This window comes from Notolepis coatsorum (assembly GCF_963971535.1).
Source record: "Notolepis coatsorum genome assembly, chromosome: 1".
NCBI lineage: Eukaryota > Metazoa > Chordata > Actinopteri > Aulopiformes > Paralepididae > Notolepis > Notolepis coatsorum.
In genome coordinates this window covers 158,967,274-159,255,631 of record NC_140165.1, presented here as the reverse complement: position 1 = coordinate 159,255,631, position 288,358 = coordinate 158,967,274, and the positions used below count along the sequence as shown (strand labels likewise).

General features: G+C 44.2%; 2 protein-coding genes across 5 annotated transcripts; one reads left to right on the top strand and one right to left on the bottom strand.

Annotated features, from left to right (window-relative positions):
* The first annotated feature begins 69,915 nt into the window (after positions 1 to 69,915).
* On the top strand, positions 69,916 to 271,424 carry LOC311240243 (uncharacterized protein). Of its 4 annotated transcripts, none has more exons than XM_084328795.1 (5): positions 69,916 to 70,125; positions 103,816 to 103,902; positions 105,898 to 106,056; positions 107,118 to 107,294; positions 271,353 to 271,424. In XM_084328795.1, the coding sequence occupies exons 1-5, from the start codon at positions 70,030 to 70,032 to the stop codon at positions 271,356 to 271,358; spliced, it is 525 nt and encodes a 174-aa protein (XP_084184921.1). In that variant the 5' UTR covers positions 69,916 to 70,029; the 3' UTR covers positions 271,359 to 271,424. The 4 variants fall into 4 exon arrangements, with proteins under 4 accessions (XP_084184921.1, XP_084184920.1, XP_084184919.1 ...); XM_084328794.1 differs by lacking the exon at positions 271,353 to 271,424 and adding an exon at positions 136,675 to 138,941 and having other exon boundaries at positions 105,901 to 106,056; XM_084328793.1 differs by lacking the exon at positions 271,353 to 271,424 and adding an exon at positions 136,675 to 138,941 and having other exon boundaries at positions 107,121 to 107,294.
* LOC311240271 (endothelial lipase-like) lies at positions 267,808 to 279,555 on the bottom strand. The gene is made up of 10 exons (XM_084328828.1): positions 279,091 to 279,555; positions 278,118 to 278,308; positions 277,317 to 277,496; positions 275,999 to 276,110; positions 274,935 to 275,153; positions 274,359 to 274,580; positions 273,941 to 274,061; positions 271,334 to 271,558; positions 268,749 to 268,853; positions 267,808 to 268,599 (listed from the first exon to the last, which is right to left on the bottom strand). Exons 1-10 carry the CDS (start codon positions 279,179 to 279,181, stop codon positions 268,587 to 268,589), a joined length of 1,479 nt encoding a protein of 492 aa, XP_084184954.1. The 5' UTR covers positions 279,182 to 279,555; the 3' UTR covers positions 267,808 to 268,586.
* Between the last annotated feature and the right edge of the window lie 8,803 nt (positions 279,556 to 288,358).

Sequence of the window (288,358 nt, the reverse complement as noted above, 5' to 3'; positions counted from 1 at the left end):
TATATATATATATATATATATATATATATATATATAATGTGCGAATTGGCTATAATAAGGTAATGTATAAGCATATATTCTATATTCTATAATAATATTTCAAATTGCATTGGTCCGGATGGGAGAATTCAGTACTGTATATACAGAACCTTCAGTTTTATCATCTTCCCTTTATTAATTTCCTTAGATCTTTTGTACACATGATCTCAAGAGGGTACTGAATGAGTTCAGTGGTAGTTTTTTAAGTTTGGTCATTATTATCATGGTGTTATTCACTGTCAAAGATGAAAAGAAAAATCATAATTCATATTTTCCTTTGTTTCATCACAATTTAAGCAAGCCTAGTAATAGACACAATATTTCTGACACTGAGAATACATTCACTGAGGTCCATAGATATACCTAGATACCAAGAATATGCAAATAGCCCTTGTAGAAGTGGAGCAATATTCCATTTACCTAGGTATACATTTTATGCAGATTTTCACCTGGGGTGGAACAGGTTAAAGCGGCCATTTTGTTTCCTTAAGTGCCCCATTAAAAGCTGCTTCCTGCTTAAAGACAGCACTTGTGTACTGAGTGTGATCTCAGAGCCCTGTCACTGCTTAAAAGCAGAACCTCAGCCTCTCCTGGAATCACTCTGTACTACATTCTGTTGTGGAAGGACAGCTCATTCACTGAGAGACTTACACTGCATCAGGGTAAGACATTCTAAGTAATTTAGTAATATCTTTAAACTGAGACTTGATTGCTGACCTGACCAGCTGACTTGATTAAGGGGCGTGTTTAAAGCGGCCATTTTGTTTCCTTAAGTGACCCATTAAGGGCCAGGTGTTAGACAGCACTAATTAGTGATAGGGATTTAAAGGCCTGCTGGCTTAGCGTCAGCGAAGCGGCGAGAAACGAAGATGGACAAAGAGGAGTCTTCCTGGAGTTATCCGTGAGGAATCCACCTAGTGCTAAGTACACCCTAGTCCTATCTTACACTCCACTCTGAAAAACCTCCCTTTCCCTCCCACTCTGCTATTTCTCTACTTCCTCCCTGCCACTCTTGACACCACAATGTGTCTCATATCCACAATCTGCTCCTCCAGAACAGATTCAACCCACCCACGGCAGTTTGCTAGCAACCCGGCTAATCTATCCTACCCTCCTACAGCCACTAATACACCTGTCACAGTACAGGGAGGCTTATGGAATTGTCAATCAGCAGTCAAGAAAGCTGACTTCATTACTGCCTACGCCCATAGTCAAAATCTGCAGCTCCTGGCTCTAACTGAGACATGGATAACCCCCAATAACTCATCAACACCTGCAGCATTATCTACAAACTATAACTTCACTCACACACCTCGACCTTCCAGACGGGGTGGAGGCACTGGCCTCATGACATCTCCTTCATGGACTACAAACTTAACACCCCTCCCAGCACTGTCACTCTCCTCTTTTGAATATCATGCAGTATCTGTCTCTAATCCTTTCAATCTCACCATTGTTACACTCTACTGCCCTCCAGGTCCGCTCGATCACTTCACAGATGAGCTGGACATGCTTCTAAGCTCCTTACCGGAAGATGGTACCCCTCTCCTTCTATTGGGCGACTTCAACCTGCCTGACTCATCTCAGTCAGTCATAGTAGTCTCCCTCCTACAATCATTTGACCTGACTCCCACTGCCATGCCTCCCACCCACAAAGCAGGCAACTCCTTGGATCTCATATTTTCCCGTAACTCCAGCATCATTAACACCACGGTAACTCCCCTACATGTATCTGACCATTCCTTCATATCCTTCTCACTAACTCTCATGCTTAACCGAAAGGTCTTCACCCCAACTCAAACCGTCTCACTCAGACGCAACCTGCCCTCCCTATCCCCCTCCACCCTCTCCTCTGACATACTATCCGCTCTACCTTTGAGTGACACCTTCTCTGCTCTCTCCACAGAGATGGCAACCTCCACCCTTCTCTCAGCCCTTGCAACCTCTTTCGACAAGCTCTGTCCCCTCGTTGAGAAACCTGCCCGCCGTTCCCCACCCAGTCCATGGCTGACAGATCCAGTGAGAGAACAAAGACAGGTCCTGAGAGCAGCTGAAAGGAAGTATAGAAAGTCACGCCTCACTGCTGACATCGACACATATCACAACCTCTTGTTAACATTCTCCAAAACCATTACTAATGCCAAAGCTTCTTTCTTTCACCATAGGATCGAGGCCTCTGCCAAGAATCTTCGCAAACTGCATGCTACCATGTCCTCCCTCCTCACTCCCCCCCCCACCCCCCCTCCCTCATCTTTCTCTGCCGAAGACTTTGCGATCTTCTTTGAGGAAAATGTGGAGAACATCCGCAGCTCCTTCTCCCAACCCCCACCCATTCCAAATGCTGAATCGAGAACCTCATCCTTCACTCTGTCATCTTTCTCTCCCATTACAGAAGCCGAGACCCTGACACTGGTAACGTCGAACCGTCCGACTACATGCCAGCTGGACCGGCTACCTTCCCCACTCCTCCAGACCATAGCACCAGACATCCTCCCATTCCTAACTGCAACCATCAACTCCTCACTCAACTCGGGGGTGGTCCCCACCTCCCTAAAACAAGCCAGAGTCACGCCCCTCATAAAAAAACCATCCCTGAACCCTACCGTCATAGGCAACTACCGTCCTGTCTCTCTTCTCTCCTTCCTTTCTAAAACACTTGAACGTGCTGTATCCAACCAACTTACTGCTTATCTCTTACAGAATGACCTCCTAGACCCTAATCAGTCAGGCTGCCTTCAGGACTGGTCACTCCACAGAGACAGCCCTCATTGCGGTCACAGAGGCACTTCACTTAGCAAAAGCGAAAGGCCTCTCCTCTGTCCTGATTCTCCTAGATCTATCTGCAGCCTTCGACACAGTCAACCACCAAATCCTCCTCGCGGCCCTCGCAGGAATGGGAGTGGCTGGCTCTGCGCTGACATGGTTGTCATCATACCTCAATGACCGCTCCTACCAAGTGTCATGGAGAGGGACCCTGTCGGCCACCCGCCCCCTGCGGACGGGTGTCCCCCAGGGCTCGGTTTTAGGACCCCTTCTCTTCTCCCTCTACACTAAATCACTGGGCAACATTATCACGTCTCATGGCTTCTCCTACCACTGTTATGCCGACAATACTCAACTCTTCCTCTCCTTCCCTCCCTCAGATATCCACGTCTCTGAGCGGATCTCGGCCTGTCTGTCCGACATCTCCACCTGGATGACGACCAACCACCTCAAACTGAACCTAAGCAAAACAGAATTGCTCCACCTGCCGGCCAAATCCTCCCCCCTGACCGACCTTTCCATCACAGTCGAGAATGCAGCTGTGACTGCGTCCCCGACCGCCAAGAACCTTGGTGTCGTCCTCGACGACCAGTTGAACTTCACTGCTCACATCGCAGCGACAACCAGAACCTGCCGATTCCTCCTGAGCAACGTCAGAAGGATCCGCCCCTTCCTGACAAAAGAAGCCACCCAACTCCTCGTCCAATCAACAGTCATCTCCCGCCTCGACTACTGCAACGCACTGCTCGCTGGCCTCCCGGCCACTGACACTAAGCCTCTTCAACTCATTCAGAACGCAGCGGCCCGCCTGATCTCAAACCTACCGAAGTCGGCCCATGTCACCCCACTTCTTAGGGACCTGCACTGGCTCCCCATTGCTGCACGAATCCGCTTCAAGGCCCTCGACCTAGCATACCGTGCGGCAAAGGGAACTGCTCCCGCCTACCTCCGGTCAATGGTCTCTAACTACACACCCTCAAGACCCCTACGCTCTGCATCTTCTGGCCGCCTCAGACCTACTCCTATCCAAGCTCCGGGAGGGTCATCAAAGAGAAGTCGCCTATTCTCAGTCCTTGCCCCACAATGGTGGAATGAACTACCCACCCCAGTTAGGACAGCCGAAACACGTCCAATCTTTCGCCGTCGACTAAAGACGCACTTCTTCAACCATTATCTGAATAAAAAAAAATTAAAAAAAATCTAACCCTAACTAACCATACTGTCATGCACTTGTCCTAATAAACTAACCTACACTGTAGCACTCAACACTTTGATGAACATTGTTACTCAGCTGATAGAGTTGTGCCCTTCCTGATGGCTTGTCGTACAGAACTTGTAAGTCGCTTTGGATAAAAGCGTCAGCTAAATGACTAAATGTAAATGTTATGACACACCTTATTTTCTCCAACTTAAAGGATAACTCCACTTTTTTTTTAAATTAGCTTATTTAACATCTTCCCTGGAGTTAGACAAGAAGATGCATACCTTTTTTGTCTCTGTGCATGCATTTTAGCTTTGGGAATAGACGCTCCGTTAGCATAGCTTAGCTTCATCACTGGAAGTGGGGGAGGACAGTAGCCTTACAGTGCCTTACAGTGTATTGCAAGGTCTGACATTGACCAAACTTGATATGCATGACCTTGGTGGGCTCTAGGTCAACTCCTGAAAAGGGGGTCAATGTCAGACTTTGCAATCAAAAGTTAGGGGGCTAATAACCCTTGCCATAATTTCAGTGCGCCCCTAACTTTTGATTGCAAGGTCTGACATTGACCCCCTTTTCAGGAGTTGACCTAGAGTCAACTCCCCCACTTCCAGTGATGAAGCTAAGCTATGCTAACGGAGCGTCTATTCCCAAAGCTAAAATGCACGCACAGAGACAAAAAAGGTATGCATCTTCTTGTCTAACTCCAGGGAAGATGTTAAATAAGCTAATTTAAAAAAAAAGTGGAGTTATCCTTTAAGTTGGAGAAAATAAGGTGTGTCATAACATTTACATTTAGTCATTTAGCTGACGCTTTTATCCAAAGCGACTTACAAGTTCTGTACGACAAGCCATCAGGAAGGGCACAACTCTATCAGCTGAGTAACAATGTTCATCAAAGTGTTGAGTGCTACAGTGTAGGTTAGTTTATTAGGACAAGTGCATGACAGTATGGTTAGTTAGGGTTAGATTTTTTTTAATTTTTTTTTATTCAGATAATGGTTGAAGAAGTGCGTCTTTAGTCGACGGCGAAAGATTGGACGTGTTTCGGCTGTCCTAACTGGGGTGGGTAGCAGTGGCGTCGTTAGCCCTGGGCTTCCGGGGCTTTAGCCCCGGATGTTTTTCTCCTAGCCCCGGATCTAAAAAAAAAAAAAAAAAAAAAAAAATGTTTACTTTTTTTTTTTTTTTTTTTTTTTTTTTTTTTTATGTCAGCATCCCCATTGTCTTTGCTGAATGTTTGTTAGTGTTTGGTATTTTTTGTTGGTTTTTAGTACTTTTAAACATTTTTAGTAAGTAGTTTTCATTTGATCCTATAATTTTTCATTCACCGATTTGTGGACTTTTTTTTTAGTGTCCTGAAAGGCGCCTTATAAATCAAATGCATTATTATTATTATTATTATTATTATTATTATTATTATTATTATTATTATTATTATTATTATTATTATTATTATTATTATTATTATTATTATTATTATTATTATTATCATCATCATCATCCAGGAGGGAAAAGACACTTTGGATAGTAGGGACTGCATCTCTGCCTGTCCTGACCAGGAAACACTTTGCAACTGTGATCTCCTCTGGCAATAGTTGGATATTGTAATGTGTGGCGAGGGGTTGCAGCAATTCCACTGAGGGAAACTGGTCTGAGGCTGGATAACATGCCTGTATGCCTCTCATAAGTTGTTATCCAACTCATGAGAACCTGCTCTCAAGCTCTGGATAGAACAGTCTCTGTCTCAGCTGATCTCCTGAGCTGAGGTCTGAGCTTGTGCCACAAGATGCCATTACATATGGCCTTTGTCCTGTCATACATGTCCACTGCCATCTCTGAGGTGCGATAACCTTTGAGTGTGTCCTGCACTGTGCTTTTAAATAGTACAGATAGGTATTGAAGATGTGCACTTTAACGCAGCAGCACCTGGAGCCTCCATACCCATGTCCAGTGTCCACTGACAAAGACATGCTCATGATACTGTGATAAACTATAATAAGCTTTAATCGAACCCTGGTTCATTTCCTCGGATAGTCCGGTTGGTTTGGGGTGGTGTGAAAGCTCATTCACTCTTGCAAGTGAACCCTGCATTTGAGATGTGAATGCAAAGCGGACCAAAGGCAGGAAAATACCCAAAAATCTAATATCTTTTTTATGAGACTTTTTTTTCCGATTGCTTAAGCATGATTTTTAAAACGGGGCCCGGTGTTTCAAAACACACAATTAGCACAACCACACACACAATTATCAGAACACCTCAGATCCTTTGCTAAATTAAACACTTGTCAAAACCATACACTAATTTAAAAAAACTACATTTTGTTACTATATGAAACACACGTTTTATATGACTTAATTCTGTTTGAACCAGTTACTCACACTGCTGTGCTTAACCTAAAACACATTTAGCTATTCTACTTCTCAGTGATTAGAGTACTGTAAGTGAAGTACGCAGAGAATGTGCAAATATACAATAAATTCACCAAACACTACACAAGACCAATGCTGTAGACTGATGAAAATATTATTTATTTATCTACATATACCCAAATCAATTATGCAGACTGCTGGAAAAAAAACATTTTCTCTCCATATACCCAAATCAATGATGCAGACTGATGAAAATATAAATGTTCTCGCCATATAACCAAATCAGTCAACATTTCAACATGGAGAATCACAACAAAACATGTCCCAGTTTTCATGCTACTATGTGCATAACACTGTAAGCTCAGCAAATATCAGACAAACATAAAATACTGTATCCAGTAGGCCTACAGGTTAAAATTACAGTAAAACAAAAACAATTTTGAAAAAATTTAAATAGAGTACAGAAAATACTAGACATTATCTCTTTGCCTAGCTGGATCTGGCAAGACACTTTTTTGCTCTGTGTATTGTTTTGCAAAAAGTGTGAGGCTGACATTGTGCTTATAGAGGTGCAAATCTGGGCCTATGTTTTGCTCCTTGAGTGTAATGTTTTGATAATTGTGTAATACTTTTGATTTGAGTGTTTATGCAATTGAAGAAAACTGTAAAGACTAGAGATTAACTGTTTATTTCTTTTGTACATAGGCTGTGCATATGTTTGTTTGTTTGTTTATTTGCTTATGTGTATGATTCTTAACTGTTTTTATTTTGTTATTGGTGTATATGTGTGTATGTATGTACAGTATATGTATATATATATATATCTGTATATATGTATATTTGTACTCCTGTTGGGGCCTCTTGGACCAGATCAATGTTTTATCTGGCTAAATAAAGGTTAAATAAATAAATAAGAAACTGATGATTTGGTCCTGTTAACTTAGAATCTTCTATGGGGACTGCCCAGATCCCTCTCATGGACATGGACCTCACTTTGAGAACCTCTAATGATTCTAGTTCTTCAGTATTCATCTCTAATGACTCTAAAATTGCGTATTACTGTGTTTAAAAAAAAAAAAAAAAAAAAAAAACCCTCCACCCCCCTGGGCTGAAGCCCCCAATGTTTTCTAACCCTAAAAACGCCCCTGGTGGGTAGTTCATTCCACCATTGTGGGGCAAGGACTGAGAATAGGCGACTTCTCTTTGATGACCCTCCCGGAGCTTGGATAGGAGTAGGTCTGAGGCGGCCAGAAGATGCAGAGCGTAGGGGTCTTGAGGGTGTGTAGTTAGAGACCATTGACCGGAGGTAGGCGGGAGCAGTTCCCTTTGCCGCACGGTATGCTAGGTCGTGATGAAGCTAAGCTATGCTAACGGAGCGTCTATTCCCAAAGCTAAAATGCACGCACAGAGACAAAAAAGGTATGCATCTTCTTGTCTAACTCCAGGGAAGATGTTAAATAAGCTAATTTAAAAAAAAAGTGGAGTTATCCTTTAAGGAAGTGCAAAATATCCGTGAGCCACATAGAGTGAGATGGAGGAGTGGGTAACTTCCAATGCAGTAAAATGAGACGTCTAGCCAGGAGAGTAAATGCCACCAAGTCAGCTTTATATCATGGCAGAGACAGGGTAGTAGGAGGGACACCAAAGCAAGCAGTTATGGCAGTCGGACTGATTGGGATCTCAATACTATTTGAGATAGTTTCAAATATTTCAGACCAAAAATTATGTAGGGGAGGGCAAGACCAAAACATGTGACTACAGTATGTGTAGCAGGGGCACAATGGCATCTATCACAGGTGGGATCAATGTTGCCATAGATCTTGGCTAGCCTGACTTTAGTCAAATGTGAACGGTGAACAATTTTACATTAGATCAGCCCGTGCCTGGCACAAATTGAAGAAGAGTGGACCCGGCGTAGAATATCCTCCCACAGGTCTTCTGTAATATCCTCACCCAGGTCCTCCTCCCATCTCCTCCTGATATTTTCTAATGAGGTAGGGCGCAGTGAGGAAATCAAACCGTACAGGACAGATATTTATAGAAGGATGGAAGCCTGACACCATGCATTGACTATCGGGGTCTGAATGACATCACGGTAAAAAAAACAAATATCCCCTACCACTCATTGACTCTGCCTTTGTTCCTCTCTCCGGTGCTACGGTGTTCACTAAATTGGATCTCCGTAACGCGTACCATTTGGTACGTATATGGGAGGGCGATGAGTGGAAGACAGCCTTTAATACTCTCCTTTGTCACTTCGAGTACCAGGTCATGCCGTTTCGTCTCACCAACGCTCCTGCCATCTTTCAAAACCTGTGTTGTTATCCTAGTTTAGATCATCTATGTGGTCCGGGTCTATTGTTATGACGAACAGGAAGTAAGGTTAGAGCCGGCCAATAGGAATGAGCCTGGGGCTACAGTAGAAGCCCTTAGAAGTCAGGCATTTACTGCTACTCTGCCACTACTCCACCACTCTGATTTTGTAACTCCTATTGTTCTGGACCAGGCCAGATTTCACACCTCCACTGCTCACCCACCGGCTGGGGAGATTTTCATCTTACATTTTTATTCGTCCCAAATGTCCCAGCCCCATCCGATTTCTTAGATTTTTTCACTGTTTATTTATCATGCATTGCAACACTAATATATGGTCAGTACGCCAAGTCAGACTGCCTATATAACAATTATCTTGGGGGTCTGAGGGCAGTAGCCCCCAACCCCCTCCCTGGGGAAGCACTTAAGTTAAGTACCAGCCCCTGAAAATTAACACCTGAGTGAGTTCTAAAGTGACATTGGAGTGGTAGAGGAGTAGCAGTGGGGACGTGATTCTCGAGGGCTTCTACTGTATGTGTATGGGGAAGTTCAAGGTAACGGGAAGTTAACGTACGTTAAGGCATGCTAAATAAATGACCAGATCAGTTCACAGTTGTAGTCTCACGTTCTTTCAAGAATATTCAACATGGTGTCAGAAGTGCTGTGAAACAGATCAAACAGAAAAGGTCTACCTCGGAGGTGGAATAAAGAGGTTTCATGAGTGACGGTGAGGAGAAAGAGCCAGGTAGAGACGGAGTTAGTGACGGTGAGGAGAAAGAGACGGAGGTAGCATCATGGCTAACGTACCTGCGGCTACTTTCAACATCCAACCGCCTGAGCCCTTTGATTTTTCCAAGCCGCTCGAGTGGACTAAATGGATCAGGAGATTCGAGAGGTTCCGTCAGGCAAGCAATTTAACTGCAAGCTCTGAAGAAAATCAGGTAAACACGCTGATTTACTGTATGGGAGATGAAGCTGATGATGTTTTGAGAGGCTTGAATCTCAATGCTACAGACCAGCTCGAATACGGTAAAGTGCGGGATGGCTTTCAGTCTTTCTTTGTTGTGAAAAAGAACATTGTTTATGAACGTGCATGTTTTAACATGCGCAAGCAAGAAGCAAACGAGACTGTGGATGCATTTGTTACTTCCCTGTATGGATTAGCAGAGCACTGCAATTATGGGACGTTGCATGATGAGCTAATCAGGGACAGGATCGTAGTGGGACTGGATAACACACATCTCTCAGAACGCATGCAGATGGAGAAAAATCTAGACCTGGAAAAAGCCATTAACCTGTTCCACTCGACAGGGTCGGTACCGACCCCTTTTGACCTTTGAAAAAAAATTGTGATTTTAAAATCAACCGTTTTCAAGTATTATTATCACTACTATGTCACAAATACATGTAGAATGTAAAACGTTAGGTTGGCAATAGTTTAGCAATAGGTTAAAAGTGAGTTTATATCATTTTAAGTTTTTTATGTGAAATCGTTTTTTTGACCCGGAACCGGATATGAAAATGTTGACCCATCGGAATTGGAATCTTTTTGCGGCCATTTTGAAGAGGACCTCGCTAGCTATCTGCGTTGGAATTTCTCCAATCTACACTTCCTGTGGTCCGCTATGGTGGTTCAAAGTTCAGCGTTCTGAATGAATCATATCAATAATTGTTATGATTCGCGATAATAAGCTACAAAAGGTAACGTTTTTGACAAATATTGAAACGCAGTCAGTTTCTCCACACTATTGTTAACATGTAAGAAGAATTAGATCTGAAATTAGTTTCAATATGGTTACACTGTGGGGGAAATAAAATATTACAGTCGATTACAGTAAATATCAGTATCTGTTATTATGCAAGCCTGGTGATACTATATCCAAATTGAACTCGGCCATTTGAAAGATACTATATGTATATATATATAAATGTACGAATTGGCTATAATAAGGTAATGTATAAGCATATATTCTATATTCTATAATAATATTTCAAATTGCATTGGTCCGGATGGGAGAATTCAGTACTGTATATACAGAACCTTCAATTTGATCATCTTCCCTTTATTAATTTCCTTAGATCTTTTGTACACATGATCTCAAGAGGGTACTGAATGAGCTCAGTGGAAGTTTTTGGTCATTAAAATCATGGTTTTATTCACTGTCAAAGATGAAAAGAAAAATCATAATTCATATTTTCCTTTGTTTCATCACAATTTAAGCAAGCCTAGTAATAGACACAATATTTCTGACACTGAGAATACATTCATTGAGGTCCATAGATGTTCCTAGATACCAAGAATATGCAAATAGCCCTTGTAGAAGTGGAGCAATATTCCATTTACCTAGGTATACATTTTATGCAGATTTTCACCTGGGGTGGAACAGGTTAACATGGCTAGACGATCAGAAGAGATAAAAAAAACAGCAACACACACTGAGGAGCGATACCAGTTGTGTAAAACTCATGGATAGTGTTAGCTCTGTGGACAGAGTGTTTAAAGGCAGGCAGCAGTATGACAAGCCTATAGTTTCACCAAAAACAAAAGTTATGGAGCACAGCCACACAGCAGCCAGAGTAAAATCAAAACAGCTCACGTGCTGGCCAAAATTCACGAGGGACACCAAGGCATGGTGAAGTGTAAAGCGCACGCTCATCAGTCCGTGTGGTGGCCGGGACTTGGGCAGCAGATAAATAACATGGTACTCAACTGCAGGACATGCATACAAGAGCGCCATAACCACAAAGAGCCACTCATGGTGTCTGAACGCCCTGAAAGACCATGGCAGAAGTTGGGGGCAGATCTGTTTGTCTTGGGAAGCAAGACATACCTGCTCATTGTCGACTACTTCTCCAGGTATGTTGAGATTGCACTATTATCTCACACCAGGTCCACCGACGTCACCGTTCACCTCAGCTCAATCTTCGCCCGTCATGGCATCCCAGAGGTCCTGATGTCAGATAACGGGCCACAGTTTTCTGGACAGGCCTTTGTGTCCTTTGCAGCTACATATGGATTCAGGCATGTCACCAGCAGCCCGAGGTTTCCTCAAAGTAACGGGCGAAGCGGAACGTGCAGTCTAGACGGTGAAAAATCTTCTAAAAAAGGCTGGAGATCCTTATCTGGCTCTACTCGCCTACAGAGCCACACCTCTCCAGATTGGTTACAGCCCGGCTCAACTTCTCATGGGCCGACGTCTCCGCACCACGGTGCCGACCATTCCCTCCCAGCTGGTTCCTGCGCTGCCGGACTGCAGTGCGTTCGCTCGGAAGGAGGAGAAGAGAGGCGTGGTGGACGCTGAAAATTACAACAGACGTCACCGTGTCAAAGCTCTCAGTGACTTGTCACCAGGAGAACAAGTATGGGTCACTGATTGATTGATTGAAAACTTTATTAACAGATTGCAGAATGGGTACAGTACAGTACAGCTCAATACATACAATTGTTAAGGGGATGCAGACCAGAGAAAGACTTTCGTCCTGTTTACATCAGGGTCCCCCATTTTCAATTCATCATAACATATATGACATACACGACATACAGATAGACAGTATTGCTACATCTATACATTTATGACATACCAGATTTGCAAATACAGTACTGTTTGTGATACAAAAATTGTCTAGAAAAGAGAGTATATACATTTGATGTAGAAACTGTACATTGGAGGAGGTTGGGTAGGTGGGGTGGGGGGGGGGGGTTGGGTAAGTGGGTGGGGGGGGGACTGTACATCGGAGGTGGTTAGGTGGGTGGGGTGGGGGACACTGTACAACTGTACAAGCAAAACTCTACATTGGAATATTGACAAAACCATACTTGGTCATTTACTGTACATTGGAGGGGGTTGGGTTAGGACATTTACAGGGGCCAGTTTCGAATTTCAGTCTCCCGTAGGTGTTCTTTGAGAGTGGTTTTAAAAGTGGGTAGTGATTCACATTCCTTTACAGCTTTGGGTAGGGCATTCCACATTGATGTGGCATAATTGCGAAACGTGTTTAGTCCCTTGTTTGAGCCGAATCTGGGTTTAACATGATTTGTGGAGCTCCATCTGATGTTGTGATCGTGGTCTTCACTGACCTTTGGGAAGTATTTTGACATGTACATGGGTACCTTGGTCGTGTAGTGTATCTTGTAGACCAGGCCCATTGCAAGTTGCTGTACTCTGTCGTCTACTCTAAGCCATCCTAGGTTGTCAAAGTGGGCAGGGGTGAGGTGGGTTCTAGGAGTAAGGTCAAGCAGTAGTCTGACTAGTTTGTTTTGAGATGTTTGTAATTTTGTTTTTAGCGCCTTTGAGGTGCTTTGGTACCATGAGGTGCAAGCATAGTTGTAACTGAGGGGTACAATTCCCTGACTGTATTGATAAGTATGGTATCATTAAACCACTACCGCTTTATGTACTTTAACTACTGGCCACACAGTACATGATATAGATATGATGAACACTTTCCCACCATGAAACCAAGTCCACACAAATGTATAAATCGAATATTTAATATATAGCAAAGGGTATATACAACGTTCACTTAATGACATTTATGATTTGAATGCACTTGTAAGGCAAATGAGTATTCGTAGGCAAATCAACATTGAATGTCCAATCTCTGGTTACGCAGGAAGCAAGTATACAACCTGGTTCTTTAGGGAACTATAGCGATGGTACTTAATAATTATAGCTGGATACACTAAAGGGGGTCCCGCTGGTTGTAAGTCAGTAGGGGGGGGGGGGTTAGGAGAGCCGCTGGCGATATCCCATCTGGCCAACGATTTCTTGGGAGAATTCAGAGTGCTGAACACGGTGCCCACAGAACCTTGGTCCACAGATGAATACAGTTGGGCCCTCTTGTAGACGGTAGCTGCCGGTCCACAACGAAGAGACGTGAGGCGACCTCACTCGGGGTAGAGCGCCGTCTCACCTGGACTCCTCTCGGGGGGTAGTTCCAACACTCACCAGTGTTGGCTGTTATCCATGGCATAAATCAAAGCACCCAAAGCAAGTAGATAATCCAAGCCGTGTAGGGCTCGCCGTAGTCCGGGTAAGGTAATCCAATGTGCAGGTCCACTCGTCCTAGCCCAGAACTCCTCGGATGAAAGCACCACACGTGGTCTGCCCAGCCTGGTTAAGACTCTAGATAACGCGAGGAAACGATGGGGGTACTGCTCACTTTATAACTCTAACCGAACGATGCACCATACATAATAGACTATTATTAACTTAATAGAAATACGTCCCACTCGACGGTATAGTGCCAAACTATGACAATTCAACTATTAATCCACACGATGTCTCAATGCCATTCTGAGGCCAAGTTGACCATACTGCACCACACGTGTATCGTGGGTGAGGCTTAACGTCTTGCCACTAGGTTGGAGGGTAAAGAACTAAGGGCTAAGGGACTAAAAGGGAAGTTCTACTTTACTTGCGCCATATATATATGCGCTGTGAACAAATAGTACCATTCGTATTTCGGCAGACGTATTCCTACGCGGAACCGGGGCTAGTAACGACATGTTCGTCGGCACGATTGAACTTGAACCAAGGGGCTTGGCTGCTGGCGCCAAGTTCTTGTCCAATGAGAGAATGAAACTATTATGGGCTGTTAGTAGACTAAAGGGATATTCAGTGTATGTGTATGTACAAGGAATATACAAGGGATATCAAACGATATACAAATACTATTAAATATATATCCATAAATAAATATATATATTCGGTTTAATCTGATCCTTCACAACAGCCGCCCCCTAATTAGTCCCACCTAATTAGCTAAGCAGAGACAGATTAACCGCACTGTCTACCACTCAAGGTCCGCTGTAAGGGTCAGTCAACTCACAAAGTCGTGGGGTCATGGTCGTCATCGATAGTGTCTGGGAGTCTGGGCAGTTCTATTAGCCTCGCCACGGGTCGTGTGTAAGTTCGCCCTTGGACGAGCACCTCAGCTGCTCGGACCTTGCCATCGGCACCGGTGATCACTTTGCTTACGCGGCCAGCCGGCCACATAGCTCTGGGTAGTGACTGGTCGATAATCATGACGACTGTTCCTTCTGTCAAATTGTCTCTCTCTTTTACCCACTTCTGGCGGGTCTGTAGAGACGGTAGGTAGTGGAGTAGAAAGCTGTTCCAAAACTTGTCAGCTAGTACTTGACTGTACCTCCACATTCTTCGGCCGTTCGCTTCTTCAGGCCTGTACATTGTCTGGGGTAGCGCGGGGTCCAGCCGCCCCATCAAGAGTGTGTTGGGGGTGACTGGGTCGACATCTGCTATATCACTGGAGACGTAGCCGAGGGGCTTGGAGTTCAATACTCCCTCGATCTCCGTGAGGACTGTCATTAGGACTTCTTCCGCTACAGTCTGGGCCCCAAGCGCAGCGTACAGGGCTGTCTTTATAGAACGTACTTCTCGTTCCCAGGTTCCACCGAAGTGGGGTGCATTCGGGGGATTAAACTGGAAGTCAATCTGGGATGGAGCGAGGTGGGTCTTAAGTTCTGGGCCCATAGCTTGGAAGCTCTCTCTCAGCTCTCTTTCTCCGCCTTTGAAGTTTGTCCCGTGATCAGACAACAATGTAGACGGTTTTCCTTTCCGTGATGTGAATCTTCGGAAGGCCATAAGGAATGAGTCTGTGCTCATGGTTGGAAGGAGTTCGATATGTATCGCTCTGGTGGTCATGCATTTGAATACAATACCCCACCGCTTCTCGGTTCCTCTTCCTTTCTTTATATACAACGGGCCAAAACAGTCCATGCCTGTGGAGTGGAATGGCTTGTCGCCGAGTCGGAGGCGACAGGGAGGTAGGTCAGCCATCCGGGGTATGCTGGGCTGCGCGCGCCACTTTCGGCAGTCTAGACAGGTTCGCTGGAAGCGTCGCACTGCTTCTCTCCCTTGAAGTATCCAATAGCGACGTCTGATCTCCGCGAAGACTCTCTCTGCTCCTGCGTGGTGTACATCCTCGTCGTATTTCTTTATGATCAGCTCTGTGACCTTGTGTCGGCTGTTCAAGACTATCGGGTACTTAACGTCATCCGGTAGATCGGGGGCTCTCCGCAGACGACCACCCACTCTGATGAGATTATGGGCGTCACTCTCGGGTGCCAGGTGGAGCAATCTGCTGTCTGATGGGACGGGCTTTCCTCCCTGTAGACAGTCTAGCTCGTCGGGGAACGAGTCTCTCTGGGCTCGTTGTAGTAGAAGAAGTTCTGCTTCTTCGTAGTCAGCTGCTGAAATGTCGGCAGTGGGCTGAATCTCTGGGTGGTGCCACAGGAATGTCTTTAGCTGCGCACTCTTTAGGGTAATGCAATCATCTATGTTGGGGTCTGTGGAGGCGACTGTGCTCAGTCCACAGAACATAGGTTTCTTGTTCTCAGCCTCCTCTTTACTCGCTTCCCGTGGGGTGGGCGTAGGCCACTCTTCTTCCGGGAGCTTGAGGAACTCTGGTCCGTCACTGTAGATGTTGCGACGGGTGAGGTCATCTAGGGACATTCCCCGGGTGATGACGTCAGCTGGGTTGTGTTTGGTGTCCACATACCGCCAGCTCGCTGTTTCTGTTAACTCTTGAATCTCGGTGACTCTGACTCCCACGAAGACTTTGTATCTGCACGAATCAGACTTGATCCATGTGAGTACTGTCGTGGAATCTGACCACAAGATTGTTCTGTGCACCGGAATGGTGAGTTCACGCTGGATTAACGTGGCTAGATGCGCTCCTGCTAGGGCTGCGCAGAGCTCTAGACGCGGGATAGATTGTTGCTTTCGTGGGGCTATTCTTGAGCGAGCCAGGATGAAGGCGGTGTGTATCTCTCCTCCCTTCTCTTGGGCACGCAAGTAGGCCACTGATCCATAGGCTACTTCGGAGGCGTCGCTGAAGACGTGTAGATCCATCTTGCATGTCTCTGGCCTCACTGTGGGTGGGAAGTAGCTGCGGCGTATATTGACGCCTGGGAGTGAGCGGAGTTCCGTCTCCCACTCTCTCCATGTGGAGGCAAGGGGTGCGGGTATTGGGTCGTCCCAGCCCTGGTCCTTGTCCCATAGTGCTCGTACAATCATCCTTGCCCTGGTGGTGCAAGGTAGAATACATCCCAACGGGCCATACTGTCCGGCGAGTGCTCTGTACACACTCCGTCTGGTGGTCGGCATCGCCGTCGACCCTCCCCGCTCCGTGGTCAGGGGTCTGTGTCCATAGTGGAGCGAGTCCGCCCCGAAGCGCCAGACTAGTCCCAGTGTCATCTCCTGGGCCTCTCCTGGGATGGTCGCCATCCAGGTCTCGCTACTGGCTGCCTTGTCCGCGGGGGAGAGGCTGCGCAACACCTGCGGGTCGCTGCTGGCCCACTGCCCGAGATCAAAGCCGCCTTTGATCAGGGAGGCGCGTAGCTTGAGTAGGAGAGCCTCGGCTTCTTCTTGGGTCGAAACGCTTTGTAAACAGTTGTCCACGTAGAAACTGTTCTTCACACTGTGTCGGACCTCTTCATCTGCTGCTGGGTCCTCTGCGACCTCTGGGTTGAGGTTGCGCAATACTGGGGGGTCGCTGCTGGCCCGCTGCCGGAGATCAAAGCCGTCTTTGATCAGGGAGGCGCGGAGCAGCGCACGACGTCGCCAGTCAATTTTCTTCTCGACATGCTGCAGGAGTGTGGTGTCTCCTTCTGTCGCTCTGGAGTGGAGGCAGCCAGTGGCTGCTGTTCGGTTAAGAGATTTAGCGAGGGGGCCTTGTAGTGTCCATCCTAGGCGGGTCTCGACTGCTGCAGGACAGCCTCTGGGTCCTGTATGGACCCGGTCTATCGGGACTATGAGGTCTGCATGGTCGGAGCCTATCAGCAGGGTCGGGGTGGCGCCGTCTATGAGCGGGATAGGTAGTTGACGCAGGTGCACATATTTATCCATCAGCTTGGCGATGGGGTAGGTGTACTGTGATAGTCCTATTTCTTGGCTGGTGAAAGCATTTGTAATCCTATACCGTCGCTCTGGCTGCCCGCTTGCTGCGATAGTGAAGGAGACATTCTCGCCTTTTATCGTCTTTAAATCTCTTCTTATTGTCCGAATCGTCATTTGGTTCTCGCTCCCCCGCAGTCCCAGCTGGGCCGCGGCGGACGCGAGCAGGAGGGTCTTCTCTGACCCGTCATCAAGGACGGCGTAAGTGTCCATGACTTTATCTTGGTAGCTCAATGTTACACGGACTACCTTTAAGAGCACTTGGGCGCCGCTGCTGCTGGCGGGGTCAATGTACATGACACTTGCCTTTGTGCTGCTCGATGGTGCAGGTGCAGGCTTTCTTCTGTTACTGTCGTGTAGGACATCTAGGTGGGCTCCGTCACACCGACTGCACCTCTTCTTTAGGCGGCACTCGGCTGCCATGTGACTGCGCGCACATCGGTAACAGCGCCTGTTGGACTTTATCCATTGACTCACTTCTTCTGCATTCATCTTTGTGAACAGGTCACATTGTGACAGCCAGTGTTCCTTCTCGCAGTACGGGCACACCATCTTCCACTTCTCTTTCCTTGAGGGGGTACTGTGGTTCTTACTGCTCGGTACTGATTCTGATTGGTGCATGACAGTCACCGATCTTCTTCCATCGTTTATTCTCCTGGGTCCCTCTCTGGAGCTTGGTGTGCTCCGCACGAACGTATCCAGTCGTAAGCTGCTGACTTCTCTCGCCAGGAAGTCGGCTAGATCGAGGAGGGATGGTTCGGGACCGTTAGGATCACGGTGGTCTCTCTGCCGCCTAAAGCGCTCTTGTCTGGCGGGTGGCAGCTTCTCTAAAATCCTCTCGACGTTAGAGTTGGCGTATAGCTCGTGCATACCCTTTTCTCGTTGCGCTCCCAGCATCCCTACCAGGGACTGCACTTTTATAGACAGGTCGTCTAATGAGCGATTGTCTGTTGCTGGGGGTAGGCAATCAATATGCCTTATCTCTTGGATTACGTAATCCCATATACGTCCATATCTCTGGTCCAGCGCTGCTAGAGCCGCGGTGTATGGGGTCGTAGAGGTGGCATAGGCTAGCGCTATATTGTGCGCTCAGGGTACTTTCAGGTGCTTCAGTAATATTGCATACTTGTGGCGTTCATCAGCGACATCCACCATCATTGTCTCTAAGCACATCCGGAGCTCCGTGTACTGTGCTCGATTCTCATAGGTGAAGTCTGGAAACGTCGGTGTACCAATGTATGACGCCGTGGATGGCTGATACATCGGCGAGCGTTGGGGGAGAGGCCTCCTAGGCGAGTCTCCTCTTGCGCCTCTCTGTGGGCTGGTACCGGCAGGGTACCATGGCCCGCTGGTCCAGGTGCTATTCCTCTGGGCTGGTCGTGCGTCATGCTCACCCGTGAATAGAGTCGGGGGTCTGTAGCGCAGCGCCGCGGGGGTATAGCCTGGGCTGTACTGGACCTCCTGGTCCGGTGGAGTACTGTGCTGTCGTCGGGCTTGGTTCTCCTCCTCTCCCTCTTCTTCTTCTATCAGGTCCTCTAGATCCTGTAGTCGTTTATTTAGCTTCTCCGCAGTGTATGCCGCTCCTTCCTTGTAGCTGGGTCTCGCTTGGACCGGTCGGGGAAGGGGGTCTGCGGGGGGTATAGGCTTGGTCTGTTGGTCAAGTTCAGGGTCGCTTGCTCAGTTAGGGGATGCTGCCCTTGACTGTTGTCTCGACGAGTTCCTTGAACCCCTGGCGGAGGGAGAGGGTGTTGCCTTGGTGATCAGCTGCTCCATTAGCTGCGCTTGTAACTTGTCGCGCTCGGCTTGTAGTCTGTCGCGCTCGCCCTGTAGTCTGTCGCGCTCGGTTTCGCGCTGGATGAGAGCGAGGTCGCGCTCTGTTTCGCGCTGGATGAGAGCGAGGTCGCGCTCTGTTTCTCTTTGGGCACCGGCAGCGGCACGCTGGGTGTCTGCTCGGTCTCTTGCCATATTCTCTTCCGTCTGAAGGCGTCTCATCTCCAGGCGTATGCGCTCTTCTTCGCTCCGTTGCTGTGTCTGGAGTCGATCGCGTTCACCCTGAAGTCGATCGCGTTCACCCTGGAGTCGATCGCGTTCGGTAGAGGCTGTCAGGCTGACGAGGAACGCCTGTGATAGCATCCTCTCCGCTTCGCTGGGGGAAGACGGTTGTAGAGGTGAGCCGCTCCTGGCTGTACTCGTTGGGGAGTCCTGGAGCTCTATCTCCTCGGCGCTCTCCTCATCTTGTTCCGTGCAGAGTTCTCTCTCTGTAGGGTTGTCTTCCTCCCGGGGCTGGTCGGGGACTACTTCTTCGGTATTGGCGGGGGGTAAAGGCATGTCAGCTCCCTCCTGGTCCCCACCGTGAGCTTGGTCAGTTACATTAGAACCCACTAGGGCCTCTGTGGTCGGGGTAACCTAGCCGTTAAGGTCAGACATAATTTTACTTTCTACTTTTACCGCGTTTACCGTTTGTAGAAGGCTAGGTAGTTGACTGACAGCGTAATCCTCTAAGTACTGAGGTGTCTGTCGTCTGCGCCGCGGGCGTTCTACGTTAGGAGGACCGTTTCGTGGAGTGTTCATCATAGGCCATTTCAATATTAATAACACTATATTAATATTACACTAGTTACCCTCCGGCTCGAAGGACCAATTGTAACTGAGGGGTACAATTCCCTGACTGTATTGATAAGTATGGTATCATTAAACCACTACCGCTTTATGTACTTTAACTACTGGCCACACAGTACATGATATAGATATGATGAACACTTTCCCACCATGAAACCAAGTCCACACAAATGTATAAATCGAATATTTAATATATAGCAAAGGGTATATACAACATTCACTTAATGACATTTATGATTTGAATGCACTTGTAAGGCAAATGAGTATTCGTAGGCAAATCAACATTGAATGTCCAATCTCTGGTTACGCAGGAAGCAAGTATACAACCTGGTTCTTTAGGGAACTATAGCGATGGTACTTAATAATTATAGCTGGATACACTAAAGGGGGTCTCGCTGGTTGTAAGTCAGTAGGGGGGGGGGGTTAGGAGAGCCGCTGGCGATATCCCATCTGGCCAACGATTTCTTGGGAGAATTCAGAGTGCTGAACACGGTGCCCACAGAACCTTGGTCCACAGATGAATACAGTTGGGCCCTCTTGTAGACGGTAGCTGCCGGTCCACAACGAAGAGACGTGAGGCGACCTCACTCGGGGTAGAGCGCCGTCTCACCTGGACTCCTCTCGGGGGGTAGTTCCAACACTCACCAGTGTTGGCTGTTATCCATGGCATAAATCAAAGCACCCAAAGCAAGTAGATAATCCAAGCCGTGTAGGGCTCGCCGTAGTCCGGGTAAGGTAATCCAATGTGCAGGTCCACTCGTCCTAGCCCAGAACTCCTCGGATGAAAGCACCACACGTGGTCTGCCCAGCCTGGTTAAGACTCTAGATAACGCGAGGAAACGATGGGGGTACTGCTCACTTTATAACTCTAACCGAACGATGCACCATACATAATAGACTATTATTAACTTAATAGAAATACGTCCCACTCGACGGTATAGTGCCAAACTATGACAATTCAACTATTAATCCACACGATGTCTCAATGCCATTCTGAGGCCAAGTTGACCATACTGCACCACACGTGTATCGTGGGTGAGGCTTAACGTCTTGCCACTAGGTTGGAGGGTAAAGAACTAAGGGCTAAGGGACTAAAAGGGAAGTTCTACTTTACTTGCGCCATATATATATGCGCTGTGAACAAATAGTACCATTCGTATTTCGGCAGACGTATTCCTACGCGGAACCGGGGCTAGTAACGACATGTTCGTCGGCACGATTGAACTTGAACCAAGGGGCTTGGCTGCTGGCGCCAAGTTCTTGTCCAATGAGAGAATGAAACTATTATGGGCTGTTAGTAGACTAAAGGGATATTCAGTGTATATGTACAAGGAATATACAAGGGATATCAAACGATATACAAATACTATTAAATATATATCCATAAATAAATATATATATTCGGTTTAATCTGATCCTTCACAACAATAGTCGTAGTACCCTTGATTGAGTGCTCCTGCCAGAGTCTTCAGGGTATTCTTATTTACCAGAGAGGAGATCCGGTACAAGAATCGAGTTCGTTGGTTGACTTTTTTTATTACCTTGGATGCCATTTTGTCACAGGAAACGACATGTCATTTGCATAAATTAGGAGCAGTAGCGGTCCTAGTATGCTTCCTTGTGGAACACCACAGCTCACTGTGAGGGGGGGGGGGATAGGGTACCGTTTACCTCCACCATCTGTTCCCTCCCCTCAAGGTAGGATTGCATCCAGCTCACTGATAGACAAGCTACCAATTGCTCTTAGCTTGTCAATCAGAATGGAGTGATTGACAGTGTCGAAGGCCTTTTGTAGGTCCAGCATGACCATGCCGCAGTATTTGTCCGCGTCCACCTCTTGTTTGATGTGGTCGTTCAAATAGAGAAGGCATGTGTCAGTGGAGTGGGATGTTCTGAAGCCAGATTGGAATTCGTAGATTAGATTTTTTTTGGCTAGGTACTGTTCAACCTGTTCGTAGACCATTTTTTCCATGACTTTCGAGATGGAGGTAAGAATATAAACAGGGCGGTAGTTGCCTGGGTCTAATTTGCTGCCCTTTTTGTGCAGAGGGGTCACTCTCGCAATTTTGAAGTCCTTGGGGACGTGTCCCTGTTTTATGGAGAGGTTTATTATGTGTGTGATGACTGGGGTGATGGCGGCTGCTGAGTCTGAGGAATTTGGAGGGGATGTTGTCATGGCCAGTGGCCTTGTTAGGTTGGAGGGCGCTCAGTTTTTTGAGTACCTCATCTGTTGTTACCATTTCCAGTTTGAAGTCGTCTTTGCGGACCCCTAGGTTTTTGTAGTAAGCTACTATGTGTTCTACCCCATAATGCCCTGAGTGGGAGGGTAGTTTGTTTACCAGTGTTGTGGCTATGTTTGTGAAGAAAATGTTTAAGTAATTGGCACCATCCAGCTTGTCTGTGTGCCAGCGTGTTGTCCGTCTTTATGTTTATGTTTGAGAATCTGGTTTTAAGTTTTTTACTGCAGCCTAGTTGATTATTGAGTAATTTCCAAAGTTCACGTGGTTTGTTTTTGTTTTCCTCAGTTTTGTAATTGATGAAATTCTTTTTTGCAGTTTTGATCATGGAGTTTACGTCGTTTCTTAGTCTGTTTCTTTCCAGTTTGAGTTCAGTCACGTGGGCTTGGAGTTCACTGCTTGTGCGTTTTGTAAGCTTTGACTGACTTTTACGAAACTCAGAGCATTTTTTGTCTCTGGTTTTCATAGCGGCCAATATTTCGGAGTGCATCCACGGCTCAGCGCAATTTTTTACCCTGGGGGTTCTTAGGGGGGCCATGTCGTTTAGTATTGTTGAGAATTTGGTTTTGAAACCAAGCCATGTTTCTTCAACCAGTGTACCATTGAGCTCATCTGACCAGTCCAGACTCTCCAGTTCAAGGTTAAAGGCCTCGCTAGAGTAGGTTTTGAGGTCTCTAGATGTGACTGTTTTGTGACAGCTGACGCTGAAGAGTCTGGGACAGTGCTCTAGAAGCACTCCACTCCAAGGTCATACTTGGTGGATCTACCTCAGGGGGTGGTGAGACGCAACCGCCTGCACCTGATACCTCTTCAGACATCTGAACAGAACAGAGGTTCCCCACTACAGCACCAAACGCCAGAGCCAACTCCTGAGCAGGCTCCCATGTCACCGGGTGTGGTACCCCAAGCCTCACCTAAAGGGACTCTCTCTCTCTCAAAACCCGGTCTGGGAGAACTGTAGTGAAACCTAATAGGCTTGACCTGTGAACTGGGGGAAAAGGGGATCTGACATTGTTAAAAAAATTTAAAAGGCACATGTGTATAATAACAAGAAAAATGTAATGTTATGTAAATGCTATGGATATAGTTTAAGGCACTATAAATAATACAGTTTGTGTTACAGGGTTTAAACAGGGACAGACCTTTCTACACAAGAGGCAGAATAATCCTCTCAGGTCTGATGAGACAAAGGCAGTCTACCCTTTGTTCTCGAGAAAGGGGAGGTGTGGTGTTATCCTAGTTTAGATAATCTAGTTCAAGTTTCAAGTTTCTTTATTAGTTGTCATACAGAAGTACAGAATACTTTTATACAAAATGCTTCTTTCTGTTACGCTCCAGAGACTGTGCTAGACAAGAATAGATAGGTATAAAATAAAATAAGTATAGCAAGTAAAAAATAGAAGTCAAGTACGTAGACACAAGTGTTCAGTATGTACATATGTACAATGTTCAATGCAGAGTAGAAGTAACTGAGTTACCATACAATATACTATACAATATACTAATATACAATATACTATATAGTGCAAAGCAGAAATGGGATGAGGTACAATTTAGGTACAATTTACAGTAAGGTGTAATGAGGTATGGGTTGAAGTGCAAATTCTTTCCCAATAAATATAAAGTGTGTTTAGGTGTTCTAAAGTGTGTAAAGTGGGTGCTGCAGTGAGTTGTTTGTTTAAAGTGAGTGTGTGCATGTGGATGTGTGTGCTGTGAGTGCATTTGATGGTTGTTACATAGTGTTATTGTTCGTTGAGCATCCTGATGGCCTGGGGATAGAAGCTTCTCCTGAGTCTTTCTGTGCTTGCCATGAGACTCCGGTATCGCTTGCCTGACCGCAGCAGTTCAAAGAGGCAGTTGTTTGGGTGGCTGGAGTCTTTGATAATTCTCTTAGCCTTACCCATGCACCGCTTGTTGTAAATGTGTGGTCTATCTATGTGGTCCGGGTCTATTGTTATGATGAACAGGAAGTAAGGTTAGAGCCGGCCAATAGGAATGAGCCTGGGGCTATGTGTAGGGGGGAGTTCAAGGTAACGGGAAGTTAACGTACGTTAAGGCATGCTAAATAAATGACCAGATCAGTTCACAGTTGTAGTCTCACGTTCTTTCAAGAATACTCGACAGTGAATGACGTACTAAGAGACATGTTGGATCATCTACCTCACCGATATCCTCATCTATTCTATTCCCAGGACCTGGGCCCTCATTCATCAACGTTGCGTACGCACAGATATGTGCTTAACCCGTGCGTACGACCATTTCTAAGCAAAGTGTGGGATTTATCAATTTGAACGTGAACTTGACTTTGTGCGTATGTCTACGCACAGCCCAGAGCATGCGTAGGTGACGCCCTGTGGTAGAATATGGGGACTGCAGACGGACGGCATAGCTCTCATCAGTTGCATGCATTAGTTTCAACGCGGAAATAAGCTTCCGTGCATTACTGGCGCGTGTTCTGTATGAAGCGTAATTCATTATAGTTCATTGTGAAATAGCGACAGTAGTGTAATTATAACGGGCTCATGCGCGAACAATAGGTTGGCTTGCTTGTTTGGCACGGGGGCAGACGCAGAACACCAACCTCCAAACGCAATTAAATATTGTTTCAAATAAAAAGCGTCATACTATTATTTTGTGTCATGTTTCCAAATAAGATTGGCCACAACGAAATGCTTTCTACTTCAATTTGTTGGTTAGAATAGATTACCTCGCTCCGTTGAAACTTCACTGAGACACTAACAGTAAAAGACAGTATTTTTCTTTGCACCGAGTGAATCCACTGTCACTTGCTCCTCAATGGGAAACCAACCTAGATTTACCATGAAGGACTGGTTCTGGCCGAACCGTTCGTTATACAAGAATCACAGAGACGTTTCAAAGGTACTCACAGTTGCACGAGGGTTTCGGACACAAATACGGGATGGTTTGAAAGCTCGGCGTTGCTAATAAACATTTTAAATATTTTTTATAAACTGGTCAACACTGCATTATTTCCGGCGTTGGGTGCATGATGCGCATGCGCTGTGATCACAACCAGGCAGCCAACGCCGAAAATAATGCCGTTTTGAGCAGTTTATACAAAATATTTAAATGTTTATTAGCAACGCCGAGCTTTCAAACCATCCCGTATCTCTGTTCGAAACCCTCGTGCAACTCTGAGTACCTTTGAAATGTCTCTGTGATACTTGTATAATGAACGGTTCGGTTAGAACCAGTCCTTCAGGGTAAATCTAGGTTGGTTTCCTATTGAGGAGCAAGTGACTGTGGATTCACTCTGTGCATCACAGTCACGAAAGGGGCAAGGGATTCAAGTTCGTGTTTTTATTGATCACATAGGCAGGCTATACATGGCGTATAGGCTACATCATACATGGCAGTGAGATTCATTGTTCTTGTATATGCTCTCGTATTATTGTTTATATAGGCTACCCAATACTGACATCTAGAAATCATATGCAGCAGGTAGAAAAAAGACGGGAAATCCGTCGCGATTTGGAATAAATTGAGGAGAACTTTAATCCCTGGGTATTAATCGAACAAAACGGGTAAAGGCAGTCATATTCCAGCACCGTCTTTATTAGTGTTTGCGCTGCCCAGGCAGCAATGGTTAATAGATATCATATCCGACATCACCGTACGTGTACATGTCTGTCAACCTGTCTTGTATTTCTCCATAACACCCTTCCCTCGGGTCAGTCCACTTTTCCACATTTCATGGGGGTGTTCCATTACCGTATATGGTTAATCGGGGCGGTTCTGGTATGCAAATACGTGAAAGTGTGCACGAGCCTCAGCGTAGGAGCAAGGTGATATTTATCATGACAGGTGTGCGTAGGACCTGTGTACACACGTGTGATAAATCCAGTTTTTTTTGTGCGTGCACACATTCTAAATTCTGTGCTTACGTATGGAAATAGAACATTTTCTAAGAAAACTTGATAAATGAGGGCCCTGGTCTCCCACCAGGCTCACATGCGGCAGGTGCTGCAGCACTTATTAAAGAACGGGCTCTTCGTGAAGGGGGAGAAATGTGAGTTTCACGTTCCATCCGTGTCCTTCCTTCATCATCGCCCAGGGACAGTTGAGGATGGATCCGGTGAAGGTTTTGGCGGTCGCAGAGTGGCCAACCCCGACAAACCGTAAACAACTACAGCATTTTCTGGGCTTTGTTCTCGATTCAGTATTTGGAATGGGTGGGGTTTGGGAGAATGAGCTGTGGATGTTCTCCACTTTTTCCTCAAAGATGATCGAAAAGTCTTCGGCGGAGAGAGATGAGGGGGGGGGGGAGTGAGGAAGGAGGACATGGTAGCATGCAGTTTGCGAAGGTTCTTTTATCGCCGCTTCATCCGCGACTACAGCCGCGTCGTGGCTCCTCTCTCAGCCCTTACCTCCGTGACCAAGCCCTTCATTTGGACCCTGTCATGGAGCTATCCCATGCCCTATAATGGTGGCCTGACAGTCTTAATTGGTTTAGTCCTGGTCCCCACATGTGGTCATACTACCAAACATTTATCTTAGGCCTTTGGCATTGGTTGTATATTGTATGTAGGTATATTAGTAAAACCCATGCACAGAAGACAAAAACATTCTGTTAAATGATAACATGTTATGTTTATTTAAATTATCAAATATCCTGCTTGTCTGTGCTCACACTTGGTTCCTGGTAGAATCTCGGGCTGCCCAACCAGAACTGGGAGAGGCCAAAGCCTTTTCTGGAGGGGAGATTTGGAAGGTACCAAGTGTGGTAGAGTACAGGGGTGGGAGGTTCTTCATAATAAAAGGGAATAGACTTGGGCGGCTGGGTGGCGCAGCGGACATTGCGCTCGTCACCAACGCAAGAGACACCGGTATCGAATCCGGCTGTCAGCGTTGCCTCCGGCTTGGCCCGGCCGTCATACTAACTCAATTGGCAGAATTAGCGGGAGGGAAGTCGATGGGTGGTAATCTGGACGTTGTAAACAGCAACTCCTACAGGTCGGTCAGGGCGCCTGCACAGCAGAGACAGGAAAATGGCGGGGGCAGTGTGAGCCTCCTACACGTCACTCCTCGCCAATGAGAGTCCGCGCTGGCAGGTGAAAAGATGTGACTGGCTGCCTCCACATGTATCGGAGGGGACATGTGATGGGCTTCTATACTCTCTACGACCGGCCAGTGGGGGGCACATGCGAGCAACGTTCAAGACAGGGGAGGGGAGAATTGGCACGGCTAAATTTGGATGGGGAGAAAAAGTGGATAAAAATAATTTTAAGAAGGGAATAGACTTATACAGTGACCTAAACACTGTTTAGTGTTTCATACTGGTAGGTCAGTATGGAGTGCTGTATCCATGTTGTACAGAATTATTTAAACTGTAAAATAATGTCTGTATTGTTTAATTGATTGTTTGTAATTTTGGTTTGTCTCTGTAGGAGGAGCTTCCAGGATAAAGCCTGGGTAGAAGCTCCTCTCAGGGGGGAAGTGGAAGGAGAAGGAGAGACACAGTTGTGCTAAAGCCTCGTTGTTGGACGATATTTTGTTTGTAGGAGAAGTTTAATCGTTTAGTATTCTTGTTCTTATTTAATTATGTTAAATACGTTTTTGCCTGTTTTTTCCACTGGGGAACGAAAGAAACATTTACATTTTGTCATTTAGCTGACGCTTTTATCCAAAGCGACTTACAAGTTTTGTACAACAAGTCAGCAGGAAGGGTACAACTCTATCAGCTAAGTAACAATGTTCATCAAAATGTTGAGTGCTACAGTGTAGGTTAGTTTATTAGGACAACTTGACAAGTGCATTACAGTAAGGTTAGTTAGGGTTAGAGTTATTAAATTTTTTTCTTTCTTTCTTATTATTATTATAATTTTTATTTCAGAGAATGATTGAAGAAGTGTGTCTTTAGTCGACAGCGAAAGATTGGACGGGTTTAGGCTGTTCTAACTGTGGTGGGAAGTTCGTTCCACCATTGTGAGGCAAGGACCGAAAATAGGCAACTTCTCTTTGATGACCCTCCCGGAGCTCGGATAGGAGTAGGTCTGAGGCGGCCAGAAGATGCAGAGCGTAGGGGTCTTGAGAGTGTGTAGTTAGAGACCATTGACCGGAGGTAGGCGGGAGCCGTTCCCTTCGCCGCACGATATGCCAGGTAGAGGCCCTTGAAGCGGATTCGTGCAGCAATGGAGAGCCAGTGCAGGTCCCTGAGAAGTGGGGTGACATGGGCTGACTTCGGTAGGTTTGAGATCAGGCCGGCGGCTGCGTTCTGAATGACTTGAAGAGGCTTGGTGGCAGTGGTCGGAAGGCCAGCAAGCAGTGCGTTGCAGTAGTTGAGGCGAGAGATGACTGTTGATTGGACGAGGCGTTGGGTGGCTTCTTTTGTTAGGAAGGGGCGGATCCTTTTGACGTTGCTCAGGAGGAATCTGCAGGTTCTGGTTGTCGCTGCGATGTGAGCGGAGAAGTTCAACTGGTCGTCAAGGACAACACCAAGGTTCTTTGTGGTCGGGACACGGTCACAGTTGAATTCTCGACTGTGATGGAAAGGTCGGTCAGGGGGGAGGATTTGGCCGGCAGGTGAAGCAATTCTGTTTTGCTTAGGTTCAGTTTGAGGTGGTTGGTCATCATCCAGGCGGAGATGTCAGACAGACAGGCCAATATCCACTCAGAGACGTGGATATCTGAGGGAGAGAAGGAGAGGAAGAGTTGAGTATCATCGGCATAGCAATGATACGAGAAGGCATGAGACATGATAATGTTACCCAGAGATTTAATGTAGAGGGAGAAGAGAAGGGGTCCAAGGACCGAGCCCTGGGGGACACCCGTCCGCAGGGGGCGGGTGGCAGACAGGGTCCCTCTCCATGACACTTGGTAGGAGCGGTCATTGAGGTATGATGTCAGCCATGTCAGCGCAGAGCCAGCCACTCCCATTCCTGCGAGGGACGCGAGGAGGATCTAATGGTTGACTGTGTCGAAGGCTGCAGATAGGTCTAGGAGAATCAGGACAGAGAGGCCTTTTGCTTTTGCGAAGTGCCTCTGTGACCGCAATGAGGGCTGTTTCTGTGGAGTGACCAGTCCTGAATCCTGACTGATTAGTGTCTAGGAGGTCATTCTGTAAGAGATAATCAGTGAGTTGGTTGGATACAGCACGTTCAAGTGTTTTAGAAAGGAAGGAGAGAAGAGAGACAGGACGATAGTTGCCTATGACAGTGGGGTTCAGGGGTGTAAAAAGTACCCAGAAATTATACTTAAGTGAAAGTATGGGTACCGTCTCAAAATCTGACTCAAGTAAAAGTCAAAGTATCTGGCTAAAAACACACTTGAGTAAAAGTAAAAAAGTCCTACTTTTAAATTGTACTTAAGTACTAAAAAGTAAAAGTAAAAAAAAAAAAAATTAAAGGGATAGACCAGGGGTCTCAAACTCATTCCATCGTGGGCCAAGTTTTCATTTTAACTATACATTGCACCAGGTGAGTTAGTTGAAGAAGTGAGCCAATTAGTGAAATCATCAGCTGGTGTTTAGGCAAGGCTGGAATGAAACCAAACATACACTCTGCCCACAATGGAATGTGTTCTGCGATAGACAATGCTGAAATGAAAGAACAGAGGACACTTTTGTTGCATTACAATTATTTAATGCACTTCTCCATTGAAGGTAAACTAACATGGACGGCATTCACATCACAGCATGAATAATATCACAATATTAAAAACAGAATGGTGTATCCTGAATAATATCACAATATTAACCACAGCATACTGGATTATCCTGAATAATATCACAATATTAAAGGCAGAATACTGGAGTACCCTGAATAATATCACAATATTAAAGACAGAATACTGGAGTACCCTGAATAATATCACAATATTAAAGATGGAATACTGGAGTACCCTGAATAATATCACAATATTAACCACAGCATAATGCGGATCTGACTGTCTATTCTTCTGATAGCAGGTGTTTAATCAAAGATCCCCGCTTTCTAGTGTTGCACAAGGACCAATCAGCATGGGTATGGGCGGGTTCATTTTCCATTGATGGGGATTTGATTGGCTGTTTACCTGCGGTCGCAGGATTAATAACGTTAACGTTAGTTCGGCCCGATAAACAATTAAAATATACTAATTAAAATGGTTGGACCTGTGAGATTTGTACTTTGTACTTTGTAGGTCTGCATTTTAAATGTAAGGAGTAAAAAGTATGTATTTTTTCTCTGAAATGTAATGGAGTAAAAGTACAAAGTATACAAACCTAATAATACTCGAGTAAAGTACAAATCCCCCAAAACAGTACTTAAGTATTGTAACGAAGTACAATTACTCAAGTACTTTACACCTGGGTTCATGTTTTTTTTTTTTATGAGCGGTGTGACTCTGGCTTGTTTTAGGGAGGTGGGGACCACCCCTGAGTTGAGGGAGGAGTTGATGGTTGCAGTTAGGAATGGGAGGATGTCTGGTGCTATGGTCTGGAGGAGTGGGGAGGGTAACTGATCCAGCTGGCATGTAGTCGGACGGTTCGATGTTACCAGTTTCAGCGTCTCGGCATCTGTAATGGGAGAGAAAGTATTTGGAATGGGTGGGGGTTTGGAGAATGAGCTGCGGATGTTCTCCACTTTTTCCTCAAAGAAGATTGCAAAGTCTTCGGCGGAGAGAGATGAGGGGGGAGGGGTGGGGGGGGAGTGAGGAAGGAGGACATGGTAGCATGCAGTTTGCAAAGGTTCTGGCAGAGGCCTCGATCCTATGGTGAAAAAAAGAAGCTTTGGCAGTAGTAATGGTTTTGGAGAATGTTAACAAGAGGTTGTGATGGCGGTCAGGTGGCGTAGCGGAGATTGTGCTCGTCACCAATGCAAGAGGCTGCGGTCTCGACTCCCGGAGAGTCAGCATTGCCTTGGCTCGGGCTGATCGCTATACTAACTCGTTTGGCTGAGTTAGGGGGAGGGGAGCCGTGGGTGGATCCTGGGCGTTGTGGACAGCGACCCCTACAGTTCGGTCGGGGCGCCTGCTCAGCAAGGGTAGGATCTGGAGAGAGGTAGTGCGACCTTCCACACGTTACACTCTCCCGGTGAGAATCTGCACGGCCAGGCTGGCTGCCGGCTGGCTGCACATGCGCCGGAGGAAAGCATGTGACAGTCTCCGGTCTCTCGGACTGTCATGTACGAAGGTCAAACGACCGCACCAAAGAGAATCAGGAGTAGGCTGTACATGAACAGAAACAGCCTCTCTCAGTAAATGTTTTCAAAATAGTCCCGGGCAGGTAGGTAATAACAAACACAAGACGTTTTCAAATGGTAAATTAAGGTTTTATTCAAATGTGGGGGTTTCAACCCACTGCCTTTTCCCAAAGGGAAAAGGGGATGTCGTCGGTGGGGATTTCAACCCACAACAATTAACAAACAGGGAGATATAAGGGGAGAACAAACAAGGGAAGTATAATAGTAACCAAGTCTGGACAAACACAAAGAACCACCACTCTAACCATGCCGCTCCAGTTTAGGATGAACACCAATCCACCTCCTATCACATGGAGTGTGGGATGAACCACCGCTCTAACCGTACAGCTCATGGTTTAGGATGCCATGAAGCCAACAAGATCCACATACATATACTTAACCATACAAGCTCACCTTCTTAAACATAGAAACACCACTCTACCCATGTGCAGGATGAATCCAAGGTGGCCAACAGTATATACATCTCCCACAAACATGTAAACATCCGATTAGTACCACCCACCAGGAAAAACCAAAACAACAACAACCTCTACTATGACAGGCCGCACTGCCGATAACGTCCTGTCAACAGGAGACAACAAACTGGAACTTCCTGGAAAAACAAATAAACACAAAAAAATCATCTCATCACGCTCAACAGGACAGCACACAGGGAAAATCTTCTCTCCTGTTGCGTCACAAAAATAACATGGTCAGGATAAAAAATGATGCCACTCAAATTAGAACCTTGGTACCGGCTGGAACAATGACTTTCCTCAGAGGTATCGCCTCCGGGAAACGGGTGGAACCACATATAATTGTGAACATGTAATGATTTTCCGCCCTTGTTTTAGGCACATGACAGACACATGTTCAAAAGGTTCCCCCATGTCCGGAATGGAGCGCAGGGGAGCCGGATGCACCCCCTGATTTGGCGTCCCCACTAGTAAAAGTTTTAGCAATACCTAAATTAGCAGACCACACATGGTCAACGTGCCACCATGTACATGTAATGTCCACATACCATCGGCAACACCATTTGACGCTTTGTATTCCAGTCTTCTCCAGACTGCAAGCCTGTCACACCTGGCCTAGCTACCCAGGTGCGCATCAACACTCCCTTTTCTATCAAAAAGGTGTGTTTCCTACTATCAGCAGTACTGGCTACTGCCGCGAAACAGCTTGTGAGTGAAGAATCATTCCGCTGGGCATCAATCAACGCCTGACGTGCCAGTGGCAAGGGCACGTCAGGGAACTTTGACTCCACCCGCGTCCTCTGAACACCACTCACTCTCTCCCCCATCGCGCCACTAGATGGCCACCTGTCCCCAGCCAGAGCCTCGCCACAGATAGAGTCACTCAACGTCAAAGCCTGAGTTTGCTTCCTTTCCCGTGCCTTGGTGACAACACAAGCAGAAAAAACATTGGGGTGATTATTTAATCAATACATCAGAACACAAGTCAGTTAATGGAGCGTTTTCAACCTCCAACACAGGGATCACACTCTCCCCAGCCAGTCTGGACCAAACACAAAGAACCACCACTCTAACCATGCCGCTCCAGTTTAGGATGAACACCAATCCACCTCCTATCACATGGAGTGTGGGATGAACCACCGCTCTAACCGTACAGCTCACGGCTTAGGATGAAATCCAGGAAGGCCAACAGGCGACCGGAAAACAACCTGTGATAAGATCTGACTGTACATGCACCTTATGTAACGGCATGCGCATACACCTCATTTCTATACCTCTTACCATCGCACTAGACTGACAGTAAGAGTTTTCATTTAGCGGCAAGACATCAGCCAGGATGCACTCTGTACTCTGTACTCTGTACTCTGCACCCTGCAGAATATAGTTATGAAAGAAAATATACTCCCGTAGCAACACCATACTACACGAATCAGACTTCAATAAGCCCCACAAAATAGCCACTCACCTATGGTACTCAATAATGTCCCTGTGCAACACTCAACAGCCACATTATGCAGTATGACACCCTGACCAATTCGATTCAATATCCACATCTAACATTTCATGAAAACAATAAATGTCGGTTCTAACCACCTAATTAGGATCACACTGGGTAACTCTAGCCTATCCCAGATAAACTACTCCACTAGCTGGATGAAAGGCTACACATATCTTCAATCGCTTACCGATTTCATTGCACGCTCCACCGGAATCACGACTCGTGCCCCCCACCCCCTAACCAAAGCAGGTGATCCACCCTTTACCTATGTGGAAAAAAATAGAATGGTTAAGAGCATAACTTACAACAATGGTTTACAACAGTCAAGTGTGCAGCACAGAAAAAATGGATATATAATAATAGAACTCACCAAATGAAACAACGCACCCTACCTGACACGCTCCAATCGACAAGTCCACATGTCACATAACACAAGGAACTATACAATTGTGCAAACTAACGAGCCCCCATGTCATGTACGAAGGTCAAACGACCGCACCAAAGAGAATCAGGAGTAGGCTGTACATGAACAGAAACAGCCTCTCTCTGTAAATGTTTTCAAAATAGTCCCGGGCAGGTAGCTAATAACAAACACAAGACGTTTTCAAATGGTAAATTAAGGTTTTATTCAAATGTGGGGGTTTCAACCCACTGCCTTTTCCCAAAGGGAAAAGGGGATGTCGTCGGTGGGGATTTCAACCCACAACAATTAACAAACAGGGAGATATAAGGGGAGAACAAACAAGGGAAGTATAATAGTAACCAAGTCTGGACAAACACAAAGAACCACCACTCTAACCATGCCGCTCCAGTTTAGGATGAACACCAATCCACCTCCTATCACATGGAGTGTGGGATGAACCACCGCTCTAACCGTACAGCTCATGGTTTAGGATGCCATGAAGCCAACAAGATCCACATACATATACTTAACCATACAAGCTCACCTTCTTAAACATAGAAACACCACTCTACCCATGTGCAGGATGAATCCAAGGTGGCCAACAGTATATACATCTCGCACAAACATGTAAACACAATGGCAACCTCACTCTACTCAAAGACTGAGCAATTGACTGAGAATGAGGCGCCGAGACGTGTGTGTGCTGTCAGGTATTTGGCTACCCATCCCTCTCGAGATTGATTGCCATCAGCTGTCATTCATCAGGCAATCAGCACTCTTCAGTAGGGATGGGCAGCACCTGACAGGGAGAGAAGAGACAGCATTAGCTCTCATGTTTACGCACACACACATCATATACAAAACAACACATTAAAATATACTAACCTGATGTTCAGAAGGTGTCATAAATACAGTAATAATGGTAATGACCAACCCACGTACCCAAGGTACGTCACACGGACCAACAGTAGGGGAAAGTGCGCAACAACCAGGAAGGGGGTTGGGAATTGGCATAACGACTAACAGTGGGATGGGAGAAAAATCGGAAAAAGAAGGAGGGGGAAAAAGATAACAAAAAAAGAAAGAAAAAAACAAGAGGTTGTGATATGTGGCAATGTCAGCAGTGAGGCGTGACTTTCTATACTTCCTCTTAGCCGCTCTCAGGACCTGTCTTTGTTCTCTCACTGCATCCGTCAGCCATGGACTGGGTGGTGAACGGCGGGCAGGTTTCTCAACGAGGGGACAGAGCTTGTCGAAGGAGGTTGCGAGGGCTGAGAGGAGGGTGGAGGTTGATATTTCTGGGGGGAGAGCAGAGAAGGTGTTACTCAAAGGTAGAGCAGATAGCATGTCAGAGGAGAGGGTGGAGGGGGATAGGGAGGGCAGGTCTGACTGAGAAAATAAAATAAAATAAAAACCAACCACTGGGTGATGACAACCTGTCTCAGAATATATTTTTCCACCACTTGGCCACATCCTCACAGACCCCCACGGCAGACACCACCTTCAGTGAATTGAAGAAACGCTTCGTGTCCACCCCTATCTTGGTCCAGCCGGACCCAGACCTCCAGTTTGTGGTGCAGGTGGACGCCTCCGCCTCTGGGGTTGGAGCCATCCTCTCTCAGCGCACCCTTTCGGGTGGCAAACTCCACTCCTGCGCTTTTCTTTCCCGGCGACTGTCACCTGCGGAGAGATCAGGAGGAGGAGGTTGGAGTTCCCTCTGCCCAAGCCTTCATACGCCGTTGCCAGAGCACTTGGAGGAAGGCTAGGGAATCCCTACTCCGGACCTCAGCCAGGTATCAGAGGCAGTACGACCGACACCGGACACCTGCTCCCCACTACCGTACCGGCCAAAGGGTTTGGTTGTCTACCCGGGACCTTCCATTAAAGGTGGAGAGTCGTAAGCTGGCTCCTAAATGTATTGGCCCCTTCAAGATCAACCGTATTATCAACCGCTCTGCCGTCCATCTATGGTTACCCCGGTCCCTCCGTATCCACCCTACCTTCCATGTTTCCCGGATTGTCTCCTCCAGTCCACTTCAACCCCCCACTCCCGCTCCTCCTCGGATGATTGATGATCATCCAGCCTACATGGTTTATCATCTACTGGACGTGCGTCGCCGTGGACGGGGTCTTCAGTACTTGGTGGATTGGGAGGGTTACGGACCGGAGGAGAGAAGCTGAATTCCCTGGACCCTTCCCTGATCACTGATTTTCAGCAGGCGCATCCTGACCTCCCAGGACGTACGCCAGGTGGCAATCATTGAGGGTGTCAAGACTTTTGGTTTATTTAATATAAGGATCAGATATGTAAAGGGGTCTAAATAAGTTAACAGGTGTTTGTGATTGACTTGAGCATGCGCAGTCGGCGCAGCTGCCTTTCAAATGGTGGCTGGCTGTCACTTCTCACTATAGCACTGACAGGATCACATCGCCCATTGGTAAGTGGACTTTATTAAGGGATTGCAATGTTGTTAGCTTGGCTATGTCACATATGTACAATGTAATGTATCACGTTGGCTGCTGGCTGCTAATGCAGCCTGCGGATAATATTTGCATAGTGCACGGTGTTAGTGATGCTGGCTTTCCCGGTTTGTCACGGTGAGATTCATGTGGGGAACTTTGGTGTGTGTGTGCTTTGATGAATGATAACTGCTATCTTGTCCGTTGTGTGTGTGGGTTGCGCTGTGTGAGGAGCTCAGTGGCTCACGTTATGGAGGAGGAAGTAAACATTGCCATGCATTCTGGGAAATGGAGTCATTCTAGTTCTCCCTCCTTTCACCCACAATTAAAGCGGCACGGTGGTGTAGTGGTTAACACTGTCGCCTCACAGCAAGAAGGTCCAGGGTTCGATTCCCACTTGGGGACCAGGTTTCCATGATGCCAGGTACTCAGGTGGGGGGGTATCTCCCAGGCCTTTCTGTGTGGAGTTTGCATGTTCTCCCCGTGCTCGCAAGGGTTTCCCCCCCGATAAGATAAACCCAATGGAAAAACATGCACAACAGATCGCTAACGCTGTGGCGTCCTTGACGAAGACGGACAGGAGCACTTGGATTGGTCCCCGGGGCGCGGCTCACGTTGACGCCCTATCTGCTCCCGGCTGCCCATGGGGGGAAGGACAACGGGATGGGAAAAGTGCAGAGAGACATTTCATCGGCGACTCAGTGCATGTGTGTGTGTGTTCCTGTGGGTCGCCCATCTCGCGTGTGTGTGTTAAACTGCATGACAAATAAAGACTTCTAGTCTAATTATTATAAAGGGGACATGACATGCTGGTTTGATAAAGTGTATAGTGTAATGTATATTTATAAATAATATAATTATATATATAATATAATATATAAAATGAATAGTGTATGTATATTTGATAGTGGTATTGATATATTAATATGTATATTGATATTAATATTAATTAATTGATTGATTGATTGATTGATTGATTGATTGATTGATTGGTATTGATATTAATATATATTGTATATTAATATTATGATTAATGTGTATGCACTGCATTTGTTCTGTTTCACAGGTTTTTGACCTATGGTAAGCCTATGGTCAACTGTGGGAATTATAAAGGTTGTATTGTGGAGAAAACATCTCAACTAGTTTGTTTAAAGGGGAACTATCTTATAAATTGCCTTTTTGAGTGTTTAGCATTGTTTCCTAGCTATGTGAACTTATATTAATATGATCTATGTCTAAAAATTCTCATATTGGCGCATTCTTTCAATTCTCCTCTCACAATATTCACCCTCACTGAACTGAGTCGTTTGAAAATGTGCCTATATGTGATGTCATAGTCACTGCTGCATGTTAATGTTCAGGTGAACACGACGGTGCACAGTGGTTTAGGAGCCCAGGCTCAAAACAGCTCGAGATCTTGAGGTAGGGCTGGGCGATATGACCAAAAACGTTATCGCGATACAATTATAAAATTATTTTCATATAATTCGATATCGATAATTATCGTCGATATAATGTCCGTCAAGTTTAATTAACTTCTTATGCTGCTGCGAATGTCTCAAGTCGAGTTGATGTCGTCATCAGTCTGCGCACGTTAGCCGACAAGCGGAGTATCTCATGACAATAAATATGACACTAAAATACTCTCTTCCGCCACAATATATTGAAACGACGTCCACTGTATATCCCACACTACCATAAACGTGGCCTCAGAATTCAAAACACACACATACTCGGCACGTAAATATATAAAACAGTGCCGTGCAAGCTAGTTATCCTAGCCAGCCTGTTGGTTCTAAGCGGTGGATTCCATGACAATGTGCTAAATATGACACTAAAATACTCTCTTCCGCCACAATATATTGAAACGACGTCCACTGTATATCCCACACTACCATAAACGTGGCCTCAGAATTCAAAACACACACATACTCGGCACGTAAATATATAAAACAACGCTGTGCAAGCTAATTAGCCTAGCAAGCCTTGTTGTTGAGTGAGTCCTACCTCCTTCCGGGTCTCGGCCATCTCCTTCACTGATTGGTTGTTAGCTGTTGTGCGTAAGCACGTCATCACGTAACGCTGGTTGTTGTGAGTGAGTGTGCTGAGCCGAGGCTGAACGGAGCCAAGCTTGGAAAATCGATATATCGAAACTTTGCGACCACGTTTCATGTTTATTTCGAGGAAATAATTTATCGCGATAGTTATCGTTATCGTTTTATCGCCCAGCCCTATCTTGAGGTAGAAAAATGCTGTTTTTGAGGACTTGATTCGAAATACAAAACAATGAATAAAAAAAATATATATATTACAGAGGTGTTCCATAGACTCACAGGAATTGTGTAAAAGTGCCCAAATAGTGAAAGAAATAGTAAAATAGTTCCCCTTTAAGATCTTGAGGTAGAAAAATGCTGTTTTTGAGGACTTTATTAGAAATACAAAACAATGAAAAAAAATAAAAATACAGAGGTGTTCCATAGACTCACAGGAATTGTGTAAAAGTGCCCAAATAGTGAAAGAAATAGTAAAATAGTTCCCCTTTAAATAAACAAACTCTAATGACTAACCATTGAGTCATCCATTGTGTGGTGCCTGTCATCCCTTTCGGAGGGATTCAAATAGAACATTCTTGAAAGATCCGAACAGTCAAAAACCAATTGACGCAGTCAAAAACCAATTGACGCAGTCAACCAAGTGACGCAATCAAAAAACCATGGTTCAGTTATAAACCAGGAAAGGTTTTAAGTCATAAAACAATGTGACAACCAAACCACTGGTCCAACCAAGAAACCATTGGTTCATCATAAACCAAGGCCCGGGGGAGCTCCCGTAGCTCACCGCATATCTCTGCGCTATTTCTGCGTCGGGGAAAACGTGCTCGTCACGGATCTGGGGGACACGAGTTCGATTCCCGGACCCGCCGTCATTTCTCAGAATGTTCCCTGCTCTACATCCCATTTCAACCTGTTTCTGTCGGTCATGCTTGACCAGAAAAGCGATAAACGCTAAAAAAAAAAAAAATTTAAAAGAAAATTAAAATAAACCAAGGCCCGGCTTTCAAGAAGTAGGCCGGATGACCTTGAAGCAAGGACCAAAATAATTAATTAAAGAGGCTGCTTAACCCATCTGACTGTTAGCTAACAGCCCATCCATACTGCCCCCTGTACATCTGCTAAACCTGCTAGCCGAAGACAAAGAGCTAAAGCCAATAAGAGGGAACAGTCGGAAAACGAGACTATTAAGCCCAGTTGGGAAAAAAGCTCATAAGTCAACAACGGTCGAAGAAGGAAAAGTTAGCAAGATGGCAGCGACAGAGGAGGAGCTGGAGAAGCTGAAGCAGAGGCGTTCAGCAGCCCAGACCGCTTTTGCCAAAAGAGCCTACCATCTCACCTCCAGGGCTCACGCACTAAATGAAAGTGAACTGAGAGGTGCATGGTTGAACTTCAAAATGGAGCATGCCAGAGTCGCAGATGCTGGTTCTGATTATGGCACGGCCCTGAGAGAAGCGGACAATGAAGAGACCACAAAGAAGGCGGTGCAAGTCGACGAGAAAATGGCGGAGTGCGACCGTACGTTTGATGGAATTAACGACATCGTCGTAAAGAGCTTCTGGACCAGGTTTGCTGAAGGGGACATTGCTACCCTCTCTAAAGGGGCTGAAGCAGCATTGGACCAGGCCGAGGCAACTGACCATAAGAAGATGACTAGGAGGGAGCGCGAACGGAAGATTGAACTGGTGAATAAAATGCTGAATCGGAGGATTGGCGAGCTCTACAAAGCTGTGAGTGAGTGGACAGACCTGATTCCAGTGACTAATTTAATGGAGTCAAGGGACCGTAGCAAGGAGCTAAAGCAACGACATGAGACACTGTGGGAGGAATGGTCGCGGCGAGACTGGGACCAGCCCGACAACGACGACGGCCTGTGAGAACAGGTAAAGCCTGAAGGCAAAGAGCACAGCGATAAACAAGCAGCAACGATCGGTGCTCACCCAGACCCTGACCAGTTCTCCCCTGTAGTCACTCAAACCCCTGTAGGCGGCGTCCAGCCTAGCCTGCCCAGCATGGCCCCCAGTCTCAACTATGGTGCACTTCTGAATGCCATGAGCACACCATATGACATCTTCCACGAACCGCAAGGTGGTTCCGGCACATACCCCGGTGCTTACAACTCCAGGCCCCTGACCACTCTAAACTTCTCCCTCAAACCGTGGGTGGGAGGTCTGGAACTGTGGACAGCTCCAGTAACCCAAAGACAACTGTGTCTGCACCCAAGACTCTGGTGTTACCCAACCAGATGCAGGATGAAGAAAGCAAAGCACTGGGAGTTGGCTACGAACCAGAGACTGACAAGCTTCGCATAATGACGTCCATCAATTTCTCGAGAAAGCGAGGCAAGATGAGGACTGGACTCGATCTGCGCCAAGAGGAAGTGAGAAGTAACACTCCAAACCCCTTGACCCGTCGAGTACTGCTAAGCCAGGTCGCTGGATTCTACGACCCCATGGGTCTTGCCACACCCGTCAAATGGAAAGAAGTGATGATTGTGAGAGACTCCTACCAAGAAGCGGGCAGAGGAAATCCCTACAAATCTGACATCGTCACAAGGGGAGCAACTCCGGAGGAGCATTATGAGTCAGAGTGGCAACGAGGCTCAAAGTTCTTGGGATGGCCTGAAGCTGAGTGGCCTGTCAAGATGGCCAGCAAAATTGTGACCAACGTCGCTGATGACATCCAAAGACTGCAGAGAAAGACATCCTCAGCTGTAGTCACCAGGGCTCAATCACAAAAGCTCTCAGGCCCCAGCAACACTGACGTTGGTGCAGACTCGAGAGACTCTGCGCTGCAACCTCCGCTGAATGACCAAGGTCCAACTTCAGCAGCAGACAGGCCGAAGAGGAAACCACCCTGGGGTGTTGTTCTCGTGAGCCTTGTCGAGCCCAAATGGTTCGACAAGCCTGTCGCCCAGGTTCGACGAGCTGCGGAATCCTGGCTGAAGGCAAAAGACCAAGCAAACAGGCCAAAGAGGAAACCACCCTGGGGTGTTGCTCTCGTAAGCCTTGTCGAGCCCAAACGGTTCAGTAGCTTGACAAAGCTAGGTGGAACTGTCGCCTGGGTCCGACGAGCTGCGGAATCCTGGCTGAGCGCTAAATACCAAGCCTCAGATTCAGCAAAGTGGGAGGCAAGGGGACCAGAGCTCTCTGCAAGAGAGAGAATGGTGGCCTTCCAAGACTTGGCCCTTGCAGCCCAAGACGGCATAAACTTTCAGGACACAACCCTGAACCGCCTTGTTGTGACCAGAGATGACAACACAGGACTCTTGCTTTGCGGCGGTAGAGTCCAATCGTGGAGTGAAGACGGAACAGCTGTACCGTTAATCCCTTACAAATCATGGCTGGGGACCTTGCTGGCTAGAGAAGCTCATGAGGCCAATCGTGAAGGCATTGCAGCCACACTGCTGCGCACAAGAAGAAAGGCTTGGGTAGTACAAGGTCGGAGAACTGTCAAAAGGGTGGTCAACGAGTGCATCCCTTGCAAGAAGCAGAGAGCCAAGCTATGCCGGCAAGTGATGGGAAACCTCCCTCCGGAGCGTACCAGCAGGGCAAACCCATTTGAGCATACCACACTGGACCTTTTCGGCCCCTTTGAGGTGAGGGACGCCGTCAAGAAAATAACCAGGAAGAAGGTATGGGGAGTCGTGTATTGCTGCATGGCTTCCAGGGCCGTTCACGCTGACCTTGTTGGCGACCAGTCTTCGGAGAGCTTTCTTCAGGCCTACTCCCGATTCACTGCTCTAAGGGGGCATCCCAGGAGGTTATGGTCGGACAGAGGCTCAAACTTTGTGGGCGCCAAGCCTGCCTTGAGAGAGTTGCACAGGCACCTAGCATGTGTGCAAAAGGCATCGGTCGAGAACGCAGCCGCCAAGAATGGCACTGAGTGGCAGTGGGACTTTCATCCTGCGGATTCGCCCCACAGGAACGGAGCAGCAGAGGCAGCTGTTAAGCTCATAAAAAGAGCTCTCAACAGCCTCGACGGAACCACCGGTTGCTACACCTGGGGGGAGTTCCAGACCCTCCTCTACTCGGCAGCCAACTTAACCAACGAACGACCCATCGACGCCAAGGCACAGGAACAAGAGGACACAGTCGAGTACCTAACTCCTAACTCCCTTATCCTGGGGCGCACCGGACAAGGAGGAGACATGCATGGAATTGATGTGGAAACTCATCCGTGGCGCAGGCTGAGGGATGTCCAGGCTGGGGTGGACAAATTCTGGTCGAAATGGAGCGAACTGGCAGGTCCAAACTTGTTCATCCGCCATAAGTGGCACCGAGCAGAGAGGAGTGTCAAGGTTGGAGATGTGATCTGGATCGCAGACCAGAATGCCTTAAGAGGACAGTTCCGGCTCGGCCGGATCGTCTTCACGTATCCAGACAAGAAGGGGGTGGTCCGTGACGCGGACGTCACAACCTGCATAGGGTTTCCTGCCCCCCATGTATCCAGGCCCCGGGCAAAGGACTTTACCCTGCCCACAACCATCGTCCTTCGCAGGGATGTGCGGAGGCTGGTGGTCCTGATTCCGGTTGAAGACCAGCAGAAGAAGTCCTCACCATCGGGTACCCAAAAGACTTTGTGACTCTCTTTTGTTTAGTTAGCGGGTAACCCTGTGAGGCAACTGAGTGGTTCAAGGGCAAACCTACACTCAGTAGGAGGAAAGGTGGTGGGGCCCACCTCCTTAGTTAGTTTGTGTTCATGATACGGGTTGTGTTCACAATCTCCCACTTACCTTTGAAGGACACTTTAGTTAAAAGCACTTTAATGTAGATACTTACAACAGTTTGATTTAAGGCTGAGATGCCCATTAACTCTCGAGTGACTTATTTATAGTGGCCTGTATTTTAGTGGCCTCCTTGGATTGTATCAGTCGGCCAAGTGGGAGGTGTCAAGACTTTTGGTTTATTTAATATAAGGATCAGATATGTAAAGGGGTCTAAATAAGTTAACAGGTGTTTGTGATTGACTTGAGCATGCGCAGTCGGCGCAGCTGCCTTTCAAATGGTGGCTGGCTGTCACTTCTCACTATAGCACTGACAGGATCACATCGCCCATTGGTAAGTGGACTTTATTAAGGGATTGCAATGTTGTTAGCTTGGCTATGTCACATATGTACAATGTAATGTATCACGTTGGCTGCTGGCTGCTAATGCAGCCTGCGGATAATATTTGCATAGTGCACGGTGTTAGTGATGCTGGCTGACTGAATGAACGTTGTGTCTGAATGTTGCCGCTAGCTTGTCGCTAGGCTAACGCGCCTCGCCGAAGGTGCAAAGCTGAGCTAGTGTCTTGGTGGCTTTCCCGGTTTGTCACGGTGAGATTCATGTGGGGAACTTTGGTGTGTGTGTGCTTTGATGAATGAGAACTGCTATCTTGTCCGTTGTGTGTGTGGGTTGCGCTGTGTGAGGAGCTCAGTGGCTCACGTTATGGAGGAGGAAGTAAACATTGCCATGCATTCTGGGAAATGGAGTCATTCTAGTTCTCCCTCCTTTCACCCACAATTAAAGGGGACATGACATGCTGGTTTGATAAAGTGTATAGTGCAATGTATATTTATAAATAATATAATTATATATATAATATAATATATAAAATGAATAGTGTATGTATATTTGATAGTGGTATTGATATATTAATATGTATATTGATATTAATATTAATTAATTGATTGATTGATTGATTGATTGATTGATTGATTGATTGATTGGTATTGATATTAATATATATTGTATATTAATATTATGATTAATGTGTATGCACTGCATTTGTTCTGTTTCACAGGTTTTTGACCTATGGTAAGCCTATGGTCAACTGTGGGAATTATAAAGGTTGTATTGTGGAGAAAACATCTCAACTAGTTTGTTTAAATAAACAAACTCTAATGACTAACCATTGAGTCATCCATTGTGTGGTGCCTGTCATCCCTTTCGGAGGGATTCAAATAGAACATTCTTGAAAGATCCGAACAGAGGGGGAGGTACTGTCATGCCCCTCCAGGCCTCCAGGGTTCCCATCCACCTTAACTCTCATTATTCCCACTCATATATCCCTACCCAGCTACTCTCCCTCACTTCCTCTCTCTGATTACAAGATGGGGTGCAAGTGTGTGAGGACCAGAGGAGCAGCTGATTGGCATCTACAGGCTGATTACCATTCCTATTTAGACCTGGCCCAGATGTCATGAGGCTGCCAGATCGTAGTTCCTTATTTCAAGTCAGTCCGTATTCTCGTGCCTTGTTCTCTTTGTCAGTCTGTGTTCTACTTTGCTTTATCTAACATTTCTTGTCCTCCAGTTCGTTCCTGACTCCACACCCTGTTCCCCCATCTTGGATCCCTGTGCATGACCTTCGCCTGCCTGACCATTCTCTCCATGTATATCCCTATACAGTCTGAGAACCCGCTCCCAGCTACGACCCTCCGCTTGTCTGACTACCCTACGGATCAATACTTCCTGGACTGTATGAGAAAGAACCCGCTCCTGGCTACGACCCCCCCGCTCGTCTGACTACCATGTACCCGCTCACTCCCTGCAACCGGAAGCACAGAACTGAATGTGGAAGTAAGAAGACCCAGTGCTTTTCAGAAGACTGAGTTATATATGCCTAACAACTTTAAGTAAGGTACTAAAACTAAAACACACACCATATTCACCTACGAACACAAAATTGGTTAAAGAAGGGTCAAAATTAGACTGGTATGATCCTTCAACAATAGCAGCTGTGTAAACATCCCGCCCACTTAGGAGACTAGTGCTGTTCCACTGTCATCCCATTGGCACTGCTTTGAATGCGTTCACTCTCCTTAGAGTATCTTTGCTTCTGGGTAGAAAATGTGGGTTTTCTGAATTTGCCTCCAATGGCACATTAGCTGTGGGAACGATTTGGTGAAGTGATGAAGTGGATTCCCAAGCTTATTACGGTTCTGCTCTGTATCAGAACCGGGTGCTTAGTACTCTGCGTTGTTTCAATAACTCTAAAGCTCTGGGAATTACTTATATCTTCTCAGCGGTGCAGGCAGAAGGAATTAGGAGGAAAAGGTAGTTAACAACAGCTGTTTAATCAAAGTTAAGAGTTGTATACAAATTACAATAAAGAAATGCTATAATTGTGATCAAAGACCCTATGCCGTCTTGATACAACCAGACTAATATTTATAGTAGATGAAGAATGATAGTTGATGATGGCTTTGTTCCCTTGCTAGGGATCAAAGTATAGTTCTGTTTTTCCCTCCAAAAGCGATGTCCTTTGTTCTTCTGCCGACCTGCCTGCCAACAGCTGTGGATGGGTGGTTCGAGGTGTTGTCCTGTCAGTTGGGTGTTCAGAGTGTCCTCTCCCCCTCACCACATCCCATTTTATCTCAAGGCCCAGAGTCTCTGGGTGATGACATCATCAGCTGTGGTTTGTCCAATCATAACCTCTCTATGTTTGAATGCAAACGGAGGCGGTCCTTACACAGTCAAATATACTTTCATTTGTTTCATTCAATCTAACAATCTACTTTCATACATTGCATTATTGATTTCATAACATATATATTTGAATTGTAATTGATCACCTAAACACAGAGATTTTATCCTTGAACACATTTCTTATCACAGTGACTTATTTTCACTTTAAGTGAAAACTAACTACCTCAGAATTCTTACCCCAATGTAAATAAGCCTATTCTATTTATATTTTAACTTACATCATCTGATTTTACACAGTTTAATATGGCTTCAGAATTCAAGATTACAAGTACAATATACCAGGAAATAGCTACAGCTTGTTTGGAGCTTAAATTAAGGATCTAAACATACATTTAGTTACAGCAATAGTGAAACTTAAACTTTCCTCCTCAGACTTCTGTCTCTAAGTGTGTGTCACAGGAGACTCCAGCGAGATAACATGTTTATGTGACCTATTGGTCCTTTGTTCCGATCGACAGAGCCCATTGTCTTAAGCTCTTCCTTGGCCTGGCAGATGGCCCTCGGGTTCCTGTCGTAAATAGAATTATTTGACCACTCACTCTATATGTAAATCGACCTCTGTGTGGCCACAATGTCAATCAGTCTCTGTAAACACACACACAATCTATGAACTATAGTTTGAGGGCCAAGTGTTCCACTTCGACTGTACACATTAGTTTAATTTGAACTCCTATTAGAATGATCTATGTTAAAATCTACCACATTTCCACACTCGGATAGTTTATCTATCCTTAATTATGTTTAAACATAGATCCTAATTTCTACACACTACTTTCTGGATAAGAATTTAAGACATTTTTAAATCATACTGGGATAAAATACATATGGTTTGCCACACTCAGATCCTAAAATTCAACCTAACATTCGTTTTCTATATCTCTTTCTTATGTATACTTATAAATTCAATATAACACCTTTATTAGCAGTTTCTGTTTTTGTGTCCCGTGTACAGTCTTTAACAACCTGTTTTCGTACCAAGATCAATTTCCATTGATTTCAACTGATTTGTCAAATTCTGACTTGGAGAGTGAGGAGGGGGGTCAATGTTTTCTAGATTGACCCGGCCTCCTCTTTATTGCTCAGAGCTGGTGCAGTTCACAACTGCTGAATGGTGCCAAAGCAAATTGCCCTTCTATCCCACCCCGTCTTCTGTCGAGAACATCTTGACTCGTGTTGACCTCTATTAGGGGGTAGAGCCCCCTGCTGTATTTTCTATTGCTGTCACACCAGTGGGGAGGTCGTCGCTGGCTGCTCAACCCCCGTTGACTCTTGGATTAGTGGAAGAGGTTCGCTTCTCTCCCCCTCCGCCTGGTCGTCGATAGGGGCGATAGCAGCTCCACCCTTTCGCTTGTTGACCCCCTGGTCAATGGTTGAGGCCTTGCAGCCCGTCTGTTGACAGCCGGAGTTGTTGCTGAGGCCTAGCCGCCTGTCTCCTCGTTGGTTGCCTGTCGTTTCCCTCTGAAGCCTCAAGACCCGGTCACTGCGTTGGCCGGAACTCTCCCGGCCTGAGAGGTCGACTTCTCAAGACCCGGTCACTGCGTTGGCCGGAACTCTCCCGGCCTGAGAGGTCGACTTCTCCTGGTTCTTCTCTAGGTGCCCTGCAGCGTTGGGATTCCCCATGGACTCTGGGTAGACACTAGCCAGTGTCTGGTTCCCCAGTCTCCCATTTGTATCCTGCAGTGAATATAGATTTCGCTTCGGGACAGTGCAGGTCACTTCTACCACAACAATTGATTGAGAATCCATACTTTTCCTCCCTCAGACTCTCTTTACTGGTCTGAGCTTTGACAACTTTCTTTTCCAAATCATTTATCTATATATTTCATGGCTTCTAGATCATTAATTTTCAAAATTCTGAAAAATTCACATGGCTCTCATTATATTATGCTGTCAAAACAGTATACTCCCCCACCCTTCGATGTGGAATATACATTCAAACATTGTTACCTTCGTCCTTTGGACAGCTGCACCCCGGCCCGGACGGTCAGCACTGACACATCCACTCTCCCAGTAATCCTGTGTGTATGGCAACAAATCACAGTCCGCCTTAAACACACATCTTCCACACTCTCCGCCAGCCTTCATCAAGCCCACGGAGTCCCCCACAAGTCAATCATCAATTGCACATGTTCACACCCTACACAAAGACTAATTTGGCCAATAGCGACCAAACCTATTGAGCTTCATTAATGTACAGAGAATCTGTGAGGTTTCTGTCCTTGCCTTCTCACTCGTTCTGTTCCTTTAACCACCCTCGCTTTGTTTTCATTCATTTTTTCTGTCAAGTATTTCAATTCCCTCGTTCACACGTTTCTCCCCGCTGACGTCATCTGAGACGTCGCTGATTGGTTCCCTCACTTCCCCACGCTTTTCAATCACATTCCCCAGCTGTCACTGCCTTTCAATCAATCGATCCCTCATTATTTATACCCCGTTTTCCCCACCCTAAGTTGTTGGTTCGTCTTGATTTGTCGCTGGATGTTTTTCCCCGTTGCTTCTGTTTCACTGTGCTATTCTCCAGGAATTCCTAGAAGCCTTCGCTTGGATACCTGCTCCGTGGCGCGCGCTCGCCTCCACTGTTTGTTCCTGTTCCTTTACGCAGCTCGTCTGGGTGAGTTTTTCTAGATTGACTGTCTTGACCTATTTCCTATTTTCGTGTGTAACCTTTACACTGAAGTCTACCACCTTTTTGTCAGACAGTCACTCACCCAGCCATTATCGTTTTTGCCCTTTCCTTTATGGAATAATATTTCGGGATCTTCCACCTCCCACTGTGTATTTACACGAAGATATTATTTCACATTTGGACTGTGTTGGATTTTTGCTCACTGTGTATTTACACGAAGATATTGTTTTCACATTTGGACTGTGTTTGGATTTTTGCTCACTGTGTGTTTACACGAAGATAGTATTTCACATTTGGACGGTGTTTGGATTTTTGCTCACTGTGTGCTTACATGAAGATAATCACTTGGGCTGTTTTTGGAATATTGCACATCACTGTGTTGTTTAACACGAAGAATATAACACCCTGTCCTCCAGCTCGTTTCAAGTCTGCTCTGTCACTGACCCGTTCCCTCTCTCCCTCTCTCGGTCTTGCACAACATCTGAGAGGTCCGCCGTGAGAGTCTGCAGAGCGGTACAGAGGTCTGCTCCTGCTTCCCAAGACTACCCTTCCGGGAGAAGCTGCAGAGCAGCAGAACTTTGCCCCTTGTTCATTGTACCTGTTCTTGTTGACCTGCTTTCCCTGTTTCACTTATTCTAGTCACCAAATAAACAAGCCCTTGTATTTGGCAACTCTGAATCCAACTCTCTTGTGTCGTTGCGTTTGGGGTCGGTGTCAAACCATAACAGAATCATGCTTCCCAACACTTTCACCAATCACGACACCCCCCCAGCCCCTAAAACCGGGTGTTCAATGGGCGGAGAACAAAAATCCATGAACCAGCTCATGTCCATCCACTTTGTTCCCAGTCCATTTTACAGACATATACTACCCAGTCCTGATGTGTCGAGATCACTCCCAGCTCGCCAGGTACCCTAAGAAAAAAATATATAGAAAGAAAGGAAACAGAAAACAAAACATACAAAGAAAACCCATGCCAAACCAATAAATGAAAAAATAAACCAAACTTGTGAGCTTTTTCTTTTTTCTTTTCAACTAATTTTTAACCTATCATCTAGAGGCTTATGCACCCCTGTATTAACTAAGAAACAAAAAAGGGGAAATCAAATGAATAAACAAAATGAACGCTCCCGGCCTAAGTCAGGAATTGCTCGTAACACACTAGAAAAGAGAAGTAAAAATAAAAGTAACCACCTATTTCTATTACCCATAACTGTTAATAATCTATCAATACTATAAACCACTATGGGTCTTTTTAATCTCCTAATCATGCACTCCACCCTTTGACCAATCTGAATATTGACCAAGCATGGATAATTCACTGACCACTAGCTTCCGCAGTGTCAATATTAACTGTTTAACATAATTAGATTTTCTTGTTAGTCTGATTAGTTCATGCATTTGTCAGTCACTCATACATCCGTTTTTAGTAACTTCCATTCATAATCTAATCACCTAACCCCTCTATTTATTTTTTATTCTATTTTTATTCTAACCTGGAGCATATATTTTTTATTCAACCTATTCCATCTGTACCCTAATCAGTTGTATATATTTTTATTCTGCCGGTGGCCTCTGCAGACATGACCTTTGAAAATGACCTTTCACTCCACAGATCCAACAACACTGGCTGTCTCCCCCGGGTTGTGGGACCCGGTGGGTCAGCCGCCTGTGACCGGATGACCCTGGGGTCATCGGGCCCAGAACATGTCCTGGCGGTATGCCATCATCGCCATGGTTCCCTGGAGCCTGTTCGGAGGAGAAAGCCACGTACCTATTTGGTTCAGTCACAGTTCCTTGAGAGGGGCCCGCTACCAGTTTCTGTACAAACGCGCCCTGTTGTCTATAGGGCGCCGCCTCTTCCCCCATCTCAGTGCTGGCGGCTTGACTTCCCATTGCTGGGCCCCGCCTCTCATCTTGGCTTTGGTGCTGCGGGGGTCCTGGACAGGGGGAGCCTGCGGGCTGTGGACACTGTACTTGATACCAACCTTGGTTTTGCCCACGCCCACCTCCTCCGTTCCCCCATCGAGGGCCTCCTGTTGTGGATAGATGGTCCCACTCTGCACATTCCCGAGAAAGGTGTCCGAGAGTCCCGCACGACCAACACTCCATCCGCCGCACCGCGTATCCATTCGGATTCCTGCCTCTGCCTCCACCTCTTCCTCGTGGTTGCCACTGTCTCCCTCTTGGGGTTTGTGGTTTTTCCGGCGCCTGACCCCCTTGTGGCCCCAACTGGGCCCGTCTCTGGCCATCTGGTTCTCCATTGGAACCTGTCTCCCCTCCGGGCTGTGTGGACTGGATTAGGCCTTGGAGGTATTCCACTACCTGTCTAGCCTCGGCTAGCTGTTGTTCTATAGGGAGGCACGTCTTCCCCTCTTCCTCCACCCTGGCCCTTGCTGACTGACTCCTAGTCATCGGGCCACATCCCTCAGTTTGGTACTGATGGTGGGGGTGGAGAAAACCTGGGCACGAGACACAGGTGGGCTGTAGAAACTGTTCATGTAGTATCCCATACCTGTTGTCGGTCTCCGTACGGCCAGCGTCAACTCCCTGGGACTGCTGCAACAACATCGCTCTCCTCTGTTGCTTTCTTTGTCTCTTGGTTAACTGGCAGTCACCTGCAACGGACACTTCAGCGTGGATTGACTCGGGTAATACAGTTGTCTCTGGGTCGCTTGCTGCAACAACTCCCTGTGGCGGGGTTAAAGACATTATTTCCAGTCCCTCCGTCACACTGGACACTAGAGGGGAGTCGATCACATTCCAGTCAATTAGGTTAACGTCACTGTTCAATTCGGTCAATGTAATGTCTGCAGAGGTTATCGGCATTACCCCACTACCGACATTATTTCTTTTTATCACCTTTCGTAATCTCTTTTTCTGTTTCTTAATTTGGGTACGCATTCTATACCGGCCTCCTTTAACTACAAGGTTCTGTAATGGCCTGAATATCTTTGGCCATTTTTTCGTCACTTTTATTGTGACATCTCCAGTCGTTGAAATAGACAGATTGTCTACCCTTTCTATGGTTAGTGCATCTAACCCTCCAGTTGCTCCTATCTGTGTATTTTCCATTTTCACCTTTCTTCAAACACTCGTAATGTCACCGTTTGGAAAGCAAGTTTCTCTGTATTCAAACTATTTTTACCAAACTTGAGTTAACTTCACTCACACTTCTATATTGGTGCAAACAGGAATTGATAACTCGCTGTGTGATACTATACCCCCCGACTTTCAACAGTCTCTTTGATTTCCCTGTTGGGGTTCGAAATTGTCAGCGCTGGCCGCTCGTCCCGGAGCAGCTGTGAAGAGAGAAGAAAAAATACACTTAATTATCAGTGACATTTCCCGTTCACAATCCATCATTTATCTATAAGCATGGAATGTCGGGCATCTCCTATACTAAAATCACTTGAGAGCATTTGTGCAATTTTCGTTTTTGATTTATCAATGACACAGCCTTAATCTTTTTTCAGTTGTCTCCATTGGAAAACCAGAACTCTCAATCCCGTTGTCATGATCCTCCTTAACACAACTCCGGGGAACTTATTTTGCATCAGCCTTCTCCTTCTGTTGGTCAATCAGAAATGTGTTATTTACAGCCTATCATTTCTAAACATCTGTATTGGACATGGTAATTTAGGTGAATAGTCTCACTTTTACTCTAATTGTTCTTTGCAAATGACTATGTGTATGTGTAACTATATTTATTTCTGTCCGTGAAAGCCTAGTATGTATTCCGCTCATATTACATTATACATATCAGTAACATACATATTTCGCCACACAATTTCTCACACAGTTACTATATTTCCCCCGTAACACCTAACCATTTAGGTGTTAAAACGCGCTCCTCACGAGAACAGAAATCAATTTTCAGTGCCTTATGTCACTGAAGTCCCCGTGCATTTAGAACAGTGTCACACAACCCGTTCATAAACACAGGCGCCGACACCATCCCCACATTGAAATCCCTGCCGACCAATGACATCTCACTGGTCAACCCGACCTGTGGCCCACGGCGTCACCCCCAGTTTGCAACCTGGAACGCGAAACCCCGGGCCTCCTACTCAAGGATATTCAAAGTTCATTCCACTCACAACCACTGCCACACACACACAGCACTTCTGACACCACTCAACCACCGTAACCACAGTCACCCAAATACACACAATATAACCCAATGCGCGTAGTGTGGCAGCGAGCCTTTGACGAGTGCACGCATAGCGCATCCCCGTTAATGCGCGGTGGCAGACAGCGAGCCCACCCCCGCCACGACGTCCAGCAGTCCCCGTACCCCCGTTAAAATGAAAAATGTGCGCAGTGTGGCAGCGAGCATCGACGAGTCGCACACATAGCGCATCCCCGTCAAAGCGTGGAGGCAGACAGTGAGCTACGACGAACTGTCTACCCACACCCCCACCGCAGGCGCAGCCGAGCAGAGTAAATATGCTCCGACTTACGGCCCACCAACATGAACGCCACACAAAAAATACTGACACGGAGCCCCCGCCTTACCAGCCGGAGCTCGTCCAAATGCAAGGAAAGAAGTACGAGCGCCTTGTTGACCAAAGCGTAGCGCCACTGGTTCAACACGACCGGCCGCCACCCAGGGACCACATCATATGGTCCATATGCAGCTTCGTCAACCTGAACCCGCGTTGCCCCGGGTCAGCAGCGCTACATTCCTCCGTTAAGTCCAGAGACCGGAAGGTGGCCGGAGACCTGGAGAGAGCCAGAGAGTACGGCCCCATCGCCGGTCGAGTACAACACCATTGCCCTAACGCCAGCCAATACCACTACCAGCACTAGAAATTCCCTAAAAATAACAATAAAACTGAATATGGAACAACAATATACCCTAAACAAGTCCCAAACTCAACCAACTGCCTTTGAACCCTACAGTAAACAGCAACAAACAACAAACCTAGCACTACACCGCGTTTGAAACCCACAAAGAAAACAACATATTTATACACAGGCCCAAACTAGGAGAGAAAGAGAGAGCATTTCGGGGGGGCCGAGGGGGGAAGAAAATATGGAAGAGAGGCGGCGCGGGAACGAGAGCCCTCGTTCATACCACACCACATCACAACATAGTCTGTGCCTATACCCATGAGGGGAGTGAGGGGGAGGGAGTGAGCGAGAGGGAGAGAGCGAGAGGGGGGGGGGGTGAGAGAAGGAAAGAGAGAGAGAGAGGGGGGGAGGGGTGAGAGAAGGAAAGAAAGAGAGGGGGGGTGAAAGAGAAAGAGAGAGGGAGGGGGTGAGAGAGAGAGAGAGGGGGGGGGGGTGAGAGAAGGAAAGAGAGAGAGGGAGAGGGGGGGGGTGAGAGAATGAAAGAGAGGGAGGGAGAGGGGGGGGGGTGAGAGAAGGAAAGAGAGAGAGAGAGAGAGGGGGGGGGGTGAGAGAAGGAAAGAGAGAGAGGGAGAGGGGGGGGGTGAGAGAGAAGGAAAGAGAGAGAGGGAGCGAGGGGGGGTGAGAGAAGGAAAGAGAGAGAGGGAGCGAGGGGGTGAGAGAAGGAAAGAGAGAGAGAGAGGGGGGGAGGGGTGAGAGAAGGAAAGAAAGAGAGGGGGGGGTGAAAGAGAAAGAGAGAGGGAGGGGGTGAGAGAGAGAGAGAGGGGGGGGGTGAGAGAAGGAAAGAGAGAGAGGGAGAGGGGGGGGTGAGAGAAGGAAAGAGAGAGAGAGAGGGGGGAGAGGGGTGAGAAAAGGAAAGAAAGAGAGGGGGGGGGGGGCGAAAGAGAAAGAGAGAGGGAGGGGGTGAGAGAGAGAGAGTGAGGGGGAGGGGGGGCCAAGGCCCCACGATCCACCACCAGATTAAAGCACAACTATCCAATCTCACTTTACCAGCACACTAACCCCCTAATGAAAACGTTCTGTGAGCAGAACCCAAAAATACTCATCCTGTCCTCTTCCGCCCCCTACCGTATTCCTAAATAAACTCCACCTTCCCCTTAACAATGGACGCTTGGTGCCCCTCCCAAGATGGACGCCGGCGCCCCTACAAAGATGGACGCCCCCCCGCGAGACATCCCGAGAGCCCCGTCATGCCATGACGTCAGCACAGTTAGCTTAGCTTCGTTAGCCACGTCGCAGGCCGCCAGACCGCGCACCCTTATGACGTCGGGGGGGCCGAGGGGGGAAGAAAATATGGAAGAGAGGCGGCGCGGGAACGAGAGCCCTCGTTCATACCACACCACATCACAACATAGTCTGTGCCTATACCCATGAGGGGAGTGAGGGGGAGGGAGTGAGCGAGAGGGAGAGAGCGAGAGGGGGGGGGGTGAGAGAAGGAAAGAGAGAGAGAGAGGGGGGGAGGGGTGAGAGAAGGAAAGAAAGAGAGGGGGGGTGAAAGAGAAAGAGAGAGGGAGGGGGTGAGAGAGAGAGAGAGGGGGGGGGGTGAGAGAAGGAAAGAGAGAGAGGGAGAGGGGGGGGGTGAGAGAATGAAAGAGAGGGAGGGAGAGGGGGGGGGGTGAGAGAAGGAAAGAGAGAGAGAGAGAGAGGGGGGGGGTGAGAGAAGGAAAGAGAGAGAGGGAGAGGGGGGGGGTGAGAGAGAAGGAAAGAGAGAGAGGGAGCGAGGGGGGGTGAGAGAAGGAAAGAGAGAGAGGGAGCGAGGGGGGTGAGAGAAGGAAAGAGAGAGAGAGAGGGGGGGAGGGGTGAGAGAAGGAAAGAAAGAGAGGGGGGGGGTGAAAGAGAAAGAGAGAGGGAGGGGGTGAGAGAGAGAGAGAGGGGGGGGGGTGAGAGAAGGAAAGAGAGAGAGGGAGAGGGGGGGGGTGAGAGAAGGAAAGAGAGAGAGAGAGGGGGGAGAGGGGTGAGAAAAGGAAAGAAAGAGAGGGGGGGGGGGGGCGACAGAGAAAGAGAGAGGGAGGGGGTGAGAGAGAGAGAGTGAGGGGGAGGGGGGGCCAAGGCCCCACGATCCACCACCAGATTAAAGCACAACTATCCAATCTCACTTTACCAGCACACTAACCCCCTAATGAAAACGTTCTGTGAGCAGAACCCAAAAATACTCATCCTGTCCTCTTCCGCCCCCTACCGTATTCCTAAATAAACTCCACCTTCCCCTTAACAATGGACGCTTGGTGCCCCTCCCAAGATGGACGCCGGCGCCCCTACAAAGATGGACGCCCCCTCGCGAGACATCCCGAGAGCCCCGTCATGCCATGACGTCAGCACAGTTAGCTTAGCTTCGTTAGCCACGTCGCAGGCCGCCAGACCGCGCACCCTTATGACGTCACAACCGGCGACCGCTTTAGCCGTTAGCGTGGCTAGGTAGCATTAGCTTAGCTTCTCCCATGACCCCATAAAAACGTTCCCCAACGACCCATCGACCCGTTTCGCCGCGCGGGCCGTCTCCTCGCAATGTTAATATAACACCACATTCCCCACAACAGAATCCTAATCCCCTCAAAACGCCAGTGTAGTGATCTAAACAGAAATATAAAAACATAACAGCCTTTAGGCCGCCGCAAAACACTAGTTTGACCCCTCTGTCGTCACCACCGGCGAGCTCAGAACGACTTCCGGGTCCCCGCAACATACTATCCCGTTCACCTAAAACATTATACAACTATTTTATAGAAGTCCAATGTGAAAATTTTTAAGTGCCTAACACATCCCCGTAATCCCAAGACACTATCGATCGACCTTATACATTTGAACCTACGCCTATTTGTCCGCCGCATCCTCCGGCCGCCTCAGAGGCTAATACAGTAGCTAACTGCCGCTGCGTTCCACGGGCCCCGAAAAACCGGCGTTATCATTACATTTCCCCACGGCTAACCGGTGACTTAAATTACATAATAATACAACAATACTCTCACACGTACCACCAATCATTCCTAACCATAGCCATTCGCCAACCATTCATTCATACACGCTTCCTAACTACAAATAAAAATACAAAATCAGCATTCACGCACATTATCGTCTCTCGAACGTCGCACAGCAGCGCGACTAGTAAACACGAGACCAAACGTAATCGCACACACTTTCATACTGTATGTTTAAGCTTACCATAGCTTTTGTTGAATTCCCACTAAGTACTTATCAGTCATCTCGACCGAATTGTTTTATTAAGTACTTATTTATTGTTACAGCGTAACGCAGTTAACTAACACGCCTGTTATGCTCGAAGTCAAATAAGACCTCCGGGTCTGCTCGGCACGGCCCTAAAATCGAACACGCACCTTCATTTAATTCGGCCGAATGGTCCCTGCAGACACGTCCTGGTTCTCGTCCTGGGCCGCCGCTGTTCACGGGTCGCAACACCAAATGAAGTAGAATCCCAAGCTATTACGGTTCTGCTCTGTATCAGAACCGGGTGCTTAGTACTCTGCGTTGTTTCAATAACTCTAACGCTCTGGGAATTACTTATATCTTCTCAGCGGTGCAGGCAGAAGGAATTAGGAGGAAAAGGTAGTTAACAACAGCTGTTTAATCAAAGTTAAGAGTTGTATACAAATTACAATAAAGAAATGCTATAATTGTGATCAAAGACCCTATGCCGTCTTGATACAACCAGACTAAAGAGAATGATAGTTGATAAGTTGTTGATGGTCTTTGTTGTCTGGCTGACAACAAAGCAGTCCGTTTTCCCTCCAAAAAGTTCCTTTGTCCTTTGTTCTTCTGCCGACCTGCCTGCCTTGAGTGTGGATGGGTGGTTCGAGGTGTTGTCCTGTCAGTTGGGTGTTCAGAGTGTCCTCTCCCCCTCACCACATCCCATTTTATCTCAAGGCCCAGAGTCTCTGGGTGATGACATCATCAGCTGTGGTTTGTCCAATCATAACCTCTCTATGTTTGAATGCAAACGGAGGCGGTCCTTACACAGTCAAATATACTTTCATTTGTTTCATTCAATCTAACAATCTACTTTCATACATTGCATTATTGATTTCATAACATATATATTTGAATTGTAATTGATCACCTAAACACAGAGATTTTATCCTTGAACACATTTCTTATCACAGTGACTTATTTTCACTTTAAGTGAAAACTAACTACCTCAGAATTCTTACCCCAATGTAAATAAGCCTATTCTATTTATATTTTAACTTACATCATCTGATTTTACACAGTTTAATATGGCTTCAGAATTCAAGATTACAAGTACAATATACCAGGAAATAGCTACAGCTTGTTTGGAGCTTAAATTAAGGATCTAAACATACATTTAGTTACAGCAATAGTGAAACTTAAACTTTCCTCCTCAGACTTCTGTCTCTAAGTGTGTGTCACAGGAGACTCCAGCGAGATAACATGTTTATGTGACCTATTGGTCCTTTGTTCCGATCGACAGAGCCCATTGTCTTAAGCTCTTCCTTGGCCTGGCAGATGGCCCTCGGGTTCCTGTCGTAAATAGAATTATTTGACCACTCACTCTATATGTAAATCGACCTCTGTGTGGCCACAATGTCAATCAGTCTCTGTAAACACACACACAATCTATGAACTATAGTTTGAGGGCCAAGTGTTCCACTTCGACTGTACACATTAGTTTAATTTGAACTCCTATTAGAATGATCTATGTTAAAATCTACCACAGTGACCATAGAGATAAAACATTAGAGAGATATATGGCATAATAACTTGTCATTCTGGGATGCAACTAATATATAATATAATAATATGGCAGTTCTAGACCTGCAAGAATTTAAGCTAATAGTGAAAGTAGCATGTGTGGTACTTTTAACTCCTATTCTCACATTAAACATTGTATTATATTTGTAGCCACCTATGGTGTCTATAATAGTTGGAAATATCTTAATGTAAGATGACATGTGCACCACTTGCTTTGTCTTGTTTGTGGTTTTGATTGATTGATTGAAAATTGTATTAACAGATTGTAGAATGGGTACAATACAGTACGGCTCACAATTGTTAACACTTTCAGTGCCACCAGGGGGCGCACGACTTAGTGCTTGAATGCCACCATCGGCGTCAATGTTAACGTTAATATCGCCTAATCTATGTTTTAAATTATGGCTATGTGTCTAATCTGCCCGTCGCTTAACAAAGAATAATTTTCCAGTCAGTGTTGTCAAGGCAGATTGGTTTTTTATCGCTTCATTTCCGTTTGAGAGCATTTTGAAAAGCGCCCGTTTTCAGGTGAAAAACAGCCCATTCTGTGATAATCGCCTTTTACTGGAATATTCCAGAACGTTGATATTTGTCGGCCTATTTATGAATAGTTTTCAAATAAACGCTAGATGATCAATAGTATACGTGCACGCACGCACGTTCGAGGCACGCGCGGATAATAGCTGTTTTCATTTCCTCATGGATTTTACAGTGAAACCGATAGAGCACATATCACAAAAAAGCTTATATCTCCTCGAAAACGAGTCTGATTATCCTAACACTGATAACATAGATTCCTTACCTGACATCAGATGGTATCCAAATGGTATATTCCAATTCCTGATCACCGTTCGAAAAAATCGATAAGTGTATAGATCTAACGTGTATACAGTAGAACTCATGATCAGCGGGGCTCAGAGGATCCAGAATGAACTCTGGTAACCCCGGCTGCATCAGTGGACTGGAAAATGTGGACTGGAATATTTTTTTTCCCCCATCCATTTTCATTGAGTCTATTCCAAAATGGTGATTTACCATCTGGGAGATGATAGGTGGCGCTTTTTTCACATCTGATCGCCGGCGGCCCTTGGGTAGGCTAGGGTAGGCTCGCGTGATGCAATATGATTTCAGATTGCTAAAAAAAAAATAATCAGAGAAATCTCGTGAGTGGCTTTCAACGTAACTATCGTAAACACGAGATTAGCCGTGAGTGGCTCTCAAAGTGTTAAGGGGATGCAGACCAGAGAAAGACTTTCGTCTTGTTTACATCAGGGTCCCCCATTTTCAATTCATAACATTTATTACATACGTGACATATACAGTACTGTTACATCCAGACATTTATGACATACAAGATATACAAATATACAGTGCTGTTTATTTACAGACAGATTTTCTAACAGAGAATATATACATTTGAGGGGGGGAAACTACAGTGGGGGGGGGGTTTGGACATTTACCGGGCCAGTTTCGAATTGCAGCCTCCCGTAGGTGCTCTTTTAGAGCGGTTTTGAAGGTGGGGAGGGATTCACATTATTTTACGGCTGTGGGTAGAGCATTCCACATTGTTGTGGCATAATTGCGAAACGTGTTTAATCCCTTGTTTGAGCCGAATCTGGGTTGAACATGATTTGTGGAACTCCCTCTGGTGTTGTGGTCATGGTATTCACTGACCTTTGGGAAGTATTTCGACATGTACATGGGTACCTTAGTGGTGTAGTGTATCTTGTAGACCAGGCCCATTGCAAGTTGCTGTACTCTGTTGTCTACTCTAAGCCATCCTAGGTTGTCAAAATGGGTAGGGGTGAGGTGGGTTTTAGGAGTAAGGTCAAGCTGTAGTCTGACCAGTTTGTTTTGTGATGTTTGTAATCTTGTTTTTTGTGCCTTTGAGGTGCTTTGGTACCATGAGGTGCAAGCATATGTAGAAGGGTGGATTATCCCTACTTTATGAGAGTGGATATGAACTGTCACCAGGTAGTGGGAACACAGCAGATCTGGGTCCGGCTGAGCCCCCGACTGTAGTGTAAGAGTATTAGAATTGAGATTTAGCAGCGGAGCAGATGGGTAGAGCCATATGAAATCCGTTTTATTATTTTCCAAATTCCATTTAATTTTTTCCCAAATTCCGTTTTTTCCGTTTTAATATTTCAGAATTCTGTATTTTGCTTTTTATGCTCATTTTACCATCAGAAATAGTGTCTAATAAGTGGGAATGAATAAATGTCTACAATTGAATATGACATAACAGTCCATTTAATGTTTTTAAGTGCTGCAACTCAGAAATACAGTTACATTTTACACAATACTTTTCAAATAATATTGTGACAAAATAAAAATACACATTTCAAGTGTAAACAATAGATACAGCTAGCTACTACTGACATTATCACAATGTCAGTAGCCTAGCTATATCTATTTTATTGTGATGAAATATAGTAATGCATAATTTAGGCACCTTTAGTTTAGTTTATTTCGTTTATAAAGGACAGTGTATAATGACAATCGTTTGCATTAAACAAATGGATTGCACCAGATTTAGCAAGAAGCTATCATTTCCATCTATAGTCCTATGTATTGTAAACGTTTCATAGCTATTTAAGTTTATTTCGATTATAAAGGGCAGTGTATAATGACTCGTTTGCATTAAACAAATGGATGGGTGCACTAGATTTAGCAAGAAGCGATCATGTCCTAACGTTATAGCTATTTAATCACAATAGTGTCGCAAGTGTTTTTGTGGCTCCAGTCCACGGAACGTTGACAGAATTAGCAAAACACCTTATCGCCGGAGGCATAAAAGTCATTAGGATACTGCTCTGCTCTGAATTGAGGGCTTATTGGGGAATTTATTAGCTTCTTGACGATGTAAACACCGAAGCAGCGAGACGCTTGGGAGACTGCCTGTGTTGTGTGTAACCCGCTCTAGCGTCCGCCTCCCCGGTCGCGTGTGCACCAAGCGTTCCACCCAAAAACGGAATTTCAGTCCAGATTAGGCCAAATTCTGCAATATTCCACGTTTTGCAGTTGATTCCATTTTTATTGGTCAATTCCGCGATTCCGTCCGCGATTCCGTGAACGCGGATTTCATATGGCTCTACAGATGGGGCCTAGGGTTTACTAACCTAGGGGTTCTACGCTGGTCCTTCTTGCCCTCCAGGGCGACCGTAGTATTTCCTCCAACACCCACACTTCCCTTAAAGCCCAACCTCTAGGTTAAACCCTACTGATCAATTATGGGTAGTTTACATCATTGGTATATAATTTCATTATTTATTTTTTTCCATTTGACACCGGAAATGCCACTCTGAAAGAGTTAAAAAGGTCCACGCACGAATAACATGCACGCGCGAATCAAAAAAGCTTATCAAACGCCGACGTCACAACAGGTGTGGCTTGCATATTAATGAGCCGAATCTAATGTTGCTTTTCCACTAAAATAAAGTACTCAGTTTGTCTCCGTGTGGGGAGGCAGGGCTGCTGATGATCAGCATGAGAGCTCCAGAAATGACACGTGAAAAACTGCAGACCACTGATTGGTCAGAAGAGAGACACGGTGACGTCACTGTTTGGGGAGTCTGAACGAAAACAGAACGCCGCCATCTTTGATGTCTCGCGTAGGATGTCTTTTGTATGTTTGCAGCAAGAAACAAGTGCAATAAAAAAGGATACAGTCACTGTGTATTCTGCCTCATTTATTGATGAAACAAAACAGACATCAACACAATTTGCCACCGAGCGGAGAGTTTAGTCTGACAAAAAGATCGCTGATTAGTTACGCTTGTTGTTGGGGGTTAGGGACGTAACGTTAGTTAGCCTAATGCTAACGTTAGCAGATAGACACGAGAGGCTATCTGTGTAGAATAGACACAATGAGGTAACGTTAGCGTTAGCATAATAGACACAACGAGAGTCTGGTTAATGTTGTTATTGATTGATTGAATGAAAACTGTGTTTTACTCTGGCTTGCCAAGCTCATCATAGCCCCTTTCGTGACTGATGCACCGAGTGAAGCTTGTGGACTCTACAACAGCGGCGGCCGCAGGGCGCCGGAGCCCGCAGCGCTAGTTAGCTCATAGCTATCGTGTAACACTAGCCTTTGCGGGCTCGGGCGCCCTGCGGCTGCCGCCGCCGTCGCGTCCATGGGCCCCCCGGCAGGGCACCCGTGGGGACGGGTCGGGGTGTACAGAGAGGAGAGAACCATTTTGGGTCGGCCGTTCATGCCGGCCAGCAAGCCGGATGTCGGGATATGTTGTTAGCACAATAGCTACCAAGCTAAGCTATGTTATCTACTAACGTTATAAACACTATGTGTACAACGACACAATGATTTACATTATTACAAATATGGTAACGTGGTTGTGGCTTTTACAAATAGTGGTTAGCTTTAGAGATGGATGGATGGCTATAATCACGGAGCAATAGTGAGGTGAAACAGATACATTTCCATTCGGCTAGTAGTAGCAAGCATATATCTATGGTAGCAAGGCTCTCTGCCTGCCACTAGCTGTGTGACTCTCAGCGCCCCCTGGTGAGCCCCCTGGTGACCAATACCTGTTGTGATGACATTACACATGCACGTTATAAACCATTGATTAAAATATGCATGTGCATGTTGATTGTGTTGGGCAGACAAAATGTTTTGATAAAAACGCTAAAACTGGGTCAATTTCAATACTTATTTTTTCCCTTCTTCATGAAAGCCACTGTTGGCCTAGTCCACATTGTTTATTGAACAAAAATACAACGTGGAGGTTGACCTTTAAGGTTCCCCTATAGGACCCCCTGCCTTTCTTTATCATAAATCGATCAATAGAGACCGTATTAGATCCCCAATTATCATATCATGGGGTATCATTGGAAAGCCACTCTCATTGGCTACAACCCTCTGCAAAGGTTTTCGAGATCGCCAAATGATTGATGGAACTAGAGCCCCGGGAGTCGAGGGTGGTAATGTGTACTTTTGCATACTTTGGGGTACGCCTCACATATCGGCATGTAACTCGAGAACCGCTGAACGGATCTTGTCACCTGAAAGGGCAATCGACAGGCAACAAATAGGGCTTTAATTCCATATATATATTGTATTAAAAGAAATGCACACCCGAGCCACTAGAGGTCGGCAAAGAATCGTCCACATGTGGGCCCTTGGATGTTAAGAGGTTAATGTTTTTAAATATTTTTTTGTAGCAAAGAGTAAAGACCATAACCCTATCAAAAACAGTAGTCAAAGTGTATATTTTCATTTTACCGATGTTTTATACGATTTATCGGAAATACGCATTTATCGGAAAATGCTAATTATCGTAAAAAACGCAAGGAAATGACTAAATCCAGATTCACCCCTGCCATTGGAAAGAGGAGCATTTTCCCTATCCATAGATGTATGATTTGGCCATAATAAGGTCAAGGTCAAGTTCAAGGTCAAATATGAATTTATAATTAAAATCGATTATCATTAATTACTGTATCTACAAATCCTTCTGTTTAATCATCTTCCCTTTATTCATTTGCTTCGATTTTTTTACACATGATCTCAATAAGGTGGTGAATGAGCTCAGTGAGCATTTTCTCCTACCCGTATACATTTTTGATCAAAGATGCAAAAATCATAAATCATAATTTATATTCTCCTTTTCTTCATTACAATTTACTCAGCTTAGTAACAGACACAATATTTCTGACACTGGAAATACATACCCCCAGGTCCCTAGATGTTCCTAGATACCAAGAACATGCAAATTGACCTTGCAGAAGTGGAGCAATCTTCCATTTACTTAGGTATGTACCTTTAGGCGAAAACAGTCTACAGATTAACAGGTTAATACGTCTCACACCCTCTCACACCCGGTGGCAGTGATGGTAGATAATACAATTTCTCCCCAAAGCAGTACCTTTCCTTGTTGACTGGTGCAGAGACCTGTACAGAGCACCTGCCCCAATTGCACATAGACCATATAAGAAGGGGTTAAACGATAATGCACATTAATGGGAAGAAGAGGTTTAAACAATAATGCCCAGTAATTCACTCACACACAGTGGTCCCATTTATACGCCTCTCCTTTGAGTGTTAATTGGGTATTTACATGAACAAGCCCCCGTCAGGGTTAATACGCTTTCCATGTACATCAATATACCAATTGTGCCATATGCACAACACAATAACACAACACAACAAATACACTTGCGTGGGCCCACACTGAAACCAAATACCTGTCTAAGCCGGCATTACATAAAACAACAAACGTTGGGGCGCCCCTAGTCACTGGTGCACGTGCCAGCTCAAAGTATTTATTCTCTTCGCCCTTAGAGGGCATGCTCTCGAAAAGGAGAATGTTCGCCAATAATGTTCCAGAGCGCTGGGAGCGCTAACAGTACCTGGTGTGAGTGTACCAACCGAGTGCTGTTCCGTCCCCACAACGAATGTTTGGGGCGTGGGTTGGCCGTCAAACGGCCCTGCGTGATACACAGGAGAGCTGGCTGGGCTGGTGGGAAACAGGTGCAGGCTACAGGCGAGTAGAGCCCTGTGCCGTCGGGCAGCGGCGTCTGCTTCGAGGGCTGGAAATGGCGTGGCGACGCGTGGAGCTAACCAGGTTACTAGTCTTATACTTGAAGCTAAGCTGTGGTCAGTGCGACCCCCTAGCCTCTCACCTATACATTCCTAAACGCAGCGCGTGGAATATCCACAGTACAGTCCGGCAGTAGAACGTCTTCTTCTTGGTTCAAACGTACCCTAAGCACTACACTGGGAAGCTAAACTGTCGCATACGACGTTACTATCCCACCCCGTGGCAGGACTCGTATTTTGCGTGTTATTATTATTATCAGGAGCTCTCGGTCCACACATCTGCTTCCTTCCCTGGAAAACGATGAAGAGAAAGTCCCGTGTATCCAGCCCCTCCTTCCTACCAACCTCTTCTTCACCTGTCGTGACCAGCCCAACGTCGCACCAGCTCCCCCTGGCGACAGTCCAGTGCCATGTCCCCCTACTGTCTCAATATTAAATCAAAAACGGGTCATTCAGTTACACAACGTTATCATGAAAACAGTTAGAGCACAATGAATACAGTTAGACACATTGAATTACGGTTGGACATATTCACATGTCTACACATAAGTCGTAGTATCCTTTAATACTTTTTTTATTAAAACAGCACTGGCGGGTATGTCATACGACCGCCAGACACTTATGGACCTAAACTCCGGACTCAAAGAGGAGTTGGGAGACACTTTATGCCCAGAATGGCTAACAGAAATCAAGCGGGAGAACGGCAACAAAGGAAACGGCAGAAAGAGGCATAGAGGAAGATGAGGAGGTATCAGACTTAGATTAAAAAGATCTGCTTACCGTCCAGCAATTCCATCCATCTTTTTGGCGAATGCACGTTCGTTGGAGGGAAGGATGGACGACTTGAGAGCGAGGGTCCGATTCCAACGGGAGATGAGAGACGTTAATATCATGTGTTTCACGGAGACATGGCTCAAGCCAGTGACGCCGGACAACAGCGTCTCTCCATCGGACAACTTCACCGTCCTGAGAGCAGATCGCACGGCAGCCTCTGGGAAGAGCATCGGAGGTGGGGTCTGCATCCTCACGAACAATCTCTGGGTTAATCCCAAGGAAGTACATGTCCTCTCAAGTTCATGCTCCCCAGATATGGAACATCTCTAAATCCTGTGCCGTCCGTATCACCTACCCCGTGAGTTTACCGCGGTCATTATATCCGTCGTATATATCCACCCACAGGCAAATACTGGCAAAGCGCTGGTGGAATTACACGACCACCTCAACAAACAACAGATCAAGCATCCGGAAGCTGCGATGATAGTGGCCGGTGACTTCAACCAGGCAAATCTGAAAAAGGTGATGCCGTCCTATTTTCAGCACATCGCCTGCTCCACAAGAGGGGGAAACACACTCGACCACTGTTACACCCCGTTCAAAGCTGGCTACAAGGCTGTAGCGGCTCCGCCACTGATGGGTGCTGCAATCGCGAGCGATCACGACTCCATTTTTTTAATTCCTGCATACAAACAAAGATCGCGTGACGTCGTCGTGTCACGTGAGACAAAAAAGTGGTCTGACGAATCAGAGGCCACGCTCCATGATGCGTTCGAGGTCACAGACTGGGACATGTTTAAAGGAAGCGCCAGTGACGTCAGCGAGTACGCTGATACCGTTGTGAGTTACATAACAACAGTTGCAGACGGTATTGTCCCCACAAAGAAGGCGCGGGTTTTCCCAAACCAGAAACCTTGGGTGGACAGCACTATAAAAGCAGCCCTGAACTCACGCACCACGGCTTATAACCTGGGCAGAGAGTCAGGAAATATGGAAGAATACAAGGCTTCAGTCTACACTCTGTGCAAGGCTGTTAAACTTGCTAAGAGGACATATGCTGAGAAACTGGAGACACAAATGGCACAAAACGACACAAGAGGCTTGTGGAGGGGACTGAAGACAATAACTGACTACAAAGTCAGCGCCCCCTCAATGGGGAGCGACGACGCCTCTCTCGCGGACAAACTCAACTCCTTCTACGCTCGGTTCGGTGTAGACAGTGTCGCCGCTAGCCCTCTGGCTAGGGACGTCACTGGCGCACCGGCTGTTGTGGAGGGGGGGGGGGAACCACGGGGGGGCGGGGGCGCTCTCTCGTTGTCGGAATACAGTGTGAGAAGAGCATTTATGCAGGTGAACACCAGGAAGGCTGCTGGCCCAGATGGTATAACAGGACGCATACTTAAGTCCTGTGCAAACCAGCTTGCCCCGGTGTTCACCGCCATATTTAACCAATCCCTGGCGGAGTCAGTAGTCCCTGCCTGCTTCAAGATGTCTACCATCATCCCTGTACCGAAGAAACCCTCCCCAACATGTCCAAATGACTACAGACCGGTGGCACTCACCTCTGTGGTCATGAAATGTTTCGAGAGGCTGGTCAAGGACCACATTTGTGCCTCCCTCCCCAGTGATATGGACCCTATGCAATTTGCATACAGGACAAACAGGTCCACTGACGACGCGGTCTCCCAGGTACTGCACAGCACTCTCTCCCACCTTGACCGTCAGAAGGGGGGCTATGTGAGACTGTTGTTCATTGACTACAGCTCAGCGTTCAACACCATAGTCCCCACCAGACTGGTGGACAAGCTGATCGAGCTAGGTCTGAGCTCCGCCCTGAGCGCCTGGGTACTGGACTTTCTGAGTGAAAGACCCCAGGCGGTCAGGGTGGGGGGTCAGACCTCCAACACCATCACCCTGAGCATCGGGTCCCCCCAGGGCTGTGTTCTAAGCCCCCTGCTGTACTCACTCTACACACACGACTGTGTGGCCAAGTTCAGCTCCAACTCCATAGTGAAGTTCGCAGATGACACGGTGGTGGTGGGACTGATCTCGGACAACGACGAGAAGGCCTACCGGGAGGAGGTTGAGGTACTGGAACGTTGGTGCCAGGACAACAGCCTGCTCCTGAACATTGGTAAAACCAAGGAGCTGATCGTGGATTATAGGAGAGGACAGCAGGAGACACACACACCACTGATGATTAACGGGGCTACCGTGGACAGGGTGAGCAGCTTCAAGTACCTGGGGGTCCACATCTCAGAGGATCTGACATGGTCAACACACATAGACACAGTAGTAAAGAAAGCGAAGCAGCGCCTCTACCACCTGAGACAGTTAAGGAAGTTCAGAGTATCGGGGAAGATACTCCAGTCCTTCTACTCAGGAGCTGTAGAGAGCATCTTGACCGGAAACATCACTGCCTGGTATGGGAACAGCACGGCACAGGACAAGAAGGCCCTACAGAGAGTGGTGCGCTCAGCCGAGCATACCACGGGTATTGCGCTACCTCCCCTGCAGGCTCTATACAACAAGAGGTGCAAATCCAGAGCCTGCAGGATAATGAAAGACCCCCACCACCCCAATAACAGCCTGTTCCAGCTGCCTGCGAACCCCAGCTACTAGGACGGAGAGGCTTAGGCTAAGCTTCTTCCCCCAGGCCATCAGAGCCTTGAACAATGAACATTGAGAGACACAGAAAACTGAACTATCCACACACAAGCACACACAAGCACACACAAGACACGCACGCTGAGCACGCTCACACACTAGCAGCCACTTTAACACTCATGCCGCACACACGCACACTTATGGCCAGAGGAAAGGCCACTTTAAATTAGTAAAACAACAGGAACAGTGTATTGCACTACTAAAGCTACCTAGCATGTCCTATATGCTCTGTAAATACTATGTACAGATACCGAGATGGCACACCATGTTACCTGTTTATTGCACTGTTGTTTTTTATTGGATTCTATTATATGTTGTACCACTGTATTTTTAATGGATTCTATTATATGTTGTACCATTGTATTGCACATCGTCGCGGGCAAGACCAGCCGCATTTCATTGTATACCTGTATGCCGTGACAATTAAAACTCTTGACTTGACTTGACTTGACTTGAGTACTCCTGTTAGCTGTAGGGAATCAATTCCCCCGAAGATCCAATTCCAAAGAAAAGAGCAAATTCCTGCACACACTTAAGTTATAACATCCCACTCTGTGGAAATCTCTATACCTAGGATGACCAGAGATACAGACACCATTGATGCGTTCAAGGCCCAACTGAAAATGCATCTTTTTGGGTTGGCCTTTGAAATTTAGACCTATGTAAAGCACCTTGAGATCCAAAAGGCAATATGTATATAAATCCATTGATTGATTGATCACCTCTGCATTGATTTACATTAAATACATTACAGCTCATAGTCCACAGCTGTGTTGGAGGCGTGATCACATACAGTCCATTAATTCAAGATTCTCTCAACTGGTAAAACACATCTATAGTCATAGACATTCAAAATCCCCCTGATATGACACCACTTTTCTTCAGGTTAGTGGTAGCCTATATATATATACATAAGACATAGCGCAAATCCATAAATGTACATAAATGCCCCATATAATACCTATAACTTTAGATTAACTAAAAAATATATCTATGAACCCAAATGAAACGATATAGGTTGTTAGTTGTTACAGTCCAGTAGTAGATGACGGTTAATGCAACAAATGTATGCCAAACGCCATTAAAACGAATACAGAAGAAGAAATTAATATTGACGGCCATGCCAGATGCGTGATTTATTTCCGTAGCTTATGTGTGCGATGACGCTCTCTGATTGGCTAGCCGCCAGCGAAGACCCTCTCTGATTGGTTTAGCGCCGAAGGGTCTCTTCCGCCTTGTACATATATATTCTCTGCTTCAAAGTGGTTATGCTTTGGCCCTCTTTCGAAGTGGGTTATGCTTAGAGTTAGGGTTAAGGTTAGGGTTAGACCGTTAGGGTTAGGCGGAAGAGACCCTTCGGCGCTAAACCAATCAGAGAGGGTCTTCGCTGTACGCGGCTAGCCAATCAGAGAGCGTCTTCGCACACATTGGTAACGGAAAAAATCACGCATATCCATAGTCCCTTTGGCCACCTTCACTGGACACGATAAAAGAAGGAAGGGTCATCGCGTCAGTTAATGCAACAAATTGCCGAATATTCTGACATCCGAGGTAATAAACTGTGTATATGGCATAAACGAGGCGATCCCATTCAACTCAATGTCGGAAGAAGTGAACGTTTCCACACTTGGCACCAATGTGCGTTCAGGCGCTACACAGTGACGCAATGACCCTTCCCTCTTTTATAGTTTCCATGGTCATATCGCCATTCTTCCTCAAGTTCAGAACCATCGCGCAGCGCGAGACACCTGGGCGTGGGAGTTTGGAGCCGTCGCGCGTGCTGTGATCGGCGTTGTTGTTGCTTATTTTGACGTCGTGAAATGTTTGAAATGGGGGACACAGGACACAAGGGACACGCGAATCGGTGTGTGAGGTATTTTTGGCCTAGTACGCTGTCTACCGGTGCCGTTGGTTTGGTAAGTACTCCTGGAATCAGGGTTTTTGAAAACAATGCTTATGCAGCGCATAGATATACATGTCTTATTGTTATTGTGTCGTTATGGCCTCTCTGGCTTTTGTAGGGTAATGTACTAATCGAGACGACCGTGTCGCTATTGACAATTTGGATGGATGTTTACCATAACTACATAACCGATAATCAGATCCGACGACTGGTGGCGTCTCAAGGCTTTCTTTTCTATGTTCTATGTTCTATGGAGCTGGTCAAAGTTATGTTTATTGTCATTTTTCCATTGACATGGAAGCACGATATACAGCACTCGGGTCTCGGTTATAGCCATTTGATAAACTAGAATAACTACTAAAATAAATAAATACTGATCCTCATGACTATCTGTATGTCATGTATGTCATATATGTCTATATGAATTGAAAATGGGGGACCCTGATGGAAACAAGACAAACGTCTTTCTCAGGTCTGCATCCCCTTAACAATTGTATGTATTGAGCCGTACTGTATTGTACCCATTCTGCAATCTGTTAAATAAAGTTTTCATTCATCATTCATTCATGACAGACGTACAAACTGAGTCAATAAATCAAGAGTTTGCTTAAAGCTGCTGCATGAAAAGTGTCCTTGTTGGACTTTTTAACACATTAACTGCCACGCTTATATCCATCAGGGGTAGGCAACCCTAGGCACGCGTGCCTGCGGGGGCATTTTCATAGGCACAGGGGGCAGCATAAAAAAAATATTATAATTTTTTATTTTTTGCTTTGAAATATTATAGTGAAATATTTTGCCCTGTTGTCGCATTTATCTTGTTGAAATCCTCCCACAGGTTCTTTTTACTACCACATATTTAATTGAGACCCTTTGATTTATTGATTGATTGAAAACTTTATTAACAGATTGCAGAATGGGTACAGTACAGTACAGCTCAATACATACAATTGTTAAGGGGATGCAGACCAGAAAAAGACTTTCGTCTTGTTTACATCAGGGTCCCCCATTTTCCAATTCATCGTAACATATATGACATACAGATAGACAGTACTGCTACATCTATACATTTATGAGATAACAGATTTGCAAATACAGTACTGTTTGTGATACGAAAAGAGTCCAGAAAAGAAGTATATACATTTGACGTAGAAACTGTACATTGGAGGAGGTTGGGTAGGTGGGGGAGGGGGGGGGGGTACTGTACATTTGAGGTGGGTGGGGGGGGGGGGAGGGGGGAGGTTGTGTAGGAGGGGTGGGTGGGGGACACTGTACAACTGTACAAGCAAAACTGTACATTGGAATATTGACAAGACCATACTTGGTAATTTTTACTGTACATTGGAGGGGGTTGTTAGGACATTTACAGGGGCCAGTTTCGAATTGCAGTCTCCCGTAGGTGTTTTTTGAGTGTTTTTGAAAGTGGGTAGTGATTCACATTCCTTTACAGCTTTGGGTAGGGCGTTCCACATTGATGTGGCATAATTGCGAAGCGTGTTTAGTCCCTTGTTTGAGCCGAATCTGGGTTTAACATGATTTGTGGAGCTCCCTCTGGTGTTGTGATCGTGGTATTCACTGACCTTTGGGAAGTATTTTGACATTGTACATGGGTACCTTGGTTGTGTAGTGTATCTTGTAGACCAGGCCCATTGCAAGTTGCTGTACTCTGTCGTCTACTCTAAGCCATCCTAGGTTGTCAAAGTGGGCAGGGGTGAGGTGGGTTCTAGGAGTAAGGTCAAGCAGTAGTCTGACCAGTTTGTTTTGAGATGTTTGTAATTTTGTTTTTGCGCCTTTGAGGCAGACCAGGCTGCAGAAACAAATTAGTGGGGGGGCATAACATTTTCTCGGGGGGGCACAATAGAGCTGCCGCGGTATTGATATTTTCCTTACCGCACGAATTTGCGAAATATTTCCTACCGAATATATTGCCGCAAGCCGCAAGCCAACTTTATTATTATGATAAAAAACAGCTGTGACGCGGTATTCAGCCTAACTCTGCGGTTATTACCGCACAGTGCGCACAAAAAAAAAAAAAGGTTTGAATGCATTTTCTTTTTTTTTAGTAGTCTACTCTTATAGCCTGCCTCTAGTCTAATGGCGCTTTTCCACTGCATAGTACTAGAGATGTTCCGATACCATTTTTTCCTTTCCGATCCGATTCCGATACCTAAGCTTTGGGTATCGGCCGATACCGATACTTATCCGATACCAGTGCATACATTAAAAAAATAAAAAAATATTATATAAATTATAAAACGTTTTTTTTTTAATACAGCTACTGTTTTATATATACTGTTTTTTAGTAATAACTATAAAGTAATGGTATTTATTCAACAACAGGTGATTGTATAGATTAGTATTAGTATCAGTAATTGAAAACTATCTCAATGAGTTCACCCACGGAAAGGTTGTTGGCACATTAGTTCCACACGGACATTATTCGTTGCTGCACTTGCTTCCACAAGAAGGCTCCGTTTAGTACCAGAGGCTCTGTTGTTGTGATTTTTGCACAATAAATATTCAACATTCTCTTTTGAGACTCCGCCTCAGACTCTTATCATTTGGCACTAAAAGCTAAACATTGTCGCCGATATGGCTGTCCGCAACATGTCATTAATTGTGTACGCGACGTGCAATTGTGCAATGACAACGTTACCGTGAGCTATGTTAGCTAGCATGAGCTACCGCTATATGGAAAGACTGTAACGTTACTGCCGGTGACATTGTGATTTAACTTGGAATACTCCTTTGCCAATTTGCTGTACTTTGCTTGCAGATCTGCAGCCATTATTGCTGGATTATGTGAATAGCCCCAACTTTAGCCAAGGTAACGTCAAAGCTAGCTTTCGGTTAGCTGTTCAATGCTAATAACACCAGCCACCAAGCGAACTCATCAGAGCTCCCCGTCAACAGCGCTGTCGGGACAATGGCATTTTAAGAAAGTATCTGCTCTGCTGTTAATGGCAATTGACACTTTAATTCACGGTCGATTAAGCACACGTTTGTTTTATAATGCTCACCCAGCGAAGTATGAGTATATAAAGTATCTACAGAGCCCAACGTCCGCAGTGTTGTTGATAAATTACGTCATGGTATCGGAGCGCAACATTAGAGGGTACTCGCCGATACCGATACCAGCATTTTAGGCAGTATCGGCGGCATTTCCGATACTGGTATCGGTATCGGAACAACTCTACATGGTACCTACTCGACTCGACCCGCTTTAGGCACCTGGTACTTCGTTCCTTTTCCACTGCAGCCAGGTACTACTCCGTTTGTCTCCGTGTGGGGATGCAGGCGGGGCCGCTCGCTTGTGTACACTGAAAGCTCCGTGGGCATAGATGTCCGAGGGCTTGCAGCAAGCCAGAGTTTAACACAGTTTCAATCAATCAATCAATCAATAACAACATTAACCAGACTCTCGTTGCGTCTATTCTGCCAAAGCTAACGTTACCTCTCATTGTGTATTCTACCAAGCAAACCCGGGTTTAACGTTACCTAGAGCTGCCGCGGTATTGATATTTTCCTTACCGCACGAATTTGCGCAATATTTCCTACCGCCGCGGTAATTACCGCACAGTGCGCACAAAAAAAAAAGTTTGAATGCATTTTTTTTTTTTTTAGTAGTCTACTCTTATAGCCTGCCTCTAGTCTAATGGCGCTTTTCCACTGCATATTACCTACTCGACTCGACCCGCTTTAGGCACCTGGTACTTCGTTCCTTTTCCACTGCAGCCAGGTACTACTCCGTTTGGGGAATGGGGATGCAGGCGGGGCCGCCGCCGCTCGCTTGTGTACACTGAAAGCTCCGTGGGCATAGATGTCCGAGGGCTTGCAGCAAGCCAGAGTTTAACACAGTTTCAATCAATCAATCAATAACAACATTAACCAGACTCTCGTTGCGTCTATTCTGCCAAAGCTAACGTTACCTCTCATTGTGTATTCTACCAAGCAAACCCGGGTTTAACGTTGTTACCTCTCGTGTATATCGGCTGACTGTAGTATTAGGCTAATCACAACAACAAACTTAACACATCAGCGATCTTGTTGTGACACTAAACTCTCCGCTCGGTGGTAAATTGGGTTGATGTCGGTTTTGTTTCATCAATAAATAAGGCAGAATACACAGTGAATCCATTCTTTTTTGTTTATTGCACTTGGTTCTGTCGCAAACAAATCCTGAATGAAATGCATCCTTAGCGAGGCAGTAAAGATGGCGGCGCGGCGTTCTGTTTTCGTTCAGAGGCTACAAAGTGTGACGCGTCGAGTAGGGGGTATCTGCAGAGCCGCAGAGCCAGGCTGGACCAATAGGGTCGCTTGGAACCGAGTAGGGTATATCTGCAGAGCCGCAAGCCGCAAGCCAACTTTATTATTATGATAAAAAACAGCGGTGACGCGATATTCAGCCTAACTCTGCGGTGAGCGTGATGCAACAGCGATACCGCGGTAATGCGGTTATCGCGGCAGCTCTAACGTTACCTCTTGTGTATATCGGCTGACGGTAGTATTAGGCTAATAGTAATAACAACAACAAACTTAACACATCAGCGATCTTGTTGTGACACTAAACTCTCCGCTTGGTGGTAAATTGGGTTGATGTCGGTTTTGTTTCATCAATAAATAAGGCAGAATACACAGTGAATCCATTCTTTTTTGTTTATTGCACTTGGTTCTGTCGCAAAGACGCAAACAAATCCTGAATGAAATGCATCCTTAGCGAGGCAGTAAAGATGGCGGCGCCGGCGTTCTGTTTTTGTTCAGACTTCAGAGGCTACAAAGTGTGACGCGTCTCTCTTCTGACCAGTCAGTGGTCTGCAATGTTTCACATGACTTTTCTGGTACCACTTCTACCCAATAGGGTTGCTTGGAACCGAGTAGTGTATATCTGCAGAGCCGCAAGCCGCAAGCCAACTTTATTATTATGATAAAAAACAGCGGTGACGCGGTATTCAGCCTAACTCTGCGGTGAGCGTGATGCAACAGCGATAACGCGGTAATGCGGTTATCGCGGCAGCTCTAGGGCACAATGGTTTTTCAACACAGGTTCCCTTTTATACGTTTCAGCTGGGACAACGGCGCTGTGGCTTGCTTGGCGCTGCCCACGGTGCTGAACTAAACAGCAGAGAGGCAATTGAAAAATCTAATTTCTCTCTATCTTAAGAACATTCACTTATACAAAAACAGACTGAACGGATATATATAACAGACCTGCTGGGGCAGCGGACTGAGAGCAGGGGACACAAACAGGCTGGATAAGATGGTCAGGAAGGCCAGTAGCGTGGTTGGGGTGGAGCTGGCTGCTGGACTCTAGCAAGGGTGGCTGAGAGGCGGAACCTTGCTAAGCTCCAGGCCATCAGGGAAAACCCCTCCCACCCACTATACACAGACATGGCTGACAGGAGGAGCATGTTATAGGCTCACACTACCTAAATGCAGCACTGAACGGCACAGGAAGTCCTTCATTCCGACAGCCATCAGACTATACAATGCATCACTGTGCCTCACTGCATCACTGAGCACAGAGTGACAGTTACCATCTTCCTGGACTCTTATTTTTTAAACAGCACTGTGCAATATTACACCTACTGTAGACTTCAGTATATGTTTACTGTATTTATTTACTGTATCTTTTATTCTATTTTTATTCTATTTCATTTTATTATATTCTTAGGCCATTTGTTTTGTTATTCTTATTCGTGACTTGTTCTGTCAAAAAAATTTATGTTGAGTGATTTGCAGTGTCAAATTTCCCTCAGGATAATACATTTCTATTCTATATCTTTGAAAAGTCTCCATTTATTCAACACTTCTGAATTCACTGACAAACTGAACTGAACTGACAAAAATAAGGTGCATAAAAAAGCAAACAAAATTCCTCCACAGGCTACTCACCATAGCGGCAAGCAGCGTTTGGGGACAGAGTGAAATCTTCTTAAACACTGCCCCTCCACTCATTCCTGAACTTTTTTGTTAAGTCCTTCTCAAATGCCAACTGAATTAAATTGGCCTTGCGTCGATGAAGCATACCTACTAAGGCGATGTTCTGTAAAAGACGTTCTTGAGGGTAGAAAACGAATTCTCACAGAATGCCGTGCTAGCTTCAGTAGTGTTGTTGTTGACATCAGTGCCCACTAGGGCTGTCCCCGACTAAGGATCTGGACAAGCCGGTCTGCTAGGTTCTTGAGTGCACCCCCTACCCCATCAGGGGCACCCTTGCCATGAGATGCCTCTGAGAAGTTCCAGGTGACATATTCAAACCCTCTCATGAAAGGCACTGTCGAGGCCAGATAGAATGCCGTCTTGTTGCGGTACTGGGAGGTGGGTCCATCTGAAATAAAATGGATGTGCTTCACTTCTGGATGTTCCTCCCGGATGGACTTGAGCACTGGATTAAGATGAGCCCACGTTGCAACAGCATCATGTTTTAGGGACGCTGACAGAGACGCAAAAGACTCCACACGTCCCCCACTCAGGTATTTGACCCCAGTATGAAGCGTCACTTGCTGGTTCCCGCCACCAAAGTGGGTGTCTTTCACTTCCCTGGTGTACTTACAGCTGTAGTTCTCACTGTAATCAATGTGGACGGCCACCTCTTTCTCAGTAAGGTTCTCCTTGAGTGACTTCAGCCTCTGGAACTGGTGCTGGATGTTATACACATGAATGGCCAGTTTATTTACATGGTCCTTAGTAGGGGTGGACGGTATAAACGGTATACGGTATAAACGGTATGAATTTGCTCTACGGTATGGATTTTGCCTATACCGTGTAACCGGTAGTGCAGCTCTAAAATAGCAATGACGTCATGTAACCACAGCGCGACTATTTCACTCGCATTTGCCCCTAAAAATAGATAGAATTAGTCATAGATAATAGATATGTGCGAACTGGAAAAAGTTATTTAGGAGGCTTCGCGCAGTGCCAGCCCCTCCCGCACGCATGTAAACACGGGTCTACTAGTAGTCTAGTGGGACGGGACGTCTCCCTGAGCTAACGTTAGCTTAGCTACCGTTACAAAATGACCCAGTCAACTATTCACTTTTAGTTTAATACATGATGAGGCATTGTCTAACCGAACGGTATCTAGTCGGCCAGCTACCGATAGCTCCTGACATCAACAAACGCTCCATCAAGTCTAGTAGAGAGTAGACGTGTATGATAGCTCCGTTAGCCGTTAGCTCACGTTAACGCAAATTAGTTCACCGTTCAAAACGAAATGTCCCATTGAACTAAATAATTCACTGAGGCGTTGTATTAACGTTATATATCCGGCTAGCAGTAGCTACAGATAGCTCCTGATATCAATGTCTTATAACACTGATTCGATGCGTATTCGAGCTGAGGGCTTGCTGAGCACAGTTAAGTAACGTTATGCCAATAGGGTCCAGGTGCAGCGCCGGAGAATCCTGGCCGTAGCTCTGCTCGAGGCTACTCGAGTATAGGTCCAGATGCAGCTCTGGAGAATCCTGGCCGTAGCTGGAGGCTACTAGAGTACACACAGACAGTGGAGCTTGTTGCGTGGTGGCGATGTCTCGCAGATAATACAAGTACAAGTCTAATTATATAATATATATATTTTATATAAAAAAAAAAAAAAATTATCAAAAACGATGATACCGTGATATATACCGTTACCGTCTATGCTTCAGATTATACCGTGATATAAATTTTAGACCATACCGTCCACCCCTAGTCCTTAGTGAGGTCAACAAGTTTGTCGATAGATGTGTGTCTTCTCCAGTGCTGTGTTTTTGACATTCGTCTCCTCCAGTGCACCATCTTTTCCCTTTTTTGTGATTTTACCTGTCCGGGTAACCCACTGGTCCCAGGAAATTATGTTTCCCTTGGTTGATGGATCAATAGTTGTAGGGAAGGTTTTGCCTTGGCATTGAATGCACCTTCTGTACATGCATTCCACATCACTTGAGCTGCAGACACAGGACTCAACTATTTCAGTTGTGGATGGTGTGGCAACAATCCCAAGCTGGTGAAGCTTCTTGATTTTGAATAGGAAATTCTCGTGGATTTTGCAGGCACAGGTTTCTCTTTGGGAAACGTTGGGTCTCACGATCCAAAAGGGCTTCAGTCTGCAGAACTGAGCCCTTGAGAGTTTGTAGCGAGGGTGCTGACTGAGAAATTTAACATGTAGTCTCTCCATAGTGTCAGTCAGTGCCCTCTTCCTGAACACTTGTCCTTTCTTGCGGACTTCCCCTGTTTTGCCATTGATGACGGTTGAGTTGTCATCCTGGTGCAAGAAACGACTCACAACATGTCCCATCAATCGTCTCTGGCTGTTGTTGGGCAGGGTCTTGGGCTCTCTCCGGTGGGTGGCTCTCTTCTCAATGGTGCCTATCAAAGGTGCTGGTCCTTTTTTGTTTTTTTCTTGTAGCCTTCTAAGCTGCTTCGTTAGGTTAGAGTATTTTCGGGACTGGATTTCCAGTTGATCTTTTGTCGCCCTCAGTTTTGACCTCAGTGAGGTTATGGTTGCCTCCCTTTTTCTTCCTGCTTTGGGGGTGGAGGTCTGCTCTGGTGTTGGGCAGTTCAAAGGTGGCTCGGGAGGCCTTGGTACTACCTGGACATCCTGCATTCTCCTTTTTCTTCTTGCTTTGGGGGTGGACGTCTGCTCTGGTGTTGGGCAGTTTGATGGCAGTTCTGGGGGGCTTGGTGGTACCGGTAGGCCTACATCTTGCTCCAGTACCTGTGCGGCATCTGGCTCATTGATGGAGGGAGGGGTCAAATCCAAGATGGCATTCAGTGTTTTCTTTTTAGCATAATGCCTGTTCGAATTTTCTCTCCATTGTTTTTTTTTCCTTTCATATTGTTTGGAGGTAAGATCTTCCATTTTCTTGATCTTACCATTTTCCTTTCGTTTTTGATATCTAGAAATGAAAAGGAAGCATGCCATAAAATTAGGAAAAACATCTAGAAATGAAAAGGAAGCATGCCATAAAATTAGGAAAATATAGGGCTGACCCCTATTAATCGATTAGTCGACTAATCGGTCGAAAGGGGCCGTAGTCGACTGGCCAACCTCTTAGTCGAATATAAAAGATTATTAATATATATATATTTTTTTTAATATTTTTTTTCAAAAGAAAAGATGCATAGAAGCGTGGCTAACGCTAATGGCACGCATACCAGAGGCTAACTGCCTACGAAAACAGGCACAGAGGCACTGAAAGAGGATTTCACCCATCTAATGAACACACTATACTAGACAAATATCAAGATGTATCCATCAGTGGACCAATTGCATGCTTTTGCAGAGGACAAGACGCCTTCAGTCGACTCCTTCAGACATTAAGCACCCCCACAGCCCAAATGGAATGATTAAATTTTTTTAAGTCGACCAATAGTCGACTAACGGCAAATTTTGGCCAATCCTAGTCGACCATCCAAATCCTTAGTCGGGGACAGCCCAGGATAGACCCTACACTATGCACTGGATGGCTTATGTATGGTGTGTGTAACTGAGGGGTACAATTCCCTGACTGTATTGATAAGTATGGTATCATTAAACCACTACCGCTTTATGTACTTTAATTACTGGCCATACAGTACATGATATATAAATATGATGAACACTTCCCACAATGAATCGGTTCCACACAAAGTGGTAATTAAGTATTTATTGCAGCAAAAGGTACATAATATACTTCTCTATTTTACTTTGGATGCGCTTATAAGGCAAAGGAATGTGCGTAGGCAAATCAATAATGAATGTCCATTCTCTGGTTACGCAGGAGGTAATTATACAACCTGAATCTTAGGGAATTATATCTATGGTACACTAGTAATATATATAGCGGGAGATACTGGAAGGGTCCCCCCGGTTGTAAGCCAGCAGGGGTAGAGGATCTGTCGGTAGTAGAGAGTCTGGTCAACGATGACTAAGGAGACTCCAAGTACAGGAGACGGTGCAATAGTCTCTTGATCCACAGACGAATACAGCTGTTCTCCGTAGACTGTAGCTCCACAGTGAAGAAAGCTAGCCGGCCTCAGGCTCTCTGAGGCGCAGACTCGACGTGGCTCCTCACAGGGTAAATCCCACACGTGTAGGCGTCGGCGATTCTCCGCTCCATAAATCACAGGACCAAAACAAATATAATCCAGCCGCAAAGGGCTATGTAGTCATCGGGTAGATTAATCCAGTGTACATGTCCACACGGTTCTCGTCTAGGTCTCCTCGGGTGAAAGCGCCATGAAAGCAGCCCAGCCTGGATAAGCACTCTAGCTGATACGAGGAAGCGTTGGTGATGCTGGTCACTGTAGAACTTTAGCCGCACGATACACTATACACAAATAGACTATTACTGACTTAATAGAAATATGTCGCACTTGACGGTATAGCGCCAAACTCTGACAATTCAGTTATTAATTCGCACGCGGTCTCAATGCTCTATTTGGGGCCAAACAGGCCATACTTCACCGCACGTTGTATCGTGGGTGAGGCTTCAACTTATTGGGTAACTCTACTTCTGTATTCACCTGCGCCATATTTATATGCACGGCGAACAATCTAGTGCCAACCTCATTTCTGTCTCGTATCCCTGGGCAAGGCCGGGCATGTACAGACATGTCTTGACGGTGGCCTTGAACCTGACTCTGGAGGCATGGCCCTGGCGCCTGTGGACCGCTGTCCAATAGGAGAATGAAATATTATGGTCTGTACTAGGCTAAAGGGATATTCCGTGTATATGTACAAAGAATACACAAGGGATATCAAACGATATACAAATATTATGCAATATATATCGATCAATAAATATATATATTCGGTTTAATCTGATCCTTTGTAACAGCCGCCTCCTAATTAGTCCCACCTAATTAGCTAAGCAGAGACAGATTAACCGCTCTGTCCACTACTCAATGTCTGTTGTGAGGGGTCGGGCAGTTCACAAAGTCAGGGGTCATGGTCGTCATTAAGCGAGTCGGGGAGCCTTGGCGACTCTATCAGCCTCGCCACGGGTCGGTTGTAGGTCCGCCCTTGGACGAGCAATTCTGCCGCTCTGACCTTTCCGTCGGCACCAGTGGTCACTTTGCTTACGCGGCCGGCCGGCCACGCAGCTCGGGGTAGTGACTGGTCTATGGTCATGACGACTGGACGGGATGAAGGGGGGCTTAGGAGGAAGCGGGCCTGAGACTGCTTTGATCTGTGCTTGGCTGTGCCTCCTCCTCCTCCGTCCGTTTCTCTTGTTTGCTCTGTACCCCGTCTGAAAAGGGGCCGGTGCCGGCCGCACCGTCAAGGAGTCGCTTGGGGTGCTAGGTTCCAGGTCAGCTACGTCTGAAGCGCAGCTGAGGGGGGTGGAGTTCCGAACTCCCTCTTGTGCCCACGGTTCTCTCACAGGCCTCTCGCTTAATATCAATAGCCTCTGCTGTACGAGGGAGTGGCCGGTGTCGCTCGCCTTTGTGTGTAGGCAGCGTGTAGACGTGGGTTGACTGTCAAGTCCGTAGAGGGGGCCCTGGAGCGTCCATCCCAGTCGGGTCTGAACCGCGACTGGGCATCCTTTGGGTCCGATGTGGGCCGCCTCAATTGGGAGAATGAGGTCCGCGTGGTCGGAGCCGATGAGCAGGGTCGGTGTGGCGCCGTCGATGAGCGGTATAGGTAGTTGACGTAGGTGCACATACTTGGCCATCAGCTGTGGGATGGGGTAGGTGTACTGCGACAGGCCTATGTCGTGGCTGGTGAAGACGTTGGTTATACTATACTGCTTCTCGGGCTGGTCCACCGCTGCTATCTTGAAGGAGACCTTTTCACCTTTTATGGTCTTCTGGTCCCTTCTGATGGTGCGTATGGTCATGTGCTGCTGCGGAAGCGAGGAGGAGAGTCTTTTCAGACCCATCGTCCAGGACGGCGTAAGTGTCCAGGACCTTGTCCTCGTAGCTCAGGAGCACTCTGACCACTTTGAGGAGCACTCGGGGGGGGTCCCGCTATGCTGGTCAATGTGGAGCACTCCTGTTGGTCGGTTGCCTTGGACCTTCTGGTGGGCTCCGCACCGTGCTGCGTGGTAAGCGGCGCCCGCCTGGGCCGCCCCTGCGCGGTAAGCGGCGCCCGCCTGGGCCGCCTCACGCCACTGGTCAACTTGGACGGGGTTCAGTGTCTTATATTCGGCACACTGTGCCAGCCAGTGTCCGCCGTCGCAGTAGGTACAGTAGGGAGCGGTCTGGTGGCTCTTCGGTACTGGTGCCACCGCCTCGGCATGGTACATTACCGTGACGGGCCCACTCTGTTGTCCTGGCTGACGCCTGTTGATGTCATGCAGGACCTCCAAGTGGGTGCCACCGCACCTGCTGCACTTCTTCTTCAAGCGGCACTCAGCTGCTAGGTGGCTGCGCGCGCAGCGGAAGCAGCGGCGGTGGTCCTTGATCCACTGACTCACCTCGTCCGTGGTCAGCTTCCCGAAAGTGTCGCATTGGTACAGCCGATGTTCTCCCTCACAGTACTGGCACTCAATCTTCCACTGGTCCTCTTTCGTCGAGGGGGTGTTGTGGTTCCTGTGCTGTGGTACTGATTCGGCTTGGTGCATAACGGTCACCAACAGACGGTTATCTGTTGATCCCCGAGGTCCGAGTCTTGGGCTTGATCCACTCCATACGAACGTGTCGAGTCGTAGGCTACTGACCTCCCTTGCGAGGAACTCAGATAGGTCTAGGAGGGATGCCTCTGGGCCGTTGGGGTCGCGGTGGTCTCTCTGCCGCCTGAAGCACTCTTGTCGGGCGGGAGGGAGCTTCTCTAGTATCCTCTCTACATTAGAGTTAGCGTACAGTTCATAGATCCCTTTTTCCTTTTGGGACCCCAGCATCCCTACCAGGGACTGTACCTTGATGGAGAGGTCATCTAATGCTCTGTTGTCTCTGGCTGGGGGGAGACGGTCAATGTCTCTTATCTCCTGTATCACATAGTCCCATATGCGTCCATAACGTTGGTCGAGGGCTACTAGAGCCGCGGTGTATGGGGTAGTAGAGCTGGAATATGCCAGCGCTATATTGTGCGCTCTGGGTAGAGCCATATGAAATCCGCGTTCACGGAATCGCGGACGGAATCGCGGAATTAACCAATAAAAATGGAATCAACTGCAAAACGTGGAATATTGCAGAATTTGGCCTAATCTGGACTGAAATTTCGTTTTTGGGTGGAACGTTTGGTGTACACGCGACCGGGGAGGCGGGGACGCTACAGCGTGTTACACACAACACAGCCGCGGTGCTCAAGCGTCTGGCTGCTTGTGTTAACATCGTCAAGAAGCTAAACTATTCCACAATAAGCCCTCAATTCAGAGCAGAACAGTATCCTAATGACTTTTATGCCTCCGGTGATAAGGTGTTTTGCTAATTCTGTCAACGTTCCGTGGACTGGACCATAACCAGCTATAACGTTAGGACGTTTAGCTTCTAGCTAAATCTAGTGCACCCATCCATTTGTTTAATGCAAACGACTGCCCTTTATAAACTAAATACACTTAAATAGCTATGTAACGTTATAGGACTATCTATGGAAATGATAGCTTCTAGAAGTTCTAGCTAAATCTGGTGCACCCATCAATTTGTTTAATGCAAACGATTGTCATTATACACTGCCCTTTATAATCTAAATAAACTTAAATAGCTATGAAACGTTATATTACATAGGACTATAGATGGAAATGATAGCTTCTTGCTAAATCTAGTGCACCCATCCATTTGTTTAATGCAAACTATTGTCATTATACACTGCCCTTTATAATCTAAATAAACTTAAATAGCTATGAAACGTTACAGTACATAGGACTATAGATGGAAATGATAGCTTCTTGCTAAATCTGGTGCACTCATCCATTTGTTTAATGCAAACGTTTGCCATTATACACTGTCCTTTATAAACGAAATAAACTAAACTAAAGGTGCCTAAATTATGCATTACTATATTTCATCACAATATAATAGATATAGCTAGGTTACTGACATTGTCATTGTGATAATGTCAGTAGTAGCTAGCTGTATCTATTGTTTACACTTGAAATATGTATTTTTATTTTGTCACAATATTAATTGAAAAATATTGTGTAAAATTGAACTGTATTTCTGAGTTGAAGCACTTAAAAACATTAAATGGACTGTTATATCTTATTCAATTGTGGACATTTATTCATTCCCACTTATTAGACACTATTTCTGATGGTAAAATGAGCATAAAAGGCAAAATACAGAATTCTGAAATATTAAAACGGAAAAAATGGAATTTGGGAAAAAATAAAATGGAATTTGGAAAATAATAAAACGGATTTCATATGGCTCTAGCTCTGGGCACCTTCAGGTGCTTGAGTAGGATAGCATACTTGTACGGTTCATCTGGTACGTCGGACAGCATAGTCTCTAAGCACATTCGTAGCTCTGTGTACTGTGCTCTGTTCTTGTGTGTGAAGTCCGGGAACGTCGGTGTGCCAAGGTACGATGCCATGGATGACTGGCACATCGGTGAGCGTTGGGGGAGAGGCCTCCTAGGCGAGTCTCCTCTTACGTGTCGTCTTGGGCTGGTACTTGGTGGGTACCAAGGGCCGGGTACCCAGGTGCTGTTCCTCGGGGCTGGCGGTGCGTCAAACTCACCCGTGAGTGGAGTCGGGGGTTTGTAGCGCAGGGCCTCGGGGCTGACTTCTGGGCTGTACTGGGCCTCCTGGTCCAGAGTACGTTGCTGCTGGTCGGGGCTGTACTGGGCCTCCTGGTCCAGAGTACGTTGCTGCTGGTCGGCTTGACATTCCTCCTCTTCCTCCTCCTCTTCCTCTGCTAGGACCTGGAGTCTTCTGTTCAGTCTCTCGGCGTGGTCCGGTTCTTCCCGGTTGCTGGGTCTCGTATGGACCGGCCGGGGAGGGGGTTCGGAGACGTGGACAGGAGCCTCCTGTTGGCGGGGTCCCGGGTCGCTTGGTCGGGTAGGGGAATGCGTCCTTGACCCTTGTCGTGACGATCTCCGGGAGCTCCGTGCGGAGAGAGGGGGTGTCGCCATGGCAACCAGTTTGTCCATCAGCTCCGCCTGCAGCCGGTCGCGCTCTGCCTCGCGCTGGGCATGGGCTGCGTCGCGCGCTGCTTCGCGCTGGGCATTGGCGGCGTCGCGCTGCGCATTGGCGCTGGCCTGGGCAGCGTCGCGCTGGGCATTGGCGCTGGCATGGGCGGCGTGGAGCTGTGCATTTGCGACGTCGCGCTGTGCATTGGCGGCGGCGTGCTGTGCATCGGCGCGGCTTCTTTCAATGTTCTCTTCCGTCTGAAGGCGTCTGGTCTCCAGTCTTATGCGGTCGTCTTCACTCCTTTGTTGCGCCTGGAAGCGCTCTCGCTCGGCTGCAAAATGTTCGCGCTCGCGCGTCTGTTGCGCTTGAAGTCGATCGCGTTCGGTGGAGGCTGCCAGGGTGGCGATGAGTGCCTGCGCCAGCATCTTGTCCGCCTTGCTGGGGGAAGACGCCGTTCGAGGCGATCGGCTCCCGGCAGTACTTGTTGGAGATCCGTTCTCCTGTCGCGTACCGAGGAGATCCATCTCCTGGGTGCGCGTCTCTTCTTGTGGTGGGTCGGGTTCCATCCCGGGAGGGCTTTCTTTATCCTGGAGCTCTCCGGGGACTACCTCGTCGACGTTGTCTGGGGGTAAAGTCATGTCATGTCCCTCCTGGTCCCCCCCGTGAGCTTGGTCAGTTACGTTAGAACCCACTGGGGTCTCTACTGGCGGGGTAGCCTGGTCGGTAGGGTTGGACATAATTTTACTATCCGCTTTAGTTATTTTATCCGCATTTAACTTCCCTTTAAAGCTAGGTATTGGACTGACAGTGTATGCCTCTAGATAGGGAGGTGGCTGTCGTCTGCGCTGCGGGCGTTCTAGCTCGGGAGAACCGTTTGTGGAGTGTTCATCATCGGCCATGTTAATATTAATATTATATTAATATTACGCTAATTCTTCTCCGGCTCGAAGGACCAATTGTAACTGAGGGGTACAATTCCCTGACTGTATTGATAAGTATGGTATCATTAAACCACTACCGCTTTATGTACTTTAATTACTGGCCATACAGTACATGATATATAAATATGATGAACACTTCCCACAATGAATCGGTTCCACACAAAGTGGTAATTAAGTATTTATTGCAGCAAAAGGTACATAATATACTTCTCTATTTTACTTTGGATGCGCTTATAAGGCAAAGGAATGTGCGTAGGCAAATCAATAATGAATGTCCATTCTCTGGTTACGCAGGAGGTAATTATACAACCTGAATCTTAGGGAATTATATCTATGGTACACTAGTAATATATATAGCGGGAGATACTGGAAGGGTCCCCCCGGTTGTAAGCCAGCAGGGGTAGAGGATCTGTCGGTAGTAGAGAGTCTGGTCAACGATGACTAAGGAGACTCCAAGTACAGGAGACGGTGCAATAGTCTCTTGATCCACAGACGAATACAGCTGTTCTCCGTAGACTGTAGCTCCACAGTGAAGAAAGCTAGCCGGCCTCAGGCTCTCTGAGGCGCAGACTCGACGTGGCTCCTCACAGGGTAAATCCCACACGTGTAGGCGTCGGCGATTCTCCGCTCCATAAATCACAGGACCAAAACAAATATAATCCAGCCGCAAAGGGCTATGTAGTCATCGGGTAGATTAATCCAGTGTACATGTCCACACGGTTCTCGTCTAGGTCTCCTCGGGTGAAAGCGCCATGAAAGCAGCCCAGCCTGGATAAGCACTCTAGCTGATACGAGGAAGCGTTGGTGATGCTGGTCACTGTAGAACTTACGATTGGTTCTATGTGTTGGGAATGTCTTATAAATTGTGCTAAAGGCTCTAATGATAGATCGAATAGTCCGGGACTAAGAGGGCAACCCTGTCTGGCTGAGCGTGATACCGGAAAGATTTCGGAGATGAATGTGCCTGTAGTAATCATGGCAGATGGGTCCTTGTATAGTACTTTAATCATATCAATGAATCCTTTTCCTAACCCCATCCTTTCTAATACTGCCCATAGAAACGACCATTCCAGCCTGTCAAATGCTTTCATAGCATCCAGGGATAGCATCGCCTTAGGTGTGGTGTCCTCATTGTCTGCATCTAGTACGTGCAGTATTCGCCTTATGTTATCATTGATCAGGCGACCTCTTATGAAGCCAGTTTGGTCCGGATGAACTAAAGACGTCATATGCTTTTGCAATCTGATGGCTAATATCTTAGAGTACAGTTTGACATCGGTTCCGAGAAGGCTTAAAGGTCGGTAACTACCGCACTCAGTGGGGTCTTTGTCTTTTTTGAGAAGGACTGAAATGAGTGCGATATTGTGGTGTTTATGGAAGCTCCCCTCCTTGACTGAGTATAAGATCATATTTAGTAATAAGGGTCCAAATATGTCCCAGCAAGAAAGGTACATTTCTGATGGGATACCGTCATTTCCCGGAGCCTTACCGTTTTTCATTCCGGATATGGCCTTCTTGAGTTCTTCTAATGTGATCGGTGCTTCTAACTGTTTAGCGTCGTCCTCCGAAAGTTTAGGGAGAGTAATTTGATTAAGATATGTGTCTAATTTGATTTGATCAAAGGTCGTTTCTGAATTATACAAGTCGGAGTAGAATTCTTTGAATGTATCGTTTATTATTTTGGGGTCTGTTACAAGTACTTGTTGTTTTCTAATGGCAGTTATATCTGCAAATTTTGCATTAATTCTTAATCGCATGGCTAATAGGTGACTAGGTTTAGAACCTTGGAAATACTGCTGTTGTCTTGTGCTGCGTATTTGCATTTCCGATTTTTGTCTGTATATTGCTTTGATCTCTGTCTTTAGAATGTTAACTTGGTTTTCTAGTCTAGTAGAGTTGTTGTATTTTAAAGAATTAAATAGCGTTGAGTAAAGCGTTTCCATTTCCGACAGTTTTGTGCATTGATTTTTGCGCAATATGGAGGAAAATCTATCCGTGAAATCCTTGATCATACCCTTTACCGACATCCATAATATTCTGGGGTCTTGCTCCGCGTTTGCATTATCCCGAAGGAATACTGTGAGAGCTTCTTTAAATTGTGTAATGAATTCATTGTTGTTAAGCAGCATAGTATTAAAACGCCATCTTGGGGCCCGGGAAGATAGTGTACCAAATGTTGCTTTCAGGATTAAGTAACAGTGATCTGATAGCGCATTGGGTATCATTTCCACTTCATATTTATCAAATATTCTCGGGGATGCAAAGACGTAATCAATTCTGGATAATGTGTTGTGTCTCGCCGAACGACAGGAGTACTTACGGTTCATGGGGTTAAGAGAACGCCATAAATCAATTACCCCTGTAGACTTTGACCAATCTTTTAATGCTTTAGATGAATTTTTTTGTTCGCTGGAAAAGGCAAGGTAAGATTTGTCCAACCTTGGATTCCAAATGGCATTAAAATCCGCACCTATTATATATGAGTACTCGGGATGGTTTAACATTTCTCCGGTTAGTGAAGTGAAGAAACCTACTTCGTACAAATTTGGGGCATATACCGCTGTCAACGCAATTTTCCTGTTATTATGTACAATCCTAGCTATAGTTATACGCCCCTCAGCATCCGACCATACCCCTTTCAATTCGATATTTAATTTACGTCTGACGACTATGGCTACACCTCTAGTTCTCGTACCAAAAGAAGAGTGACTAATATTATGGTATATGTTATCCGCTAACGTATTTATGTCTGCCTCTAAAATGTGCGTTTCGCTTAAAAGAGCCACGTCCACATGTTCTTTTTTCATCAGTGTGAGCACGCTTTTGCGTTTGTGTTGTTTGTTTATCCCACCGGTGTTCCATACCATTATATTCAAACTAGCCATAATCTATGCATGTTATTGTGTAGTTTTTGGTAATGCTTCTGGAGTGTGAAGCTTAGGCCTGCCGCGATAAGCAATAAATCGATTAATTGCTGCGATAATTAAAATGAATGCAATGATTTTGACGGGCGCGATTAATTGCTATTTGCGCGTTTGTTTTAATGAGGCGGAACCAGTGCCCCTTCTTCAGTCACTGTCCGTGTTGGGAGGCGGGCCGCTGACGTTACTAGAGTACAGCACGGGAGTTCCGTGGGGCAACGCCACATAGACATTTCTCAATAGTGTTGCTCCTTTTAACCAAGTAGCATTATTTGTAGTGTAACGTTAGCTATTTTTAGACCCAAGTAGTTACTCGCTACTGCCCGGAGAAACTGGACTGCTAAATAAAGATGAACGATAGAGCTTTGATTCTCATTCCATGCTAACAACATTAGCTAAATATCTAACAAACGAAATACAACGTATAGCATAGCTACAAGTACAACACAGAATAACGTTAATACAATTACATGCATCATTGTTTACAATGAACGGGTGGGGCTAGTCAAAGGACTGGACACGGGGACAAGTTAAACATGAATTAATTTATTATAACACTCCGGTAGTTTCGAGTCGTGCTGCAGTGCTTACGCACCACAGCTATTCTATTACTGCTTTGACGCTTCCTCCTCATCGTTGATTGCCTGTAGTAGCTGCATCTAACGTTAGTAGCTAACGTTAAAACTAACCGAAAGGTAGTTGTTCACCAACAATTTGTTTTATCATTAGCTCAAAAACAGAACCGGACGAGGCATGTTGTCGGCTCATAGTTTCTGCTTAGGATAATAACAACAATACTTCCGGTCCGGTCGGTGGGCTTCATAATAAAAGTCAAACACCGGAAAAGACGGAGCGGTGGGCTTCAAAATAAAAGTTTGGGGAAATAAATTTATCAAAAAAAATTCTCTAACCCGTCGCAATAATATCGCTTATCGCGATATTTTCGGGGGCAATTAATCGCCCAGCAAAATGTGTTATCGTGGCAGGCCTAGTGAAGCTACAATAGATGTACATCCAATTAATGAGGTCCCGTTGAGAGCCGAGCTTAAAAACATATATATATACAAATAAAAATCCCCTATTTTCCCCTCGCCCAGAGAGTCGTACAGGCCTGTGTTCCAAAAACACATCCTCCGTGAATGACTCTCCCCCTTAGTCCACCGGATTGCCCAAACTGAGCATTGTAATCCTAATATTCCTATGCTAATTGCCATAGGATCTAACATTTTCATTCTAATGCAATAGAATGTCGCTTTTGGTCTTGCACCTTCCCTTACTGTAAAGAAATATTGTGATAAATGACAAAAAATAAAAAAAGAGAATAAACTTTCATCGACATATTCTTTTGAACCCTCTACTAACATGTAGGAAAGTCAGGAAAAAGGAAAAGATTGTAGAGAAATATTGACACCTTAATGTGAAGAACAATGGAAAAGAACAATGTAAGATAAAAGACAAAGATAAAAAATAGAATAATGAGAGAAAAAAGAAAAAAGAAAAAAGAAAAGAAAGATATAGATAAGGAATGAGAGATAGAATAATAATCAACGTGGAGAAGCCACTAGAACCGAATTAACTGATTAGATAAAATAGAAAATAAAATAGAAAAGCAGAGCCTTTTAGAGCTTCAATGAGCCTGTCACTTCAACAGTGGAGTGATTACTTAAATTGTTAGAATAACCTTGTAGTGCTCATACGTTTAGATGTGGTTGATTTTTAAAGTATTATTAAGGACTGATTGAACTTCATTCAATTGATTATCTGCTATGTATATACACATCGGATGTTTAATGCTAGAGTTGCAGGCCTTCGTTGTCATGGTACATTATATTCTAGAAGGATGTGGAATATACTAGTGCCAATAGACTGTTGTTATGTTCCAGAATGATCTAAGAGACCCAGGGCATTCGAGCGATAAACCCAGAATATTCCAGATTGATCTTTTTGCAATGATATATATTTGTCTCCCCGGAGACCAGAGTCTGAAATTATAGTGTATTACGGAACGTATTGTACACAGATCGCATTGGTATAGACGGCCTGCATATCGTCTGTTACCTTGATGAACACAATAAAGTCGTCCTGCCTTGGGGTATCCACTCCATGTCGATTCAAATGATCCTCAGCTTCTTTAGGTGTGCGTAATCCAAACCTGCGGCCGTCACTGCCCACGATCGATAACAGCGCCGGGTATGCTAGCCTTGGCTTGTGACCAGCTATGAACAATTTTTGCATCACCTCCTTGTATGGTAGACGTCGAGCGATGGCGTCTTTGCTTAGATCTTCGTAGATATATATTGAATTATCACCATATTTCAGATTCCCCCGTTGGGTGCAAGCAACTTTGATGATGTCATCTCTTAGTGATGTCTTCCGCAGAGTAACAATGATGACTCTTGGCCCTTTGTTTCTTTGCTCCCGAGGACCGATTCTGTAAACTTGGTCCACTTTCGGCACTTTGTTTGGAGGGTTGATACCTAAAATCGTTGATAGCACTGTTGGAAAGTTGGCGTCTTCGCAGTTTACTGATTCTTCAAGCCCTACAATGCGGATGTTATTTCGCCTGTGGTAGCGTTGGGATTCGAGTTGCCTCTCCATCGATTCATTTTTAACCTCTTGTATTTCCCTCCGGCATGCTTCTTTCACAATTTCTATCTCAATTGCCATCTCTGTCAAGCCCTTGTCGATGTTGTTTTCGATCACTTTGACTGACAGTGTAATATCTGTCACCGAATTCTCCACTGACGTGATTCGCTCGGATTGTGCAGCGACCGCTTTCATGACTTCCTCCAATTTAGCATCGATGCGATCGAATTTATCTTCGACGTTTGCTTTGAGCGCCTCGATGTTTGTAATCTGTTCTTTCATCAGGATAGACAGTGTGTTGAAATCGGATGGTGTGGTTGTACTGCTTGTTTCAATTGGTGATATAGGTGCAGTGACGGTGACGGTGGATTTTTTTGCTATTAGTATCATCTTATCCAGATCGGCTGCTCTATCTTTCACGGAGCTTGTTCCTGTCACTTCTGTTATGTTGGCATCTATTGACTCTCTGTCGGGGACCGTAGTCGATGGTCCCGGTGTATTTTCCTCTTCATTCTCCACGTCGGAGCTTGTCGCCAACGGCAGTTTACCCGCGTCGGCTGGAACGCGTCTTCTTGAGCGAGTATCTTTTACCGTATCTTGTTTCTTTCCCTGATTTCCTTTATTCTTACTCATGTTGTCTTTTGATATAGCTAGTAGAAGGTCTTATCAATACATACGATGTGGTCTAATCTCTTTTGATATTGTCCAAATAATGTTTTTAAACGAAATTAACGTTGGTGGGAGCGGAGCAGTTGCCAAATGCGTGTGCTACATATTACGCTAAACCGGAAATGAACTGTTGATGATACACATTTTATTATTACTATGTAATTACAACGTTATGAACACTTAATGTTGAAGTGTTACCAATTATTACTATTTAATGACAAAGTTATGTGATGTGTTACCAAATTCTCATTGCCGAAAGAGAAGTTCTCATTACTGAAACACCCAGTAAAGTGTTGCGGTATATGAGAAGTGTGTTGCGGAGGATGAGAGGAGTTAGCATTTTTTTGCTAACAATGGAGAAGCCATGATGACATTGGCAAAAAAAATTCATGGTACATGTTAGGAACGTATTAACCTTTGTGTTGATCAAATATTGATGATCAAAACTTTTTTCAAACAAGTAATACTTCATGTTTCAGTAATGAGAAGCAATTTTGTCGTGTACAAGGGCTGAAGAGGTAAGTTAGAACTTTTAAGTGTTAACCATTGAGGTGACTTCACTTACCTAGTAGCCATCTTCTAGCTGGTCTTCTTTGTGATGCATCATGGGACAATACAACTTTATTTAAAAAAATACTGTAGTCTTAACAGGAAGGTGAAAACTGTTGCGGAGAATTTTTTTTTCCACAAAAAAATCATTAATTTGTCAATTTAATTGTATAATTCATCATAATTTCCTTGATGACACAAATAAATAAACAATATTAATACAGTTTTAGAGAAACATTTTGAGTTTATTAAATATAAAATTAAGTCAATGTGCCATAGAAATCAATGTGGACGCATCGCGGTAATGAGAATTTAAGCACAAAATGTACTAAATTATTAAAATAATTAATTGTTATGAGTAAACAACTCATTGTACAAGAAGGAGCACATTTTTATCTTTAATATTATGTTTTGTTTACTTGAATAAATGCTAACCTTTATTTAGAAAAGATCACGGCCATGGTAAATCATTGATTTCATGAGAATGAGCGCTCTATTTTTAGTATCCCGCTGCAGGGCTGGCCCGGCTGGGCAGATATGACTCGTTGCCACGGTTTCTTTCAAAATAAGAGTATCATACGAACCCAATGCTGCTAACTGCCGGAGCCATCGATATTATGACTGGAACTGCGCTTGGAGCGGAAATGAGACCCGCACAGATTTTCAAAATAAGAGTATCGTTATGAACTACACGTCTACACGCCACACGGCGGGCAGACACCCCAGTGGCAAGCGCCAAAGGTAAAAACTGAGCGCCCCTGGCGGGCTGCAGGCTTTAATTTCGCCCCCTGACCCTAGGTATGTAATTTCATCTTTCCTTGTGACAATATTGTCACCCACTGTAACTGAGAAGCCGTCGGTCTTGCTGAGTTTGTTATTTGATCCGAAGAGAATGGCCTCTGTTACCCAGGTGTAATCAGGGAACAAAATAAGTACCAGCCAACCGCCAATGGCTGGTAAAAAATCTGCCTGGCTGGTAGTTTTTAAAATCTACCAGCCAAATGGCTGGTAAGTCAAAAAGTTAAGTTTGTTCCCTGAGAGCAGAGCTACACAGCAGTGCGCCTATTTTGCGAGCCGAAATAAGTCTGTGGTTTTTTCTTCTTCTCACAACGGGTCAAATGCATCTAACATGCATTGCATCGTCGCCATTCCTTTATGCCCACATCGCCCGAAATGAACGTTATGTTAGCGTAAGCTAACAAGCTAATCCTGATCAGCGGCAGAGCCATAGAGAACAGCAGACAGTGTGGACTGGGGAAAGGGAAATGGGGGGGGGGGGGGGGGCACTCTCCCTTTCTCTGTGTGTGCGTGCATTTGGAAAGACGATGAAGTCACTAGTCAGGACTCAGGAGAGGAGTATATTGTAGTAAACTGAGGATTACTGAGGATGCACAGATAATGTTGATATTCAAATATAAAAAGGTTTCGAGAGAAGTGGAAGTTTGAAGACAGACTAGACTACAATATGATGCGGGGGTGGTGAGTTGAAACAGTGTGTGTCCCCGACCCCACTTCTATGTTTCAATAAATTATTTGCATTTAAAACTATTAACGCTGACTCATTCCTTCAGTCCACTCAAAATTATGCTAATATTCCTTATGTTGTTTATGATATTAATTAGAGATGTTCCGATACCATTTTTTCCTTTCCGATCCGATTCCGATACCTAAGCTTTGGGTATCGGCCGATACCGATACTTATCCGATACCAGTGCATACATTAAAAAAAATTAAAAATATTATATAAATTATAAAACGTTTTTTTAATACAGCTACTGTTTTATATATACTGTTTTTTAGTAATAACTATAAAGTAATGGTATTTATTCAACAACAGGTGATTGTATAGATTAGTATTAGTATCAGTAATTGAAAACTATCTCAATGAGTTCACCCACGGAAAGGTTGTTGGCACATTAGTTCCACACGGACATTATTCGTTGCTGCACTTGCTTCCACAAGAAGGCTCCGTTTAGTACCAGAGGCTCTGTTGTTGTGATTTTTGCACAATAAATATTCAACATTCTCTTTTGAGACTCCGCCTCAGACTCTTATCATTTGGCACTAAAAGCTAAACATTGTCGCCGAAATATGGCTGTCCGCAACATGTCATTAATTGTGTACGCGACGTGCAATTGTGCAATGACAACGTTACCGTGAGCTATGTTAGCTAGCATGAGCTACCGCTATATGGAAAGACTGTAACGTTACTGCCGGTGACATTGTGATTTAACTTGGAATACTCCTTTGCCAATTTGCTGTACTTTGCTTGCAGATCTGCAGCCATTATTGCTGGATTATGTGAATAGCCCCAACTTTAGCCAAGGTAACGTCAAAGCTAGCTTTCGGTTAGCTGTTCAATGCTAATAACACCAGCCACCAAGCGAACTCATCAGAGCTCCCCGTCAACAGCGCTGTCGGGACAATGGCATTTTAAGAAAGTATCTGCTCTGCTGTTAATGGCAATTGACACTTTAATTCACGGTCGATTAAGCACACGTTTGTTTTATAATGCTCACCCAGCGAAGTATGAGTATATAAAGTATCTACAGAGCCCAACGTCCGCAGTGTTGTTGATAAATTACGTCATGGTATCGGAGCGCAACATTAGAGGGTACTCGCCGATACCGATACCAGCATTTTAGGCAGTATCGGCGGCATTTCCGATACTGGTATCGGTATCGGAACAACTCTAATATTAATTGAAAATAGCATATGAGAGTATTATATAGTAATAATAACACATGGCGATATACTAAAAAGCTATTTTTAATTTTTGGCTGGTAAGAAATCTGCCTGGCTGGTAGTTTTTAAAATCTACCAGCCAAATGGCTGGTAAGTCAAAAAGTTAATTTTGTTCCCTGGGTGTAATGATAGTTTGTTATCAGCGAGCCAGGTGCAGATTCTGCCAAGTTCTGAGCTGAGGGTTTTTTCAACCCGTCACAAGCTGACGACATGTCATTTGCATAAATTAGGAACAGTAGCGGTCCTAGTATGCTTCCTTGTGGAACACCACAGCTCACTGTGAGGGGGGAGGATAGAGTACCGTTTACCTCCACCATCTGTTCTCTCCCCTCAAGGTAGGATTGCATCCAGCTCACTGATAAACTATCAAAACCAATTGTCAATCAGAATGGAGTGATTGACCGTGTCGAAGGCCTTTTGTAGGTCCAGCATGACCATGCCGCAGTATTTGCCCGCGTCCACCTCTTGTTTGATGTGGTCGTTCAAATAGAGAAGGCATGTGTCAGTGGAGCGGGATGTTCTGAAGCCAGATTGGAATTCGTAGATTCGATCTTTTTCCGCTAGGTACTTTTCGACTTGTTCGTAGACTATTTTTTCCATGACTTTCGAGATGGAGGTAAGAATAGAAACAGGGCGGTAGTTGCCTGGGTCTAATTTGCTGCCCTTTTTGTGCAGAGGGGCCACTCTCGCAATTTTGAAGTCCTTGGGGATGGAGAGGTTTATTATGTGTGTGATGACTGGGGTGATGGCGGCTGCTGAGTCTCTGAGGAATTTGGAGGGGATGTTGTCATGGCCAGTGGCCTTGTTAGGTTGGAGGGCGCTCAGTTTTTTGAGTACCTCATCTGTTGTTACCATTTCCAGTTTGAAGTTGTCTTTGCGGACCCCTAGGTTTTTGTAGTATGCTACTATGTGTTCTAGCCCATAATGCCCTGAGTGGGAGGGTAATTTGTTACAGTGTTGTGGCTATGTTTGTGAAGAAAATGTTTAAGTAATTGGCTACATCCAGCTTGTCTGTGATGAGCGTGTTGTCCGTCTTTATGTTTATCTATGAGAATCTGGTTTTACGTTTTTTACTGCAGCCTAGTTGATTATTGAGTCATTTTCAAAGTTCAGTTTTGTCAATGATGAATTTTTTTGTTGCGGTTTTGATCATGGTGTTTACATCATTTCTTAGTCTGTTTATTAAAATGTTTTGTTCAACCATGTGGGCTTGGAGTTCACTGTTTGAGCTTTTGGAAAGCTTTGTCTGACTTTTATGAAGTTCAGAGCATTTTTTGTCTCTGGTTTTCATAGCGGTCAGTATTTCAGAGCGCATCCATGGCTCAGTGCGATTTTTAACCCTAGTGGTTCTTAGGCTGCGGTTAGACTTTTGTTTCGTTTTCAGATGAGTTTCGCTTTTCCAGGTCGCAACGTAGCAGTAGGCGAGTCACACTTTCGTTTTGTCACCTGAGCACAGTGATGTAGTACACTGCCAAAGTAGTAGGTGGCAGTAGGTGGCGAACATGAAGGCAATTTTCAACCAATCAGAACTTGAATGTGCCAATACACTTCCTGCAAAGAAAATGTCAACAATCCGCCATCTTTAAATGCCTATTTACCCAATGCAGCACTTATTTTTCAGCAAAAGTGTAATAAAGTGCAATAAACAAAACGGATACATTCACTTTGTGTTCTGCCTCTCATTTGTTGATGAAACAAAACTAACATCAACACAAGTGACCACCAAGAGCGGATAGTTTAGTCTAAAAAAGGATCGGCGATGTTGTTAGCTACATTGTTAGCTACATGCTAACGTGAATGGAATATGCCAGTATAACAGTATAGCATTGTGGCTAGAAGCCAGCCAGAACCAAACTGATGATATCTGGAGCTATCAGTAGCTAGATAACATTAGAGACAACGCCGTGTGTATTAAACAAAGGTGAATAGATGACTGGGCCATTTTGTTTAATGCTTGTTAAGATTGAAAGAGGAGCTTGAGCTAACAGGGTCTGATAGCTAACGCTAGCTCACGTTAGCCAGCTGCTCATGCAATCGGTAATGCTAACAGAATGAATGGATGTAAACTTTATTTAACATATTGCATAATGGGTACAATACAATACGGCTCAATACAAACAATTGTTAAGGGAATGCAGACTGTTGTAGCTTGGACTGGGGTCCTTATAACAATAACTTGACAACACATGGTAGCTGCAGCTATTTGGGACAGCTCTGTTGTCACCGGAAGGGCACGCAGATGGTATCTACTGCGCATGGGCGTTGAGCAACAACGGCTCCGCGCAGATTACACGACACGTTGTCGGCGAGTTTTTGGCGTTATTCCAAAACGGAAACACAATTTAGCGTTTTCAGTAGGGCCAAAACGTATTCAAACGTATTCGGAAAAACGACCACAAAAACACTAGTCTAACCATGGCCTTAGGGGGGCCATGTTGTTAAGTATTGTTGTGAATTTGGTTTTGAATCCAAGCCATGTTTCTTCAACCTGTGTACCACTTAGCTCATCTGACCAGTCCATGCTCTCCAGTTCTTGGTTAAATGCCAAGATCAGAATGGCTAAACTATGTCCTTCCCCCATTGTTGTTGTGATCCTCACAATTAGAAACATTAACACATCCTGCGCCAAAAACGTCGTACAACGTGATTCAAGTTCATGCTAATTCTGCCATTCCACGGCGTACGACGTTATTGAGATCATATTAAATTTTTCCGCCATGGTATTCAGAATGCCCTCACGGAGCCTGGTCTGATACAGTGGGAGCCTGCACAACTCTGCAACGCTTCAATACTGCCGCCTGGTGGATGATCGGCGAGTTGCAACCGGAAATGGATCTCTGGAGATCTCCGTGCATCTGGCAAATGCGTCCGCCACTCACATATTTAAAAAGTGATAGCCCTGCAAAGAAGGTGAACATCTCCATAGGCTTAGACTGGTGGCAGTGATCATACATTGATGCAGGGGTCAGCAACCTTTTTGACATGGAGTGCCTGTTTGAAATATAGTTGTAACGGCAGGGCTCTACACTAACCTTTTTCCCAAGGAGCACATGTGCTCCTAAATGAAAAAATGTAGGAGCACACAAAGAAATTTAGGAGCACCAAAAAATATTTAGGAGCACAGTGAAAATATTTCAAGTAACAGAGTTTATTATTTTTTTCAAAAATAAATGTATATTTGTACAGAGCGTGCATGTGTGTAAATTAGCTCTTGCTACAACCCTGCATGTTTACATTTTGTATTTTGTACTTGATGTTCATTAACATGTGCTGTCCCTATCAAATAAACTATCAAATCAAACTACTGCTACAAAAGGTTCAGTCACTTAACTTTAGCCCCTTTTATGCATACAATGCCTATGTTTTGGCTGTGTTGCTCTTCTAGAAAAATAATCCTTTCAGAGTTGCCTATTGAAATACTGTACACCTCCAGTACAGAAACATTGTTTATGAGTTTGCGTGTCAGGTAGACCATTGATTGACAGTCGAGTCTGCCAATTACATCACACCGCTTGCACTCCGGCCGTCCGGCGCTGCAGCTGGACCCTATTGCCCATCTCTGCTGTTGATAACGCTAGCCAAGTTATTATACACACAGATACACAGTGGGCCAGTGACTTTGGTGTAGGGGTGTAACAATGCATCGATCCTAAGGGGGAAATTCAACTGCATCGATTTGAAAATGTTAGAATAGATTATCGCAATTTTAATGTGTACACGTTATGTTATTGTCATGTCCGTTACAGCCAACACACCGACATACGCTACTGCATCAACGTTATGATTAACAAAGCAAGGCATTCGTTTTGTTGCATTAACGTTATATTACTATTGCTATCGATAAATCTAGGTGTTCTAAAATCTATTGCTATTGGTAAGAGAGAGACTATAATAAGTTAGTGTCTCGGAAAACGAGAGCCCTGATCGCAATGGCGGAGTTTCAGGAAGTAAACAAGCGAAATGAAAGCTTCCGATTGGTCATTTGCTTTATTTCCCATGAAACCAGTCACTTCACTCTACTGTGATTGGACCGTTGGCTTGAGTGCAATGTGGGACTTGTAGTTTTTTAACGATTCTCAGCGGAGAAATAAAAAGTACGACTGAAGCTGTAATCTGCATTCGCACACCGTGCGCGTAATTGACTTTTGAGGTTCGCACACACATATTTTTAGGGGCATATGCGAGCAATATGGTCGCACTGTAGAGCCCTGAACTAGTGTGCCTGAACAATATTCCATGCATCGTAATTTTCTTTTCTCATAATCAGGTCTTTTTAATGATAATTTTTACATTATTACATCATTATTGTTATTGTTATTATTAACAATATTATTATGATGGTTGTATCAACCCTAAATCTGAGTTGGGGGGGGGGGGGGTGCAATGCAGACAAACAGCTGCATACAGTGCGACCATTTCACTCACATTTGCCCATTCATTTTTGGACACATCACACACCATCGGTGTGTGTACTGTACGTGTGCTGTCATAGCTCCACCTACAGGCCTAATGGAGAACACCAGGAGAACACCAGGATGTGAATGGAGGGTGAATGTGAGGTATATCGTGTAAATAAGTTTTGATTGATCGCAAGACTACACTGTAAAAAAATAAATAATAATAAGTTACCAGAACTTAAAAATATTGAGTTCAGTTACTGTGCATTAAGGTTTTCAGTTTTCAATCCATAATAAGTTAACAGAAAAATAAGTACACAACCACATTATTTCAACCTAATAAAACTATGTTTATTGTCATTGTTTTAAGAACACAAGTTGACTTGGTAATACTCACATTTTGAGTAAAAAAAATTGCTTTTAACATGTGCAATGTTCAATGAAATAGAAAAATAAATAATAAAATGTGTTGATTAATCCCACTGGTCACAATGGTGACCGTAATAATGTTTTTGTTATAAGGCTCTGCAAATGTTACTGAATGATGTAGCAATGTATTTCCAGCTAAATTGAAATAATAAACAAATAAATAAATAAAAAGTCAACCAACGAACTCGATTCTTGTACCGGATCTCCTCACTGGTAAACAAGAATACCCTGCTTCTGCTCATATCAACACAGAGAGGCAGTCTGCTCTCGTCTAGACCGGACCTCCATGAGCTACCGTTACTGTTTAAACAATGACCCAGTCAACTATTCACTTTTAGTTTAATACATGACGAGGCATTGTCTAACGGTATCTAGCTGGCTAGCTACTGATATCAACAAATGCTCCAGCAATAGTCTACTCGAGTGCATAATACCTCCGTTCCCTCGTTAGCTAGCTCACGTTAGCTAGCTCACGTTAGATCTATATGTCCCAGTAAACTAAATTGTCTTAACGTTACCTAGCGGGCTAGCAGTAGCTCCTGATATCAATGTCTTATAACATTGATTCAATGCGTATTGTAGCTGAGGGCTTTATGAATGTGATTTGACCAAAGAACCCTAACATTATACCAATAGGGTCCAGCTGCAGCGCCGGAGAATCCTTGCATGCTGAATGTAGAGTATTAGTATAGGGTCCCGCTGCAGCACAGGAGAATCCTTTTTGGAGCTGGAGGCTACTAGAGTACACACAGACAGTGGAGCTGTTTACAGATAGCGAGCATTTTGACTTATTGCGTGGTGGCGATGTCTCGCAGATAATACAACTACAAGTATGATTATATAATATATATTTTATTTTAAAAAAAAAGTATATAAAATATATATATTTTTTTTAATCAAAAAAAATTTGGCAGGTAAGAAATATGCTTGGCGGGTAGATTCTTCCCATCTACCCGCCACTGGCCGGTGAGTCAAAAAGTTAATTTCGCTCCCTGCCTAGGGTCCATCCTAGAGGAAAATCTTTCCTGTGACAAAATGGCATCCAAGGTAATAAAAAAAGTCAACCAACGAACTAGATTCTTGTACCGGATCTCCTCTCTGGTAAACAAGAATACCCTGAAGACTCTGGCAGGAGCACTCATTCAAGGGTGCTACGACTATGCTTGCACCTCACCTCATGGTACCAAAGCACCTCAAAGGCGCTAAAAACAAGATTACAAACATCACAAAACAAACTGGTCAGACTACTACTTGACCGTACTCCTAGAACCCACCTCACCCCTGCCCACTTTGACTACCTAGGATGGCTTAGAGTAGACGACAGAGTACAGCAACTTGCAATGGGCCTGGTCTACAAGATACACTATACGACTAAGGTACCCATGTACATGTCAAAATACTTCCCAAAGGTCAGTGAATACCACGACCACAACACCAGAGGAAGCTCAACAAATCATGTTAAACCCAGATTCGGCTCAAACAAGGGACTAAACACGTTTCGCAAATATGCCACATCAATGTGGAACGCCCTACCCAAAGCTGTAAAGGAATGTGAATCCCTACCCACATTCAAAACCACTCTAAAAGAGCACCTACGGGAGGCTGCCATTCGAAACTGGCCACCGTAAATGTCCAAACCCCCCCCACCCCCTCCTAATAGACAGTCTCCTCCCCACCGTATGTATATATTCTCTCTCCACCGTATGTATATTTCTCTCCCACCCGCCCACCCCCTCCTTGTACAGTCTCCTCCCCACCGTATGTATACAAACGTCTTTCTCTGGTCTGCATCCCCTTAACAATTGAATTTTTTTATTTTATATATATATATTTTTACATTTGGACATTTACATTTAATTTCCCTTCCCATGAATGCACACTGAAATCAAGCAAAAACATTCACTTTAACTCATTGACTGCCACGCTGGGAACGGGATATGGCTATGTGCTGCCACGCATTAAACCAATGGGGTCGGCCACCTTGTTTGCAGGGCTATAACTATATTCTATATTATAGCTATGGATGCAATACTATGGCCCATTTGACATCAAGTGTCTATCGTTCAAGATGTGGAAAAGAAATAATTTTTCCATCCATACATTCCCGTTTTATACCGTGGTGAATATAAGTATGGTTTTAGAGCAGTTTATGGTAATTCCTGGGAGGCTAGTAATAGCCCGATACGTGTATTATATTAAATCCATTGGCGTTTTGTCCCTACACACGAATAAAAAATTCAAATGCATATGATCGGTGTTATGTTCCATCATGAATGCATGAAGGGGTCGTTTCTGATTAATTGATTGTCAATAACGGCATTCGTTAGTACAACCCCATACGCTGATCAGGGCGATGGCTATGAAAACAAGGCACAATCAAGCTGAAATTGAGTCTCATGCACACCTGCTAGCCTTAATTGATTCAAATCCTAACTGACACAAATCTATCCCCAATGCATTTCAATGAGGCTGCGCTTCCTTCACTCTCACGATGATTAAAGCAAAACGATAAGAGATGAAGCTTAGTTTTTTTAACATGAGCACTTGAGGAACTTCATGAAGGGTTATCTGCGATATTGTGTTATTCCGTCAACAATTGTGTGGCGATCGGAAGACAAGGGAAGGAACGGTGAAATCACAGATTTCAGCTAGAGTGGAGAATCCATTAGTGTGTATGTGGAGCATGACTGTCAAAGAAATGGCCATAAGTTGAGATAGAAATGTCCAATTCCATTTATTTTTCTTTTGTGAGCGAGGGCACAGTCGTGTCATCGTTTTGGTGTGTTGTTTTTATATCCAAAATTGAGATCACTGTCGCAATTTACAAAAGGTGAAGGTAAAACAAAAAAAATGCAGTTTCTACACGCTAGTTATTAACATTCCGCCATTCATTCCTATGGACCAAAATGGCCTGTTTAGAGTCGATTTGTAGCCAAACGGTGCGGTGAAACTTTCCAAAAGATCATTTTGATACCTTACACTTGTGTGTGGTGTGAAAGCTCTGGCAGGAGTTACTGGACAAATATCGGCGGAATAAATAAAGAATAAATAGTAAGGATTACAATAGTGTGGGTGGTCACCCACACTAAATAGCGAATAAAAGAAATAACGATCAAATAATCAGTATACTCGTTGTTGGCGTCCAACAATTGGCGGCCAATAACGAGTATACTCGTCGTTGGCGGGGAATGAGTTAAAGGTTTTTGAGAAATTCTTTACATTCTTAGTGCTTCGGAATTAAATTATTTTTCTTCTTTTATGTTTCCGTCAGACAAGATGCTTTGGAACATTTTACTGCCAGGCTGCCACTAAGGAAATGTTTCAAAGCAGTGATGCCCTAATTTCTAATCGATTATGTTTTGTAATTTACTTATTTGATTTAGTCGATTTAATCATGACACCCTTAAAAACATAGATTGGGATATTTAAAAAAAGTTTCTTCTGAGTATTGTGAAGTATTTTGTTTGTTATCCTTCTCTCCGTCTCTGGTCAAGGTGAAGGATGAGTCTCTGGACGATGAAGAGTATGACCGGGCTCTGATATCCTCTACACCCACAGTGGGTATCAAAGAGGAGTCAGAGGTACAGTAGGACACGCACATCTGTTTCTTTTTTTTTTTTATATATATTTTTATTTCATTTTTTGGAAGAAAAGGCAGGATATATAATGCACATACAATGCACATAAAAACATACATTTAAATTATTTGCCAATTACATGCATTGGCTTGCCCCTTGCCTCATTTAAAATAAAAAACTCCTACCCCCTAACCCCTGCACCAACCACCGTTGACAAAAAATAAATAAAACAATAATAATAATAATAATAATAATAATAATAATAATAATAATAATAATAATAATAATAATAATAATAATAATAATAATAATAATAATAATAATAATAATAATAATAATAATAATTAATAACACACATCTGTTTCTTATTTTAAAAATAAAATACATTTGCCTCACAAACAGCAATTGAGGATAGAGCCACAGAAAACAGCTTGGACACACCTTGACCTTCCCAGAGGTCATACTTACAGTATAGACCTGTTCGCTGTTTACAAACATACCGTGTTCGAGCCAATCAGCAATACCAACTGAGTCACGTGACTAAGTTACCCCGGACCTGCGCAAGCTGCTGCGCTAAAAGAAGTACAACAGGGCTCTATGGAGAAACCATGGCACTCCCCTGATTAAAAGTTGTTTCAAACGAAAACTGGATGTCATTTTGCCAAATCAGTCTTTCACCTTTTACATATCTAGGGCCAAAAAAAATGGTTTGTTTCCGGTTGCCGACCGACCCTGCCGATTTAGGTGTGACCCAATATATTTTATGATTATTATTATTTTTTATTATTATTATTTTTAAATTAAAAGATTATTTTAAATAAAAAAAAAAAATTTGAATAAAGTTTCATAGAAATCTTAGTCAAACCTTTAGTATTATGGATATTAAACATGCTGGCAGAGTACATGCATCCATGTTGTTGTGAACATTTTAATTAAATAAAGAAATTCCCTATCCATAGTCGCCGTGAGAAAGAATAAAATTAAAAATAAATTAAAATAAATTCCCTACCTACCCATGGCCTTAACTGACAACCAACAGGAAACAAACAATATTTTTTGTTATGCCTAGCTTTGGCATGGATTGATTGTTTAGATCGCTAACATGGCTAACAAATGCAAATATATGGTAGTCTGCCCCGTTGTTCTGACCAGGATTACGTTCCTTGCTGCCTCGGGTCACCCCATATTTGTCATGACATCGTCAGCAAACAGGTCTATAGGATGCAAATGTCTCAAATTCACTTGTCCTCATTTAAAGGCCGTAAAAAGCATTAAATCGTCTTCAATTCTGTTTGGGAAACATGTATTCTGTATTTATTGATTGCTATAAGCATTGTCCAAAGTGAACACCAAGCGCCAAAATGCCTGTAAAATGTATCTTTATCGAAAATCAATAATAGTTCAATTCAAATGTTGCTATTTTGTGTTCTCAAACTGTGTCCTTCATGACCACTGTCCACTCACATGATTGGCTGTTGGATCTCTATGGATGATATTGAGCTAGCTAGTCTGCTAATCTGCAAACACCTCGGCCGAGGGCTCTCCTATGTGCTTGTATAGCCATTCATTTCTCCTGTTAACCTCCCTTATTTCAGCACAAGTCTCATTCATGATAGTTAACGACTGTCATTGCAGGCGTCACTTTATGATTATAGAATAAAGAATATCAGGCCTAAAATGGTTATGCGATAAAAATGCGATTAATTAGGTTAATTAATTACAAATCCTGTAATTAATTAGATTAATTTTTTTAATCGCCTGACGGCACTACTTATTAGATTCAGTCGATTTAATCGTGACACTCATAGATTCATAGACAAACATTGATTGTGATATAGTGATATTTGGACAAAAGTTCTTCTGAATATTGATAGTTGTTTTTATCCATGTTGCCTTGCCATATGTGAGAAGATGAGATTAAATACTACAATAGTTTAAATTGTATTAATAGTGTGTCACAACACTGCAAACTGACTTTCTCTGTTCCCCCACGTGAAGCAGTCGTCCCAAGCGTCTCCTGCAGCAGAAGACCCCAGTGCATCTGACATCATCAGGGTGTCCTTCTCTCCATCTCTGGTCAAGGTCAAGGATGAGTCTCTAGATGAAGAAGAGTACGACCAGGCTGTAATGACATCCACAGCGGGTATCAAAGATGAGGTAGGACACCCATATCTGCTTTTCTTAACAAAATAATAGTTTGTCTCACAAACGGCAATGAAGGATGGAGCCACAGAATACAGCTTGGACACATCTTGACTTTCCCAGAGGTCATCTGGTTATTAGTCTATTCACAGTATAGGATATAATAAGCCTGACACTCATTTTGATTGTGGCGAGTGATTCACGGGCGTGTTCCCGACCACAACAAACAACTACAAATATGCTAAATATTTCAAGTTATAGTATGAGGATTTCCACCTCTAGCTCTGCCCCCCCCCCCCACACTCATCTCTAAAGAGTATTTAAACGTGTTAATTCTACTGCCCCCTAGTGGTTTATATTTCCACCCTGCTGCACACACTGCCCCACCCCAATTAGTGATGTCAGAGTGCCTCTTTGGTAGGACTGGGTATCAGAATTCTATACTTTTATAGTACTTGTGCTTATTTTTGTTGTTTCAAAGCAGTGATGTACAAGTAATTTTTTTTAAACTTATTACATTCAGTCGATTTAATCGTGACACCCCCAAAACATTGATTGTGATATATTGATATTGGGAAAAGGTTCTTCTGAATATTGGGAAGTTGTTTGTTGTTTTTCTCCATGTTGCCTTGCCCTATGTGAGAAAATTAGATTGACACCAAGAAAATGAGATTACACCAACACCCGCTCACTCGGATCTGCCGATCAGCACCTCCTGGTGGTCCCCATGTCCAGGCTAAAAACAAGGGGTGATCGAGCCTTCGAGGTGACAGCACCAAGGCTCTGGAACGCTCTCCCCCTGGACCTGCAAACTGCCCCCTCTGAAAACTCTTTTAAAAAAACAATTAAAAACACATTTGTTTAGACAGGCCTTTGGTCATACATAGGCACTCTTTCTTGTCCTCACTGTTCCTATAGTTTTGTTTTTTAATTAGTGACTCATGATTTTATCCAAATTCTTTTATTCTACTTTTTTATCATTCATTAATTCATTAATTCATTCATTCATTAAATTCTACAGTAGTTTAAATTATATTAACACTGCAAACTGACTTTCTCTGTTCCCCCACGTGAAGCAGTCGTCCCAAGCGTCTCCTGCAGCAGAAGACCCCAGTGCATCTGACATCATCAGGGTGTCCTTCTCTCCATCTCTGGTCAAGGTCAAGGATGAGCCTCTGGATGAAGAGTATGAATGGGCTCTGACATCCACTATGCCCACAGCAGATATCGAAGATGAGCCAGATACCAAAGAGGTAGGACATGCACATCTGCTATTCTTCTCTCAAACGGCAGTGAAGAATACAGCTTTGACACACATTGACTTTCCCTGAGGTCATCTGGTTATTAGCCTATTCACAGTATAGGTTATAATAAGCCTGACACTCCTTTTGTTTGTGGCAAGTGATTCAGAGGCCATATTTACATTGCAAAATTGGCCTTACATTTTATTCAACTGTGGCATTAAAAAATCTTAAATTTAACTCGACGATACCTGTAGACACCCTGCACAAGTCGAACAGTACTTTGCATACAGTTTTTCTCAATTGTTTAAAACACGTTTCCTAAAACTAAACTCTCAAAACTCTTAAAAGCACAAAACTGAAAATAGTTAACCATTTTGTCAAAACACTGTTCTCTCTTCTCAACCTTTTACCACCAACATGATACACACAACTATCATATGAATATCTCTTACAGAGCATCAATTAACCATTGCTGTGATAAATGTAAAACACTACCATCAAAATACTGTTTTGGGAAAGATGCCCTACTGTGGGGGACATACCCAGAATGCCTTGCGGTCTGCTTTCAACAAATGCGTACTGTGGTCATAGACATAGATATATATAACTAGATGGTGCAAGGCGGAGTCTCCAGCGTAGTTCACCCGCAGCCATCTTGTCACAGGCATGCTGAGTTCAGGAGACTCAGGAGTATAAGAAAGTATATTGGATCATGTCTCCAGCACCCCCACAGCCATAGCTACAATCACTTACACCAAGGCTCTCATCAACATTCATTAATTGTATCCCCCCGCGCTCTCCCATGACCTGAAAATACCATAAGTGTTGCGGTGGTCTATCACATGACGGCATCTGACCAATCAGCAGTGGCCTGGAGCATTTCTTCCTTCAGTGTTCTTCCTGATTTCGAAAAGATGCACATTTCCACACACCAACTCCCACACCTACGGATATAACATCGAAACCAACAATGGTAAGTTGATGAAACTCTCATATTATATTGTTGAATAGTTGTGCTAAATGTTCAGATTCGTGTTGTTTGCATAGAATATCTAGAAATTAGTGAACCTTATACATATAAAAAAATGTATGATCATATTTCACGTAAAACCATTTAAAAAATAAAGAGTCCCCTTTTAGACATATGCCCGATTCGTCTAGTAAGCAATACTTAGGGCATTTTCTTTACAAATAATGCATTATAACAGGACAATAGTGCATTGGATGTTGCCACAGGTTTGTCTAACCAGAAGTGATAATAGCAGTAAATAGCAGTAAAGTGCAGAATAAAGTATTTACAGATGTGGAGACACATATGGGATAACAGTGTAAACAGCAGTATAAACGGGAGGCTATGAAGATGAATACATACATTTAGTCATGTACAGTACACACCTCTGTACATAGGTGAGACAGAGGTGGATAGGGTGAAAACCTTTAAATTCCTCGGTACCCACATCAGCGAGGACCTCACCTGGGCTCACAACACCCAACAGATAATAAAAAAATCTCACCAACGACTGTACTTCCTAAGAAGGCTGAGAAAATTTGGCATGCCACCCGAAATTCTCACCAACTTCTATAGAAGTACGGTTGAGGGTGTCCTTACCAGCTCAATCACGGTCTGGTATGGAAACTGCACTGCTAAGGAGAGGAAGGCACTCCAGCGAGTGCTGCTCAGTACATCTCTGGAGCAGCCATCCCCTCACTACAGAACATTTACTCTACCAGGGCCACCAGGAGAGCACATAAGCACAATTAAGTACACACCCCCAGCACAGACTCTTCAACCTCCTGCGATACAGGAGTCTGAAAGCCAGAACTACGAGACTGACCAAACAGTTTCTACCCACAGGCCATCAGGCTTGTGAATGCCAGCTCCTCCACATAGTGTAAACAGTAATAAATATAGATGAAAAGTTTTGACAATTATCTAGTACAAAAATACAACAGTGCAGAGTATACATACATATACATGTATATAAAGTATTAAGTACTTTATAACATATAACAATATTTGTGATTAATTTAGTTTTTCTGATTGAATTATAAGAACAAATTTAAAGTGGCACCACCAGTACTTTTAATGCTATTTTTCCACTTATGATATATTTACAATTTATATGTCAATATTCTTTGTTCTCTGATCTACACTTCACTGTTATCTACAAATTATGTCAGCCTCTACGAATGCCTGGGTCATCTACAGGCGGCACTGCAAGGTTCTTCACTCTGTGGATGGCCTGTCACTGAAGAACTTCAAGGATGCAGGTGAACAACTGCCTCTTTGAACTGCTGCGGTCAGGCAAGCGATACCGGAGTCTCAAGGCGAGCACAGAAAGGCTCAGAAGAAGCTTCTATCCCCAGGCCATCAGGCTGCTCAACGAACAATAAACACTACACAACAACCATCAAATGCACATAGCACACACATCCACACGCACACACTCACTTTAAACAAACACACTGCAGCACCCACTCTCCACACTTTATATTTATTGATAAAGGATTTGCACTACAACTCGTACACCTTACTGTAAATTGTACCTAAATTGTACCTCATCCCATTTCTGCTTTGCACTATATAGTATTATATATTAGTACACTGCATAGTATATTGTATATTATATGGTAACTCAGTTATGTCTATTCTGCATCGAACATTGTACATATGTCTATACTGAACACTGTGACCTCATTTCTTTTACTTCTAATTTACATGCTATACTATGTGTTGAGAGTCACAGTCAACGAGTGACACTCTGTATAATGACATCCTGTTCTCTCTGTCCCTTGTATGATTTAATAGGTTTATTGTATATATTTGTTGTCTAGATGTGATATGTATTCATATATATATATATATATATATGTGTATATGTATATGTATATATATGCATATACGCTTTGAACAAGTCTCTAGGCCTGGGCTGGTAATGCCCAGTCAGAAAGGAGTTGAGAAGAAACACGGCAGAAACGCGGAATGGAATGCAGAATGCATAGATCTATCTATCCTGCAGAGTTAGCCCTTGTCTTTATGAAGCAGAGGGAGAATGATGGGGAGAATGATGTGCAGAACATATCCACCAATGTATATGAGTACTGTATTGTACATGTATATGTATGTATATCTGTATATGTATGTGTTAGGCTATGTACTGTATATTACGGCAGTCTGCCTCGTCTTCTTCTCTTACTGTCAGAACGAGAGAGGCCCAGGCAGTAAGGGAGTTAACGATAAGAATGTGGCCTTGGAGACAGCTCCGACCAAGAGGAGCCTGCAGAGTTAACCCTTGCAGTGAGGAAGCAGAGCAGACATGCATACATGTTTAAATGACGTAATGGGGTTTTTCCCAGAAGAAAGTAATGTTACTTCTCCAGTAGATGTAACGACTAGAAGGGGAGAAGTCCATCCTTACTATGTGTGTTGTGTGTTGATTGGATGGTAGAAATGACATCACAGTATTTAGACCAATAGCAATTTTTGTTTATTTGTTTATTAGCAAAGGATCCCCATTAGCTGACGCCGAGACGTCAACTAGTCTTCCTGGGGTCCAAGACAACATTAAAACATTACAACATATACATTGCAATTAAAACATAATACAATTAAAACATAGCAAGACATACCAAATAAGGAAACACAACATAGCAAGACGTACCAACTGAGGAACCACAACAACATTAACACACAAACATATTATATCTAAATATGTACATCAACGGTAACATATTGCATATCTCAGCATTGTCAATATTGGCTACATGTAAGATTTTAATTTATTTTTGAAGCTTGCTACACCTCTTATGTCACGTATGTCACTTGGAAGATAATTCCATGCCCTAATAGCCCTATATAAAACTGTTCTTTGCATACTTTTAGTGTTTGTATGGGGTAGAATAATCTGCCCTCTACTTGCCCCTCTGGTAAAATGCATGTGCACATTTGAGGCGTAAATTATTTTATCCATGATATATTTAGGACTGTGGGTTGTGATCACTTTATGAAAACAAATTAAAAGGTTGGCAGAAAGTCTTTTCTCAACACTCCTCCAACTAAGACGTTCATGCATTTGAACAACACTAGTCCTATATGAACAACCAAGAACGAGTCTTGCTGCCTTATTTTGTACCACTTGTAACCTATTTAGCGACTGCTTTGAAGCAGAAGCCCACACTACAGAACAGTAATCCAAGTGGCACAAAACCAAAGCACAAACAATCTGATTAAACAGTGCAAATGGAAGGAATGGTGCACATTTCCTGGCAGTAGCAATAGCTCTACCCATTTTAAAAACAGTTTTGTTTATGTGATCAGACCATGATAAAGTACTATCAAGCCAAAGGCCTAGAAGCTTAGTTTTTTCGACCTGATGTATAGGTTGACCTGCAATTTGTAGAACCAATGTAGGTTTACGTGCCAATCTTTGATTGGTCCCAAAAAGCATACAAACAGTTTTTGATATGTTAAGCACCAGCTTATTTGTTTTTATCCAGTCATATAAAATGTCCAAATCACCAGCCAAAACCTGATTGAGCTCAGAGTTTGTAGCTGCAGCATAATAAAGGGTTGAATCATCAGCATATAAAGTCAGACTAGCCTGATGAATAGAAAAGGGCATATCATTAGTAAAAATAGAGAATAAGAGGGGTCCCAGGCAACTCCCCTGTGGGACACCGCATTCTAACCCTCTACTGCCTGACAAAGCACCATTAAAATAGACCCTCTGAGACCTCGAGGACAAATAACTCCTAAAAAATAAAATTGCTGAGTTATTAAAACCATAGCAAATGAGTTTTTGTATTAAAAGATTGTGATCAATCACATCAAATGCGGCACTGAAGTCTAACATAATAGCACCCACCAGCATTGAACTATCGATAGCTGAAAGCCAACTATCAGACATTTGTGTCAAAGCAGTACTGGTCGAATGACCTGCCCTGTATGCATGTTGGTGTACAGTTGTTATGTCATTAGCTGAAAAGTAGGCCTGGACTTGCTCAGACACAATTTTTTCCAGTAATTTACTGAGAACGGGTAAAATGCTAATAGGCCTACTGTTGGGACCTCCAAAAGGTAATTTAGCATCTTTAGGAAGTGGAATGATCTTTCCCTCCTTCCATAACAAAGGACACATGCCACTGATTAAACACCTATTAAAAATGTGACAGATTGGTGCAGAGATATGAGACACAGCTATTCTCAACAATTTGCTATCCAGGTGGTCATTACCAGTGGATTTAGAGACTGGTAGAGAGCGCAATAGCCTATCCACAGTCACAATATCCACCTGTTGGAATTCAAAGACACAGTTTTTATCCTTCATAATGTGTTCTTTTATCAACACATCAGAGTTGTACCACAATATGATGCCGGATCGATATAAAAGTGACTGCTCCAGCCTCGGAGCTCAGATTTTTCCATTTGTTACTTTAGAAGACAAGATGCAGGATTTTGCTTGCACGACACCAGCCGTGTCAGGCTATTGCGATCTTAGAGATGAGATGTTTTGTATTATATAATCTTTTAAACTGTAAGGGACATATCCAATACAGTCCTTTTTTGTAACTTCATTGAAATAAAGATTACTTCTTTCTAATTATCCATTGAATTCTTGGACTGATTTCTGCCAGCAATGTGCCACGATGCTGGCCGCCGCCCTGATTTCCTATTGAAGGTGACTATAATGTACTGGCAGCATGTAATACAGATTGAATCAATTGACTGGTTAATGCTTTGCAGCTAAAAAATTATATATATATATATATATATATATATATATATGTTATTAACAGGCCTTTCCTCACAAATGAGGACGGTGATGATGGTGGTGGTGGTAACGTAAGATCATCAGGCTTCCAGAGAAGCAGCCTATGAATAACTAGACCAGTGACTATGAAGTAAACTTGACAGAAATAGTAATTGACTCGAGAACTTGGCGAGTTTAGCATCTCGCTGGGGGATATCGAGCGGCCACAGGCTTCTATCTCGAGTAGGTGATTGAGATAGATAGAGACAGCCTGTAGCTCTTAACATGGCGTCCCTGGCTTAGGGCTGAGATCGGTATGATAACAGCCAAAATAAAATAAACTAGAAATATTGAAAAACGGAGAACCGAGCTTTAGAATACACCAGACAAAGGATATTGATCTGTATGGCCCTCAGTGAAAAGCAGTGGCAAATTAAAGGCATCTGCATAGTGGGGGCATTGCTGGTGGAGCGGTTGAGGCCGCAAAATTGGATTAAAGAAAAAGAAAGTAAAGAAAACCCTCTCTCTAAAATGTCTGGCAGTTTAGAGAGACATCAGCGCAGCCATACAGGCTGGCAGCGCCGGCCAATAAGCTGGTGCTAACTGGACGGCAAAACGGAGCCCACTTGGAATGCAGGCTAACTAGCCACAAGCGAATTGAACGCTAACTGGACGGCGACCAAAACGGAGCCCACTTGGAATGCAGGCTAACTAGCCACAAGCGAATTGAACGCTAATTGGACGGCGACCAAAACGGAGCCCACTTGGAATGCAGGCTAACTAGCCAAGAGCGAATTGATGGCTAACTAGCCAAGAGCTAACTAGCTCACCATCGGCTAACAAGCCAGTGCTAACACAAATGAGCTGGCCCTAGCCAGACGAGAGCTAACTAGCTCACCATTGGCTAACAAGCCAGAGCTAACTGGAAATGAGCTGGCCCTAGCCAGACGAGAGCTAACTAGCTCACCATCGGCTAACAAGCCAGAGCTAACTGGAAATGAGCTGGCCCTAGCCAGACGAGAGCTAACTAGCTCACCATCGGCTAACAAGCCAGAGCTAACTGGAAATGAGCTGGCCCTAGCCAGACGAGAGCTAACTAGCTCACCATCGGCTAACAAGCCAGAGCTAACTGGAAATGAGCTGGCCCTAGCCAGACGAGAGCTAACTAGCTCACCATCGGCTAACAAGCCAGTGCTAACACAAATGAGCTGGCCCTAGCCAGACGAGAGCTAACTAGCTCACCATCGGCTAACAAGCCAGAGCTAACTGGAAATGAGCTGGCCCTAGCCAGACGAGAGCTAACTAGCTCACCATCGGCTAACAAGCCAGAGCTAACTGGAAATGAGCTGGCCCTAGCCAGACGAGAGCTAACTAGCTCACCATCGGCTAACAAGCCAGAGCTAACTGGAAATGAGCTGGCCCTAGCCAGACGAGAGCTAACTAGCTCACCATCGGCTAACAAGCCAGAGCTAACTGGAAATGAGCTGGCCCTAGCCAGACGAGAGCTAACTAGCTCACCATCGGCTAACAAGCCAGTGCTAACACAAATGAGCTGGCCCTAGCCAGACGAGAGATAACTAGCTCACCATCGGCTAACAAGCCAGAGCTAACTGGAAATGAGCTGGCCCTAGCCAGACGAGAGCTAACTAGCTCACCATCGGCTAACAAGCCAGTGCTAACACAAATGAGCTGGCCCTAGCCAGACGAGAGCTAACTAGCTCACCATCGGCTAACAAGCCAGAGCTAACTAGCTAATTGATGGCTAACTAGCCAAGAGCTAATTAGCTCCCAACAGGCTAACAAGCCAGTGCTAACAGGAAGTGAACTGGCCCTAGCCAGACATGAGCTGACAGCTGGCTACCAAGCCAGAGCTAACGGAAGTGAACAGGATGTCTCACAATCATTCCCACATCACCGAGGACGAGGAATTACCCTCGGATGATGGATTGGGAGTTTCTACACCCAGCAGGGGGTTAGACTACCCAAGAGAATGGGGAACACACCCAGAGTCCCCTGAGACGCTTGCGGAAAGTGAGGAATTCACAGAACCAAGCAAATCACAATACCCAGAGCTGCCGGCTGTACAGCAGGCAGTAATTGGCACAGGAGAGAGACCTTACTGCTGTGACCAGTGTGACATTAGCTTCAAGAGAGAGGCAGATCTTGAACGACACCACGTGGTGCACACAGGAGAGAAACCTTACTGCTGTGACCAGTGTGGAAGGAGCTTCAAGACGAAGGCTCACCTTAAACAACACCACATGGTACACACAGGAGAGAAACCGTACTGCTGTGGCCAGTGTGGAAATAGCTTCAAGAAAGGGGCAAGACTTAAGACACATCATATGGTACACACAGGAGAGAAACCTTACTGTTGTGCCCAGTGTGAGAAGACTTTCAAGACGAAGGGAGAGCTTAGAAGTCACCACTTGGTACACACAGGAGAGAAACCTTACTGCTGTGCCCGGTGTGGGAAGACCTTCAAGGTAAAGGAATCTCTTGAAAGTCACCACATGGTACACACAGGAGAGAAACCTTACTGCTGTGGCCAGTGTGGGAAGAGCTTCAAGACGAGGACAGAGCTTAAAAGACACCACGTGGTACACACAGGAGAAAAACCTTACCGCTGTGACCAGTGTGGGAATAGCTTCAGGAGAAAGGCATACCTTAAACAACACCACATGGTACACACAGAAGAGAGACCGTACTGCTGTGACCCGTGTGGGAAGAGCTTCAAGAGACTGTCAGAATTTAAACGACACCACATGATACACACAGGAGAGAAACCTTACTACTGTGACCAGTGTTACATGAGCTTCAAGAAGAGCTTAAAAAACACAGATTGCGGAAACAGCCATGCAAGGTGCCAACCTGCTTAACGGGAGCAGTAAGGGGTTATGTGTCTCGCTCAAGAACACTTCGACACACTACCTGGGACGAGCGGGAATCGAAGCGGAATGATCCCATTCTCTTTGGACCAGAGGAAGAGGAAGGCGACATTCAGATCGGGGATCAGAACCCGAGGCCACAGAGGACTCCTTCAGGTGAAACTAAGTCTGAGCCTGAACATGATGGGGAGCTAAGTACCTCTGAAACTGAACACAGTTCTGATTACTCAACATCTTGAGTAATAGCTCAAGAGAAGCTAGCACAAGGAGACGCTAGCTCCCCGAAGGGGCTTCAATGGCCCAAATGATGGAAAGAGAAATAAGAACCCCCGGTCAAGATCCAGTGGAAAACATGGGGGAGAAACTAACCCTAGAGCAGCATGCAGAGGTAAGGGCCCAAAGGGAGGAATCCAAAGCCCGGAAGGAGAATCAATAGTATCCTTACCTTCTGGGGCCCTGACACATGACACTCAAGCAAGTGCAAACTGCACTTGACATACAGCTCATCTGTCAAGAGGAATAATATATAGTGTTATTGTCATTTAGGAAGAAACATGACATAGAATACTACATGCATTTTGTATACATTTTAAGTATACTATGTAAAGATGTCTGTCTTTTCTCTAAACCAGAGTAAAGAGGACGAAAGAATTTGTAATCTATTTCATGCAAAGGGGATTTCCTGACGGCAACCATCTGGTAGGTTAGCACCCGTACCAACCATATCAGCTGCATGAGATGTACACTCACCAGCGCCTATGGATAAAAATTGAGACTCTGCAAACTCTCGTCAAGCTTAGCACCTTGACGCGGGGGGACAGAGCGAGCATCAGGGTCTCTATATCCGACGGGCCTATCAGATTCGTGGGGACTTGGAAGCTTCAGCATACAGGACGCTGTGGTGCTTAGGCGGCCAAGTCACTGGTTTATAGGTCTGTCGAAACGGATCGGAGGTTCTGGGGCTTAGAACATCCGAGAGTTGGGCTTTATACTATTTGAATAGGTATTAAACAGCCGAAAGAATAAGAACTGAAATGACTGCTGTCAGGTGCCTCTGGAGTAAAATTTGTTACAGATTTGAGTCAACCTTACTCAAGATTGGTCTTATCAGCAGAACCTCTCCAACCAAGACTCTTCCTAATGCTCGAGATCTGGAACAATAAGTGACGTAGATGGTCTGCAGAGCGCAGCAGACAGCCTAAAAGTGAATTGGTAAAAAAATCTATCAGGAACAAGAGAGGGTTGATAAGTACCAGCTTGAAGTAGCGTTTACTCACGACTAAAGGGTAACGTAATGTTTACTTACAGTCGAAACTTAAGTAGAAAATTATACTTGCGACTAACAGGTCACCTGAACTAGAAGTAACCTAATGTTTACTTAGAGTCAGAACTTAAGTAGAACAACTCTACTTTGTGAATAGCTGGCTAACTAGCCATTGCGAACAGGAGCGAATAGCTGGCTAACTAGCCATTGCGAACAGGAGCGAATAGCTGGCTAACTAGCCATTGCGAACAGGAGCGAATAGCTGGCTAACTAGCCATTGCGAACAAGAGCGAATAGCTGGCTAACTAGCCATTGCGAACAGGAGCGAATAGCTGGCTAACTAGCCATTGCGAACAGGAGCGAATAGCTGGCTAACTAGCCATTGCTAACAGTATCTGAAAGCAGGACTGAAACTACTGGAGGAAGCGGGTGTAATGGCCCAATACTCTGTACCCTACCAGCCCAATACGAACGGGGTGGCAGATAGAGCTGTACACTCTATAAAGGATCAGATGATCAAAGAGAATATGTTGCGATCCTGGGATGAACCGACCTCCCTCCTTAAGGATACACCAAGGAGACCGACAGGCTGTCCCCCGGAGTCAGTGGACGACGCAGCGAATGGCAAAAAGGAATATACTGACCCAGATCAGAACTCAGAAATGGAGGAAGACCGGGATAGGTCAAGCTCCAGAGCATCCTCAAGGTCCTCATCTAGATCAAGATCTAGGGAGAGAGTTCGGTACCCGAGGGACGAACCTCCTAGACCGAACTAGACCGAACAAGAGAGCTAAGCAGGCCCGCATATCCTGTGACATGGAGACAGAGAGACATCGGCCTGGACCCAGGTTACAGGGCGACGAGAGCCCTGAATGGACCTGAAAGAGAAAAGAAATGAGTCCTCTGTGGACTATATCTGTGATGTCCTGCGTGGCCTACGGACAGGGTCACACGACCAGGCCAACCACACTTCAATAGAGGACTGCTGCTACAATTCTCGGGGACCCGTGGGGTCGCCAGAGAAGTGACAATTCGACCTACCTCAAACTACGGGAGAGATCCAAGAGATCAGAGGGGGTGACCATAAGAACCATAACATTGTGTTCTTAAGACGACAACACCTGGGTTCATTGGCCGGGAACAACAGATGCAAGTCTTCCCGCCGGATACCAAGCAACGACGTGGCCCCTATCCTATCGAGCCGTCCAGCCAGGGAACAACAGATGCAAGTCTTCCCGCCGGCTACCAGGGTACCGAGGTACCAAGATGACAGAGGGGGTGTGGAGAGTCACGGCCACGTGACCCCGCAATCGCCATCTCGTCCCCCAGTACAGACGCTATTAAGACAATGGAAAATGACAGAACAGTAATCTGTTACTTCTCCAGTAGATGTAACGACTAGAAGGGGAGGAGTCCATCCTTACTATGTGTGTTGTGTGTTGATTGGATGGTAGAAATGACATCACAGTATTTAGACCAATAGCAATATGATGCCGGATCGATATAAAAGTGACTGCTCCAGCCTCAGAGCTCAGATTTTTCCATTTGTTACTTTAGAAGACAAGATGCAGGATTTTGCTTGCACGACACCAGCCGTGTCAGGCTATTGCGATCTTAGAGATGAGATGTTTTGTATTATATAATCTTTTAAACTGTAAGGGACATATCCAATACAGTCCTTTTTTGTAACTTCATTGAAATAAAGATTACTTTTTTCTAATTATCCATTGAATTCTTGGACTGATTTCTGCCAGCAATGTGCCACGATGCCGGCCGCCGCCCTGATTTCCTATTGAAGGTGACTATAATGTACTGGCAGCATGTAATACAGATTGAATCAATTGACTGGTTAATGCTTTGCAGCTAAAAAATTATATATTATATATATATATATGTTATTAACAGGCCTTTCCTCACAAATGAGGACGGTGATGATGGTGGTGGTGGTGACGTAAGATCATCAGGCTTCCAGAGAAGCAGCCTAACAGGCATTACGTAAAATGATGATATTGATGATAATGATAATAATGATATTATTGTTATTATAGGCAATGAGAGTTCTCCTAGACATACATTCGGTTTATTACTTACATTTCATATCAACTGGATATAACTAGACCAGTGACTATGAAGTAAACTTGACAGAAATAGTAATTGACTCGAGAACTTGGCGAGTTTAGCACCTCGCTGGGGGATATCGAGCGGCCACAGGCTTCTATCTCGAGTAGGTGATTGAGATAGATAGAGACAGCTTGTAGCTCTTAACACTATGTTATTTCATACTTATCTTGTCTAGCACAGTCTCTGGAGCGTAACAGTAAGAAGCATTTTGTATAAAAGTATTCTGTACTTCTGTATAATAATAATAACTTTATTTGTATAGCACTTTTCATACAGAGGTTGCAGTTCAAAGTGCTTCACAACAGTAAAAAATACAGGCATAAGCGAGCATAAAAAGATAGACGGGTAGAATCACAGTGTTTCACATTAGGATCTAGCATCCCAATAGGCTCTCCGCTTACAGTTTTCAGTAACACAAATAGTAAAAATAGTTTAAAATGATTCAGTTTAAAAATAGTCAAAAAATTATAAAATAGAACGGACATAAAAAATACAGGCATGAGCGAGCATAGCAAGATATGGCAAATCAGTGTTTCACATTAGGATCTAGCATCCTAATAGGCTCTCTATTCAGTAATACTCCTGTAGTTCATGAACAAATAATCAGTGTTTCACATTTGGATCTAGCAAATAATAAGAATAAAATGATTCAGTTTAAAAATAGTCATAAATAATCAGTGTTTCACATTTGGATCTAGCAAATAATAAGAATAGTTTAAAATGATTCAGTTTAAAAATAGTCATCAGTAAGAAGTAAAAAGTGCAATAACCGACACATGAATTTGATAGGCAGTGTAAAAGAGTAGGCAGGGTAAGAATAAATACAAGTTGTGTCAGGATATCCCTGATGTTTCCTCTTGCCACTAGGTGGTAGCAGATATCTATCAGTGAAATGCCTGAGCAAAGAGATAGGTTTTAAGCTGTCTTTTAAAGATGTGAATGAATGAATGAATGAATGAAATGAATGAATGAATGAATGAATGAATGAATGAATGAAAACTTTATTTAACAGATTGCAGAATGGGTACAATACAGTACGGCTCAATACATACAATTGTTAAGGGGATGCAGACCTGAGAAAGACGTTTGTCTTGTTTCCATCAGGGTCCCCCATTTTCAATTCATATAGACATATATGACATACATGACATACAGATAGTCAGTACTGCTACATCTATACATTTATGACATACCAGATTTGCAAATACAGTACTGTTTGTGATACAGAAGGAGTCAAGAAAAGGGAGTATATACATTTGACGTAGAAAACTGTACATTGGAGGAGGTTGGGTGGGGGGGGTTGGGTACATTGGGATATTGACAACCATACTGGGTAATTTACATTGGAGGTGGTTGGGGGGGGGGGGGGGGGGGGGGGCCGGGGGGCACACTGTATAAACAAGTAACACTGTACATTGAGGGGGGGGGGGGGTTGGGTTAGGATATTTACAGGGGCCAGTGTTGAATTGCAGTCTCCCGTAGGTGTCTCTTGAGAGAGGTTTTGAAAGTGGGTAGTGATCCACATTCCTTTACAGCTTTGGGTAGGGCGTTCCACATTGATGTGGCATAATTGCGAAACGTGTTTAGTCCCTTGTTTGAGCCGAATCTGGGTTTAACATGATTTGTGGAGCTCCCTCTGGTGTTGTGATCGTGGTATTCACTGACCTTTGGGAAGTATTTTGCCATGTACATGGGTACCTTGGTCGTGTAGTGTATCTTGTAGACCAGGCCCATTGCAAGTTGCTGTACTCTGTCATCTACTCTAAGCCATCCTAGGTTGTCAAAGTGGGTAGTCTGACCAGTTTGTTTTGAGATGTTTGTAATTTTGTTTTTAGCGCCTTTGAGGTGCTTTGGTACCATGAGGTGCAAGCATAGTCGTAGTACCCCTGAATGAGTGCTCCTGCCAGAGTCTTCAGGGTATTCTTGTTTACCAGAGAGGAGATCCGGTACAAGAATCGAGTTCGTTGGTTGACTTTTTTTATTACATTGGATGCCATTTTGTCACAGGAGAGATTAGCCTCTAGGATGGAACCCAGGTAGGTAATTTCATCTTTCCTTGTGACAATATTGTCACCCACTGTAACTGAGAAGCCGTCGGTCTTGCTGAGTTTGTTATTTGAACCGAAGAGAATGGACTCTGTTTTGCCCATGTGTAATGATAGTTTGTTATCTAGCGAGTTGGCTTCCCTGATGTTTTGGGGTAGTTTGTTCCATAGTTTTGGGGCATAGTTGATAAAGGCTGCATTACCGATCCTCTTTTGACTGCTTCTGGGAGCCTCTAGTAGTCCAGCAGCTGATGATCGCAGTGTTCTTGCTGGTGTGTAATTTATTAGAGTGTTGGCGATGTAGCTAGGTCCCTGTCCATTTAGAGCTTTGTATGTAAGGAGAAGGACCTTAAAGTCAATTCTAAATGTTACAGGAAGCCAGTGTAAAGCGGCTAGGACTGGACTAATGTGCTCTCTCCTTTTGGTTCTAGTTAGCAGTCGGGCTGCAGAGTTTTGGATTAGCTGAAGCCTCTCTGTGGTTTTCTTAGGGAGACCTGTGAAAAGTGCATTACAGTAGTCTAACCGGCTAGATATGAATGCATGAATTAGCTTCTCAGCATCGTTCTGATTAATAAATGGTCGTACTTTTGCTATATTTCTGAGATGGAAGAACGATGTTTTCGTCACTTTGCTAATATGAGAATTGAAGTTCAGTTCTGAATCTATGATAACCCCAAGACTAGTGACCTCAGATTTGATCCAAGGGGTTAGTCCCCCCAGGTTCTTTATTAATGTTTCTTTTTTAGTTTTGGAGCCGATAATTAGAATTTCAGTTTTGTTCTCGTTTAGTTTCAGGAAGTTCTTACTCATCCATTTATTTATTGCCAGTAAGCAGTCTGTAATGGAGCTAATCGCTGTATCATTTGGTTCAGCAGATATGTACAGTTGTGTATCATCCGCATAGCTATGGAAATCTACATTATGTTCTCTGATGATATCACCCAGCGGTAACATGTAAAGGGAGAAGAGTAAAGGACCTAAGCAACTCCCTTGTGCAACTCCATAGTTGTTGTCGTATATATCAGACATGTGATCTCCTAGTTTAACATAGAATTTCCTCCCTCTGATGTATGTTTTAAACCAGCCCAGCACATGGTCTGAGAAACCGACATGGTTTTCAAGACGATCGATTAGAATATCGTGATCGATTGTATCAAATGCTGCACTGAGATCTAACAGGATAAGGATGGAGATCTTATTCTCGTCAGAGTTTAGTCTGAGGTCACTGATTATTTTGGTGAGGGCAGTTTCAGTGCTGTGATATTTTCTGAATCCTGACTGAAATTCTTCTAAGATGTTGTTTTCTTCAAGAAAGGAATTTATTTGAACTGAAACTATCTTTTCAAGTACTTTACTAATGAATGGTAGGTTGGATATTGGACGATAATTTGCCATTTCATTACTATCCAAGTTAGGTTTTTTTAGTAATGGCTTTACAACTGCTGTTTTAAAGGCATCCGGGAAAATACCAGTCCTAAGGGAAGTGTTTATGATATCTAGCACAGGGCTTGAAACACTATTAAATACCCGTTTGAAGAAAGCTGTAGGTATAGGGTCAATGTCTGAGGTGGAGGAGTTACATTCTGAGACAGTTTTGCAGAGTACATCTAATGTGATGCATGTGAAACTTCTCATGGTTACATTGCACGGTTTGCCGCAATCAACTTTATTTCCATCATGAGTAATGCTGGCCCTGATCAAGGTTATTTTGTTGTTAAAGAATAGTGCAAGTTCTTCACACTTAACCGTTGATGACTGAGGAGGTGTAGGGGCAGTGTTGAGTAGTACATTAATAGTGGAAAAGAGGATTCTGGAGTTTCCAGCATTTTCTGTAATGATTTTAGAGAAGTAATCTTTCCTTGCTAAGCGGATGGTTTTATTATAAGCAGTTAAAGCATCTTTGTATATATCACAGCATATGGTGGTTTTTGTTTTTCTCCATTTTCGCTCCGCTGCACGACATTTCCTTTTTTCTTTGTTGACCGTATTATAGTTTAACCAGGGCGAGGCTCTAGTTTTCTTCTTTTTCGTTTTTAATGGGGCGACAGAATTTAATATAGATGACATTGGATCATTGAGATTTTCTACCATTTCATTTAGAGAGCTGTCATGATTGTGTGGTTCATGTAGTCTGATAAGATCAATGAACTTTGATTCAGCTTTGTCGTTTAGGAGCCTCTTTTTAACTATGATTTCTTTTTTTGTTTTAGTAAGGGTTATTTGAGTATCAAAAAATATACAGTGATGGTCGGAGAGAGGTAATTCAGTTATTGAGATATTTGTTATGCTTAGCCCAGTTGTTGTTATAACTAAGTCTAGTGTATTCCCAAGCCGGTGAGTTGCATTTGTTATATGCTGTATTAGGTCAAAGCTATCCAGTAGATTTTTTAGTTCCATAGTTTTGGAGTCTGTTTTCTTATTAAAATGGATGTTCAGGTCTCCATTTAGGATCACCTTATCATATCCGGTAACACATAGTGAGATCAGTTCAGAGAGCTCCTGTATAAATATTGGTGAGTGTCTAGGCGGGCGGTATATTGTGACAATAATAGTTGATTCTGTTTTTAGTTCAATGGCAAGATATTCCATTGACATGAACTCGCCTAGTTCTGTGATTCTAAACAAGAGTTTTGAGGAGAAGATTGCTGCAACTCCTCCGCCCCTTTTATTTTTTCTGGGTATTTGAAAAAAGTTATAGTCTGGTGGACAAGCTTCTATCATTATTGATGTAGCTGTGTCATTATTTAGCCATGTCTCTACTAGGCAAATGCAATCTAAGTTATTTTCTTTAATCAGATCATTTACTAAGAATGTTTTATTATTCAGTGATCTGACATTTAGGAAAGCTAATTTTATTTGTTGGACTTCTTTAGAGGAGGTCTGCTTTGGTTTGACCGTGATGGCCCTGAGGTTAATAGCAGGTAAACGCATTGGTGGCGTATATTTTTCACCATGCCATTGGCTAGTTATGATTACTTGTATGTTTTTAGAGATGGCATGGTAATTGTGCTATACTGTACCGTACTGACTGCACTGTGCTTTCGGGGACATTTGATCAGACGAGATGGCCTTGTGTGATATGGGGGGGGGGGACGGGGACGGGACGTCTTGTGCTGTACTTCGTGGTGAGATTGTGTCCTTCATGACTATCTCTCGTGCTGGTGTGAGCTTAATATTCTTGGAGGCCATCAAGGCATGACGCATGTTTGCTGATAGGAGCTTTGAACCTAAGCGATTTGGGAAGAAGCCATTTCTTTGAAAACGTTCTGGGTTATTCCAGAAAACATTGAAGTTGTCAATGAATTTCAGGCCGTGTACGAGACATGCAGCCCCTAACCATGAATTAAAATTTAGGAGTCGACTGAATGCTTCCTGTCCTCTGCGAAAGCATGCAATTGGTCCACTGATGGACACATCAGTGTTTGTGTACACAGACTGATGTTTGTCTAGTGTGTTCATTAAACGTGTGAAATCGTCTTTCAAAGTCTCTGTGCCAGTCTTCTTTCGCAGGATGTCAAACGATCCAGAGTGAATGACAATTTTTGTTATTCCTGGTCTGATTAGTGTTGGAAGTTTTTCGGCTAGCTCTTTCACAGTTGTATTGTCTAGACAGATATTTTCTGTGTTTGCCATCTCCACATACCTTGTTATGGAATCTCCAATCAGTATGCAGTCTATTTTCTGTGTGAGGTTAGCATTTTTCTTTCCAACAGTTTTGGGGCCGTTTGTTTTTGGGCTAGGCCTAGTCTGCCGGTTCTTTCCACAGTCCTGTGGCCTTGGTGAAGCCTCGTTAGCCTTCATGTTAACGCTGGTCCCGTACCTTCGGCGTTGGCTACCGCGACGTTCTCGGCGCATGATAGTCTCTTCGCTGTTAGCCGTTCGCTCGGTCTGGGTCGTGTTTGCCAGCCGTGTCGCTAGTGGCTCTGTTTTCCTCGTCGTCTCGTCGTTAGCGTGTGCTTTGCTAGCATTAGCGTGAGCTCCGGCATGCCAGCTGTTTGCTTCGCTAGTGTTAGCGTGAGCTCCGGTATTCTTGCTATTAGCGTCGTTAGCGTGAGCTCCGTTACGCTTGCTGTTTTCTTCGTTAGCGTTGTTAGCTACGCTTCTATGTCTCTTTGCCTTGGGTGTTGATATGCGTGTTTCCGAGAGTAGGTTGAAACTATTTCCTGGCGGTACCGGGGGTGAGGTCCTGGATCGTTTATTTCTCCTTTTATCCTTGTCGGTGATCCACTGCTTTGGTCTAGCTCCTTGGTTGTGCCAAGGACCGTCTTTTGGGTGGTGCTGTTCTGTAGTTACTAGCATAGGCCAGTTCTCAATCATGGTATTGTTGGCTATATTTGTAGTAGCTTCATAAATAGAGTCAATGAGTTGCTCATCCTGCTGTATTTGGTACAGGGTAGAAACCCGAGCCTCCAGCTCTACAATCCTCTTTCTCATCTCCAAGCAATTAGTACATTCTGTGGGAGAGCCGAGTCCCGGCATCTTCCTTTATTTCTTTTCAGGTTAGGCTAAGCTGAAGCTAAGCTAGGTACTTAGCTGGTGGTGGTGGTGGTGATGATGATGATGATGATGGTGGTGGTGGTGGTGATGGTGGTGGTGGTGGTGGTGATGGTGGCACGGGGCAGTTCCGTAGCCCTGGAGCTGTGCTATTACTCACACTGTCGTCTTCCGTCTCGTTAAAACTCAAAATAACAAGGAAAACCTTCCTCGTCTTTCATAAATATCCTTGCCTTCCGACATAGTCCTTTGTGTGTAGCTGATAAGACGGCTCGCTATTCCTCCCACGGAGAATCTTGCTACTCCTTTCGACTGTGGTAAAAAATCTGAATAGATAAGAAGATTCACAGTTCTGGAGAAGTACCATAGGAATTGGGAGTTAACGTACAGAGTAATTAAAGTTGAAAGGGCTGTAATAAATCATTATAATAGCGATAGGCAAAAGCAGCGGAGCGGAGCGACAGTAAAAGCAGCTTGCTTTGCTGAAGCAGGAAGTAAGGGTATGACAACTATTAAAGTTGTTCAAGGGTGCCAGCAACCAGAGGCCAGTCACATCTAGTCCCAGAAGGAGCTCAGCATTGCCAGGCAACCCCAGCACCTCTGCTGATGTCCCCAAGCCTGTCCGGGGACACCGCAGTCACATCACAAATGATTCTGTGCGGTTTGATTTGTCCCTGTTCCATGCCCCTGTCTATACCTATCGCCAGACCTGCAAGTACTGGACGTCTGCAAGGTCCACCCGTGCCTCAATTCGGACGGCAACTGCTTTGAGTACCATGAAGCAGTTGCCTAAGTGACTGGACTAGATTCACAAGTCAGTCTCCCAGCTTTGCGTTCCTGAGTGTTCTCTCTGAGCTCAAAAGGAAAATTTCCATGAACGATTATAATGGATTATAGCCGGGACAAGTGATTTACAAGAAGTATCTGTAACAAAATTATAATTTATTTCGTCACTAAAAACGAACATTTTGATATTTTTTTATGTTGTAGAGACCATGTCACAGAGGTGGAATATGTAATTAAATAAATATTGGCTCTACCACCGGTTTAAACCAATTATATTATTTATAAAAAAAAATCTCGGTGATGACCGAAAAACACTTGACCTCCCTATTAACTCCCAGGTGCTCCTTGGTTTCTGAGTGAATTTGCATCTTAACACATTCCCGGCCAATCACGTATATATATACAGTACGTTATTGGGAGCCAGTGGTTGACGTTTTTGACTAGTTTTTTCTTTTATTTGCTTTTAATATCCTATTCAATGTCACAGAGCTGTATTTTGCCTGGAAGAGGCATATTGGGACTCCGAAGGTGCAGTACCGGCCAGATCCTGGTAGTGGTGCTGTCTCAAGAATGCAGTAACCCCTGTTGCAGACCGGGTGCCACACTGAAAACACTCCGGGCGGACTTTTCTACTAACGTTCACCGGATCGTATTGAATAGCCCTCGGGACCCCCGACTCACCGCGCTGTGGTGGGTTATATCATGGGCCAAATGGACATATGGTCTACCAGATGGCAATCAAATAATTGGAATATTCTTTTTGGAATCCGACCCGCCACAGGTAATGACAATTTAAAGTACATTTCAGCTTGATCGTGGAAGGATTTCATAGCCATTCCCCTGATCAGCGTATGTTGTGGTAATAACGAATGCCGTTATTGGCAATCAATTAATCAGAAACGACCCACCCACCCCCCCCCCCTTTCATGCATTCATAATGGAACATAATACCTATCATATGCATTTGGATTTTTAACTAGCGTGTATCTTGGGATTTTTGTCGATAACACACTAACCTGGAACACCCATGTAGAACTGCTGCGGTCAGGCAAGCGATACCGGAGTCTCAAGGCGAGCACAGAAAGACTCAGAAGAAGCTTCTATCCCCAGGCCATCAGGCTGCTAAACGAACAATGAACACTACACAACAACAACCATCAAACGCACATAGCACACACATCCACACGCACACACTCACTTTAAACAAACACACTGTAGCACCCACTCCACACACTTTATAGCACACACTCACTTTAAACAAACACACTGTAGCACCCACTCCCCACACTTTATATTTATTGATGAAGGATTGCACTACAACTCGTACACCTTACTGTAAATTGTACCTAAATTGTACCTCATCCCATTTCTGCTTTGCACTATATAGTATTGTACATTAGTACACTGCATAGTATTGTATATTATATGGTAACTCAGTTACGTCTATTCTGCATCGAACATTGTACATATGTCTATACTGAACACTGTGACCTCATTTTCTACGTCTAATTTACATGCTATACTATGTTATTTGATACTATCTTGTCTAGCACAGTCTCTGGAGCGTAACAGTAAGAAGCATTTTGTATGAAAGTATTCTGTACTTCTGTATGACAACTATTAAAGAAACTTGAAACTTGATAGCCTGTGTAGCAGACTACAACAACGACTGCACTTTCTACGTCGCCTTAGAGTTCATGGTGTAGATAAAAAATGTATGTTACTTTTCTACCAATCTGTAGTAGAGAGTCTCATCAGATACGGTATTACAGCTTGGTTTGGTAACCTGTCTGTACAATTAAAGTCCAAACTGGTCCGTCTGATGCAGACTGCATGGAAGATCATAGGGGTGAAAGGTCACCCATCCCTGCAGTCTATTTTTGAACAGGCTACTCTAAGGCAAGCCAATAGAATAGTCTCGGACCCCTCCCATGTCTTACATGCCGAGTATGAGCTACTGCCCTCTGGGAGGAGGTTTAGAGTTCCACACTCTAGACTAAATAGGTTTAAAAACTCCTTTATTCCGATCTTAGTTAAACTTTTAAATAGTGCCAGATAAATGGCAATTATCGAATAACTGATATTTGGTTGTTATATTATCAATATTCGATAACCGATATTTGGCTATACTATTCTAATGTGGTGTTGCCAGAAATCCTGCTGTGCAGGTACTTTACTGTATCTTTTATATTGTGTATCTCCTCTGTTTGGAGTCAGTTGTGTTGTGTCATGTCTGTATGTATGTGTCTGTGGCTGTAGTGTGGGTGTAAGCCCAAGACAAATTTCCCAGCTGATGGGACAATAAAGTGACTCTTGACTTGGATTTAACGCTATTAGCGTCGCGCCTTATAAATAGCCTTGCAGGAATTAGCCCTGATCATTCCGAAATAACACTCATATTCACCACGGTATAAAACGGGAACGTATTGATGGAATTTATTTTTATTTTTTGCATCTTGAACAGAAGGTTCATACTGTCAAATGACCATGATATTGTATCCATAGCTATAATATAAAATATAGATTTAGCTCTACAAACAACGTGATGCACAGTGAAAGTTTGTAATGAACAGTGAATACGGGAGGTCCTCAGATGATTCCATTCTGCCATGGCTGCTGATGAGAAGTAGCCAGTAAAGGTCTCCCTGACAGAAATGGCCTCTCTGGTGGCGTTGTTGCTTCCAACCCTTCTGAGGGCCTGGGCACCAAGGAGTGGCTCTGCTGACACTGCAGGCACTGGCACAGATCCACCATCGTCCCACCTGATTGATTGATTGATTGATTGATTGATTGATTGATTGAAAACTTTATTAACACAGATTGCAGAAAGGGTATAATACAGTACGGCTCAATACAAACAACTGCTAAGAGGATGCAGACCAGAAAAAGACTTTCGTCTTGTTTACATCAGGTTCCCCCATTTTCAATTCATAAAGACATTTATGACATAAATATATACAGTACTGTTTCATCAGTATGAAGTTCACCTCATGAAGTTGTGGAGCATGCATGTTGCTTTCACAACTTTCTCTGCAACCTCTGGAGACACACAGCACCCTCCGATATAGCCTCCACTGATCTGCCATGATGGCTGTTATGCACCCCAGTGTGGGGGCGCAACACAAGGCAACAAATATAGGTGAGGGTGCAGCGACACAAAATCAGGAAACAGTTTGCCAACATTATATTTACTTCACAAACACAGCAACACAGAGAGCAAGGAGGACTACCAGTGGCAACAAATCAAACACAAAAAGGAAAAGAAAACCCACCCCCCTTTACAGGCGCCAAGCGCCCAAAAGTACAGCGGGTGGTGCTCACTCTAAGCTGGTGTCTCTAACACCTACGTGATGCAAAATGTAGACCCCAGGGTATCTTCCTTAGAATACAGAAAGATAATCACCATAGGCTGGGTGAAAAAATTACAAACAAATATACAAAGGGTTATGGTTCAACAGAAATGTGCAATAATATACAATGACTTTACAAAACAACAACTCAATGAATCAGAGCTTTAGGTACCAGCTCTACACCAACCTAATGCCCAAAAGGCCACAGCTCTACAAAACACACAACACTAAAGATACAGCTCTACAATAAAGGATAACACTAAAGATATTTCTATAACCCAACAGCGCAACGCACCAGAGCTTTCACCAGCTCTACCAAAAGATACCTTAACCAGAGCCACGGCTCTATACCAAAAGACAGCTCTACCACCAAAGACACAGAGAGGGAACTGACACAAAGACTGGGACATATGAAGGGAGTGGGGAGGTTGATTGCAGATTGGCATCAGGTGCTGCTGGGGAAGGACTGAGGTGCTGATTGACCAGCTGGTGCTGGGAAAACAGATATGGAGAAGACAGGGGGAGAGACAGAGGACAACAATCCAAAACCAGACTACATACATAACACAGATAACATACATAACTCCCCATACATAAAAGGACAGCGTCCGTAACAATGGCGATGGAGCAGTCCACCATTCTTCTGGCGTGGGAAAGCCTGAAGTTGAAGACCCTCTTCTCTCCCTTTGTTCACCCAGCGTAGGGCCTCATCACCTCTCTTCTCAGAGGGAAGGCCTAATCTGCCATAAAGATGTGGGGGACCCAGGTCCTCTGCCCCCGGGAGAGAGGCGTCTTCCGGCAGGTCCAGCGTACCTTGGTGTAGGGCCCTGCCGAATGCGGAGGCAGACAGCGTTCCCCCATCGCTGTTTCTCCCATATGATCCCACATCAACCATGTGGAAGCGGTAGTGGGCATCCACGATGGCGAGGAGAACTATGGAGAAGGTTCCCTTATAATTAAATAAAGGGAACCGCTGCCAGGTGGGGCTTGAATGATGACGTGCTTCTCATCAACTGCACCTAGGCAGTTTGGGAAGGCCCAGAGGGAACTGAACTCCTGAGCAATTCTCTGCCAGTCTTCCTTCTTGGGCACAGGCATGTAGTCGACCAGAAGGCAGCTCCATATAGCCTCACATACATCCCTCACTATACGTCCCACCGTACAGTTACCCACTCGATAGCTGAACGCTATGGTCCTGTAGGAGTCGCCAGTAGCAAGGAACCTAGAATGTGAGACAAGTGGTATTGTAATTATTAAGGAACCTAGAATGTGAGACAAGTGTTATTGTAATTATTAAGGAACCTAGAATGTGAGACGAGTGTTATTGTAATTATTAAGGAACCTAGAATGTGAGACAAATGTTATTGTAATTATTTCGAATAGAAGTGGCTGTTTACTTCGTCATGATGGGAAGAAAAAAATAATTCTCATTTACTTCTCAGTAGGTTGGATAATACAACATTTGCATGCTAAAATATTTTCAGTATTGATGCATATTGATCACAACCCTGCTCAATACAAGAGATTATTAAAGCAACTAGTTATTAAATAATAAAATTAGCTTTTTTCCAGCAAGGTATAGATTGAGATATTGGACATCTTGTAACAACGTGTATTTAGTCAATTCTAACCCATAGAGGTCGAACCAAATTTATCCTGCAGGGGTCGCATTGGTCAAAGTTTAATCTTGCTAACCCCATAGCTGAATAGGGTGTGTACACTGCAACTCACCGCAGACAGATGCACAGACGCTCTGCAGGGCTGATCGTCTCCCTGAACCTTGTCTGTGCTCTGGAGATGGTACCGCCAACCTTCTGGAGGAGCAGCTCAAATTGGCCTTTGGTTAGCCTAAAATAGGCCTGGAACCGGGCTCCATCGAACCGGAGCTCTTGGACGAGGCGATGGTATTCCCCGTACTGCTGTCTCAGACGAATCGTTTCATGTACCCACATGCTCCTTGCTCTACGACCGTCGGATGGTATGGTGACAGCAGGGACATCACCAAAGTCATCCAAACAAAGTACGAGGGCAAGCGTCCTCCGGTTGGTGGTCATCGCGACAAAACACAAATACCCAAATACACTAATAAATACTCAAATACACTAATAAAAAGCAAAGGAGTGAACTGTGGTGTCAGTCAAATGTACAAATGTAGGCGCAAATCACGGCAGTAAAATAGACGATACAAAGTTAACGTTGATCAAAAATGGCTTGTGTAGGTTGTTGATAGCTTTTGATTTTCAAGCTGAGTCAGAAGATCTTCAAGAACTTCTACTCATGCATCACCTCCTGGTATGGGAATAGCACTGCACACGACCACAGCAGACTGCAGAGAGTGGCTCGATCAGCCAAACGCACAACTGGAGGTGGGCTTCCCACTCTCCAGGACATTTACACCAGGTGTTGCAGGGCCAAGGCTAAGAGAATTGTCAAAGACTCTAGCCACCTGTAAGATTACAGTGTTGACCGCTTCTTCGTTGATTGTTATCACCTTCCGTGAAGTCTCTGCGGTGTTTGTTTGTTTGTTGAGGCAATCTTACCGGCTGTAACACTGTCCCCGTTAATGCATCTGGGCAAAAGAATTGTACTGGAAACGTGATCTCTTTATCATTATAGGATGTTTATTTCCATAAACATAGCATCTCGTACAAAATTTGAGTCTTTGGTGGTCTAAGAAACTAGATTAATAGATTCTATTTCTCGATACCCACTCGGTGGTTATGCAGCTGTTAACCAAAGCCTGTTCTGTTAGCCTAAGTAAGCTATCTCTCCTAGGTTCACGGTTGTGGCCTATCCTCGTGGTTTCCCCTTCCCCCCTCCAGCCTCGAAGGAGGCTGGAGCTCTCTGCTGTCTCGCTGTCAAACCCTCGTCAAACCGGAAGAACTCGCAGCTATAAAGTCTATATCCTAGCAACGGCCCCTAGCCCTATCTTACTAAATGCTGACGTCCCCCCCCCTAGCTGCCCTCCTGGCTCTCTGACCGTGGCTCATATCTCTCCCTCTAGCCACCACTTTGCTGCACAGGCCTGCATGTCTGTCTACAGTTTAACACACACACCCAGGGCCCGTTAAACTAATATCTATATAGATATTTACTTTACCTACATGTTGTTATAATCAGTGATGCGTTCTTCATGGGACGGGGTTGCACGCAGTGCAGCCAAAGTTTTGTGAGCAGAAGCGCGTGCACGCACATGCATGGATGTGCACAGGATTGCGCTGCACTCACATCTTGCTATAATTACCCACCTGGGCTACTTTGCATATCAATAGCGCCGGTCGTCAGGTGTGTTAAATATGTTCTCAGATACATTCACACCTAACTTGTGAATGAAATGTGTTACATTCCATTCGTAGAGGCAATTAGGTATCGTCTTTAGTCTGTGCTTAAGCGAGGGAGACATTTATGCGCATGCACGGGAGCGCGCGTGCACGTGGCGTCATTAGCGTGCGTGCAATCAGTGTTGATATGAGGAACGCAACACTGGTTATAACCATATGAAAACCAGTGCCACCAAGTGCACTGCTGCGGTCTCATGGCCAGTATAGAGACTCAAAAGGAGCTCCAGGGCCCAGGAGTGCAACACTTTTAATCCCTATCTGATTCCCAAAAAACTGGATTATCTTGATCCCACCAGAGGGGTGGATTTCCAGTGGATTACCAGAGCAAAATGTACTATACAATTTATTAAAAAATATGTTTCAATATAAATAAGATGGCAAAGTTTGTTAACTGAAATAATACAAATTATTTTGCCGTCATGGCAAATACATTTTATTTAAAATATTTTGGTCACATTTGTGGTGGCCTATTTTGTTTTCAACCAAATGTTGATGACATAAATGTGTATGCTCATAAAGGTTACAACAAAGATTGTCAATCACAAATGTAATTTAAATTAAAGAGAAAATATCTTCAACAAAAAAGTCCATCTGTCATCACCTTCAGCAAACTGAAACCTCAGAATTCAGCTCCTCAAAGCACGCCTGGATGATCAGCTGCCTTTGAATAAATATTTTTAGTTGTTACCCTAGTGGGAGTATTCTTTTTAATTACAATTCCATTATGATTTTATGTTCTTTATGTATTTATCAATACAATTAGACATTATAGATGTCTCTGCAATGTGGTCTCGTGTCTTCCTTGTATTCTTTTTCATATCCACTAGATGGAGATCGGTAGGATTAAAGCACTGATATTCAGGATCTAGTCATCTTGAAAAGTCTGAATCTGGATCAGGGTGATCCTATCCTGGATTGCTTTGAAATACCGGGACAAAATATGGCAGAGTTGTCTGATCCTGGATCACAAAAAATGGGATTTAAAAATCTGATCGGATCAGATGGGGATTAAAAGTTTTGAACTCCTGGGCCCAATGTCGCGTGTAGCCTTTTTACAACGCATCCGCGTTTCCGGCGCTCTGATTGGCCAGGTCATGTGACATGTGCGCCCAATAGCGTGTTTGCCCATTTCCGCGTCGAACAGCCTGCAAACTACCTGCCGTTCTATCGCCATGCTCTAAGACAAACTCTAACCTTAACCAACTTCGAAAGAGTGCCTAAGCTTAACCGGCGAAAGAACTTGCCGTCACGCTCTAAGACAAACTCTAACCTTAACCAACTTCGAAGAGTGCCTAAGCTTAACTAGTGTAGAAACTTGCCGTCCCACGATTGGCGCTCATGTCACATGACCTGGCCAATCAGAGCGCAAAACGGGAGCCCGGAAACGCGGATGCGTTGTAAAAAGGCTTCAAGCGCCCAGGTCATCAGGATGCTCAATGACTATGCAACACTAACCCATCAATTATACATTCATTGCACACACATCCACATGCACAAACATTCACCTTTTAACATTCACTTTAGATATTTTAAACACATTACACCATATTTTAAAGATTTATTTTTTTAGCGTTTATCGCTTTATTCTACTGGGCAGTCCAGTAGAGAGAGAGGTGAAACGGGAGACAGAGTGGGGGGAAGACATTCGACAAATAATGACGGGTTCGGGAATCGAACCAGGGTCGGCCGTGCCGCGACTCAGCGCGTTATGTGGTTCGCCACTGGGACGCCCTCATTACACCATATTTTATCTATTTATTACTAAATTATTTTCACTACATCTCTACCTCATTTTTGCATTTTGTACTTTAGTTTTGTATATTGTATATTTTGTATAGTATTTGGTCTTTATTCTTTAAACCTTTTTTTACTGTATGAAGCACAATCTGAGGAGGCTCATACATTTGACTGTAATGTACATGTACCTTATATGTGACAAATAAAACAAAACTTGAAACAAATAAAACTCTTATAAAATATGTTATCAATACTTAACTGCACGTGAAGGAGAGAAAGAGTGTTTGAGCAATGCGTTAAATAACAGCTACATCTGTCTGATAGAAAATGTATGGAAGGTATTACTGTCTGTTGGTTTAAAAAAAAATCCGGTGTTCTTATGAGTTTATTAGTCATGGGAAATCTCACATCACCACGGCAACCTTGGTACTACTGTCTCATTTTTCCACCACATGATTCCGACAAATCCACATGCAGGCTAATGCACTGTCGGCAATTCACATCAGCCACCTGACGTCATATGCAGTTGCTTGCAGATTTATTGATTTTAAATGCTAAAAGAAATGTCATATGACTCTGTTGCACTTGACTATGTTAACGTATGCTAGCACTGAAATGTATTTAGCCAGAACGTCTAATAGACTTACATTTTCTTTTTAATATATATATACAAAACAAATCGTCATATTGACCTGCCGAAGACAATTCTGAGTCGGGTACAGCCCTAAACGTTACTCATGCTTAAAGGAACACGCCAACTTTTTGGGAAATTCGCTTATTTGCCATCTGCCCTGGAGCTAGACAAGCAGATACATACCCTTTACTTCTCTGTACATGCATTAGGCTTAGGGAACAGCCGCATCGTTAGCCTAGCTTAGCGTCATTTATTGGAAGTAGGTGTGCCAGTGTAGCCTAGTTCCCAACAGTCACGAAATACACTCCAAATACAACTCCAAAACGTTCCTGTAAACATGTTGTGACCTGTGTATTTACCACGTCAAATAATAATAGAATAATTAAACATTTTCATTTTCTAAGCAGATATATACTCTGAATCTTTTTTGCCGAACCACTGCTGCCTGGGCGCAGTGATTTCATCACCTCAAAATCCCTGTTGTTTTTTGAAAAACAGGGCTTTTGAGGTGATGAAATCATTACACCTATTTACAGTAAATTATGCTATGCTAGGCTAAAGGTGCAGCTATTCCCTAAGCCTAATGCATGCACAGAGAACTCCAGGGTAGATGGCAAATAAGCACATTTTCCAAAAAGTTGCCGTGTTCCTGAAACCGGGAAACACATTTGTGTGTATATGCAAGCTATATAATGCTTATTAGCAGGTGTTTCAGGTCCAAATGGGTTAAGGGCTCAGAGTAATTTAAGTACGTTCTGTGTCTTGTCTGTTAAGAGAGGACAGTTGTGCAGTAATGTTTATGTAAAACGTTTATATTTATATTTGTATATTTATACACCTTTAATATTGTGTATCTAAATAACTGGCAGGGTATTTTAGACTGTTATACTTATGGAGATATTTCAGTGATCAATTAATTACATTTCCCAGGGACTTGGATAGAAGTAGTTCTTCATTCGAGTTTCTCTATTTATCACAGATACCGTCCCTGTCCTGGACCCCACCAACAAATGGGGATGAGTCACCGCCCTGGACCCCACCAACAAATGGGGAGGAGTCACCGCCCTGGACCCCACCAACAAATGGGGATGAGTCACCGCCCTGGACCCCAACAACAAATGGGGATGAGTCACCGCCCTGGACCCCAACAACAAACAGGAATGAGTCCAGACGTCACTGCTGTGACCAGTGTGGAACGAGCTTCACCACAAAAGGGAATCTTAAGGTACACCAGCGCATTCACACTGGAGAGAAACCCGACAATCTTAAAGTGCACCAGCGCATCCACACAGGAGAGAGACCCTTCCACTGTGACCAGTGTGAAACAAGCTTCACCAGAAAGGGGCATCTTAAAGTACACCAGCGCCTTCACACTGGAGAGAAACCATACCACTGTGACCAGTGTGGGACAAGCTTCACCACAGAGGGGCATCTTAAAGTACACCTGCGCACCCACACTGGGGAGAAACCCTTCCACTGTGACCAGTGTGGAACAAGCTTTACCAGAAAGGGGAGTCTTAAAGTACATCAGCGCATTCACACCGGAGAGAAACCCTTCCACTGTGGCCAGTGTGGATCAAGCTTCACCACAGAGGGGAGTCTTAAAGTACACCAGCGCTTTCACACTGGAGAGAAACCCTACCACTGTGAACAGTGTGGAACAAGCTTCACCACAGATGGGCATCTTAAAGTACACCTGCGCACCCACACTGGAGAGAAACCCTTCCACTGTGACCAGTGTGAAACGAGCTTCACCAGAAAGGGGGGTCTTAAAGTACACCAGCGCCTTCACACTGGAGAGAAACCCTTCCACTGTGACCAGTGTGGAACAAGCTTCACCAGAAAGGGACATCTTAAAGTACACCAGCGCACCCACACTGGGGAGAAACCCTACCACTGTGACCAGTGTGACGCATCCTTCCGTCAATCTGGACATTTAGAGAAACACCAGCAAATCCACACAGAAGAGAAACCCAGGGATTAAAGTTATCCGTCGCTAAAACAGATTTTCATCATCTGAAAGCGGGTGGGTGTCCAAGTTTGGGATAATTTCAAACTAAAATGTTGTACAGTGTGTCTAATGTAAAACCGAACTAGCCTACCACAATAGCACAACATCATCTCAGCAGAAAGCATCCAGTTCACAGAGCCGATTGGACAAGGTGACGTTAACATTAGCATTTAATAGGGATAAATATCTGCTGTATTGTATTGGTCCATTTTAGGCTCCAATTGCTACTTACACAGCCTCATGTTTTGCTTTCTGGGGTATTGTATGCACTGTGAGGGAAGCAGGTGTGTATATGTGTGTGTGATAATGATATGAAGCTCAAGCTTTCACAAATTGACTGCAGCATTTAATTTTCTTGAGCAAAACCTAGCTAACTAAGACATCATAACCAACCTGGGGTAGAGAGAATCTAAAGCTGTGGACTTGGTGGTGATCAGGCTGTCTGTAGCCTACTACATTATTCTATTTGGTTATGGACTTTACTACATACATGGAGTTTGTGCTGATGGGCTGTCTGTAGCGTAGGTTACTAGTACAGGGACAGGCTGAATTGCCAGGGGAAACCATTAATGACAATAATTATACACTGCTTGTGCCATATGTCAATAGTTATGGTTGCCATGGTAATGGAGTAATACATTTCAGTAGCCTACTGGTAGGTTACTAGTACAGGGACAGGCTGAATTGCCAGGGGAAACCATTAATGACAATAATTATACACTGCTTGTGCCATATGTCAATAGTTATGTTTGCCATGGTAATGGAGTAATACATTTCAGTAGCCTACTGGTACAGCATGCAGTACATGATCATGCTTTTCATAGCTTTTAAGTGGCCTGTCGGCAGCATGATGTTGTTTTGGTTGAGGAGCGGGGGTGTTGGGGACGCACCAACCAAACCTTTTCAGCCCCAATACCTGGTCTTTGGGTACCGGCTGATACCGAGTACTAATCCATTACTTTTAAGGCGAGACACCCCAGGTGAATAGGCAAATATACTTTTTTTGTTGATTTTGAGATTTTTTTTTATATTTTGCTTCCTAAACATGTCTTCTATGAAACTAGTGACAATAAAACGTCAATAACACACATTTAGTTGTTTATTTTACTTCATTTTGCCTTATTGCATCCATAAATGTGCACATATTTAATGGGGAAGTGCCTCATTTGCATATATAAACATAAATTTCAGAAAACTTGCAATATATTTTTTCTTAATTTATATGTACATAACAAACTGGGAAAGTTTCATAGTGATATCTATTCAAATATGTTTTGCCTATTAGGGGGTACTACACTGTACTACACTGTTTGTATCCTGTGTGTAGTTCTGTTCAGTTCAATAACATCATTATTATTATTATTCAGTTATCAGGCATGTGTTTAGGTTGTCTATTACTAATGGTTTGATTAGGTATTGTGTTTGTAAATATCTGTTTAAAAAAATACAATACAGAACTTTGAAGGCGTTTTCCCAAATGAGTTTTAAGAGTTTTTCCTCATACTCTGAGCCAGAAATCTCCACTTCAGCAGCACTCGCATACACCAAACCTTCCAGTTCTATTCATATCTATGTTCTGAAGGTATTTACAGAAGGGTTTGTTGATATCGCATTCATACCCTGATTTATATCGCATTTTATTCCTAAAAACATGGCGAAATATGGAATTTTACCATAAATTTTGACAGAATGGAGTATTTTCTGATTTATGGAGTGATAAAAAGAGATATCCAAAATCCCCTCTGTAATAACCTTTGGCTCTAATATGTCAACAAAATGAAACTATAATTTTGAAAATGGCTTTATCCAATGTTCAGATTTCTGTCCTGGAATTATATGCAAATTAGTGCATATTTAAGTAGATCATGCCTCATTTGAATATTTAAACATACAATTTCAGAAAACTTGTAATACAAAAAAGTATTGTCTTAATATAAGTAACAAACTGGGGAAGTTTCATTGTGATATCTATTAGTTAAATTGTTTACCCTATTCACCTGTAGTGTCTCGCCTCAATGAACAGTACAGACTTGGACTGTCAATTTGGGGTCATTGGACAAAGATTATTGAGATATAATACATTTCTCTACATTAGAGAGTTTAATGTGTCAAGAGAATGCAGCAAACCAAGTCACTTTGCTTTGATTTCTGGCACGTTAGACTTGTTTCTTGGTATCAGATTTTAGTTTCAGGGAAATTGTTCAAAACCGATATTGTATTTTAGCCTGGTATCAGACCGATATCCCATATCGGTATCTGTGCAGCGTCCTAACGATTCCCAACGTTGTTTAGCTCAAACCCCCGCCACATAGTGTGACTCCCATTATCTTTGAGATGGCAAGATCTGCAGTTGGCGCTGTGAGGCCACGACATGTTAGCCAATGAAAACGATGGGGTGGGGTTTTGCACTAAACGTTGGGACGCAAGTTGGCCAAGTCTGAGCACCACTGGTCTAAGAGTATTTAAACTTGATGGCTGCATTAGAAAACAGCAGCAAGGGTTATGTGTGGAGTGGTGCTGAAATCTCATAATCTTACATACTGTATGGGCAGACGCAGAACACCCACCTCCAAACGCGATTAAATATTGTTTAAAATAAAAAGTGAAATACTATTATTTTGTGTGTCATGTTTCCAAATAAGATTGGTCACAACGAAATGCTTTCTACTTCAATTTGTTGGTTAGAATAGATGACCTCCGTTGAAACTTCACTGAGACTAACAGTCTATTTGTGAGCTCCCGCACAGACGTGATAATAATAATAATAATAATAATAATAGCTTCATTTTATATAGCGCCTTTCAAGAGACCCAAGGTCGCTTTACATAGGGGGGGAAATAACAAAGTAACAAACATAGTGGATAGACACAACATATAAATATGATGATGGAATTCCAGTTTACGTTTTTATTGATCACATAGGCAGGCTATACATGGCGTAGGCTACATGGCAGTGAGATTCATTGTTCTTGTATGCTCTCATATTATTATAGTATGCTATTGTCAAGAAGGAAGTACATTATTTTCAATCATGGCTTTAATTCGTATAGCCGAGAAGCAGTCTCCTATCAGCTTCATTAATCCCGACCCATCTCAGCCACAGCATAACTGAGACCGGCTATGGAAACAAATCATAAATAGACTACTGTAAATAAAATAGCCTATAACATTATAAAGGATAGGCTATAGCAGGGGTTCCCTTTCTTCCCCGAGCCCCACGATTCCTTGGAGACATATAGGAATATGATCTAGGCTATACATGGGTCCATCAGCGAGATTTAGCCATTTGAGAATAGGCTATGGCCAAATGAGGGCCTATAGCCTATAAATATTATTAAATGTTTTCATAAGAGTAAAGATACAAGGACAACAGTTATATTAACGATCAAGTTAGTTTACTGTATGCAGGCTTCGCGGGGTCCGTGTGACATGTCTGTGCCATGCTGCGTTATGCGCAAATTACTGTTGCATAATGTAGGCTATGCAGACCAGGCTGCAGAAACAAATTAGTGGGGGGGCATAAAATGTTCTCGGGGGGGCACAATGGTTTTTCAACACAGGTTCCCTTTTATACGTTTCAGCTGGGACAGCGGCACTGTGGCTTGCTTGGCGCTGCCCACAGTGCTGAACTAAACAGCAGAGAGGCAATTGAAAAATCTAATTTATCTCTATCTTAAGAACTTTCACTTATACCAAAACAGACTGAACGGATATATATATAACAGACCTGCTGGGGCAGCGGACTGAGAGCAGGGGACACAAACAGGCTGGATAAGATGGTCAAGAAGGCCAGTAGCGTGGTTGGGGTGGAGCTGGACTCTAGCGAGGGTGGCGGAGAGGAGGAACCTTGCTAAGCTCCAGGCCATCAGGGAAAACCCCTCCCACCCACTATACACAGACTTGGCTGACAGGAGGAGCATGTTATAGGCTCACACTACCTAAATGCAGCACTGAACGGCACAGGAAGTCCTTCATTCCGACAGCCATCAGACTATACAATGCATCACTGTGCCTCACTGCATCACTGAGCACAGAGTGACAGTTACCATCTTCCTGGACTCTTACTTTTTAAACAGCACTGTGCAATATTACACCTACTGTAGACTTCAGTATATTTTTACTGTATTTATTTACTGTATCTTTTATTCTATTTTTATTCTATTTCATTTTATTCTATTCTTAGGCCATTTGTTTTGTTATTCTTATTTGTGACTTGTTCTGTCTAAATGTTTAATGTTGAGTGATTTGCAGTGTCAAATTTCCCTCAGGATAATACATTTCTATTATATTATATTCTATTCTATATCTTTGAAAAGTCTCCATTTATTCAACACGTCTGAATTCACTGACAAACTGACAAAAATAAGGTGCATAAAAAAGCAAACAAAATTCCTCCACAGGCTACTCACCATCATAAGTAGAGAGGCAAGCGGTGTTTGGGGACAGAGTGAAATCTTCTTAAAACACTGCCCCTCCACTCATTCCTGAACCTTTTTGTTAAAGGAAAACTCCAACATCTTGGGAAATTAGCTTATTTAACATCTTCCCTGGAGTTAGACAAGAAGATACATACCTTTTTTGTCTCTGTGCGTGCATTTAGCTTTGGGAACAGTCGCTCCGTTAGCTTTATCACTGGAAGTGGGGCGGTGCAATAGCCTGACGTTCCCTTGGCTTACAGTGTCCTACAGTCACCAAATACACTCCAAATACAACTCCAAAACGTTCATGTAAACATGTTGTGACCTGTGTATTTACCATGTGGAGAAATAAAAAATTATTGAATTAGACAATTACGTTTTCTAAGCAAATATACTCTGAACTATCTTTTGCCTAAGCACTCCTCTCTGCGCGCAGTCAGTGATTTCTACGTGAAGCCGTGTTTGTGGACATTCTCAGTCATTCAAAGGATCCGAACCGATTGAAGTTTATGGATACCATGACTTAAAATCCTCTTACCTTGATGATTAAAAGCCTCCCCAATTTAGAAAACAGTAATCCAATGGCTGGTATTGATAATATAATAATAACTACTGCACGTAGCTAACCGAGCTAACACAGAACCGGACGGTCACTAAAGCAAATATAATGACTTCCTTTCTGGGGGTTTTCAAAATAAAAGAGCGACGTCTAAAGCACCGGAAAACGTTTATTTTGTACATTATCTAACGTTAACACAAACCTAAACTAACGTTACAACTAACCTAAAGTTAGTTTAGGTTCGTGTTAACGTTAGATAATGTACAAAATAAACGTTTTCCGGTGCTTTAGACGTCGCTCTTTTATTTTGAAAACCCCCAGAAAGGAAGTCATTATATTTGATTTATTGACCGTCCGGTTCTGTGTTAGCTCCGGTTAGCTACGTGCAGTAGTTAGTATTATATTATCAATACCAGCCATTTGATTACTGTTTTCTAAATTGGGGAGGCTTTTAATCGTCAAGGTAAGAGGATTTTAAGTCATGGTATCCATAAACTTCAATCGGTTCGGATCCTTTGAATGAATGAGAATGTCCACAAACGAGGCTTCACGTAGAAATCACTGACTGCGCGCAGAGACGAGTGCTTAGGCAAAAAATTGTTCAGAGTATATTTGCTTAGAAAGCGTAATTGTCTAATTCAATTATTTTTTATTTCTCCACGTGGTAAATACACAGGTCACAACATGTTTACATGAACGTTTTGGAGTTGTATTTGGAGTGTATTTGGTGACTGTAGGACACTGTAAGGCAGTGCTTCTCAAACTTTTTCTGTCAGGCCCCCCTTTGGCGGACCAAAATATTTTGGGCCCCCCCCCCCCACTCGCCCCAACAAAATAGTCATGAAATGGGCCATGTTTAAATTTATTGAAATAACACCAATATCGTGACCTTTCAAATTTGCCCTATATTTTGTTTTCAGAGCTGTCATGGATGAAAAGCCAGCTTCACACAGATACTGTAGGTGGTGCTGAATGGTATAAACACCTTAACTGCTGCATCATGAGATACTTGGTGGGCCATGAGATGAGATACTTGGTACTCAGCACCACACTCTGAAACTAGCTCTCTAGGTTTCAAAGAGTTCTTCCAAGAGTTTGGATGGAGATGTGTCAGGAAGCTTTGTCTCAATGTTGTCTGTAAAGGTTTTTTTTATCCAGAGTAACTTGGTGATCCTTTTCTGTGTTTTATTAAATAATGATTTTCAGATTTTGAGAAATGGTATTTTCATGGAGAACAGTGCAGCTGCAACAGATAGCACTTTAGTGATAATTTTCTGTAATCCAAAAAAAAATAAAAAATTTTTTTTTTTTTTTATAAATCTCAAGGCCCCCCCTGTCATGCCTCTGCGCCCCCCCTGGGGGGTGCGCCCCCCACTTTGAGAAACACTGCTGTAAGGGAACGTCAGGCTATTGCACCCCCCCACTTCCAGTGATGAAGCTAAGCTATGCTAACGGAGCGACTGTTCCCAAAGCTAAATGCACGCACAGAGACAAAAAAGGTATGTATCTTCTTGTCTAACTCCAGGGAAGATGTTAAATAAGCTAATTTCCCAAAATGTTGGAGTTTTCCTTTAAGTCCTTCTCAAATGCCAACTGAATTAAATTGGCCTTAGTTGCGTCGATGAAGCATACTAAGGCGATGTTCTGTAAAGACGTTCTTGAGGGTAGAAAACGAATTCTCACAGAGTTCCGTGCTAGCTTCAGTAGTGTTGTTGTTGACATCAGTGCCCACTAGGGCTGTCCCCGACTAAGGATTTGGATAGTTTACTTTGATTGACCAAAAATAAAAACTCAGTGGGCGGGCCCGGCCCCCTAATGCCCGCCCATGGTGCCGGGACTGAGGCTATGCATATATAATTTATATAGGCTATACCTAATACCGACATCAAAATAGATTGTATGCCTCTACAAATCATATTAAACCATGCAGGTAGAAAATTTACGGAAGATCCGTTGCGATTTGGAATCAAATTGACGGATAACTTTAATCCCTGGGTATTAATCGAACGAAATGAAAAAGGGCTGTCATATTCCAGCATGGTTATTAATGACACCAATGGCAAACAGTGGTTAACGGTCTTTATTAGTGTTTGTGCTGCCCAGGCAGCAATGGTCTTTAGGAAGTTAATGGATATCATATCCGACATCACCGTACGTGTACACGTCTGTCAGCCTGTCGCGTATTTCTCCCATAACACGCTTTGCTCGGCTTAGTCCACTTTTCCACATTTCATGGGGGTGTTTCATTACCGTATATGGTTAATTACGGGCGGTTCTATATGCGCTCAGGAAGGCCATCAATGGACGGGAGCAGGAACTTGGTCTCACAATAACCCCAAGGAGATCGAGACGACACCCCGCCATAGTCCTAACAGACCTTGACTACGTGGACTGCTCTCTGACCAGGTGGAGCAGGCACAGGAACTCCTGTGCAGAGTGGAGACGGAGTGCGCCAAGGTTGGCCTTAGGCTAAATGCCAAGAAAACCGAGGTCATAATGTATAACATCCTCCCGGATCATCCACCTCTAAGGACAACAGGAGGCTCTGCTCTAAAGGAAGTCAGTGATTTCAAGTACCTGGGCTCGTGGGTCAACTCGTCCGAGCAAGACCTTAAAGTGAGGAAGGCACTTGCGTGGAGGGCTCTGAACGGCATGACCAGTGTGTGGAAATCCAACCTCCCCCGTCAAATCAAGCTCAACTTCTTTCATGCAACAGTTGAGTCTGTCCTTTTGTATGGCAGTGAATGCTGGACCTTGAAGCCCACCCTGCAGAAGTCCTTGGATGGGTGCTACACCAGAATGATGCGTGTGGTGCTCAACATCAACAGGGATGAGCATGTCACTAATGCAAACTTGTATGGGGGGGGTGCTAAAGGTGAGCGATAAAGTGGCAGTCAGGAGAATGAGGCTGGCAGGTCACTGCCAGAGACACCATGAGATGCCAACCAGCAAACTTGTACTGTGGGAACCAACACACGGGCATCGATCACGAGGACGTCCCACGTTAACCTATGTGGACGTACTCAGGAGAGATGTGGGAACAGAAAGCACCGGCGAGCTAGCCAGATGCATGGAGGATCGGGATGACTGGAAGCACCGATGGAGGGCCCGTCCGAGGACGACCTAGATAGATCTATATGCAAATACTTAAAACCGTGCGTGAGCGCGGAGCGTAGAACAAATGGTATTTATCAACACGGAGTGTGCGTAGAACCTGTGTACGCACGTTTGATAAATCCAGATTTTTCTGTGCGTACACACATTCTAAATTCCTTGCCTAGGAACGGAAATAGAACACTTTCTACGCATTGTTGATAAATGATGGCCCAGGTTCTTAGGCAGTCCTGTAACTCCACATCCTCTGTGCAGTGCAACACGGCCTGCAGCTCCCCCATAGCTATTACACCATGTGTCAAACTAATCAAAGACTGAGCACAAAAACCTTTTTGCTAAAATGATTCAAAACAAAAGCTCATAAGGGGTCATTAACCAATTAACCACTTAAGCCTTTTCAAGGTAGTTCCAAGGTTAAGGTAAATTTCAAGGTCAAGATCATACAAGTGCCATACACCATTGGAAGGCTGGGACCCGAAGGACTCATTTGAGATGCAGCTCAATACTGTCAATATTCTGTCTATTAATATGCAATAAACATGTTTTGAATCTCGCCTTTTCAAATGATTTCAATTGTAGAGCATATAGAGGCTTGGGGCACTATATCTATACCTAATGATGACAACCATTCCCTGCTTAATTATGTCTCATAAGTTGTTGCAGAAATGTTTGAGTTGATACCATTTGTTACACAGATTTGGTGCAAAATGTAAAAATAAATTGATAAACATTGTATTAAAAAAAATATATATATATATATACACAAATTCATGCTGCTATCAACCTTGCTGTATTAACCATCGACCTGCTTCTTTGACTCTTGTTATAATAATGCCATTTGCCACAGGTACGCCAAAACACCACACATTGGCTAAAGTAACCAAGGAAGTTGTGGTGCGAAGCAGCATGATTGGCCAGGCGCTAGCATGGCTGATGGACGCTCAGATCAGATCCTTTTGAGCAGATGGGGATGTCATTTTCGGTGTGAAAATTCTGAATATGGTGTGGATATTTTGCGAGCGTGATTATGTGGATAATGCCGTTCGAGACGATGATTTTGGGAGATGCTTAGCCCCTAATCAAGACATATGTCGCTATTGACAATAATGGAATGACTTACACAGTTGTCTCTGCAGCCATGACTTTTTTATGGAGGGAATGCTAAAACGAATCTCATCCTACATTATGTCCCGTGCTTGGTGCTTCTTCCTTGCAGCAACGGCAGTCGAAAGGCAAACAAGTTGTAAAATCCCACCCTAATTCAAAAAAATGCCAAAAGGTTTACAATTTAGTACTTTACCATCTCCTTTGTCACTGTTGGCTTCATTCTCGTTCCTGCCAGTGCGGCTCTTCACAATAAAAGTTCTGGGAATGATGCAGATTGCCCACGGAGTCTTTCTGGATTGTCCAGAGATCTAGGTTTATCAATCTGCGCATGCAGAGTTTGGGAGTAGGTGCGGAAAAGTGACTATAGCTTGGCAGAGAAAGTGCAAATTGACTTGGGATTTATCTCTCCGTGTTCAGGAGACTCAGGCGTAACCACTTAATGTCAACGCTCTCATCCACATTCATTAATTTTCTTTCCCCGCTCTCTCCCATGATTTCAGAATTAGTCAGGGGGCCAATCCTGAAAAGTGCTTCCGTTAACACTTTTGCTGCCATGTTTGGGTAGAAGCTGTCAACATATTATTTTGGTAAGAGGGGACCTATGCAAGATGTTCTAGGGTGGTTGACAACTTTGAAAAATTATTTTGTGACTCTTAGAGGCCATTTCAGGCCAATTTTTTAGATTGCCTGCTTGAAATGACATGCCCACAATAAATATAGAATATCTCCCCAATCACAAGGGCCATATAGATAATCCTGGTATCAAAAGAAAGTTGACAGCAGTGGGATGGCTGCAGAAGTGTCAGAATGTAAATGGATGTTACTGTGTCAGAGAAGATAGACCTAGACCATTGAAAAGTCAAAATTCAATTTTCGCCTAAAAGAAAACATGTTTTTAGAGTGAATATCAGCTTGGAAACATGAGATAGTAGCCCAAATAATGTAGGAATCATGATTCCAATGTATGCTAGGTACTTCTGCCAAGTTAGAGCACAGTAATTTGATACAGTGCAATACTACACAGGTTTGAATAATGTAATGTCCAAGCAGAAATCTATATGATTCTCGAGGTGACCTTTCGTGCTAATGCTTTTTGACTTTTTAATGTTGTATTTTGACAATACACTTGGATACCATGATAAGACAAAATATGTTTGTGGATTACTGAGGATCATCTTCCCAGTAATGGAACCATTGTATGTATACAAAATATTACATAAAACATAAATAAAAATTAAAACAATCAAATGAATCCAGTGTTAGGGTCGGAAGGAACCAGAGCAACTCAGGGGTTAGGCATGTTCAAGCCAACAGGCGTGTTTATTTGGAAGAGGGAGGGACATTTCTGGGACGTGTATGGTGCAACTGGAATTCTGGATATGAAATGTGTCCGTGACCATGTGTATGAGTGCAAAGCGTGTGTAGTGCATATTGTGTGCAGAATGGGGATGTTGGAAGTGTTGTTAGTGTGCGTGTAGGCTAAGGCGTGAGCACGGGCAGGGGCGTAGCTGGGGGGGGGGGTAGCTTAGGATGATTCCAAGGGCCCAGCACTGGGGGGGGGGGCCAAAAAAATAAATTATTATTATTATTCAGGTGTATTATTGATGCTCTCATTGATACTATGTTTGTGTGTGTGTGTGTGTGTGTGTGTGTGTGTGTGTGTGTGTGTGTGTGTGTGTGTGTGTGTGTGTGTGTGTGTGTGTGAGATATATAGAGAGAGAGGGGGGGCTTTGGTAGACTATTGCATTGGTCCATTCATTGAAGATGAACGCAATGCGACATCCTTTACTAGGCTCACCCACCAACAGTGCAGGTGCTGAACTGCTGATCCGAATGTATAGGTAAAAACCATATTATGCGTTTTCATCAATAAAAAATTGGCCAACATTTTTTCACTGGGGGCCTACAAATACATTCTTTCATGGGGCCCAGAATCTGGAGCTACACCCCTGAGCACGGGAGACGAGGTGTAGTCAAGGCAGCGTGGGGCACTAGAATCCTGGTGTTGACGAGGACAGGCCCAGGAATCCAATGGGGCACAGGAGACACTGAGGAGGAAAGAGACACAAGGTCAGAATGGCACAGCAAGGTAGTAAAGTTGGTAAGTCTAGAATCTCAGGTACATACCGCTAGGACCTAGAAGGCACTTCAGACTCAAGGTTTGCTGGTTACAGACGGCGATCTGTACGCCCCTGCGCCCTCAGTGCACGTGCTGATGTGGAGGGCTGAGCATCGCACACTGACGATCTCGTTGTTGATGTGCTTTTTTCTGGAAGCCGCACCACAACATCCAGATCAAGATCGGTTTCTTCACCGTTAGTCTCTTGAATGTCATTGGAGTTCATGCACCACGCTGCACGAGCACATCCACACACCCCACTGCAATACAGTCCTCTTCTGCGACAGAGACACTGTCTGGTACTGCACTGACTTCCACTTTCCTTGCATCCACACACTGTCAGCTGTACGCATGTGGATTGTACAGGTTCCTTGGTAAGAAGCATGGGAACCAGCATACCATTCATCATCTGCCAACCACAATTGATTAGTGAGGGCAGTTGTGGATGTGTCACTAGTGACTGTTTCCAAACCTTCGTTTGGTAGTGGGCCCTCTTGAGGTGCATTGACAATGCATCTTCTGTTGGTGGTAATGTATCAACATTGGCTTTACGTTTTTGAAAGAGAGCGCAGCGAACTTCTTGTATCGAGTTGCTGGTTGACTTAAAGGTCCTGTGTCTTATAAATGGCCTTTTCCACTGTTTAGCATTGTTTCCTAGCAATGGGGGATTATATCAATGTGGTCTGTGTCTCTAATTATCATATTGACTCATTAGTCTAGTCTCGAGTTCACGAGATCTTCCCTCACTCAATTAAGCCATTCTGATTTGACTGTTTTGGTGACGTGAATAAAGCACTGGTTGTAGTCACCGCCCACAATTCACTCAACAACAGAGCAATGGAATTAGCGAGAGAGAGAGAGAGAGAGAGAGATAGAGAGGGAGAGAGAGGGACCGCGGCGCAGGAGTGTGTGTAAATGTGTGTGCGCCGCGGGAGCACTCCATATCACTGTCAAAATATCTTTGCGCATGCTCCCACGCGCACGCCCGTATTCCGATCCGTGCAATAATATTCACAGAGGTATATATTGTCATTTGAAACAAGTTACAAATGCATTGTCCCGTGGGATTATGCCCCCCCCCCCCCCCCCCCCCCCCCCGCGGCGAAATTAATTAGTATCCCCCTCAATCTCTCTATCTCTCTCTCTGTCTGCCAGTCACAGACTGTGTGGGTGACCGTCACTCAAATCGCTTATGGGCGGAGCCCAGCACAAACAGCTTGAAATCTTGAGATCGAAAAATTTTGCATTTGAGTATTTGATTAAAAATAAAAAACAATTGTGCTCGTCACCAATGCAAGAGGCTGCGGTCTCGACTCCGTGGGTGGGTCCTGGGCGTTGTGGACAGCGACCCCTACAGTTCGGTCGGGGCGCCTGCTCAGCGAAGGTAGGATTTGGTGAGAGGTAGTGCGGCCTCCCACACGTTACACTCTCCCGGTGAGAATCTGCGTGGCCAGGCTGGCTGCCGGCTGGCTGCACATGCATCGGAGGAAAGCATGTGACAGTCTCCGGCCTCTCGGACCAACAATAGGGGAAAGGGGGTTGGGAATTGGCATAACGACTAACAGTGGGATGGGAGAAAAATCGGAAAAAGGAGGGGGAAAAAGATAATAAATAAAAAAATACATATAAAACAATGAATACAAAAAAATAACTTTACAGATGTGTTCCATAGACTCACAGGAATTGTGTAAAGTTGCCCAAATAGTGAAAGGAATAGCAATGCATGTCCCCTTTAACACTTTCAGTGCCACGCCTCCGGTGCCCCGGAACCCCGTTGCGTGCCACCACCCACTTCAATGACAGAGCTCTCATATTTGCGAACGCATAAACTATATCTTAAATTATGGCTATGTGTCTAATATGGCCGTCGCTTATCAATGACTTGTTTGCAGTCAACATTGTCGAAACGGATTGTTTTTTTAATCGGTTCATTTCCGTTTTATACCATTTTGAAAAACGCTTGTTAAAGTTCCAGAAAAAAATAAAGATTCTGTGATAAACGCCCTTTACTGGAATACACTGGAATACACAAAACACGTTGTCATTTTTCGGCCTATTTATGAATCGTTTTCAAATAAACGCTAGATTATCAATAGTATGTGTACTTATGCACGCTATAGAAGCGGGCTGAAAAATCTATTATCTTATTTCCTGATCGCACACAGACACACACATACACACATATGGCACACGCTGATATATAGGTGAAAATAGCTCTGATTATCCCAAGACTGGTAAAATAGATTCCTTACCTCAGATCAGATGTTCTCCAAAAAGATTATTCCAATTCCTGATCGCCATTCCAAATATCGATCGCGTTTATTGATCCAACGCTGGGTACTGGAAACACATTCTCTGCTGTTCTGGTGGTGGGCGATTACTTGGATCGTCTCCGGTTACTTGTCTGACAAGTCAAATGTGGAAGCAGGACTTTTTTTTCTCCATGCGTTTCATTCAATCCAATCCAAAGGGGTGCAGTACCATCCGGAGAGACGATAGGTTGTGGTATTTTCCCTGTTCGAGTTCAGACAGATCCCCACTGGTAACGTGAGGCTAGATTGATGAAAAATTTATGGAAATCGATAATAAAAAAAAATAACGATTAAAAACGAGATATCTCATCGGTGGCACTCAACGGTTGGCATGAACTAACGAGAAATATCGTCGCTGGCACTCAAAGTGTTAAGGTCATAGAGCTTACATACGAACTGTTCTGCCAAGGATAGGGAAGTGGTACTTGGTACTTCATCCTCACCAAAGTTGTGGAGAAGATGCGGGTACTGCTGGAACACTTTCCATGCTGTCCTTTTTTCCAATTCCGGTGAACTGGCGTTTTGTTCTTGTTCCACTCTTGATGGAGTTTTGTTGGTACCGATCAAACACTATATCTACTCTGGTGACATTCCCATGTAGATTAGATGCCACTCTCTGTGTGAACACATCTGCATATTCCCCGAAGGTTGATGCATTTTGAGGTTTTCCTATGGCTCTTACTAAGGCCATTCCATCAATGATGCATGTTTTCATAACAGATGGACTGAGCTCTGTTTCCTTTGCACCAGCTTGTAGTATGGTGGCTAAGTCAGCTTTGTTTGTAGGCCTGAGCACTGAATCTGTTGTGGCAAGTGACAGGGGGACTGCACACAGTTCTTTTTGGAGAAGCTCATCCATGTTGACCTCTCTGCCACTCTCCATGGATAGAATGATGCGGCGAAAAATATCCCTGACAGGCTTCACACACTTGGATCTGAGTTGTTCAAGCTTGGTATCTGTGCTGTATAGGCTTGAGAATGTTTTCTGTTTTCTCTTGGTGAGACTGGCGTGGAAGTCTGTGTTCGTTGTGCCCAGTCGGTTTTTCACCAACTCAGTGATTGTTTTTTTGCCAGACTCTGCAGCATGTGTAAGGTCATTCAGTATCTCTTCTGAGGCAACATCACCAGTTGTCAGGGATACTAAATCATACATATGCTCTTGTTGGAAGACGTTGTATCTCTGGAACTGATCAACAAGTTGAATGACATCGTGATTATCCCTCTTGATTCTTGATTGAAGGTAGTCTTTGTGCGTCTCCTCATCATCGTCGTCATCATGTGTCAGTCCAAACAGGGATCTGGTATCCTCTGCCAAGGATGCACGTTCATTGTAGGTGATGGACCAACGGTTTCTTGCTGGATCATTTCTAGTGATGCCTATCAATCCTCCAGCAACCTTTCCTGTTTTATTGATGTGTTCAAGGCGAAGGTCGAAAGGCACCTCGGTGAAGCTGTGTTTGGTCTCCTTGGCTACAAAATCACCATATAGGAAGCCCTGGTAGACCTCTGGTGCTGTCTGTGCCAGCTGTTCCATGTCTGCTATAAACACAGCACCCCATCTTGTGTAATGGGTGTGATCATACGCAGCAAACCAAGGCATCATGCTCTTGGAGGCTGACATGTACAGGTTCCAATCAGCACATCTCAGTGCCTGGGTGAACGCAAGGAGAATAGACACAAGGTCCATGTACTGTCTCCAGAAGGTAAAGGTTGGCTTGTCTTCATTGGCCTTGTCAAACTGTACAAGGAGATCTTGAATCTCCCCAACTTTCAGCACAAGAAGTCAGAAGTTCCTCATAGCATGCTGAAGCTGCTTCCATTTCTCCACTTCCTATGTGCCCAGACAGTGCATCTACCAACTCTAAGCAACTATTGTCGATTGTGCAGTCATTATCTTCCATCCATTGCAGAAAGCTTGGCCACAATATTCTCCAAAGTGCTTCAAAGGTTAGCTTGTGTGCACGGGATACACGGTTCCATCCCTTTCTCTTCATGTTTTCAGCTGTGTTCTTTCCAAACACACCACTTTCCTCAAGGATGTCTCTCAGTCCAGAATCAGCAAGATGCTGGCCAATGACCTTTGAAAAGTTCATTTGCACATGAAAGCCATCCAGGAGAATAACAATATTCTCGCACTCTTTTTGGTGATGCCACTGAAGCATCTTTGCTTTGCAGTAGAGCTGCTCATCAAAGGTTATGACTGTGTACCTTTGGCCCAGCTGTGTAGTCATTTTGTGGCAGTTTTGTAACACCGTTAGAAATTAGAAATTACAGAGCAAATTGTCACTAATTTGGCAGCATTGTGAAAAAAGGTCAGATTTTACCACTTACATTTACATTTAGTCATTTAGCTGACGCTTTTATCCAAAGCGACTTACAAGTTCTGTACGACAGCAAGAAGGGTACAACTCTATCAGCTGAGTAACAATGTTCATCAAGTGTTGCGTGTTACAGTGTAGGTTAGTTTATTAGGACAAGTGCATGACAGTAAGGTTAGTCAGGGTTAGATTTATTTTTTTTATTTTTTTTAATCATTTCAGATAATGGTTGAAGAAGTGAGTCTTTAGTCGACGGCGAAAGATTGGACGGGATTCGGCTGTCCTAACTGGGATGGGTAGTTCATTCCACCATTGTGGGGCAAGGACTGAGAATAGGCGGCTTCTCTTTGATGACCCTCCGGGAGCTTGGATAGGAGTAGGTCTGAGGCGGCCAGAAGATGCAGAGCGTAGGGGTCTTGAGGGTGTGTAGTTAGAGACCATTGACCGGAGGTAGGCGGGAGCGGTTCCCTTTGCCGCACGGTATGCTAGGTCGAGGGCCTTGAAGCGGATACGTGCAGCAATGGGGAGCCAGTGCAGGTCCCTAAGAAGTGGGGTGACATGGGCCGACTTCGGTAGGTTTGAGATCAGGCGGGCCGCTGCGTTTTGAATGAGTTGAAGAGGCTTGGTGGCAGCGGCCGGGAGGCCAGCTAGCAGTGCGTTGCAGTAGTCGAGGCGGGAGATGACTGTTGATTGGACGAGGAGTTGGGTGGCTTCTTTTGTCAGGAAGGGGCGTATCCTTCTGTGACGTTGCTCAGGAGGAATCTGCAGGTTCTGGTTGTCGCTGCGATGTGAGCAGAGAAGTTCAACTGGTCGTCGATTCTTGGCGGTCGGGGACGCGGTCACAGCTGCTTTCTCGACTGTGATGGAGAGGTCGGTCAGGGGGGAGGATTTGGCCGGCAGGTGGAGCAATTCTGTTTTGCTTAGGTTCAGTTTGAGGTGGTTGGTCGTCATCCAGGCGGAGATGTCGGACAGACAGGTTGAGATCCGCTCAGAGACGTGGATATCTGAGGGAGGGAAGGAGAGGAAGAGTTGAGTATCATCGGCATAACAATGATATGAGAAGCCATGAGACATGATAATGTTACCCAGTGATTTAGTGTAGAGGGAGAAGAGAAGGGGTCCTAGGACCGAGCCCTGGGGGACACCCGTCCGGAGGGGGCGGGTGGCCGACAGAGTCCCTCTCCATGACACTTCGTGAGGTCGTTGAGGTATGATGTCAGCCATGTCAGCGCAGATCCAGCCACTCCCAATCCTGCGAGGGCCGCGAGGAGGATCTGATGGTTGACTGTGTCGAAGGCTGCAGATAGATCTAGGAGAATCAGGACAGAGGAGAGGCCTTTCGCTTTTGCTAAGTGAAGTGCCACTTACAATGATACTGTGGCGATAAGAAAGTAGTGAGCCAGAGACGTAGGTCGAGTTGCCCCGCAGGGCCTCGTACAACGGGCGCATGAGGTGGGCAGCATGGGGAAGGAACCGGTTGTAAAAGTTCACCATGCCCAGGAACTCCTGTAGAGACCGTACGGTGCGGGGGCGAGGAAAACTGGCAACGGCCTCCACCCTGGCGGGGAGTGGGGTGGCTCCCTGTGGAGCGACGTGGTGTCCGAGGAAGGTGATGGAGGACTGCCCGAACTGGCACTTGGTCGGGTTGACGATGAGGCCGTGTTTACTGAGCCGTTCAAACAGCTGCTGGAGGTGTGTCATGTGCTCCTCTATGGATGCACTGGCTACAAGAATGTCATCCAAATACACAAACAAAAACGGCATGTCCTGGAGCACAGAGTCCATCAGCCGCTGAAACGTCTGCGCCGCCCCCATGAGCCCGAAAGGCATTCTTAGGAACTCAAAAAGTCCAAAGGGTGTAATGACAGCTGTTTTGGGCACGTCCCGTGGATGGACCGGCACCTGGTGGTACCCGCGCACCAGGTCCACCTTGGAGAAGACGACGGCCCCCGCCAGGGGGGCAGAGAAGTCCTGTATGTGCGGGACAGGGTACCGGTCGGGGGTTGTGGCGTTATTAAGGCGACGGAAATCGCCGCAGGGGCACCAACCCCCGGCAGCTTTTGTAACCATATGTAACGGAGAAGCCCACGGGCTGTTCAAGCGGCGCACAATGCCAAGTCGCTCCATGGTGGAAAACTCCCCCCTGGCGATTGCCAGCTTGGCTGAGTCGAGACGGCGAGCCCGGGCATAGACTGGGGGGCCTTCGGTGGTAATATGGTGTTCCACCCCGTGTTTGGCCACTGCAGATGAGAACGTGGGTGTGGTGAGGTCAGGGAACCCGGCGAGCAGGCGTTCATACGGGTCCCCGGTGGCAAGTGTGTTCAACAGGCAGAGAGCTCCGCCCCCCCCAACCGCCCCAAGTGTGCAGGGGTACGAGGAAAAAGAGAGGGCATCGATCAAGCGACAGTTTTTCACATCTACCAACAGACTGAAGGCACAGAGGAAGTCCGCTCCCAGGAGCGGCGTGGACACCGCAGCCATCACAAAACCCCAGCCGAAACGGCGCCCCCCAAAACACACCTCCACATACCTGGTGCCGTAAGTACGTATGGGCGTACCGTTCGCTGCGTCCATCTGGGGCCCGTGTCTGCCGTCCATGGTGTCCACGCCCTGTGCCGGCAGGATGCTGCGTTGTGCGCCCGAGTCCACCAGCAGCCGCCGGCCGGACAAGGAGTCAGTGATGAACAACAGCTTGCAGTCATGGCCGGCACCCACAGCCACTAATGAGCGCCGGCCCTGGCGTTTCCCTGCCCCTTGAAGCTGCATGGCTTGCGACACTGCTTGGCCCTGTCCCCAAACCTGGCATGGTAATAACAGAGTCCGTCGTCGGGTTGGCGTCGGGCTGTCACCGCAGCCGCGGTGTCTGTATAAACATCCAGTGGTGGGGCTGAGGTGCCCTGGTGGGTCAGCAGTGCATGGACAAACTGCTGCTGCCTGTTGGCCAGGAAAACCCTGTCTGCTTCTGCAGCCAGGCCGCGATAGTCTTTGGTGGAGGAGAGGAGGGAACTGGCCAGTGCCGTGCGCACAGGCACTGGAAGCTGCCGTAGAAAAATGTGCGTGAACAGAAAGGAGGGATCTGCTGATCCCAGCACAGCCAGCATCTTCTCCATCAACTCTGATGGTTTGCCGTCACAGAGGCTGTTGAGGGACAGCAGGCGGTCCGCTTTCTCTAACTCTGACAGTTCATACAGCTTCAGAAGGAATGTCTTTAGCGCATTGTACTTGTCAGCCGCCGGCGGATCCTCCAACAGCATCATCGCCCGTGCCGTCGTCGAAGCATCCAACGCCGACACCACATGGAAGTATTTGGTTATATCCTGCGTTATTCCTCTCAGCTGGAATTGGGCTTCGATGTGTTGAAACCAAGGCCGGGGATTATGCTGCCAAAAGTCGGGCAACTTGACGGTCGCAGCGTAAATGTTCATATTAGCATCGTTAGCATTCGGCGCGGGTGCCTGCGGTGCCGGTTGCGCAACGCCGTTGTCTTGATACATAATGCTAATGCTAATTTAACGTTAACAAATGTTCTTCACAGGGTCACCAATGTGGCGATAAGAAAGTAGTGAGCCAGAGACGTAGGTCGAGTTGAGTACTTTACTTATCCTGCACATAGCATTTACAATAACAACAACTCATCACCCGGAACCGGAAGTGGCATTTAACCTTTCCCCTAACCGGTACAACCCACACTCTTAAAGGCACAAGCCCACCTTGGTGAATGTCTCTTAATATAGGTCACCACAATACAATGATTAAATGACCAAACAAATCATTTTCAAAGATGTCAACATAGCTAGGCCATATGTCAAGGGGTTAAACATGAATACTGGATAGGTTGACAGCTTCTACCCAAAGGCGATTACTTAAGTTGCAATATCAGTGTTGGCCCCCTGACTATGTCCTAATCTGTCAATTTATTGGAGCTCAATCTGAAAAACACTGTCAGAGGTCTTCAATATGGTAATTCAACCAGATCCTATGATAGCTGTTTTTGGCATAGTAGGGGAAAACAATGAGAATCTCTCTGGGACTAAACTCCAGATAACTAAATGTGTTACATTGCTAGAACAGATTGATCCTTCTTCACCGGAAGTCTCCTCGTCCACCGAGCTATAAAGCTGTTGTTGCTGTAAAATAAATGTTTGCAAAAGTTTAATAAAAATATTGTGGGAAGAAAAGAGTGAAAAGGCACAAGTCAATATTATATTGTTTATTTATTTATAAAAAAAATTATTGAACCATTATTTAACCAGGCAGGTCAATTAAAAACAAATACTTATTTTGAATGATGGGCTGGCGAGAGGACAAAAGGTCGCCATGAAGGGTAACAGGGAAAGGGGACAAAAACATTTAATAAAATAAATAGAAAAGAGACAGATGGTACATACATCAGAGGTAAGGGAAATAATTAAAACACCAAACAACAAAATTAAATTACAAAGGGGTATACATGAAGCAGAACAGTCAAATTACAGTTAAAAGGCTGGGTGACAGTTGCAGGTGTCTGTGTGTAACGAGTATACTCGTTATAGGCCGCCAATCGTTGGACGCCAACAACGAGTATACTCGTTATTGGATTGTTATTTCTTTTATTCGCTATTTCCATTCATAAATCATCCAGGTAGGCTGTGGTACTGTGTGGCAATGTGTCTGAGATCGCAACGGTCCAATACCGCCGCCTGTTGGTATGCGGCCGATTTCGCACTTCCTTTCTGACTCTGTGTATGGCTCTGTGCGTCATTGAAAGTAATCCGGGTGGAGTTTTTGAGTAACGTGGACAGAGGGGTATACCCGATCGCATTGAATCGCTTTCGGCATGCCAGATTCATTATGCTGTTGGGGGTTATGGCGTGGGCCAAATGGACATACGATCTAGCAGATGGCAATCAAATAATTGGAATATTCTTTTTGGAGTCTCATCGGCCACAGGTAAGAACAATTTAACGTCAATTTCAGCTTGGTTGTCCATTGTTTTCATAGCCATCGCCCTGATCAGCGTATGCTGTTGTACTAACGAATGCCATTATTGACAATCAATTAATCAGAAACGACCCCCCCCCCCCTTTCATGCATGCATGATGGAACATAATATACCAATCATATGCATTTGAATTTTTTATTTTAGCGTGTATAGGGACGAAATGCCAATGGATTAAGCATAATATGCGTCGCAGGCTATTACTAGCCTCCCAGGAATTACCCTAGACCACTCTAAAACCATACTTATATTCACCACAGTATAAAATGAGAATGTATGGATGGAAAAAATATTCCTTTTTCACATCTTGAACGATAGATACCCGATGTCAAATGGGCCATAGTATTGCATATATAGCTATAATATTTAAATAGTTATAGCCCTGCAAACAAGGTGAGCGACTCCCACCGTTTACAGCGATGGCGGTAGCTACTACAGGATGAGGCTAATGCGTGGCGTCCAATGAGTTAAAAGTAGTGAGGGGGATCAATTTGTCCATTTTCAAAGTATTTTGCATCTCATTCCAACAGCTGGGAGCAGCAAATTGGAAGGAGGTTTGACTGAATGAAGTGTTAACACGGGGAACATCTAGTGAGATATGGTGAGCAGGAGAATGGACATTTGGACTAGGGAGCGTTTAGCAGGAGTGATTCCTGTACAAGCCAAGTCTTGCTTTTATTTTTGATTGAAAATGTAACACATGCTGAGAAGAATTAAGTGTATTATTTGTGGGGCGGCGTGGCTCAGGGGTAGAGAGGGGCGTCCAATGATCGAAGGGTTGGTGGTTCGAATCCCGCTCAAGCCCATGTCCATCCCATTGCCGTTGTGTCCTTGGGCAAGACACTTAACCTACTTGCCTCGTATGAATGTGTATGCATGTGAATGAATGTTGGTGGTGGTCGGAGGGGCCGTAGGCGTTGATTATTCGCCACGCTTCCGTGAGTCTGCCTCAGGGCAGCTCTGGCTGCAATTGTAGCTTACCACCACCGGTATGACTGTGTATGAACGAATAATGGACTCTGTGAAGCGCTCTGAGTCAGAGAAGAGCGCTATATAAATCCAATCCATTATTATTATTATTATTATTATTATCTAACCAGATACCCAGGTATTTATAAGAGGTGACTGTATCCAAAACTGAACCATGAGTAGTTGTGATATTTCCAGGAGGGACAACAGACCTTTTTTCCAAACCACATGTGTTTAAAACGAGAAGACTAGAGAAGGCAGTCTGTATACAATTGAAGCTGTCTTGGAGAGAACACAGAACAGCAACAGGAGAAGGTCCAACTGAATACAAAACTGTCATCTGCATAAAAATGTATGCTTGAGTTTTCTACTATACTAACAATGTTATTTATGTATAGTGAGAACAATGTGGGGGCAAGAATGGAGCCTTAGGGTACACCTTTAGTGACAGATAAGGGCTGCAACAAGTGGTGTTCTGATTTAGCGCATTGGGTTCTAACAGACAAATAGTTGGGAGAACCAGGCTAAGGAATGGTGGTTAACACCAATGTTACCAAGTCTGTCTCTGAGACTCGAGTGGTCAACTGTATCAAATGCTTTTGCAAGATCAATAAAGATTGCTGCACATGTTGTTTTGAATCAAGAGTGGTAATGATGTCAGTGAGGACCTTAACCTGTTCCACCCCTTAGGGTCGGTACCGACCCCAAAATGACATTATGGCCATAGATCAATATTTTTGTGTTGCATATTTTTTGCGATTTCTTCATCAAACGTTTCAAGTATTAACATCACTAACATGTCACAAAAGCATGTAGAATGTATATTATCATCAATATGTTAGTTTAGTAATAGGTTAAAAGTGCCATTAGATAGTTTTAAAGGTGACATGCATTATAAATGTCATTTTTCAGTCTCTAGCATTGTATTATAGTAATAGGAGTTAGTATCAATGTGTTTTAGTGTCTAAATACCATATTGGCGGATTTCTCTGATTCAGCTCAGATAATTTCCTGCTCCAGTAAATTAGGCCATCCTGATTTGAAGGCCTGAGTGACGTTACTCAGGCTCTGGGTAGCAGACAGTGATGTGATTGGCTCTGTGGTTGTAGCTAATGCCCGCCCACAATCTACCTAGACTGAATACACAGCGAGTGGAAACCACTTCCTCATACTGCGGCAGAGAAACCCACCTCTGCATGCACTCTGGAGGGAGAGAGAGAGAGAGAGATAGAGTAGAGAGCATTCGGGAGCACTTGAGGGGGGGGGGGGGGGGGGGCCTGCCGCGCGGCACACACCCCCGAACGGGAGAGTGAAAGAAAGAAAAAAAGGAAGAGAGAGGGAGGAAGGGAGGCCCCCCCCCCCCCACAAGCTGCCGTGCGGCACACCCGAGAGGGAGAGAAAAAAAGAAAGGAAGAGAGAGGGAGGGAGGGAGAGAGGGGGCCTTATCAATAACGGCCTGTCTTTTCTCTCTCTCTCTCTCTCTCTCTCTCTCTCTCTCTCTCTCTCTCTCTCTCTCTCTCTCTCTACCAGTCGCAGACTGTGTGGACTGACTGTCACTCAAAGTGCTTATGGGCGGAGCCAGGCCATAACAGCCTGAAATCTTGAGGCTGAAAAATGATGGTTTTTGAGTACTTGATTAAAAATATAAAACAATGCATTTTTTTGGAAAAAAAAACTTACAGATGTCTTCAATAGACTCACAGGAATTGTGTAAAGTTGCCCAAATAGTGCTAGGAATAGCAACGCATGTCCCCTTTAAGTTTTCGATTTTCGATCGTCTATCCAAGCCGGAAATGGGAATTTTTAACCATGGGAATTTTAGTCTTTTTGCGGCCATTTTGTAGAGGACATGCATAGCTGTCGACCAGCGTTGGAATTTTTCCGAACTACACTTCCTGTCACATACTGTGGGGGTTCAAAGTTCAGCGTTCTGAATGAATCATATCAATAATTGTTATGATTCGCGATAATAAGCCACAAAAGGTAATGTTTTTGACAAATATTGAAACGCAGTTAGTTTCTCCTCCCTATTGTTAGCATGTAGGAACAAGATCTGAAATTAGTTTAAAAACGGTTGCACTGTGGGGAAAATAAAAAAGTACACTAGATTACAGTAGATATCATTATCTGTTCTTATGCACGCCTGGTGATACTAAATCCAAATTGAACTCGGGCATTTGAAAGATAATATATGTATATATATATAAATGTGCGAATTGGCTATAATAAGGTAATGTATAAGCATCTATTCTATATTCTATAATAATATTTCAAATTGGATTGGTCCGGATGGGAGAATTCAGTACTGTATCTACAGAACCTTCGGTTTTATCATCTTCCCTTTATTAATTTCCTTAGATTTTTTTGTACACATGATCTCAAGAGGGTACTGAATGAGATCAGTTTTTTACATTTGGTCATTATTATCATGGTGTTGTTCACTGTCAAAGATGCAAAGAAAAATCATAATTCATATTCTCCTTTGTTTCATCACAATTTAAGCAAGCCTAGTAATAGACACAATATTTCTGACACTGTGAATACATTCCCTGAGGTCCATAGATGTACCTAGATACCAAGAATATGCAAATAGCCCTTGTAGAAGTGGAGCAATATTCCATTTACCTAGGTATATATTTTATACGGATTTTCACATTGTGTGGAACATTAAGAGTTGCAGTGACACAGCAATGCCCAGGCTGGAAACCAGATTGTATACTGGATATAATACTGTGAGTGTCAAGATAATATGTAAGTTGCCTATTTATGAGTTTTTCCAAAATCGTTGATATACAGGGCAAGATAGAAATAGGCCTATAACAATTAGGGTCCGATCACCCCCTTTAAACAGAGGTAACACAATAACAGCTTTCCAAGAGTAAGGGATTTCAGCAGTTTGAATGGAGATATTAAATAGATAAGAAATTGGGGCTGCAATTATGGGAGCAGCAGCCTTGAAGTAGTAAGCTTCAAGCTCATCGGACTCAGGTGGGTTTTTTTTTTGAACTTTCTTTTATTTTGTGTCATAATGAACATCACATTGCATTAATCATACAGTATAATATACTTGATTCACATAGTCAATGACATTTGTTACTCAGGCTCTTCCCTCGTATTCAATTTGTTTTCAAAGTATTCAGCGTAATCAAAATAAGCTGTATAATCCGAGTACGTCTCATAAACCAGGGGTTCTCAACCTTTCTGCTGCCAAGGCACCCCTGTGTCCAAAAAAATATTCCAGGGCACCCCTACATACGATAACGACTTTTCCGGTCCTGTCTTTTTTGCTACAATGATGACAAAAGTGCTTGCTTTCAATTTTTTTTTAGTTTTTTAAATAATATTAGTTTATTTAACCCATTGAAACCGGGAAACACATTTGTGTGTATATGCAGGCTATATAATGCATTATTAGCAGGCATTTCAGGTCTAAATGTATACATAAATATAGCAATAGTTTGACCATTTCTCAAACAGAAAATCATGTATTTATTTTTTTAAATACAGAAAAATATCAATAAAGTGCTCTGTTGCAGCTGTAATGGCCATGTTTTGTCTGTAAATGTCTGATTAACTTGGAGGGTGCCAAAGACTTGTTGGATAGCACTTGAGAACAAATGATACATTGTGGTTGTGGTGAGCTTTTGCTCCCAGGGAATACAACAAAGCCATAATTAAGGTAACCATCTTCATATTTCCGACATTTTGCCAGTTTTGGTTTAGCCGAACATTTTAGCTTTTTATTATTAACAGCTTCTGTGTCATCATCTTCTGTGTCCAAGACTGGGTCAATCTCAGCGGTCGAATTGGTAATGGAAGGTACTGAATTGGTATTGGTAACTGTAACCTGTTTCGATGGACGAGTCAAAAACTTGTCCATTTTGTGTGAAAATTCAGCTTTGCGTTTCACGTTGGAAATATTATTCTAGCGAGGTGACGATTGATTATGACATCACATCCTGTCATTCTTTGTTGATGGTCAGCAATACAATGTTGACGTATAAAACAGCTATATATAAATGTAATCTGCAGAGTGCCTTTTACTGTTTATCTGTTAAATACAGTTTTCATTCATTCATTCATTCATATTTTGTATAATAATAATCATTCTCAAAGACACTATGACGTCACGAGACCGCCGCCATCTTGGTATTGGGGAAACAAATGGATTTCTACCATCAAATGTATGCGTTGAGCTCTGTTTTTATTACATATTTTATCACATTCTTGTTAATTTCATAACCTTTTCATATAATTTGTTTTGAAAATATTGAGGCCAACATGGCATTTCACTATTACGAAAGCCTTTCTGGTGATTCTAAGTGCATGTCCCCCCCCCCCCCCAAGCCGACAGAAAGTTAAAAAGACAGGAAGTTGACTTCGAGAATAACACAGCAGCTGATACACTCACTTGGTCTGCACTTGGCGAGTAGCCCATCACCATTGCGTGTAATTAGCACTTTTCAGAAGCTGTGTGATCCGGTCTTGAACTTTCCATAACGTGTCTCGATAAATCCATTTGATTAGATCCAGCACTGAATGCATTTAGTGATTATCACGACAGCCGATTTGTATTTCCTTGATAACGGACCAGAGCCGCGAGCCGGCTCTGTAACGGAGATAGGACCCGTGATGTGACGTCACACGAATGCGACTGCTCTGGAAATGCGTTGGAAAATCTGTTGGTAAAAGCAATGACGCCTGCCGCGGACGTTAAGTTGGTAAAGTTTCTATAATAACTTTACGAAACGTGTGAAGACATTTTGATCGATTTCTTTTTTAGTTCATGTTATTAGATTAGGCAATTATTGTATACACATGAAGCACTAGTTAGACTATTTGTTTAGTTAAATAGTTGTCATTCTATATTCTTAAAGAAACATTCCCATCAGGCATCTCGCGGCACCCCTGGCAGCTCTCCGCGGCACCCCTGTGTGCCGCGGAACCCCTGTTGAGAACCGCTGTCATAAACAACCCAGGGGGGAGGGATTTTTACAATTTATTTTTTATTTTTTGTAGGATAAGAAACGAAAAAAGAAATAGAAAAATTAATTTAGCAAAAGGAAAAAAAAAAGATTTAAAAAAAAAATATATATATATATATATATATATATATATATAGAGGGCGTCAGGAGGGTCAGACTCATGCTAGTGTATCTCCAGGTACAAGGTTACAAGTGACCATCTCTGCATAAACATATCTTTTTTCAGTTGCAATTGTGCAGTCATTTCTTCCATTGTATACATCTGTCTCAGTCTCTTGGTCCATTGTTTGATTGTCGGTGGTTGATTTTGTAGCCATGCCATAGTTATCATTTTCCTTGCTATTAACAGTATCACTCTGTAAAGTGTCACAGAACAAGTGACACTCTTGGACAATGACATCCTGAGTCGTTCCTATGTGACCAGTATAATCTTTAAACTGAACTCTGGAGGATAGCTTTATGCTGGCTCTACTTATAAAAAATGGAAATGAGCCTTTAATATCTGCAGGGTGTCTGTGAAACGGGAGGCAACCTGGGGAATGTGGGCCTCAGCAAGGAGAGAGACATAGTGTGAGAGAGAGACACACACACAAGGAGAGAGACATAGTGTGAGAGAGAGACACACACACACGCACACACACACAAGGAGAGAGACATAGTGTGAGAGAGAGACACACACACACGCACACACACACAAGGAGAGAGACATAGTGTGAGAGAGAGACACACACACACGCACACACACACAAAGAAAGAGACATAGTGTGAGAGAGAGACACACACACACGCACACACACACAGAGATATGACGGAGTGACACTAGTTAATAATGACATCCTGTTCTCTCTGTCAATTGTGGGATGTAAAAGGTTTAAGCATATGTTTATGGTATATATCTGTTTTAGATCTAGGCATATGTTACTGTATGTGTCTATATGTGAAGATCCGTGGCAGAGGAGACAGCTCTCTATGACGGGTGCACACTTGTATAACTTGTATACACTTGTATCTTATATAAGCTGTATATTCTTCATACACCTTTTAAACTATACTACAGTAAAAAGTTAATGTTATGTTACAGAATGCAGTCTCTGTTAGAGTAAGTCAGAAATGAAAGGGGCCCCTTAAGAATGTGACCTTGAGAGACAGCTCCGAGCGAGACGAGCACAGAGATGAGAGCAGAAGAGAGAACTGGCCTTAAACTACAAAATACATATATGATGTGTGATCAATCAGTGTTTAAAGTATATGAGTACTGTATTGTACATGTATATGTATGTATATCTGTATATATCTGTATATGTATGTGTTAGGCTATGTACTGTATACTACGGCAGTCTGCCTCGTCTTCTTCTCTTACTGTCAGAACGAGAGAGGCCCATGTACGTGCAGAGTTAACCCTTGCAGTGAGGAAGCAGAGCAGACAGGCATACATGTTTAAATGACGTAATGGGGTTTTTCCCAGAAGAAAGTAATCTGTTACTTCTCCAACAAAGAGGCATTCATGTTCTGAGGTAAATGGGGTTTTCCCAGTAGAGGTAATGACAAAAATGGGAGGAGAGCCAGTCCCCACGAGCCGTGCATTGACTGGCTGGTGAAATGACATCACGGTGACAGCGCTGTATTTGGACCAATAAGCAGAAGAGATCTGGGGGCTTTATAAGGGCCAACTGGCGAGAGAAAGGAGAGAATTTTGACACTGAGCTGGAGAGAGAAGAAGAATGGTACTTAGAGACTTTTTTGAGAGATTTTGAAGTTTTTACCATTGTGTGACTTGGAAGACAAGATGTTGCTTGCGGGCACAAGACGTGCCAGATGAGATGTTTTTTGTTTTATACTTCTTTTAAGCTGTAATGGATATTTTAGCTCGAGTCTTTTTCTGTAACTTCATTGAAATAAAAATGACTTTTTATAATCCATTGAGTTCGTGGACTGATTCCTGCCAGCAATACCAGCCGCGCCCTGATTTCCTCTGAGGTGACTATGTCCTGAAATACAGATTGAATCAATTGACTGGTTAATGCTTTTCAGCTAAAAAATATATATATATATATGTATATGCTATGTACTGATAAGAAATACTATGCATGTAGATGGGTGTTGTTTGCGGGTTCCGGTGTCTCTGTGTCCAGACGGACTCTGTCTTATGTGGGACCTCGACCGTCTGAATCACTGCAGGGTTCAAGACGGTCGGTTCCGCTGAAGGAGGAGGAGGAGGAGGACAGGAGGCGCCGGGGAGTGCAAACAATGATTACGTGTTAGTACAGTGGTAATACTTATTAAAAAAGTAGTAATACAACCAAGCTTTCAAATGAGCAGTATTACAAGCCCTTTCGTAAAATGATGATAATAATAATATTATTTTTATTACAGGCGATAATGGTTCTCCTAGACATATATTCGGTTTATTTCAAACAAGAAGAGATTAACAACTCTTCATGATTACATTTCATATCAACTGGATATCACAAGACCAGTGACTTGAAGTAATCTAGACAGAAATAGTAAAATGACTCGAGAACTTGGCGAGTTTAGCACCTCGCCGGGGGATATCGAGCGGCCGCAGGTTTATATCTCGAGTAGGTGATTGAGATATATAGAGGCGACCTGTAGCTTTCAACATGGCGTCCCTGGGTGGGCTGAGATCGGTAAGATAACAGCCAAAATAAAATAAACTAGAAATATTGAAAAAAAAAAAAAAACGGAGAACCGAGTTTTAGAATACACCAGTCAAAGGATATTGATCTGTAGGGCCCTCGATGGAGAGCAGTGGCAAATTAAAGGCATCTGCATAGTGGGGGCATTGCTGGTGGAGCGGTTGAGCCCGCAAAATTGGATAAAAAAAAAAAAAAAAGGGGTAAAGAAAACCCTCTCTCTAAAATGTCTGGCAGTTTAGAGAGACACTTTGTATGAGCGGAGTGTGGATGTGAAGCGAGCCAAAACGGCCGTTCACAGAAAGGCGAGGGCTCCCTAGCCCAGAGACACTTTGTATGAGCGGAGTGTGGATGTGAAGCGAGCCAAAACGGCCGTTCACAGAAAGGCGAGGGCTCCCTAGCCCAGAGACACTTTGTATGAGCGGAGTGTGGATGTGAAGCGAGCCAAAACGGCCGTTCACAGAAAGGCGAGGGCTCCCTAGCCCAGAGACACTTTGTATGAGCGGAGTGTGGATGTGAAGCGAGCCAAAACGGCCGTTCACAGAAAGGCGAGGGCTCCCTAGCCCAGAGACACTTTGTATGAGCGGAGTGTGGATGTGAAGCGAGCCAAAACGGCCGTTCACAGAAAGGCGAGGGCTCCCTAGCCCAGAGACACTTTGTATGAGCGGAGTGTGGATGTGAAGCGAGCCAAAACGGCCGTTCACAGAAAGGCGAGGGCTCCCTAGCCCAGAGACACCTTGTAAGGAGCGGAGACTGGATGTGAAGCGAAGCCAAAACGAATTCACAGAACTGCAAGCTAACTAGCACTACATCGGCTAACAAGCCAGTGCTAACACCCATGAGCTGGCCGTAGCCAGACGGAAGCTAACTAGCACTACATCGGCTAACAAGCCAGTGCTAACACCCATGAGCTTGCCAGACGAGAGCCAACTAGCTCACCACAGGCTAACAAAGCCAGGAGCTAACAGCAGGCGAAGTAGCCAGAGCTAGCGACCAATGCTAGCTCAGGAGGAGCTGGCACAACCAAAGCTAGCACAAGAGAAGCTAGTTCGCATTTTGAGACATCTCAAAAGACTGGAGATCCCCGAAAGGGCCTCAATGGCGCAACGGATGGAAAGAGGAGTAAGCACCCCCGGTCAAGATCCAGGGGATAACATGGTGGAAAGACTGATCCCACAGGTGCGAGACGGGAGCATGTCTCTCAGTGTTGCAGCCGAATCAGTCATGAATGGAACACCCATGCAGGGATCATGCTTTCTGCTTGAAAAGCTATTCGGAGGAGTCCCAGGGGGTAACCTACTGGCAGCCCGATGCGCAGCATGGTCACAAGACCAGCTACGTATCGAGTGTAGGCTGTATGACCAAGTCATAATGCTATCTGACAAAAGGGGGGCCTCCCAGGAGCCTCCCCCGAAAACAACCAAGGAGAGAACAAGGAAGAAGAATTACATATACCTACCTCCAGACGAGTGGGCCGCATTAACCCCAGAACAGCAAGCAGAAAGGAAGGCAACAAGGGAGGAATTCAAATCCCGGAAGAAGAATTACCTATACCTACCTCCAGACGAGTAGGCCGCACTAACCCCCGAGCAGCAAGCAGAGATAGGGGCAACAAAGGGAGAAATTACCTTCTGGGGCCCTGACACATGACACTCAAGCTAGTGCAACCTGCACTTGACGGGAGAAACATGGGGGAGAAACTAACCCCAGAACAGCAAGCAGGGATGAGGGCAACAAAGGGAGAAATTACCTTCGGGGGCCCTGACACGTGACACTCAAGCAAGTGCAAACTGCACTTGACATACCGCTCATCTGTCAAGAGGAAGAATATGTAGTGTTATTGTCATTTAGGAAGGAACATGACATAGAATACTACATGCATTTTGTATATATTTTAAGTATAATATGTAAAGATGTCCGTCCTTGCTCTAAACCCAGAGTAAAGTAAAGCGAATTTGTAATCTATTTCATTCAGAAGGGATTCCCTGACAGCAACCATTTGGTAGGTTAGCACCCTACCAACCATATCAGCTGCATGAGATGTACACTCACCAGCGCCTATGGGTAACAAATTGAGACTCTGCAAACTCTCATCAAGCTTAGCACCTTGACGCGGGGGGACAGAGCGAGCGTCAGGGTCTCTGTATCCGACGGGCCTATCAGATTTGTGGAGACTTGGAAGCCTCAGCATACAGGACGCTGTGGTGCTTAGGCGGCCAAGTCACTGGTTTATAGGTCTGTCTAAACGGATTGGAGGTTCCGGGGCTTAGAACATGAGTTCAAGTGAGTTGGGCTGTATACTAATTAAATAGGTATCAACAGCCGAAAGAATATTAACTGAAATAACTGCTGTCAGGTGTCTCTGGAGTAGAATTAGTTACAGATTTGAGTCAACCTTACTCAAGATTGGTCTTATCGGCAGAACCTCTCCAACCAAGACTCTTCCTAATGTTCGAGATCTGGAACACTGGTGACGTAGATGGTCTGCAGAGCGCAGCAGACAGCCAAAAGTATATTGGTAAAAAATCTATCAGGAACAAGAGAGGGTTGATAAGTAACGACTTGAAGTAGCGGTTACTCATGACTAAAAAGTTACGTAATGTTTTCTTACAGTCAAAAAACGTAGAAGGTTCTACTTAAAGAAAGAATCACAATTAAAGTATATTTTTGTGAAATACGGTAAAAAGGTTTACTCATGACTAAAAAGTTACGTAATGTTTTCTTACAGTCAAAAACGTAGAAGGTTCTACTTAAAGAAAGAATCACACTTAAAGTATATTTTTGTGATTACGGTAAAAAGGTTTACTCATGACTTGAAGTAACTAAATGCTTACTTAAAGTCAGAACTTAAGTAGAAAAAACTCTACTTTGTGAATAGCAGGCTGAAATAGCCATTGCGAATAGCAGGCTGAAATAGCCATTGCGAATAGCAGGCTGAAATAGCCATTGCGAATAGCAGGCTGAAATAGCCATTGCGAATAGCAGGCTGAAATAGCCATTGCGAATAGCAGGCTGGAATAGCCATTGCGAATAGCAGGCTGAAATAGCCATTGCGAGCAGGCTGAAATAGCCATTGCGAATAGGAGCGAATAGCAGGCTAACTAGCCATTGCTAACAGGACGAGGCTACTCACATGATCAGACAGGTATATGATAACCTTGGACATGCCGGAAGTAGGAGGATGTTGGTATACCTGAGAACCAACAACATTCTCATACATAAAGCCAAACAAAGAGCGATAACAGTCCGAAAGGCCTGTGAACAATGTGCGCTGGTAAAGGTGCGCTGGTAAAGGGACAAAACCTGAACCAGTGCCGCATTCTTAGACAGGGGGGGGGGGTCCCCCGGAGTCAGTGGACGACGCAGCGAATGGCAAGAAGGAATATACTGACTCAGAAATCGGAAATGGAGGAAGACCGGGATAGGTCAAGCTCCAGAGCATCCTCAGGGTCCTCATCTAGATCTCCCAGACCTCCCAGACCTCCTAGACCTCCCAGACCTCCCAGACCTCCTAGACCTCCCAGACCGGACAGAGAGACCTCGGCCTGGACCCAGGTTACAGGGCGACGAGAGCCCTGAATGGACCTGAAAGAGAGAGAAGAAATGAGTCCTCTGTGGACTGTATCTGTGATGTCCTGCGAGGCCTACGGACAGGGTCACACGATAGGTCAAGCTCCAGAGCATCCTCAAGGTCCTCATCTAGACCTCCCAGACCTCCCAGACCTCCTAGACCTCCCAGACCGGACAGAGAGACATCGGCCTGGACCCAGGTTACAGGGCGACGAGAGCCCTGAATGGACCTGAAAGAGAGAAAAGGAATGAGTCCTCTGTGGACTGTATCTGTGATGTCCTGCGAGGCCTACGGACAGGGTCACACGACCAGGCTAACCACACTTCAATAGAGGACTGCTGCTACAATTCTCGGGGACCCGTGGGGGTCGCCCGAGAAGTGACAAATCAACCTACCTCAAACTATGGGAGAGATCCAAGAGGTCAGAGGGGGCGACCCCAAGACGACCAAGATGACCAAGATGACCAAGATGACCAAGATGACCAAGATGACCAAGATGACCAAGATGACCGAGACGACAACAGCCTGGGTGCATCGGCCGGGAACAACAGATCCAAGTCTTCCCGCCGGATACCAAGCAACAACGTGACTCCTATCCTGTCGAGCCGTCCAGCCAGGGAACAACAGATGCAAGTATTCCCGCCGGCTACCAGGGTAACAAGGTACCAAGATGGCAGAGGGGGTGTGGAGAGTCACAGCCACGTGACCCCACAATCGCCATCTCGTCCCCCAGTACAGACGCTATTAAGACAATGGAAAATGACCGACCAGGATGACAGAGGGGGTGTAAAGTGTCACAGAACAAGTGACACTCTTGGACAATGACATCCTGAGTCGTTCCTATGTGACCAGTATAATCTTTAAACTGAACTCTGGAGGATAGCTTTATGCTGGCTCTACTTATAAAAAATGGAAATGAGCCTTTAATATCTGCAGGGTGTCTGTGAAACGGGAGGCAACCTGGGGAATGTGGGCCTCAGCAAGGAGAGAGACATAGTGTGAGAGAGAGACACACACACAAGGAGAGAGACATAGTGTGAGAGAGAGACACACACACACGCACACACACACAAGGAGAGAGACATAGTGTGAGAGAGAGACACACACACACGCACACACACACAAGGAGAGAGACATAGTGTGAGAGAGAGACACACACACACACACACACACACAAAGAAAGAGACATAGTGTGAGAGAGAGACACACACACACGCACACACACACAGAGATATGACGGAGTGACACTAGTTAATAATGACATCCTGTTCTCTCTGTCAATTGTGGGATGTAAAAGGTTTAAGCATATGTTTATGGTATATATCTGTTTTAGATCTAGGCATATGTTACTGTATGTGTCTATATGTGAAGATCCGTGGCAGAGGAGACAGCTCTCTATGACGGGTGCACACTTGTATAACTTGTATACACTTGTATCTTATATAAGCTGTATATTCTTCATACACCTTTTAAACTATACTACAGTAAAAAGTTAATGTTATGTTACAGAATGCAGTCTCTGTTAGAGTAAGTCAGAAATGAAAGGGGCCCCTTAAGAATGTGACCTTGAGAGACAGCTCCGAGCGAGACGAGCACAGAGATGAGAGCAGAAGAGAGAACTGGCCTTAAACTACAAAATACATATATGATGTGTGATCAATCAGTGTTTAAAGTATATGAGTACTGTATTGTACATGTATATGTATGTATATCTGTATATATCTGTATATGTATGTGTTAGGCTATGTACTGTATACTACGGCAGTCTGCCTCGTCTTCTTCTCTTACTGTCAGAACGAGAGAGGCCCATGTACGTGCAGAGTTAACCCTTGCAGTGAGGAAGCAGAGCAGACAGGCATACATGTTTAAATGACGTAATGGGGTTTTTCCCAGAAGAAAGTAATCTGTTACTTCTCCAACAAAGAGGCATTCATGTTCTGAGGTAAATGGGGTTTTCCCAGTAGAGGTAATGACAAAAATGGGAGGAGAGCCAGTCCCCACGAGCCGTGCATTGACTGGCTGGTGAAATGACATCACGGTGACAGCGCTGTATTTGGACCAATAAGCAGAAGAGATCTGGGGGCTTTATAAGGGCCAACTGGCGAGAGAAAGGAGAGAATTTTGACACTGAGCTGGAGAGAGAAGAAGAATGGTACTTAGAGACTTTTTTGAGAGATTTTGAAGTTTTTACCATTGTGTGACTTGGAAGACAAGATGTTGCTTGCGGGCACAAGACGTGCCAGATGAGATGTTTTTTGTTTTATACTTCTTTTAAGCTGTAATGGATATTTTAGCTCAAGTCTTTTTCTGTAACTTCATTGAAATAAAAATGACTTTTTATAATCCATTGAGTTCGTGGACTGATTCCTGCCAGCAATACCAGCCGCGCCCTGATTTCCTCTGAGGTGACTATGTCCTGAAATACAGATTGAATCAATTGACTGGTTAATGCTTTTCAGCTAAAAAATATATATATATATATGTATATGCTATGTACTGATAAGAAATACTATGCATGTAGATGGGTGTTGTTTGCGGGTTCCGGTGTCTCTGTGTCCAGACGGACTCTGTCTTATGTGGGACCTCGACCGTCTGAATCACTGCAGGGTTCAAGACGGTCGGTTCCGCTGAAGGAGGAGGAGGAGGAGGACAGGAGGCGCCGGGGAGTGCAAACAATGATTACGTGTTAGTACAGTGGTAATACTTATTAAAAAAGTAGTAATACAACCAAGCTTTCAAATGAGCAGTATTACAAGCCCTTTCGTAAAATGATGATAATAATAATATTATTTTTATTACAGGCGATAATGGTTCTCCTAGACATATATTCGGTTTATTTCAAACAAGAAGAGATTAACAACTCTTCATGATTACATTTCATATCAACTGGATATCACAAGACCAGTGACTTGAAGTAATCTAGACAGAAATAGTAAAATGACTCGAGAACTTGGCGAGTTTAGCACCTCGCCGGGGGATATCGAGCGGCCGCAGGTTTATATCTCGAGTAGGTGATTGAGATATATAGAGGCGACCTGTAGCTTTCAACACACTCTCAAGATGTATAACGTATCTCCATAGTATGTGCCTTTCGGTATACATCCCAAGATATAGTACGATGGATTCAGAGGTAAGTCAAGATCTAGAATGGTTTTAATCTCATTTTTGATATTCACCCAAAATGTCTGCACCCTTGGACAGTCCCAGAAAATATGTGTATGATCTCCGATCATTCCACATCCTCTCCAACATAGTGGTGAGGACCCACCAGCAAATCCGGAGAGAACTTGAGGAGTCCTAAAGTACCTGACCTTGACCTTCCAGTCAAACTCCTTCCACATTGGGCTATTTGTGATTTTATGATTGCTTGAATGGCTGTCCTCCCATTCTTCATTTTCTATAATCACATTAGCTTCCAACTCCCATTTTTCTTTAATATAGGTGGTGTCTCCTGGATCGTCTAGTTGTAACATGTTGTAAATATTGGATATCTGCTTTCTTTCCATCACGTTTTTTTCTATTGTGTTAATAAAGTACCGCTCCACATTTGTTGGTGGTCTCTTAATTGCTTCCCACTCACTGTGAGTCATTACATAATGTCTTATTTGAAAGTATCTAAACATGTCTTTCGAAGGTAGATCAAAACATTGCTGTAGCTGTGCAAACGATTTAAAACAGTCTCCTTCCATTAATTGATTGATAGTAACCAGGCCCAAATCCGCCCATTTTTTAAAACCCCCATCCTCCATAGCTGGCCGGAATTCTATATTGTCTGCTATTGGCATGGCCCTAGATATTGATCGTGGACCTCCCCCCTTTTTCCTTACACTTTCCCATACCTTTAATGTATTTGTAATCCATTTGTTACCAATCTTAATTTTTTTCCAGTATGCTTTCCCCAGGAAAATTATGGATCTGAGAGGGGTCTTTGGAATTGAGTTTTGCTCAATCTGTACCCATCCGGAATCTAGGTCCTTTTGTATCCAATGCACAAGTATGCGTAATTGAGCTGCCCAGTAGTAGTTTCTTAGGTTTGGCAGACCAAGACCACCCTTGTTCTTTGGCAAACATAGTGTTTTAAGCCTTACTCTAGGTTTTTTCCTCTGCCAGATAAATTGATAGGAGTTTATCTAACCTTTTAAAGGTAGTGGCAGGTATTGGTATAGGTAGAGACTGGAAGAGAAAAATAAGTCTAGGTAGCACATTCATTCGAATTGATTCTATTCTTCCCACTAGGGAGAGAGGTAAAATGTCCCATCTGGCCATGTCTGATTTGATTTGTACAATCAACTTTTCGTAGTTTGCTTGATATAACTGATTGTTGCTGGGAGTCAAAATGATTCCTAAATACCTGAATCCGTCTCTAGCCCAATGGAAGGGTGCTATACTATTCAGATGTGTTGGCCATGTTCCCACTATCATCATGGCTTCTGATTTGGTCTCATTTATCTTATAACCTGACAGTTCGCCGTAATTTCTTAAATCCATCATTATGTTTGGAATTGATTCTAAAGGGTTTTTGATATAAAGTAAAATGTCATCAGCAAATAGCGAGATCTTGTGTGTAATGCCTTTTTGGTCATCTATTCCCTGTATCTGAGGGTTTGATCTAATCATCTCCGCTAGTGGCTCTATGCCAATCGCGAATAGTAACGGAGACAAAACGTCTCCTTGGCGTGTCCCTCTCTGTATCTCAAAGAAGTGAGAGCAGTGACCATTCACCCTTACTCTAGACTTAGGATTTTTATATAAACATTTTATCCAATCTATAAATGTGTTATTGAATCCCATACCTTTCAATGTTAGTTCAAGGTACAGCCAATCAACTCTATCAAATGCCTTCTCGGCATCTAAGCCGAGAAGCATTGATGGTTCTTTTCGAGATCCAGCTACTGTTTGCAGATTTTTGTATTTTATTTTTTTATTATTTTTTAAACAAACACATAAACAAACATGACAACACACAATAGGATATACTGTTTGCAGATTTAAAGTTCTTCTGATGTTATTAGCACCCTGTCGACCAGTGATAAAGCCAGTCTGGTCTGGGTGTATCAGTTTTATTATATGTTTCTGTATTCTTTTTTTAAGTATAGATGTCAATATCTTGAAATCGTTGCAAAGGAGACTTATGGGCCTATAGGAACTACATCTTGTGGGGTCTTTACCTTCTTTATGTATTACCGAGACAATAGCTTCCGACCAGCTTCCTGGTGGATCACTCTCAGATAGGGCATAGTTATAAACTACACTTAATACTGGTGTTAACTGTTCAGTGAAGTGTTTATAAAATTCATTTGAAAACCCATCTGTACCTGGTGATTTATTGTTCTTAAGCATCTGAATAGTTTCCCCTATCTCCTTCTCCGTAATAGGGGAGGTTAGCTCATCCGCCTCATCTGGGGATAGTTTAGAAAGTTTAAGGTTATCTAAGAAGTTGTTGATTTTTTCTTTCTTGTTTTCCAATTGCTGTGCTTTGTAGAGGTCGGTATAGTAATCTGCAAATGCATTAGCAATTTCTTGTGTTTGCATTACTTCCATGTGTGTGCTGGGGTGTTTAATCTTTGGAACTATCCGACTTGACTGTATTTTGTGGAGCTGGAATGACAGTAGCTTGCTTGCCCTATTTCCCATCTCATAGTAATTCCTACCAGCAAATCTAAGGGCTCCTTCCGCTTTGTATGTCAACAGGTCATCTAGTTTTTGTCTGCAGGTTAGTAGAGCTTTTAAATCTTCCTCATCTCTGTTCAGTTTATGTTTCCTTTCTAGTATTTTTAACTCATTTTCTAGGTTCTGCCGTTTTTCATTTCGCTGTTTCTTTAGTGCACTTGAAATTGAGATAATTTTACCTCTCATTACAGCCTTTGCCGCGTCCCATAAAATTGATGGTGAGACATCCCCCTTATTGTTGAGATCAAAATAACTCTTCAGTTCTTCACTTATCCTCTCCCGTGTGTGAGAGTCAGACAGCATGGATACATTGAGCCTCCAATATTTAAAGATCTTATTGGTACTGAGGTTAAGTTGAAGAGTTAGAGGTCCATGATCTGAGATGGTCGCTGGTTCAATGATACATGATTCAACTTTGTCAATATCTTGCTTGGAAATACAGAAGTAATCTATCCGAGAGTAGCTACCATGGACCCCAGACCTAAAGGTAAAGTCTTTCTGCCTAGGATGGTGGAAACGCCATGCATCTATAAGTCCAAATTCTTTTATCATTGCATTCAGTGATCTAGATTTTTTTGAAATGGGTCCACAATCTACAGGAAGTTTGTCTACTTTTGGATTTAGTACACAGTTGAAATCACCGGCCATAAGGATAATTCCTTTGGCGTTACCAGCCAAAAGTGAGGCTATACCTTTAAAGAAATTGGGGCAGTCTTCATTTGGTGCATATATATTTAGAAAGGTTATGATTGATCCTCCTATTGACCCCAGGACCATAACATATCTGCCCTGGTCATCTGCAATTTCCTTTTCTTTGGTGAAGTATACTGATTTGTTAACTAGAATAGCCACTCCTCTCTTTTTCCCTGTTTGACAGGAAAAACCTGGCCCACCCATTCTCTCTTCAGTTTCTGGTGTTCGTTCATTGATAAGTGCGTTTCTTGAATGAATGCTATAGAGCACTGCATTTTCTTAAAGGGGAACTATTTTACTATTTCTTTCACTATTTGGGCACTTTTACACAATTCCTGTGAGTCTATGGAACACCTCTGTAATATATATATTTTTTTTATTCATTGTTTTGTATTTCTAATCAAGTCCTCAAAAACAGCATTTTTCTACCTCAAGATCTCGAGCCGTTTTGAGCCTGGGCTCCTAAACCACTGCGCCGGGTCTCTCCGCCTGAACATTAACATACAGCGGTGTCTCTCTGACATCACATATCGCGCACATTTTCAAATGACTCAGTTCAGTGAGGGTGAATATTCTGAGAGGAGAATTGGAAGAATGCGCCAATATGAGAATTTTTAGACATAGATCATATTAATATAAGTTCACATAGCTAGGAAACAATGCTAAACACTCAAAAAGGCCATTTATAAGATAGTTCCCCTTTAAGTTGTCCAAAAAGTTTTTTCCTCTTTATTGGGTTGTTAAGACCATTTATATTGTAACTAATACATTTAAGGCTTGTCATATTGTCATTGTATTTCGTATGTACAACATAGATCTATCTTCCATAGTATATGAGCTTGAGGCATTTGTCAAAGAGTATACAACATAAAAAACAAAACAAAATGGTCCCCTATTCACTTGTAAGGGAAAACCTAGGGCTTCCAATTTTCCAGTAAGCTGTCTTACATAAATCACAAATGAAATAATCTCCCGATGTTCTAGAGAGGTGTAGCTTTCTCTCTCAGGGAGCATATTGCACTAAGTGCAGTGAAGCTAACCATGAACGTATAGGGTTAACCTTTGCCTGATAACACAGGCTAAGTGTGATCCGTCTATGGCTCAGTCTCTGGCCTCAGAACCACATATAAACTAAAGTAGATTTGATATATTTACATTTTCCCAACAGGTAATTTATACTCCGGGTAAAGAATAATCATATTAGTCAGCAGCATGTCCATTATTTCTTGTGTTTTACACTTATTGTAAACATTTCGTTAGTCTACTATATCTAACTGGTTTACTCATCTTTATCGTCCATGAATGATCTTAGGTCTGCGGCCGATAGTGACGTCATGGCTCCTTTTGTTCGCTGCTCTCGCCCTCTTCTTTGTATTCTCCACCTGTCCCTTGTCAGTTCTCTTTGTAGCGTCTCTCTTTCGTCGATTTGGACATGAATTCCCAGTTCTTTCAGTGTGGGAATTGCATCCACCAGAGAGTCAAACACCTTCGTTCCCGATTCTGTTGTCATCCTGAGTCGTGCCGGGTATGGGCAATTAGCGCGTATCCCTTTATCCTTCAGCTGTTTGATGACGTGACGTACCTGTCCCCTCTGCGTGTTGCTTTCTAACAGCGGAGGAGTGCAAGAATGTGACAATTTGACCATGTGACCGCGGCAGCGCGAGAGAGCGGCAGTGCGGAAATAGGCTGTCTATTGCCATTCTCTAAGACAAACGCTAACCTTAACCAGCTCCTTAACAGCGCCTAAACTTAACCGTTCTAACCTTAACCAACTCCGAAACAATGCCTAACCTTAACCTTAACCTTAACCATGCCTAACCTTAACCTTAACCATAGAAAGAATATTGCCATTCTCTAAGTAAGTAAGTAAGTAAGTAAGTATTTATAAAGCACCTTTCATACATGTCATGTAGCTCAAAAGTGCTGTACACAAACATAGGCATATATAACGATAAAAGCAATAAAGTCACAGTGATCAGTTAAGATCAATGTTTAAAAAAATTATAATAATAATAATAACAATAATAATAATAATAATAATAATAATAATAATAATAATAATAATAATAATAATAATAATAATAATAATAATAATAATAATAATAATAATAACGTAAAAATGAAAATAACGTAAAAATGAAAACATGAAAACAGTCATTTGCTTACCAGTTTGGGAGAACAGGTCCGCACAAACATGTCCGCTCAGTAGCAACCGGAAGTAGGAAATGCACTAAACCAATGCACTTGTACGGTAGGTAGCAATGTTAGCTCTTATAACGCTAGTGTAGTTACGTTTTTATTAGTGGTCAAAGTTGGGTCCACAGGACTTATCCAAGCCCCATGGATCCATCAGTGGCCGCGTATTGTGTGCGTATGTACCCGTTCCCTCATGTGGTCAGTGGTCAGAGTTGGGTCCATAGGACTTATCCAAGCCCCATGGATCCATCAGTGGCCGCGTATTGTGTGCGTATGTACCCGTTCCCTCATCTAAAGAGTTGGGTCGATAAGACTTATCCAAGCCTTACGGATCCATCAGTGGTCGTGTATTGTGTGCGTATGTACCCGTTCCTTCATCTAAAAAGTTGGGTCCACAAGGCTTATCCTAGCCTCATGGATCCATCAGGTTTTTCCAAGCCATAACTATTTGTAAGCTAGACTGTATAGGTACGTTTTTAATTTTCCTTTAAAAATGTGTATGGAGCTGGCGTTTCTGATGTGTGTTGGTAGTGTGTTCCATAGTTTTGGGGCATAGTTGGCAAATGCCATACTTCCTATCCTCTTTTGGTTTCTGGGCGTGTCTAGTAAACCTGTAGTGGAAGACAAACTCTAACCTTAACCAGCTCCTTAACAGCGCCTAAACTTAACCGTTCTAACCTTAACCAACTCCGAAAGAATGCCTAACCTTAACCTTAACCTTAACCTTAACCATGCCTAACCTTAACCGGCGAAAAAATACATGTTAAAAAAAAAAGATTTGATGGGATTCGAACTTGTCAACAACGGACCGCAGGACCGCTGCGCTGCCAGGTGAGCTGAGCTTCGAATGAAAATCATGGCGGATTAGGGCTACATAATGCCGCAAGCTCTGCCGCTCCGCGGTTGCCGCGCCTGCCGCAGGGCGTGTCGCAGCCAATCAGGGAAAACGCGGAAGCAACGGCAGCACTGCTCCGCTGTTAATAAGCAATAGGCGTCCCCTCTTCTTTTGCAGGTCTGGGGAGTAATCGTGATCAAAATAGATCCTTTTCCCTTGAAATGTGACGTGTTGTCCCCATGCGAGCTGTAATACCTGTTCTTTGATATTGAAATCTAGAAAGCGCACAATGATAGAGCGCGGGGGGGGGCGCTAGAATCTCTCGGCTTGGCCATCAGTGATCTGTGCGCTCTTTCTATCTTAATCTCAGACTCAAGTTCAGGTGTTATTTTCAGGGATGTTTTCAATAGCTGCTTCACAAACTCTTTAGTATCCTTGTCCTCGCTACCTTCAGGGACTTGGTAGATCCGGATATTGTTGCGTCTGAGTCTATTTTGCAAGTCTTCACAAGTTGCCGTCATTTCTGCATCTCTTCTTACAAGGTATTTGAGCGCCCTCTGGTGTCTCATTCCACTATCATCCAGTTTCGTGATTTCTGTTTCAATGTCCGTAATTCTACCGTCTGTTTTGTCAATCCATTCGGTTACTTGCGACATAGATGTTTCAAGTTTGCTCACTGAAGACTGAGTGGCATTGTGTGCTTCTTTATTCTCTCTCCTTAGATCTTTTAATTCTTTTAGAATCGCGGATTCCTCTCTCTCTCTGTTTCCTTGTGGTGTCGGAAGAGCTGGTTTGACAATCCTGTTCTTCTGTGACTTCTTTCTCATTTCCAGAGTCGGTTTTGGTATTTCTTTTAGCATTTCGTTTCTTCGGGCTCATCTTTAGACTTCTTACCGTCTCACTCGTTAAATGTTGCTGACAATATCTGTTTGTTGGGTCGTTTATCTCGGGGGTTCTGAGGAGCTCGGAACTAGGCAGAATCTGCATATGGCTCGCTGATAACAAACTATCATTACACATGGGCAAAACAGAGTCCATTCTCTTCGGTTCAAATAACAAACTCAGCAAGACCGACGGCTTCTCAGTTACAGTGGGTGACAATATTGTCACAAGGAAAGATGAAATTACCTACCTGGGTTCCATCCTAGAGGCTAATCTCTCCTGTGACAAAATGGCATCCAATGTAATAAAAAAAGTCAACCAACGAACTCGATTCTTGTACCGGATCTCCTCTCTGGTAAACAAGAACACCCTGAAGACTCTGGCAGGAGCACTCATTCAGGGGTACTACGACTATGCTTGCACCTCATGGTACCAAAGCACCTCAAAGGCGCTAAAAACAAAATTACAAACATCTCAAAACAAACTGGTCAGACTACTGCTTGACCTTACTCCCAGAACCCACCTCACCCCTGCCCACTTTGACAACCTAGGATGGCTTAGAGTAGACGACAGAGTACAACAACTTGCAATGGGCCTGGTCTACAAGATACACTACACGACCAAGGTACCCATGTACATGTCAAAATACTTCCCAAAGGTCAGTGAATACCACGATCACAACACCAGAGGGAGCTCCACAAATCATGTTAAACCCAGATTCGGCTCAAATAAGGGACTAAACACGTTTCGCAATTATGCCACATCAATGTGGAACGCCCTACCCAAAGCTGTAAAGGAATGTGGATCACTACCCACTTTCAAAACCTCTCTCAAGGGACACCTACGGGAGACTGCAATTCAACACTGGCCCCTGTAAATATCCTAACCCAACCCCCTCCAATGTACAGTAATTTACCTAGTATGGTTTTGTCAATAGTTCAATGTACAATTGTGTTTGTTTGTACAGTGTCTCCTCCCCCCCCCCCCTCAATGTACAGTGTTACTTGTTTATACAGTGTGCCCCCCGCCCCCCCCCCCCCCCCCCAACCACCTCCAATGTAAATTACCCAGTATGGTTGTCAATATCCCAATGTACCCAACCCCCCCCACCCAACCTCCTCCAATGTACAGTTTCTACGTCAAATGTATATACTCCCTTTTCTTGACTCCTTCTGTATCACAAACAGTACTGTATTTGCAAATCTGGTATGTCATAAATGTATAGATGTAGCAGTACTGACTATCTGTATGTCATGTATGTCATATATGTCTATATGAATTGAAAATGGGGGACCCTGATGGAAACAAGACAAACGTCTTTCTCAGGTCTGCATCCCCTTAACAATTGTATGTATTGAGCCGTACTGTATTGTACCCATTCTGCAATCTGTTAAATAAAGTTTTCATTCATTCATTCATTCAGCTAGAGACTCAAGCTGCTACCTCGGACATCACACAACCGGAAGTCTCACACAACCGGAAGTTTTTATGGGTCTATTTTAAGTAGCTCATCCAGCACCTCATCCTCAGTGATGCACGGAAACTGAAGGAGTGTAGAGGAGAAGAGGTAGTACTGTATAAAGACACAGCATCAGACATACTAACAGAGAAGAGGTGGTACTGTGTAAAGACAGACTAACAGAGAAGAGGTGGTACTGTGTAAAGACACAGCATCAGACATACTAACAGAGAAGAGGTGGTACTGTGTAAAGACAGACTAACAGAGAAGAGGTGGTACTGTGTAATATCTAATCTTTGGGGAAGTAGGACACGATGATGTCGGGTGGGTGGGGAGGATCACACGTATCATGGCCATCTATATGAATTGAAAATGGGGGACCCTGATGGAAACAAGACAAACGTCTTTCTCAGGTCTGCATCCCCTTAACAATTGTATGTATTGAGCCGTACTGTATTGTACCCATTCTGCAATCTGTTAAATAAAGTTTTCATTCATTCATTCATTCATCAATCTGATTGACAGAACAAGAAAGCCAATGGTAATTATCCATTCGAAGAATATATTGGTCTACAATTGTGTCCATCAACGGGTTTCGTGACCATCAGCCAATGGCCATGCGGTATCGTGTGGCCCGGCCTTCAGAGGGCGGGTTCAGTTGTCACATATAAACGTTAGGTTATGACTATAACCAAGTTCTGTTAGTTAGGGGCGATGCTTGGCATCACTACTACTGCACTATCTCGCGTACGTGCACGCGTACTGAATAAACCACAAATGTACCTCTAATACCAGTATTAGTCTGACCACACCCCTCATCAGCTTACCTTCATAAGCAGGTGTGTGGTCACCTGCTCTCCTCCTTCCCAAGCTTTCACCACAAGGTGAGGACAAGGGCTGCAGCGGCCGTCTGATGCCAAGCATCGCCCCTAACTAACAGAACTTGGTTATAGTCATAACCTAACGTTCTGTATCGTTAGTGGCTTAGCTTGGCATCACTACTGCACAAGGGAGGCCAAGCGGAGCCACTTGGCTGACAAATACACCCCGCTGACAGCCCCCCAAAACCATCAGAACAGGGAGGGCCGAGCCCCCCCGACCCCCCCTAATGGAGGGTATCCCCCCTATTAGAGGCTTCACGGGAAGGCGACGGACCCGACCGTGCGAAGAGGCACTCAAGCAACTTAACGCACAGGGTGAGCAGACCGTGGCTTGACCCCACGACTACACACACGCACAACCCGCATGCCACCCGGGAACGAACGGAGGAACAACCTCGTTACTGCCCCCAGAATCACGGGGCCAAGGGCAAACCCAACCCCGTGGCAAGGCCGTAGCAGCGGAGCGCGAAGGAAGACCCAGACCCACCAAAAGGACTGGACTCCCTGGAATGGGGGCCCGGAGAAGTCCATGATGCCAGCATCAAGACCCCACCAGGTGGGCACGCAGTGCCCCGCCCCCCACATCGCCAGCGTATTCGGACAAAGGCCCCTCAGTTACTGCACCTGGTATTCCCAGGCGGAATCCCATCCAAGTACTAACCAGGCCAGAACCTGCTTAGCTTCCGAGATCGGACGAGATCGGGCGTGTTCAGGTTGGTATGGCCGTAAGCCGAGCGGGCCCCGTCCCCCCAATAGTACACCGCCTGGCACACTGACCCTGCAGAACAGGCAGTCAGCATGGCCGTAAGCACACAAAAAGGTTAACCAACGGAAGCAGGCAGCGCACCGGGGAAAAACCAGGCAACAGGCTGTTAACCCTAGCCTGGAGACTGCGGACGAGACAGGCGCCAGAGGGGACAGCTGAACACAGCCGCCCCGGCGGAAGGAGCGTAAGCTGGCGGTGTTGCATGACCAAGCCTCCATTTAAAAACCCCCACCCAGAGGGGTCGAGGCAGAGAAGGCTGACACGATTGGCAGACGTCATGAACGTGCAGGGGCACCCTCAAACGGTGAACCCGGGAGTTGACACTGCTCCAACACACCAGGGAATCAACCACCTCGGTGTTACCCAATGCGGTGGTTGTTCCTATAACCCCCCAAGAAAAAACTCCAAAACACACCTGCGGGCATACACCGGCTATACCGCAGTACAAGTGTTTCAGTTTCCAAAAAGGGTTAACCCAGGCCTACGGGTCGCAAACATCACTTCGGACCGGGCCTGGCGGTACGGGAAGCACAGGGTCACCAGAGGAGGTCAAAAAACCACCCCCACAGGCCCCTCTTCGCCATGCGTGAGAGAGGAGCGAAAAATAATGGAGAACCAGCCCCTAAGCACACCGTACCTGGTATTCCCCGGCGGTCTCCCAACCAAGTACTAACCAGGACCAACCTGTGTAGCGGCCGAGATCCGACGAGATCGAGCGCGTACAGAATGGCATGGCTGTAAGCCATGACGACAGTGCTGAGTAAAAACATACCCAACCAGGGTCTCCATAGCGCTTAACCCCGTGACACCCAGACCGACCTGGCATTTTTCCCCCTGAAAAAAGCCCAAGTCCCTCAGGGTACCAGAACAGCAGATCTGCATCCCCGGCGGACAACGGGTTCAACTGATCTGGACCAGCGTGACCAGAACCAGTCCCGTGCCCTAACCACGCCGACATGCCTACTCCAGGAGAAGGGCAGATATGCGTGTTGATCTTAACATGAAAAGAAGGCGCCACCCAGACGGCCGGACGAACCGCGCCTGGTGGCCCACCCCAAGGGCGTGAGACCCCACTACATATGTTCAGATCCATCCCGTCATCATCCCCCAGACATGAACGAGAATCCGTCGACAACCCACCCAGGTCATGGGATGTGGTCGTCGGAAGAGGAAAAACCCCCATCTCAGTTGCTTTATAAAAACGCTGTTTCAACCACAAGCAACCAAGGCGTGCCAGTCAATCGCCTGTTTACAGCGAGCTAGCACTATACGTGCGTCGGGACACACCCCCATCAATGAACAGGCTATTTAGACCTGTCATTGAATCCCCAAGGCGCCCAGGGGAACGACAAGAGGGGTGTGACACTCCCTAACTCCAACACTTCTGGAATAGAAAGAAGGAAGCATCAACAGTATGTATCCCAGTCTACACAGCCGGGGTAAAAAATGTTCACATTTTTACATCCCACCACCCTCCCATAGGAAAGAGACGGGGATCCCCAGAGAGACTTCCCACGCGAGCTGTACAGATTGAAAAGAATATATTGCACCTTGAGCCATGTAAAAAACTGGTTTTAGGGCCTCCGGGGAAGAGGCACTGAACCCATACACACTCAACAAACGAATTGAATCGAATATACATACAATAGAAAAGGACCCTTCTAGAGGGTCCACTCACTTTGACAATCTGAGGAGGAAGGCTCTGTACTCTGATGGAGGCTTCCTCACATGGAAGAAGGAGTCCGAACTCACAGAAGGCCTGAATAGGCGCTTGGTGAGGAGGAGCCCTGACCACCCCCCCTGAAAACAGATCCATCACATGGACCTGAACAGCACACGGAAGTCCTACCAACAGAGACGCGCACGGTGACGTACTCTATGGCGGGGGAATTCCTGCGGTGCACACGCCCAATATACCAGGCCGTGGGACCAGGAACTCCCTCCCCCCCCCCCCCCCCCCCCCGTAACGTGCCGAACCGCCACGTGACGGGAACCTCGAAGGACAGGGGGTGTACCCCTGACCGACAGAACAATGGGGAGAGGAAAGGTTACCAGTTCACCCCTTTACGACCCCACACCCATGATACGACGTAACGACAAAAAGAGAATATGACACAGTCATAGTCAGCTCTATGAAGCGTTTCACAGCTCCACACAGCGCATGAGCTAACCTGCTATCTGATTTTTACTAAGGAAAAACACAGAATAGAGAGGGCTCTAAGAACCCCGGTCCAACATACACATGTGCTTCTGTGGCCAGTACAACCCAGTTGTAGGTCACATGACACACACAACCCATCATCACCTACAAAAAATGGCAAAAACACTCAACAGAGGAACGCCGTTTTTTTTCACAATGAGAGAATACATCATTCTTGATTAGTATCGACCACAGGCCTTGCTAAGCACACATGACAGCAACCAAACCAATTTCCCTTTAGGAAATAAGTTTCTCCAGCTGATTTAGCACAACCTCAGCAATCAAGCTAAGAGTTACATCGTATCCCTACCACACAAAAGACACAATTAATGCACAACATGTCTGATAGGAGGTGATAAAGTCCCCAGGGAACCGGGGGGGAAAACACAATCCTCCTATTTTACCCTCAATACGGCCAGTTAAAACAGGAAAACCTGTTAATGTGTGAACACACTGTTCATTGTCATTACAGTCTGAGAAAGAACATTCTTTTACTCACTTGTCACCAAGCATAGCTTCATAGGTTAGTTGCCTTAGTAGTGAGTACACGGTACACATAAACACCATGATGTTTCTCACACAACAACCAGATCAATACATCACGATCTGCACGGAGAAGCTAACTGCCAGTGACAAAAACAGCTCACACATAACCCGCAACGTATCCTAAATGCATTGCAACAACACACGTTTTGGGGAAAAACACCGTTATTCACAATACATTTAGCAAAGTAAAACCAGAAGACGTGTTATGAGGTCTGGCCAACCCCGTACCTACCCGGAACGCAGATCAGCGAAGTGCAGTCACAAGACACCGTAGAACACAGCCGACCTGTGTTGTTCGATCCGGGCAGCGTCGCCGCTCCAACCAGTCGCTACAGTCCTCTTTGTTGACGCAATCCCCGTCCAGGCTCAGGGCAGGGTCGACGAAACATCCCCTGTCAAGGATGACGTCGCGGTCAAGAGTGTAAAACATGTTAAAATCAAAGCACGTTCAACAGAATAGCATCAAGCCAACGGCGATCAGAAGCGAGCTCCGGCGGCGCGCGAGAAGCTAAGCTACCCCGCGCCAGCCATGGCCCTAGCAGCAAGCTAACGTTTACCCAGCGACCACAACATGCTAGCCCCGCAGCTAACAGCTGACTGGCTAACAGTAGGCCTTAAGCAGGCCATGCAGCGATCCAGCAGGCTAACGCAGCAGTTAACAGCTGACTGGCTAACCGTAAGCTATGAACATGTAAACAATGACATAACACTCACCCAGACAGGCCGCCGTTCTGAACCTCTCCTCACTTTTTAAGAGAAAAGAGAAAACAAGACGTCAACACCGCTTCACAACGGTGAACATCCGGCGGAATCAGCACAGTACCAACTGGCCTGTGTAGCTGACTTCGAACATGAATCTGCCGCTATCGCACATTACATGCACATATCCCCTCGTGAAGGAATACTCTCATTTGGATATGAAAGATGGGGTCTTAACACGGTGACAGAGAGAATCCACTCGTCCAGAACACACAGGGATCACCAGTGTCAATGGTCGCGGCCCACTAGTTAAAACTATAATGGTCTCCAGACCAAGGCCTTCCGTCGCCTAGGCGGCTAAACAAAGGACCCTAGCCTGGGGCCGGTTTCCATAAACTTTGTCAAGTAGCCCCCATAGCACTAACAGACAAGTGGAGCCCGCCAGCAAACACTACTCACCCAACCTGGAACGCACCGCTCCTCACAACAGCGGCATGTCCGACAGTTCAGCTGTGGCCTGACAGGTTTCACCCCAACAAACACAGCAAGGAACTGCAGTTGAGAAGCATGCAGCGGCGTGCTCCCAATACGAAAACCGGTGGAGGGTTTTTAGAATGATCATCATCTTCTAGACACTCCAGTACGAAGACAATATCGCCGTATTTTCTCGAAAATAGTGAGAGAGAAAATAAAGATATGATGTCAACGTATCCTTGTTTCCCAAGCTGTTCCTAATCCAATTTCTTCCATCATGGTGTCAAGTGTGGGGATCTACCGAGGCACTTCTTCCTTGTGGTGAAAGCGAGAAGGAGGAGAGCAGGTGACCACACACCTGCTTATGAAGGTAAGCTGATGAGGGGTGTGGTCAGACTAATACTGGTATTAGAGGTACATTTGTGGTTTATTCAGTACGCGTGCACGTACGCGAGATAGTGCAGTAGTAGTGATGCCAAGCTAAGCCACTAACGATACAGAACGGGGAGTTCCCTCTGTTTCGCGCACTCTCAACTCGTCTTCCCTTGTTGTGATAAGACTTGTTCTTCTACCTCCAGACAAAATGAGGGAAATTGTCCATCTCCAAGCCGGTCAGTGTGGAAACCAGATTGGAGCCAAGGTTAGTAAATATTCTGTGTTTAAAAGTCTTTCTCTGGTCTGCATCCCCCTAATAACTGTATTGTGCTGTACCCATTCTGCAATCTGTTAATACAATTTTCAATCAATTGGGCTTGGAAGAATAATACGTTTTTGTTATTGCTCGTATATTATTGCTTAACCTTCTGTGAATTGTCGCAGTGAAAGGGTTAACCGTTTGGTAGTGCGGCAGTGAAAGGGTTAATGCTTACCTAATTCAATGACTTATCTCTTTCAGTTCTGGGAGGTGATTAGTGATGAACACGGCATTGACCCAACGGGCACATACTGCGGAGACAGTGACCTGCAGTTGGACAGGATCAATGAATGAATGAATGAATGAGAACTTTATTTAACAGATTGCAGAATGGGTACAATACAGTACGGCTCAATACATACAATTGTTAACACTTTGAGCGCCACGCCTGGTTTTCCGTTTTACCGGCTGAATGCCACCATCGGCGCCAATGTTAACGTTAATATCGCCTAATCTATGTTTTAAATTATGGCTATGTGTCTAATCTGCCCATCGCATTATCAAAGACTATTTTCCAGTCAGTGCTGTCAAGGCAGATTGTTTTTTTATCGCGTCGTTTCCGTTTCAGAGCAGTTAGAAAAGCCCCCGTTTTGATATAAAAAACAGCTCATTCTGGAGCATTCTATGAAAATCGTCTTTTAGTGGAATATTCCACAACGTTGATATTCGTCTGCCTTTTTATGAATCGTTTTCAAATAAACGCTAGATGATCAATATTATACGTGCACGCAAGCACATTACGGCCGCGCACGGATAATCGCTCCGTTGATTTCCTCACGGACTTTTACAGTGAAACCGAAAGAAGACATTTCACAAAACAGCTTATAACTTCATCAAACTTACTCTGATTATCCTAACACTGATAACATAGAGTCCTTACCTGACATCAGATAGTATCCAGCTGGTATATTCCAATTCCTGATCACCATTCGAAAAAATCGATAAGTGTATGGATCCAACGCGATACTGTAGATCTCCATGATCAGCGGGGATCTGAGGTTCCAGAATGAACTGTGGTAACCCCGGCTGGATCAGTGAACTGGAAAATGTGGAGTACCGGATTTTTTTCCCCATTCATTTTCATTGAGTCCATTCCAAAATCACTTATGTCATCTGGGAGACGACAGGGGGCACTTTTTTCCACAGTGATCGCCGGCACCGCTAGGCTAAACTCGGGTAGGCTCGGGTGATGCAATAATTTGTCAGATCGCTAAAAAAAAAGAAAAAAAAATTCAGAGAAATCTCGTGAGTGGCTAGCAACCACCTATAAAAAAAAACAGAGAAATCTCGTGAGTGGCACTCAAAGTGTTAAGGGGATGCATTTACATTTACATTTAGTCATTTAGCTGACGCTTTTATCCAAAGCGACTTACAAGTTCTGTACGACAAGCCATCAGGAAGGGCACAACTCTATCAGCTGAGCAACAATGTTCATCAAAGTGTTGAGTGCTACAGTGTAGGTTAGTTTATTAGGACAAGTGCATGACAGTACGGTTAGTTAGGGTTAGATTATTTTTTTTATATTTTTATTTTTTATTTTTTTAATTCAGATAATGGTTGAAGAAGTGCGTCTTTAGTCGACGGCGAAAGATTGGACGTGATTCGGCTGTCCTAACTGGGGTGGGTAGTTCATTCCACCATTGTGGGGCAAGGACTGAGAATAGGCGACTTCTCTTTGATGACCCTCCCGGTCCCGGAGCTTGGATAGGAGTAGGTCTGAGGCGGCCAGAGGATGCAGAGCGTAGGGGTCTTGAGGATGTGTAGTTAGAGACCATTGACCGGAGGTAGGCGGGAGCGGTTCCCTTTGCTGCACGGTATGCTAGGTCGAGGGCCTTGAAGCGGATTCGTGCAGCAATGGGGAGCCAGTGCAGGTCCCTAAGAAGTGGGGTGACATGGGCCGACTTCGGTAGGTTTGAGATCAGGCGGGCCGCTGCGTTCTGAATGAGTTGAAGAGGCTTAGTGGCAGTGGCCGGGAGGCCAGCGAGCAGTGCATTGCAGTAGTCGAAGCGGGAGATGACTGTTGATTGGACGAGGAGTTGGGTGGCTTCTTTTGTCAGGAAGGAGCGGATCCTTCTGACGTTGCTCAGGAGGAATCGGCAGGTTCTGGTCGTCGCTGCGATGTGAGCAGAGAAGGATGCAGACCTGAGAAAGACGTTTGTCTTGTTTCCATCAGGGTCCCCCATTTTCAATTCATATAGAATGATGTCTACTACAATGAAGCATCAGGTAACTTTTAATTTTGGGAATTCCTAATTGGATGATGATGACATTCCATTTAGCCGAGTTCAATTGCTGTTGTGTTTTTCTGACTTGCTCTCCCCTCTCTTTCCCCTAGGTGGTGGTAAATACGTGCCCCGTGCTGTGCTTGTCGACCTAGAGCCAGGGACTATGGACTCAGTGAGATCCGGACCCTTCGGCCAGATCTTCAGACCAGACAACTTTGTGTTCGGTAGGTAATGAAATTGTCATAGATTGTGTGACAGACACAATGTGATTGTATTTGTGTTATTTAGTTGCAGTGCCATGTTTGGCCATTAAGTGGCGCTCTATTGTTTGTGCCTGATGTAGCTACAGGTTTAATTTGATTTAACCTGAGCCAGTGACTTCTTCACTTCCTGTTCCAACTGACTTCAGACGGCAGCATCAAGCATAGATATATATAGAACACATCAAGGGTCAACTTGTTATAGTAGTTTCCCTAGTAACGATGTGGCTAGTCGTTTTAATATAGTTGTGTATATTGAATAATGCTGTATGGCCATAGTCCTTATATCATTTTTAAATAATAAATGAGTTTGTGCCAAATCCCAAAAGCAATGTCACGCTAAGCTATTGGTTTGTCATGACAAACCAATTACATAATCCAAGTTTCAAGTTTCTTTAATAGTTGTCATACAGAAGTACAGAATACTTTCATACAAAATGCTTCTTACTGTTACGCTCCAGAGACTGTGCTAGACAAGATAGTATCAAATCAAATATCAAATAACATAGTATAGTAATTTAGAAGTAGAAAATGAGGTCACAGTGTTCAGTATAGACATATGTACAATGTTCGATGCAGAATAGACGTAACTGAGTTACCATATAATATAGTATACAATACTATGCAGTGTACTAATGTACAGTACTATATAGTGCAAAGCAGAAATGGGATGAGGTACAATTTAGGTACAATTTACAGTAAGGTGTACGAGTTGTAGTGCAATCCTTCATCAATAAATATAAAGTGTGGGGAGTGGGTGCTACAGTGTGTTTGTTTAAAGTGGGTGTGTGCTATAAAGTGTGTGGAGTGGGTGCTACAGTGTGTTTGTTTAAAGTGAGTGTGTGCGTGTGGATGTGTGTGCTATGTGCGTTTGATGGTTGTTGTTGTGTAGTGTTGTTCATTGTTCGTTTAGCAGCCTGATGGCCTGGGGATAGAAGCTTCTTCTGAGTCTTTCTGTGCTCGCCTTGAGACTCCGGTATCGCTTGCCTGACCGCAGCAGTTCAAAGAGGCAGTTGTTCGGGTGACTGGAGTCTTTAATGATTCTCTTAGCCTTGCCCTTGCAACGCTTGTTGTAAATGTTCTGGAGGGTGGGGAGCCCCCCTCCAATTGTGCGTTCGGCTGAACGTGTCACTCTTTGTAGTCTGTTTCGGTCTTGTGCAGTGCTATTCCCAAACCAGGAGGTGATGTTGCCAGTCAAGATGCTCTCTATTGTACATGAGTAGAAGTTCTTAAGGATCTTCTGACTGACTTGGAACTTTCTTAGGCGCCTGAGGAAGTAGAGGCGTTGTCGTGCCTTCTTCACAACACTGTCAATGTGTGTGGTCCATGTCAAGTCCTCGGATATGTAGGCTCCGAGGTACTTAAAGCTGTTGACTCTCTCTCCAACATATGTGTAAAGGCACAACATATTCCAGTTAAGGGTATATTTTTTTAATGATTTGTTACGGCGTAATCAATACTTATATTTGTATAAATTGCTTAAGCGGAGCCTGGCTGAGGAGCTGGCTGAAGAGCGTGTCGCGGCTCTGCCAATCAGAGCGCAAAATGGCAACGCGGAAACCCAACTGCGTTGTAGAAAGCATAGACGCATCCTGCTACTGTTCATGCTGACAAGTTGACGTCACACAGCCAGACATGTTACATTTAATGTTGCCACATGTCCTGTGCAATGGTGTAAAGTATTTTTACTCAAAAGCACTGTACCAAGGTAAATTTGAGGGAACTTTGTACTTCTACTGTACTACATTTTAATGGAAATATTTATCAGTTACTTTGAAGAAATATAATTTTTCATGCGAGACGTGTCATGGGTAGATGAAGCTGATTCACATTTTAAGTCTTGTCAAACTTCAAGAGGACATTGATGGGAGCAACCATAACTGGACCACACATAAAAACTAGAATATATACACATTACATTTTTATACTTAATAAAGAAATACTTTATATTCAGTGGCTAGTTCTAGCTGAAGCCAAACTAGAATGAGAATTAAGACAACTCCTTCCCTCCACTAGTCTGAGGGTCCACCTTGGGCAAGTGTTGGTACCCTCTCTAGCCTCCCTACCTAGGGATACAGGGGCCGCACTGCCTTGTGTGTGTGTGTGCATAGGGATACGCAAAGGCTAAGGGGAGAACCCTGAAAGAAAACCGCACTGCCATGTGTGTAGGAATACGCAATGGCTAGATCCTCACCGACAATGGGGTTACCTGTAAGGAAGGGCATCCGAGGTATAAAACTAGCTACAAACCAAAAATAATGACTCCAGTGGCGTGGAGTCATCGTCCGTCCAACTTCACTGTAGTGGGAAAATATGGACGTAAAACGAAGATGATTATTCAATATCACTTTCTTTCTCTTACCAAGGTAGAATTGTGAATTTTAAGACCTGAGGTTTTCATCTGGGTATTTCTACTTTTTTTACTTGGTAAATGTAAATAAACTATGTGCCACCACTGGTCCTGTGAGATTAGTGCTGATGTGTTGTTGTTGTTTGCAGGCCAGAGCGGTGCAGGTAACAACTGGGCGAAGGGCCACTACACGGAAGGAGCGGAGCTGGTGGACTCTGTGATGGATGTGGTGAGGAAGGAGGCGGAGAACTGCGACTGCCTTGCAGGGCTTCCAGCTCACGCACTCCCTGGGCGGCGGCACAGGCTCCGGCATGGGCACCCTGCTTATCAGCAAGATCCGTGAAGAATATCCAGACCGCATCATGAACACGTTCAGCGTGGTGCCGTCGCCCAGGACACAGTCGTTGAGCCTTACAATGCTACGCTGTCGGTCCACCAGCTCGTAGAAAACACAGACGAAACCTTCTGCATTGACAACAAGGCCTTGTACGACATTTGTTTCCACACCCTCAAACTTACAACCCCCTCATACGGCGACCTCAACCACCTGGTGTCGGCCACCATGAGCGGCGTCACTACCTGCCTCAGGTTCCCCGGACAGCTCAACGCCGACCTGCGCAAGCTGGCCGTCAACATGGTCCCGTTCCCCCGCCTCCACTTCTTCATGCCCGGGTTTGCACCGCTCACCGCCAGGGGCAGCCAGCAGTACAGATCCCTGATGGTCCCAGAGCTCACCCAGCAGATGTTCGACGCCAAGAACATGATGGCCGCCTGCGACCCCCGTCACGGACGCTACCTCTCCGTGGCGGCCATTTTCCGCGGCCGCATGTCCATGAAGGAGGTCGACGAGCAGATGCTGAATGTACAGAATAAGAACAGCAGCTACTTCGTTGAGTGGATCCCCAACAACGTGAAGACCGCCGTCTGCGACATCCCTCCCCGCGGCCTCAAGATGGCGGCCACCTTCATCGGCAACAGCAAGGCCATCCAGGAGCTGTTCAAGCGCATCTCCGAGCAGTTCACCGCCATGTTCCGGCGCAAGGCCTTCCTCCATTGGTACACCGGAGAGGGCATGGATGAGAGAGTTCACTGAGGCGGAGAGCAACATGAACGACCTGGTGTCGGAGTAGTGGGAGTACCAGCAGTACCAGGACGCCACCGCCGAGGAGGAGGGAGAGGAGGAGGATTTAGCTTAAATTGGGTGTAATGGTGCCTCTACCAAGCTGTGTGTTTCCATCATCTGTCCTTATGTTTTGTCACCTTTTTGCTGGCTCTTCTCTTGTCTGTTGATGAGTAGTTCAAAGAGTTCCACTACAGCTACCAGAATTATTATAATTTTTTACATGTAATAATAATAAAGTTCCTTTTGCTTAATCTTGGTCTTGGTGTAAACTAGTGATTGATTATCTGGTCTTCAATTCACTGATTCTTGAGGCAAATTACTGAAATGCAAGGTCTCAAATGATTTTATTAGGAAATTTGACAAGTGAAGTGTGATATACTCGGCTTGTGTGGAAGATGGTGCTTTTTCACAAAAGGAATCCAGTCCATGGCAACCTAATGCCAAATCATGTGCTAGTTGTATGATTCATAACGTGGGGGATTTGCTTTTGAACCAGATTAGTGCACTTATTTCCCTTGATGGCCAAATAATCCACCACTGCTAAATGACAACTTTGTTAGGTGTTAAGTCACAAGATTAGTAAAGAACATTAACTTCACATTTTGAGATCTGCCCTCGGTAGCAATGTATCCCTAAGGCCAGATCAGGGCAAATTTACCAAAACAAAGTAAATGTATTGCATGAAATGATCATCTGATATGGGTATTCCTCTGGTCTGGCATAGGGTCATGTGACTTTGACTAGGTGACATGTTCCTCACACAGCTCTGATCGCCCAGTCTACACTTTCAGCTTAAAGGGGACCTGAATTTATTTCCTGTGTCAGTTTGCTAATAAAATTGTATTTGGGCGTCATGCACCGTATCCAATGAGGTTAAGGTAGGGTGGGTTTACAGTAAGCGATGGTCTAAAGCAGCGGTTCCCAAACTTTTTTGGCCGTGCACCCCCTGTCACCCCCCGACCTAGCTCGCGCACCCCCCAATGGGTTTCTGTTAGAATTTTTTTTTTTGCTGGTCTCCATGCACAGATTTAATTTTTAATTGTATCTCTTCCCACGGCGACTATGGATAGGGAATTTCTTTATTTAATTAAAATGTTCACGACAATACTCTGCCAGCATGTTTAATATCCATAATACTAAAGGTTTGACTAAGATTTGTATGACATTTTATTGTAAAAAAATAAAAATAAAATTACCACCATTAGCCTTTTCATGTCACGCACCACCTAGAGGGCGCTCGCGCACCACAAGGGGTGCGCGCACCAGTTTGGGAACCACTGGTCTAAAGTAACCCATCTGTACTTAAGTACAATTTCCAGGCGCTTTACTTCAGTATTTACATTTTAGGGAACTTTGTACTTTTGTCAAAGGAAATATTGTCCTTTCTATTTATCCAAACTCATCGGTCACTAGTTACTTTGCATAGAAAACAAGGCAAAATGCAAATAATCAGCCAGCATAACGACCATGTGACACTTTAACACAACCTTTACAAGTCGATGGATGAAGAATGAATGCTTCAGACCACTGAATACACAAATTATATATTACATGTACTTTTACTTTTGATACTTCAACCTTTACTTATGTAGAATTTTCAATGGAGTACTTTTACCGGAGTACCATTTTCATCTGGGTATTTATTCTAATACTTAAAATAGTGGTACTTCCTCCACCACTGCAGATGAGATACCAAGTTTTTAGCGAGTCCTATTTGCTAATATCAATAGCTGACAGAAAATGTATGAGAGAGATTAAGAGCACACTGGGACAACAACGGCTGAAAGCACTGATGAAAGATAATAGACAGGTAGCTAGCTGGTCATATTACTGACATATCCTCTCTCTGACACCCAGTCACAGAGCTCAACTGGGGAGGCCCTTGTGTGGTTTACATTGCGTGTGCTGTATGTGTGACCTAGATATTATGAGCATATAGTGTTCGCCACATATATTGAACATGGAGCCTATGAGCTGTAATGACATGCAAGCTATAGTGTCTTTGTTTTGTTGAACCACTATTCATTCAGCCCAGAGAGCTTTAACCCTTTCACTGCCGCGCTACCAAAACGGTTAACACTTTCAGCGCGACAATACACAGGTTAACCCTTTCACTGCCACGTGACAGCCGGTTAACCCTTTCACTGCCACACGGCAGAAGGCTAACCCTTCAGTGTACACTTTACGGTGACCGTCGGTTGTGTGATAGATAGTAAAGGGTTAACCTTCTGTCGTGTGGCAGTGAAAGTGCTAATATCTGCTATTCGCTCGCGGAACTAATCTACATAAAAATGTGAGGTATGCACGGATGCTGCAGGACTATGAATGGTGGAAACGCCTTGCGGCCATGCGTTCGAAGGCCCGGCCGCCCGTTAGACCCGTCGTCCTATAGGCAGCAGCTCTGGAACGCTGGCGTCACGGACACATTCTCGCCCGCCATTCAACAATACAGAAGGTTAACCCTTTCACTACCACACTACAGAAAACGGTTAACCGTCTGCAGTGTGGTAGTGAAAGGGTTAACCTTCTGTAGTGTGGTTGTGAAAGGGTTAACCCTTAGTCGTGTGGCAGTGAAAGGGCTAACCTTCTGTATTGTCACAGTGAAAGGGTTAACCCTTCGGTAGTGAAAGGGTTAACTATTAATAAGCCGCTCCGCCTATCTGGATACACAATCAACTGGAGCAAGTCAGAAGCAATGCCTCTCTCTAAATGTTGTCCCCCTGCTATCAGGAGGGGGTGGCAATACAGATGGATGCCGTCAGGGTTGATATACCTAGGAATAAAGCTGATTCCAGGTCTGAAAGAGTTAATGCAAGCCAATATTGCCCCTATAATCGAACACATTAGTGCTCTGACCCAGAATTGGGCCAAGATGAATATGTCCCTCCTGGGGAAGATAAACTTAGTAAAAATGATATTGGCTCCCAAATTAAATTATATCCTATATATGCTGCCGCTGACTCTCCCGACCCAGTTACTCAAACAGTATGACAAAGTCATTAATGTATATCTGTGGGGGGGCAAAAGGCCGCTATTTGGACGGGCCAAAATGTATTCAGCAAAGGAAAATGGCGGCTTATCCCTGCCTAAACTAGACTGGTATCACTATGCATTCTCGCTCTCCCAGCTCTCCAAACTGAATCACTCGACTGAGGAGGCACCTGCTTGGGTCAAGATGGAGGAGGAAATGATATATCCCTCATCTCTGGAATCCTTCCTGACACAATCAGACAGACCTATACCTTTTAAAAACCCTTTAATGGCATTTATCAGGGAAACTTGGAATCAATCGCACAGAATGACTGGTGATAGCCCATATTTAACTACAAGAGCCTCTATATGGTATAATAAAAAACTAAAGATTGGTAAGAAATCAGTCATATGGGACGATTGGATTAAAAGGGGGATACATGTACTAGGTGATATAGCCGGGGAAGATGGGGTTTTGCCTTTTGAGGATATTAAAGAGGATTTTGATATAGATAATAAAAACTTTTATAAATTCCTACAGATTAGACATTGTATATCGTCATCAATAGGAGGGCCAAAGTGTGGCCCGATTACTGCAATTCAAGAAATATTCTATAAAGGATGGCGTAGGAAAGGCGGTGCGTCAAGATTTTATGATGTTATAAGAGAATACAATGCACCCAAATTGGCGGGTCTGAGGTTGAGCTGGGAGAACGATGTACGTGAGGATATTACTGAGGAAATGTGGGAGAAGCTGGTGTCCAAATGGAGTAAATTCTCTCGGGAGGCGCAATCACAACTTATCTTTTACAAAGTGTTGAACAGAAGCTATTGGACGCCTAGTAAACTGGCCAGACTAAAATTAAGGGACACTGACATCTGCTGGAGATGTGAGAAGGAGACAGGCACTTTACTACATATGCTGTACGAATGTGAGAAGGTCCGAAAAATGTGGGATCAAATTGTAATATTCCTAAGTAAGGTTCTGAATGTGAAGATAAATAACTCCCCATTGGCATGTGTTTTGGGTGTGGTGCCGAAAGGGATTAAACTGCCTAAATACCGGGGAACGTGGTATAGAATGGCCATGATATCAGGATGTAGAATTGCATTACGACATTGGAAATCACCCGTGGATATTACTTTTAAAGAATGGATGGAATTAATGTTCCGTACAGCATCATATGAAAGGGTGACGTATAGAGTCGCAGGGAGAGAGGATATTTTCGCTGAGGTATGGGACAGTTTTCTACACCTGACTGAACGGTCTGGGGACAAATGATTAAGGTGGGGTTACAATGATATCAAGGATGAATATGAAAAAGGGGATCTGATCTGATGGTACTTGTACTTTATAATGTATTATGTATGTATGTGCATGGATTTTATGTCCGGATGGTGTATCTATGGAACGGTCACTGTCTCTATCACACTCACATATGCGCATGTATAGCCGCATACAAGTATCTAGGATACACATATTCGTATGTGTACATAATAGGTTTACACACACTCATATGCACAAGGATAAGTTATACATGTCAGGGGCACACATACATGCACATACTCACTTATAGGAAATAGGCATACACACACCTACATATACACATAGTTGAAGTATAGGCTCTTACTGACACATAAGGGGGATACACATGTACATAGGAGACACACACATACGTAGCTGAGACGCACATATATATACACACCTGAGATATACACTCACATAGGGGGCAGAGGCACACATGGATACGAGACACACACAAGAGATAGGAGTACAGTCACATACCTGGAAGATGCACACACACACACATGTGAGGCATGTACACATGCTTACGTGATACACGTACCCACATACGTGTGTTGGAGACACACATGCATGCATGCTATCATGCACACCTACATGTATCTGGGACGCATTCTCTCACATGCAATATGGAGAAGGGTGGCATCCCGATAGAGGATGCAGCACATACCTGCTCGAAGGTAGATCGGTCTACATGCAAAGTATATATATCAGGGATGTATACGCACAATGTATAGTATAGTATTTTTCTTTTTTCATAAGTCTTTTTTTATTTTCCATGTCAGTTGTTAATGTATTTGTATGAGTCCTTTACATGTTTTGTATGTTCTTACAAAAAAGAAAAAGGCAAATCTTGGAAGTTGCATATGGTGATGTGGAAAGAGATGTTTTGAATATTGGAGAGATTTGTGCAAAAAATATAAAAAAAAATAAATAAAAAAAATAAGCCGCTCCGCCCTCATTCCACAACTCACTGTTTTTGAAGGACCCAATGCCCCCCCCCCCCCCCCCCTCCCCATTACCACCCTCACCCACCCCCCCCTCCATTCCAATGTATACTCCTCAATCCTATAGTATGCAGATTAATTATTTCAGATGTAAAACTATAGGCCAAGGATTCCATCTTCAGCCCAGGGCCCAATTTGATTAAGTTCAGCATCATCATCCTGAGATAGACTGATTGGTGGGTGTAATTCAAAGAGTTCCACTATATATTAAAGATAGATTGATGGGTGGGTGAAGTTCAAAGAGTTCCACTATATAGACAGCTACCAGAAATGGGTCTGTGACCCGAGATTAGAGAGAATGATGGTACAAAGTTGAAAATACTAATAATAACTGTATTTGTATAGCACCTTTCATACAGGGGATTGCAGTTCAAAGTGCTTTACATCAGTAAGAAATAAGACATAAAATCAGTGTAAAACAAGCGGCAAGAGCAAAGCATAAAGTGGGATAAAATAATGCAGATATATTAATCAAATCATATCAGAACCTCACGTTCCAATAGGCTTCTTGAATTTCTGTAATCTGTTACAAAACATGATAATGGTCATAGTATGCACCCAGCGGATAGTGGGGCATAGAGATAAAAGTAAAAATAAGTAAAATAATAGCAAGGGTAATAAAGTGCAGACACTTTTTTTTTTTTACAGTGCACTACCCCCTCAGTGCAGTGGGTGGCATGACATGGCTGGTTTTGATGTTGTGTCTAGATGTGTGCTGTGGCTGAGACAGCAGCAACACACTGCAGGTCCACGGGGAGTTCTTCCCACTGCCGCTTGTGTGGCTGGTTGGGGGTTGGGAGAAGAGGGGACAGACAGACAGTCAGATATACTCACTAGTCGCCATAATGCGCAAAATGAGCATTTCTCTTCAGGTTTTAATATACACGTGTACACACTACACACACATAGAACTGCATATCGACCTCTTCTGGGCCAAGAGATCTGCTGAAGAGTCAACGAAAAGAAGCCTCAAATATTCAGCTTTTATGATAAATTAACTTCATCACAGGGCCTTTTTAACCCAATTCCAATGTCCTTGGAGATGTTATGTGCCCAGTTTTACATTATAGTATAACACAATGAACCACGTGGACCGAGAATGAAGGATGGCGGAAAACCGTTCGCTGTACTCGATAATGATAACCACCACCACGCCAAAACATTTCACGTTGATTAATAATACAAGTTCCACTGTCTCTACCCGTGTGGGGAAGAACAACTACAGAAGGAACATAATGTCACTGTATATTACTAAAGACACAGCATCAGACAAGTCAAGTCAAGTCAAGAGTTTTATTTGTCACGGCATACAAGTATACAATGAAATGCGGGTGGTCTTGCCCGCAACGATGTGCAATACAGTTGTAACTGAGGGGTACAATTCCCTGACTGTATTACTAGATATGATACTTACTACCACTACCTTTGTACTTAATATTCGGCCACCCAGTACACGGCATAAATATATTATCATGAACACTCTCACGTAGATGAAACGGATCCAACACAAATGTACGAATTAGAAACAGGTCTTTATTTCCTACACAGCGATGGTGTGTAGAATAAGCACTTAATCACTTAATTACATTTATGAATTGAAATAGTATGCACTTTTATGGCAAGGAGTATTCGTCGGTATATCAATAGAGAATGTCCAGTCTCTGAAGGCGCAGGTGGTAAATATACGACCTGGAATAGTTAAGGAATAACAGCAATGATACTTTAATGATTATAGGCTGGATACACTAGAGGGGGTTAATCCGGTCGCTTGTAAGCCGACAGGAGTAGGAGGGGGGGGGGGGGGGTAGAATCCAGCTGCCTCGTCCGGCCAAGGGTATCCCAGGTGAACCCACTGTAGTGCCGTTCAATGCGCCGGCGATCCTTGGACCACAGATGAAAGCAGGTGGACTCTTTGTGGGCCGGCTCTCTCCGGTCCACGGGGGAGAGACGTGAAGAGACCTCGTCTTGCAGAGCGTCTCCTCACCTTGCGTCCTCTCCAGGGGGGGGGGTTCCAACACACGGCAGTGTCGGGGGTCTTTATCCATGGAATAATCAAAGCATCCAAAGCATAATCCGTGCCTGGGAAGGCGGGCTGTCGTCGGTAGAATAATCCAGTATACAGGTCCACTCGCTCGTCGGCTCTGGGGCTCCTCGGGTGCAGCTTCACATAGGGTCAACCACCCTGGGTAAGCAGCCAGTTCTCTGCCCGAAACGATGGGGTACTGACTACGGTAGTATTCTCACCGCACGAAGCACTATATATTAACAGACTATTATTAGCTTAATAGACTACGTCCAACTCGACGATATAGTGCCAAATATGACTATTCAAATATTAATATACACGATGTCTCAATACCGATGGTAGGCGAACTTGGCCTTACTCCCACACGTGGCGTCGCGGGGAGGCTTTACGTCTGTGACTCTATTGGAGGGTAAGAAACTGGACTGAAAAGAAAGTCCTACTTTAGTAGCGCAGTATATATACGCACTATGAACAAATAGTCCCATCAGCCTGGCACCAAGGTCTCGACCAATAGTAGAATGGAGACTATTATGGGATGTTCAGTAGGCTAGAATGGATATTCAATGCATATTGTACAAGGAATATACAAGGGATATCAGGGAATATTAGAGAATATACAAATACAATTAAATATATATATATAAATAAATATATATATTCGGTTTAATCTGGCCCTTCACAACAACAGTAGTACAACATATAATAGAATCCAATAAAACAACATTGTGCAATAAACAGGTAACATAGTGGGGCATCTCGGTATTTGTACATAAGTTATTTACAGAGCATCAGGGGCGGAGCTAGGGGGTGGCTACCTGGGCTCAAGCCCCGGATGTATTCTGAAAAGCCCCGAATCTATTTAAAAAAAAAAATTTTTTTTTTTTTTTTTACAATTCATCATTGTTACATGAAAATATGTTTGCACCAGATTTAGCAGAAGCTAATTTCCATCTGTGGTCTATCCAGCTGCTAACTGTTTGTGTTCTAACTCATACCCCCCCCCCCCCTCTCTCTCTCTCTCTCTCTCTCTCTCTCTCTCTCTCTCTCTCTCTCTCTCTCTCTCTCTTTCTCTCTCTCTCTCTCTTCCCCCAATCCTTTTCATCCTTATTATTATTTAATGCTGTGAGCAGCGTTTCAACCGAGAAAGGTCAGCTATCATTTGTAAAGCATATTACCCTTTATCAAATTAAGGAGTATGCATATTTGACATATTTTGCATTAACATACATAATCTGATGTATTTTGTAGGATACAGGTGTATACAGGATGCCACCCTGGCAGTATTACATCCTGAACATGTGGTGCATGACAGAAAATAATGGAATGGGAATTTCTTATTACCCAGGACATGTCAGTGATAATATCACTTTTGTTTTGGTCCAGGACCTTAACACATAGGATAGTCTTTTCTACAGGTAGACATCAGAAGAAGAGGTATATGTTAAAGGAACACGCCAACATTTTGGTAAATTAGCTTACCGTCTTCTCCAGAGAGAGAAAATAAGATAGATACCAGTTTCCTCTCTGTGCGTTCAGTAGAAAGCTATCTGACTGCCTGTTAGCCTAGCTTAGCACAATGAATGGAAGCGGACATGACTGGTTAGCCTTCGGGAGAGGTGTTAGTTGGCCAATGCCTAGGCTAACCGGCCATGTCTGCTTCCATTCATTGTGCTAAGTTAGGCTAACATGCAGCCAGATAGCTTTCTACTGAACGCACAGAGAGGAAACTGGTATCTATCTTATTGTCTCTCTCTGGAGAAGACGATAAGCTAATTTCCCAAAATGTTGGCGTGTTCCTTTAGGGTACATTGACAGACGTGTAGTTACAGAAACGTCTCTGCCACAACACACAACAACTGCAAAAGTGAATTCTTTAAATGAGTGCCACCTCCCTTAAAAGTGTGCTTGCGGGCGTAGGCTTCTGAAAGGAAAGCCGACTGCTGTGATCCTTGATTTACTGTCAGCCAAGCATGTTGTGTCAGGATACAAAATTTAGGTCAGAGAAAATACCTGCATTGATTGAGTGAAACCCTTTTTGTGACGAGGATGGCCATAATGTGTTCACTGAAAAGCTTTAAAACACCACGAGAAGCATTCCTGCAAAAGGAATATGGCCTTTAATGTCCATAAAAAGCAAGTTACCAACACATCCCTTGGCAGGTACTATGCAAAAAGAATTAGGTTGATCAACTAATCAAGTTTAGATTAGATTAGATTAGATTCCAACGTATTGTCATTATACAGCACAAGTACAGTACAACAAAAAGCGGTTTGGCATCCAACCAGTGCAAATAGTAACAGTAAATTAATACATTTATTCTACTGAGTAATAGTGCTAATCAGATGTATGTACATCACCTGCATCAATTAACTCCTGATAAACAAGAAATGTCCAGTTACTGTTTTAAGGTTTGAAATGAATGTAGCGCTGTATTATAGTTACACCTGAATAGTGAAATATAGACAAACCAGACAAAGCCTACAAACTTGCTAAAAATATTTACAATAAAACGTGGGTGTTTGAAGGAGTCCCATGAAGGAGTCTCTCCTTCACACCTTCCCTGGAAACTGTGGACTAGCAGGTGAAGACCCTGCGTTCAACACCAAGCCGAGTGCAAGACTCTGTAACATGTTCTGTAACATATGTTTTGTAACATGCAGAAGAGGTTAAGATCTGTAACATGCAGAAGAGGTTAATCTGTAACATGTTCTGTAACATGCAGAAGAGGTTAATCTGTAACATGCAGAAGAGGTTAATCTGTAACATGCAGAAGAGGTTAATCTGTAACATGCAGAAGAGTTTATGGATAGAACTAGGGCACTGAGTGATAGTTGAAATAGGTGAAGGGCAGGACTGGGGAAATTATTCAGGCCTTTTTAAGCGGGGGATGTTTTTTTTTCTGCAGGTCATTTAGCAGGCCGGGCCAACAGCCCAATGGACAGTCTGGGCCTGCTGAGAGATCCACCAATTAATCTTTGCTATTACGCTGTCACATCTAGAAACACTGGCCTGATTGGGGGGGGGGGTAGCCATGGTAGCCATTTTGTTCTGATGTTGCATGACGCGGATTCCTTCAATAACAAAGCTAATGGTCATATAGAGGGAGGTGTCCCCATAAGCAGTGTGTGTACAGCATGTACAGCATGCTGCTGATTCATACATGATCTAATTACACGATAGTTACAGTGTCACCCTCCTGACCTTATGAGTTCGTGGCATGGTGGTCACGTCTCTTGGTCGATCCGAAGTGAACTTAGAATATCACATTGTTTCCCACTCTGTTTTCATGTCTCTCTCCAGAGCCCTAACTTTAAGAGGACAGAACTTGACTGGTTTTGATAGAAGTTGATTAAATTATTCAAGGGTCATAGGTTTGGTTTCAACATTGTGGGAGGGGGAGGGGGCATTGTAAGTGGGAGGTCTGGAGGTCCTCCCCCGGGACATTTTGAGCATCAAACACTTCATTTCCTGCATTCTGGTGTACCTTTATTCACCAATTTATGCCTTTTCTGCATCAATTCATGGTGGAAATGTATTTATTTATGTAAAGGAAAAGACAACATTCAGGTACCGGCTGACACAAATATAATGGAATATAATGCAGTAATTGTTGGTTAATATATAGTTACAGGTAAGAAGGATATATAAATGTTTTGACCCCCTTATTTTTGACCTCTTTGGGGGAGGGGGTTGTCTTTCATATTAGCTATATTTTTTGAAGGGGACAAATGTACCTCTTCTCAATATTGAGAGGGACATGTCCCCTGCAACCCCCCCTCCCCCCTATATCTACGCCTATGAAATTATTGATGAAATAATGTCAAAATGCAGCATGTGTGACACACACACACACACACACGCACGCACGCACGCACGCACGCACGCACACACACACACACACACACACACACACACACACACACACACACACACACACACACACTAGCCAAAGAGTTACACTTATAAACTGTTTATACATTTTGAACATTGTGAACCAGCTAACATAATACTATGAACTTCTCTAAATGAGGATGTTAATTACATATAGGGTGACCAGATTTTCACAATCCTGAACCAGGACACTCAGGTCTCGTGCACCAGCCAGGCACACACATAATGCTTTGTGTCAAGCATAGCCGCTCACATAAAATCAGTGACATATCTGGGAAGATAGGCTAATCAAATCTCAGATAGCCTCAATGTAATAAAAGATAAGACTTATCTAAACTCCAGTGATGGTGCTAAATAGCCCTGTCTCGTTTGGAATGTGTGTATGCCCTGTGTGTACGCCTCACGGCTGGTCAAATGCGTACAGAGCTGCCAACTCTCATTTGTTGAGCGTGAGACAGCCGCAAATCGTCCTCTTCACACTCTCTCACGCCACACCTCCTGTTTCTCACGCTAAAAAAAAAGAGAAGGTTTTAGGGACTCGTGAACGATCTAAGACTATCGCACGGCCTAAATAAATACGCTAACACTTTTGATTTCGATTAGCTTTCAAGATAATATTCTGTGCATTTTGCCTGCATTCACCAAAATGAGCTGTCATCCAAACTGACCCACTGACCTAACGATGACCTGGTGAATGCATGTGTGCACTGTACAACATCGGAGGTATTCAATGTGAAAAACAATCACGTGGTGAGTATTAGCCAGGCCTAGTACTAACACTAACTACTAACTACTACTATCCTACATATCTTAGACTATTATTATTGTTGTTTGATGTAGTTTGGGGCAGGTAACCTGATTTGCCTGATTCGCCAAATGGATAACCATGCATGCATTTGCAAGGTAATCTTCCATGTGTAGTCTACTACTCCAAATCATAATTTAAACATGCTTATGCATAAAGATATGAATAATACCCTACAATTATAATAATAATAATAATAATAATAATAATAATAATAATAATAATAATAATAATAATAATAATAATAATAATAATAATAATAATAATAATAATAATAATAATAATAATAATAATAATAATAATAATAATAATAATAATAATAATAATAATAATAATAATAATAATAATAATAATAATAATTGTCACCAAGCCAGCCATCAATAGAGCCCCTCAGACAGAACAGCAACAACAACAACAACAACAGCAACAACAACAACAACAACAACAACAACAACAACAACTGGGGTAACTTAAGGCTAGCTGTACTAAATATACTAATTTGTACTTCCCTGTCCACTCATGATTCATGTACTGTCTATTGCTATTCGCAAATATACTGTGTGCTATTTTTGAGTACCCTTTCTGTATTAACACTTTCAGTGCCAGCCATAACGTTGATTATTACATGGCGTTTTCACATTCGCCGAAATGCTTGCTTGTGATTGGTCAATAGCGCGCGTCAGAGGTCCGATATTACCTGATAACGGACCTTTGTGGAACAATAGTGACCGCTGTGCGCAGCTGTTCGCAATTAAGCCCACTGACATCAGTGCAATCAGACACTGCCGGCTGCCGGGGAAGCTGCCAGCGATGACAGGGCGGAGCGACGAGCGGAGCCAGAACCAGTGTTGCGAGTCGATGTAAAATGAAATTAAACTCTGTGTCGGTCAATTATTTTGCGACAATGACCTCGTAGCTATACATTATCCCTTACTTAATGTCCTTGAGTGCCATCATCCACTTCAATGATAGCGTTAAAAACGCATAATCTATGTTTTAAATTATGGCTATGTGTCTAATCTGCCCGTCGCTTATCAATGACTTGTTTGCAGTCAACATTGTCGAAACGGATTGTTTTTTAATCGGTTCATATCCTTTTTATAGCATTTTGAAAAGCTATCGTTTTCTTGAAAATTTCCGGAAAATAGAAAGATTCCCTCATAAACGGCATTTATTGGAATATTCTCGAATACACTAGACACATTGTCATTTGTCTGCCTATTTATGAATCGTTTTCAAATAAACGCTAGATTATCGATAGTATATGTGTACTTATGCATGCTATAGAAGCGAGCTGAGAAATCGATTACCTCATTTCCTCAACATCACACACACACACACACACACACACACACACACACACACACACACACACACATACACATAAGGGACACGCTGTTATCTCAGTGAATACAGCTCTGATTATCCTAAAACTGGTAACATAGACTCCTTACCTTAGATCAGATGTTCTCCAAAAAGATTATTCCAATTCCTGATCGCCATTCCAAATATCGATCGCGTTTATTGATTGATTATTGGCTGCTGTAAATATATTTTCAACTCGCGATCACTTCCATGTTCATCAGATCCCTCGCCAGCATAGTGGAGCGAGGAGGCTTCCCCTCCACAGATCCACCAGTATAATCGAATGGCCTGCAGTTACACAGGGATAGACTATAGGGGGCGGTATTTTCCCATCTGAGCTCCTAGAGGGGCTGCTGTACCAACGGGAGACTCGGTTGATGAAATATGAATTCAGATCGCTAATAAAAAAATCAAACGACAATTCGCGTCGTCGGCACTCAACGGGGGGCATGAAAAGACAACATAACACGTCGCTGGCACTCAAAGTGTTAATGCTATATAATTAGTACACTTAAATATACTTTAGTGCACTTAACTGTGCTATTTTGAGACACCATTAACACATTCAGTGTGAGGTTTTGTCCGCTGCTCACCTACTCTCTCTGTTCCCTTAAGCCTACTGTTAAGGAATTCCCTTCTCACTCACCTCACTAGCCCCCACCCTCGCGTTCTTTATTCTCGTTTGCTCTCAGCAGCCACACCCTTGTACTACCTGTCATTATGTGTTTGATTGGTCTGGTGCCGAACTCACACTTCTAGTTTGATTATCAATTACCTCCCGCACCTGTGGTGCATTCTAATTAGTTCCCCTGTGGGCTTTAAGTACAGGGCTCTTCCCCTCTGTTCCTCGTGGGGTCGTGTTGTAACATGCCGTATCATTCCGTATCAGATTCTCTGTCACCAAGACTCCTTCGGGAGGTCCTCTGTCTGTCTCTGCTGTTTTCATCTCCGGCGTAAGATGTGCTCCAGCCTTCGCCTCCTGTCGCCGTTGCCTGAGGGAGATACTGGACTGCGCTCCCTAGACTTCCACGGGAGGTATCCCAGTGATCCACTTCAGACCTCCGCGCAGCAGTCGTCCTGACGCACATCCAGACCTCCGCGCTGCAGACGCCCAGACACCATCCAGACCTCCGAGCCTGGCGCGCTCTTCCACGCAGACGCACTCCAGATGCGTCCTCCGTACCAGCGCGCACTCCCAGCAGACGCGCATCATCCAGACCTCCGAGCCTGGCGCGCTCTTCCACGCAGACGCACTCCAGATGCGTCCTCTGTACCGGCGCGCACTCCAAGCAGTGGCGCACCACTCTGACCTCCGCTCGGACAACCGGTCCCCCGGTGGCGACGCTCTCGCCCCGTTCCTGTTTCTCAGTGTCTATTTTTGCACCGAAGATATTCACTTGGGATTGTGTTTTGGAACAGTGCTCACTGTGTGTATTTACACGAAGATATTCACTTGGGATTGTGTTTTGGAACTTTGCTCACTGTGTGTATTTACACGAAGATTGTTCACTTGGATAACTTTTGTATTTGGGTACAAGTCACCTCTCCTGTTCTCCTGCTCGTTCTACCTGCACCCTTGTTGACTCGCTCCCTCTCTCTCTCTCTCGGTCCCGCAACACCTCGGAGATTCTGCCGAGAGAAGTCTGCAGAGCGGCTCAGACGTCAGCATCTGCTACCCCCTACTACCACCACGGGAGAAGCTGCAGAGCAGCAGAACATTTTCCCCCTTGCTTGTGTTCCTGTCTTGTTTGACTTGCCTTTTCTGTGCTCTTTATTGTTTTTTCCAAGACCTGACCCCCTTTACTCTTTCCCAGTATGCAGCTCCTGCCCTCGCCCTGTTCCAAGGCCTTACCCTGTTTTTATCTAGTCCTCCCAGTCCTCCCTGTCCCCAGCCCGCCTCCGCGGGCCTCTGTCCCTTTCTCCCCTCTCTAGTCCTCCTAGTCCTTCCCGTCCGGTCCTCCTAGTTCCGCCCTGTTTTCCTTTAGCCTTCCCTTGCCTTCCCCTTAGCCAGCTCCCCTCTTAAAGGCACTGTACCTTTCCCTTCTTGTTATTCCAGTATTTTGTGTTTCTCCCTTAAAGGGACAGTGCCGTTTTTTTCCTTCTGTTCAATAAATGCCCAGTTCTTGGCTTACTCTCATACCTGTCTTGTGTTGTGCGATTGGGGTCGGTTACAAACCATAACATTCAGCACCGACCCCGAGTATAGTCGGGTTAACTCACCATCGCTTGAGCGCCAATCACGAGTATAGTCGGGTTTTAATCGTTATTTCTTTTATTAACGATATCCATTAATTTTCATCCATCCAACCTGATGTTATCGTTGGGTTTCAAGTTCAAGTTTCTCTAATAGTTGTCATACAGAAGTACAGAATACTTTTATACAAAATGCTTCTTACTGTTACGCTCCAGAGACTGTGCAAGACAAGATAAGTATGAAATAAAATAACATAGTATAGCATGTAAATTAGAAGTAAAAAAAAAAATTAGGTCACAGTGTTCAGTTTAGACATATGTACAATGTTCGATGCAGAAGATGTAACTGAGTTACCATATAATATACAATACTGTGCAGTGTACTAATATACAATACTATATAGTGCAAGGCAGAAATGGGATGAGGTGCAATTTAGGTACAATTTACAGTAGGTGTACGAGTTGTAGTGCAAATCCTTTATCAATAAATATAAAGTGTGTTTGTGTGATCTAAAGTGTGGAGAGTGGGTGCTGCAATGTGTTGTTTGTTTAAGTGAGTGTGTGCGTGTGGGTGTGTGTGCTGTGTGCATTTGATGGTTGTTGCATAGTGTTTATTGTTCGTTTAGCAGCCTGATGGCCTGGGGATAGAAGCTTCTTCTGAGTCTTTCTGTGCTCGCCTTAAGACTCCGGTATCGCTTGCCTGACTGCAGCAGTTCAAAGAGGCAGTTGTTCGGGTGGCTCGAGTCCTTAATAATTCTCTTAGCCTTCCCCTTGCACCGCTTGTTGTAAATGTTCTGGAGGGTGGGAAGCCCCCCTCCAATTGTGCGTTCGGCTGAACGTGTCACTCTTTGTAGTCTGCTACGGTCTTGTGCAGTTCTATTCCCAAACCAGGAGGTGATGTTGCCAGTCAGGATGCTCTCTATTGTACATGAGTGGAAGTTCCTGAGGATCTTCTGACTGACTTGGAACTTCCTTAGGCGCCTGAGGAAGTAGAGGCGTTGTCGTGCCTTCTTCACAACACTGTCAATGTGTGTGGTCCATGTCAAATCCTCGGATATGTGGGCTCCGAGGTACTTGAAACTGTTCACTCTCTCAACCGGTGCCCCGTCGATGCTGAGGGGGCTGTAGTCCTTGACCCCCGACCTCCTGAAGTCCACAATCATCTCTTTTGTTTTGCTGACGTTCAGGGAGAGGCAGTTCTCCTGACACCACTGTGACAGGTTCTCTACCTCTTCCAGGTAGGCCCTTTCGTCGTTGGCAGAGATCAGGCCCACCACTACTGTGTCATCAGCAAATTTGATGATGGTGTTGTTGTTCCGCTGTGCTACGCAGTCATGTGTGTACAGGGAGTAGAGGAGGGGGCTCAGAACACAGCCCTGGGGGGCCCCTATGTTGAGCGTGATGGATGAGGAGGTGCAGTTGCCTGCTCTTACCACCTGGGGTCTGCCCGTCAGGAAGTCCTGAGGGTCTGAGCTCGCAAAAGGGCAAATACTGCCGCCTATTTGTCTCCCGGATGGTATTGCACATCATTGGATTGGATTGGCTGGGGATGTGCATCAAAAAAGAAACTCCGGTCCAGGTTTTTCCTTTTCGGGCATGCAGTATCGTTATAACAGATGGACTGGGGACACTCAGAGCAGCGTGGATTATGTGTTTTGGATATATAACGTTGGATCAATAAACACGATCAATATTTGGAATTGCAATAAGGAATTGGATTAATCTTTTTGCAGAACATCAGATGTGAGGTAAGGAATCTATGTTACCAGTCTTGGGTTAATCAGATGTTCCTTTCACCGCCATCGTAGCGTGTGTGTGTGTGTGTGTGTGTGTGTGTGTGTGTGTGTGTGTGTGTGTGTGTGTGTGTGTGTGTGTGTGTGTGTGTGTGTGTGTGTGTGCGTGCCGTTGGCACTGAGCAAGGCACGGTTAAGCGATTTTTCAGCCAGCTTCTGTATCGTGCATAAGGACACATATACTATCGATAATCTAGCGTTTATTTGAAAACGATTAATAAATCAGCCGAAAAATGACAATGTGTTTTGTGTATTCCACTAAAGGGCTATTATCGCGTCTTTCTCTGGAATTACTAGAAATCACCAAAACTATACTCATATTCAATCAAAACGGTATAAAGCGGAAATGTACTGATGAAAAAACAATCCGTTTCGTACATGTTGACTGCAAGCAAGTCATTGATAAGCGAAGTATTAGACCTATAGCCATAATTTAAGATATATTTTAAGCACTCGCAAATATCCCCGTCCTCCCATTGATTAAAGCGTTGGCGTACTAGGCCTAATTTCCCAGAATATTTTCTGAAAATCCGCCTAAAATATATACCTAGGTAAATGGAATATTGCTCCACTTCTACAAGGCTCATTTGCATAATTTATTTTTGGTATCTAGGGACATCTATGGACCTCAGGGAATGTATTCACAGTGTCAGAAATATTGTGTGAATAACACCATGCTAATAATGACCAAACATTAAAAACTGCCACTGATCTCGTTCAGTACCTTCTTGAGATCATGTGTACAAAGAATCTAAGCAAATGAATAAAGGGAACAGAAGGTTCTGTAGATACAGTACTGAATTCTCCCATCCGGACCAATGCAATTTGAAATATTATTATATAATATAGAATAGGAGGCTTATAAATGACCTTATTATAGCCAATTCGCTCATTTATATATATACATATATTATCTTTCAAATGCCCAAGTTCAATTTGGATTTACTATCACCAGGCGTGCATCAGAACAGATAATGAAATCTACTGTAATCTACTGTACTTTTTTATTTTCCCCACAGTGCAACCGTTTTGAAACTAATTTCAGATCTAATTGTGCCTACATGTTAACACTAGGGAAGAGAAAATAACTGCCTTTCAATATTTGTCAAAAACTTTACCTTTTGTGGCTTATTATCCCAAATAATAAGTTATTGAAATAATTCATACAGAACTCTGAACCTTGAACCCCATAGAATCTTCCAGGAAGTGTAGTTTTAAAAACGTTCAAAGCAGAACCAGACCTGTGGTGGTAGTCTGCTACAAAATGGCCGCAAAAAGGCTACAATTCCCATGATTCAAAATATCCAAAATGGTCGCCCTCGCGAAATAGACTTGACCAAATCGAAAAGTTTAATCTATCTAATAACACTTTTAACCTATTGCTAAACTAACATATTGATGGTAATATACATTCTACATGCTGTTGTGACATGTTTATGATGTTAATACTTGAATACGTTTGAAATAAAAATTGCTACTTTTGTAGTCTGAAAAATATTGATTTATGACCAGATGTCATTTCGGGACCGGTACCGGCCACATCAGGGTGGAAGAGGTTAAGTGTACCTACGTATATGTAAGTATACTTTTCTTTAGTGTGTTATTATTAATACAATTTAATTGTACCGGAAAAGTGTTTTATTATACTTAAATTGCATTAAAGAAAAGTATACTTACATATAAGTAAGTACACTTAATGGTGTCTCAAAATAGCACAGTTAAGTGCACTTAAGTATATTTAAGTGTACTAATTATATAGCGTAAATACAGAATAAATGCACTAAGTACAAAAAAGTGTACTTGTGAATAGCACACTTTAAGTACATTAATCATTTGTCAAGAAAACATACTACCTGTACATTTCCTGGCAAATGCAGTGTCAGGAAGAGATTCATGCACAAACTGACTGAACCCTCAGTCTCAATCCATGGCGCACGGCACTGTGCCATTACGCACATTATTTCATGTGGTCCATTTATCTTATCTCCGCTTTCAATTAGCATTTGCATACATGTAATTCTCAATCATTATCACACCCAAAGTCACCTGTATTTGCGGCCTGCAGTCTCCATAGCATGGCCCATGGGATGGTGCCATCATTACGCACACCGTTTTCGCGTGGGCCTCTTATCTAGCCTATGCCCCCAATTTGCATTCTCATGCGGGTAATTTCCAAACAATGGCGGGCATTCATAAAGCTGTTGTGACATCATTCATGTTTTTCCAGACTTCCTAATCCACCCCACAATGCAACATATGGAGTGCACCTCTTCTTCGGTGGTTACTCACAGGCAGCCAACCTCTCTTTTCGCTATAGCATCTTCAAATGGTTCAGGGGCTACTTTTCAGATCACTGTCAGACCGTCAAGTCTGATAGCATTCTGTCTTGCCCCTAGCCACTACGAAATGAGTCCCCCAGGGCTCCATTCTTTTCCATCTATATAAACAACATAGCTCATTCACTCCATAACTCCTCCATCCATCTCTACGCAGATGATACTATTCTTTACTCAGTTGGCCCTTCACTCAGTTCAACTACAGCACAGTGAGGCATCTAAAGTAGCTGTACATCAAGCTAGGTAATGGTGACTAGCTAACTAACGGAGTTGTAGCCAAGCAACGACAGGTATCTCCAAAGGTTGTCTAAATCCCTAGATAGAACATTATTTTATTTCTCCATTTACATCTAACTTCTATGTTTTTGACTTTCAGTCAATCATCAGCGGCCTTGAGCCTAATCACAACACTGCGATCAATATCTTGATCCTCAGCATGGATTTACAATTAGCTGTTTTCTCTCTTTTCAATTCAATCTGTTCTGCAGGAGTTAATTCGGTGTTTGTTTTGCAAGGTGCTATTGTCACAGGTCGAGGAAATCGAAACTGGACGTAGTAGTTTGTAGTAGATTCCCAACAGAGCAGACAGATACAACGGCTGACAAAAGGAATAACAATCTTTATTTGAACAAACAATCAGTGCAAAGGTTCCAGCAATGTCCCTTTGACACGAAAGAGACAGCCAATGGCCTCTCCCCCTGAGTAGGAGGTGTCGGGGGCCCTCTGTCGGACAGGAGGCAGTAGCGTGAGGGGACTGTAACCCTATCCTGCCCTCAAAACCTGGCAGTAAGCCAGGTTGGCTGTGTGGGTTAGTAGACACTGTGTGTGATGCGTGACTTCAGTGTCAGCAAAAGTACACAAGGGTAGGACACACAGGAGAAACTCTGTACACTGCGTACCGTACTACTTACTAACTATTATACACAACACGCTAACACACAGACAGTAGGCAACTTTCTACAGCACAATATAGCACCAGGAAAGCTGTGCTACTACTACTACTACTACTACTACTACACACGAAGCCTGGGCTCGCCAACACGTTAGCTTATTCTGCTACTCTAGACTAACAGGGTGCCTTGGGTAGTCCATCCTATGCTAACAGGGGGGAAATGAGGGAACACACACAGGGGAAGGCTAAAACTAGGCTGCCTATCGCACATATGCTATCATAAAAACCACAAAGGTGATGAGAGAGGAAAGGCACAAACAACTGGATAACTGATTGTAGGAAGGGGGGAATAAAAATGCACTGACACCAGGTCAGCGAAAAATTACCCGGAAGGCAGAACAGCCACAGCTAGCCCACAAGCAGGGGTGTAAAGTACTTGAGTAATTGTACTTCGTTACAATACTTAAGTACTGTTTTGGGGGATTTGTACTTTACTCGAGTATTATTATGTTTGTATACTTTGTACTTTTACTCCATTACATTTCAGAGAAAAAAAACATACTTTTTACTCCTTACATTTAAAATGCAGACCTACAAAGTACAAAGTACAAATCTCACAGGTCCAACCATTTTAATTAGTATATTTTAATTGTTTATCTGGCCGAACTAACATTAACGTTATTAATCCTGCGACCGCAGGTAAACAGCCAATCAAATCCCCATCAATGGAAAATGAACCCGCCCATACCCATGCTGATTGGTCCTTGTGCAACACTAGAAAGCGGGGATCTTTGATTAAACACCTGCTATCAGAAGAATAGACAGTCAGATCCGCATTATGCTGCGGTTAATATTGTAATATTATTCAGGGTACTCCAGTATTCTGTCTTTAATATGGTGATATTGTTCAGGGTACTCCTAGTATTATATCTTTAATATTGTGATATTATTCAGGGTACTCCAGTATTCTGCCTTTAATATTGTGATATTATTCAGGATAATCCAGTATGCTGTGGTTAATATTGTGATATTATTCAGGATACACCATTCTGTTTTTAATATTGTGATATTATTCATGCTGTGATGTGAATGCCGTCCATGTTAGTTTACCTTCAATGGAGAAGTGCATTAAATCATTTTAATGCAAAAAAAGTGTCCGTTCTTTCATTTCAGCATTGTCTATAGCAGAACACATTCCATTGTGGGCAGAGTGTCTGCTTGGTTTCATTCCAGCCTTGCCTAAACACCAGCTGATGATTTCACTAATTGGCTCACCTCTTCAACTAACTCACCTGGTGCAATGTGTAGTTAAAATGAAAACGTGGCCCACGATGGAATGAGTTTGAGACCCCTGGTCTATCCCTTTAAAAAAATTATTTACTTTGACTTTTTAGTACTTAAGTACATTTAAAAGTAGGACTTTTTTTACTTTTACTCAAGTGTGTTTTTAGCCAGATACTTTGACTTTTACTTGAGTCAGATTTTGAGACGGTACCCATACTTTCACTTAAGTATAATTTCTGGGTACTTTTTACACCCCTGCTCACAAGATACTGGATACCAGCAATCTAGGGGACTGAGTGGGTGCACAGGGGGAAAAACCACCAGGTGATACTGCATCCAGAACCACTCTTCTGTCATTGTAGCAAGGTATATAGGTCAACCTGTCAAAGGAGAGCTGAATGAGTGGTGTATTCATTCACAGTTCAACATCCAACACCAAAAATGCGAGCAGAAAATAATGCTACTGAGCTTGGGGAGGAGTAGTAGAGTCTATTCTGTAGTGTTTGGATTGGAGAAAAGCGCCGTTGCAGAGGCTGAAGAACTGTCGCAGATGATGTGCAGAGGGGAGACATCCGTATTGTGTGAGACTGAGGACTCCATATTTCCTTCCTTGGTTTATCTCCAAGTTTAGACCCATGATGTCACCATCTTTATGCCAGAGGGCTCTGTAACATGCATTTACATTTTACATTCAGTCATTTAGCTGATGCTTTTATCCAAAGCGACTTACAAATTGTGTGCAACAAGTCAGCAGACGGGGTACACCTCTGGCAGCTAAGGGTATTGTTTGTCTAGCAGTGCCGAACTTGAGTGCTACACTCCAAGTGCATAGTAGTATAGACATAGTAGCATAGTAGATGGTAGTATAGGCATAGTAGCATAGTACATAATAGTAAAAGACAGTAATTATTATTCAATTCTTTATAATTTTTATGCAGATAATGATTGAAAACACACGTTTTTTGTTGATGGCGGAACCCTGGGATCTTGAGGGTGTGTAGTTAGAGACCCTTGACCGGAGGTAGGAGGGAGCCGTTCCCCTTGTTGCATGAAATGCCAGGTCAAGAACCTTGAAGTGGATTTGTGCAGCACTGGGAAGCCAGCGCAGCTCTCTGAGAAGTGGGGCGACGTGGGCTGACTCTGTGGGGGTTTTTGCACGTCTCTGCAGCTCTCATGCTCCGTCTTTCTTGTCTAACTGCATCCCTCAGACATGGTCTGGTGGAGAACGGCTGGCAGGCGTCTCGGCGAGGCGACAGAGCGTGTCAAAGGAGATCGAGAGGGCTGAGAGGAGGGTGGAGGTCGAGAGGGCTGAGAGGAGGGTGGAGGTCGAGAGGGCTGAGAGGAGGGTGGAGGTCGAGAGGGCTGAGAGGAGGGTGGAGGTCGAGAGGGCTGAGAGGAGGGTGGAGGTCGAGAGGGCTGAGAGGAGGGTGGAGGTCGAGAGGGCTGAGAGGAGGGTGGAGGTCGAGAGGGCTGAGAGGAGGGTGGAGGTTGAGAGGGCTGAGAGGAGGGTCGAGGTTGAGAGGGCTGAGAGGAGGGTGGAGGTCGAGAGGGCTGAGAGGAGGGTGGAGGTCGAGAGGGCTGAGAGGAGGGTGGAGGTTGACAGGACCACCTACCCATATATTAACACTTTTCCATTAAACCCATGTCTAGTTTTTCAGTTAACTAAAATGTTTTCTCCACAGAAATGTTTTCTTTGGTTTAGTTTTAGTTAACTATAATAACCCTGGGCAGTACCATGGTAAATTATATACAATGGCTGATACCATGGTAAAAACTCAAATTACCATCAAACTACCATGGTTTTTTGCATGGTTATGCCATCCATTGCTGGCTACATCTGTTCAGTGTTCACTGCTGATTTATGCCATCCATTGCTGACTAAATCTTTTCATTGCTGAATTATATCAACTATTGCTGACTACACCTGGTAATTTCTAACCTATGCTAACCATTGCCAGCTGTCTTCCTTTCATGTATTACTTATTAATGTCCATCAGCTAACATGTCTTTTTTAAGTTTGTGTGTGCCGTTGCTCTCTTGGTCAAGGTAAGAAATGATTCATCTCACTTCTATCATCCTGTTGCTGTCCCCCTGAGGGTGATTTCATGATGGGAGTCCAATCGCCGAAAATACTTTTGTATTTCAAATACCAAAATAAAAATTGCCTTTCATCCTTCCACCCAGTCTCTCCTGTTTGAAATGTGCAGAGATGTGTAGAAAGCATATGCACAGATCACACGGTCATCAGGCAACAGAAATCACACCGGGTTGAGGTGACCTCCGGCTGAGAGTCTGCCCTCCAGATGCTGACTTTGGGTCCGTTTTGTGTGCTTAAGTGGAGCGGCCTGAGCTCAGGAGTGAGAGTATGTAAACCAATCCTGTGTATGTTGGTAACGTGCAACCTGTGATGTCCACACAGTGTCCGTGTCCTGCTGTCCTGAGAAAAGAGAGGCCCCACCCTGGTCTCCTGTGTTTGAAACCAGAGTTCATGAAATGTTTATATAGCTAACTAACCATATGTTAGCGTTAAGCTATTTCAACATTGCTGATTTTAAGTGATTGTACTATGATCGTTCTGTAAGATCATTTTGAAAGTTTGGGTATCTTATCCAAAGATTTAATTAAATATAAATAGGGAATGCCCTGATAAAAAAAAATTGCCACAGATACTGGTCTGTGAGCTGATACACTGCCGATACCAATAGTTACCAATTGTAATTTGTTATAGCAGCTAGTATAGCAGTATTATAGGTCAGTTTACATTACAGTTTACATTGCAGATGGCATTTGTTTACATCTGTCTCATACACGTCATCGATCGGTTTTCACAATCGGTGACTATAGAAATGAGCGAAATCTCATATTTATACCGAATATCTGATGATAAGGACCTGGCGGCCGATCTATTGGGGCATCATTTTCTTCAAATCCCCCATTTTCCCATTTGTGTTTTGTTGGGATGTGTGTAATGACAACTATTACTAGAAGTGCCGTAAAACCGAAAAGGAAAACTAATTTTGAGAGAAAACGCTATTCAATATGAATCACTTCCTGATCTCTGTGAATTGTGTTTTTCTCTGGAAGCTTCTGAGGAAGTGCCACACGTTTTAAGATCAAAAGTACAAGCAGGGTAGGCGGTGAAACAGCCCCTAGTCGCCATTTTCTCACCAAATGTCAGAGAGCGGAGTTCAACACAAAGTCCCTTTGTTTGGCCAATTGCCACACATTCAATGACTAACATTCAAAGAGAGCATAGGGTCACGATCTTGGGATTAGGGTCAGCTTTAGGGTTTGGAGTATGAGGCGGGGGGTGGGGTTGTCAGGGTTATGGTTCGAATTGGCATGGGAGATGGCTCCTCTATGCAGAATGGGATTGTGGATATGACTGAAAATTAACTTTGTTTGCATGTTTTTTTTTATACTCACTACCACAACTGAGTACAATTAAAGCTGCAGCAGGCGACTTCGGAGAAATGAGCAAGAGTGAGTTTACCTGCCCGGCAGAAATAGAGCGAGCGCTGAATAATTTTTCAAGCCCATGCACGCGAAGCAAAGATCTTCCAGACTCTCAGAGGCTCCAGCAGCTTGAAGCTGAGTTGCCTCTGATTGGCAGGTGGTTCTGCACACCTCGTACTTTTTGACGAGGAACGTGGTGGTGGTCTTAGCTTTCCGACCCTGGGAATACCACCTGACGGGCCAACAACATCTGATTGGCCAAGAACAACAGCTCCCTGCATTAATAACCTTGGCTGGGAAATATTTTTTTAATTCAGCTTAAAGCTGCTGGTGGCCTCTGGGCGTCTGTGGAGAACCTTTGCTGCGCGTGCATGGGCTTTACAAGTGATGCAGGAGGAGGAGGAGGTGGTGGTTTGTCAGTCCCATAGCAATGTGGCGTGTAAACTTGTCTTTAAAAAACACAGCAGCTCCATAGAGCAACCAAGCCTTCCGATTGAGCTGCCACTTAAGCAGGCTTAAATACGGTGTTACTGGTACTAAAAGTACCCGGGTGCAGCTTGCAGGGGTTGAACAGTGGCAGGGAGTGAGTGAGGTGTGACCCTGTTGGATTTGGAGTAGAAAAGTAAATGCCACTCAAGTCGGGAGAGTGTGGTGTGATGCCTGCCCACCCACGCTATACCCCTGGCGTGTCCTGCTACACTCAACAGACACATTTTTTTATCCAGAAGAAAAGCTCTGCCCACAAACATACAATGAATGTAGGTCCCATTTTCTTTTTCTCTTTTTTTGGGGCCACACAGACGCATGCGAAATGTGTGGACGGAGGAAACTCAAACTCAGAATGTCATTGAACTGCAGTAACCCGCTTTTAAGGTGAGGCCATACCTCTCAGCCAATCACAACAGGCTTAGAATCAGGCCCTGTTTCCTGAGCCAATCAACACGTTTGTGTTCTAACTCATACCCCCCCCCCCCCCCCCCCTCTCTCTCTCTCTCTCTCTCTCTCTCTCTCTCTCTCTCTCTCTCTCTCTCTTCCCCCAATCCTTTTCATCCTTTCTGAAATACTATTTCATAGTGAGTAACTCGACTCCCTCGGAGGCGGAAGTGGTTCACGTCTGCCTCAGAAAGCGCACCAGTGGGACCACCCTTTGTCTTCCACTCTTATCCTCGCTTGTATCTCTTGGGGCTCGACCGCCATACCATTGTGCTGCGGTCCCATTCATTCACACATACCAGACAGCACAGTGAAGGGAACCCCCCCCCCCCCCCCCCCACAACCAACCTTCCTCTACCCCCACGTTCCATGTTGTTGGTTTGTTTTACTCTGTGTTTGCCCCCAAAAGGGAGTGTCTCCTGAACATTTACACATGATTCCTTTTGATTCTCTCCTCTCTCATCGGTCAGGTCGTAGTTCAGTTGGGAGATGGGAGTGGAGACGGCAGGGCTGCCATGTGTGTGTGTGTGTGTGTGTGTGTGTGTGTGTGTGTGTGTGTGTGTGTGTGTGTGTGTGTGTGTGTGTGTGTGTGTGTGTGTGTGTGGCTTAGTGTATATGTTAGGTATGTACGTATGAGTAGCAGTGTCCTACCGTGCGTGAAATCTGAGAAGACTCTCCTGTCACCTTCCCTCAGGGGTTGTGTAACGCTGTGTCAAGACAAGACCCATTGCTCGCACCTTCGATACAATTCCCCCCGCAGGATAACAACAAGAACGTGTCCTTGTCCTTCTTCTTCTTTTAATGAAAAGAGATCTTCCTTGGAGGAATGTTCCACTCACCTGTTTTCCCAGGAACACTGAGCCTTTCTAAGAATTAGACGTGACTCACAAAAAAAAGGTATTGTGGTATTTTTCCACCATTCTTAGTCACTGTGATCCTTTTTTTTGGAAATACCATCATACTTCTTGGATGTCCAAATTTCCAGAATGAAATTAGATTAGATTAGATTCTTTAGGCGGCTAGGTGGCGCAGTGGGCAAGGCGCTCGCCACCAACGCAGGAGATGCTGGGTTCGAGCCCAGCTCTCGGCGTTGCTACCAGCTTGGCTGGTCGTTCATACTAATGTAGCAGGGTGGATTATCCCTGCTTTATGGGAGTGGTTGTACACGGCCGCCTGGTAGTGAGAACGCAGCAGAGCTGGGTCCGGCTGAGTCCCCGACTGTAGGCCAGGAGAGTTGAAGTGGAGGTCGAGCAGCGGGAGTGGATGGGGCCTAGGATTCACTAACCTAGGGATGGTGCGCTGGTCCTTCTTGCCCTCCAGGGCGATCAGCAGTAGCTCCCCACACACCCACACTTCCCCCAATACTTCCTGGGCCCTCCCACACCCGATGGCAGTAAGGATGGATGATATATTCGCTCCCCAAAGCAGTACCCTTCCTGATTGACGAGTAGAGACCTTTCCCAATGAACTATAGGCAGGGGGGTGGGGAAAGGGTTAAATTGTAATGAGCATTACCCGGAAAGGAAAGGGTTAGATAAAATGCACATTAACAGACACGCACACAGTGGTCCCATTGAACTCTCTTTTACTGAAAGTCTGGTTTACGTTACAATGATTTACACATGGATGAAAGTTATTCCTGCACTGGGCACCTAGTGCTCTCGCTCTACAATACAGACTAAAGTTCTTCCCACACTGGGCTAGACACAGTAATAACCTCTTCGCTTCTCCGTAGGTGGGGAGAGAGGGGAGGAAGAGGGAGAGGGATAAAGGAGTCATTCAATGGGATTTTTGTAAAAGAACACACATTATTATCACATTCAACCGAAATGACAGTGGGCCCACGTTGCAAATAAAAGTCCTCTCTATAGCCGGCTTTTCCCCAAAATAATAAAGGTTGGGGCGCCCCTAAACACTGTTACCAGCGTCAGTTCAAAGCACTGCTTCTCTTCGCCCTTAAAGAGCCTGCGCTGCACAGAGAGAATGTCTACCGATAAAGTTTCAGCACTCGGAGCGCTCGCTGTAACCGGCTTGAGTGTACTTAACCAAGTGGCGGGCCTGCTCCCACCACCAACCGTCCGTGTGGTGAGATGGCCGTTGAGAGGTCCCGTGATAGCAGGCAGCGGGGCTGGGTAGACGTTGGGCAGGTGACTGCTGGGGTAACGGCTCGGAGGGGCTGGAGGAGCGTGCAGTGTAGTGACGTCCGCTGCTGGGCTGAAGGGGTGGGGCGGCACGCGGGCTAAACTGTGGTGCTAGCCTAACTGAAGCTAAGCTGTGGGTCGTGGTAAACCCCCTGTCATGACGCCTATACTTCAGCTAAAACGCAATGTGGGCAATATCTACCACACACTTCGGCAGTAGCTCGTCTGCTTCTTCGTTCACAATGTCCCTTCCGCATTAACTAAAAGCTAAGCTATCGCATACTCATTACTAACCTGCTTCGTAACAGGGTTTATATCTTGCGTGCTTGATGTCCGGAGCTCCAGCTCCGTGCCACCTCTTCCCTCTCTGGAAAACGATGAAGAGGAAGTTCCTCCGTCGGCGCCGCGCCCTGAGCCCATCCTTCTTCACCTGTGTCTCCCTGCCCAACGTCGCCACCAGCTCCCCCTGGCGGTACCTGTATCATGTCCCACTATTAAGTGTCAATGTTAGGATAGGGAGGATCAAGAGAGGTCAGCAAGTTAAGTGTCAATGTTAGGATATGGAGGATCAAGAGCGGTCAGCCAGTTACACAACGTCCTTGCGAACACAGAGAATGCAAGGAATTAACGTTAGACACATTGAATTATTGTTAGACATATTCAGGTGTCTACACTAATACAATTGGCAGTATTAGGGGGTGGGAAGCTGGTGGGTGGGGATCGGACGCTGTGGACAGCGACTCCTACAGGTCGGTTGGTGTGCCTGCGCAGTAGAATCAGGAAGCGACGAGGGCGGCGTGTCCCTCCCACGCAGACCCTCGCCGCTGAGAGATCGCGCTGTACAGGTGAAAAGATGCGACGGCTGCCTCCTCGAGTACCGGAGGGGACACGTGATGCAAGGCTTCGTCCACATTGCAGCCGGCTTGTGGGAGGCATGGCCTAACAACGTTCGAGACAGGGGAGGGTAGAATTGGACAATGCGAAATTGGGGACAGGAGAAAAAATTTAAAAATGGGGAGAAAAAGTTGATCAAAAAATATATATATATTAGATTCTTTAATGAATGCCAGTAGGCAGAGATCTTTTTTTGTCTGGGGTTGGTGTTACGTATGTGGGTGTGTGAGAGTTACCAGAGGAAGGTCAAATGATTTGAATGCTTAGAACAGATAAGGCTATAATAACATAATATTATTAATGATGGTAATATCATGGTATTTCCATAATTATCGTAGTGACCACGATCTTTTGGAAATACCATGATACAGGGGAGGCTACGTGGTGCAGTGGGCAAGGCGCTCACCACGAATACTGGAGACGCTGGGTTCGCCTGTTCGAGCCCAGCGCTCCACATTGCTTTCTGTTTAGCTGGTCGTCCGTACTAATACACATTGGCAGTATTAGGGGGTGGGAAACTGATGGGTGGGGATCGGGCGTTGTGGACAGCGACTCCTACAGGTCAGTTGGTGCGCCTGCGCAGTAGAATCAGGAAGCGATGGCGGCGGCGCCCCTCCAAAGCCCAGACCCCCGACGCTGAAAGATCGCGCCGCGCAGGTGAAAAAATTTGACTGCTGTTACCTTGAGTATCGGAGGGGACTCGTGCCATGTATGACTTAGTCCACATTGCAGCCGGCTTGTGGGAGGCAAGAAACAGCGTTCGAGACAGGGGAGGGTTGAATTGGATGATATGAAATTGGGAATGGGAGAAAAATTGAAAATGGGAGAAAAAGTGGATAAAAAAAAGGAAATACCATGATACTGTTTGTAAAGGCAGAGCCTCATAAACTAGTCACTTTCCAGGTTTGTGTTTTTCCTTTTGTGTTTAATGGAAAGCACTAAGGTCACCAGTTAATATTAGGTTATAAGTTAGTTAGTTAGTTAGTTAGTTAGTTAGTTAGTTTGTTTGTTTGTTTGTTTGTTTGTTTGTTTGTTTGTTTGTTTGTTTGTTTGTTTGTTTGTTTGTTTGTTTGTTTGTTAGTTAGTTAGTTAGTTAGTTAGTTAGTTAGTTAGTTAGTTAGTTAGTTAGTTAGTTAGTTAGTTAGTTAGTTAGTTAGTTAGTTAGTTAGTTAGTTAGTTAGTTAGTTAGTTAGTTAGTTAGTTAGTTAGTTAGTTAGTAATTTGTTATAGCAGCTAGTATAGCAGTATTATAGGTCAGTTTACATTACAGTTTACATTGCAGATCGCATTTGTTTACATCTGTATCATGCACGTCATCGATCGGTTTTCACAAATTATCGGAATCTCATATTTATACCAAATATCTGATGATAAGGACCGTCACCTGGCGGCCGATCTATTGGGGCATCATTTTCTTCTAAATCCCCCATGTTCCCCTTTGTGTTTTGTTGGGATATGTGTAATGACAACTATTACTAGAAGTGCCGTAAAACCGAAAAGGAAACCAATTTTGAGAGAAAACGCTATTCAATATGAATCACTTCTGATCTCTGTGAATGTAAATGTGTTTTTCTCTGGAAACTAACTAACGAACAAACTAACTAACAAACAAACAAACAAACAAACTAACTAACTAACTAACTAACTAACTAACTAACTAACTAACTTATAACCTAATATTAACTGGTGACCTCAGTCCTTTCCATTAAACACAAAAGGAAAAACACAAACCTGGAAAGTGACTAGTTTATGAGGCTCTGCCTTTACAAACAGTATCATGGTATTTCCAAAAAATCTTGGTCACTACGATAATTATGGAAATACCATGATATTACCATCATTAATAATATTATGTTATTATAGCATTATCTGTTCTAAGCATTCCAATCATTTGACCTTCCTCTGGTAACTCTCACACACCCACATACGCAACACCAACCCCAGACAAAAAAAGATCTCTGCCTACTGGCATTCATTAAAGAATCTAATCCAATCTAATTTCATTCTGGAAGTTTGGACATCCAAGAAGTATGATGGTATTTCCAAAAAAAAGGATCATAGTGACGATCAAAGAATGGTGGGAAAATACCACACGCATCATTCTGGTGTAGCACCCATCCAGGCAGGGCCGCCTCAGGGGGTGTGCGAGCAGTGCGGTCGCACAGGGCCTCGCGGGAAGGGGGGCCTCGCACAATATTTTTTTTTCTTTTTATTTATAATTTTTTTTATAATTTATTTTTATTTGTTTTTAATTTTTTTTGCGAGGCCCCCCTTCCCGCGAGGCCCTTTTTCATCACAGACCAAAAATCTAGTTTTGCTTATATGCTTATATATTTCACATTAGACACGTTTGTAGAATGTGTGTGACTTGTTCCTGGCTCTGCGGCTCTGCAGCAGACATACTCACTATTGGAGCTCTGGGGCTCTGCAGCAGACATACTATTGGTTTCAACGAAGGGAGGGGTTACATCATGTGTACGCCGGCGTGCGTCAGCTGCGTTTGACTATTTCGCGCGTGCAGCTTTGGAGGTTATGCTTAGTTATGCCAGCCAAGAGGAAGAGGACGGTCATTCGGCAGATGGACTGAAGATGAAAGTTGTTGCATGTTAGACAGTTCAGTCAGGCTAGCCATGTCGGCTTATCTAAAGGCAGGGACAGCTAGTTAGCTTTAGCTACGTTATAATAACGAGTGCTAACGTGTGGTTCAGTCGGGATAGCCATGATGATGTCGGCTAGTAGCTAGCTTAGCTAAAGGCTAACTAGCGTTAGCTAACCTAGAGAGAGCGCGTGCAGCATTGTTATGCCAAGATGAAGAGGACGGTCATTCGGCAGATGAACTTCGTCAACTCCACGCGGTTGTCTCCATCCTCTTGGACGTTTGGTGAGTTTTTAATGCACTCTATTCTATTCCCGCCGTGGATATATCTCTCTCTCTCTCTCGGGAGCCAAACGGGCCGGCTAGCTGTTGTAGCTAATGTTATATTGAGCCAAAGCGGGCCGGCTAGCTAACGTTATATTGAGCCAAACGGGCCGGCTAGCTGTTGTAGTAGCTAACGGTGTGTGGCCTGGTGTCAGTACCTGGCTACTCTATTTGCAGTTAGCCTATTTAGCTGATGTCGGCCATTGGCTCCTTGCTACTTTGTCTTCTCTGGTATAGACCCTCTTCTCTTTGGATTTAAGTGTTGATCTTTGTCCTTTTGGATCTATGTATATTCATGTTGCCTTTATGAAGTTATCTTTTCCTTCTGTTTTGTTCTTCCATTAAAAGTTGAATATCCTTTAGGGGCTCATATTTGCTTATCTCTCTCATACATGCTCTCTCTCTAACACACACACACACAGACATGCTCTCTCTCTCTAACACACAAACACACATGCTCTCTCTCTCTCTCTCTCTTTCTAACACACACAGACATGCTCTATATCTCTCTCTAACACACAAAATGACATGCTCTCTCTCTCTATATTTCTCTCTCTTTCTAACACACATATACATGCTCTCTCTCTAACACACACACACAAACAGACATGCTCTCTCTCTATCTCTCTCTTTCTAACACACACAGACATGCTCTATCTATCTCTCTCTCTTCAATTCAAATGGGCTTTATTTCACATTCTTGTATTTCTCCCAGTAGGTATGGGAGTTTTGAGTTATTGTCGATGTTTTCAAAGTCTCTTTGGGTGTTTGCAATTTGTGGGAAGTATGTCTTGGTATAGTGGGCAGGTTGTTAAGAAGTGGAGCTCGGTTTCCACCTCATCTTGTGTGCAGTGGGTCTGTCTTCGCTTGGGAGCCAGGTCTGCCTATGGCGGCCTTTCTCGATGGCTAGGCTGTGCTCGCTGAGTCTGTACCTAGTCAAGGATCTTCTTAGTATTGGGTCAGTCACAGTGCTCAGGTATTCTGCCACTGTGTACTCTCTGATTAGGGCCAAATAGCATTTCAATTTGCTCTGGTTTTGAGTTGTTTCTTTCCAATGTGTCTCTCTCTCTCTCTCTCTCTCTCTCTCTGGCCTTGCTCTGGTGGAGAGTCAGGGGCATTGCCGGGTCTGTGCAGCGATAACACTGTATATTGACTGTAGAACGGGAGCTCTCTCTCGCTCTCTCTCTTGCTATATGTTGACTGTATCATGCCCAGCCTCGGGCAGCGCTATTATTTAAGAATATGTTGACTGTATGAAACAATTTTTTTTTATTTTTTTTTTATTTTACCTTTTAGGGGGGGGGGGGGCCTCGCGTTTAAATCTCGCACAGGGCCTCGCATTTCTCCCAGGCGGCCCTGCATCCAGGGACTTCTGCAGGGTGGGCTTCAGGGTCCAGCATTCACTGCCATACAGAAGGACAGACTCAACTGTTGCATGAAAGAAGTTGAGCTTGATTTGACGGGGGAGGTTGGATTACCATTAGTATCATGGCTTCAATCAGATACAATTTAAGTACAAAAATGGTACCATGGCGTTATGTGATGTTTGCCATGGCAAAAGCACGGTACAAAGCCGGTACCACAGTGAATCTGCACCATCAAACTACCACAATACCTTTCTTTTGTGAGTCACGTCTAATTCTTTTGTGGCTTTGTGTTGAACTCCGTTCTCTGACACTTGGTGAGAAAATGGCGACTAGGGGCTGTTTCACCGTCTACCGTGCTTGTACTTTTGATCTTAAAACGTGTGGCACTTCCTCAGCAGCTTCCAGAGAAAAACACAATTCACAGAGATCAGGAAGTGATTCATATTGAATAGCATTTTCTCTCAAAATTGGTTTCCTTTTTGGTTTCACGGCACTTCTAGTAATAGTTGTCATTACACACATCCCAACAAAACACAAAGGGGAAAATGGGGGATTTAGAAGAAAATGATGCCCCAATAGATCGGCCGCCAGGTCCTTATCATCAGATATTCGGTATAAATATGAGATTCCGCTAATTTCTAGTCACCGATTGTGAAAACCGATCGATGACGTGTATGAGACAGATGTAAACAAATGCCATCTGCAATGTAAACTGTAATGTAAACTGACCTATAATACTGCTATTCTAGCTGCTATAACAAATTATAGTCACTTTCCAGGTTTGTGTTTTTACTTTTGTGTTAAATGGAAAGGACTGAGGTCACCAGTTAATATTAGGTTATAAGTAGGGATGCTCGATATTGGCTTTTTTACCGATACCGATATACCGATATTGTCCAACTCTTAATTTCCGATACCGATATCAACCGATATCAACCGATACCGATATATGCAGGTTCCCCCCCCCCCCCCCCCCCCCCAAAAATGGAATAATTTCAGGTAATTAACATTACATATCTCTTGTTGTGGAATTAACACAACATTATGCATACTTTTGACAATAAATAAAATCAGAATTTGTTCTTACTTGCTTGCCTGGGTAAATAAAGGTTATAGAAATGTAAAAAAATAAAAATTATAATAATAATAAAAAAAATTTAACCGATACCGATATTTTCCGATATCACATTTTAATGCCGATATCGGCCGATAATATCGGTAGGCCGATAATATCGGACATCCCTGTTATAAGTTAGTTAGTTAGTTAGTTAGTTAGTTAGTTAGTTAGTTAGTTAGTTAGTTAGTTAGTTAGTTACACAGAGCAAGACAAAATATGTTTCTTCACCCAAATCAGAAAATTTTTATTGATAAATACAATGGATTTTTCTTCTTTTTACAGGAATTTGCCTTGTTGACAACAGTGCACAGACATATCAGCAACTTTCAAAGTTTCACAGTATAACTTACACACACTTACTCATGCACAGTGCTTGGAATGGGAGTTGTAGGCTCTGCACTGGCAATTCTTCCTTGACAACCGCTCCTACCAAGTATCATGGAGAGGTACCCTGTCGCCCCCCCCCCTGTAACATTATCACGTTCTCATGCCTTCTCATATCACTGCTATGCCGATGACAATCAACTCTTCCTCTCGTTTCCTCCCTCAGATATCCAAGTCTCTGAGTGGATCTCAGCCTGTCTGACATTTCTGCCTGGATGACGACCAACCACCTCAAGCTGAACCTGGGAAAAACATAGTTACTTCACCTGATGGCCAAATCCTCCCTGTTGACCGACCTTTTGATCACAGTGGAGAATGTAGCCGAGGGTTTGTCCCCGACCACCAAGAACCTAGGTGTAGTCCTTGATGACCGGTTGAACTTCTTTGCTCACATCAACCAGAACCTGCAGATTCTTCCTGAGCAACGTCAGAAGGATCCGCCCCTTCTTGACAAAAGAAGCCACCCAACTCCTCCTGCAATCAACAGTCATGCTGGTGTAACGGGGAAGTCCGTGGGGTCCACAGTCACTGAAACAGGTGTGTTGACGGGTGACTGTGGCAGTGCGGGCTGGTAAATTAAACTCACTTCCCCATAACAGGGTTAATAGACGCATAGGTACGGTAGTTAGGAGTGGATCCACTTCTTAGTGCAGCGGTCTGTGTCGTCGCCCGCGGACGCGGGAGCCCCCTGTTCGACTCCCCCTCGGGACATTCTCATTTAACATTTAACATCAAACACAACGCAGACCCAGTATGATCCGTCACAGTGGTGCCTAGTGACCCGGATGTCCTGAGGGGCGTGAGTTTAGGGAGGTGAGTGTAACGGGGAAGTCCGTGGGGTCCACAGTCACTGAAACAGGTGTGTTGACGGGTGACTGTGGCAGTGCGGGCTGGTAAATTAAACTCACTTCCCCATAACAGGGTTAATAGACGCATAGGTACGGTAGTTAGGAGTGGATCCACTTCTTAGTGCAGCGGTCTGTGTCGTCGCCCGCGGACACGGGAGCCCCCTGTTCGACTCCCCCTCGGGACATTCTCATTTAACATTTAACATCAAACACAACGCAGACCCAGTATGATCCGTCACACTGGTTTACCAACTACCGCCACCAAGCCACTTCATCTATCTAGGTCGTCCTCGGATGGGCCCTCCATCGGTGCTTCCAGTCATCCCGATCCTCCACGCATCTGACTAGCTCGCCGGTGCTTTCTGCTCCCGCATCTCTCCTGAGTACGTCCACATACGTTAATGTGGGACGTCCTCGTGATCGATGCCCATGTGTTGGCTCCCACAGCACAAGTTTGCTGTGTGGCAGCTCATGGTGTCTCTGGCAGTGACCTACCAGCCTCATTCCCCTGACCGCTCACCCTTAGCGCCCCCCCCCATAAAAGTTTGCATTAGCGACATGCTCATCCCTGTTGATGTTAAGCACCACACGCATCATTCTGGTGTAGCACCCATCCAGGGACTTCAGCAGGGTGGGCTTCAGGGTCCAGCATTCACTGCCATACAGAAGGACAGACTCAACTGTTGCATGAAAGAAGTTGAGCTTGATTTGACGGGGGAGGTTGGATTTCCACACATTGGTCATGCCGTTCAGAGCCCTCCACGCAAGCGCCTTCCTCACTTTAAGGTCTTGCTCGGACAACTTGACCCACGAGCCCAGGTATTTGAAGTCACCAACTTCCTTTAGAGCAGTGCCTCCTGTTGGCGTTAGAGGTGGATGATCCGGGAGGATGTTATACATTATGACCTCGGTTTTCTTGGCATTTAGCCTAAGGCCAACCTTGGCGCACTCCGTCTCCACTCTACACAGGAGTTCCTGTGCTTGCTCCTGTGCTTGCTTACGTAGTCAGAGAACAGGCTGATGTCGTCCGCGTAATCCAGGTCTGTTATGTCATGTTAGACTATGACGAAAAGGAAGGGGGCAAGGGTGTCCCCTTGCATCACCCCAGCCAGGATGTGAAACTCTTCACTGTTGCTGTCTGGGGTTACCAATTTGGCCCTTGTATTTCAACTCATACAGAACGTAGCGGCCCAACCAAAGTTGACTACTCTATCTACACACTCTCAAGGCCCATACATAATAATCTTCCTTGCCTATATTACTACCTACTATAATAATATGTCTATACTACTATGCAGAGGTGGGACCAAGTCATTGTTTTGCAAGTCTCAAGTCAGTCTCAAGTCTTGGTACTCAAGTCCAGAGTCAAGTCCCAAGTCAAGACTGACAAGTCCCAAGTCGAGTCCCAAGTCTTAACCTTTGAGTTTCGAGTCCTAAACAAGTCATAATACGCGCTTCACCAAAAAATGTCATTATCAACTTGTTGGCAAAACATACGGTAATCTAATTTCTATAAATGTAATAATATTCAGAATCAGGGTTAGTCTTACAACTAGATACATTTGGGCAAGAGCTGCTTGAGAAAACCAGTTCAGGAGTACTATATTGAGAAAAAAAAATAATAAGGATCACCATATCCATTTTAAAGGTAGGATAACAATAACCAACATATTGTCTTCCCACTTGGACCAATAATTTATTTAACGTCTGCCTACCCTGTATATACAGTCCACAGTACACCGCTTTGAGGAGGGTTTTATTTGAGAAAATTCAAATTGTAAATCCGGATTTGTTTTGGCAGTCTGAGAGTTGTATGTTGAGTTGTTCTTTTGTGGAGGACATCTTCAGTTTTGCAGGATGTTTGGAGAAAGCATGGCACTTGAGACAAAACACACTATATCCTATATAATTGTATTTGAATTCCTCTTGTTTCTTTGTTTATATACATTGCGTACAGCTTGTGTTATATTACGTTGTATTGTATTTTCTTGTATTTTCTTGTTCTTGTGGCCATCTTGGTCTATGTGTCATTTGTCAAGTAATTGGCCAAGTATATTATTATATACTTATTGTTATGTGTCTTGTAAGCCCATTATGGGCTGGGCATACACCTGTATGTAAGACACGAAAATAAAAAACATCAAATCAAATCAAATCATACAGTCTATGGCACATGATCCATAATAGCAGGCCTCGGTTCAACTAACTAGTCTACCTTAACCCTTTATACTGTAGAAGGGTGGATTATCCCTGCTTATGGGAGTAGTTATACACAGCCACCTGGTAGCGGGATACAGTAGATTTCAATCTATCTGAACCCCCGTCTTTGGGCCCGGAACGTCGTTCTGGAGGGCGGGCAGCAGGAGCGGATGGGGCCCAGGATTTACTAACCTGGGGGGTGTAACTCTGGTCTTCCTCGCCTTCCAGGGTGGTCAGCAGTAGCTCCCCACACACTCTCATTTCCCCCAGTACCTCCGTTAGCCCTCCCACACCCGGTGACTGTTAGTTCAATAAAGATATTGGGCTTCCCTCAAAGCAGTACCCTTCCTTGACCACCTGTAGAGACCCTTGATCATATGCTGCGAATAGGGTGGAAGGGTTAAATAAATATACGACAGTCAGATATATTTACCCGGTCAACAAGGTTAGAATATGGGCTCAGAAATAGACACTCACACCGTGCTCCCATCTACGTCTCCTTTATGTAAGCCTGGTCAATTAGCAAGTTACAGTTTATACTTTAAGTGGTTCATATGGCATATATTCACATTAGGCACCGGGTGCTCTCACTTGCATTATAGGGGAACGCTATTCCCAACATAGGCACCTAGTGCTCAATACATTATTACAAAACCCCACTTGGATTAGGGGAAGACCCAGGCACATGTCAAGGAGTTCAATGGGAATTCAAAACGTCACACAGTTATCACAATACAAAAGAAATAAGTTACATGTGGGCCCACGTTACCAAATAAAAACCTACACTAAAGCCGGCTTATAATGGTTGGGGTACCCCTAGACACTGGTCGTTAGCGTTCGCTCAAATGGATACTGTTTGGGCACACGAAGTACCGCTGTACTTAACCAAGATGGCGGATCCTCTCTCACCACCCCTTGTGCGGGTGACAAGATGGCGTCGGGCGCTCCCGCGAGCACAGCCAGCGGGCTGGGGTAGGCAGCAGGGGCAGTGGTTGAACTGGAGGAGCGTGCTGTGTTGTGGCGACCTCTGCTGGAGGAAGAGGTGTCCTCTGCTGCGTTGATGAGATGTCCACTGCGGGGCTGCTGACTGGGCTGGCGCGCTCTAAACTGTTGGCTACCTTAAACACAGCTAAACTGTGGGTCTTAGTGAACCCTCCTGCTATCGTCTGTACTGCTAACGCAACGTGGCTGTATGCACCACCGGTCTTCAGCGACGCTCGCCTGGTGGTATACTTGAGTCACTATAGCCGTTAGCAGCATGCTAATACACCGCTCACACTTCTGGGATAACACGTTATCTATGGACGTTAGTTCTTCTTTCCGTATCGCTTACTCACACACTTCACTATCGCTTGTACTTTTAGGATAACCCGTGTTATAGCAGGTACTCTTTATCACCCGGCATATTAAGCTAGGTAAGCCAGCCGAGATCAAATGTTATGGGGGAGCCAGAGCTACCGACATTGAAGCCAACCTGAGATGTCTGGCGAATAGCATAGTCAAGGCAAAAGGTAACCCACATATCACACCCACTGAAGATAAATTCGACCATATTGTTATACACGTCGGAAATAATGACTGTAGGATGAAAGTCTCTGAGGTCACAAAGATCAACATAGTTAGGCTTTCTGACCTCGCCAGAAAGATGAGTCGGCATCGAGTAATCTTCTCTGGCCCCCTGCCTGTAAACCGGCATGATGATGAGTTCATGAGTAGGACAGCTTCTCTACACCGATGGCTGGAAAAATACTGTAAAGAACAGGGCTTAGGGTTCGTGGATAACTGGTCCTCTTTCTGGGGGCGCCCTGGCTTGCTGAGAAAGGACGGCGTGCATCCTAACATGCAAGGCGCCTCTCTCTTATCTCACAATATAGACAAGATTATAGCTTCGGGCTGACAGCCACCCCACAAGCATGCCAGGGTGCAGGCTCTTAGCGAGCCTGCTAGTCATGCTAAACCGATGGAGCCTGCCAATCCTTATACCTCTCTTGCTCGGTCCCTCCTCCACCAGGCTCCCCACTCCTCTCTTTCTATCTCTACCCTTAAACCTGTATACCCAATCAAAACTAGAATATCCCGTTACGCTCCGCTTTACCCAGCTCGTCCTTGTGCGATAAACCATGCCAACTTAATTGCGATTAAACCGACCCGCACGGCTGAAAACCGCGCTGCTAAGTATACAGAGTGTGTGAAGGTTGGCCTTATCAACATCCGCTCTCTGCCAACCAAAGCTCTTTTGGTAAATGAACTGATAACAGACCATAGTCTAGACCTATTGGGCCTCACTGAGACATGGCTTAAACCTAATGACTTTCTGCCCTTAAACGAGGCCTCACCCCCTAATTTTAGTAGCTCCCACATCGCACGCACCTCCAAGAAAGGAGGCGTAGTTGCTCTAATTTACGACTCTAAGCACAACTTTACATCCGACGCAAACTGTAAGTTTTCCTCGTTTGAGGTGCTCCTGTTGCATCCCTCTCCACCCAACAGAAAGTGTGGCGGTCTGATTCCTACCTCCACTGCATCCTTTGTAATGGCTGTCCTATACCGCCCCCCAGGCCCTTACACCCTCTTCCTAGATGAATTTTCAATGTTCATCTCTGAGCTTGTTATGCGCTCAGATAACATTTTAATTGTTGGTGATTTTAACATTCATTCCAACAAAACTCTAGATCCCCTAAATAAGGCTTTTACCGACATCATTGACTCTGTCAGTCTCATTCAAATCGTTGACCAACCCACTCACAGTGGTGGGAACACCCTTGACCTAGTCCTAGCCCGCGGTCTCACTGTGTCAAATTTGACCGTCTCCCCCTATGTTCCTGCTCTCTCAGACCACTACATCATCAAATTTCAAATTGATCTGACGGTTTCTCGCCCAGACAGTGTAGAATCCTACATGAGCCGTCGTATTAACGCCTCAACTGTCCCAATTCTAGTTAACTGCCTACCAGACACCCTCTCTCCCTTCCTCTCTTACTCTGGCCCCCTTGATCTCTTTACAGACAAACTTAATGCCGCCCTTCATAGCACGCTCGACATTGTCGCTCCCCTTAAACCTAAAATTAAACGTGCTCCGCAAAAACTAACTCCCTGGTTTACGGAGGAAACGCGCTTCTTTAAAAAGGCTTGTCGCAAACTTGAACATAAATGGCGTTCGACCAAACTCGAAGTATTCTGCCTCGCCTGGAATGATAGTTTACGTAACTACAAAAAGGCACTCTCACTTGCCAAAACCTCATATTTTTCCAGGCTCATAAATGAAAACAAAAACAACTCAAAGTTTCTGTTTGACACAGTTGCAAAACTTACGCAGAAACAACCAAGTGCCCTAAACCATGCGTTCTCGGCTAACGAATTCATGACATTTTTTACCAAGAAAATTTACCTCATTAGAGATGAAATTGTTGCTTTACTCAACAATCAGAGTCCCTCCCAACCTCTGACGGGCATTCCCCCTGACTTTGATTCCAGCCATACGCTATGCTGCCTTGAAAACGTCTCACTTAGTGCCCTCTCTAAACTGGTTGGCGCGGCTAAACCCTCAACCTGTCTGTTTGACCCTCTCCCAGCAACTCTCATCAAAAAACTCTTCCCAACTCTAGGCCCTGCCCTACTCAATATCTTCAACACCTCCTTGTCTACTGGCGTGGTGCCCCTGGCCTTTAAATCAGCCGTCATTAAACCACTACTTAAAAAACCGAACCTCGACCCTCTAATCTTGAAAAATTACAGACCTATCTCCAATCTTCCATTCCTATCCAAAGTGTTAGAACGGATCGTCGCAACGCAACTTACTGACCATTTATCAAACAATAATCTTAATGAATCATTTCAATCTGGCTTTAGAGCCTTACACTCCACCGAAACGGCGGTTACCAAAGTCACAAATGACTTACTGCTCTCTCTTGACTCAAACCTCACTTCTGTGCTCTTATTGCTTGATCTCAGTGCAGCCTTTGACACTATCGATCACTCGATTCTTCTAGGTCGGCTTGAGAATCATGTTGGCATTCGGGGTCTCGCACTAGCTTGGTTTAAATCCTATTTAACTGATAGAACACACTGCGTGGTCTATAATGATTTAACATCTGAGACCCTCCCAGTGCAATGTGGTGTCCCACAAGGCTCTGTCCTGGGCCCTTTGCTATTTTCGATTTACATGCTACCCCTCGGCGATATCATACGCAAATTTGGCATAAACTTTCATTTTTACGCTGATGACACCCAATTATATATACCTATTAAGCCAAATGATTCCTCCCAACTACAAAACCTTGAGGCCTGCTTGCTTGCCGTCAAAAAATGGATGTCACAAAACTTTCTACTCCTTAATGCAGATAAAACTGAGATGTTAATTGTTGGCCCCCCAAACCACAGAGGCCTGTTTCAGGACATCTCCCTCAACTTTGATACCTGTCATGTATCCCAGAGCTCCACCATAAAAAACCTCAGAGTAATTTTTTATTCCTCCCTCTCATTTAATGCACATGTAAAAAATGTCACCAAAATTGCATTCTTCCATCTTCGTAATATCGCAAAAATTCGCCCCATTTTAACTCTGGCTGATGCTGAAACCCTGATTCATGCTTTTGTCTCATCACGTCTGGACTACTGTAATGCACTTTTTTCAGGCCTACCTAATTCAAGCATCAAAAATCTTCAACTCGTGCAAAATGCGGCTGCACGGATACTAACTAGAACTAGAAAATTTGATCACATCACACCAGTTTTGTCCGCCCTACACTGGCTTCCTATCCAAGCCCGATCTGACTTTAAAGTGCTACTCCTCACCTACAAAATTTTAAATGGGCTTGCACCGCTCTATCTATCCGATCTCATCTCCCGATACTCGCCCGCTCGTGCTCTGCGCTCACAAAATGCGGGGCTTCTATCGATCCCTAGGGTTAAAAAGAAATCCGCCGGCCACAGAGCCTTTGTCTACCGCGCTCCCTACCTGTGGAACAAATTACCTGCCGTCATCAGGTGCGCCTGCTCTGTCGAAGCTTTTAAATCCCTGCTTAAATTTCTCCTCCAACCTACCCTGATCTCACCTGGTCGGGGACTGACCTTTAGATTAATCTGTCTAGTTTAGTTAGGGTACAGGGTACTACATGGTACTACAGGGTAGTTTACTACAGGGTAGTTTAGTTAGGGTACAGGGTACTACATGGTACTACAGGGTACTACATGGTACTACATGGCACTACAGGGTACTACATGGCTCTACATGGTACTACATGGCACTACATGGCACTACATGGCACTACAGGGTACTACATGGTACTACATGGTACTACAGGGCACTACAGGGTACTACATGGCACTACAGGGTACTACAGGGTACTACAGGGTACTACAGGGTATTACATGGCACTACAGGGTACTACATGGCACTACAGGGTACTACATGTCTGCTCTTTTGCAGCACCACAAACATGGGAACTCTCTAACTCTTTCCCCCCCCCCCCCCCTTCCCCCCCTCCCCCCCCTTCCCCCCCCCCTCCCTCCCCCATCTCTCTGAGTGCCTGTCTCCTGGCGCTGACTAAGGTGATGGATGCCTCGGGGTCTTGGCCAAGATTGTAGTGACTGCTCTACATGCACCTCCGAGGCTTTGGATCAGTTATTTACCGTCGTCTGTCCGTGGTCCTGTCAACTGATTAACAGTATTAACAGACTGTTAACAGATTAACAGTCAACGTGGTTTCATTGCTGGGTTAAGTACTTCTATTCTATTCACATAATATGCTTACTTCATATATCTACTCCATTCACATATATGCTTACCACTTGTATCTATTGCTATGTCCGCCCACTACAATCACATGAGCTGTCTAACGCCTGTCCCGTCTCCCTGTCCCCCTATGACTTGCTGTCCTGGAGTGCTGACCGGAGTGTCGGACGTCCCGTGATGAAGGCCGGGAGGTTGCGACCCCCTCTGCGTGCCCCCCTGTCTCCGGAGGTCTCGTAGTGGTGACCGGAGTGCCGGACGTCCCGCGATGATGTCGGGTAGTTCGCGACCCTCTCTGCGCCGCCCCCTATATCCCTGTCTCCGGCTGTCCCTGAGCAATGACCAGAGTGTTGAATGTTCCGTGACTAAGACGGGGAGGATGTGACCCTCTTTGCGCCGCCCCTGTGCCTCAAATAGATCCGCTATCAGCTCTATCTTTAATCTTTCAAAATGTTCAGTTGCTATCGCTATTAGCTCTATCTTTAATCTTTCAAAATGTTCAGTTGCTATTGCATGCACTCATCTGTGTTTCACTACACACATGAGTGCATGCTTACCAACTGTCCGTCTGCAACACTACTATCACCAACATCTAAGAAGGGAGATCCCCCCTTGAATGGCCCTTCTACGGTTTCTCTCCTCCACACTGCCTGTGGAGATTTTTTCCCTATTGTTAGGTTTTTGTGAGTTTTTCCTTACCTTCGCGTGGGGTATGTCTGGGAGTGCTTGCATTCTTTCATTTTTTTTTGCATTCATCTAAAAATGTTTGGACCTTATGGTGTTCTTGTTCTGTTCTTGACTTATTGTTATGTTTTCTTCTTGACTTGTTTAAAGAAGACCTGTACGGCCCATGGGGACATTAACGTGTGTTGTCGGGCCTTATAAATAAATTTGATTTGATTTGATTTGATCACCCGTTGCTCTTCAACGGGGCTCTTCAACGGGACTCTTCAAACGGGGCTCGTCCAGAGCACACGCCCGTTCACGTCCTCTCACGTCCGAGTTCACTGTCGAAGAGGACTTCCTTCTGTTCCGCCCTCCAGGTAATCATCTCTCACTCGCTGCTCCTTCCTCCTCCGCTCCACCTGCCACCACTGCCCCCTGCTGGCGACCGCAACTGGTCCCACTATAGGACAACTCAAGGCAGGGAGAAAGATGCTTCAATGTCATGTTAATGGTCCATATCGAAGCCGGAGAAAGAAGAGCACCTCGCATCATTAGTCCGGGCGAGATATCAAAAAGGAACACTGTTTATGACACTTTATACACACAGGGGAAGTAACAAGTTAGTCAGCACTTCTGAATACTTAGCAGAATATTCAGGATGCTACAATACATTTTGGGGTATAAAAAATCTGTACTGAAATGACAAGGCATCTCTGCATTTCGTATATTAGGTAGTTTATTAGGTATTAGAATTAGGTAGGGCCTAATTCGTGTGTGAGTTCTCTCTCTCTCTCTCTCTCTCTCTCTCTCTCTCTCTCTCTCTCTCTCTCTCTTGGATCAATGACGAAAGTATTTTTCTGCTCTGCATCATAACAATTGTTTATATTGAGCCGTACTGTATTGTACACATTCTGCAATCTGTTAATACAAATTCCAATTAATAAAAAAAATTTAAGGAGCAGCAGTACTGTTAGGCTACTGCTGGCCGTTCATCAAGCAAGACATTGCTGATTGTTTATTTATTTTATTATAAGACAAGACTATGACTACCAACTGCCTAGCCAGCCATGTATCAATCTTGGATGTAATGATAACGTTACCACACTGTGTCGATGGCTCATTGATTTAACTAGACTGGATCTGTCGTTATTAAAGTTTGTAACGTTACTTCTTCTCTCGCGCAAATTGATTGTTTGAAACAATCCGACAGCATCCAAAGTGGGCAGTAGAGTCAAGACACAATTTACATTTAACTAAAACGTTCTTTTCTTTGTGCTCAACAAAAGAGAAATAGTGAGAATATCTAATATCATGTGTAAAAACTAGTGCTGTCAATCGATTAAAATATTTAATCGCAATTAATCGAATGATTGTCCATAGTTAACTCGTGATTAATCACAAATTAATCGCATTTTTATTTATTTATTTTTATCTACCTTAAACAGATCTTTTTCAAGTTCCAAGTTTTAATACTCTTATCAACATGAGAGTCAACAAATGCTTGCTTTATGCAGCCATTTAACACAAAAGGATGACCCTCATGCATTGCAAATTTGCATCAAATTCAAAACAGAGTGATGCACAAAATAACTTAAAAAAAAATAAAAATTTAAAACAATGAATAAAGTGTGCATGAAATAATAGGGGAAAGAAAACGTTAGGAACTTGTTACATTCACCCACACAAGGGCTGAGTAATCGCACCCCCCCCCCCTCTCTCTCTCACACACACTCTCCCAGCTCTCTTTCTCTCTTGCCCCTTCCTCATCTCTCTCAACCCCCTCTCTCTCTCTATATATCTCACTCACACACACACACACACACACGCACGCATACACACACACACACGCACGCACGCACGCACGCACACACACACACACACACACACACACACACACACACACACACACACACACACACACACACACACACACACACTTCAGAAACAAACATAGTATCAATGAGAGCATCAATAATACACCTGAGTGAAGTCTAGTAAAAATAAAATAAAATAAAATAAAAATCGTAAAAGTTAATCGTGAGTTAAAAAAAATAGTGGCGTTAATAGAATCGGGCGATAACGCGTTAATACCGCGTTAACTTTGACAGCCTTAGTAAAAACTCAACTACTGGGCGCCGCCATGACAGTCTAACAAGTAAACAAAACATGCCCACAACGCGTCTCCGCAGGTGACACAGGAGCCAGGATTGCGCGAATTAAGTGTCTATTAGCTGGAAATTAATTAATTCACGGCATATTTAATAACATAATTTTTTATCGTTGGGCATGGGGGAAGGTATCAAGTCTTCTCAAGTCAAAAGGCTCAAGTCCAAGTGAAGTCACGAGTCATTGGTGTTAAAGTCAAAGTCGAGTTGCAAGTATTTTTTTATTTGGTCAAGTCAAGTCTAAAGTCATCAAATTCGTGACTCGAGTCTGACTCGAGTCCAAGTCATGTGACTCGAGTCCACACCTCTGCTACTATGCACACAAGACTGTAGCACCCAAGTTCAACACTGTTTGACAAACAATGTTACTTAGCTGCCAGAATTGTACTCTTCCTGCTGACCAGTTGATGTACAGAACTTATAAGTCGCTTTGGATAAAAGTTAAATGACTAAATATACTGTAAATGTAAATGTATATATCATTATACATATCACTATACATATCACTCTGTATATCACTATACATACATTTGGTATGATCAGAGGGTACCAATGTACACACAGTGCTTCAATGTTACGGAAGTTAATTGACTGGGTATTCAATGGCATGAATAATGTTTTGCAAATTGAATAATATACATAATAAGCTTTTAAATTACATTTAGTGACAGTTTTCAGTGACAAACTATTTGGAAAACCCTTTTTCCAGAGACCATCCAAAATGTTGCTTTAAGGCTTTCATGGGAGCCTAAAGTGTCAATCAAGGGGTCCGAAAGACCCAGAGACACCCTGATATTTCACCGTGAGGGCAGCGTCTGTGGACAGAATCATTGTCATGATTGTGATTTTATCATACTGTGGGATCATGGCAATACCTGAACAAGTCTCTCAAAAGCCACAAACCGGAGCCAAAACTGTAATCTGTGTCATAAAGAAACATCGTCTGGAGGCCCTTCGTTGACTATAAATAGAAAGACAAAGACCTTTTATCGACCCTGCAGTGCCTGCGGCGACTCGAAAGAGATGCAGATATAGACAGGTTTGTCATCCACATCAGACTTGGTGTGTACGCTATTAAGGAGGCAAAAAGGAGCTGAATCTTGGTCAGAACAACGGGGCAGACTACAATAAATTCACATTTGTTAGCGATAGCAATCTAAAGAATCAATCCATGCCAAAGCTAGATATGTAAAAGGTGAAAGATTCACACTCACAGCCATGCCAATTTGGCAAAATGACATCCAGACATTATCCATGTTCAGTAGAGCGAATTGGAATTATAATGTACAAAGCTTAAAAACAGAGCTTAAAAACAGAGGATCGGAACATAAACAAACCATACAGATGGATTACAAGAATTACATGTACAGCAGAGACAGATGTTACTTCTACGCTACTGATCAGCAGAGCAACAAGCGCCTGTTTGGAGCCAGTTTGGAGTTCTTTGGTTCTTTGGATCGTAGTTTTGGGAAAGGGGTTGTTCTTTTCACACATATATCTAAGGTCAGAGGAATTAACATGTGGACCCCGTCTTACAGGAGATTACATTCTTTCTTGTGTTTATCCTCGAAACACGTCCAATTCTGCAAGATCATTGTCTTCCCTCAGCTAATCTCACATCAGGCACACAGACGTTTTCTCACATGGTCCCCTGCTGCCACGCCTTCGCCAGAAGGCTTGTACGTGTGGCCCTGCGCCTTCAGCTAATTACTCATTCCTATGTCAAATAAATGCCACCGCAAGTCCGCAACTTCTGTATGCCCATTGGTTGCTTAAGTAGCCTGTAGGTGACCCCCGTGCTGTGACCGATGCATCTAAGCGTGAGGTAGGACACACTTGGGGATATGGTTGTACGGTAGTAGCCTGTAGGTGATCCCCGTTCTGTGACCGATGCATATAAGTGTGAGGTAGGACACACTTGGGGATACGGTTGTACGGTAGTAGCTCTGTGGGATAAGCCGTGGAATTATAGACAAGCCACCATAATAATAAAACCAGGGTAGGTTTGTGTGAAACACCAGGGAAACTATTTCAGATCCACGTTTACTGTGAAAATACTGGAGGATCTGGAGTCCGTGCTGGATGGCCTCCCTGGCTCCTCTCCCCATGCATAAGTCTTTGGAAACTTCATGGTGGTATTAAAAGATTAACAGTAAATCCTCATTCCATACCTCTGTTACTCTGATAGAAAGTGAAGTCCCCTTTGAGGGGAGATCTGTCTGGCAGCGAGACTCCACGTGTTTGATCTGCACAGGCCAGTTACAGTCTTTGGATCATATGAATCCAACCATGTGACTTCAAAGACATTGGTTGGGTTAACTTGACGATGGCATGAAGTCACCGGTAACCTCAGTCCTTTCCATAAAACACAAAAGACCACGTTTGTTTGGAAAGAGACTAGTTTATGAGGGTCTTCGCATTTAAACAGTATCAGGGTATTTCCATCTTTTGGTCACTACGATAATGGCAAATTATGGAAATACCATGATATTATAGTACTTGTGCTATAATGACAAAACATTTTAATCTAATCTAATCCAATTTAGATCAGTCGCAAATTGCTTTCATGCTACCTGTTGAATATTTCCACCATAAGGGTTAGCACAACTCAAGGTGCAATGCTTAGCCTCTCCTTATAAGGTTCTTCATTCAGCGGAGCGCAGCTGAGATCATTTTGGCCACTTAAGAAGACCGTTTTACGCATTCAGGCATCGGGAGGAGGATTTTTGTAAATTTGTTTGTACAAAGATACTTACGAACATGTTGGATCATGAGGTTCAGTGTCTGTTTCCCCCAAAAGTAGGCGCAGCCGCGAGAAAAGCCAATGTACCTGTATTTGCCGGTCTGATGTATACCATACCACCAGTTAAAGTGAGGAAGAAAGAGAAACCAAGAGAAGAGAAGTTTCAAGTTTCAAGTTTGTTTATTATTTGTCAGAACAACATACAGAATACTTAATAAAGAAATGCTTGTTTCTGTATGAGCCCCTGAGAGTGTGCTACATACAGTAAAAAGAACGTAAGTACTTTTTTTCATATATATAAAGAGTAAAATGAGTAACAGTGAGGTAGAATGCAGAGGTACAAAACTTGGGGTAGGGTGCAAATGAGGTATGAATGTGGTGCAAATCTCTTTAATAATAGATCAATATAAAGTGTGTTAAAGTGTCTAAAGTGAATAAAGTGAGTGGTAAGGTGAGTGTTTGTTTAAAGTGAGTGTGTACATGTGGATGTGTGTGTAGATGATGGGTTGTTACATAGTGCCATTGTCATTGAGCATCCTGATGGCCTGGGGATAGAAGCTCCTTCTGAGTCTCTCTGTACTGGCCATGAGGCTCCGGTAGCGCTTGCCTGACCGCAGCAGTTCAAAGAGGCAGTTGTTTGGGTGAATAGAGTCCAGTCTAGTCAGATTCTCCAATGAGAGGAGAATCTTCCATACTGTTTAACATTTGAATACACAGTGCTGAGCATACATTTTTTTAAATGTTTGATTCCATGTTTAGATAGTGACACTCCTAATGGCTTCAAGAAGGGCCAGAACCCACCTCATCAGAGTGGAATCCAACCTGGAGGGTATAATGACCACGGAACCAGAGTGAAACACCATAAACACAGCATGTGTGTGACCCTGTTAAGAATTCATCATGGACATGTAATTATGCCCCGAATACACACGCATTCCCAAACCCATTCCAGCATTACGGCTGTAGAGAACAAGCCAAATCGGTGCACCTACTCCAAAGTTAGGCTTTTTAATCCGAGGCCAGTGGTTCTGAATGGGCACCGTAAGGTATAATTTTATAATGTGCGATGATTACACAAAGCAGATTAGGGCCCTGCTCTCTTTCAGCCGACAAGGGGCCTTTTTTTGTTGCATTCCTTGTAATTTCTCTGGACCTTTTTCCCATGAGAAAGTCGTAGCCTACACTTCTGAAGCCATACAATAAGCAAGGCTTTAGCTCTGACACTCTACTCTGTGTGTGTGTGTGTGTGTGTGTGTGTGTGTGTGTGTGTGTGTGTGTGTGTGTGTGTGTGTGTGTGTGTGTGTGTGTGTGTGTGTGTGTGTGTGTGTGTGTGTGTGTGTGTGTGTGTGTGTGTGTGTGTGTGTGTGTGTGTGTGTGTGTGTGTGTGTGTGTGTGTGTGTGTGTTGGAGAGGAGGGGAGTGAATAATGCGATGGAGTTCCTGAATCTGATATTGTTCTGTTAACAGTGATGCTCTCTGTGATACTGTGGGAGTGCCCTTTTCAGTGTGTGTGTGTGTGTGTGTGTGTGTGTGTGTGTGTGTGTGTGTGTGTGTGTGTGTGTGTGTGTGTGTGTGTGTGTGTGTGTGTGTGTGTGTGTGTGTGTGTGTGTGTGTGTGTGTGTATGTGCGTGTGTGCGTGTGTGCGTGTGAGTGTGCGTGTGTGTGTGTGTGTGTGTGTGTGTGTGTGTATGTGCGTGTGTGCGTGTGTGCGTGTGAGTGTGCGTGTGTGTGTGTGTGTGTGTGTGTGTGTGTGTGTGTGTGTGTGTGTGTGTGTGTGTGTGTTGAAAGAGAAACCCACAACCGACCCGCTTGGAGAAACTAAATTCAGAAGGGTGCAGCTCTCTGGTGAGAGTCAGCAGTGCCTTGCTGAAGAGGCAGCAGCACAAACTGATCCCAGGACAGATCTGCACTGCAGAGGTCCGATCCTCTCGTCACCTGCCCATATAGCTATGTTCAGACTGCAGGCAAAAGTGGCTCAAATCAGACGCAACAGTGTGAACAGCCCAAATCACATGTAATCTGATCTTTTGAATTCTGATTTGGACCACTTTCATAAGTGGCCCTGAAGCAGATACTGTACAGGTCTGATTTAAAAAAAATAATAAAAAAATATGCGACCTCAGTCTGAACAGTCGTGCAACTTTCATACGACTTTAGATTGACATTTGTCACCTTTTTTCCATCTTTGTTATTGTTCATTTGTGAGTGCGGGTCAGTTCAGGAGCGTGACCAGTTCACACTGGAATATGATATTGGCCACATTTAAAATATAATGTGAACGGCCAAACAAAATCTGAACAACTGAACAATAAATCGGAATTGAACACTAAAGCTTGCAGTGTTAACGTAGCCAGAGAGAGTTCAAGGCAGGGGCGGGGCTAGGGGGTGGCTACTTGGGCTCAAGCCCCGAATGTTTTCTGAAAAGCCCCGAATCTATTTAAAAAAAATAAATAAAAAAAAAAATTGACAATTCATCATTGTTACATGAAAATATGTTTGCACCAGATTTAGCAGAAGCTAATTTCCATCTGTGGTCTATCCAGCTGCTAACTGTATTTGAGTGAGTTAAGTCTTGGTGTTATGGTAGACTCAGACCTAAGCTTTAAATCACAATCAACAAGTTGACAAAAACATAATTCTTCCACCTTAGAAACATAGCTAAAGTACGGCCATTTATAAATCAAAAGGACGCTGAAAACCAGATCCATGCCTTTATCTCAAGCCGACTCGACTACTGTAATGCACTCCTTACCGGCCTCCCGAAAAAATACGATGATAACTATTTTATTGCAATGCACTATTGCATTATTTTATTCTATTTTACTAACTATTTTATTGCACTGCACTATTTTACTTTGTATCAGTGCTAACTATTTTATTGCACTGCACTATTTTACTTTGTATCAGTGATAATCAAACCGTAAACAAAGACGCATATTAACACTTTCAAGGTGGTGGTATAAGTAAAAAATTGTGGTGTCGAAGTAAAAAAAAATTGCGGGCACCTATATCTGGGCTAAGCCCCGGATCTCCTACAATCCTAAATCCGCCTACACAGGTCAGCAATGCTGGCTCCGGTGTTATGGGTATGCATGTCCCTATTCCACTGAAAATAATCTGTGAGATAATTGGGGGCCTTATTGTTATAAATGTTTTGAACTATATTAAGCTGAAGTTGAACGGACCTTGTTGCCTGGCTCTGCCCAGAGGGTTGGAGTTTAGTAACTTATTACACTGTGAAGAACTCTCGTAGCAGAGCCTGAGGTGTGGCCAGCAGTACCAACCTCTCCTCTATCCCCACTCAACCCTAACCCACACATCAGACCAAAACAAAACATGAAAACAAAGTGCAACACCAAACAGGGCTTTTTTGCCTATTGGTCGCTGTTTGACGGCATTATAATCTCTACAACAAGTAATTTAAAAGTATCCAACTGAGTATTCTTGAAAACAACTTGTTTATGTTTATTCACATTTCACTCAAGTAGACACTTTTCTATTGTTGTTCTATAGGTTAAATAAATGATCAAATAAGATACATTCCTACCTCATATAACCATTGGAAAGTCAATTTTCACCATTTTCTTTGCTCTCGCAATGTTTATATCCCATCTGAAAGTTTCACTTTCGGTTTTGGCAAAGTTGTAATTTGGTGAATTATTCTTTAAACTTCACAAAGTCGGGGATGAAAAGCTTGGTCTTATCTTGAGATAAAGAATGACCCCTGGTATGACTGATGATTAAGTCACTTCCTCAGAAGGAGAAGAGTCTGGGTTCTCAGGAAATGGTCCATCGTTGGTGTTCTGTGGAAAATTCATTGTCCTTTCGGTGACACCAAGGCCAATCTATTAGAGCCTGTGTCCACAAGGGGCCCTTTCCCTTTTGCCCATGTCTGTTCTGTGTTTTAGTTGTTCTCAGTAAGAAGAGAACCCAATTAAATAATTTGTATACTGAAGGTATATTTCTAGTAGATTAAAAGTATATGTCAATCAATAGTTGTATTATAGTGGTACAGTTAACTGAAATGAGATTCCCCTACCTGTACATTTAAGCAGTAATTCAGTAATTAATTTGTTGGCTTCAAACAGCTGCATAAGAACCTCCAATTGAAGTGATTTGTGTGATGAGGCGATACTAGCCAGACAAGTTCAAACGTATTACTTCTCCTTTTCTCTCCTCTCTCCTCTTCATTTACTATCCCCTTCTTCTAAATAACTATAATTTTAAATATATATCACTTTAAATATCTATCACGTTAAATATATATCACTTTAAATATATATCACTTTAAATATATATCACTTTATTATATCACTGTATATAACTATCACTTTAAATATCTATCACTTTAAATATCTATCACTTTAAATATCTATCATTTTAAATATCTATTACTTTAAATATCTACCACTTTAAATATCTATCACTTTAAATATCTATCATTTTAAATATCTATCACTTTAAATATCTATCACTTTAAATAACTAACACTTTAAATATCTATCACTTTAAATATCTATCACTTTAAATAACTACCACTTTAAATAACTAACACTTTAAATATCATCACTTTAAATATCTATCACTTTAAATAACTAACACTTCAAATATCTATCACTTTAAATATCCTCTTCTTTAACCCCCTCTGTGTTTCTTTAACTTTGCTGCAGGACAGGAACCCTCTGAAAAAACAGCATGTTTGCTGAGTAGGAACCAAAAGTCACTTTAAGACCTTTTATGGTGTTTGACTGCTTTTTGAGTTTTTTTGTTTAAATACATTGAAGGAAAATGAACACCTGGTTCAGGAACAGAATGAGCATCATCTGGTTGGTTAGATTGTGACGGTGAAAATCACCGTATCCAAGTGCTTCCCAGCACCATGCCAACACTTATCTTCTGGCAAAAAAAGTGAAAAGGATCGGACATCGACAGCAGGGGCGGGGCTAGGGGGTGGCTACTTGGGCTCAAGCCCCGAATTTTTTCTGAAAAGCCCTGAATCTATTTAAAAATATATATATATATAATTTTTTTTTTTTTTTTGACAATTCATCATTGTTACATGAAAATATGTTTGCACCAGATTTAGCAGAAGCTAATTTCCATCTAGTCTATCCAGCTGCTAACTGTATTTGAGTGAGTTAAGTCTTGGTGTTATGGTAGACTCAGACATAAGCTTTAAATCACAATCAACAAGTTGACAAAAACATAATTCTTCCACCTTAGAAACATAGCTAAAGTACGGCCATTTATAAATCAAAAGGACGCTGAAAACCAGATCCATGCCTTTATCTCAAGCCGACTCGACTACTGTAATGCACTCCTTACCGGCCTCCCGAAAAAATACGATGATAACTATTTTATTGCAATGCACTATTGCATTATTTTATTCTATTTTACTAACTATTTTATTGCACTGCACTATTTTACTTTGTATCAGTGCTAACTATTTTATTGCACTGCACTATTTTACTTTGTATCAGTGATAATCAAACCGTAAACAAAGACGCATATTAACACTTTCAAGGTGGTGGTATAAGTAAAGAATTGTGGTGTCGAAGTAAAAAGAATCCGTGCCCGCTAACGCGGGCACCTATCTGGGCTAAGCCCCGGATCTCCTATCCTAAATCTGCCTCTGGTTCAAGGCCCGGGTCGGCCTCTTCAGTCATCTGTGCACCTGCTGAAACTTAGCCCAAACCCCCTGAAACTCAGGCCAAACCTGCTGAAACTCAGCCCAAACCTGCTGAAACTCAGGCCAAACCTGCTGAAACTCAGGCCAAACCTGCTGAAACTTAGGCCAAACCTGCTGAAACTCAGCCCAAACCCCCTGAAACTCAGGCCAAACCTGCTGAAACTTAGGCCAAACCTGCTGAAACTTAGGCCAAACCCGCTGAAACTTAGGCCAAACCTGCTGAAACTCAGCCCAAACCCCCTGAAACTCAGGCCAAACCTGCTGAAACTTAGGCCAAACCTGCTGAAACTTAGGCCAAACCCGCTGAAACTTAGGCCAAACCTGCTGAAACTCAGGCCAAACCTGCTGAAACTCAGGCCAAACCCCCTGAAACTTAGGCCAAACCTGCTGAAACTCAGGCCAAACCCCCTGAAACTCAGGCCAAACCTGCTGAAACTTAGGCCAAACCTGCTGAAACTTAGGCCAAACCCGCTGAAACTTAGGCCAAACCTGCTGAAACTCAGGCCAAACCTGCTGAAACTCAGCCCAAACCCCCTGAAACTCAGGCCAAACCTGCTGAAACTTAGGCCAAACCTGCTGAAACTTAGGCCAAACCCGCTGAAACTTAGGCCAAACCTGCTGAAACTCAGGCCAAACCTGCTGAAACTCAGCCCAAACCCCCTGAAACTTAGGCCAAACCTGCTGAAACTTAGGCCAAACCCGCTGAAACTTAGGCCAAACCTGCTGAAACTCAGGCCAAACCTGCTGAAACTCAGGCCAAACCTGCTGAAACTTAGGCCAAACCTGCTGAAACTCAGGCCAAACCTGCTGAAACTCAGCCCAAACCCCCTGAAACTCAGCCCAAACCTGCTGAAACTCAGCCCAAACCTGCTGAAACTCAGCCCAAACCTGCTGAAACTCAGGCCAAACCTGCTGAAACTCAGCCCAAACCTGCTGAAACTCAGGCCAAACCTGCTGAAACTCAGCCCAAACCTGCTGAAACTCAGGCCAAACCTGCTGAAACTTAGGCCAAACCTGCTGAAACTTAGGCCAAACCTGCTGAAACTCAGGCCAAACCTGCTGAAACTCAGGCCAAACCTGCTGAAACTTAGGCCAAACCTGCTGAAACTCAGGCCAAACCTGCTGAAACTCAGGCCAAACCTGCTGAAACTTAGGCCAAACCTGCTGAAACTCAGGCCAAACCTGCTGAAACTCAGGCCAAACCTGCTGAAACTCAGGCCAAACCTGCTGAAACTTAGGCCAAACCTGCTGAAACTCAGGCCAAACCTGCTGAAACTCAGCCCAAACCTGCTGAAACTCAGGCCAAACCTGCTGAAACTTAGGCCAAACCTGCTGAAACTCAGGCCAAACCCGCTGAAACTCAGCCCAAACCCCCTGAAACTCAGCCCAAACCCCCTGAAACTCAGCCCAAACCTGCTGAAACTCAGCCCAAACCTGCTGAAACTCAGGCCAAACCTGCTGAAACTCAGGCCAAACCTGCTGAAACTTAGGCCAAACCTGCTGAAACTCAGGCCAAACCTGCTGAAACTTAGGCCAAACCTGCTGAAACTCAGCCCAAACCTGCTGAAACTCAGGCCAAACCTGCTGAAACTCAGCCCAAACCTGCTGAAACTCAGCCCAAACCTGCTGAAACTCAGGCCAAACCTGCTGAAACTCAGCCCAAACCTGCTGAAACTCAGCCCAAACCTGCTGAAACTCAGCCCAAACCCCCTGAAACTCAGCCCAAACCTGCTGAAACTCAGCCCAAACCTGCTGAAACTCACCGCAAACCCCCTGAAACTCAGCCCAAACCTGCTGAAACTCAGCCCAAACCTGCTGAAACTCAGGCCAAACCTGCTGAAACTCAGCCCAAACCTGCTGAAACTCAGCCCAAACCCCCTGAAACTCAGCCCAAACCCCCTGAAACTCAGCCCAAACCTGCTGAAACTCAGCCCAAACCTGCTGAAACTCACCGCAAACCCCCTGAAAAGAAAAAAAATGATCTAAAAATGATGAGAATGTTCTTTTGACAGGTTTATTTAAATTGAGGGTGTCAGGTTTTGGTTTTTATAGATGTGTACTTTCTGGCACATGGTCCTCTTCCTTTGACCCCTCCCCTGGTTGGCAGGAGGGGAGGGTTACATAAGAAAGCAGCACGGAGTACATTAAGAACACAGCGGTCAAAGGAAGAGGGCCACGTGAGAATGGCGTGATGTTTATTTTGATGGAGCATTCTGTGAAGAAGGCACCTCTAGCGTAGAAGAAGAAGAAGAAGAAGAAGAAGAAGAAGAAGAAGAAGAAGAAGAAGAAGAAGAAGAAGAAGAAGAAGAAGAAGAAGAAGAAGAAGAAGAAGAAGAAGAAGAAGAAGAAGAAGAAGAAGAAGAAGAAGAAGGAGGTGCAGTATTTATTGAGCTCAGAAAACCAGCAAAAGCCACAGGAAGGCTGATAAGTCAATAAATAATAACGAGTGCCATGCTTTAGCTCTTGGCGAAATGGTTCAGCTGTAGTAGGACATGAGTAGAGATGAGATATTTACACATTCCATCAGTAGAGATCACCCCACACCGCTTCCAATGCTGCTCTAATTGTATTTAGTTCCACAGAACGGAAATAGATATATATAATAATATATAATATGTAGGTGGGTAGAGATCGATGGCCACACTCGATTGGAAATATTGATTGTAAATTACATTTTGCGATATTTTTTTTCATGAACTGTACTTTCAGAGATGTCTCACTACAGTGTGATCGTTACAGTGTTACAAAGGACACGTGTCAAAATGGTTATTTTGAGCTAGCTTGTTTTTTTCACAGAATTTAACCCTCAAATTAACAACAACAATTACTATCAACATTATCAGAATGATCAAGATGTATTTCCTTCCATCATATTAGAGTTGCTGTACACAAGTACTGGGCTATTTCATCTACCCAATCACAGTTCATGGCATAGCATGCTTTTTAGTGGATGGGTCAGACTCAGTGATAGCAATGTGAAGCAAGTGTAGGGTTTTCCCACCAGAACTGGTTTCAACTGGATGGACAGGCCTCAAGGGTTGTTTCAGGGGAGAAATTATGGGGTAAAATATGTCATGATTTTATTTGTTCACTCAAGACACTCCTGGGCAAGTTGTCCCCCCCCCCCCCCCTCATCCATTTGCCTTCCTATAAAATCTGGAACATGTCTTACTTGGAAACACAGAGAAGCATGTGACTCCCACACTTTCAACCCCTGCCAGATTTCTATTGGTTGGTATGTTTGGTATGACCTCCCCCAAACCTCAGTTTTCCTTGGGATCACATGGGTGTAAGTTGAAAGCACACTGGCCTCAGCGGTCAGCCGGGCTGTGACCACATTGTGATGTCACCAAAGCTGTCCTGGAGTTATTAATGTGATTGGTGAGGCTTGCCAAGGGGGGGTGCATGTTGGAGGACTTGCATTGTTAGTTGCTGTGATGTCAGGTGTTTGTGATGTGAGGTGTTTGTGATGTGAGGTGTTTGTGATGTGAGGTGTTTGTGACGTGAGGTGTTTGTGATGTGAGGTGTTTGTGATGTGAGGTGTTTGTGATGTGAGGTGTTTGTGATGTGAGGTGTTTGTGACGTGAGGTGTTTGTGACGTGAGGTGTTTGTGATGTGAGGTGTTTGTGATGTGAGGTGTTTGTGACGTGAGGTGTTTGTGATGTGAGGTGTTTGTGATGTGAGGTGTTTGTGATGTGAGGTGTTTGTGATGTCAGGTGTTTGTGATGTGAGGTGTTTGTGATGTGAGGTGTTTGTGATGTGAGGTGTTTGTGACGTGAGGTGTTTGTGATGTGAGGTGTTTGTGATGTGAGGTGTTTGTGACGTGAGGTGTTTGTGATGTGAGGTGTTTGTGATGTGAGGTGTTTGTGATGTGAGGTGTTTGTGACGTGAGGTGTTTGTGACGTGAGGTGTTTGTGATGTGAGGTGTTTGTGATGTGAGGTGTTTGTGATGTCAGGTGTTTGTGATGTGAGGTGTTTGTGACGTGAGGTGTTTGTGATGTCAGGTGTTTGTGATGTGAGGTGTTTGTGACGTGAGGTGTTTGTGACGTGAGGTGTTTGTGATGTGAGGTGTTTGTGATGTGAGGTGTTTGTGACGTGAGGTGTTTGTGATGTGAGGTGTTTGTGACGTGAGGTGTTTGTGATGTGAGGTGTTTGTGATGTGAGGTGTTTGTGATGTGAGGTGTTTGTGACGTGAGGTGCTTGGACTCTCTTCCTGTGAATTCTCCATTGCTGACCCAGAGGGCACCAGCTACTGTGTTATTAGCCAACGTTTCCTAATATGTGGCATTGTGTGTATGAACCTTAATCTGGGAGGCATGTGGTACTGCGCAATCCAACAACAATTTAGAGCCGCCCGGTGACCAACTGTGCCAACCTATCTGGAAGCAATAACACAGGTATTGCTTGCAGGACCTCCAAATATAACCTTGTTCATTCATTCATTCAATCTTTATTTATACTTGATAAATACACTGAGTGGTTGAATACATTTACAGTGTCGTCGAGGTGTTACATTCACAAGTGTCAAAGTGCGTTAATAAATACAGAAACATCAGACAATCAGAACAATTAAGAGCACATAAAAAAAATATAATAATAATAATAATAATAATAATAATAATAATAATAATAATAATAATAATAATAATAATAATAATAATAATAATAATAATAATAATAATAATAATAATAATAATAATAATAATAATAATAATAATAATAATATCTATCTCTAATGCCTAGTTTACATTAAAAGCGTTTCCCGCTGTGTTTTTTATCTCGCCCGTCTCTCGGAACTGCAACGCTCTCATTTCATTCAACGCTGTTGTCTCCACCAGGTCCATGCAGCCAGACACGCACCTCAGCTCCATCACACACATGCGCCACTCCAAATTATTTTATTTTATTTATTTTCTTTTACATGGAACATAAAACATGACAACACACAATACAATAGTAATAATAAACAGGCAGCTGAGACCCCAATCACATGTGCAGTAGAGATTTCCATATAAATTACATCCAGCAGTGTCAGAGACCAATTAATCATTGTGAGTTTCTCAGGTTGTTTCCACCTCATGGCTCTGCTCCCTTATTCTTATGCTTCACGTCTATGTCTATGTCTACTATCTATGACAGTTGTCAATACCTTGCAGGTCCAGTTTCAAGCTCTTGCACAGCTTAAACAGAGCCAGTACGGACACAAACCGGCGCTGATATGTCACTGACGCGCTGCTCATGTAACACAACCGGTCTGAACCAGGTGTAAGTCTGCAGGATATTTCCTGTTCCTGAGAAGATTTGTGCATAATGGGCCCATTCACCAAGCATCTCAGAATAGGAAGTCTGACCTGATCCCAGCTCACGAATCATAGTGAAGGTCAAATGACTGTAATCTGACGATCGATCAGCATTAATTAAGAGGCTTTATGCTCCTTGGTCAAGAGGTGTTTTAGTTGGGACCACTAGACAGAAGAAAAAAACATCCCTTCAAGTTGTTTTTGTTTACCTTGAAATATAATTTGCCTATTGTTTGGCATCTTACCACTCCATTCCAATCAAGATCCCGTCAACTGGACCAATATTTTGTGTTTTTTCAGCTTTTGGGTGGATCTCAGCTCAACAATTTGGGGGAAGAGTGTCACAGACAGAGAGCATCATTAACATCACACAAGTACAGTCAAATGCTCAACTGACATATCCTTGACCTGAGTACTGGAGATGAGATATTTGCACATTAAAACAGTCGAGATTTATTTATTCCCCCCCCCCCTTCATTTAGCCAGATAAAACATTAAGAACAGGTTTCTTATTTACAATGTCGATCTGGTCCAAGAGGCCCCAATAGGAATACAAAACATATATATATATATATATATATATATATATATATATATATATATATATATATATATATATATATATATATATATATATATATATATATATATATATATATATATATATATATATATATATATATATATATATATATATATATATATATATATATATATATATATATATATATAAATTAATAATAAAATAAAAACACAGTTAAGAATCATACAAATAAATAAATAAATAAATACATGCACAGCCTATGTAAAAAATTTAAATAAAAAAAAACAGGGGAGGAGTAGGGGGGGTGAAAGTATGTGTGTGTGTGTGTGTGTGTGTGTGTGTGTGTGTGTGTGTGTGTGTGTGTGTGTGTGTGTGTGTGTGTGTGTGTGTGTGTGTGTGCGTGCGTGCGTGCGTGCGTGCGTGCGTGCGTGCGTGCGTGCGTGCGTGCGTGCGTGCGTGCGTGCGTGCGTGCGTGCGTGTGTGTGTGTGTGTGTATGTGTGTGTGTGTGTGTGTGCGCACGCACATGTGTATGCAAACAGATCTCTAGGTGCGAGTATGAAGATGAATGAGTGCTTGTATGTTGTGTGTGTGAGAGGGTGTATGCAAGTGTGAAGCTGGGGTATCAGCAAGAGCAGGAGGGATCTACTAAGAGCGTGTTCAGTATATTCTTGAAGGCAGTCAGTAAAGTAAGAGCTGTAAGTTTAAGGGTGTCTTGAAAAGCAAAGTGAAAGGAGTTTCGGCTGAAGGTGGTCTTGGATCTTGGATGTTTAGTTTGCTGAGATCGCTTGATCTTGTGCCGTAAGTGCTATGAGAAAGGTGGAGCAGGGAGGAAAGATAAGGTGAGGTCTTGCCAGGATTGTCTTGTAAATGGAGTGGAACCAATGCTGGAGTCGGCGGGTGTGGAGGGAGGGCCAGTCAACCAGTTTGTAAAGGTCACAGTGATGTGTATTAAAGGGTGCATGTCCCGGGCCTTTCTGTGTGGAGTTTGCATGTTCTCCCTGTGCTCGCAAAGGTTTCCCCTCCCGATAAGATAAACCCAATGGAAAAACATGCAGAGGGCACAGCCCACGTCGCAGCCTTTGTCTGCTCCCGGCTGCCCTTGGGGGGAAGGACGACGGGATGGGAAAAGTGCAGAGAGACATTTCATCTGCAACTCAGTGCATGTGTGTGTGTTTCTGTGGGTCGCCCATCTCGCATGTGTGTGTGTTAATCTGCATGACAAATAAAGACTTCTTCTAACTCTGTATGATAGCATGTAAAATAGTGTTGGTATATACATTTATATATTTATATTTACAGCATATACAGTATATATATCCATATCTGTCTGAATATACCTGCATATAATCCTATTTATACACCATAACATATGATAGCATGTACAATGAAGCTGTATATACCGTATATATATATATATATATATATATATATATATATATATATATATATATATATATATATATATATATATATATATATATATATATATATATATTCTTGCTGTATATACTGTATATCTATCCAAATCTATCTGTACATACTTGCATATTATATATATATTCTTGCTGTATATGCTGTATATCTATCCAAATCTATCTGTACATACTTGCATATAATCCTTTTTACATATCTGATACTATATCTATATCTGTACATATCCCTTACCTACTCTTACTTGTTACGCTGCTGGCCAGTATGACATACTACCATGGTGTCTTTATACCTGTATCACTGTACATATTAATACTACAATTCTGTACATACTGACATCTGATTAGCACTATTACTCTGTAGTACTAATTTATATATTATAGATCCAGTTTAATCACCTGGGCCCAGTAGTTCAAAACTTTTAATCCCTATCTGATCGGATCAGATTTGAATTTTGGGTAGTTAAAAACCAAAAAACTGGATTATGATCAATTTGATATCCGATCAGATCAAGAAATCAAATCCAAGATTTAATCTGGATCAAATCTTCAAAACGGGTAGTTCAAAGCGACAACACAGGATTGGGATCAGTTTGATCCCAAAAAACTGGATTATCTTGATCCCACCAGAGAGGTGGATTTACAGTGGATTACCAGAGCAAAATGTACTATACAATTTATTTATAAATATGTTTAAATATTTATACACTTTTAATCAAATCCACATATAAAGAAATGTACATTAGATACAGTCTGGCGAGGGGACATCCCAGGGTTAGACCCTGAGTTTGACTGGGACGACGTCTGGACAAATGTTATATTAGCTTCCCGCAACCCTAATCACCAGCAAATTCATTTTAATTATATTCATAGTTCAAGTTCAAGTTCAAGTTTCCTTTATTGCCACACAACCAGGTTGGTGGTATTCTTGATCGGTACAGAGTGGATACATAAAACAGTACAACATGACCAGTGTTGTGCTAGTTACTGAAAAATAGTAACTCAGTTACTTTACTAGTTACTCATTTCAAAAGTAACTCTGTTACGTTACTAGTTACTTACACCCAAAAGTAATGCGTTACTGTGAAAAGTAACTATTTAGTTACTTGAAGAAGAAGAAAATTGCTCCCATGCAGATACAGATACTCAAAATCGGTTGATCAACTTGACAGTTTCCATTCACATCACTGAACTCTGCTAAGCAATGTGGTCTATACAAACACAAATCTGACACAAACACAAATGTCCCGACGTAATAAGAAATGCACCGTGCCTAATTGCTCGGGGAGGTTGAGCGCAGGCACGTTTAGGTTGCGCGCATGCACGTTTAGGTTGCGCGCATGCACGTTTAGGTTCTAGGTTGAAAATAAGTGCTTGAGGAACAGCCTTGATATCTGTCGCCGGAGCGTTTCATTATAACCGTCTTGCAACGTTGTTTAAGATATCAATCGTGCATTGCAACGTTAGAATAGTTAGGATATCAATTGTGCATGAAAGGACTATATTTATATTGTTTGATTAGTATTGATGAGATTCCCTGGCAGATTTGTAGTCAAAATGCGTTGATCAACTTGAGTTTCCATTCATTTACATTCACATCACTGCACTCACCAGTGTCTGTCGAGATGTAACAGTCCAGCAGCCCCTTAAACATTTTCTTTATCTCATTTCCATGTTGTACTGTATATTCTCTCTCCAAGTAGTTGGGAAAAGTTTTCCGTCCCATTTGCTGTGTGTCGCCTGGTATCATTCTACGCGGGTGGCGAGTGGATTTGGATGAGTCCTGGTAGTTAACGTTAGACTCCAGTATCTTTGAGCCAAAACACAAATGACATAACTAAAACGTTATTTTCTTTTCGCTCGACAAAAGAGAAATACGCGAGTAGCTAGGCGCTGCCATTATCAGTCAGGATCAGGAATAGTAAACAAAACACGCCCCCAGCATAGCGTTTCCCCGCAGCCAGACAGGATATGAGGATAATAATAATAATAATAATAATCACTACCGCTCGCCGTATATAACGCAAATAACGCATTAACGAACCATTCAGTAACGTAAGTAGCGTTACTGAATTTCAAAAGTAATGCGTTAGAGTACTAGTTATCGCCAAAAGTAACTTCGTTACTGTAACGCGTTAAGTCCCAACACTGAACATGACACAATAAATACATAAATACAGCACAGCACGACACAGCACAACATAAACACACAGAAGAATCTAGTCCATCGGTCAGGAGCTTGGTTAGACGTATCTCACACCTAGGAAGCTGTTTGCTATGGGACTGGTGACCGACTCTCGGTGCACTTTGTGCTCTCTAAGGGCCACCCACTTATATGCATATGTTCTGGGATTGCCCACCAGTAGCCCATTTTTGGAAATCCATAACTAAACTCTCAAACATTATTTTGTAAACGATATATCATTACTACCAGCATCCATACAACAGAAAATAATTATTCTGGCAGGCGTTACAGTAGCCAAAAAGCTGATAGCTATGAGATGGAAAGAACCTGAGAAACTCACAATAATTAATTGGTCTCTGACATTGCTGGGTGTTATTTATTTGGAGATCTCTATAGTTGGGTGGGACATTGAGCTGTGGGCCGTGTTGATGTCGATGTTGTTTTTGTTATTGAAAGAAAGTTTAAGATTACAAAATTTGATTAAAAAAAAAATATATATATATATGTTTAAATATAAATAAGATGGCAAAGTTTGTTAACTGAAATAATTAAAAAGAAATGCCTTCATGGGAGTATTTTTTTTTAATTACAATTCCATTATGATTGTATGTCCTTTATGTATTTCTAAATATAATTAGACATTATAGATGTCTTTGCAATGTGGTCTCTTGTCACCCTTGTATTCTTTTTCATATCCACTAGATGGAGATCGGTAGGATTAAAGCACTGATATTCAGGATCTAGTCATCTTGAAAAGTCTGAATCTGGATCAGGGTGATCCTATCCTGAATTGCTTTGAAATACTGGGACAAAATCTGGAGCAGTGCATTAAGTAGGAAGCTATCCAGCTGCAAGCTAGCCTAGTTTAGCACAAAAGAATGGAAGCAGATACGGATTAGCTAACCTAGCTTAAAATGATGGGAGTGGTGTTTTTGGCCAACAGCTATGCGAGCTCATTCGCATCCGCTTCCATTAATTTATGCTATGCTACTGTAGGATAGCTTTCTACTCAGCGCACAGAGAGGAAATTAGTATCTATCTTCTTGTCTGACTCTGGAGAAGACTAAGCACATTTCCCATAATGTTGGTGTGTTTGATCTGCCATCTGTGTGATGCCAGAAATGAGAAAAATGGAGGATTCAAATAAGAGGAATTATCTTTTAAGATTGATGCCATTAAAAAAGTAAGACATTATAGCATCAGTACAAATTCCTTTGTGTTTTGGAGTTTCTCGTTTGCTGGAGTTTCATCTGGAAAAGGTGAGCATTTAATAATAATGGGCAATAGACTACATCAAATCCACTCTTTTTCATATGGATCATCAATTTGAGTATTCGTTTTGACTTTTGAATAGAATGAATTAAAATATTTGTCCAAATTGGTATCTCCACAGAGCTTATCAACCAGCAGGATTTTAAGGCTTCAAATATCATTATTAAAATAGACTTCCTGGAATGTATCAAGATAAAAAAGAATAAAAGAAAACATGCATTGTTTCAGGAGACGGAATGAGGACGGATGTTAAGTGTGGGTTGTGGTGCTGAGAGACGGGAGTCGGAGGCGGTGTTGCAAAGCTGAATGTAACTCCTTTAATATTCATCAGCTCGATAGCTAGAATGAATGCCGGTGGAAGTAAGTGCCACCGGGTATATCGTTCGGGGGGAACCAAAGTTCCCAACAACAGTTCTGTGTGAATTATGCAGACAGGTGTCCCCCAGGGCTCGGTCCCCTTCTCTTCTCCCTCTACACTAAATCACTGGGTAACATTATCACGTCTCATGGCTTCTCGTATCATTGCTATGCCGATGATACTCAACTCTTCCTCTCCTTCCCTCCCTCAGATATCCACGTCTCTGAGCGGATCTCGGCCTGTCTGTCTGACATCTCCGCCTGGATGACGACCAACCACCTCAAACTGAACCTAAGCTAAACAGAACTGCTCCACCTGCCGGCCAAATCCTCCCCCCTGACCGACCTTTCCATCACAGTCGAGAATGCAGCTGTGACCGCGTCCCCGACCGTCAAGAACCTTGGTGTTGTCCTCGACGACCAGTTGAACTTCTCTGCTCACATCGCAGCGACAACCAGAACCTGCAGATTCCTCCTGAGCAACGTCAGAAGGATCCGCCCCTTCCTGACAAAAGAAGCCACCCAACTCCTCGTCCAATCAACAGTCATCTCCCGCCTCGACTACTGCAACGCACTGCTCGCTGGCCTCCCGGCCACTGCCACCAAGCCTCTTCAACTCATTCAGAACGCAGCGGCCTGCCTGATCTCAAACCTACCGAAGTCGGCCCATGTCACCCCACTTCTTAGGGACCTGCACTGGCTCCCCATTGTTGCACAAATCCGCTTCAAGGCCCTCGACCTAGCATACCGTGCGGCAAAGGGAACCGCTCCCGCCTACTTCCGGTCAATGGTCTCTAACTACACACCCTCAAGACCCCTACGCTCTGCATCTTCTGGCCGCCTCAGACCTACTCCTATCCAAGCTCCGGGAGGGTCATCAAAGAGAAGTCGCCTATTCTCAGTCCTTGCCCCACAATGGTGGAATGAACTACCCACCCCAGTTAGGACAGCCGAAACCCGTCCAATCTTTCGCCGTCGACTAAAGACGCACTTCTTCAACTATTATCTGAAATTAAAAAGATTTTATAAACGTTTTTATAAAATACCTAACCCTAACTAACCTTACCGTCATGCACATGTCCTAATAAACTAACCTACACTGTAACACACAACACTTTGATGAACATTGTTACTCAGCTGATAGAGTTGTACCCTTCCTGATGACTTGTCGTACAGAACTTGTAAGTCGATTTGGATAAAAGCGTCAGCTAAATGACTAAATGTAAAATGTAAATGTAGGTACAATCACTACACAAGCCCCCCCAGAATTCACCCATAGTTAAAATCCACCCGGCGGGGGGGGAACAACTGCCCGGCCTCGGCGCGTGCGGAAATCCGGGGGCGGGGAGGGAGGAGCGGCGTAAGTGCTCTCGCCCTCCACGACACGAAACGGCTGTGGTCGCGAAGGCGGTCGTCCTCTCGGCCATCCAGTCGACAGGCTGGTTGGGGGACTTGTCCTTCAGAGCCTCGTAAAGTGGCCGCATGATGTGGGCTGCCCGGGGGATGAACCGGTGATAAAACGTCACCACCCCGAGGAATTCCCTGAGTGCTCGGTCCGTCGGGGGAAAGCGAAAACGGCTCCCCCCTCCTGTCAATGAGGTGTCCGAGGAAGTGTATGGAGGTCAACCCAAACTGGCACTTAGCCGGGTTGATGATTATGCCGTGTTAGCCAAGCCTTGTAAAGAGGCACCGGAGGTGCGCCAGGTGCTCCTCGGGCGAGGAGCTGGCAACGAGGATGTCGTCCTGGTAAACAAAAATAAACGGCATGTCATTGAGTGTCGAGTCCATTAGCCTCTGAAAAGACTGTGACGCGTTCTTAAGCCCGAACGGCATCCACAGGAATTCGAATAGTCCGAAGGGTGTGACCACCGCTGTCTTCGGGACGTCCGAGGGGTGTACCGGCACATGGTGGTAACCACGTACCAGGTCCACCTTTGAAAAGACCAGCTTACCCACCAGGTGCACTGAGAAGTCCTGGATGTGGGGGACTGGGTAGCGGTCTGGTGTAGTAGCGTCATTGAGGCGTCTGTAGTCGCTGCATGGTCTCCATCCGACGTCAGCCTTAGGAACGATGTGCAGCGGCGAGGCCCAGGGACTGTCCGAGCATCGGATAATCCCCAACCTCTCCATGTTGGCGAACTCTGACCTAGCGACTGCTAGTATGTCAGGTTTAAGCCGGCGGGCCCTAGCGTACACGGGAGCTCCTTCAGTCTCGATGTGGTGCTCGACCCCGTGTTTGGTGGTCGTGGCAGAGAATGTAGGCTGTGTTAAGCTGGGAAACTCCCGTAGTAGGCGTTGGTACACGTCACCTTCTGCAAGCGAGCTGGCTAGCCCGCTGTATACCACTTCATCGCGCATGCATGTCAATGAAGCATATGTCTGGGCGTCTACTAGGCGGCCGTGTCTAACGTCCACGAGGAGCCTGTGTGCACAAAGGAAATCCGCCCATAGTAGTGGGAACGAAATATCGGCCGTGACGAAGTCCCACGTGAACCGCTGGCCCCCAAGACACAGTTCCACGGTCCTCGTACCGTAGGTGCGGATAGGGTTACCGTTGGCGGTCGTCAGTCGCGGACCTCAGTCCCCGCCGGCGGTTTGATTGATTGATTGATTTTTATTGTGGAGTAAAAGACAGCATCCAAGGGATAAAAACATGAGAAAGTGCAAGCACTTATTTCCATCATGGTCCCTGATTTTGGACATGGACAGACATCACCGTCACAGGTAGGACGCTCCTCTGTGCTCCGGTGTCGCAGAGAAATTTTCGACCGGAGAGTGTGTCCTTAACACTTTCCGTGCCAGCAGGGGGTGCCAGAAATAGGCGCTTGAGTGCCAACACTGTAGTCAATGGAGGGCGATCATATTTGCGAACGCATAAACTATATCAAATTATGGCTATGTGTCTAATACGCCCGTCGCTTATCAATGACTTGTTTCCAGTCAACATTGTCGAAACGGACTGTTTTTTAATTGGTTCATTTCCGTTTTATACCATTTAGAAAAACACTCGTTTTTTGAAACTTTCAGAAAAAAATATTATGCTGCAGGAATCGCGCTTTACTGTAATACACAAAACACGTTGTAATTTTTCTGCCTATTTATGAATCGTTTTCAAATAAAGCTAGATTATCGATAGTATATGTATACTTATGCACGCTATAGAAGCGGGCTGAAAATCGATTATCTTATTTCCTGATCAGCACACACACACTCACAGCCACACACACATATGGGGCACGTTGATATATAGGTGAAAACAGCTCTGATTATCCCAAGACTGGTCAAATAGATTCCTTACCTCAGATCAGATGTTCTCCAAAAAGATTACTCCAATTCCTGATCGCCATTCCAAATATCGATCGCGTTTATTGATCCAATGCTGGGTGGTTGAAAAACATATTCCACGCTGTTCTGGTGGTGGGCAATGAATGGGATCGGCTCGGATTACATGCCTGACAAGTAAAATGTGGAATCCGGACTCTTTTTTTCCCATCCATTTCATTCAGTCCAATGGGGTGCAATACCATCCGGAGAGACGATAGGGGGCGGTATTTTCCCTGTTTGAGCTCAGACAGATCCCCACTGTTAACGTGAGGCTAGATTGATGAAAAATGAATGGAAATCGATAATAAAAAAAATAACGATTAAAAATGAGATTTCTCGTCGGTTGGCACTCAACGCATGCCATAAACTAACGACATTTCTCGTGGCCGGCACTCAAAGTGTTAATAAACAGTAGCCTGTTTGACGTACCTGCACTCACGGCCGCTACTGGGCACAGGTGTTGGCGTTTCCCGCTCTGACAAAAGTGCAAAGTGCAAAAGTGCAATTCGCTCTCGCGCCGAAACGCGCATGGTAATAACGCAGGCCTGTGTCATTATTGCCATCGGCCACGGCAGTGGCGCCTCTCCCCCCTCTGGGCGTGTGCGCTCATGTCGGGGCTAGCACCTCCGGGGCTAAGTGTCGAGTGGCTAGGTAGAAGCGGTCCGCCTCCTCTGCCAAAGCACAGGGATCAGTATTCGCTGTATTGGCGAGTGCCGTCTGCACCTGTGGCGGCATGTGCGTGAGGAACAGCTCTATAAACAAGAAATTAGGCTGTTCGGCGCCCAGTAGGTTTAACATCATCTCCATGTGCTCCGAAGGCTTGCTGTCCCCCAAGCCTCGTATAGCTAACAAGCGTTGGGCCCGCTCTGACTGCGACAGCTCGAAAATTCTGAGAAGGTGCATCTTAAACGCCTCATATTTATATTGGGCAGGTGAAGCTGTAATGAACCCTACCGTCCTCGCCGCTGTAGTGCTGTTAAGGCTCGAGACTACGTGGAAATATTTTGTGGCGTCATCAACAATTCCACGCAGGGCGAATTGCGCCTCCGTTTGGGCAAACCATGCTGCTGCCGACTGCTCCCAAAATTCTGTCAGTCTGAGAAAAACGCTGTTGTTTGCCATGTTGGTCGAGGTCTCGGAAACTTCTTCGAGACTAACATCGGGGTCACCAGTGTGGTGCTGAGAGACGGGAGTCGGAGGCGGTGTTGCAAAGCTGAATGTAACTCCTTTAATATTCATCAGCACAACCACAAGCTACAGTACGTTACTCGATAGCTAGAATGAATGCCGGTGGAAGTAAGTGCCACCGGGTATATCGTTCGGGGGGGACCAAAGTTCCCAACAACTTGAATGTGTGAATTATGTACAATCACTACAGGGTATAGATTGACTGTTGATGAGAAACTGTTGATGAGAAACCCCCTCCCTTCCCAGAATGTGCATAGCATCAAGATAATAATGAACATGTGATTGTTACATTTACCCCCAGACCAGGTGTAACCCAAGTGGACGTCTATGTGCCTGTCCACTTTCCACTATTATGGTGAAATAGTTTGACTTGGTCACAAACAGCAATTGTTGAAGTTTGGTTTCAACTTCAAATGACTTTATTTTCCTTTCGGAACTTCATTTGTGCAGTGGTTAAAAGACAAACATACAGTACAGTCACAATACATAAGACACTCACCACTATAAAAAAAAAACAGCTTTGTTAAAACTACAGTACAAAACACCACTGTAAAAAAACACCAACTACAGTTGCGTACAGATCCATATAAAATACTCCCTGAATGCTAGCCTTGCAGACATCAACATATGAATATTTTTTTGGAATTCGAAGCAGAGATTGGATTTTAATTCGAAGCTTCGAGACTAAAAAATTAAAATATTATTATTTATTTTTTTGTGGGACTTGTACAGCACTTTGTTCAACTTTGTCAGTGCTGTAAAGTGTAAACCTTTTTAAATCTTAGACAAACAAAACACTTGTGATCACCGTTTTGAATTTCACGATGTCAGTCATGACATTTAGAAGGCACTTACGGGCAAAGGCAAAGAAAATGAGTGGTACATGCTGCCACATGTACAAACAGGGACGGAAATGTTCCATGAAAAGAGTGGAATGTTTATGAGAATTCAGTGATCCAGACCAGTCCTACTTTTAGGGGCCCGTCTGGTTTACCTCCAATCAGATCTCCACACCAGAGGGGTAACTGCCATTTTGACATGTTCGGGTTGAAATTACGTTCGACACGATGACTGACGTTTCGAGGGGTTCTCCAAGAGGGCCTTGCTAAATAATTCCACTACTAATTAGTCAGTCATACAAATAAAAGAAAAATAAGAATCTGGTTGGCTGGGGGCCCTGAGCACAAAGTCTGATCTGCCTAATGGGCAGGCGGCCCTGGATCCATCACAATCTTTCTTTATACCAAAGAACATCACCTCCAACCCGCCTCCCATTATTCAATTACTGGAATTGCATTTCTTGTGTTTATTGTTGAATTGCCTATTGCTATGGCCACTCTTTACCAAATGTTTTAATAAGTCATTCCCTTCTCTGGTTGCGTTATCGGTAGATAATGTTGATCAGTAGATGATGTTTATCAGTAGTCCTTTCTCAGAACATCCCTAGCTGTTTCTCATACTACAGTAGCTCTGGATAGTTGGCCACAAACCAAACAAGCTCCCGTCTGTCCAAGCAGAATGAGGCTCACGGAAATGTACTGCACAGCGCACGCAGAGTAAATCTCACCAAGCCTCAGTCAGCTTAGACAGGCAGCAGCTTGACCCCATTGACTTTGCATTGGTTTGTGGTAGGGATGCACGGATCCGACTTTTTCAGTCCCGATACAGATACCTGGCTTTGGGTATCAGCCGATAAGAGTACAGATCCGATACCCATAACCAACCTTACTGTCATGCACTTGTCCTAATATCCTAACCTACACTGTAGCACTAAACACTTTGATGAACATTGTTACTCAGGTGATAAGAGTTGTACCCTTCCTGATGACTTGTCATACAGAACTTGTAAGTCGCTTTGGATAAAAGTCAGCTAAATGAAAATACAGATTGTTCAATTAATAAACTGTATGCCTCACTGTGTGGAAGAGACTGGGATCATTATTTTGTGCAAGGCAACATCAGGCTTGACTTAAAACATTACTTTGCTAACTTAGTGAAACCAAATGTAACAAATTAACAGATATAAATGTACTCGTTATTTCTATATATAAAAAACAAACTAATGTATCCGATATATATATTTTTTTTTTACCGATACCCGATCCAGCTATTTTAGCGATATCGTGGCCGATATCCGATATCAATATCGGAGCATCCCTAGTTTGTGGCCAACTCTCCGCAGCTGGTATGAGGAACGGAATGGATTGTGCTGAGAAAGGACTCTACTGATCAACATCATTGGCATGTAAGAAACAGGTATAGGGTTCCAAAAATGACAACTATCCCTTTAGGAAAATAATGCTCATCAAGCTAATGTTATTACAAATAAGTGAATTTTATTTTTCCAAAATGTTATTTACATTATGTACAGAACACACCCACAAAATATGGCACATACAGTAATAACAACAACACTTTGCACAGAAACTGTGAAAGATCATGTGCAATTAGCTCAGTCATCTCCTTCTGTTATACAGTGTATCACAATAATCTCACTCAGCAGAAAGGCACACTTCTTGGTCACACACACACGCATATATACACACACACACACAATCTCACACATGAGAACACACAAATCAGAGATACACACACATCAATGAATACTGCAGCAAAGGGAAATGTGTTCAATATGTGCTTCAGTATTGGGTGCTTCGGGTCGATAAATAAGCTTGGTCTTGCAGTGCTTCAATTCTTTATAAATAAAAGAGAAAAAGAACAACATTTACAGTAAAGCGACTACGTTCCAATGACACAGACGTGTATTACACTACTTCACTAGTCTGAGTCAACTAGTCCGCAACAAGGGAACGTCTTGCGAATCCTCACGCGATCCTAACACGCTTCAGTCCAACTCCACAGCTGGGCCACGTGCCTATCTTCCATCTGTCCCAATGGACAGAGCCCAGAGTCGGTGTGACCGGGGACCAATTGAACCAATCCGGGTTCCGGAGGGGGGGGGGCCCTCGTTAAGCCCCATCCCGCTGTGTGCCAATCAGTCCTCCTATCAAAAGTGCTAAAATCAAGAGAAGGCGGTCCTTCTCTACATCCCGCCTAGGGTCCCCGTGGTGACGATGTGTCGCTTGTCTGGAAGTGCTAAATCCTTACATATGCAGTCTGTAAAAAAAACGAATATGTTTGTTAAATTTGCTAATCTTTTTCATAGAAACTGCAAACAGTGTTGTTTCGTGTTAACCATAACTGTTCACTGCCATCACATATCACTCAAGTGGATTACTAGACAAATGACAGGTCACAACATTTACCTTTTGCTTGGTTTAATTTCCCAGCCATCGCGACATTTCACATATGTTATGGCTTCCCCCGGTGAAATCTCTGTCTTTGCAGGGTCTTCGGCGCAGAAGGAGAACCTATAAAACAAAACAAACGATAGTCTCAACAAAACAAAAAAAGTGTGAGAGCAATATCCTGATAATCCAACTAGGGATGCACAGTTACAGGTATCGGAAATCGGTCCGATACCAGGTTAAAATAAAGTATATATCGGTATAAGAGCAGTGGATTGGATTGGTACTTAAAAGTTTAAGATTGGACATTAAACTGTGTGTTCAATCAGACAGCAGTGTTGTAGGACTTGAGTCAAGAGTCCTGGGCCCTCATTCATCAACGTGGACGTAGAACTTGACCTACTTCCACACGTAAGCACGGAATGTAGAACTAGCGTACGCACAGGGAAGTCGGCATTCATCACACGTGCGTACGCAGGCTCTATGGTCCTCCGTGTTGATGAATACCACTTTGTTTATTATCCATATATGGTCATGAAAATGAGGAAACACCCCCCATGGGATGTGAAATAATGGACGGACCCGAGCGGAACCCTAAGAAACTCCACGAAGATTGTTCACTGCTGTCGAACCAAGAAGACACTATCGCGTATTGTGGGATAAATAAAAGGCGGACTCGTAAACGGTGATGTCAGATATCAACGGCTCCCTAAGACCATTGCTGCAATTCTGCCTGGACAGCTCAAAATACTAATAAAGACCGTTCGTTGACCACTGTTTGGCGTTGGTTGTGTGTCATTATAACCGTGCTGTAATATGAATGCCTTTATTAGTTGTGTTCGATTGGCTATATGATTTTTAGATGCATCCATTTTGTTGTCGGCTAATAAAGACCGCGCTGGAATATGACTGCCTTTTCCCCGTGTTGTTTGATTAATACCCCAGGGATTAAAGTTCTCCTCAATTTTATTCCAAATCGCGATGGATCTCCCGTCAATTTTCTACCTGCTGCATATGATTTCTAGAGGCATACTACAATCTATTTTGATGTCAGTATTGGGTAGCCTATATAAACAATATAATACGAGAGCATATACAAGAACAATGAATCTCACTGCATGTATGATAGCCTGCCTTTCAATACATGAACTTGAATTCCATCATGTTTGTGTGCGGGACTCACAAGGCTGTTGTCACAATGGGTGGTACCGGTGTACAGTAATAATAACAGTCCACACAATATCACGATCCATGCCATAGCCTATGTTCTATTAGGACATGATCTGTGACGACAAATGTTCTAGAATGTTTGATTAAGATATCATACTCTGACAGCATGCCTATGAGCAACAAAAACGCGAACTTGAATCCCATCATATACATAGTCTGTCCACTATAGTGTCATTGCAATGCCTTTTCTATTCTTTCTTATACAGTAAAAAGGGGGAAGAACACTATATTCATATGACTTGTATTCTGCTTACAGCTTCGAAGTTCCACTTGTTTCGTTTAACGTAAAGCCTTTTAAATATAATCAAAGCGTTCCCGTGTTTCTGCGGTCTGCGCAGAATAATAACGAGTTGAGCTTTATGATTTATGATGAATTGAAAATGGGGGACCCTGATGTAAACAAGACGAAAGTTGGTCTGCATCCCCAATTAACAATTGTATGTACTGAGCTGTACTGTACCCATTCTGCAATCTGTTAATAAACTTTTCAATCAATCAATCAAGCTACGCGGAGCGCAGTCAGTCAGTAGCCTACACCCCGTATATTCCGATAACGCTATATAAACCATGCTGCATTCATTCTGAGAGAAAGATCTATTATTCCAAATGCTATTTATAGGGTTTTGACCATAATTACACTACTGTTGCTATTTTACAATGAACTATAATGAACTACGGTTCGTACAGAACGTGCCAGTGTTATTATGCACAGAAGCTCATTTCCTTGTTGTAATAATATATTCTACCACTGGGCGCTAGGTACGCCAGGTCTGAACTGTGCGTAGATGTAAGCACGAAGTCAAGTTCAAGTTGAAATTGATGAATCCCACTCTTTGCTTAGAAATGATCGTACGCACAGGGTAAGCACAGATCTGTGCGTAGAACACATTGATGAATGAGGGCCCTGGACTGATTTTCAGGACTCGTGACTTGACTTGGACTTGAGTGCTGATGACTCGGACTCGAGCATTGACTGCATTCGGACTCAGAAGGTGCAGACTCAGACTTGTTAATTAATAAATAGTTATTTATTTAAAAAATATATTTGTAATAGGCCCTAATAATTTGGCATAAGATATTGATGGCTAGTGCATTTGTTTGGCCATTGTGTCACAAAGTAAATAAACTCCCTTTGAAATGGTGACCGCTGTGTCATTCATGTTTAATGTAGACATTTTTTTTTGTATTTGTATGTCAGCTCTTTGACTGCCAGAGTGGAGTGGACACAACCTTGATGACTTGGACTCGGACTCAGACTAGGGTAATGGGGACTTGACTCTGACTCTTCTTTGGTGACTCGGACTCGAACACTGGGGACTCTAGACTTAGTGACTCGACTACAACACTGACAGACGGGCTCTTCCCACACTTACTTCTTCTGCGTTTCTCCAGCTTTGACGCGGATCCGCCGCACCTCCAACACCGGCTTGGTGGGCGAGGAGTTCCAGGACCAGACAGACTTCTTGATGTTCTTCCAGAAGGAGCTCCAGGAGTCGGCCGCGCCCTCCCAGCTCAGCTGGATCTTCAGCAGGTCCCCGATGTCATCCTCCGTGAACACCAGGAACGTGTTGGTCAAGTTCATACCTATGCCGTCAGGCCTGGGGGTAGAAGAAGATGGAGGCCATGTCAGGGACCAAGCCCAATACACACAGAACTACATATCAGAGCGCATTCTTTTTGTGTTGAGTATTCCAAATGAAGCAGAAGGTGGGACTTAGCAATGGAAGCAACTTGATATCGAACATATTGAATCCCAATCGGCCACAATAGTGACCATATCAAATAAAATATTAAAAACACATTCAAGTTATATGGCACTAGAAATGTTACTGAATGATGTACCAATGCATTTCCAGCTAATGTTGAAACAATAAACGGGTCTCAATGAAATATGAGTCATAGGTTAGAGGAGTATGTTAACATAAAGATAGAACAAAGTTATCTGGCGCACATGATGTTTAAGGTGTCTAGTAGCAATAAATGCATTTTTACTCAACTTTGTTCAGTGTCGTCATATAGTGAGTAAACACATTGACGGTAACAAGAGTGACGCAGTGCATCTACAGTAGGTAGTAGGTACTAGGGCTGTCTTAAGTACTTCGAAGCTTCGTTCGATGGGCATGGGATTCGAACATGAAAATAAAATTCGATAATGTAAAAAATATATATAGGCTATATGATTTATTTTTTTGCTAAATCAACTCTGCCTCTTTGTTAATTACAACAAGCAATGCTGTTTGTTATTTAAGATGAGGTCGGACTCGGCACTGACAGATTTGTGTTCATTGTGCTGCTTTTATAAAGCCTCAAATGACTGCTTACAATATTTCATGGAAGCAAAGTGTTTAGTTTGTCTAAGAATTAAAAAGGTTTCAACTTTACAGCACTGACAAAGTTGAACAAAGTGATGTACAAGTCCCACAACATTAAAAAAAAAGTTTATATAAAAAAAAAAAAAAAAAAAAAAAAAAAAAGCTTCGAATTAAAATCGAATCTTGGCCCCGAAGCTTCGAATTCCAAAAAGAATATCGAAGGTCAGCCCTAGTAGGTACTATGTAGTAGATACTTCTTGTTCTACCTACATTTCTACTCAGTTCTTTCTTTTAGTTAAACTTTGAATTCTTGACATGTTGGATCAAGGTGATGCCCAGACAAGACACATAACATTGCAGTTATCCCTCGAAAACGAGAAAGATGCTGTTCTCAGTGATTGTCATAGCGATGGGTCAGATATGGACTATGAGGGAGAGACAGGCCATTTGCCAGCCAGCCAGAAGAGGGCCTCTACAAGCCAGAGGGTCCAGCCAGAGGGGGCAACCAGAAGAGCCTCTACAAGCCAGAGGGTCCAGCCAGAGGGGGCAACCAGAAGAGCCTCTACAAGCCAGAGGGTCCAGCCAGCCAGAAAGGCCTTAGGCCTCTATAAGCCAGAGGGGCCAGCCAGAAGATCCTCTAGAAGCCAGAGGGGCCAGCCAGAAGAGCCTCTAGAAGCCAGAGGGGCCAGCCAGAAGAGCCTCTACAAGCCAGAGGGGCCAGCCAGAAGAGCCTCTACAAGCCAGAGGGGCCAGCCAGAAGAGCCTCTACAAGCCAGAAGAGCCTCTAGAAGCCAGAAGAGCCTCTACAAGCCAGAGGGGCCAGGCAGAAGATCCTCTACAAGCCAGAAGAGCCTCTACAAGCCAGAGGGGCCAGCCAGAAGAGCCTCTACAAGCCAGAGGGGCCAGCCGGAAGATCCTCTACAAGCCAGAAGAGCCTCTAGAAGCCAGAGGGGCCAGCCAGAAGAGCCTCTACAAGCCAGAGGGGCCAGGCAGAGGAGCCTCTAGAAGCCAGAGGGGCCAGGCAGAAGAGCCTCTACAAGCCAGAGGGGCCAGCCAGAAGAGCCTCTACAAGCCAGAGGGGCCAGCCAGAGGGGCCTCTAGAAGCCAGAGGGGCCAGGCAGAGGGGCCAGCCAGAAGAGCCTCTACAAGCCAGAGGGGCCAGGCAGTGGTCCAGAGGAGAAATGTTAATTCAGTGTATAAATGGTAGATGCAACACGTTATCCCACCAGGCACAATTGTGACAACCATAAAAACACTTTACCTACTTTTCCCATGAAAAATAAATAATGGATTATTTTAAAAGGGTTACTAATGACACATGATTTGGATATTTTCAACCAAAGACAATTGCAACACGACACTGATGTGACCTCACTCCAGGAGGAAGAAAAGTTGCATATGGTGGGATTATTAAATAAAGTCATATTTGATTGATTTATTCAATGGAAATGTTGCATTTGCCCCAGGATGGGTCAGCAACAAAATCGTACTTTCCTGGAATAGACACATGAATGGAATTCTAACAGCAATTTTCTTGCACTTCCTGCAGTCTTCACGGAAGTGTCTGTAAAGAAACCGTTAAACCTCATCTGGCTCAAGCCAGTATTCAGGAGCAGAAAGAGTGACCAGAAGTCTTGGGTTTAAAAAAGATGCAGATGTGTTACTCACACGTCAACAAACATGTTCTCCGAGTCATTGTGGGCGCCGTACAACTTGACTTGAAAGGTCGGATCTGCGTTGTTGGCCTGTTTCCTGTTGAACACGTGCATCTTCATCTGGTAGTGGTAACCTGGAAAATACAAAACATGTGGTCAACATGTTGAGGCAGCGTAAAAACAACAGGCTACAGAGATAAAATTGTGAGCGATTATAGAGTTGCTCATTGGTACTCTCCTGAAAAGCAATAATCTTAAATTAAAAATGTAATTTTTTTTTTATAAAAAGGGTTGACTAAAGACTAATAAGGTTTTAGACATCGAGTGCTAATACAGTAATTCACAGTGTGGTGGTGAATCTCAAGACTTTCAAAATTATTCGTGCAAAATAGTTCCTCTACAAAAGCCCTTCCTCAAGCCTCGTCACTGACCTCCAAAGGGAGTGTCCGCGCGTGTCTTCAGGTACATCTTGCTGTTCTTGGCATTGTAGATGTTGTTGCAGCGGTTCTTGCGGCAGCTGAGGCAGATGCCCTTCTTGAAGCGGTCGGGGCCGATGCACTGGTAGGCGAAGCTCATGTGGTCCTTGTTCATCAGGGAGTCCACGATGAGGTGCACGGCACGCTCATGCTCGCACTTCATCACCTCCATGAAATCTAAGCGACAGGAGCAAAGGTCAGAGTTAAAAAGGACCGTTCTATAGCAACATGAGACAAGAATATTGGCGTATCAAAGCAAATGCCTTGAAAAACAGAAAGGGCAAGAAAGAAAGAAAAAAAAGGAGGGTTGGCATAACCCCATAAGCTAAAAAAAAACAAAGCCCGTTTCCCCCAATAAAGCCACTGCCCATTTGGCAACGCAAAGGCACTAATATACAACAGCTCAATTAATTATAAACACCCTTTCACTCATATTGCCCCATTTCTGAAATAGAGAAATGCTCTCCAGAGACAGCAGGAGCCACACGCTAATTAGTAGGTCGGACTGGCTGCCATTTCCCGAGTACTTACTTCGTGCCATGGCCAGCACGTCGCCCAACGCACAGCCTGGTTGCACGTCACCCCCGTTGGGGTAGATATCAATGTCGCCGATCGGCTGCTGGATCCCAATGCTGACGCCCAGAGCCTCGCGGGTGTAGGTGTGCAGGACGTCGACAAAATCTGCATCGTCGGGGGAGAGGCGCTTCAGCTCCTCTACACCTTCAAACATGGGCCCCGCGGGGTCCAGCCCTGTGCAGACCAGAGACCAGCCGTTAGCTGGAGCAAGAGGACACTTGGTGTGCAGACCAGAGACCAGCCGTTAGCTGGAGCAAGAGGACACTTGGCAGCAATGTGTCATACAGACTCATCTTATTTACACTTTATTTCTCATATTTTTATATTCATATTTTATTGCCTATATTTATGCATTTGTTCCATTACCCTGCCAATACCTGTACCCCCCCCCCCCCCCCCCCCAATGCCGCTATGAAGCCCGAATTTCCCCAAGGGGATCAATAAAGGAATATCTTTTTTTAAATGTGGAAAGGAATGGAACAGTGGGGTGATATGGAATTATTTTACCCCAAACCCCCATTTAGGAGGTTTTCTGGAGAACAAGGATCAAAGCAAAGCACAACATCATACTGTATTAGACTTAGGGCTGCACGATTTTGGGAAATAATCTAATTGCGATTTTTCTGACGGATATTGCGATTATAATAATTAAAAAAATAAGCAGCCCCACAAAGGTTTATTGTAAAATGCGGCTTGCATCTGGCCTACGCGGTGGGTCTTTTCGGGCCTGACATTTTTTATTTTTACCTGGGAATCGATACGGTACCCAACGGACGGTACCTTTTTTTCTGTACTTTACTCTCCCTCTGAAGTCTAAACTTCACAACACACAATCTAAAACCCCTTACCTCCCTCTCCCAAACCGATCTTGTATCTCAATGGGACTTCCTGGTTAAAAAAAAGTTTAAAAAGTAAAAATTTTAATTGTGCTTTTTTTTTTTGCGATTTGATAATTGCATCATTCCAAATCGCGATTTTGATTAAAAATCGATTAATCGTGCAGCCCTAATTACACTCACCTGTAATTCTGCCAATGGTCCCCCGTACATATGTTCCCGCATAGCCAGCCACGTGTGCCCCCAGGCTGTAGCCAATCATGTGCACGTTCTGCAGAGGTAGCTGCTTCTCGTCCTATCGGGAGAAGAGATACAAGGCCCTCATCAGCAGCTGCCGCCACAAACACGAGCCTACACTGAACAAGCCCTGGATCTCAGCCCCGTGGCAGCGAGTCGTGCCTGGGATCCGGCCAATCCCAGTTCAGATAACGAGGGCAGAATACGTTCACACTCTCTTCCATGCAACAGCACCTCCGCCATCTGTCTTGGTTCGTCTCTGTGCAATGCAGTCTTTGTTTCCCGCTTACAACTGTGTGGCACTACGCCTGAATCCCCTCTTCGCTAGCCGTTGCGTGTCCCCCTGGCCCCGTTTTCGTGACGGCACTACTGAAGATCGTTGGCCGCTTCCCAATACTGCTAAATAGCCTACTTTCCTTACTCTACTTTCCCTAATGAGCATGGATCTGAAAGTACTTTGTGAGGGGCATAATTGGCAAAGGGCATCCAAAGGTACGAAGAATAAACATAGCAGCCAGAGATCTAACATAATGGCTTAGGCATTTTAAACTCGGCTGAAAGCGTCCTGTGTTTAAGAGACAATGGGTATTTATCGGGTCATTCTGAACTGTTACACTTCTGCTCATGTTCTCTCTGAGACAAGCTTGCTGGGGGAGGAGGGTCTTGCCCATTCAGAGAGACTGTGACCTCTTCCTGCAGCACTGGAGATGCAGAAGGACATCTGTGTGTGTGTATATATAACCATCTGCTAAATGACCGAACGGAAAGTCTCAAGTTCCCAGTGTTAGGCAGCCGCTCAGACTAGCAGCGGCACACCTGGAGAGACTAGTGCTTCTAAAAAGGGGAGGGGGGGGGGGGGTTTAGCCCACATTAAGACCACAACTGCAGATAGTCAGCTGTTCTAAAGCCGCTCAAAAATTCTCCATCTCCACTCAAAGCTGCCAAGATTACTCACGTCTCACTGATGCACCATTAATCCTTCATACACCCCCTCCCACACACACCACCCTTATTATATACATACACAAGTCCTACTGTACATAGGATTATAGCTACTTCACGAATGAGGACACATACCTGCATGAGGCTATTAGTGTTCACTGGGGAAAACTATGCAGACGTTACAATAGCAGGTGCTCAAGACCATGTCAGTTACACAACACAGACAGACACACACACAGTACATGGCTATGATATACAGTACATGTATATATGCAGGACAATGAGTAGTACTCTGTCCCTTGGCTTCACCAAACACACACACCTGAAGCCAGTTGAGCATTGTGGCGATGCTGAGGCCAACGCGATGGGTGTGGTTGACCGCGTCTGGGTAGAGTTGGTGGGCCAGCGATAACCATTCCACCACCACCACGTTGGCCTGGCTTTCTCTCTGCATCACAGCCGAAACCAGGTTGTGCATCCAACTCTCGAACATCCCGCTCATCTGAAGGGAGGGAACAAAAAGACCAGACACTTGGTGATTAGGAGCCGGTTGGGTTGGACACGTTGTCGTGGTGACAAGGACGTGTTCTTTCCCCTTCAGTCTTCACATACATTTTTAACCTGCAGCTGGTCTGGCTGGATGTGCACACAGCTACTCTATTATGCAAAATACAGGCCCATCGGCTAATACGCCAAAATCAAGACGGCCCATCGACTAATACCCCAAGACAGGTCAAATAGCCAATACCAAGTTACGTGCACCGACTGCTGATCCGTAGCTCCTTGTAGGACACCCTACACACAGTCACCTCTGACATTCTCGCGACACATTCCAACTTCCAAAAAGGTCTCACACGCCCACCTCTACCAGCACACACACACACACACACACACACACACACACACACACACACACACACACACACCCCAAATTCCTGCCAGAGAGAGTGAGACGGAGAGAAGCTCCCTGGAATTATGCCAATTTCAGAACGTTCTCTGAAAAGTGACTGCCATTTTAGATTAGATTACATCTAATCTAAAAGGGGCAGTCCATTTTAAACTAAGCACTAGTGCACACTCGTACGTTTTCTTTTGCATGCATTTCGGTGAAGCTTGTATTTACCGTCCAGCCGTGAATGATGAAGATGGTCTTGGCTGTGGCGTTGAAGCCACACTCCTCTAGACACTCCTTCTTGCCAGGCTTCAGGTCACAGCCTTCCTGATCCAGATCTAGACTTGTGCGCATATTGTACCTGATGAGGTGATGGAGAGCCTCACTGTCCATCAATGACAGATCCAGGGCATCCTCCGCGCCTGAGGAGCAGAGGAAACAGGGAAGATATGAGGATAAATGGGGACTGGGCTCTGCTTGTATCATCTACATCCTCTCCATTCATCTAGGGGGGGAATTACTGTTGAAATGTGATTCAATTCAAATTATTCAGGTCACGTAAGGAAACCTTTTAGAGCAAGGTATGAATTTTTCGTTGCTAGTAAGAGTCTAACCGGATTTTTTTTTTTTTTTTTGGGCATTTAAGGAATTTCTAGGGCAATTCAATTATAACAATATTTCTGGTGTATACAAGACTCCCGTTTGTATACACTACGCAGAGACTGACCTTAATATCAGATATTCTATTCTCACCATTTACATCCATAAACCACCAGCTTTTGGACTTTAGTTTATATAGATAATAATATACAAATAAAATATAATAATAAAGTTTCCAGGCGCATTTTAAGAATCGCCAGTTTTATAACCCTCATTCCACCCCGTAATGTACATAACGTCACACTATAACGCAGCAACTCGCTGAGACCTACATCTGCTTACCAGCGCGCTCTGCTAAAGAACCGGGGCCAGAAGTCTCACGGCCACACTCTTTTACATGTTTGCTTAACCCTTAACGGCACAGGGGCTAAACCGATTAAATGAAACTATTGCGTTTTCAAATGTTGGCTAAATTCATCTATCTAAAAAATATATATATATATATAAATAGGTATGTAGGCAATGGGCATCAACCCAACCTGCTATAACCTAAACAGGAGCCCTGAATGGGAACCCCACTGCTGTCAAAGACGCCACTTCTTACCTTTAAGAACGGCATTGTCCCCAATCCCCGACACAAAGACCGCTAGTGAACAATGTAGGAAGATCCACAGTGACAGGGCAATATGATTCATTTCTCACCCACAAACGTGTGGAAAAAACACAATACAATATAATATTAACTGGTACTTTCGCCACAGTAAAGGTCTGTGATAAAGTGTGGTAAATTAGGTCCAGTCCGAATAGGAGCAACGAGAGCCGGTGGTGTGTTTCGTGCGCGCTTGAAAAGCGGTTGGCTACCCAAGGAAAACTGTATGAACTTGCATCAAGTGTCTCATTAGTTTTAAATAGTTTCTCCTTTTCAGTCATCTGATCATCGGCTGATCTAGCCCCGCTTCCATTGGTCAAGCCCCCATTTGTTTACGTTCATAGGCGTGGCGAAACTGAACTGATCGATTCGAATATCAAGTTTTGCCCCGTTTTGGCGATATTCCTAACTTCACAGTCCAATGCTAGCAGACGAACATTTTGTCACGAAATTCCGGTTGCGCATGCGTGGGAAAGCAACAGCTCCCCCCTCCTTGCATCTATGGGAATATTTAAAAGACTCCCGAGTCCGACCCGTATGTGTGTGTGTGTGTGTGTGTGTGTGTGCTGGGGGGGGTAGTTTAGGATGATTCCAAGGGCCCAGCACTGAGGGGGGGCCCCAAACAATTTTTTATTTTTTTTTACTAGACATCACTCAGGTGTATTATTGATGCTCTCATTGATACTATGTTTGTTTCTGAAGTGTGTGTGTGTGTGTGTGTGAGATATATAGAGAGAGAGGGGGGGCTTTGGTAGACTATTGCATTGGTCCATTCATTGAAGATCCTTTACTAGGCTCACCCACCAACAGTGCAGGTGCTGAACTGCTGATCCGAATGTATAGGTAAAATATTATGCGTTTTCATCAATAAAAAAATGGCCAAAAAATGTCCGCTTACGCGCGCTCGCATTCACTGGGGGCCTACAAATACATTCTTTCATGGGGCCCAGAATCTGGAGCTACACCCCTGTGTGTGTGTGTGTGTGTGTGTGTGTGTGTGTGTGTGTGTGTGTGTGTGTGTGTGTGTGTGTGTGTGTGTGTGTGATTGATTGATTGAAAACTTCATTAACAGATTGCAGAATGGGTACAGTACAGTACAGCTCAACACACAATTGTTAAGGGGATGCAGACCAGATAAAGACTTTCGTCTTGTTTACATCAGGGTCCACCATTTTCAATTCATCAGTATATGACATGTCGTGTAATGTGTTCCTATATACCTCAATGAGCCAGTCAGACAGTAGGTACCGTAGTTATAGCTTTTAATGTACCTCCGTGTATATCCATACAACATGTCGTGAGCATACACAATTGCACTCCGAACTCTACTCAAGTCCCGCCCACTCCTCTAGGCTATTGGCTTACACCACATCTCCCTTTTTGACCTGTTAGAATAACATTACCATTTCCCGTTTCACATGAACATCTTCACATAACATTCACTTACAGAATAAATGTGTTTATGAAACTGGTTAGACAATGCACTTTTTACGTGTACATTAGAACATCAAACAATGCACTCTTTACGTGTACATTCAAAAAAAATCAAACAATGTTCCGCTCACAGATCTAGTCTATGAGGTCTGACTACCTCTCTGCCTGACCTTGTTCTGACCGTGTCAGGGGAGACCCGAGGTGAGTCCATACTAGACAGTACTGGTTGAGGAGAACCAGGCACAACAGGAATGTCCTCCTGTGGTGTATGACTGTGTGTCAGGCTTCATGTCTCTGTTCGGGCATAGGCACTAGGTGATGACGGTTTCGTCTGATTGTGCCATGTGGCCCGCTGACAAGGTAGGACCGTGGTGTGTGATGTGCGGCTGTCACTGTGCCTGGTGACTTCATATCGGTGACCCACACCGGATCCCCTGGTGACAGTGTAACGGATGTTCTGTCCGTGTTCTCCTTTCCTGCGTTGTGTTCTTTGTGTGAGAGGCTTAGGGATGAGTCGGCACACGTGAACACTGTTCAATCATTTATTTGATGGTCTTCAATGGAGGCCACCTGTATGAAATGGGTGGTAGAAATACCACAAAAGGAATAGCGTCAACATGTGTTCACTCGTCAAGTCTCCCACGTTGAATGCTTGTTGCAACTGAATTACATTACACAATAAATCGACATCTTAAGGCACACATACCTGTATGAAATGGGTGGTCGAAATACCACAAAAGGAATAGCGTCAACATGTGTTCACTCGTCAAGTCTGTTGACAAAGAACAACCAATTGACTATATTGCACGGTGAAATACACCGTCTAAAACCTCCAATTGTGCATATAACCTAACCACACCATTCATTACAACACTATTGAGTCATTATCATTTGTTAACATTGAATTCTTATACAAAATATATATACAACAGAGTAATACATAAAAGTGCTGCGCGCTACAATAGTCCAGGGGTTCCCAAACTTTTCAGGCCGGGGCCCAGAAAATAAGGTGTCAGAGAGCCGCGGCCCAATGCACATCGTCTGGCTTTTTTTTTTTTTTTTTGTCAGGCGACCGATTTTTTAAGCCAAATATCACTTCAATCCTATTAAGTTAGTTCAAGTTAGTTATTCATTTATATGTGCTATTTATGAGAGGGCTAACTTGTTGCAAAATAATAATGATAATAATAATAGCCTCATTAAAATACTATTGTTGCTTCGGTTGTTTTCAGTGTTTTATGTGCATAATCTGTTATTTAGTTTGAAATGTTCGTTGAAATAAGTAGATTTTTCGTTTTTGTTTATTTATTAAGTTAATATAAAACCATATAGTCACATTTTTGAATACAATAGAATAGAATTTTAGAATACAACTAGAAACACTGTCCTGGCCTGCTTCTAAGTTCAGTGGCCTGACAAAAAAAATAAAAATAAAAAAATAAAAAATAAAAAAATAAAAAATAAAAAAAAGTTTATTTTTTAAATTTAAAAAAAAAAAAATTAAATCATCTCGCGGCCCATCCGTGGCTGCTCGCGGCCCACTTTTGGGTCGCGACCCCGACTTTGGGAACCACTGCGGAATAGTCAAACGTACCTCCCACGTTGAATGCTTGTTGCAACTGAACCCCCAAACCGGAAAAGGTTGCTTCTATCATCGCGCTAATAATTGACCCGGAAGGCGAAACTCTCGAATGTGAACTTTCTCAAGTTACGTTCAAATAAAAGTGCCTTTGGTATAAAGAAATAATAAATAATAATAACCACTTGGAGACATTTGTAAAAGGATTTGGTGACATTTCAATCCTTAATAAAATAATAAACAATGTCCAATTGACCTGGTTACATTCACCCCTCCTGAAATTTCACCAACATCCTGTGTCAGCAGAGCAAGGGGGACATACAAAGAGAAAAAAAATATATAGGTAGTCTATCACTGACCCAAACTGGCACAAGATACAAGGACCCAGTCCCCTAGTCGACTCAAAAGTCACCCCCAAAAGAGGTTCAGAGAATAAAAAAGATTGATCAAGTCTCAGAATTCCCTTAGACCAGCACGACGCCTGATACGCCACACCATTCTTGGCACTTATTAAAGAAATGATAGACACCTAAGAAAAAAAATTATCTGACCGGGCATCTAGTGCTCCAGGCTCTAGCTCCATCCCTCACACTCGTTCCTGAGCTATCACTCCTGCAACAGGAGGTATCTAGCATCTGAGTGTATAGAGAAAAAAACAGAAATCCCCACTAACACCCACTGGCTCCAAATAAAAATACATACTGGGTCTCTAGTGCTCCAGGCTCCAGCTCCATCCCTCACACTCGTACCTGAGCTATCACTCCTGCAACAGGAGGTATCTAGCATCTGAGTATCGAGAGGAAACAGAATCCCACACTAAGGTAGAAAAAAAACTGGAATACTCAATACTGTAGTAGAAAAAAACTTGGATGAATGAAATAATTATATTGCAATAATGGATTGACCAAACAGATCAATAACATTCACATTATGTACAATGACGATAACTAAATTTCCTACACATTCAATCGTAACATTATTTACATGACTTTTTTCTTTCTTTTTCCACTATTCCAATTGTCCATGTCCATGTCAGCCCAATCAGTGAACTGCACACTAAACCGTTCATCAGCCCACTGGCTTACCTGGGCGCGGTCCATGGAACCACCTGACATTTTTCTCCTTTCTTCAAAAAAAAAAAAAGAAAAGTTTATCACCGGCCACTAGATGGCAGCGTCTCACCACTGATGAATTGATGAGGCTGTGTTGGTTGACTGGAGGCAGCTCCCCGGTGAACGATTTGATAACGTTCTCCTTTCTTTGATCTTTATCCGGGTCACGGCACCAATGTAACGGATGTTCTGTCCGTGTTCTCCTTTCCTGCGTTGTGTTCTTTGTGTGAGAGGCTTAGGGATGAGTCGGCACACGTGAACACTGTTCAATCATTTATTTGATGGTCTTCAATGGAGGCCACCTGTATGAAATGGGTGGTCGAAATACCACAAAAGGAATAGCGTCAACATGTGTTCACTCGTCAAGTCTCCCACGTTGAATGCTTGTTGCAACTGAATTACATTACACAATAAATCGACATCTTAAGGCACACATACCTGTATGAAATGGGTGGTCGAAATACCACAAAAGGAATAGCGTCAACATGTGTTCACTCGTCAAGTCTGTTGACAAAGAACAACCAATTGACTATATTGCACGGTGAAATACACCGTCTAAAACCTCCAATTGTGCATATAACCTAACCACACCATTCATTACAACACTATTGAGTCATTATCATTTGTTAACATTGAATTCTTATACAAAATATATATACAACAGAGTAATACATAAAAGTGCTGCGCGCTACAATAGTCAAACGTACCTCCCACGTTGAATGCTTGTTGCAACTGAACCCCCAAACCGGAAAAGGTTGCTTCTATCATCGCGCTAATAATTGACCCGGAAGGCGAAACTCTCGAATGTGAACTTTCTCAAGTTACGTTCAAATAAAAGTGCCTTTGGTATAAAGAAATAATAAATAATAATAACCACTTGGAGACATTTGTAAAAGGATTTGGTGACATTTCAATCCTTAATAAAATAATAAACAATGTCCAATTGACCTGGTTACATTCACCCCTCCTGAAATTTCACCAACATCCTGTGTCAGCAGAGCAAGGGGGACATACAAAGAGAAAAAAAATATATAGGTAGTCTATCACTGACCCAAACTGGCACAAGATACAAGGACCCAGTCCCCTAGTCGACTCAAAAGTCACCCCCAAAAGAGGTTCAGAGAATAAAAAAGATTGATCAAGTCTCAGAATTCCCTTAGACCAGCACGACGCCTGATACGCCACACCATTCTTGGCACTTATTAAAGAAATGATAGACACCTAAGAAAAAAAATTATCTGACCGGGCATCTAGTGCTCCAGGCTCTAGCTCCATCCCTCACACTCGTTCCTGAGCTATCACTCCTGCAACAGGAGGTATCTAGCATCTGAGTGTATAGAGAAAAAAACAGAAATCCCCACTAACACCCACTGGCTCCAAATAAAAATACATACTGGGTCTCTAGTGCTCCAGGCTCCAGCTCCATCCCTCACACTCGTACCTGAGCTATCACTCCTGCAACAGGAGGTATCTAGCATCTGAGTATCGAGAGGAAACAGAATCCCACACTAAGGTAGAAAAAAAACTGGAATACTCAATACTGTAGTAGAAAAAAACTTGGATGAATGAAATAATTATATTGCAATAATGGATTGACCAAACAGATCAATAACATTCACATTATGTACAATGACGATAACTAAATTTCCTACACATTCAATCGTAACATTATTTACATGACTTTTTTCTTTCTTTTTCCACTATTCCAATTGTCCATGTCCATGTCAGCCCAATCAGTGAACTGCACACTAAACCGTTCATCAGCCCACTGGCTTACCTGGGCGCGGTCCATGGAACCACCTGACATTTTTCTCCTTTCTTCAAAAAAAAAAAAAGAAAAGTTTATCACCGGCCACTAGATGGCAGCGTCTCACCACTGATGAATTGATGAGGCTGTGTTGGTTGACTGGAGGCAGCTCCCCGGTGAACGATTTGATAACGTTCTCCTTTCTTTGATCTTTATCCGGGTCACGGCACCAATGTAACGGATGTTCTGTCCGTGTTCTCCTTTCCTGCGTTGTGTTCTTTGTGTGAGAGGCTTAGGGATGAGTCGGCACACGTGAACACTGTTCAATCATTTATTTGATGGTCTTCAATGGAGGCCACCTGTATGAAATGGGTGGTCGAAATACCACAAAAGGAATAGCGTCAACATGTGTTCACTCGTCAAGTCTCCCACGTTGAATGCTTGTTGCAACTGAATTACATTACACAATAAATCGACATCTTAAGGCACACATACCTGTATGAAATGGGTGGTCGAAATACCACAAAAGGAATAGCGTCAACATGTGTTCACTCGTCAAGTCTGTTGACAAAGAACAACCAATTGACTATATTGCACGGTGAAATACACCGTCTAAAACCTCCAATTGTGCATATAACCTAACCACACCATTCATTACAACACTATTGAGTCATTATCATTTGTTAACATTGAATTCTTATACAAAATATATATACAACAGAGTAATACATAAAAGTGCTGCGCGCTACAATAGTCAAACGTACCTCCCACGTTGAATGCTTGTTGCAACTGAACCCCCAAACCGGAAAAGGTTGCTTCTATCATCGCGCTAATAATTGACCCGGAAGGCGAAACTCTCGAATGTGAACTTTCTCAAGTTACGTTCAAATAAAAGTGCCTTTGGTATAAAGAAATAATAAATAATAATAACCACTTGGAGACATTTGTAAAAGGATTTGGTGACATTTCAATCCTTAATAAAATAATAAACAATGTCCAATTGACCTGGTTACATTCACCCCTCCTGAAATTTCACCAACATCCTGTGTCAGCAGAGCAAGGGGGACATACAAAGAGAAAAAAAATATATAGGTAGTCTATCACTGACCCAAACTGGCACAAGATACAAGGACCCAGTCCCCTAGTCGACTCAAAAGTCACCCCCAAAAGAGGTTCAGAGAATAAAAAAGATTGATCAAGTCTCAGAATTCCCTTAGACCAGCACGACGCCTGATACGCCACACCATTCTTGGCACTTATTAAAGAAATGATAGACACCTAAGAAAAAAAATTATCTGACCGGGCATCTAGTGCTCCAGGCTCTAGCTCCATCCCTCACACTCGTTCCTGAGCTATCACTCCTGCAACAGGAGGTATCTAGCATCTGAGTGTATAGAGAAAAAAACAGAAATCCCCACTAACACCCACTGGCTCCAAATAAAAATACATACTGGGTCTCTAGTGCTCCAGGCTCCAGCTCCATCCCTCACACTCGTACCTGAGCTATCACTCCTGCAACAGGAGGTATCTAGCATCTGAGTATCGAGAGGAAACAGAATCCCACACTAAGGTAGAAAAAAAACTGGAATACTCAATACTGTAGTAGAAAAAAACTTGGATGAATGAAATAATTATATTGCAATAATGGATTGACCAAACAGATCAATAACATTCACATTATGTACAATGACGATAACTAAATTTCCTACACATTCAATCGTAACATTATTTACATGACTTTTTTCTTTCTTTTTCCACTATTCCAATTGTCCATGTCCATGTCAGCCCAATCAGTGAACTGCACACTAAACCGTTCATCAGCCCACTGGCTTACCTGGGCGCGGTCCATGGAACCACCTGACATTTTTCTCCTTTCTTCAAAAAAAAAAAAAGAAAAGTTTATCACCGGCCACTAGATGGCAGCGTCTCACCACTGATGAATTGATGAGGCTGTGTTGGTTGACTGGAGGCAGCTCCCCGGTGAACGATTTGATAACGTTCTCCTTTCTTTGATCTTTATCCGGGTCACGGCACCAATGTAACGGATGTTCTGTCCGTGTTCTCCTTTCCTGCGTTGTGTTCTTTGTGTGAGAGGCTTAGGGATGAGTCGGCACACGTGAACACTGTTCAATCATTTATTTGATGGTCTTCAATGGAGGCCACCTGTATGAAATGGGTGGTCGAAATACCACAAAAGGAATAGCGTCAACATGTGTTCACTCGTCAAGTCTCCCACGTTGAATGCTTGTTGCAACTGAATTACATTACACAATAAATCGACATCTTAAGGCACACATACCTGTATGAAATGGGTGGTCGAAATACCACAAAAGGAATAGCGTCAACATGTGTTCACTCGTCAAGTCTGTTGACAAAGAACAACCAATTGACTATATTGCACGGTGAAATACACTGTCTAAAACCTCCAATTGTGCATATAACCTAACCACACCATTCATTACAACACTATTGAGTCATTATCATTTGTTAACATTGAATTCTTATACAAAATATATATACAACAGAGTAATACATAAAAGTGCTGCGCGCTACAATAGTCAAACGTACCTCCCACGTTGAATGCTTGTTGCAACTGAACCCCCAAACCGGAAAAGGTTGCTTCTATCATCGCGCTAATAATTGACCCGGAAGGCGAAACTCTCGAATGTGAACTTTCTCAAGTTACATTCAAATAAAAGTGCCTTTGGTATAAAGAAATAATAAATAATAATAACCACTTGGAGACATTTGTAAAAGGATTTGGTGACATTTCAATCCTTAATAAAATAATAAACAATGTCCAATTGACCTGGTTACAACAGCGTTGTGAGATTCTTCACCCTGTGTCTCTGGTTGAAGTGCTTCGAATCCATCCATCTCTTCTCTCTTTCCCTTTGCTGAAGTCTCCTGAGATCGGGAAGTGCCGGCTCCAACACCGCTGGGAAGGTAGGCACCGTTGTGCGCAGACAGCGTCCCATGAGTAGCTGTGCTGGGCTGAAACCATTACTCAAAGGCGTCGCCCTGTATGCGAGCATGGCTAGATATGGATCTGATGATTTCTTCAGCAGGTTCTTAATCGTTTTGACAGCTCGTTCCGACTCGCCGTTCGATTGGGGAAATCTCGGACTGCTGGTTGTGTGCACAAAGCCATAATGTGCAGCGAAGGCTTGCATGTCCTGTCCCGAAAATTGGGGCCCGTTATCAGATATCAAAGTCTCTGGAATTCCATGCCGAGCGAACATCGATTTGAAGTGAACTATGACATCTGATGATCTTGTTGGGCTTAGTTTGGCTATCTCCACGTACCTGGAGTAGTAGTCAACCACGAGCAGATAGTTGCTACCGTTCAGG

Coding starts and splice junctions, on each gene's coding strand:
- LOC311240243 (XM_084328792.1), top strand. CDS start 70,030: ATGTTTGAAATGGGGGACACAGGACACAAGGGACACGCGAATCGGTGT. Junction 70,126..103,815: donor CTACCGGTGCCGTTGGTTTG/GTAAGTACTCCT, acceptor TCTCTGGTCAAG/GTGAAGGATGAGTCTCTGGA. Junction 107,295..136,674: donor ATGAGCCAGATACCAAAGAG/GTAGGACATGCA, acceptor TATTTATCACAG/ATACCGTCCCTGTCCTGGAC.
- LOC311240271 (XM_084328828.1), bottom strand. CDS start 279,181: ATGAATCATATTGCCCTGTCACTGTGGATCTTCCTACATTGTTCACTA. Junction 271,559..273,940: donor GAGAACATGTTTGTTGACGT/GTGAGTAACACA, acceptor TTCTACCCCCAG/GCCTGACGGCATAGGTATGA. Junction 268,854..271,333: donor GCTGGAGAAACGCAGAAGAA/GTAAGTGTGGGA, acceptor TTTGTTTTATAG/GTTCTCCTTCTGCGCCGAAG.